The sequence below is a fragment of the Columba livia genome, chromosome 15 (genome assembly GCF_036013475.1).
Source record: "Columba livia isolate bColLiv1 breed racing homer chromosome 15, bColLiv1.pat.W.v2, whole genome shotgun sequence".
Lineage (NCBI taxonomy): Eukaryota > Metazoa > Chordata > Aves > Columbiformes > Columbidae > Columba > Columba livia.
This window is the reverse complement of record NC_088616.1, coordinates 8,526,851-8,745,763: the sequence shown is the minus strand read 5'-3', so window position 1 is coordinate 8,745,763 and position 218,913 is coordinate 8,526,851. Positions and strand designations below refer to the sequence as shown.

Sequence of the window (218,913 nt, the reverse complement as noted above, 5' to 3'; positions counted from 1 at the left end):
ACTCAAATGCAACACTCCACACTTCTGTCCTCCTGGCTCAGGAAAAGAACCGTGGCTTTGGGCTGTTCCCTCTTGCTTTCAGCTCCTGCTAAAGCTCACTTTGCCTGACAGAGACAAAATAAAAAGAACATTTTCAGCTCATAGTAGCTCTCATGCAGTCCGCACTCTGCCCCAGCTTGCAGGAGAGCACAGTCTTTTCCCAGGTGATTTAACTGTCCAGGAAACATCTTCCCAGACAAACCACATCACCACAGTCAGAATTAGCCCCTTATCTGGGGCTTTTGAATTTGAATGGAGGCCATGGCCACTCAATGACTCCCCATTGTAAAGGCAGAACTACTTTGTCAGCTCAACCTAGAGATAAAAACTGCAGACAGAAGTGGTAAAGTACAGGTTGATCTACTGGGAGCAGATGGACCAGACCCTTCCTCATTCAGGTCATGGCTGGGTTCAGCCCTAATAAAGATAAATACTAAATTCATAGAGAATTCACCTTGTGTTTTTGCAGCCAGGCGTGACACAGATCCAGTGATGCCTACTGGAATGATGTATCTGATTTAATACGATCAAAACAAAAACTACTCAAAGTTGTTATGGCCCTCCAGAGAGTTGGGCATGATCAAGTTGCCCTAGGAAATTAGAAGGCTATGAAAGGGGGTCCCCATGGCTGACCCATCTTAAAAAAACCTCACTTGAAAAAGCTACAGTGGCTGATTGCGAGACAGAACCTCTGATGGCTCTTAATCAGCACTTGCTTCAAAGTACCAAGAAGAATTGAAGTAACTATTTCATCTGCAGCCTGATATGACTCCCTACCAAGAAGTAATAACTGCCTCTACTGATGACTGGAGTTTCTGTCTCTTGGTGCGGTCAGTGGAGATGCTAAAGGAGTATTAAGCTGTTCAAGAGATGGAGAATTACTGCTTTGGGCAGATGACAGGGTAGGGAAACAATGACCCTTCCAAGATATTCCAGGTGCCCTCCACTAATACTTTTTTCCAGAGACAAGGCATTAAAATGATGATACGAGAAAGGAATTTACATCCCTTTGTCATCAAAACCAGCAGATGGGAACTTTTGTGAATAAATCTGAGAGCTGTATCTGTCTAATCATGCCAACCTTGCTGACAAGGTTGAGAAGTGGAAGGTTATTCTAGTGTATATATCACCAGTGAATGCAGGGATCCACTCATTGCAGATGTGTGAGCAAGAAACTGTGAGATACAAGTAGAGATCGGAAGTCCTTCCAGAGATGATACGTGTGTGTCTGCACATTTGGAGCGTTTCAAAATCACTTGATATGAAAGATTTTTACTTGGTTTCAGCTGAATGCACTCAGAGAGATGAAAAACAGAGAGCTGAATTTGGAAGTCTTTCTAGCTGAAAGTGACTTGAAAAACTCTGTCTTATGTCTTAAATCAAGTTCAGGGGTAATGAAAAGGAGATTTCCAGCACATGGAGGCTTGCAGTAATTTTTGAATTCTAGAAGAGGAAGATGAAACTGAATAAAGGAAAACAACAAGCTTGGTTCTGGGCATGATTGCTGCCCACAGGGAACGGGATGGATCTCATCAAATGCTCTTACCTATGCAATAGATGATGTGATGGCCTGGAGCTGGAAGGTCTTGTTGAGACTGGCAGCAAAGATGAAGATGATGTTAATCTGAGGTAAGTCTAAATTGATCAATCAGAACTTAATCTGGCAGTGATGTTTGTAGAAACTTAGGTACCTTTCTCCACCTCATGCAGTCTTTTCCATCATTAGCTTTCACAAATAACTTGGCTTAATCAGTTTTGCGCAGAAGACTTAAAGACACAGTGTCAAATGCTCTATTAAAATCTAAATATATTACTGCAGCCTCTTCTAGCATCACTCACCACACCACAGACTCAGGGCAGGCATTTCCCTTCTTCTTTAGCTCCTAATCATTCACTAAATAGGGGAAATAATAAAAAAGCAATTGGGAAAAGCAATTCATAAAGCCATGGCTTATTGTTATTTCTTTGCTACCACAATAGCCCAGTGGACTCTGGCTGTGTGAGCCTCTGTTTATACAGATATAGGAGTGTTTGGGGGGTTTTCTTTCTCAGTATATGTTCCATTTCAGTCAGTACTGAAGCAGATTTATTTGTACAGTTACTGCCAAGTGTCTTTTTTGTACCTGACATCACAGTGCTTTCCAAACCTTTGGACTTTCACCAGAGGAGCATGGACCACGCCAACTAGAAGCACGCACAGTTATACCAGGCTGAGCCCGTCAGTGCTTTTCTCCATCCCACTGCACAGACGTTTCCCAAACGAGTACAGCAAAGCAACCCTTAGTGTCCTGGCCAGAAATATCTTGAGATAGGAAAAGATAGGCCTTGTCAAAGTTAAAGGTTTGGTCTTTCTTTCTCCAACTGGAAGGAAGACGTTTGGGAATAAATGTAAATGTGTTTGACTGGGATGCCTTGCCCCTCTAAGGTATGTATGCCCTGTGTTTGAACTTCCTCTCATAAGCAAAGAGTCAGCAGGATCGTAGCCTTTATCGATGAGTATTACAATGGCAGATAAGAAAATAAATTTGTTGTACGCTTCGCCAGCAACTCTGAGAGAAATAGGAAAATATTTGTCTTTGGCCCTTGCTCCTCTCCATCCTCCACGGGTCCCAGACTTCAACTCAGCATCAGCCAGAACCTGAGCTCACTGGTGTCAGGGGCTCAGGGACACATCTGAGTGCAATCGCCAGTGTGGCCAATGTACCCACCACCCCTGGCCTTTGAGTTCCCATTCAAGCTTCATGATTGTATGAACAGCACCACGGGCCAGATGCTGCTTGCTGCCTGCTCCGTGATGGACAGGCAGTTCAGGATCACAGCCAGATAGATGACATCAAGCCCGATAACCTGTTTCTACCTGCAGCAAACAGCAGAAGCACAGGACACAATATGCAACAAGACTATATACCGTGTTATCTCCCTGGCAAACTGTGGGTAAGGGACGTCCTTCCCCAGAGCTCAGATCTTTGCATTTAATTCCTGTTGGTGTTTTTCCCCATGAGTTTTGCTAAGAGCTTCTTTTTTTTTTCCTTTTAACCCACACAGCCTTTGGCATGCACGGCCTGCAGTGGTGACGGGCCCAGAGTTCACCCCCATCCCCAGGAGCTGCACTTTCCAGGGAATTAACTGCCAGCATGCAAACTCTCAGAGCATCAAGTGCTCGTGCAAATCTCACATCAACGCTCTCTAGCAGGATTGTTCAAGGATTTCCAGCACAGAAACACTCACTGGGTGAAGAAATGGTTCATTTTGAGGGAGTTTGATCTGCTGGGACTCCCCCAGACGCATCGAGTCTCTCCCTTGCAAGCAGCAGGGCTGGTGCAGGAGGGTCTCTCTCCTGCCATCCCAGAGGCAATGATGTTTGGGGAGGTGTGGATGAGCGAGGCATTTGTGAGAACTCTGATGAATTACTGCACGCGTTTCAGAAGTCTGCCCAATGCTACCCTGAGCTGCCATGCATGAGTCCTCAACGGGAGAAGCCATGGTCCGTGGGTGGGTGCTCTTTGTGCCACAGGAACCCCATCTCCTCCTTTTCACAAGAACCCATGCTGTGAGAAGTTTAGGAAAGAATGGAAGGACCCCCTCAGGTTTCCATTTGCCTGCATTTTCCCAGACTGTAAATCAGCTAGTGAGAAGCCTCGAGGGCAAAACAGCCCCATAAATACCTCAGCAATACAGGGACTTTCTACAAGCCTCTGGATAAGACCCTTTCCTTGTCTGACAGCTCCGAGGGACATTGCTTTCATTTGGTGTGAACTGAGACCTCAGCTTGGGTTCAGGATTTTGAAGATGTGCTAATGTGATGATTCTTAACGCATTCAGTCCTCAGGCAGGGGATTAATCCACAGCTTCCTATGTGGCATACAAACTACTGGCCTGGTTTTATGGGGACCTGCATGTGTTAAATATATTATTTTCTACCAGAACATGGGAGGAAAGACACAGTTGTTACTGCAGCACGTCAAAAAAAAACACCGGCAGAGTAACACAGCAGCCAGGGGCAGAACGTTCCTGCACATGGTGTTCACAGGGGCTGTATGATGAATTGCTGCAGATGTTTTCCAAACGTTCTGGCCAAATCTCCAGATTTGCAGCTTTCCCTGTCCCTGAGTCTCACTCCACAGCACAGCTCTCCTCGCTGAAACACTGTTTTCCTCAAAACCCACAGTACCTCACTTCCTTCCACCCACATGGCCAAACAGGATCTCTTGAGAGCCGTACCGGATTTGCACAGCCTGGACAGAGATCACCCACTCCATGGGCCAGAGCTTCGGCCTCTGCTGCTGGCGGGAAGCCTGGCGGGACAGCAGATCCTCCCCTCCCTGCCCGCTGCCTCCTCTGTGCTCCAGCGCTGAAGTCAGAGCCTCTGGAGCAAGACTCATCCCTGCAGCTTGCGTGAGTGCAGGGCTGGGGAGCTGCAGCCCGCTCCACGGCCGCATTCAGTGCGAGCGCTGCCGGAGCCCAAGGTAACACCAAGCAGAGGAATCCAGCTGCCAGTGCCCTGCATTCCCCACTTTGGGTTTTCCCTTAACCCGAACTCCAAGCTGGTGTACTTGCCATGTTTGGAAAGACTTTCCATTTTCTTTCTGCATCTTCTCACCTCAGCCGTACTCTTTTCCAACTTGTATGCGTACTATAGCCTCATCTGCTCCATAATTTAACACATATTATGAGTTTCATCCTCCCTGTTTTATTTTAATGAGAGATGATAAATGTAAGCTCCAGTTCAGGAAGAGGCTGAGGATACAGAGTAGAGTATTTCCCTGTCAGAGTGTCGCTGCTGTCAGCATTTTTCACCTAGCCAGTTTTACAAAGCTGATGTTTGTCCTGATTGTATAAACTCATGTAGTCTGTGACCTGCAGCTTAGGAATCTGCCCACTGGCTGGATGGACACAGCACCCACTGAGTACCCCAGCGAGACCAATGTGCCCACTGCACACTGACACCCTTCACTTCCAGATACAACATGTCCCCAGGACACATCACATCCCCTTCCCACCCCATCTTGCTGATAGCCATGTGAATTCTGCAGGGATTTTGGCTGCAGCAAGACAGAGAGTTTGAGAATCTATTTATAACCTGAATTTCCCACAAATTCCTTTCCTGGAGTCTTTACTCCAGAGAAATGACAACAAGAGATAAAGAAGGATCTTTGGATATTTATGCACTTTTTCCAGCAGCAGATCAACATCCCCAGGCTTACATTGGAAATATTGGGAGGTTTTCCTCTTCCTTGACTCAAACAAGAATGGTTTGGGACCCATAGGAGAGCGTGAATCAGTTCCTTGGTGTTTAAGAGATTTCCCCAGAACCGGAGGACATTACCTTGGTATATACAGGGAGAATTTTCCTGTCAGCTCAGCAGACAGCACTGATCTCCATGGGCAGCACACAGGAGGAGCACAGCTACATAATATCGTAAAGTGTGGGTAGTTTTCTTAGTGATGAAGTTTCTCCTCTGCTTCTTTTTTTTTTTTTTTTTTCTTCTTTGTGTTCACCCAAGTGTGATGTCTACTTGAATTTTACCCTAGGGAGTCGAACCATGATGGACTATGGGCAGGGGTTTCAAAGAGCTTTAACTACCTAGCAGAAGATCCAAGTGCCTGGGCAGCTATTTTTATCAGCCTACAGGTATTTGACAGTTGGGCTCTTGGTAAAAGAAAAGAAATATGAATTGCAGAATATCACCTGGCACATGTCAGCCCAAGCAATGAGTGCTGACACTGCAACTTCCCCTACATCTCATCTGTGCAAAATGCCTCATCACTGCAGGTACCAAAAATAACGGGTGGCAGAGCTGTGACTACCAGCAGCTGCCAGTTGGACATTTGCCACAGGCAAATTCCAGGACAAATGCCACAGGCATTTTAACCTACATATCTTTTGTAAATAAATATTTAAGTAGCAATTTGCCACCAGTTTAAATGTTACTTAGAATGTGTGCCATGTCGTGGTACCCAGCATTTTCCCAGCAAGCACTGTCATAAAGTATAACCATAGTTCAGACTCTGCTAGCTTAAAATCCATAAATGTCTCCTGTGCCAACTGTGCCAGATCAGGTCTGTATTGGGTCAGGGCCTACTGCCATATGAACAGAATATGGCTCTTGGCTGCATTTACCCCTTCCACCATGAGCTGCAACCAGTGGAGAGAAACAGACACAATCACCTTTGTTTTATTTCTCAACTGATTTTATCAGATGATCCACTGGAAAGTCGACCACCCACAAGAGAAGGTTCAGACTGATTTACCCAGCACCTGCCCTGTCGCAAGACCAAACAGAAGGGGAAGCAGCAGGAGCGGCGGTGTGGACAGGAGTGTGAGCCCTTAGAGCACCTAGGGCATTACATCAAATGTAGGCGTGCTTTGAGCCCCAAGCGCCAGTAGAGCAGCACTTTCATCTCTGTGAGAAAGTTTCTGCCCTTCATCTCCTAATTAGCAACTCACTCCAACTCTTGCACTGGGATTTCACCCCATGACTTAACCTGTGCAGCCCTTCCTGTGGTTGGAAGGGGCAGTTACAATCTTGCCCTCTCTGCCTCCTGGTGTGCTCCTAATGTGGCATTCACCTAACCTTGATCTTGACTTGGAGGCAACGTGCCTCATTTGTCCTTCTTCCCAGCAAGAGGCAGATTAACAATAAAGGGCCTGCATTAAAGCTCTCTTAGCCATTAACAGGAATTCTACTGCCTGCAACACCCAAAGGTTCTGGAAGGGTCACATGCCAGGTTCATCTCAAATACAAAGGGTTTCTTGGGTTTCAGGTGTCTTCCTTTTTCAGCACTTCTAAACCACAGAGACTTGCTGCACAAACTGGCAGCATCAGTAGTGCTGTTCCAGCGGGCTTTGGGCCCCAGGCGACTTCCCTGGATTATGGCAGTTTAATCCCCTTTTGGTTGTTTTTAATTGCTTAAATGTCAACAGCATCCAGGTGCCTAGTGAGATCTGTAGCTCTCTCATCACTCAGGCTGTGTTTTTCCAGAGCATGGGCAGGTGCTGGCCACTCCAGCAGCGCTCGGCCCCTCTGCCGAGTTAGAGCCCACCTGCATCTCCACAGCCATCCCCCCTGCAGCAAACCACCCCAGGCAGAGGCACCACGCAGCACCAGGCTGCATCCCCTCCAGTGCTGCGGCTGAGATGGACTTCTAAGCGCTATCAGGAGAAAACCACAGCGATAATTCTGCCAAAAGCAGGGAAACACAGGAAGCTTCATGCGCTTGGAAATGAAGCAATCTATTCAGCAAAAAAATCTTACGAACCACTTGTTCCCTACAAAGCGCAAATTACAGCAAATCCTGATATTCCGAGTCAAGCCCCTATTTGTCCAACAAGCAAATCCAGTGGGAACGTTGCAGAAGGAAAAGGCAGTTGACTTAGAGAAGCAGCTGTCTGAAATTGAGCCATTCTTGTCCCACTGCTGTGCTCCCCAGGGGGGCTCACAGCATTACAGCTGTTGACTTTGCTGATTAAACCATTTTCTGAGTGATACTTCTGTTAGCCCCGCTGAGTCCATGTAGCCATGGAAGAGCAGGCTGGACTCTGTCTTGGCTTGTGCCTCAAAAGCAGAGATGTTAACAGCGTTTTGACAGTGAACTCACGCTTATTTGCGAGGTATGTGCCAGGAAAGGGCACAGCTTAATTTTCAGATTGTGTTGCAAAGTCTGTAGGAAAAAAATAATTCTTCGCACATGCCAAATGTGCAATTTACACCTGGAATATGCTGCAGTGGTGACAGTGAAATACCACAGTGCGCTGTGCAATCGATTCCATGACCTTATTGATACGTTTGTAATGTTTTATAAAGGGTTTCAAAGTCCTGTCTCCACCACTCATGTAAGATTCTTATCCTTTTTCCTCCGCAAGAGTCTGTGGTCACGTGGCCACAGAGAAACGATGAACATCAACCTGACGATTCAGTCCTCAAAGGCAAAACCCATTTATTTCCTACTTTCTAAATCTTAGTTATTTTTCATTCTGCTGGGCAAGGGCGAGGGCTGGATTCCTGCTCCTCCGCTGCCTGAACAGGTGGCGCCGAGTGCCAGCTATGGGCACTTTCGGAGAACTGCACCCCGCAGCAGCAGCCGTGTCCCCGACAGGAGCCCGGCAGCACGCAGCTGCCAACAGAGATCCTGTGAGCAGCTAGGCAGCTTCCACGGGCGCAGAACAAGGCAAATTCCTCTCTGCGTAAAACAAAACCAAACCCACAGATCTGTCTCTGCTGATGCACACCAAAGGCAGCAGAGCAGCCTGCAGAGCACGGTGTGTCTGCTGCTGTGCTGGACTGCGGGCTCTTCTGCTCTCCCTGCTCGCAGCCCGGCCGTGGGCTCAGATACAGCCCCTGGATGGGAGAGTGTTCATCCCCCGCGCCCGTGGGCCTTGTGCAGCACGGGCTGGGGGGCTCCAGCTCCCACAGACACAGGTGGGCTGCGCACTGCCTGTTCTCGGGTGGCTCCACCTCCGTGGGCAGCCACAGCGAAGGCTGAGAGAAATAAAACCTCAGGTGCAAGAAACTGCTGGGATGGGTCTGCTCTGCCAGCGGTTCTTTAGCCGCCCCCGAGGTCGGCCGGCTCCCCTCAGAGAGGCGCTGCCGAGGAGAGAGAGAAGCGTTCGACCCATCTGAGGAAAGGCGGTTTCCCCCGGTCAAGCGGGGCTGGGAGGTCCCCAGCACTGTGCCGCCCGCCCCTGGGCAGGCACAGCAACCCCCACCACCCGGCAAAACGCGGAATGCCGGCGATGCCGCACTCTCCGCTTCCGCTCCCGCTCTTCAGCGCCCGCCCCGCCCCGCCCCGCAGGTCCTGGCAGGACCATAAAGAGCGCGAGTGCCGGCGCGCGGTTCGGCTGTGGCGGCGCGCAGAGCGGCGCTCTGCACCAGGCAAGACCGGGCCGGGCCGGGCTGGGGCGACGCGACCCATGCTGCCTGCAGGCTGCGGTCGGCGGTGAGAGGGGGACGGAGTGGGGCGGGCAGGGGGGCCTGCCCCGGCGGGCCGCTGATGGTGTTGCGCCTTGCAGGGTGGCGGCGGCGCTGCTGGCGGCGCTGGGGGAAGGCGCAGAGCGGCGGCGGGAGCTGGAGCAGTGGGCGGCGCGGAGCCGGGCCCTCCTGCAGCGCTGGTGAGTGCAGCCCCGCGCCGGGACCCCTGCCCAGTGGGATCTCCCGGGCGGCCCTGCCCCGAGCTCGGGCCGGGTGGGAGGCGGTGGAGCTCCGAATGCTGCGGCGGGGAGGTCTGGGGTCTGTGGTGCCGGCGGGGTGGGTGCTGCTGTCCCCGCAGCCGTGCGGGAGCCGAGCCCTCGGTGTACAGCGATGCCGGCCCTTGGTGCCGTGTTTCTTCCCCCAGGGGCAGTGAGGAGGACGAGCAGCTGCACCCGGATCCCGGCTCCAGCGACGGACAAGGTGAGTGTTTCTCTGCCGGCCTGGTGTCCCTGTATGTCACTTCTTAGAAATCCCTCCCAAGCGCTGCATCGAGTTGAAGCCCACTCTGCCTCCTTCCGTGCACTGGCTTCCTTGGTGTTAGCTTGGAGGTGTATCATGGTAACCGAGGCCAGCGATGAGGCGTTTGTACCGAGACATGGTGATTGTCACTCGTGGCAACTGGGAGGCTGAGTCTGGAGAACTGTTTTCTGCTGTGACCCCCATCTATGTGGTGTCTTAAAGGCTTTTGGCAAACCTGCCTGCCTCTTCTGTGTAGTTGCTGTGGGAAGGTGGCTGAACTCACTGTGCCATTCAGTGCATTTGGTTTCTTTCAGTAACTCCTGGAAGAGTGAGCTTTTATAGTGACAAATAAAGAAGGTCCAGGTTTGGACCTTCCGATGTGTCTTCTCCTCTTGCAGAGAACAGGCCTTCACCCAAGGAGCTGGAGGAGCTGGAACTGCTGAACAAGGCCTTAGAGAAGGCACTGAAAGTCAGGAAAAGCATCTTGAAAACTCCATTAGAGGCCCAGGGAGCTACAGGAGAGAAATCTGTAGGTGAGGGACCTCCTCCCAAGAATGCTGGAGAGCAGCAAGTGCCTGTACCTGTTGAAGGTGTTCCTGAGAGTGCAAAGGTGAGAGCTGTAAGCAAAAAGCCTGCTGCTGTGAAGAAGCCATACCAGCTCAGAGCTCCTTATAGGACTGACCCAGATGTGAAAAAACTGCAAAGGAGAGCCCCAGCTAGATGTGTTTCTCAAGGTCCCAGGACAGCTGGGAAGAGCTCCTCAAAAGGGGCGACTTGCAAACAAGGAAGAAGTCATAGAACAGCAATCAGTACCAGTGACCGAGGGGCCTGTGCTGCTGCTGAGCCCCAAAAGACACCTGTCTTGTGCAGGTCTGCATTGAATCAGCAGCAAAGCTTTTCCATAGGGGATTCAGCTAGGGGAAAGAACTCTGTAGCTGCTGGCAGACAGCTGTTAGATGCGGGGAAGAAAAGTTGTTGTTCCCTGGGAGAGTCCAGCCAAAACGAGAACCCTGCTGTTGAAGGTGTGTTGGGAGGAAGCACCTCACCTCGGACAGTCACCCTCCAGGAGAAAGGGTAAGTGCTGGGAGATGGGCATCTCTGTCTTCTACTTGACATCTGGACTAGCACATCTGTAAAGCCTGGTCTCTGCAACTGTTCTGTAGGGCCCAGCTGGGTTTCACCACTCCTCAGATCTTTCTCAAGAGGAAGGATCCTTTACAGTTTAAAAGTGATTGAGTGAGTGTTTTCATTTTAAGGGCTTAATCTTGGATGGCTGGGACTTTGAAAGTGTTTTAACTAAGTCTTTTGATATTTCACAGCTCCCTGTGACAGTTTTGGAAAGTTGCCTCTGGTAGAGCTTTCTTAAACCTTAGTTTTCCTCTGAGTCCACTTTCTAGTATAGGTTATTGATATTTTTTTTATTTTTTTATTATTTTTTTTACACAATGATAATGCATGAATTCTTTCTCTCAAAAGCATATACGCAGTGCTGTTTGGAGAGATGGCATCTGTGTTTTATACTATCCTCTTTAACCTGTAAGCTATTGCCTGTGTAACTACACAAATCAGTATTGGCTAGAATGCAGTTGTTTCAAGTGTTTGGTGTAGGAAGAATTATGAAGTGGATGTTACTGAGATTCTCTGTGGGGAAGTGGCAAAATAATACTTAAAAGATTTGCTTTGCGTTCAGACCAGTCTTTCTTTTTTAAGTAACATCTATATTATTTTCTGTGTACTCTTTTCTTTAGAAAAACAGTGATGTTCAGATATAATATGTGCCTGTACCTGGAAAATTTTGAGAAACAGTTCTCTGCTGCCACAACCCATCTCTTGTGTTTGTGCAGAGGGGGAATTATTGCTGTTCATGTGGTGTTGGGATGGACACAGGACCCTGAGTGACAGTTCCTTGGGGAACAGGAATCTGGATGCAAATATCTACTTACTTAGTAGATACTCCGTCTTGTGTTCATCGTTTGCATGTGACTAGAAATGCCAACCCACATGTTTTTGCGGTAACAAGTTAAAGCTTATTCTGCATGTTCCCAGTGGAAGTTAAGTGTCCCTTTCACATTTGTTTGAGTGTGGTGTGGTGCTAAGCAAAGCTGCCTTGTCATGCTCAGGTGTGGCAGCATGGGGCGGTTTGCTTGTGCTCGAGTCTGTAGTGATCAGTTTCCCTGAACATGTTGTTTCTGTGTCTTTGCCTGCCAAGGCTTTGCTCCCAGCTTCTCACCTGGGATGAACCTCTCTCTGGTGGTGGTAGTGGGATGCAGGAGCTCTCCTAGGTCAGCTCAGGGATGCTTGTGGAATCCTTGTGGATCCGTATTCCATGAGGACAGGCTGAAGACGGTGGTGGATTCAGTCTTCAGGGTTGCTGACATCTTCCATTACAGCCAAATTAATTTCAAATTTAGACAAAATGTCATTTTCTGTGAAGACAGGGCTCTGTTGCTCTCCAGCAGTCAGGACTGATGTTTCTCTTGTTTTGCAGATGCCAGCTGAAGCTACCCCATCCCTACAGGAAAGCCTATTCCAGAAACTCCAGGTAAGCCCAGCCTGATCAGTCCAGTTCAGAACCACCCTCTGTTTAGGGGCTGTGAGGAGGGGTCAGATGGAGGAGACCCGTCTGGGCTGTGGGTCATGGGGAGGCACTGACCCTGCTGTGAGTGGGACCTGGACTTGGAGCAGGAGCAGTGGTCCGACACCATGTGTCTTTGCAAGGCTGTGTCTGAGGATATGTGTTTTCATGTTTTTCTAGCCACTAGTGTTACATTTGTTTTCAGAGCGCTAATCCCTGTTAATCCTCAAATTGTAAAGGTACTGGAGTGCTTTTAATAATGGGATTAACAGTGCTGCAGAAGTCTCTGCTGATACCGTACACTAGTAGTTGAAGGCAGGAAACCCTGTGGGGTGGATGTCTGTGCACCCTGTGCAATGAAAGAGTTTCCCAGCTGGCCGCTGATCTGAACTGTTCTGCTGGGGCACCTCTCCAGCACCGTGGCTGTGTGTGTTTGAGGCTGATTTCTGCTGATTAACTCTCTTAAACAGAGCCAATGCCAATGTGACTGGTTGGGTTTCTAGTGAACTCAGTATTCTAGTCCATTCTCCAGTCCTCTGGATGTGTTTCCCACCATTTCCTTTGAGAAGTCTTGCCATAATTCAGCAGGTTTCTCATTATGTGATTTGTCCAGATATTAAGTTTAAACCCTATCTTAAATCTAGGTATAGAAACTTGTGCTACTCTTGAGCATTCCCCCTTCTCTTGGCAACTGTCATTTATCAGACACCATTTTGTTAGTTGCCTTTCAGCAAGTTGCAAAGTCTTAGTTCCCTTAATTTTCACTTGTAAATTGAGCCTTTGAGCATCCTAATCACTCTGGGGTAACTTTATACTCTTCACTATTACTTTCAACTCAGTGACAGATTGAAAGTAACCTTTGCTCTGAAGATCCCTTAGAGAGGGAATGCATCTTGCCGGGTAACTTCTGTTCTTTTCTGTTCCATTAACCTTGCCATTTCTTTGCATAATGTGTTTTTGAAAACTGCTGTTTCTGTCATGATTTAAAGATCCATTCACATGCACACTTGGGTTAGACAGTCATATGCTGCATAACTATTTTAAGCTTCCTCCTGATGGCTCTCACTGCGGCAGGTTTTGGGAGACTGGCTGAGATGTGCTGGCTCTTTAAAGCAGTCCTTTACTTAAAAGATATTGTGGGGACTGTGAGGATGTTGGACTCTCAAGTGAAATGCACCTCTCTGGTAGCACTATTATTTGTGCAACACTTCATTTTTAAAAATGGACTCTCTTACAAGGTCCTGGCCAGCTTACTCCTGATACTGTCCTTAAACCTCTGTTCTGTGTCCCTGATACTGATGCAATGCTGTCATGCTTCTTGCCAAACGTATGATGTCCTAGAAGAAAGATTAAAGAAGAGTTTGGCTTATGAAGGAATCACTGTGCTAAAAGCTAGAGTGAGAATTTGTCCTGTCTGATCTACCTCTGTAACTCCTTATTGTATACATTTACTAACAGAGTAAATGTGTAGAAATGTAAATGACTTACCCCTCAAGAAAGCAAGGGAAGGTTTGTTGTTTCCTATGTGATAAAAATATAGATTGGGTGATGCAACGGAAGTAGTGATGTGCTGCAAGTTCACGTTCTCTTTATAAACATGTCTTGTATGGCATTTCTGATGGCTGTAAATCCTTCACCTCAAAACAAGTTGAGAGAAATAACATGTTTTGCGGTGTCTGATGCTTTCTGCGGGGTGTCCTTGTTGATCTAATACTAGCTGTCAAGAACGAGGGGGAAGTGACTAGTAAATAACCTGGAAAAGAGAGAGGTGAGGAAGTTACTTGTATGTGAAGTGCTGGTATGTCGTATATGTGTGTCGCAGCTCAGTGAGAGCACCATCTGGTACAGTGGAGCATAACACTTCCTTCCATCTCCTGCCCCTTTTGAATTTTCAGGGCATGGGAGAGATGTCATCTCTGCCAAACAAGTGCAGATGCAGCAGCTGCAAGGAACCGTTTCATAGAGAAGATTCAGACAACCGTATCCTTTCTGAGCTTACCGCCCCTTCCTTGAGCAGGGGGTGCAGTACAGCAGGCACTGGGTGTCATCACTCTGCAGCATGCTCCCATCTGGAGAGACTTGTGCCTCCAATAACAGGAGATCAGGCTGGGTCTCTAGGAAGTGTTTTGTTCATAGTGCAGCTCTTGAGCAGTCATACAACTTTTGATCCAGGTAAACAAGGCCACCAGGCAAACAGGCAGCTGTGCTGTCCTCACCTTCCCCGGCAGTGCCACTTCGCAGGCTGCTTGTCCTATGCTTCTGGCCCAGGGCTCGGGATAGCACACAGAGCTGGTGGTGTGAAACCTTCCTTAAGCTGCTGCTGCTTGAGTTTTGTTCACCGATGCCAGCCTTCAGTCCTGCAGAGATAGAGGAGGAATTAAAGGTCCTCCAGGATGTCCCTTCCCTTCTGAGCCAGTATGTGGAAGCTGAGCCTGCAGGTAAGGAGGGGAAAAAATAAAAGGAGAGGGGGGCATTAAGTGGAGAGGGTAGAAGATGGAATAAGGATTATTTTGGTGAGCTCCAGTTCCATGTGTCTTGTGTTCTTGTCATGTAGTGGACATGAGGGACGGGAGCCTTCTCTGCCTAAAATGAGGGCTGGTTAACTCAAGGCCACTCTAGAAACTGGTATTTGGAGAGGAAGGTTTCAATAAACTCGAGCCTGCTGGTTTTCTTCTGCTTCTGTTCTAGACTATCCCACTCTGCAAAGAGAGTATGAAAGCCTTCTAACCTTGGAGGGTTTGCAAACCGTGGTTTCCCAGTGCCTGCATAAGCTGCAGCTTCTGCAAACGGGTGAGCTGGTCCCTGTTTTTTCAGTCAGGTATGAATGTGGCCAGATATGCTTTAACAGTAGCTTGCCATCTCTGCGCAGAACACTATGGACCAAAATGATTTTTCTTCTGGTAATCCTTAATGATAAGGTAACATATAAAATTCTGTGGTGACAAACAAAGCCATAATATCTGTTTGCCACCCATCTGTGTTCAGGAGACGCTTGGGGCTTTTAGCTGCTGCAATACAGGAGAGCAGGAGATGGGGGACACTGCGTGCTGTAGTTTAAGATGTTGTGATTGTGCCATATGTGAGGAGCTTACCGTGACTAACACAGTATAGTTATTGTTCCTAGAAGTGAATGACTAAGTAGATCACAAATTCTGCAAGTGCAGATCTAACTTGTATATCCTTCCTCCTGCCAATTCTTCCACCGTGGCAGCTGTGGAGTCCCAAAGGAGGCTGCGCCCAGACTGTGCTGGGGATGTAGGAAGCTGCTCTCCAGCCTGTGTTCCTCTCAGGGGACAGACGTGTGCCAGTGCCGGTGTGCTGGCTGTGCCTCTCCTTTGTTACTCCAGTTTCCAGGAGCTGAGGGACCTGTTTGCATTGAAGCTGCAAGTGTCAATGCTGCACCAAGAAATTGCCTTACAAAAGGTGAGTCTTTAAAAGTTAGTGCTCCTGGATAAGGGCAAGAAAAGGACAACTGAAGGGCAACAGCTGGCATATGGGGTCCTGATGGGGGAGCTGCAGCCCAGCAAGTTCTCTCAAGGGTGTTTCTATGTTTATGCCTTGTGTCCAAGTCCCATCAATGCCTTGTTTACTTTGTAGATGAATGAACTGACTTTTAGCTAAGGCCAGAGCAGAGGCCTTTAAATGTCTGACCCTCTCCTGATAAGATTTTTTTTTTGTAGCTACTCTGAAAGAGTTTGACAGTGGAGGATATTGTTGGCAATACCTGGAGACCCCTTTTGGCAGCCCATTAGAGTCCCGTCAGGGCACCCACTCGGTCATTCTCTCCTGTGTGACCTCCACTTATTGAGCTCCTCTGCTCTCTGTTCCTTCTTAAGTCTCAAACCACTGTGCTGCTAATCTTCACTTTACAATTCTGAGGCTGCCTGTAAGAACACGGTAGAAGGTCGGTTTCTCCACCAGCCTGAGCAGAGCGCTTACAGCATAAGAATCATTTGTTCTTCTCAACCAGCAGCAGCAAAGGGCAGGGAAGATCTGTGAAATCACATCTACTCCTTTGACCTAACCTTTGCTGTTGACCTCAATGATAGAGACTGTGGGAAAGCCGTTTTTTGTAAGCCAGGGAAAAGTTATTCATAACTGGCTGCACTCCTCCCTCTGGCTGAAGATAAATTGCTGCCTGTCTTCAAATGGGACTTTAGTGCTATAATGCTGAATTATGGCTTGTGAGGTTTTTGATTTTTATCTGCCCAAAATGAAGTAGTTACTGAAGCCCGCTGCCTGATACTTTCTCAGCTGACTCAATTTCCTCTGCTCATGGTGCTTTGTGCTGGGTGAGCTCTGAGTGTCAGAAGCAGCTCTGTGCAGAGTGTGCAAGACAGCTGAAATTCTTGGGACAGGTGAAGTGAATGGACTTGGTACAAGATAAGTACCCTGGGGAAGAATGTACCTATTTCTGGGTCCAGCCTGTCCATTGCCTTTCCCTGGAGGAATGCCAAGAATCATAGGAAGTCATGGTAGCTCTTAGCTTGTCTTTGATGTTGAAGACCTGTTTCTTTTTCTTATGCATCAGGAACAGACCAGGCAGATGGAAGAGAAACAGGTTTCTCTCTTAGGAAGTGGAGCAGTATAGCGCTGCTTCACATGCCAGCTTTCCCCTTAGGTAGCTTTCAGGACCGCGGCTCTTAACTCTTCCCAAAGATCAGAAACTGTGTCCTGTTTCTCTGTCCCTGTGCAGAGACTTATTGAGAAAAAGAAAGGGAACACCTTGTGGATACCTTGTACTCTATTCCATTTGGGTATTCCTTCGTTTCCACCACTGAAAAGTGCTTTGAGGGAGATGACTGACATGTGCAGTTGATTGCCTGTTCTCCTGGGCAGGCAGTGTGTACAGGGGGCTGTGTGGTTTTTAATGTGCAGACTGTTCAGACATGCCAGCTGAAAAAAAAAAAAATCCCAGGCAAAATGTCTTAGCATTCATTTAAGAGAAGGGTACTAAAGGCTAACTTTAGCCCTTTGATTAGGACTTCACCTGTGCTTGAGTGGTCAGTTACAGTCATCATCCCAGAGCTGTTAATGATGCTGTGACAGGCCAGTGGGTTGTTTAAGAGCATGGACTGAGACCATGAGTGAGGCTTAAAAAACAGAGACTGGGTTGGGGAATGTTGGACAGCTTTAGCATCCCCTGTAGCCTGGACTCTTGGGGGCGGGGGTGTGTAGCTTTGTTCTGTTTGGGCTGGAGTTGGCCACTTGCCCATCTGTCTGGTATTAATCTGGCCCAACTCAGAGTTAATAGGAACAGTCCTAAGTGAGGGGTTGAACTTGCCATTGGGTGAGTAAGTGCTTCACTGTGTGGTTGCAGCGCTCCTGAATCAACATCAGCCTCAGTTTCTTGCAGGATGCTGATCTTGCCCCAGTGTTGTTTCATCTCTGCAGCAGAGGAAAAGCATCATTTATGTCTCTGCTTGATGAACACTGGGTGATTGCTGGTGTACTTCACAAGCAGAGGATGAACAGCTCTGCCTTTGTTAAATATGACAAAAGAAAAATCTGTTTATTAATTAGCACATTATTAGTCATACTGCTCTGGTTAGATTTCACTTGTTATGCAGCCACTTCACAGAATCCTAAAAGTGCACGCTGGCTCTGGTGACATGTCTCCTTTGCTCCTGCCCAGGTTATGATGGCAGAACTCCTGCCTGTCCTGGAGTCCCGGTGCTACCCAGAGGCCTCTGCAGCTCAGCTTTATCGGGCGACTTACACGCAGCTCTGTGAAGGAGGCAAGCGATTCCCTGTGCTGGTGAGAGATGAGCTGACAGATTGATCTGGTGGAAGCCTCCTCCTTGCCATTCACATAACCAGAGACCAGTTTAAGCAATAAATCTTTTCTATCAACTTTTGTACTCTGCCTGTTTGTATGAGTAAATTCATGGGTAGTGTGTTTTGGTGTGGGTTTTTTTTTTTGCATTGTTTTTTTTTCCTTTTATATCACTTTATGACCTACTAACTCTGAGGTTTTGTGAAACCCCTTCAGGGCTTAATGGACACTGGGTTTGACTTTTCATCCAAAGTTGGTCTCTCTAGCTAGCTCTAGATTCTTAAACTGCCATGCTTGTGACACTGAGCTCCTGTATGCAGACAGTGTAGCAGGCAATAAAACATTATACTGATGAGATAAGCACTGTGGTGGAGCACACCCTTCCAGCATCTGAAAATCTACAGAACCTCAGATGCTGCTTCCCTATGACTCTGTTTGCCAGTGGGCATATAACCAGCATTGTAGTGGCCACTATCTAATATTCCATGACCGTTTTCAATGTGCCCAGGCCACACGTGGTAGTTTAGTGCCTCTTGTGGAACTTCTCTGGTTTGCAGGTACCTGCTCTGTGCTGGTGTCTGGAGCGCTGTGCAGCTGGAGCAGTCCCTGCTCATCAGCCTGTCAGTCACTTTGCTGCTCAGTTCAGGGCCCCTTCAGGCAGCTTCGCAACCTGCCAGGCTCTTTTGTAAGGATTTACACCCAGCCTACAACTGAAATATTGGTATGTCATTCTACTGGGTGATTGTTCCTGAGACAGAAAGGTAAGAAGAGTTGGAGTATCTGCACTTGAGAGATGTCAGGGAATCCAGCTGCAGCAGGAGGGAGCTGATAAAGCAGCTCGGTAGGTGGCACTCGGTCCTCTGCGTTACTGCTGAGCCTGTGCCGGTAGCTGATGGAGGAACAGCATTGCAGGCAATGTCCTACCTGGCTGTGGAAAACAGAGATTCAGTGCAATTCTGACCTTGTCACCATGGGAAAATTCCAGCTTTGGTTCCTCATGCATCTTAGATTTTTGCTTGTAATCCCCAAATCCCCTGGCATTTGTGTGACAATCAAAGCAATGCTTTAGTCATGTGGAATACCTCTGCTTGTGAGCACTTTGAAGTATATTTAGGGAAGGACCACTGTGTACCACTGCAGTGTTTTTACTGCTTATTACAGTTTAACTCACACCATCTCTTAGCTGGACTATGACTACTTGCTTGAGGGGATTTAGCTCTTAGCAGTGCTGACAGCGGCCATTATTTTTCCCTGCTGTTTCTTTCTCAAGGCCAGGGTTAGCTGTCTGTCTCTCCTGAATGTGTGACCCTTTCTGACACACAGAATTCACTGAAAATCATCCAAATGACATGAAAATCAACATCTCTTACTTTCACTTTTTTTTTTTAATTAGTTGCACTGCATCCAACTCTTTGTAGATGGGATTTGATTTCCCATGGAGTCTGCAGGGCAGGAGTTAGTTCCCTTCTTCCCCACTGCAGCATACAGAGTTCTGTGGCATTTACATCTGTGTGGTCTATGGGGGAAAACCGTGCTGTGGTCTGTAGCACTGGAGGTGCTGATTAAAGGGCTGCTCATAGGAGCAAACACTGTTTCCTAAATTAATGTGGTCATGTGCTGTGGGCATAACATCTGCATGTTTGAATTTTAGAGATGACATTTGGTATTGTTAATTTTTGTGCTGTTATCCATAAGTTGTGTCTGTGAGCACTGCATGAGTCATGGAGCTTCTGCTCCTTTTCACAGAGCAGTCCAGTGGAAATTGGCAGTAACTTCACTGCCACAGCAAGGACTGCATAAGTGTGAAAGGACTGTGAAAAAGCAACTGAGCCCACAAAAATGAGTTTGCAGGGGCTCTTACAAGCTCAAAAAGAAAGCTGGCACTGTAGGAGGGGTGCAGAAGGGGAGCACAGCTCCCAGCGTGATGACAGGCAGGTACCTGGGTGGTTTTGTGCCTTTGGGGGCAGTGTGGTTTTATTACTCTTCCTACACCATGTGAGAGACATTTTATAATTTTCATAAATGTGTAAGACTTTAAATGACTCGAATGACTCACTTTTTCAAATGAGTCTTGTGCTATAGCAAAGATAAGGATTCAATAGCAACTTAGTGCTTGGGTGGTCTTTTTCATTATAAAATGTGCTATTGTTATAGAAATAAATTATATTGGTACATCAAATTGAGATGAACAAAAAAGAAAGACAAAAGGTAGTGTTGGTGATGCCAGGGGCATTACAAAACTACAGGAAATGAGCAGTATTTTTGGAAAGTGATAGATGATACTGGTGTTGCGCAGACAGGAGCTGAGACAAAGCTTGGTGAGGGCCAGGGAGGATTAGCAGCTCTTATTCTGTTTTTGTCCCCTACCTTAAAAGGTTTTTGGTTTTTATCGCTGGTGAAGGCCGTGAAGCTGTGTTCATGGGAGGAGACAAGCTTATTTTCTTTCCAAAATCTGTGACTTTAAGCATTTCCAATGCTATGGTTTGTCTTTTTCACCTGCTTCCTCCTTTCCTTCCCCTCTGCAGCTTCTCCACTTGCTGTTTTTGTTCTTGTGAATACATTTGGCCAGTGGAAAGCCAGGGGTAGTGCTGCTCTTAGTGCACACTGCCATCAGCAGACCCTCTTGTAGGATTTCACATGCGCTAGTTGTCTTTGGTTAGTTCTGGATGTTCGTAGTGTTGAAACCTTCAAAGGGTTTATCCCATAGGAAGTTATCAGATCTGTGACCAGGGCCTTGCTACAGCTCCTTCCTTGGGAGATGGAGCATGTAGAGAGCAAACAGTGTGGCTTCAGGGATATACTCCATCTAAAACAGAAATAATTTGAATCTTTCTTGGTAAGAAAGAAGGCAAATCTCACCATGAGTGGTGTGAAGGAATGTCCTGCCTCTTCCAGCCCTTCTTGAGGAGGTCCAGCACCATGTGAGCAGTGGTGGAGCACAACCGCCTGCGACCTGCCGAAATGAGTGTGCATATAGCATGAGCCGCAGGGTCCCACCCCTGGGGCAGGGGCGCAAAGGACTCCCCAGCCACACAGGTTACGGTTCGGAGAGGCAAAACCAGATGAACTGTGTGAGGGATAAGAGAATTTCATCAGCAAGCGGTCTAAGTGTTCAACTGGGAGCAAAAATCCCAGCACACTGTGTAGATGACAGATTTGCTCTCAGCATTATTCTCTAAGTGAGCTTTCAGAAAGCTCCAGAGAGCAGGTTACTTAATTAAAACACTGTATGTAGCCAAGTCTGAAGCATTAACACCTGAATCAGCAACTCATCAGGCAGTGTGTGGTTGAGCCAGTCGATGTAGAAAGAGCCAATGGTGCTGTAAAATGCTGAGACAGAAAGCATCTATTTGTAGTAGAAGTTGTAGGGGGAGTTATATGTCCTCCACACACATTCTTTTTTGATTTTTTTTTTTTTCTTACTCAAATCAGTTACAGAATTCAGCATCAGCTTGAGATTTCCAGCTGAAGCTTTACTGAGAAATTTTGTCTGCTTCTCATAAACCTGAAAGTTGTTGGGTTACATGTGAGCGCAAACCACACCGTGGATGCTGAACGTGAGCAGTGCAGGATGCGCAGTGCTCTGCCAGGCTGTCCCAGGGTGTCTCATTCTTGGTGCACAGTAAGCAATGAGTTGGAAAAGCTTTATTAGCCTTGCGAAAGCCAAGAGAAGGGGGCAACATGGATTTTTTTTGCAGGCTGGTAGCCAGTTCAGGGCTGTGCGTTTTCAGTCCCGAGTCCTGTCACCAGGTGGGGTCACTGAGACGCTGTAGCAGATGATGGATCTGACACCAGAGACTCCTCACTTTTTATCTGCAAAATGATATTATTTCACTTGCTCATTAGCTTGACTTTTTGCCATATCTATGCTGTCTGGAGCAAGGCCTCTTGCTTGGGGGGTTTTTTAAGCATACGCACTGGGACCAACATAGTTGATACCTGGTTCCACTAGAAACTTGCTTGTCCTCCTTCACTTGCATTAAAAACAACCTCACAAAACAAAACCCCTAACCATGACTCAGTCCAACATGAAAACAATTCATTAAATAGGTAATAAAATTTCTATTATCCACCGTGCAGATCGAATACTATTTTTGTCACATCAAAACCACCACACAGAAGAAAAGATCTATCATCTTGCTTTTAATTTTTGAAGAAAGAAGGGCTTCAGCATTGTAATAAAGAAAAATCTATTTCTTGTTAATTCATCTGAGCCCGGTTGGAAAGAAAAGGGCAGGAAGCAGCGTGCCATGCGTGTCAGGGTATAAAGAGCTGGTAACGGGAGGGGAAAACAAAATTAAAAGCGAGTTTTGAACTGTAATTTCAGAAGGCGAGAAATTACAGCAGTGGGCTATTTAGGCACACAAACGGAGATGTTTGACTTATTTTTAGATGGAACAAGAAAGGTAATCAGTGGACCTGGAGTTTGGATAGGAAAAAGCAAATAGATGCAAGTTCTGAGTCAGTGGAGGAGACTGACCCTGGGGAAAAGCCTGTCTGAAATCTTCCCTCCTGGCTTCTGAGAACACACAGTCCCAGTTGTGCCAACGCTTGCTGGTTAGGCTTTTTTCAGCCCTTGCATATTATAGTGGGAAACAATTTATTAGTCATGTTTTATATCCAGTCTAAGGAGAAGAAAAGAAGGGAGACTTACTGTGCACATTCGGGTCAGTAAGACTTCCAAGTGGGGTTGCTTTGTGCACCACAAATGAAGTTGCATTGTAAATTATGTTGCACTGCACCTCTGTAGCTCCTCATCATCCTTTTCCTCTAATAAACCCACTGTACCACATCTGTTGATGCAGCTGGCATCATGAGGTAGCTTTGGATTCTGGCAGAGTACATTCTCTGAGGATATCAGCATTTTGGGTTTTTTTCCTGCTTTGGGTTCTACATTATAGAATATATAACACTTCTCTTGTTTCGTATTAAGCCTCTTCCAGGATGTGTTAGCAGTAAATCTCGCTTTTGAAATCGTTGAGCAGTTCGGTGCTGTCATGCAAGGCAATGGGCATCTGCAGCTCTCAGTGCCTTCAGGAGGAAGTGAGTATTTGGTACCAACCAGATACATGAACACACGGGAGAGCACAAAAGTGCAAATAAAACAAACAAACTCCAAAAAAATAAAAAAACACCCCAACACTTTAAAAAAAGATAATGAAACTGTAAATAGTCTCCAGTGCTTTAATTAGGATTGTGTGCTGGCTGCGTAAATGGACAGAATTCAAATCACTGCATGTGGGGATGAATCAGGCATAGTATTTTTAATATTTTAACAAGTCTGGGCTCCATATAAATTTAAACGTGTGTTTTGTGAGCCCAGAAGGCTCACCTTTAGCATCATTAGGAAATTTGGGGTGTTTGGCAAAATCCTTGCAGCTATTATCAATCCTAAGTACCTGGTTTTGTCCAGTATTAAATGGTGTTTATCAGGGTCCTTCATTACGCTGTTGTGGACTCTCCCTGAGGGTGGCAAATCCCTTGGCAGTGATTGTGTTCTCCCTGCAAAAGCAAACCCCCCAGATTTAATGGAGTTCTTTGAATGAACAAAACGTTAATGATTTGAATAGTATATGACTCTGCCGCACAGCAGTGCCATGGCCTCCATTTAAGGGGATTAATTCAGAGTTTTGCTTATGACAGTGCAAATAGCATTATTTTGTGGTTTTGAAAAAAGAAAAAGTACTAATTACAGTAAAACAGCTTCTTCTAATGTACCAGGTGTAGGTCTTACCTGCCCGCCTTAAAACTGGCGTGTGTGCCCTGTGAGTCAGGCTGAGCTCGGCTGGTGCCTCGCTCAGCTCCCGGGCAGTGCCTGCCCACCTGAGAGGGTCCCGAGCATCTTTGGGGGCAGAGGACATCAACAACATTGCTGTGGATCAGCTTTTCTCCTAGTTGACATTTTTTGGTGTTTTTTTTTGTTTGATGGCAGTGGTTTTTTTTGTTTCTGCATCATATCTCATTCTCAGTATTGTTCATGTTGAATATCTGCTGTGGTCTAACGTGGGATAATCAGCTGATGGGTGACGGGAGAAGAGCAGCAGAAGGTGCAAAGGGAGGTCTGTACGTGCTCAGCCTGCACCAACGCTGTGCAGCGCTGGGAAGGAACGTAGCTACTGCCGGGCGGATGATATAATAATTCTTTTCCATCTGCTCCTATCTATATTTGAATCCACAGGAAAGCGTCTTTCTTGCAAGACGCGTGAATCTCTAATTTCAAAAGCCACCCCTGTTTCGGAAGTTAGTTTGGCAGCCTGGCTCTGGTTTCCCTGCCTGTGCTGAGCAGTCGGCGCTGGGAGATGCTCCAGTGGGGCTCACCACGCAGCGTAATGACACAGACCCAAAATAGCAGGGCGATGTCACCTAGCAACTTGTCACTGTTGCAGAAGTCTTTGTTGGAGTGGATCAAGGTGACACTTTGCTGCTATTTTCAGACCCACACTTCCTGATGCCTGTTGCCACTTTATTCCCTTGCTTTATTTATTTTTTTTTCACCCTTTGCTGAATGCTAGACCTGGAAAATACTTCTTATATCACTAGAATCCAAGATTGTGCCTCCTGATTTATTTTGCTGCCTATTTTCCAGTTTTATGTAGCACACAGCAACTTAAAATGAACTATGAGGGGCCACCTCTGCTTCCTTAATGAAACTTTCCTGCTGCGTGAGGAGTTTCTTCCCTGCTCTTTATCTTAAAAGTAACGGAGCTGAACAAAACTCAACGCTGTCTTCGCTGGGGTGGTTCCTGCGGCCGGATGCAGCCACCATGTGATGGCAAGCTTCAAATGGTTGTGCCGGCATCGCCACGGCTTGTAGTGTGTGCCGCCACCTCTGGTAAATCCAGATGTCACTGCTTCCTCTTCATGTAATCCTTCCCTTGCTCCAAGTTTACCTCTTTTTAGGATTCGAGAGCTGCCTCTCCATGTTTGGTAGCTTTTATTAGCCTGTGGAATGGGCCCTATTTTTCCTTCCCGTGGCTCTTTGCTGCGAGGGCACCGCAGGGGCTCTGGGCAGCGTCCCCGCGGCCGGGATTGCTCCCACTGCCCCATCCATGGCCCGGATGGGTCAGCACCATCCCTGTGGGTGTCTGTGTGTGTGCAAGGGGTGTCATCCATCCCAGCTCCTGCAGTGTGACTCATCCAGTCCCAGCTGTGTTTTTCTCTTCTCCTGTGGGAAGAGGATGCACGCGAGTCTCTATTTCTGCTATGAAAATTACACCCTTCTGTTAGTCGCAGAAGGAGGAGTGCAGAGGGAAGGAGTTGAGGGCTCCAAAAAAATGAACCTGTACCATGTGGCCCAACTTGAAGCCTCCTCCTTTCTCCCTTTGGTGTACTTGTGGGTTTTACACAGGAATCCACTGCAGATTGGGCAATCTGATTTGCCCAAATTCGGCCTCTTTGAATGGAGAAGGGCAAGTTCATCCAGCTGCTTCCTATGCCTGAGTGTGAGAAGTTTCCTGGAGGTGACCCCATCCTGGCCTGAGCCCTGTGCAGGGCTGTCCAGGTCCTGCTGAGGCTTTTTGCTTTTCTGTTCAAACCAGAGGTGATGCCCGTGTGGCTCAGTGCTCTGCACCTCTGCTGCCTGCTGTTCTGGTACTTGAAGAACACATTTCTTTAAATCCACCTCTGGATTTTCAGAGGGTCCTCAGTCAGATGTGCAGGCAGAGCTGCCTCCTGCTTCTTTGGAAACACTATCTGGTGAGATAGTGTATATATGAAGGAACCTGATATACACATGGGTACATATTTATGTGTATATGTTTTACTCCTGTGTAATTTTAAGCAGCTGTTAACCCAGTAGTGGGTGCAGTGGTTTGTACCAAGCCAGGAGATACAGGGGGTTGCTACAGTGGAATCACATCAGCGTAGCTGAGTCAAATATTCAAATTCATCACGGCTCAGAGCCTGAGATGTATTAAGGCTTCATGTTCTAGCCAGTTGGAGCTTGTTTTTGTCACCTCCTGCTTTTTCAAGGCCAGTCACTGCTCTTCAGCACCACTTCAAAAGCGCGTTCAGCTGTCAGTCCACTGATGTTGTCGTGTTTCGACAGACCCCAAGAGTCCTTCCCAACCCGCTGAGTGAGTGCGGGGGGGTAGGACAGGTTGAGTTGGCAGCAGCATCCTCTCAGGGAGCTAGAGCTGATTTTAGGGGTGTCGTCACATCACTGACTTCTTGCATTTTGGAAAGTGGCCCGTCACCAGGGTATTTTCCTCTAGACCCTGTTCTCGCTAGCATCTGAATTATTTTAGCTGAAATTTTCTTCAAGGGTTTGGCTTACGGTGAAAACTCAGCACGGAACATTTAAGCCTGGACAGTTTCAGGTTTGACAAAGCTTCATGAAACTGAACATGGAGCTTGTAAGGAGAAGTATCAGCCTTAAGACAGGATTTGTCCCTTGCTGCTGAAAGGGCATTACCCGGTGGGGCTGTGCTGCTGCTCTTCTCCTCTAATGAACAATCAGGAGAATAAATATCAAAACTCTCAGTTTGCAGAGCGTCATGTATTGCGCATCTGACTTACCTGTAGTTATTCTCCCAGTGCTATTTATTTGCACAGCCAGAGCCTCTGTGCTCAGATCCCTGGTGTCCTGCGGCCTCAGGCAATGCTGCAGGAGCACAAAGCCCCCCTGAAATCTGGGAATTCATCTGATTCCTGATAAACCCCCGCTTCTGTTGTTTATGGATTTTTTTTAAGAAACCAGAGGCAGGAGCACAAAGCCCCCCTGAAATCTGGGAATTCATCTGATTCCTGATAAACCCCCGCTTCTGTTGTTTATGGATTTTTTTTAAGAAACCAGAGGCAATGAGAGGGCCCAGGGCTCTTGCAGGCCCAGCCACCCCCCTTTTCATGCTGACAGGTCTCATGCAGCTCCCCAGACAGCCCAGAGGGGGCAAAGGCTGATTCAGACCAGCTTTATTTTCCCTGTTTCCTGAAGTGGGATGATTCCCTGGGGATAGCGTAGGTAAGAGCAGTGCCCACAGAAAAAGGGGAGGATAATGTCCTGTGTCCGGCCTAATGCCCAAGCCTTCCCTTTCCCAAGTCAGTCCCATCAGCTCCTCTGCCTTCCCATCTTCTTACCTTCCCGCAGAGCTGCCCTCTCGCTGCACAGCTCTGCTTCTACAGTGTGGATTTTCTGCCTCGTTTTTGGCCTTCTCTCACTGGATGCAGAAATGCAGCTGGGCTCCATCAGCCTGGGGGACGCTCTGACCTGGGAAAGGCTCCAGGTCTCTTACGTGTGCTGTGATAGCTCATTCCTTTCCTCTCTCCTTCAGGAAAACCAATTAAAAAAAAAACAGCGCAGGAGAAGCGAGTGAAGATGGGAACTGTTTGTGCCAGCTCCGCTCTGGTCATCTCCCTGATCCACTCACGGGAAAGGTGGCACAAAAAGGTTTTGCCCACAAAAATAAGTTTCTGCTGGTGGTCAGAGCTGGATAGGAGGCTTTTGTGCTTACCCTATCCAGGCTGTTTGTGTCTCTATCCCTTCCTCCTCTTCCTCCCAGCGAGGGACCCCAAGCCCTGTGCCGGGGACAAAGCTGGCAGAGTGTGACACAGGGAGAAAGAGCAGCTTTGAAGGAGACGATGGCATTGGCGCTGGGTGAGGAGGAGGCGAAGGGGCTCTGTGGGGTGGCTGGAAGTCCTGCTGCTCATTCTGTTGGGGTTTCACTGCCCATGGGGCTGCCTGAAGTGGTATTTGCAGCAATGTGACCCTGAGGGAGCCAGGGGCGGTGGGCAGCTGGGCTGGTTATTCTGCCCCAGCGCTGCCTGGCCAGGGACCTAGCTGGTGAAAACAGATGCAAACTGCAAAAACATATCGCAAGAGTGATCCCAGCTGGGCTGCAGGCAGCTGCCTGCTCAGAGCCCGAAACAGTTAACAAGCAGTGAGGCCGGGCTGGTCCTCCCACCGGCATGAGATCACTGCTGCCGCTGCCAATCCTCGCTCCAATCCTTGCTCGTCTGGCAGCAAAAGAGCTGGGAGCCAAAGCCGGGAGTGAGGGCAGCGGCAGCCGAGATCCCAGCCCGTCTGCACTGAGGCACCCCGAGCTGCTGGACACAGCTGACCATGTAGGATCTGTCCTCTTCACCCCGTCACCGGCACAGCAGCGGCTCGTGGTGGGACAGTGACCTGCGTCCAGCCACACTTTGCGCTGGTTGTTCCTGGGCTTTCTCGTCAGCATGATGGGCTGCAAGTCCAACTCACTCACTTGCCTGCAGGGAGGAAAACCAGGGCTGCCGCTGGCCACAGCCACCGACTCCACTGCTACGCTTAACAAGCTGGCCCTGGCCACGGGCGGGACGGAGAAATCTTGGTACCGCTGCATCTTCCCCTTTGGCATTGTCTCTGTGGTCATCGGTGTAGCGGCAACGTGCATCACCTTCACCATCAATGGCCCACAAATGGACATCGCTAAGGTGGTCTCGGTGGCCACCCTGATCTTCGGGGTGGGCCTGCTGGTGACCGCCTACGTGTGCTGGCGGGCCAAGCGGGAGAGGCAGCGCAAGAGGCAGCACCAGGAGCCCGTCCCCTTAGAGCAGGGAGCCCTATGACCTGGGCTGGGGGCAGAGGCTCAGCTCCACCCGGAGCCCCCTGCTTACACACCCCCCTGCGCCCGGCGCCCCACGGGAGAGGGGTGACAGCACCGGCTTTGTCGCACCCGAGGAGGTCCGGGCCCTGCCTGAGGTCAGCTTGCCGTCATTCTCCACCCCGCCAAGCCACGCCACTGCCAACGCACGGCCATCCCTGCTCCCGTCATGGGGTGGGAGCAGCCCCCGGCCACATGGGAGGCCCCCACCTGCCTGGGACTGACATGGAAAGACCCTGGAGAGTGGCCGGAGGAGCGTGTCACCCGTGCATGGCCCCGCTGCCCGTCCCTGCTGTGCGCCGCCCCGCAGCCGGCAGTGCAGAGCCCGCGGCACTGCTCTGTGCTGGGGGATGCTGAGGCAGCTCAGCAACCCCCGCTCAGCGTCAGAAGAAACCAGTGTCACTTCTGTCCTCTTGTGTTGTTTCCCTGTTGTGAAGCCCCTTACGGCTCAGGACAAAAGGAGTTGTGAAACTCGCTGGGTGCAGGGAGCACCTGGAGAAGCATGGGGCAGGCTTGGCCTGGGGGTGAGGGCAGAGGAGGGCTGGCTGGAGGCAGCAAATACCAGCATGTGAGCCCCCGGGGACAGCACGGGTGACAAGGGGAGGCTGGGAGCTGAGCACGGGAGGGGGACAGTAAACCTCGGCAGCGGCTGGGGGACGTGGGGAGTGGAGGGGCTGGGTGGCCCCCGTGGGCAGCAGTGGCTGGGTGTTTGGCATTTGTGGTGTGGCAAGTGGAGGAGGAAAGCGGGCTGCTTCTGCCACCATGCAGGTGAGCAGCCTGATGGCTTCTGGGGGGGCAGGTCCCCTCTGCAGGGGGCTCTGCCTGCCTGGGATGCCCAGGGACAAGGGGCTTGTGCTGTGAGCTCACAGTGACATCCCCCAGCTGTGAGTCTGAATGCAATTCTGTTGCTGGAGAAGGAGCTGGAGTTGCACTAAAATGGAGCAAATACATTTTTACCACTTTTTTGGAATCAAAGTGCCTGCTCCCATTCTTTGAATTTAGCTTTGAGCTCTTTACCATGAAGTATAAGTGTGAGGCGGGGGCACAGGGTCCCTCTGCGGAGGCGCTTGGGGCAGCACCTCTGCTCTATGCTGGCTGCAGCAGAACCCGGCTGCTCTCCTGCCCCAGCCAGCCCTGCGCACAGAGGGACCTCCCAAAACCAGCCCTCCTTGGGGCTCCTGCGCAACGGGTGGCCATGCCAAGAGCTCAGCAGCTGGAGGCTTTACACTCACGGCAGAAGGGAACAGGTAAGGCCAGAAACTGCCAGCGGGGTCACTTGGGACCAAAGCTGAGCTCGTGCCAATGGTGCATGGACCTGGGGCTCCAGCACCCTCCTGAGTGTGCGGTGCCATGTGGCATCCTCCCTCCCAGTAGCTCTGCCCCCATAATTAAATCATGCTCTGCAGCCAGGAGAAAGCCCCAGGAGCTGCTGCTTGCCACAGTGTGTGTGATCTGGCGCCACTGTGCCCAAGGTACGTGGATACTGGGACTTGGGAGTCCCAGTCCTGCAAACCCATGGAGTTTGGGAGGTTTGGAGACACTTTGAGCCCCAGCTCTGACCGAAGCTGTCCTTCCACCAGCAATCAGGAGATGGGGCAGTGTTGCAGAGGCCAGCCCGGCGCTGCAGTGGGTGATGTGTTTAGCAGGTGACAAGCCTGGGCTGTTCTTCATGAGCCTGACTGTTGCTTTGGGGTGTCTGTGTATGTGAAATTCATGATTTCAGCCTGTCTCAGGGTAAGGGAACTGGTGGTTTCCAACCACGGGGGCTCAGTGGTGTGTGTTGTTGGAGGTGCTCAGCAAAACATGTATTGAGAGTTTGAGGTGCCGGCTCATTTTTATTAGTAGTAGTAGTACATATTTTTTAAAAATTTCCTTCTTCTTGCTGTAGTATTTCAGCAAATGGGCTTGTGGCTGCCTGCAAATCCCTCTGCTCTCCCTTGCTCATCGTCCCCACCTGAAGCTGCTGGCTGGGCCACCAACCCCATTCCTAATCCTCCCAAAATTTATCATGCTTTTCAAGCGCTCGGCCCTTTTCTCCCTGTGCTCCAAAGCAAATTCTGTCTGAATAGAACACAGGGGCAGGTTGTCTGGGTGCACCCAAGGAAGGCCTTGCCAGCCAGCCCCAAATATTTGGCGTTGGGCTGTGTAACATTGCACCCTTTTTTGATGTTGAAATCCAGTTCCCCAGACCCAAATTGTGTCTCTCCCCCTGCTCCCAAAGAACTTTCTTGGGGTGACTCTCAGCAGGCAGCGCTTACCCGGCCAGGTGAAGCCCATCACAGAGAGAGCCTGGATAATCTGGAGTGCCAACCCTGCCCAGCCCTGGGCTAAAAAGACCTGTGCAGACTGATATTTTCTTTTGTTTCTGTTAAAAGCTTTACTGGATTTGGTTTCTGTAGTAAGATGCACACACACACAATTCCTCCTGTTGTCTGCAAGGGTTTTATTTACGTGGACAGACTCTGGCAAGGTCCTGTGTGGCACTGTGGTCGCTGCATGTGCCAGTTGAAGGGCAAGTCCCAGAGAAATTTATCTCCTTAAAGGGTACCAAGTGATTTTTTTTTGGCTGCAGGAATATATGGCCAGGAAAGTTACGCCTTGTTCAGCAAAGAAACTGGACGAAATAAAATAAAAACCCACATGGTCAGTCCTCACTCACAGAGCACCCAGAGATCTGAAATTAGCCACCTAGTTGGCAGTACCCTGTGTTGCTCTTCCTCAGGTAGTGTGCAGGATGGAGCCGGTGGCTCTCTGTTTGCTGGCAGACAACACCACCATCTCACCCTTGTCCTCAAGTCCCCACTGGTGGCATTGCAGATGTGTGGGAGCTTCCCAGCCATAGCAGTTCCCTTTGCTGTGCAAGCTGGAGAGACTCCGGAGAGCATCTCACCTGGGCATCACATCCATACATCCTGACCCATATATCCCACCTGTACATCCCACCCATACATCCCACTCGGGCATCATACGACACGCCGTGAATTCTGTTTCGTGGGGTGCAATGCCTGGCAGTCACCTCCATGCTGGGTGCCTCAGGTCTGGGTGCTGACAGCAGAGCGAAAGGCTGGGTGTCCCCCCCGAGCACTGTTGGCAGGGACAGTGGCTCACTCGGGTGCCTCGTTGCCTGAAGCCAGCGCTGAGGTGTCAGTGCAGGAGCTACAGCTACAGCATGACCAGACAGATCCATACATTCCCCGGGAGCAGGGAAGAGCCCTGGGGAGGCAGCGCTGCAGCTGTCTGATCATGATCTGGGGCTAAGAGACAACTTCACCTTTTCTAGAAGAACAGAACCAAAAATTAATAAACCTGTAAAGCTCACTCAAACACCAGCCTTTGTCTGCTTTGCTTCCTCCCCCTGCAGGCACAGTGTGGGGAGCCTGGCCCAGCCATGCCACCCCCATGCAGCACTGCTTGCTGCAGACTTGCACCCTGCCAGAGACCGCTGACCCCCCGACAGGCGTTATTTGGGGAGGAAAGATGGTTCAAAGGCTGCAGTGAGGTGCCTGCTTCCCAAAGTCATGCCTCAATATAACCTGCCCCTTGCATTGCACCAACACACCCCATCAAAGGCTGCTCTTCCAGCGTGATGGGAATGTTCTCTTATTCTAATGACCCTAAACTTGCCTCCCGGTGACAGCCTCCCCAAGGCTTTCTCCACAACAATGATTCACCCTCATTAATGTATTCAGCTTTTGTGACAGCAATGTGCCCTGTTTCTGCCAGATTCACCCAAACCTACTTTGATCACTAAATAGGCTTAAAAGGAAAAGTGTGGGGTTTATTCCATCAAAGTGAAGGGTTAAAAGTCTTTGCTACCAGATTTGGACCATTTACAAAGGGAAAGCTTAAAAACAAAAATATGCATCCTTAAAATAAACCTGCCATTAGTTTCTTATCTCAGCTGGCACATGGGCCCACTCGTGCTGCCCGGGTTTAGCTGCACAATCTGGAGGTGGAGCTCCCTGGGCTAGACCAGGCTCCAAGCTCAAGCCTCCCCAGGGTAACCCAGTGGGACAGTGGGAACTGCTATTTCCCACTGCATTTTGTGGAGACTGAAGACATGAGCCCTTCAGAGGCATGGTGACAGAGCGAGAGTCAGAGAGGGACCATTTTCAGCATCTGCCACAGGACCCCAGCACGTCTGATGGTGGGACAAAGCCACAATGTCTCCCTGTGGCTGGTGGTAGAGCTGGGTCTAACACAGAGGCCAGCTGCCCACAGATTCCCTGCAATGGGAACATCCTCTGCCCTCACGGGACATTTGGGTGTTGGAGTGAGTGCAGAGATAATCCCCATTCGCCTTCCCCGTGGGGAGTGGGACCCGCAGCTCTGCCCGCTCCGCTCTCCCATCAGCACAGCTGGTGCAGCAGGGAAGGACCTGGACAGCTGGCTCCCAGGCAAAGGGACAAGATTTAGGGCTGGGGTGTGCACCAGAGGTCCACACACATGCCATCGGCCGGGGATGTGCTGTGTCCTCGCTCCCAGCGGTGCTGCCGGCTCTCCCGGTGAGCCAAGGTGCCAGGAAGCAGCTGTGGCTGGAGGAAGAGCTGACCCCGTGCGCGGCTGCCTGTCTGTGCTGCACCTGGGCACCCTAAGAAAAGCACACACTCCAGCTTCCTAAACAAACACACACGGCTTTAAAAGCACATTTATTTTTGCTGCTTCTCCAGATGTCAGCTGGGCCTGGAAATTACCAGGTAGGAGAAGCGAAGCTGCTGTCCCAGCCAGAAGCAGAGGTGCTGGCAAAGTGCAGTGCTGCATGTCAGCCTGGCCTGACAGGCTAACGAGGGTCTCATTATCCCAGCAAGGAGCAGAGAAGCATGTACAGCCTGAGATATTCATCCCTATCGAAAAACACCGCAGCAAAACGGTGGCCAGCACCATTCCCTGCACTTTAAAAACAAGTCCATGTGCACAGGAAGGTGCGGAATGAAAAGCTCGGCGACTTGGCTCCGGTTCAAAGCTGCCAGCAAAATAATCAGTAACTCCTAGACAGCTGGGCTGAATTCATGGCTAATAAACTAATTTATTTACTCCCCTTACATTTTGGGGTTTTTTTGGTTTGTGGGTTTGTTTTTTTTGTTGTTTTGTTTTTTGAAAGGACACAAATGGAAATTTTAACAGCTTTTTTTTCTCTAGCTTCATGTGGAAAGCTCTGTCCAGCTTCCCAGGGCAAGTGCAAGAGGCTGAGCACCAGGCACTGAGTTAACATTGGGAGCAGACTTTTGGAAACATGAATTTACCAACAGACCATCTAGCCCAGCACCCCCTCCACGGGGGAATTGCTCTAACATTGACTTAGGAAGCCCCAAATGGCCAATTGCTCTTACAGGAGGGTTTTTTTTCCAAATAAATGCAGTTTCTGCTGAAGTCTGTGTGCTTGGAGGACGTACTGTCACAGAAATATTGTTGCACACCAGCCCTGTTTCCGTGCTGCAGGAATGTTCCAGCCAGTTCTCCTGGAACCCTGTGTGAGTCTCAGTGCCATGACTCAAATATGTCCCTATCTTAAATTTGCGGTCCCCCCACTGCCAAATGGAGCTTCTCTACACACTTTGGGTATCGCCCTGCCCCAGCACATGGGCCACATCCCACCACTGCCCTGGTTCAGGTTCAAATTGTTGTGACTCAGAATGATCCCCGGGCTCCCCTATGTTACCGCTGGTTTTCCAACAAGTGCAAATCCCTCCCTGGGACAATGCCGGGGGAAGGCAGCTTTCTCCCTGTGTCACCGTGTGCCAGCTGAGTCCAGATACAGCTCTGGGGACCTGGAAAAGGTCATTGTGCAGCTCAAAAGTATCTTCTGTATCAGCCTGGAGTTTATTAACCTTGTTTGTCACCATGACATCAGAACACATCTTAAATGAACGACTCAGCCTCCTTGCAAAGCATCATGACAGTGTGTGGCATGTTCTGTCAGGTCCAGGGAGCAAACCTCTGGTGACACTGGATGCTAGGTGCCCCAAACCAGGGTTTTAAAAACAATGCTGGTTTTACCACAAGGATGAGGAAAATCCATTACAAATGTCTTCACTAGCAGCAAAGTTATTGTAGTGATGCCCTGAGGCTCATCCATGGTCAAACACCCTCTTTGCAAACCCTGCCTGAAGATGCTCATACTGTGAAGGAAACAGGGGGGTATTTTCCTCCCCAGCAGAAGGGAACTGAAGCACAGAAACCCAGTGACTTAGGCACATTTTCCATAGGGTATTTGCCAGAGCTAAGACTTGAGCTCAGCTCTTCTGTGACTTGAGCTCAGCTCTTCTGTGATTTGAGCAGCTGGTGCCTGTACAGGATCAGAGGCCAAGTTCAGCCCAGACACATGGTGCCCGTCTGTGCAGGTGGTGGGTGTGAATGTATTTGGACCTGTACTGGATTGCCTGGGGTGCACTGGCAGCCTGAGCCGGGGATGGCATCAGGCAGAGAGGATGGGCAGAGAGCTCGGCAGCTGCAAGGGGCTCACCTGGCAGCATTGCACCGTGCTGCCCACCCAGAGCCCACCGGGTTGCAGGAGACAGAGCGAACCTTACCTTCCTGCAGTGCAGAGCGAGGAGAGGGCAGCCGCCCCTGTACTGTCCCCCGATCCTGTCCCACAGGCAGCGCGGTGCCAGCGCGGCAGGAGCAGATGGCCGGAGTGGTTGGGGTGCCCGCGCCGCAGCAGAACGTGACTGGGGACAGGTGGCTCCTTCCGCTGGGCTGGGACCCCACTGCTGCGAGGGGGGAGCACTGCGAAGCCCCCCTGAGCACAGCCAGACCCACGGCTGTGAAGGGAGCCGGTGGGATGCACAGCCCACAGGTAAGACACAGCTCCCCATGGAGCACTCTACCCATTATAAAACCCCCTATTTTCGTTCCAAGAATGAGACCTGTGGGCTCCATCGTCCTTTATAAACTTTCCCATGACCTTTCTGCCCAGGTTCTTTTTTTCTTCCCGTTTTGCCGGTTGTGTGTCAGTCACCCGCCTTGCCCTGACAGCCCTTTGAGACCACGGACAAGCTGCCCATGGCTGCTAATCCCAACCATCAGCGATTACATTAAAACCCATCTGACAGATACATACACACTGTGCTATGCACAAATCCAGCCACCAATACTGGAAAACACTGTTCTTTGGATATCCAGAATGCAGCTAAACCACCCATGGGATACTGACTTTTAATTTTAAGACACAATTCTGCTGTCTTTTTACTCAAAATGAACAGATGCGGGTGCCCAGCAGGCAGTGCTGAAGAGGAAGACTCCACAATTGCACTTGTACACAGTGGGAGGAAGAAGATGCTCCAATACGGGACAGCTGAGAGGCAGCAGGAGAAGAAACTGGAGAGTTCCCCACCTCCTTTTCTTTGTGATCACAATGACGCCCTGGGCTGGGCTTCCCACCTGGTGAGATGCAAAACACATCTTTCCTGAATCTGTGCATATGCAGCCTGTGGAGGTAGAAGAAGTTGATAGAAGTTTATAATTCTCATAGATCTTGTGAAAACCAGGTACAAAATAGCATTATGTCATGAAAGATATTAAAAAGACTATAAATACCATGACATTATCAAGGTAAAATGCCAGAGACCATTACGTTGTTAAAGCTTTCTGCTGGACTAAAATCAGTTTCCATTAGAGGGGCGGGCCGCTGCGGTGCCTCTCCACCCCATTGCACTTATGGAGAGCTCTTCCTGCACTCAAAGCTACAAGTATAGAGTAAAAACTCACTTCCGTACCTAAAAGAACTAGTACATTAGGTCAAAGTTGTGACTTGTCTCCACCAAATCATAGCACAGTATCAAGCACACTCTGAAGTATGTTAAAAATCCAGCCAACCCCCAGCTATTTAACGGTAGCCAGCCTGGAGATAGTTAAAATGGTGGGGTATGTAGGCAAGGAGGGTGTTTTGAGAAATGTTGTAGTACTTGTTAGCAAGTAATCATTCTTGTAGGGTTTGCTGCTGTGGGCATCCCTCCGAAAAAGATTCCACTCAGTAGGACTGTAAAGGAACAAGTGTGGTGCTCCAGGAGAGCAGCAGGAGAAACGACGGCAAAAGCTGCTCTAGCAGGAGGCAGCACAGCAGCTGGTGGAAAACAGTTTGTTTTAAGGCTTCTGAGAGGAGATAATAACCAGAGTCAGGAAAAATAGTGATAACTGAAAATAAAAAAAAGAGGCAGTGAGGTTTTGTTTAAACTGAAGTGACATTTGTTAACGCTGGCAGGGCTGTAGAGCTCTCACCAGCATTTCCCACTGAGCAAATTTTCCCTAACTGAACAAGATCATGGCAGTGACACTTCTTTTGAAATATTTCTTTAACAGGACTTATTTAAACTACTCCTTTGAAAGTACTTTAAGAGTACATTATGCTTTTTTTTTTTTAAGTCTCCATTTTGCAGTGTTCTACTTAGAAACTCAAAAATAATGTGACACCTGTGAGTGAGTTTGTCTTTTTCTGTTGAGATGTCATAGAGGCTTTTAAAGGCATCTCCTGGTGGATGCTCTCCCAGCCGCCCTCCAGCGATGCTCTGTGGTCCAGCCCGTGGAGCCTGGCCATCCTCACCCAGCACTCCTGCGAACCAAAACCACTGTGCCTTTTTGCACTGGGTCTCTCCGCAACAACATTTTCAGGTCTTTATTATTTCCTTGTTCTGTTCACAGCAAAATCACTGTTTTTCTCCAAGTCCTCTGTCCTGAGGGTGTTTTCTTGAAGAACTGCCTAGCAGAAATCTGCAGGGCCAGCTCAGCAATTAGTTCTCTCACGGGCCACTCGTTGATTGAGATGTTTGCTCTGGTTTTTCATTACGCAGAGCTGCTACAATTACTCTTCACAAGGCACCCAGCAGGCACTTTAAAGGAAGAAAAGCATAAACCACACCAGAGCCCAGCAAAACTCATCTCAGTGAACAGTACCGTGGTTTTGGCTCATACCATGTGGGTCATTTTTTGCTGCCTGGTTTTGCTCTTGATTAGCTTTTGTTTGCAATATCTATTTCTGCGGGACTTTAAGAAGTGCCCAATGAAGGCTGAATTTGCATAACTTCCAGGTTGTAGGCAGTGGCTCATGTTAGTGACCCAGCTTGTAAAGCACTGCCATGGAATTTATTTTAAGCATGTGTTCAAGACCATATGCTGAAATGTTTTGCCAGAACTAAGAATGGATCTGAAGCTGTTGGGAGTTTGACACTTTCTTAAGCCATTCCCTGAATCAAGCCTGAACTGGGTTAGTTCACAGCAAACTCCACCTAGGAGCAGGGATCCTGCTGGCATAAAAGGGACAAGGAATCTTGCAAAGTCTGAGCTTCTTCACTCAGAGTGTTGATCCTTCAGCATAAAAAAACACCCCAGCTTATCAAATCTTTACCTTGAGATTTTCAGTTTGACTAAAAACGTTGGGGTTATAGTAGGTGAACAAACACAAATAGTTGGAAATTCCACAGCCATAGCACATCACATCATCGCCGTCTGTGTGTCTGTCCTCTCCTGGGCACAAGCTCAGGTGCAACATGGCACATGTGGTCCCACTGAGATACAGCAACAACAGAAGAGAAGAGGAATGAAGCATTCATGGCATTAACCTAAGAGGACCCAGCTGACATTCCTAAATCATCATCATTGCATTTGTCTGTCTTTTGGATTTTGATAGTTGGATATTTATGTCATGGCGAGGCCACGGTGGAAGCAGAGACCAGGGGAAAACAACCCACAGAGTCACTCTGGAGAGTGTCCTCTCCTTCTGCAGGCGGGATGCACGAAACGAGGGTTGCCATATGCTTGTGGCCAAACCCAAGGGGACCTGCAGGGAAAACACTGTCAGTTTGGTCACTGCTCACATGGGAGGGTTTTTAAGTCACTTGACCAATCTGTAGTAAAAATAACCAAACGGCCCCTGACTACATTGCCTTTACTAAACTTGCTCTGGCTTTTCTGAATGCAGGCACTTCCGGAACTAGAAATTAAGCACGAAAATTGGTGTCTTGAGTTTGGTGTTCAAAGTTTTCTGAACTGTGGGAGTCCTTCATGCAGAGCTGCAAGCAATGGCAGACTACCAGTTCCTGGAAAGGATGGCCAACCTTGTACAATATGAAGACAATTCCAGGACAGGAGACCTGATGATGGGTGGCCTTTTTTCAGAAGGATCCGTTTGAATCCTCTCATTTCAGCCTTTCTTGTGGACTAAAATTTATTAAAGCTATTAAAAACAAACCTTTTTTGACAAGGCCGGAGGCTTTTTCAAGGCGAGGGGCGGCGGTGCGACCGCCTTCGCCACGGTAATGCCTGCTCCTCATCAGCTGCTCTCACAAGGGCTGCCGGGAGCTGCCGGGTCTCTCGAGAACAAAAGTGCCCGATTGAGAGGAAAAACAAAACAAAACAAAAAAAGGCTTCTCTGTACGTCGAAGGTTTCTCTTAATCGGGACCCGCCAAGCTGGCTCCGATCAGCTGATCTCAGGAACTGAGCGCCACCTTCCCTCCCCAGCACAGAGAAGCTCTCAAGTTAAACCAACAACAAGACAGCAACACCAACCACAGGAGCTAAAACACAGCCTCTGAGAGTCTGTCAGGGATTTCTGATACTTTGAGATGCATTCGAAAGCCACAGAGCAAAGCTCAGATCTGGAGGCACGCTTGAGAGCCTTAATCCCATGCCATTTGCTCTCCTGCATCTCCCCAGCGACAGCCTCCCCCTCTTCTTGTGACAACCCCTGGGCTTCTGAGGCGTTTTGTACTCAGAAACAAGTAAGAGCATTTTAAAATGTGCTGCTGGCCGTGGAAGTCCTGCAGCACCACTGCACCGCTTCCGTGTAAAGGTCAGCCTTATTTGTTTTTCTGAGCTTCTGCTGGATACGACCTCCTGCAGTAATATATGGCAGGGAATGGAGCAAGCTGGATGTCGTGAGACGGTTCCTATCAGTTTTAGATTTCATGCCTTCCAGCTTCCCTTCTGCTCATTCATTAGGAGACAACAGAGCACAGCAATCTTCTTCACCACGTGTCTGTTGTCTATAGCTTTCTGTTGCCTTCCTTTTTTGAGGACTTTAACATCAGCAGGAATACACACAAACATGAAGTCTATATGTTTTTTTCCAGAGGAGAACCTCATATTTGAGGGCCACTCTGGAACAATTACTCTTTTTTTCCAAATCGGATCTAGGATTACAAGAGATCCACTCTGCTGTGAGATGTAGCCTAATGCCACTGCAAAGTGTACCTGCATGCCAAATTCATCCCTGTACACTGGGCGGCTGTACAGCCAGAGCTGCTCAGGCATCTGCCATACTGGTAAATGATGTCCTTAACCCTGCAGTGGGGGTGGGAAGCAGGGTAAAAAACCCTCTCGACAAAAAAGCAGGGATTTTATTACAGCTTCTGTCACATCAGAGAAGCGGGAGCTGAGTCACTGCCAGGTACAGACAGTGACTGTGAGTCACCACCATAACCTGGCTCATCAATAAATCGGGTGCTCTGCTGCCCAGCGCCCAGGCCAGCACCCCTCTGCACTGATGATGCTCCTTCACTGTATTTGCAGATGCCCTCACAGCTCCAACCGACCCTGACAGGCTTTGGTGCCCATCCTTAAGCTCGTTTCAGCCCACAGCCTCTGGCCTCTCGCTGAAGAGATGCCGGGCAGATCTTGGCTCTGGCAGCCGTGGCCGCCCACACCACCCACATGCATCAGGTGGGCAGGACCACGACGTTGCTCCAAGGGCACCAGGCAATGCTGGTTCCTCTGGATCTTCTCCGCACCTGCAGCTGGAGTGCAGAGGGCATGTGGCACTCAGCTGCCAGGGGATTGTGCAGAAGATGTCCCTGTGTCACACGTGGCAGCCAGGCACGGTGTTGGCAAGGGCAGCGCAGGCAGAGGCGGATTCTGGACAGGTATGAAGGGGGATTGTGGAGTGAGATGCCTTTGTGGCTTTTGGCACGCAGAAAAGAAGCACACGGCTGTGTATTCACGGTATGACAAGGAGAGGAATTAGGGATCTGCGAAAGCATCAGAGATTCAAGGCTGAACTAAATCCATGCAGAAATGTAAGCTGGCATCTGTTCTCTTCTAAAACCCCAAAGGCCTGAGCTCTCACCTGCATGAGGAACCTTTTCTGTGTCTTGGTTCATCACCTCAGCTGCAATTCACACCTCCTCCCCAGCGAGCAGAAGAGGCTGCGAGGACACACAGCCCCAGAGTCCCTCAGCTTTGTAGCCAGCACATTGCCACAGAATAAATGGAAGGTTTTTTACCTGAGTACTTGTTAAAAGATTTATTTCCATTGTCTGGGCAGTTGAAGGCAGCATGCACTGAGGCCAGTATGTCTGTAAGGAGAGGGTCTAGGTGGAGCAGCACTTCATCTTTCTGATTCTCATTTTAACATTTTGATTTTTAATTAGTGAATTTGATCTCAGGAGAAAAATGTGCTTTCACTTTGCCTCAGGTTCGTGGCTGGCCATGTGATGCTGCTGCAGCGTGAGCAGTGTGAACAGCGTGAACGGCGTGAGCAGTGTGAACAGCGTGAACGGCGTGAGCAGTGTGAACAGCATGAACAGTGTGAGCAGTGTGAGCAGTGTGAACAGGGTGAACGGCGTGAACAGCATGAACGGTGTGAGCAGTGTGAGCAGTGTGAACAGCGTAAACGGCGTGAGCAGTGTGAACAGTGTGAGCAGCAGCCTCTGCTTGGGTCAACCTGATGTAGCCACAAAGCTGAAACAGCACCAAATAAAACAGTATGCACTGAGCAAATACATCCACGTCCACGGATCACAGCCCTCGCTGGACAGCCAACACTGCTTTAAGGTGGTCTTTCTGGGAGAGCACCTCCTGAGCACTGCCCTGCCCTGCAGAGCATCCCCAACAGCCCACCCAGTGCTCCACAAATGTGCATCGAGACCTAGTGGAAATGGCTAAAACGACAGGCAGAGGAGGCTGGGTGGCCAGAGGGAGTCATGCAGGGGACAGGGCCATCAAGAGAAGTCTCCCATGAGGACAGCAGTTCAGACAACAATGAGCTTTGGGACCTCCTGGAAGGCGGCTGCTGGCCGGCTGGCCTGGAGATGATTAAGTGATCTTGGGCCATTTGCTAATGGCAAGTGCTCACAGCTGAACTGGCAGTTAGAGCCACCCGTGCCCTGCAGGGAGCTGTCTGCCAGCTGCAGAGCGTGGCCGCCCTGCCCACACTGTGTTTAAGTGTAATGGGGACCTTTTCCTCCAGTTCTGCCCAGTGCCTGTTCTGGGAAGAAACAGATGCTCTTTTTCTGTGGGGTGTTGCACTAGTGGCCTCTGAAAGCTTTATTTTTAACAATAAACCTTCTGAAAAATTACAGGAAAATAAGGGTAATTTAACAGAGTTAATAAATGCACTGAATAATCCACCAAGCAGCTGGGGGACAGGCATGGCATAAAGATATCACTTAAAGTCTATGCATCCTTCTTCTCTCTGAGCTCACCCTCTGTTAGCATCATCCCTTTTCCTACCCTCATCCTTCAGTGACATGGCATGTTTTATATCAAAGGTGCCCAATCATTTCCCATTCTTCCATGTGCAGAAATCACCTCACTCAGTCCCAAAATACATCTGTGAACGTGGGAGGAGTATGGCAGCATGCGATAATTAACATTACACAACAGCTCATGACCAGAAGCGAAGGATAAACTTGGTGCCGGATTGAAAATAAGCTGGTGTGTGTAGGACGAACCAGCCAAGCTGGAATTCAGCCACAAGCTCCTCATGTGCAAGTGGTCTGGTGCCATGGATTTGACTTAATTTCAAGAAGTTGCAGCCCTGGCCTGGCAGCACCAGCCAAGAGTGGACTGAGCGATGGGCTGGATCTTGACTCAACACTTCTGACAGCAGCACCTTCTTAACATCTTCATATTTCCAGGAAAGATTGGAAAGGGGCCCAGCCTGCCAGACGGCTTTTTAGAAATTGAGAAACCAATCATGGTTTGAGAAAATTGTATTAGTGCCTCTCGGCAGCCACGGTCCATGCACACGTGTGAGTCACTCCTAGCAACCCAGAAACTGCTCACACCAGTGCGAATGTCACACTCGCGCTGGGTGACCTCTGGCTGATGGATTAGTGCTGCAGCTCTGAAATGGCTTCACGGCTGGTGCAATAAAGCAAAGATGTCAAACACTGCAGTGAGCGCAGTGTACTCCAGGCAGTCCCAACTAGCAACTGAAGAGTGGTGCCCACTGAAGCCCCCTCAGGTGGATACTTTTGCTCTGGGGATAGTAAGTTAATTTACTCTTGCTCAGTAGGTGAGATGCTGTACTTAAAGGGGAGCACAATGGCATGTGGGACCCAGAAGCCCCATAAGGGACTGTGTCAGTGATCAGGGACGACACTGCAGATGATGGTGATCTCAGCTCAGTTCCTGGCTCGTGCTGGGGTCACTCAGGCACAGGGCACAGGGGACACGCAGAGGACAAGTGCCAGGAGCAGTTTGCTTATGGGAATGGGCCATCCTTCTCCAGGAGAGCTAGTTTGGGAACAGCCAGCATGGACAAGCAGCCAGACCGCCATGCACCTAGAGATGTCATCATGAGCAGCATCTGGTGGTGTCTTCCTCCATCACGGGGACTTCACCTACCAGCAGCCCTGTACAGCAACACAAACGTGCTGCCAGCCATGTCATGTAGCATGAGGAAAGTGCTTGTGACACTGAGCCTGGGATGGTGTCTGCGTGTGTGTGTGGTGCTGCAAGACACAAGTCTGAGAGCAATGACAGCGAGCCACCAGGTCCCCCTTTCATCAGCATCCAGCCTTGCTCACACACAGGGCTTTTGAGCACACTGAGAGCTCTGTTGGTGACTAATAGCTCTGTTCAGCAGCCTCAGCAACACCAGTGGTGCTCTTCTGTTCCCCAAAGATTTCTTTTCCCATTCCGCCACCACTGTGAAAGCTCTTTAGCTAAGGACAGTCCTGGCTGAAGCTGTCTCTCCCGCAGAGAGGGAAGGAGGTTCTGGCCATGAAAGCTTTAAGCTCATTAGGTGCCACTGGAAGGGGTGATTAGGTTGATTTGAGCATGAAGCACAGTGGGAGCAGCCTTTTTTCTTTAGGCACCACCAACAGAGAAGGGAGGACTCCTGTCTCCCCTCCAGTGCAGGATTAAGGAAAAGTATCAAGGAAGAAAGAGCATGTTGAATACCAGTTATGCTGGGGAGATCTCTGGTAGGCTCCAGAGCCCTCTGCAATATGGGAAAGGACTGGAGAGAAGCACAAAGTAAGGGGCTGGTTCTGGGCAGTTTCCTGGCCCATGCTGGGAGTCCAGGTGAAGAAGGATGGTGCGGTGGTGGGACCAGACCAGGGCAGGCTGGCCTGTGACAGATCTCCTGCACAATTTACCCAGGGCTTTTGAACGTAGTTCATAGTTCCATCAGTACAGAAAAAAACACCATTGCAAAATTTGCAATGGTGTGCCAAAATGAAGAGCCCTGCTTCTGGCACAGGCGGGTCGACATGGGGTCCGCAGCACCTCTGTCCTTGCTGGGGGTCCCATGGGACTTTGACGCCCTCCCCGTCCCTGGGCATGCTCGTGCCTGGTTGCCACCATGCTGCGCTGCCCCAGGTGACACCAGGCGTGAGGGACGCTGGTGTGGGGTGTCCTGGAGTGCAGGCAGCAATGGGGTACGGGAATAGGGCACTCAGCACCCGCTTTCTAAGGGGCACTAAATATTCTCTGAGTCTCCCCAGGTGGGGCCAGACCCCAAATGTCACTTTTCTCTCCAGAGAAGAATGTAAAAGTTAAAACTGACTATCACTAGCAAAAGCAGAGAGTGGAAATCTGGCACTGGTCTATGGCTTTACTCCTGTACCCCATAGATTTGTGGGGATTGAGGCAGACAGGTGTTTCCTGCTCACACCTCACCTCTCTCCTGTCCATCTAAAAAGCTCCTGCCAAAACGGTGGCTGGTGCAGCAGAGGCATCGTGCCGTGGGATACCATTGTGCAAGAGCCACCTGTCTTCTCCTGTGGCACCATCCTCATCCCCATAGGATGCTCCTGGCACAGACTGTTTTCGTCCCTGCACCGGGGGTGAATAATACAGGGCCCTCAGCTGTGCAGAGATGTTGTGGGGCTTTTCTGGAAAGCTGTTAGCCGAAGGCTGCGAAGGGAACATGGCGAGGTAATTGGGGAAGATAAGACTAATCTCATTTTTTTATTGTGAAAGGGGCGCGAAGAAGAGAAAAGGAGATGTACTGGGAAATTACCATCAGGGCTGCTATAGTAACACAGCTTTAAAGATTGCCTAGTCAGCCTCCTTGGGGCTATAGAAAGCTCTTCAGATTGCTCTGTAGTTTTCCACTTTCTCCTGATGTAGGCTGGCCAGGGCTGCCTCGTGCTTTCTGACCAGTTCGTGACTCGGGGTTCTGCCTGGACACCCACCACCACCCTCACCCCAAACAGTGGTGCAGTGGAAGGAAGAAGATTGAGTCTCAAAGATGTTTATTAACCTTTCTCCCTTCCAGCCCCCTGGATAGTTTCAGGTAAGTACCTTTACTCACTTATTTCATTCTAATTTCTCTCTCATGTATTGCCTCTACTCACTTATTTCCCCGTAGGGCATCAGCTAAGAAGGGAGGGGCCTCAGACAAGCCAGCCACTGAATCACAGCCTCCCCTGCAAGCACAGGTCCAGCAACGGTGCACAGCCCAGTCCCAGGCAATGTGCAGCCACAGTGTCCCACAGCCAGCGCGATGCCCTGACCCCAGCCCTGCCCCAGCATCCCTGCTGACCCTGCTGTCCTGCAGACAGTCCCCTGTGAAAGGGCTGAGGCTGGCACAGAGACATGTGAGGCGTGAGCCAAAGGGGAAGCTTCTCTTGCCACATCTGTGTGGTTCCCTAAAAGTCATTTCCCATCCCTAAAGACAGCAGTTTCCTTCCTCTTTTTAAAGGAAAGCCTCAGACTTCCAAGAAGCAGTGCAGTGGCCCCCATCTGAAGTGCAGTTAGATGCCCCAACTGAGGCAATGGAAAGCACAGGAAAAAGCTTTTTTCCTCCAGTGTCACATTCAGCTGCTTAAGTTCACCTCTTCTGCATGGATCATTTATATTTCTAAGCAGTTTTCCAGCCCTCATCACTGCAGAGCAGTCTGCTTTCCTCTGCGTACTCAAGAACAAACCTTGTTTTCAGCACAGTCAAGCTCTGGGTCAGATGCGATGCTTAAGTGTTATTTGTTAGGTAAACAGGATTTAACAGGATTTCTGACTCCAGGGACTACTTGTGAACCCCTGTCCTCCCCTAGCACTTTTGCATTTCATTCTTCTTCAACACTAGTTTAATATACGTGGAGGCGTCTGTATTTTATGTCTTTGTTTCTCTGAAGTTCACTGGGATGGAGAAATGTTAATGTTTCATTTCTGCAGGAGGGAGAATGTGTTAACAGCCAAAACCCACAAAAGAACCCAGGATAATTTAGTAAAAACAAATGGCTGGTGTGAGCTCTGCCATGAAAAATTTGGAATCAGTAGGTGTGCTGGCACGCAGCTTCAAACATTTAGGAGTTTTCAATTATACACTGTAAATCCATAGAATTAATTGGTCTTATTCCTTATTAAAGTAGCACCTAAGGTGAAATTTTACTTCAGATGAGACAGATGTTGCCCCTGTGCCGAAGAGCTTAGGGTCTTCCAGATGTGCCGCAATATATGAAAACAAACACGAGTGAAGTAAGACTTGGACACAGCAAATGAGGCCACGTGGTTTCTCAGGAGTAGGAAAGCCCTACACTTGTTATGCCCTGGTCACACACTGCAGCCCCAGCAGCTCCCATCATTGCACACTGTCTTCCCAGTATCCCCATGGAGCCGTAAAGCCCGTCCTTCATGCAGGTAGAGTGGGGCCTGGAGATGTGATTTGCCCACACCAAGAGACGTGGGGATTATAAGATGCATCTGCAAGTCCCACCCTACCTTTTTACCACTTCACCCTGGGCCACGCTCACACTCGGGGAATCGTCAGCTCCATGAGCCTCTTTGGAGCCAGGTCCAGCCACTGTGGTGATGGGCTGGGCTGGGCTGCAGGGAGAGTCGTTCCTGCCATGTCAAACACCATCTAAAATCCTCATGTGCAAGGATTTGGCAAAAGTCATTAAATACCTATTCAGTGGTTGTTACTCAGTTTGCTTCCTTTGTGCCTTTGACACAGGAGGAATGCATGCAGCAGTCAGTGGGACCAGTTATCAGCGTGGGCGTTGAGCCGGTCAGGGTCAGTGTCAAACCCTTGCTAGCTGAGGCTCTTGAAAGCATCAGCAAAGTAGCAGAAGTCTCATGAAAGTGTTCGCTTCTTATTAAAAGATTTTTTTTTAAATGAAGGTGTTATTTAAAAGTGAGTGTGCAGGAACTAAATACCCACCTGCGGTGGGTCCCTGCCAGTAGCTGTGCTCTGAGGATGGCCCAGACAGGCTTTCAGGAGCATGTGCTCTGAGAGAAGAAGGATCTGGTGTGATTTCAAGCCTGGGAAAGCAAGGAGCTGTAAAACTGGGAGGACGTCTCCATTTACTCCTCTCCTGGGGCGCTGGTGTTGTGTGCTGTAATACACCAGAGGTGGATCTGCTCAATACAAATATCGGCTAGTGTTTGTCAAAACGAGATGGCTCAGGCATACTCAGGCAAGCAAAAGGCTGCCAGGCATCACTGCAGGACCTTGCAGCCTGTTGAAGGACCACTGGATCTGGCTCATCTTCTCTCCTGGCAGTGTCTGATTAACATTCGCAGCCTCATTTCATCCACCCAGATACTGTGTCATCACCAGGGTACTCAAGCGCTGACATGTTTTCAGGGAGCAGAGAGCAGGTACCTTGCATGACACCGGAAGAGAACAGGACAGGACAGGGTTGTTTGTCCCACTGGGTGTGAAACATAACCCTGGGGTCCTGCAGGCAGCTAACGTAAGAGTCTGATGAAGGTTGCTTGGGGTCAGTTACAGAAGCCTCCTAAGAGTTGATCCTCATGCCCCTTCTGCAGAGATGCTCCCAAGAAGGACACCACCAGGTGACTGCTGGAAATTTGCCCCAGCACAGGAACACAAGTCCAGAGCCACCACTGTACCTGGAGACTCGGCGAGGACATGGAGACCTGCTGTAAAACTTCTTGATTTATGGAGCTATGTCAGAGCCCGGGAGGCTCCCAGGCAGCCGTAGGCCAGCTTACGCATTTCAGATAGCTGATTGAGAAGGAACATCCCCTGGCTCTGACATTGAGTTTGTTTACTGCCTCCTCCAGTTACATGTCTCAGATGGAACACATCCATCTTTGGGAGCGAGATCAGCGCCTACATGGCAGGCAAACTGTAACCAGAAACTTGCTGATGGAGGGGGCGGGGGGGATCACAGTCTGCAGCTCAGATCCTGTTATCCTGCTCTGTAACTTTCTCCCATTCTTGTGCAAGTAGAGGAAAGCTCCTGCCTTCTGCCAGGAACCACAAGAGTAAGTCTGAGCTGTGACCAGACCTGAACTCCAGGTAGGCACGTTTCCTCGCACCCGTAACACTCTCGCTCTGGGGGGCAGCCAGTGCCCTTGAACTTTTCTGCTGCAACTGAAGAAATTGCTCTTTGCAGTTGAGCCTCCCTGGCCTGGGTTCAAGAGGAAGCTGCTCTCCTTGGAGCACAGACCATGAGCACTATGGCCGTACCTCGCATGGAGGATGGTCCTTGTCTCCGTAGAAAACACTATTATTTTTCTCTTCATGTTTTAATGAAAGTATGCAGTCCCCAGAAGGTTCCTCTGTTTCTCTTATGAAATATTTCAGTTTACCAGCATGTGGCTATTATTCACTGGTTTGCAGGCTTGTGAGCTGAAGGGTAAATTTTTATTAACGTCTTCTCACACGAAAGGACTCAGCCTTGGGGTTTCATGCATATTTACATTCAATGCTAGGCTTGCAGGGATGTTCCTCTTGACATTTCACTTAGTTTCTCTGAGAACAGGAATCTTCCCACCCTCTTGCTTAATCATTGCACAATATTCAAGCAAAAACAGATGAAAACCAGCCTTTGTCTAAGAGAGAAATGCGAGGACCTAGAGCTTTGCTGTCTAAGAAACTAAGCTGCTTTTCCCTAGAAGCTTGTGAAGGGTGCAATTTCTCCACAATCATCAGGAAGTAAATGTAAGAAACTTCTCTGTTGGAGGCAAAAGATGGCTTAAAGATGGATGCCTTCAGAACTAGACATCTGGGACTGGTTCCCATTTTGCTCTAGCTCTCATGTGTGACTTATCCAAAGCCTTTGCCTTTCATCCTGGAATCCCCTGCTGAAACTCTGAGTTCTAGGGCAGGGACTGCAGTGCCTCATGTCAGAAGCTGATGATTTAAAACACAGCCTTTGGGTGCTGTGATAAGGTATCATGATGATTCATCATCAATGGAAGGCATCTCTGCTCGGTAGCTGGCACAGCGTCTGTGCTGGTCTTTGAAAAGCATTGTCTGCTGCCTCTCCCAGCCTGTGCTCTCCTATGAGGCAAGAGTGACACAGAGCAAGCTTTTGTGGCACAATCCTCACTTCCAATTTGTAAAGCTTTTCAATCGGCTGGGAAAGGTTAAAAATAGCTCTCTAAAAGCTTTCCATTGCTTCTTTATCACTCTTCCCTATTGTCCTCCCCAGATGGCATCAGGACAGGTCAGCCGTGAGTGTTTCCTTCCTGAGCATGTCTCACTGGATGTTCCAGACCTCAGAGAAGTTCAGTATCAGGAGATATTGCATCGGTGGGTCCTGCCTTTATCTGAAGTTGGTCTGATGGAGTCAGAGACAGCTTCCTTTGGGAGAGGGGAGGGTCAGGGCTGCACACGTGCTTCATTCCAGTCTCCACCTGCAGCAACTCAGCCCCGTACTTGTTGTTCTGGAGGCTGCCTTCCTCTGTCAAACTCTAAGTTTACATCCAAATTAAAACACTTCATCTCCAGTTCTTCAGGTTGCAGAGACAAAAATCTTTAAATCTGGAACAGTGTGTGAATAGACCCATCAGCATCTGTCTCTGGGATGCAAGGCTGGTAGCTGGCTAAGCAGAGCGAGTATTGGTGCTGGGGTGAGTGACTGACTGAAGTTCCCATCTCTTTACCTTAAGCTTCTGCTGATCACAGCACAGAAGCAAGGAGAGGTGCACGAGTTGTGACTGTGTTGCCCTCTCAAATGGCACTTGAACCTTGCTAAGGAAAAGCTAAGCCCACCCCAATCATAGGAGCTGTGATATTGTACTTCTCTTCATCCTGACACCCTCAGGATCACTATTCTTTCCTTGTTTTTTACTCTTGCTTGAGAAAAATATGTCAATTTGATATTTAATGCAACCTCAAGAATGTTTATTGTACCATCACTTTGATGTCCCTGAAAGGCTGGGTTGGAGTGTGTTGTCACCAACTCCCTATGGGGGATGAGAGCACAGCCCCCTCGGCAGTGGCACAGGCTTCCGTGTCATGGCAGGTGTTTCTTAACAAAAGCTACTTTGTGCTATGGTGGTAATAACCTCAGGCTTGTAATGAATTCAGGCTCGTCAGGCAGCAGGGCACACATGCAGCAATGCTACCTAAAACACAGAATGCGTTGAGTTCTCCTGGCAGTGCCCAAGGTCCTGTCCGTGCCCAGGTCACTGACATCGGTGCTGGATCTGGGGTTTCCAGCTGAAGCAATTCAGTTGCATGCTGTTACCGGGAGCCCCATGCTTGTCTGAAACAGCAGCTGCTTCTGCCAGATCTCAGACTGAAACAGAGCACAAATTTTGGCGTAAGATTAGACAAGATAACCCCTGAGGGGACCAAGGCAGTGCAGAGGGCTCCACTAGCCGTGCTCTCCGCTTTGCCTCCACTGGGGATGGCTGTGCTGTAAGATGCCGTGCGGCCAGCGAGGCCGTCCTCCTGCTGATGGAACTGAAAACGAGGAGGTCCAGCCTGCTCGCAGTCCCGCGGAGTTCCCTTGGTACATTCCCAAGAGGAGGCTGTTAATCCCATTGACCTGGCTTGATTTCAATTAATGTGGGAACACTCTGCCTACACAGGTTGCTGTGATAGTGTTATTAGGCTGCAGCAGGGGTTCCCATTCTTTTTTTCATATTTTATAGGCATTTTGTAAATGGAATGTGTCACAGACGCCTCCTGCCTTGGCAATCACACATGCTCTGGCCCCAGATGTCTGCAGCATCCATCCCTGGCAATGCCCTCATTTCTTTTTCCAATAACATAATTTTTCGTCTCTCTAGTACCTGCATTAAATGCTTTTTCTTTTTTTCATGAACAAGTTTCCCTCAGTTTCACGCTCTCTGGTTTGAGCTGTACATACAATCAACCTTTGCTGGCAAAGCCATCTCTGACAGCTCCTGACAGTCCAGGGACTGGGAGCTCGTTCGTCTCCTTGTCCTCTCGCACCAGCCCGCAGTTTGTCCACACAGTGTGGGGTTTCACAGCCACCGCATTCTCCCTGCTTGGGAGAGAACTGATGCCATGTTTGTATAGCTTTTCTCACCTCTTACAGTACAAATATTTTTAGATATGAATCCCGATGTACTTCGTTACACAACTACTAATGATTTAGTCGTGTTGTCTCTCTCTATCCTTAGATAAACTTCTCTGGAGGTAAGATGGATATAAAGAGCTTGCCTCTATTTCTCTGTCGATAAAGTCTTTCAAAGTCCTGGGTTTTACTGATCCCATCATGCAGCTAACAGAGATGTATGGGCAAGGCTTTGAGCTACTCCAAGTATTTGCAGATAACAAGAACCTACCAATATCTGTGCACAACTGACCATGGCCCAGAGTCTCTCAGACCATGACTTTGGGGCATGTCACAGGTTTTGAATATCCTGCTCTCTCTATACCCTTGGAGCACTCGATTAAGGCACACTGCCTTCCAGCTTTACGTCAGCAAAGTATCACTGGGTGGCTTTTAGTAAGGACACACTGCCAACCATTAACCATGCAGTGGCGCATGTACAGGTGGTCACCCAAATGGTGCTGGTGGCAGAACACTCATAAGTAAAATTATTTGCTGAGCACGTGGCAACAAACCCTTGAAGGCAAATCTCCTCTCATCACCCCAGTGCCATCCAAGCCTTTGCTGCTCTCCTTCCACCACAGGTCCTGCACTCTTCCAACACACTACATGACACTGTCCCTACCTTTGCCCTAATTCAATGGCATCAGCTGATCCTGCCCATCAGATGTGAGCTCTGGAAATGTAATAGTTTGCTCCAGCAATTGAAACAGGTATCCTCCGGGACAGGTACGATCTGATTAAAGACAGCACTGAAGTGCAAGACAGCAGCAACGTTAATGAGCCTGTCTGAGAACAGATGAGGCAAGAAAAACACTGCCTGCTGGCTTCTGAAAATTAAGCTGTGCTGCAGCTATGAAGATGCAGAGTATTACAGGGAGCTTAGAAAGGACCAAAACACAACAGCTCTTGTCCTGCAAACACACAGAGGCAAACAGCTCGTGCTCTTCTGCAGGGAAGAGTGGCCGGGTTCTGAGGAGCCATTGCTCATGTAAAACATGTTCTGAGAAGGAGGGATGAAAACTGATCTCCACAAATGCAGGAGCAGGAACCCCTCTTGGCAGTGAATAAAAATTACTAATCAAAATAACTGTAATTAAGGCAATTACCATGTTCTCTGCATGCACATAACTTGCATGTTGCATAAAATCTAACAGAGTACAGTGGGCTTTGATGGATGGGAAATCGCTGGTTAATCTTTAGGGAATGGATAACTTCCTCACCCAATCTTTAGCTAATGACTTTAACACGCTCTTTTGAATGCAATTTGTACCGTTTGTGATTATGGAGAGACTATTAAGTGAAATAAAGCTGGTTACTGCTTTCTGTGTGTATCACAAGTATTTGAAGCACTTCATGTGAGGTCTGGCTTCACTGAAGCAAAGTTGCTCAGGTACCGTGTCATGCACAAGCGAAGGCTCACGTGGTGTTGCTGATTGTTTGGTCTTCTCGCAGCCCGGGATGGACCTGGTTGTGATTCCCTGAAGGCCACTTCAGCTGCTTCATTCAGCTCACTCCCTGGCAAACCAACCCTCCCAGGAATTTCTTCTCTGGTTTCTCCACCTAGCATGGACCTAAGGTGACTCTGAAAAGTCATCTGCCATTGGTAGTTACAGCTTAGGAGACCTCCTGCCACAGCCTCATGGTGGTCCTGTAAGTTACATGATATCTCCAGAGCATTTGAAGCCTTTCTGTCTCAACCCTAACTTTCTGTTCTTCCAGTGGTTCTTTTTTTCCACTTTGATTTCCTTGTCAGGAAAGCTTTATCCCTTGGAGGCCTTTGGCACAACTCAACGACTCAGAAGCTGAACCCCAAGCTAGAGTGTCAGGCACTTGTGACTCCCCAGCGCAGCGCGGTGACACCCGGAGCGAGGTGGTGGATGGCTCCACACATCCGGCAGCCTTTGGCATCTCCTTTAGTCAGTCTGTGGCCAGGACAGCAGCTCCCCAAGGTTACGTTGCTCCAAGTGACAGGAAAGTCAGGCTAATTAGTGCCCTTCTCTGAGATCACTCGGGTTCCTGGCAGCTTTGCTCTTATCTCAGTTTGGGAAAGTACAAGCCAAGCTGACCACCAGTCATCTTAGATGAAGGGCAGAAAATAAACCTATCAATGAGCTGTAAAGAGCATACAGCAGCATGAAAAAGCACATTAGAGGCAAAGTGGATCTGTCAGAGACTCAGCATGAGGGGGCTCTTTGGGAGGAGAAGCTCCCATGCTTTAATGTTGCCTCTTTAGAGACAACTTAGTGTCATTTTCTATGAGTGCCTCATGAAACAATTAAAATAAATGTCTTCGGAGAACAGTTTTCTTTCGTCTCTGGGAATGTTTCCAGCTCACTAAGTTACAGCACCACCATAAAGAAAATGAAATTTTATAATTACTGAAGACAGCTGTCAGAAGAGGGTAATACTGTTTAACCATGGAGTTGCTGGTAGCACTGGGGCAATGCCACAGGAGGCACATTCAGAGGCTTTGGCTTGATTTTTCACCCTCGTGGTGCCATCAGGGTCTGGGAAGAAGCTTGGGTCATCCCTGGAAGTGCTCAGGGCCACAGCGAGGTGCTGCTCCAAGCTCAGCCTCCACCTGCTCTCCTGGACAGGGATCAGGGGCTGTTGTGTCCTACAACACAGAATGGGGTGATCTGTGGGACTGAGCAGAGTGAGCACATGAGCGCACAGTGTCACAGCAGCAGGACAGCAACAGGAATTTTACAGCGAGCACTTTTTAAAACCCGTTTTTTAATCCACAATGAGTAATATTAAAAATGGAGTTTGAACTCATTTTCTCTGCCCACCCGCTGTACTTCAGGCTGCCCCTATCTCCGTTCTGTTGGCCAGTCACTCCCTGTCCTCCAAAGTCCTCTATCAAATTTTTTGCTTCTGCAACTGTGTTATTGCTCTTCTCTTCCTTCCTGTGGCAGACACACTTCCCTTCCTCCCCCAGTGGTGTCCTGGCTTTGAGTTTGCCGGTATAGGGTTGCAGATTCCTTGGACGGGGCCTGGACCTTGCAGCGTGCTTGGTGTATTCCAGGCCAGCTGTCAGTACCATGTAATGCAGGCTGAGTCTAAAGCAGCTCTTTGAATGCATTCCCGTGCTTGTCTCTTTGGCTCTGCTTGTCCAAGCTTCTTCTGTTAAATCCTCAGCCCCTTACAGAAACCCCTTCTAATTTCATAGTTCATAAAGCCAGAAATGCAATTACGAGCATATCAGTGACTTCCTTTTCTCAAGCCAGGACTCCCTTGCAAATGTTTTATTTCATAGGATGTTCCAAAAAAATCTTGATTTACAGCAGAAACTGGAAAATGTGATCTCCAAACCTGGTGTATGCAACTCCTGGATAGCACAGGATTTTTCTGATTTTGAGCAAAACATTATCCCATTGCCATGCAGTACCAAGTGTGCACAGGCTTCTGGCAGGAACAGTGCACTGCTTGTGCAGAGCCTGAAACAGCCAGGTCCTCAACTGCAGATAGGGCTACTTAGTGATATTGTAATGCCAACAACAGTAATTAAACACTGGTGTAATTTTGCATGAAGAGTCATTTAATTTACATTACACCAGGGTGAGAGGAAGGCTAGTTCAGCAGCTGAGATATTAGCCTATGGCTTGTATGCTGCAGATTTCATTTCCAGCATCAAGAATGTCATTTGTGTCAGAGTTCACCCCACTTTATGCATTTGAAGTATAAAAACTGGGGTCATTCTCTTGGAGAAGGTGGTACTGCCTGCACAGTATCTGGTTCATGTGTCAGAGACGCCTGCCCATCACTGCTGGCTCCACCAGGACCAGTGGCCACCAGGACCTAGGTTAGGTAATTTAATTGATGTCTGAAGTTAGGCTGGATGAGTATTAGTTCTTCATCATAGTCATCACAGAAGGAGGTGAAAATTCTACTTTCCTACTCAGTGGGATCTGGGAGGTATCTTGTCTAGCCTGTGTGATACTGCGCCAGGTGAGACTTGGCACAGCTGGCTCTGCTGGTAGAAGAAAGTGAGGATCAGTCAGGTATATTCTTCAGTGTAATGGGACATATTTACAGAAAACGCAAATAAAGCCTGGTTTCACGAGCCCTGTACAAACAAGCAGGATGACAGTTTCCTTGCTTAGAAATCCACATGTACTTCTAGCAGAAGTTCTTTATCCAAAAGAAGCCTCCTGTGGGACTCAAGCCCACGCAATCCCTGCTGATCAGTGCCCAACCCCTGCCTCACTGGGATCCTGCTCTGGGCACTGCTTTGCCCTTCCCCAGTGCCAGCTTTGTGTGGCTGTACAGCAAAAACATTGCAAGATTAGTTTCCAGATGACCAGGGAGCTCCAGGGCTTCTGCTCAGATCTCTGTGCTTTCTGTGGTGGCCTTCACTGCCTCATTTGTTGCAGAAAAGAGATTTAATTGCTCCTTCCATTTAAGTCAAGCATCTTTAGTGCCCTCATCAGATTTTGTCAGGTTTGTGAGTGATGTCTGCTGTCAGTTGTGTACCAGCACACATGGCTGAGCAGAACCATGAACTTCTGGACTGAAGAACCCCTGGCTGGCTTGGATGACTGAACAGCATCAACCAGATCCATTAGCTACATTTTCATGTGCAGATGAGTGTTCATCTGCTCCTAAAGATCATGACTGTTGTGGAAAGAATTGCTAAGAAGTCTTTCCGTGTCCTGGAGCTCTGTCAGTGCTTTCCATCCCACCACACTGGGGAGTGAAGAAGCCCAGCTCTCGGGGAGCAGTGCTGGAAGTCGGAGCTCACATAAAGTCCACAGGTCACTAAAGAAACCAGCATCTGCACAGGGATTACTCATGTTTCAGACAGAGGGGCTGGTGGCTGCTCCAGGCAGGGACCTCTGCACGCCCTCTGGTCCTGGTCAGGGTTTGCTCTGCTGTATTGAGTCAAGCAGGACAAATCCAGAGCTGACTCTGAGCATGTGGGCACCAAACACATGGGAAGTAAGCGATGACACTGCAGCACACAGGTCAGGTCTTTAAATGCTAAAAAGCCTAAAAGGCATAAGAGTGTAGGGCTGCTGGGGAGGTGCAGAAGAGGATGGTGGTAGACAGACAAATCATCACCCTCCACCCATTTCCTCACCTCATGGACATCACCATCCTTATCACAGGCTGAATGTTTATTAGCCTGCCCCAGTGGGGATAACTGCTTGTGTTTTGGATGTGCCATGTGGTATATCCAGCCCCCAGAATGACCCAGTACAGCAGACGACTAAGAAATATCAACTGAAAAAGGAACCAATTCTTTTTTCTAAGCTGGATTTCAGACATGGCTGCACCTGCACAGAGCTGGCTGAGCCTGTGGATGCTGCCGCTCGCTGCAGGAGGCAGACATTTCGCTCGTACTTGCTCAGAGAGGCAATTTCTGGGAAGCAGGCTGAAACAAAGGCAGTTGGGATGGCAGGAGAAATGGAGTCAAGCTTTATATTGCAATCAACTAAAAGCAAAGAAAGGGACTGTGTCCTACAGTGACACAGAATTCCTCCTGCCTTGTGGACTCCAAGAGGAGCTGCTCTCTCTCCTGTCTCCAGGTGTGCCTGCAAGTTATTATACACACAAAATAAAACCAAACCAAAAACAAACAGAAAAAAATGCCCAAAATTGAAGGAAAAAAAAAACCCACAATGCAAAAACAAGCAATCAAAAATAATCTTGACACAAATTGTCCAATTTGATTTTGCTTCACAGTCACTAACTTTCCATTGCAAAACAATTCATATGGGAGATTTTTGCCAGCCTAATTCTTACCCTCATCCTTCTAATTAATAAAATGATGGCCTTACAGCTTGATTCTGTTTTCTGTTCTAGTTAAGCTGTTTAGAAATGTGCTAATGATTCGTTCTCCTTGCAATTAGAGGCATCAGTCAGGTTCTTTCCTACACTTCTGCAAAGTTTGCTGTGAAGAGGGGAGAAAGAAGCCATAGATCCATAAGTAAAATCAATGGCAGGTAGTTGGCAAAACTCATTGGGGGATCTGGACCTGTATTTGATGTATATCATTATCTATTTGCAGGAGACAAAAGACATGAGAAAAGCAGGTTCTTTCTGTCTGCAGAAAGCTCTAAGGTATCCTTGCACATTTCATATTCCACTTAATTTTAGTATTAAAAATCCAGGTGTCTACAGATCTACCTTTTAAAACTGCCTCTAAAGTGTAAAGGGAGACACCACAAAATCTTGGCACCAGAAATCTCAGAGAAATGAACTCCCATTGTGACTGTGCATAAATTTATTCTTTGCTGAAATGGAGACTGAAAAGTGACTGATGTTTTTATGTCTTGTGTTTGCAGGGCTTTGAGGCTTATATTTCACAAAAGGTGCAGATGCACCCCTGTTAGCTCCTGGGAAGCTGCTGTGTTTACAAGGCTCCAACTGGCTGGGCTGTGTTTAACCCAAGTCAAGTCACAGAAGATTGTGTTCCAGCCTTCTAATCACCATCCAAACTACATTTTGACATATGCTACCCCAGAGAAAACATTGCCTATTTGGGAAGCATCTCTCACTGTAGTAGGACTTGGTCCAAGGTCAAGCCAAGAAGTCGGCAGGTCAGGGTCTGGACAAGAGAGGGACACGTTCAAGCATGGTCATAGCTGCGATGTAGCTTGTGCCAAGGGCAGGAGTCTGACCTTCAGGGCAGCTCTGGAGATCCCCACAAGGCTTCTTGCAGCTCTGTCCTGCACAGCACTCTGATCCCAGCTCTGGGACATGGACACCTATGCCAAGAGCTGGCCCCAGAGCCAAGCCCCGAGGAAGGGAAGCGGCTGTGCTGAAGGCCCTGCCAGCAGCGTCACATACGCTGCAAGGGGCTGGGTTTGGAGAACCACATGCTGGGAAACGACCCCCGTGTTACACAAAGCCATGGGTGCAGGCCAGGAGGGGAGTCACCACAGGCTGCTCCGTGGGTCCAAGCCGGGGCAGCTGTGTGTTACAAGCATGAGTCAGGTCAGGCTTGGGGGGCCGCAGGGGTCACTGAGGGGTCCAGGGGTTCCCAGGGCTGGGGGGTTGCTGAGCTGTGAATGCCGCATTTCTAAATGTGCAGGCTTCGGTGTTTGTTAAATGGTTGCTCTATTATAAGGAAGCTTTTCTGTGGTGGCAGCTGGCCAGTGGTTGCAGTGTACACCTGGAAAGGGTGTTTCTGTCACCCACGTGTTGCCTGTCCTCTGACAAGCAATGCCTGGTGATAGTTGTTGGGCAGGGGCAGGACACACACCAAGGATATTTGCACTAATAGGTCTAAGGCCAGTAGAGATGAGTTTACTGTAAAAAGACATATGCTTGTCCTGTTGACCGAGCCAGCCTGCACTGGATTGCCAGCAAGAAGAGAAAGCTCCATAGTAACATTAGCCATGGGCAAGGTTTTACAAAGATTTTGTGTTTTGCAGGAAGGAAGTTTGATTTTGCTGGGGTTACAGAGAGAAACCGGTAATCCCACACCATTTCTCTTTCGGAGTCCTTGTTTCAGGTTGAGTGGAGGGAGGCTCGCACAGACACTGAGTCATGGCCCAGAGAGGCTGCAGTTACAGTGGCTAAACAGTTCATTCCTTTCTTCTGTTTTCAAATAGCACATCAGTAGATATATAGCAGATCATGGATTACAAGAAAGGAAACACTGACAAAGTTGACAAGTACTCCTACAATCCTACAATTTACCTTGTACCGTTCACATGCCAAATGCCTGTTTCCCAAAGGCTCACTCCCCCTATAAAGCCTTGCACACTCTAATGCAACCTAAGTGACAATACATTTGCCGGGTGTCTATACCTGTATCTTCCCTGTGTATCTGGTAAGAGATAACACTGCCCGGGCACAAGTCAGCTACTCCTTGGAGAGAAAATATGAGACCACACGTGTGCCTGCACCAGTGTCTAAGCCCCGCTCCAGCCTCTGTCTTGCTCGGGACTGGGTCTCTCCTTGCCCTGCTATCTCAGCCTCCTGCCCCATGGCCACCCGAGACCTCCTGGCTCCAGCACCCGTTGTCTGGCTTGTGCAGAGAGACACAATTTCACGATGCTCAGCCCTGGCTGAATGCCTGCAGGACCGCACCCACAGGGACACTGCCTGTGTCTCCTCCTCTTGTACCTTCTTCCCCTCCTCAAGGCCTTGCAATGCCTCTGGCTTCACAAAGTCTGGAAAATGTCTGTTTTACGGCTTTCTTCACTGCAGCTCTAGCCCTCCAGAATTGCCAGCATTTATCTGTCTGCATCATCAACTCTCCACCCATTTCAAATTCAATTGAAAGCACATTTTCTCCCTTGCTTGTGGTTTCTAAATTATACACCCAGCTCATTTCAAAACATCAATTCAGAAACTTGGCGAGGTGATTATTAATAACAGCTCTGTTCTTCTCCGGAGGAGAAATAATACTAGAAATACGTGAAATATGTACACAGTTGTCATTCTCACTCTCCTCTTTTGCCAAACACTCTGCTCTTTGCAGGAAATAAAAACAACCCTACACCCAGTATTAAGTGGCGGAGACTGTGTAATCAGCGAGGAACCACACAGAACTGGGGCAGGATTCCTTCACATATTCTGAAACTCAGGGTGCTTGCCACCTTCTGCAATGGATTAGTGCTTAGCTATACATAGATCAGCAGCACATACAGCCAAGCTTGACAAGCTGTATACACAGCGATCTGGAGCCCAGCTGGAGCTATGTGGTTTCTTCAATCACTCGTGTGGAGCAGCAAAATACTTGATAGATATAAATACGCGTAGCTAGTCATGGCAAATTGTGCTTCAGCTATAATGAAGCTATTCATGATTTTATTCCAAGAGTTCACACAGAAAGTGGGCCAGTGCTTCCCAGGGACCCAGAGCTGCTGGGAAGCACTGAGCTGCCGTCTGACCTGCAAGCATCAGGTTGGCAACAGGTTAGGTACATATTTTTTCTCCTTTTCTAACTGTACTTAGAAAGCATGGAGTACTGAAGGCTGTTTAATTGCCTGTAGTGCCACAGGATGTGCAGCGAAGCAGCTCTGGAGTCTCCCCTGAAGCAAACCTGCATATGAGCGTGCTGTGTACATGGGGGAGCTGAGCTTGTGAATCCTCTCTTGTCCCATGTTCTTGTGCCAATCCAAGAGAAACCAGGGTTGTCCATCCCTGATGCACACCAGGGAAAGAGGGCAGCTTTCCCAAGTGCTTTGAAGGATGATGGAGGAATAGAAGGGTGAGGAATCTCTAACTCCTGTGGTGGAGGGACAGCAATTAGGGCATCCGAAGAAAGGAAAGGAGAGAGAAATCCTCCAGGGACGTATTCATGCACAGAAGGGGATCTATGTTTTCAGCCTTGCAAGATAAGGAAGACCCGGCTGGCAACCACTTTGTTTTGAGAGGAGGATAAAACATACAAGAAGTTACAGAGGTATCTGGGAGCTTTTAACTCTTAAGACTTTCCCTTGCAGTGCGAGGTCCAGACCTCTTCAGCGGCACTGAAGGACTTGCAGGGAAAGAAGCACTCGCATAAACAAGAGCCAGCTTGCTGCTCACCTTACCCAGCCATGCCAGTGGCTCCAGCTATCATGGGCCCAGTGCAACAGCCTCTTCTTGGCACCTCTGCCTCTAGGGACGATCTGTGTAAAGTATCTTGTTGTGTTGGTTTGGTTGGTTGGTTTTGTTCTTTCAAATAAAAATATATAAATTGAATGTCTCATATCAGCAAAAGCCTCTGGAGAAGAAAGACTGATCACGGTAAGAGCCTTGGGCTCTGTGTTACCATGGTCAGTGCTTGTCTGGCAGATAAAGCCCTCCTTACTCTGCCCTCCTTGTGCAATCATTCCTCCCAGCTCACTGGCTCCACTCCAGATACCTCCCTCCCACATAAGTGTGTTCTTTTAAGAACTGATACCCTTTAAGTGTTTAAACTGCCCCTCTTTTAGCAAGAGTTTAAGGGGAATCAGATATTGTTCAGAAGAGGTTGGCCGAGTTCTCAGTTTTCTGCTGGGCAGGTGATAAGTTTCCCCTTCAATGGAGTGGGAATAAAAGATGCCCCACTGAGAGCCCCCCAGAGTGAAGAAGCCACTTCAGGGGATGGGAAAGGCACAGGCTGACAGTGAGCTTGTCCCAGGGACCTCCAGAGATCAGTCACTGCTCCGCGGCCTATCCTGAGGCTGCTTGTACTGGCTCTGACCATCACAGGAGGTGGGTTGTCACTGGACTTTGGCTGAGACAGCACTCGTTTCACACACAGCACCACAGGACCCACAGCTGTCGGGTCCCATGAGATAAGAGCATCATTAGTTGTGCTACATCTCCTGTGGGTTTCCTGCAGCACCCCTGCACCTTTCCCACCCTGAGCTCCCCAACGCTGCTCATCACTGCTGACAGTCCCTGCGCTGTACAGAGTGCGGCCCCTGCAGAACTTGCAGGAGCCCAACGGGGTCATCCACTGCTTCCAACCCGGCCACACAGCCTGTCCTCGTAGAATGAGCCAACACATGTCTGTTAGCTGACCCAGCACAACAGATCCTTTTTCCATCTTGTGCACTGAAACTTCAGATGCAGATGGCAGTGCCAGTAGAGCCCACAGTCCCCTTGTCAGGAAAATGAAACCCATCACAGGCCTCTTTTGCCAAGCCATTTGTTGCCAAAAGCCATGTTCACTCTGCCTTGGTGGAGATGGACCTGGGTTTTGGAAAGCACTACATTAAACTACTTCATGCAGACAGTTTGATTCATGTGCGTGTACTTCTGTGGAGTAGAACTACTCATGGAAGGCAGTGAAATTACACACAGCAGTATTATGCGTGAAGATTTGTAAAACGAAGATCCTCCAGTTCTAAAATATCCATACACTCCTCCTTGGGTTAGGACTTCTGCATTGAGATGTCCTCAGAACGGAAAAAAACCCCCAGCTAATGAAGGTTTGATGCTTCATCATATGGGTTTGATGCCACCTCGTGGTACTTTCATGTCCTGATTTGCCAGGGAAGGTTTCCACCCTTTCGGGTTGTTTCCCAAGTGTGTTCCTTAGGAAAGAGAAAGACAGTTTGGAGAAAGGATGGAGATATTACAGATGTCCTGCTCCGCCCTCACCCTTCACTGCTGATTTGCAGTATTGCCTCCAAACAGCATTGTTAATAAATACCAGTAGAAACCTGAAATGCAGGGATTGCAAATTATATTTGGTAACATTATGTGGAAATACCTACAGGATAGGGATGTGGCCATTGGAGAATATGCTGAGATGTCCTGACATAAAACTTTAGCCATAGTTGCCTCATCATCAAAAGACCTCAGAGAAATACTTCCTACAAATCTGGAGCTGAATTTGCAGATTTAGAGCAGCTCTTTCCTCCCTTGGGGAGCAACTTCCTTCTCCAGCCCAGTAGTTATCATATTGTGCTGAGTGTAATAAAGACCTGAGTTGCATCACCATTTTAAAAGTGAGACAGGAGAAGTTACAAAGACTAGTACCACTATTTCATTTGAGGATTGGCTCTTTCAAGAGAAAATCGGCTCTTCTACCTTCTCAGCAATTTAGCTGTATGATAGCAGAGAACATTTTGCCATGAAAATTCATAGAGCATTTCAGCCTTTCGTTCAGTAAATGGCCTATATTGCTTTTGTTTGCCCTTTGAACTGTGGAAAACATACCATTTTACAACTGGCTGAACACATTATTCAGACATTATAATATAAAAATACCTTGTTTCTTGATTGACTAATCACAGAAAATTGTAGCTACAAAAATTGTAGCTAAATGACTCCCCGTTGCCCGCTTTTTTCTCAGCCTCAGGCATGCTCACATTCGAGATGGCATCACATCAGACCCTGCAGAAACATTAGATCCTGAAGGCAGTATGGTTGTGATGTTGCTGCAGCTCAGCTAATTACTCTTGTGTTTCAGCTTATCTAACTAACTTCCATGTAGCCCCATAATATCACAGTTATTTTGTTTTCAATTCTGGAACTATCTTGGACAGGGGGAAAGAACCTCTGCAAACCACACAGCTCCACGGTGCAACATAGACATATGCCATTTTATGGTAAATCTAAATGAAATTACTTTAGCAGTGGCACATAACGCAACCTTTTGTGTTTAAGTTTCTTGTATTTACCTTGTTCACCAGACTGAACACATCCTGCATGTCCAAACTAAGTTTTTTGTTAACCCGCTCACTAGCTGAAGATATCAGATGGGGTGCTACGTTCATATTTGTTTATATCACTTTCTGTTAAGTCCTGTTTGACTGAAATTGTTCATCTGTGCTCTTTCCTTAAAATCTGCACATTTGGATCTGATCACAATCCATGTACAAATTAGGGTGGAAAAACAGACTAGCTCTAAAAAGACTTTCACAGATGCCCATCTGAAAAGGCTTAAGAGGCTGAAGTTGCAGAGAAACAGGATACCAGCAAGCAATAATCTGTGTGGCAATTAATCCTCTTTCTCTCACAAATGGGCTCAAAAAAGTGCAAGCTGATATTTGCCTGATTAAATGGTATTTTCAGCAAATTTTCCATTTTGCCAGGGGAATGTTGCTGTTCACTGTGGACATATTGCTTAGATGCCATGGTCTCACGCCTTTGAATCTCTTCATAAGAGGGATCGACACTTTGACTGAAACTTGAGTTAGTGTAGCAACATCTCTTGCCCCCAGAAGAATCACAGGTTTGGCAATATCAAGAGTAAGCATTAAATCTTTGTTGAGTTTTGTATAAATCATAGCAATCGAGGTGAACAAAAGACTTTTGCTGTATTTAGTCTCACTTCTGCAGCCAACAGATGTGAAGAAAGTAAGGAGGCATTCTGGTTTAGGAGAAACACAGCCCTCTGCCTGCTCTTCAGTGGAGAAACAGGCATGATAAATAAGGCAAGAAGGAGACATGATAAATAAGCAAAACCAGCTCAGGAGGCAACAGTGGTTAAACACGCACTAACCAGCCTCCCTCTCTGCAGGGACTGGCTCTGAAGCGTGTAATGCCTTTCCGAGGAGGCACAGAAGTGTGAAGGACGGCGTATCCAACCTGGTGTCCAGCTGCCTGTTGGAGAAGGCGCATGTCTCTCTCCTGTCCCATCTGCTGCCCCTGGGCAGGGGCTGCAGACACCACAGGCTTTCAGAAATCTTTGCCAGATGGCTGAGCTTAGGCAACATGAATCCCACCACATGCCAGTCAGCCTCTGATCTGGTTTGTCTGTCAGTGATAGAACCACCTGGATGTTCTACCATCTGACTCCAGAGAGGACAAAACAGGCCAAAGTTTACTTCTGAAAAATCTCAACTCCCATTTTCCCATACCCAGCTTAGCTTCGGTGATAACCTGTTTCTCAAATACAACCTTCCCCATGCCCTGCCTTCCTCTGCTGCTGCAATGTCTGGAAAGAATGGGGTCAACCTGAGGGGACCCTACACCGCGGATCACCTATGACTCAAGGAGCAGCTCCTGCTGGTATTTTAGCTCTCTGTGGGAAGACGATTATTCATGTTTTGTTTGCTGGTTCAACTTATTTTTAGTTGACAGAAACAGCTGTGAGGGGGAGAACAAATAAGGAACAAAAGCCGACAGCATTATTAACTTTTAAACTCAAAACGCTTCTCAATTCAAATGAGCTAAATATTCCCTGTGCTCCTGATACTGCTTTTCCATGCCAGCAGCTGCTGCACACCCCAGGAACATTACGCAGTTTTATAGATGAAGGAGGAGGTGGATCTGCATGGAAGAAAGCCTGTCCACAGCAGCTCACCCCCTGTGGCCACTGCAAATGGTTGTGGAGCATCAAGCTGCCCCAACTCAGCCACCCCAGCCATAAAATTAGATCACTGGTGAGATTTCAAAGTGATCACAACCGCTTGCAAGGGTGCATATGCATAGAAGCATCCAGAAGTTCATGTTCTACCAATGAAAAATGCTTGTGAAATCTATGGTTGTCCTTAAATAAAACTCATATATACGATACCAGGAAGAAAGCTCAACTGCGCTGGGACTGACAATGTTTATTCAAGGTACACAATGTTGGGAAAGTTTCCAGCCACTACAAATCATTACACAGTCATTTTATGTCCCACAAAATGACAGCTCCTCTTCTTGCTGCTCTTTTCTAAAAAAACTCACAAAAGTCTTCAGGTGAGCTAGGGCAATAACTGGTTTTCCTGACACCGCCTTGTTTGTCTGCCAGCCTCTTCAGTAGACATCTTTATCTCTCTGCACCTTTATGCTCCTTGCATTGAGGATCAGGGCTTTCCTCTGAATCCTTGACTCAGGTTTGAACTTTTGACTCCCAATTGTCTTCCTAATTCCCCCTCCCGCTCACACAAGGCCATGAAGGGGCAGGAGCTGGGCTCTGCGGAGGTGAAGGTTCAGGTCATCAGAAATGGTCTGTCTGTCATTTCTCCAGCATCCCTGCGGCTCTTGCTCCAGCACTGACACCCCCAGACCCCAGGTACTCAGAGCGGAGATAAATCAGATGGATGTAAGACACCAGCGTTCCCTCAGCAGTTTGAATGGTGTAGCTCCCTTGGCCGGGCAGGCCTCGCTGCTGGAGTGGGCGGCTGTGGGTGAGCAGCACCACAGCAGCAGGCAAGGCCGCTGCCGGCTGAGGGCTAGTGCGGAGGAGGGGATCCCGGGCTCCTGGGGACCGCGGGCCACCGCTGCGCCATAGCCGCAGGCCCCGGCTCCGTGCTGGTCCCCGGCAGGACCGCGGCACCGACCCGAGGGGAACAGGCGCGCAACCGGAGCCGGTTGTCACGGCAACACCCCCACACTTGGGTGGATGGGGGGAAATCCTGACCCGTACGCATGCGCCGCAGCCGCAGTGTCCGCGAGAAGCTCGAACCGCCAACTGCCCCAATTCGAATTCGCATCCTCGACGCCCAATCACGGCCCGCGAGGCGGGACGGGTACCGCCTCTCCTCAGCTTTCCAGCCAATCACGAGGCCTGCTGTGTTTAAAAAAAAAGTGCGCGCGGCTGGTAGGCGTCGCTCAGAAGAGCCGGGCCTATCGCGGGTGGGAGGAGTTCCGGCCGCCCCGGGGAGGCGCTTTGAGGGGAGTGGCCTGGGCGGGCCTCGCCGCATACGCCTTCCCTGACCCTCGCTGAGAGGCGAGGGGGCGTGGCGATGAGTGGGGGCGTGTCCTCCGCAGGAGGACACGCCTTCCCGCCGGCCGGTTCGGTCCCGCCCCCTCGCGGACCCCCTCACTCACAGCCGGGCTGGGTGCGGCGGCCGCTGGTGTCCGCTCGGTCCCGGGGGACACGGCGCGATGAAGGCGGGCGGTGAGTACGGACCGAGCCGCGGGCTCCGGGGGTACTCCTTCGTCCTTCTTCATGCTTTCCCCCATCTGTCTGAGAGGCTCCGCCGCGGCCTTTCCGCCCGCCCTGCGCCGACCCCCTCTTGAGGGGACTGCGGGGGCGGGAGGGCCGCGCCTCGGGGGAGCAGACCCTGCGCGGACTCCGCTGCGGCTCCCGCCGGCGCCTGAGGGGCCGCCGGGGACACAACGGCTGCGGGGGCCGGCGGCGGCGGCTCGGCGGGGCCCTGGCGGCCGCGCGCGGAATTCAAACGCCGGCGGGGGGCGGTGCGACCCGGGCGGGGGGCTCGGGGCTCCGCCGGGGGGGGCACGGGCCGTCCGGGCTGCAGCTTCCCCGGGCCTCTCGCTTGGGAAACGGCTCAACCTGCGGGCCGGGCCCGCGGGGGGCTGCCGGCCGCCTTCGGGGGTCCCTGTCGCACCCGGGGCCGCTTTTCCCTCCGTCGCTGCAGGGTCCGGAGCTCATCTCTGGCTCTTGGATGGGTCTGGGCGCTCCTGTTCGTCTCGCTTCGAAGCCAGGCATGGGGAAAAGTAGATTACGAGCGGAATAACATACAGTGCATCTTTGAATTTGTTGGGCGCAAAGTGATATGCGGGAACCCCATTCAAACATGAGAGAAAGCAGGTTTTGCTCTACGGATGGCCAGACGGTGGCACAGGTTGCCCGGAGCGGTTGTGGAGTTTCCTCCGTCCTTTCAAACCCGGCTGTAGCTGACCCCACCTGGGCAGGGCTGGGTGATCTCCAGCCTAAACCACTCAGATCTTGTGAAGCAATAAATTTAAAATTTCCCTACCTGTCTCCCTGTCTTTTGAAATTGAATTTTCTCTTCTCTAAGCTGCCCCATGCTGACCATACTCAGGTGTTCATTCAGGCTTAATTGGCATACCAATGCAGAAGTCCAATTCTTTTTCATGGCCATAATACTTCTGAAGGCTTCTCCAGGATTAGAAGGATAGCACTGTTCTGCCCTGTGCACATCAAAAAGTTTTTATTTTCGTGGGGATAACTTTTTAATCCAAGATAGGTAACAGATAAGATATGTGTTACTGATGAGACATTGCCTGCTACTTTGTTTCAGTTTAGTGGTTCATTTCATTAAACCTGGAGTGCTAAGGATGTTAATAGCATATGTGAACAGAAAACTCTGTATTAGTACAGTGGTAGCCATGGCTCGCAGACCCCTTAGAAATCTGCAGGCTTCTCTTAAGGATCCTGCTGAAAACCCAGATAACCTTCTCTTTGCAAACTGGAAAACCTGTATTAAGTAATTGAGTCTGATGCAACAACTTTGCTTTGAACAAATTGCCTGTAAACTTTGAGTTGGCTGTGCAGCCTGTGGGGCTGTGCAAGTCCCAGTTCTGTGGGCTGACCTGCTTGGAGACGTGAGGGGGTAACTGGCCAGTCCATTGGTTTCCCATTCACTGCATCCGGGCAGAGCTGTTGCTCTTCTCAAAGCGAAATGCAACGTGTTGCTTCTTGAGTCTCTCAGTGAAGTTGTGTGTGGAGAACTGGAGACTAGCATAACATCATTCCCATGGCCAGGTTAAAATCAGGAGATGTTTAAACACCTATAGTAGAAGACAAGGCCAGAGGGGAATAAATATTCATGAAGAAAAATATTTGCCCCACTAAAATTCTCTGGCCTCATCTTGACTTTTCAACCGCCTTCTACTTCATTGTAAAAAGACTTGAGAGCTGCATTATTCTCTTATACCTTTGACCCTATAATCTCATGAGACTACATAGCTCCAACTTGGTTTGGTGGTTATGAGGTGGTTTGTTATATGTATTATGCTACTAGTTTGACTCTGTTGTATTCATTTAAGTAAAAAAATCTTCAGGCTAGAAATGAACAAGGGAAATAGGTTAAGCAATGCTAGCACATGCATGTTACACAATATTGGATTCTCTATGGAGTCTGTGTCTTTTTATTGAACTATTTAAGAAAAAAGACAGTAAATAAATCTCCCAAGTACAACCTCGTTGTGTAAGACTTAAACCAGGTTTGAAAAATACAACCAAGAGATCTTCTGTAATAAAGACAAAGGCCCTTATATGGTGCTTTAATTTGTGGGACTTGAGCTTTCACTTCAGAATTGATTTTTTTATGCCTTCATGTCTGCAAAGAAAATGTTCAGACTTTTTCTTGCTCAGAAATGGGCCTTGATTGCTTTTATGGACTGCTTCTGAGAGCTAGAAGAGGCTGACTTGGAAATAAGAGGTGTTGGCATCTCCACTGTTGCATGGCAGGACACCAAAAGTTAAGCATGAACCGGGATCAATTCGCGTCCCCCAACCCAAGCACCGCTCTGCAAGGCTGATCCTTTGCTGCTGCTTGAGGGCTAGAGGTGGGGAATGTGCTTTTTTCCCTCATGGCACGTTTCACTGGTTCAGATTTTATGCCATTTGTTTGTGAGACTCTGGTGGGTGGGGACCAGGCTCTTAGCAGCAGCCCAAATGCTGGCCCTGGCAAGTGAAGAAGGGACCATGGAGGATGAATCTCTACCCATGAGCAGTGCTCGTGTGCTCTTCTCGTATTTTACCTTATCTGTTAGATCATTTTCCTCTCTTAGCGAATGCAGAGAGAGTGAAATCTGTCTTAATGAGGAGCAGAAGATGTAGGGGATGCCTTAGTCTAGGAATGGTGAAACTTGGAAAAAAAAGGGCTTCCTGGTCTTGGGGGATCTTCCATGAGCAGCAACGACAGCAACTGGCTGTGTAGAAAGACGGGCTTTTGGCTTGAGCTGGTTTGGTGGGTCTTAACTTCTTCATCTCTCTGGTCATGTTTGAGGGACTGCCATCAATTGAGAAGGAAAAGTTGGGGTTTGGGGGAGGTAAATGTTGTTGTAGTGACAGTTTAACTGAACACAGTCAAATGATGGAGTTAGGGCATGGAGGGATTCTCCTCGAGGAGGAGGAGTTGTGTGTGAGCCATCCCTTCCAAGCCTCTTAGCCTAATTGACCAAATTGCATGAGTCACTGCTTTGTGGCTTAGTCTTGTAGCATTATGTGACGCATGCTAAACTCTCTACAATTAATATGTTAGAAGAAGTTCCCTATGCTGCAGTAAATAGGTACTCAAGTAAACAGGTTTATATATGTGTATACTCTGTAGTGCCTTTTTTCCTTGTACTGTTCCCTGACTAACTGAGGTGTCCTGTGTGTTTGTTTTCCAGTGATTCACTGTAGATGTTCCAGGTGTTTTTCCTTCCCTTCAAAGCGAAGGATAAGAAAACGGCCTCGAGTCCTGACGTTGTTAAGTCTGCCCGAGGACGTTCTGTTTCATGTTCTGAAAGGCCTTCCTGCTGAGGACATCCTCTCGGTCAGAGCTGTGAGTCTGCTACTGCTTCCCCGCTGTGGTGACTTACCTCAGCCTTTAGGAGTCAGGACTGCACAGGGAAAAGAGTAGCTTCTTGTGTCAGAGTAAACCTCAAGAAAATCAAAGAATACATAGAGTAGTTAGCTTTTTGCTATCCCAGTAGCAGTTTTATTTCTCAGTAGTTGAGCTTAACAAGATTAGCAGCACTATTTGAGTGCTCTGTGTAAATTTTCTGTGGGAATTATCCTGCCAGATCACTGGGACTAAACAAGTTAGTTTGGTTTGCCATCTTTTGCCTTACTGCTGGTTAGGCAGGAAAAGGGTTATGATTAACTTGTTATTAATTAGTTGCCTATCTAAAATTAGATGGCAAAGAATTATTTTTTTCTGTTAGTCCCTTTATTTTGGTAGTTATTACTTTATACTCCCCCCTTGCAGGTACACTCACACCTTAAATACCTTGTGGATAATCATGCTAGTGTTTGGGCATGTGCAAGTTTCCAAGAAATATGGCCTTCTCCAAACAATCTGAAGATGTTTGAAAGGTAAGCTTTAAGAATCAAATTGGTCTGACAGTGTAGAGGAGGGTGCTTGAAGGTAAGTACAAAATTCTTATCAGTCTTCACTGCAAGTTGGGGATCTGACTGTCCCTTTTTGTAGAAGTCTGCTTAAGCTGGCGAACAATTATTGATTCATGTCTAAGCTGCAGCTTAAACTGCTGTCTATTTAACTTGAGCAGGGCCTGTGGCACATAGCTTCTCTTTAAGGGAATGCTCCATGTTGGAACATTGCAAACTAAGATCTCTTAGTGGTGTATCTGTATGAATGTGCAAGTGAGATCAGAGGATCAAGAGCATAACCGTCTTTCTGAGTTGTTTTGCTCATTTCTTGTGCAAACCAGTATATTTTAAAATATGTACATTTCACTATTAAAACAAGTGAAGTTTGAACAGATAATAAGTCAGCTTAAAAGGGACAGAGAGCATCTTTTTATTTATCTGATTTGAAGGTGATTAGTCAGTTTAAACATCATGCTAATTGTTTTGCTTCTGACTATTGCCTCTGCTCTGATGCACATATTATGTCCTTTCTGAAGAAGACCAGTATGTGCATGTTAGTTTTGAAGAGAGAAACACAAGTGCTTGGTGCATGTCCTTGAGGGCACAAATTCTGAAACATGCTAACGTGTTCTGGCATTGGGAATGTTACATGGGAACGGGAAACAGTTGCTGTGAATTGTCAGATTATCCTGGACATTGGCAAACAAAAGGATTGTAGCAAGAAAAGCCCCAGCATAACTTATGTTTCACTTCTGTAGTGAAAACATAGATGCTTATGGCTGGTGATCACCAAATTGACAGCCTGGCCTCCACTAAAGTCACTTGTTTGAGGATGTGTCGAGGGCCTGGAAGCACCTACTGATTCCAACCTCACGTATCTTCTGTTTCCCATTCAGGGCTGCTGAAAGAGGTAACTTTGAAGCTGCTGTGAAGCTGGGGATAGCATACCTGTACAATGAAGGCTGTAAGTATGGAAGCTTGCACTTGGGTCTTTGGGGAAGATGACATGACAGAAGGAAAAGTGGATGAGTTAAAAGCTTATTTACAGATCTGTCTTGGCCTGAGTAAATGTCAAGCACAAGTTGTGAATAAACTCCAAACGATTTCTGCCTTTTTCTTTTTCTTCAGTGTCCATCTCCGACGAGGGTCGTGCTGAAGTGAATGGATTAAAGGCATCACATTTCTTCAGTCTGGCGGAGCGTTTGAATGTGTGTGCAGCCCCATTTATCTGGCTTTTCATCCGTCCTCCCTGGTCCTTGAGTGGAAGCTGTTGCAAAGCTGTCGTCTGTGAGAGTCTCAAAGCAGAGTGTCAGTTGGATAAAGTAAGATTTCTTTCTGCCCTTGACTTTAACCTGGGCTATTAGCTGCAGCTAGTTGTTTTGGAAAAAATATTTTTCTTTGCCTGAGGACCTCCTATTCTCTTGTTGCTTAACTGACTGCAAATCAATCATTTTAATGAATTTACTGCCAAACCACAGTGGATATGAGTGCCAGAGGCCTGTACTCTCTCTTCTGAGAGATTCAGTACTGTCTCAAAGATAACAAAACATTGAGAAAAGCAAGGGGGAGGAATGATTGATTGGCAAACAAAATTGTAGACTAGAAATACCAGAAAAATTGCTATTGTTCTGTGTTTATCTTTAACAATGCTTAATCTTAATGCTTTCTTCAGGCTCAAAAAGGATCTATTCTCCACTGCTTGGCTAAGGTCTTGAGTCTCTTTGAGGTGAGCAGTGTTTCTGATTTGATGTGTTTGGGTACTTTTTTTGGTGATGCTAATGCTGTTTATCTTGACTAAAAAAAATTTGATTTCGCAAGTGGCCTAAGAATTTCTGTTCTCATGAGTTTAATTTACTGCTTGTTTAAAGAAACTTTATCACCTTAGTTTATTGAATTTTACAAACAGTGAAATTAATTTTGGTTTGATCATGAGCTTTCAGTATGTTCAGGTCTCAAAGGAAGCCTTTCAGTCATAATGCGTATTAAAAAATAAAATCCTTCAGTGGCAAGCAAGCCAAAAAGCTTTTGTCTAGCTGAGGGAAACCATTAACTGCTTCCTGAGGCTGGACCTTCAAATGGCAGCACTGAGTGGATGTGGGAGCACCCCTCGTAGTCTGAAGGGGACTTGCAACTGGTTCATTCTGCTCTGTAGGTTTCAGTACAGTTCTGCAGCTTTGGAAGGTTTGAGGTCTGGGACCCAGCTGGCTGGACAGCAAAAATACTGTCATGCCTTTTGTTTTTAGGATGAAGAAAAAAGAAAAGAATCCCTTGAAATGTTTGAAGAATCTTCAAAGCAGGGTTGTTTAAACAGCTCCTACCTCCTTTGGGAAAGTAACAGAAAGGCTGCTGTAAGTAGCATTTTTTTGTCGCAAAACAGCTTTCTCACTGTAACTTCTAGACCTCTGTTATGTGTAATGAACATTGAGGAACAGCAATTTCCTTCTGAGCTCATGTTCTTCATAAACCAGGAGAGCACTAAGAGATCTCTCAAATGAGCTTTGGTGCCTGCCTTGGTGTTTAAGGTGAGTGAGTCTACAAGCAGTTGTAGCCAAGGTGCAAGTACAAGTTCTCTTATACTAACTGCTAAAGGCATAGGCACTGCTGGGTACTGATCGTATGGCTCACTTGTGAACAGGAGGAGGAAGAGTCCCTGCGTTGTCATTGATAAACCTGCTCATGGGTTGGAATCCTGAGTGTCCTGTCTCATTTCCTGTGAGACCTTTGGCAAGAACTGAAGAAAGTTTCTTGAAAACAGTGTTGTGATGAGAAACAGACTGGTTGCTGAAATTATAAATGTACCCACAGACAGTGTTTTTTCTTTGGATATTAGTACTGCAATCTTTCTGTTTGTAATGGTTTTTGAAATCTGTTTACATTCCTCTCTGTAGATGTCAGATCCTGGCAGATACCTCCAAAGTCTCAGGAAGCTACGGGACTATGCGGCAAAGGGCTGCTGGGAAGCACAGGTAGGACTGACTTTTCCCAGGAAAACTGTTTTAATTTGGTCTTTCCTATGCTGTCATTATAGACTAAGATTCCTCTTCTCTCTTTAGAAGCAGAGTCAAAATTGCTGAATAATATCTATATATGCACGCATGTATTTACTCTTTTGGAAAATACTGCACATCTGTGGTACAATCTCAATAAAGGTGCATCTTTTGATGAACTTGAAAGCCTGCCCTCACATAATGTGTACATTCAATATTTAAGTCAAACTAAGAACTACTGTTTCTGGTACCTTTCAAGTGGTTTGTTTTGTTCACTCTGTTTTCAGCAGGAAAATTACAGGACCATCCTTTGCTGCTTTAGTTTGCATTTCATTAAAAAAAACACTTTCTTTTTTTGTTCCCTCTACTACAGATAGCTTTAGCCAAAGCTTGTGGGAATGGAAGCCAACTAGGATTAGAAGCAAAATCTTCCAGTGAAGTGGTGTCTCAAATCTTTCAAGCTTCCCTTCCTATCAGCAAGCAAAGTATCTTCACTGTGCAGAAAGGAATGAATGAAACAATGAGGTAAAAACTCGTATCTCAGAGTCAGGCCACAGCAGAAACCATTGCAAATTTCTCTGTACATCTGCAAAATGAAACAAATCTAGGATGAGATCTATTGGAAGATGGCTTCTTGTGCTTTACTCTTCTGTGATGCATTACGTGCAATCAGAGAAACACGTGACATTTGCAAAGAGGGTGTATTAGAACCCTTATTTCAAGCCCTGATGAAGAACTGAAATGAGGAGTAAGGTTTTCTCTGGGCTGTTAGTTTTGTCAGATGCAAGAACTTGGAAGTTCTTCAAGTGCTAGAGGCACTATTTGACTTGTCAGAGGTATAGTTACTCTCTGGTTATCTTAGGTGGCCTTTAGCCTCCTAACTGATATGCCCTACTCCTTTCCTTGTGCAAGTGTCTATTAATAATAGGCTAGCTTCTAATTCCATTTCACAACTTCAGAAGACTGTTGACGCTTCAGAGGATCACTGGCCTCTGGTTACAAATCCTTATCCCAGTGCAACGTGTCATTATTCTGAAAATTCTTTTGTTTGAATTTCTTGGTTGGAACTTTTATATGGAGAAGGGGCTCTGTAACTAGGTGTGGGGAGGGTGTTCAGCAACAGTTTGAATATCTTTGGACTGCATAGATTGGGTGTCTTTCTCATTCCTGTAGGTACATCCTGATTGATTGGCTGGTAGAAGTGGCTACCATGAAAGACTTTTCCAGCCTATGCCTTCACATGACAGTGGGATGTGTGGATCGTTATTTGAAGCTGAGACCTGTACCTCGGGCTCGACTCCAACTTTTGGGAATAGCCTGCATGGTCATTTGCACACGGTAGGGGTTCTGGCTGGCAAACAGGGGCCGTTGTGATTGTTCGAATTAATTTCTGCCTCTCAAGCTTCCCCTTGCTGCTGGTAATAGTGGAAAGAATATTTGGCTTCTGTCTACATTGCTGTGTTCACATACAGACACTCACAATCTCTGCAGCAAGACACAAAGTGTTATACCTTGATTATGCTTTTGAATGTGAAAAAGCTCCACAGTGGTGGATTAGTCTAAGTGCATTCCATCAGCAATTGAAGACTTTCATGCCATATTAGCTTGAGTAACCTTTGAAAGAATAACGGCAGCAGTATTGTTACTTAGTTTAGTTTGCTACACTCAGATGAATGGCATGGTGTGGTGGAAAATTACTCTTGTGTGTTAGTTCCCCTAAGAGAGGTTTCATAAATGAGGAATTAGGAATCTTTCTAGTAGGTGGCTCCAGCTTAAAGGCGAAATAAAGGAGGAGATGCTGTTCTTCCTTTCCTGGTCTGCACCTGGGGAAAGTACCTTATAAAGTTGTTTAACTCTTCAGTCATCTTGGGTGCGTTTATCTGCCACAAAATCATTAGTGTACAGGCGCACAAACTCCCTTTCTTCTGAGGTTAACTGTTAATATTTAATATTGCAGTTTCATCAGCAAAGAGATCTTGACTATACGGGAAGCTGTGTGGCTGACAGACAACACATACAAATATGAAGACTTGGTCAGAATGATGGGTGAGATCATTTCTGCCCTAGAAGGAAAGATAAGGGTGAGTTCAGAAAGTGGATGGAATATTTCACCCCCTGGGCTGCTATTGAAGTCAGGCTTTTGTAATTAGTACTTCTCCTTATCTAAGATGCTAGGTTGTTATGTGAGTGTTCTCAATCAGCAGTGGAGCCCACACATATTTAAGAGCATGCAGATACAAGACCCTCTGCCTTTCTATAGAGATTAAAAATTAAAATTTAAGAGGCCATTTATTCTTTCACTGGAGAATGTTTTGATGTCAGTGTGTAGTAGTTTAAAATGAAACAAGACAGAAAAAAAACACAACACACACACAAAAATCTCCACTAATGTAATTAAAACAGCATCTCCTGGAAGCAACTGTGTTCTAAATATTTTATGCTAATCTTGCATTGCCAAACTCTGTTCTCCTTTGTGTACTAGATACCTACTATTGTGGACTACAAAGAAGTATTGTCAAACATAGTCTCACTGGAGAGAAGAACTCTTCACCTGTACAGCTTCATTTGTGAACTGTCACTCCTGAACACAAGCCTGTGTGTGTATTCCCCAGCTCGGCTGGCTGCTGCAGCTCTGCTGCTAGCCAGGATCCTCCATGGGCAAGGTAAGGAACAGCCTCTTCAGCGGAGCTGCCGCAGGGTCTGTCAGTCTGCCTTGTCCTTTTAGGGAGCTTTTTTATTTTCACATTACTTTGTATTTAGGCAAGACGGTCCCAATCATTTGAGGGCAAAGCGGGGGACAGGTATAAGTCTTCAGAATGAAGAGTTGAGTTCAGTCTGCTTTACATCTTAATAGCTATGATGAACAAGAGTGTTAGCATCAGACTATGTAAGCTTGGTGTTTAAGTGAGACTGAAGATTTCTGTACTTAAGTATTGCTTCAGTTTGGCAGGTAAAGTTATCCTTGAAGCTAGTTGTGATCTTCAATGAACTGTCTGCAGGCATCAGCTTGTAGAGATCATGATCTTTATCCCATAAAATCTGACTGATTACAGAACTCCTGAGCTTTGTGAAATCGTGGTATGTATTCTCTTCTCCAGCACACCCCTGGACCAGCCAGCTGTCTGAGTGTACCGGTTTCTCTCTTGAAGACCTGTTGCCCTGTGTGCTGAGCCTTCACCAAAAGTGGTAAGTTTTGGAACTCTTTTGGGGGAGGCACATGAGTACTTGGCTTCCTGCTCTTGCAGACATGCTGCATCTACACAGTCAGCCCTTCCCCAGGAAGGATGTGGCTTCGGGAAACTGCCTTACTCCCCCAACCACAAGGTACTAAGGCCTCGGAGCCAGTTTGGGGACAGCTCTTCTGTTTCTCCCAATTGTTAGTGGCCCTGGGTTACAGAAAATTTGACACTCCTCAAGGCTTAAAGGGTTTCAGCTTGCCAAAAAGCACTGTTTTCAGAAGACTACAACTGACTTATTGGTGAGCTTCAGGAGTTATAGTAGCAAAAGTAGCTTTTTTTTTTTTTTTTTTTTTTTTTAAAGAGTACAAGGCAAATGTCTTGTTTACCTCAAGGAACAGAAGAGGAATTAGATGCTCATATGCTTAGAAACCATGTGTCCTGGCTAGGTCCATGGCAGCTCTGCTGAAACACCAACTTCCTTAGCACAGAGCTGAGATGGACAGAGGGAGAGTACTTGAATTGGTAGGTTTTGTTAACGTTTCATATAATCCATTCTAAGATTGGGCTTTAATATTTCTTTCCAGTTTCCATGATGATGTCCCAAAGGATTATAGGCAGGTGTCCTTAACTGCAGTGAAACAGCGATTTGAAGATGAGCGTTATGAAGAAATAGGAAAAGAAAAGGTGGGTGAGCTCTTTGTCTTCATTTGCTGATGTCTGACACTCACAGCAAAGCTGCCATATGGCAGAAGTGGTAAACTCCAAATAAAATGAAGTGGGTTGATCTCTTTGGACTTTTGGAGGAGAGAGTATCTAAATAAAGTGGTGGCTTTAAACTTGATCTGCAGGGCCTATAACTGTTCCGGTTGAGCACACGTGGGAAGAATTCACTGGTATAGGTTTCTCCCAGAAAATAAAGAGAAGTAGCGTCCTGGCAGAGGAATCACATAGACTAATTCTTAGTGGCTTTTTGTTTTTCAGATGATGAGTTACAGCCAGCTCTGTTCATTGTTGGGTGTGAAACAGGAGGATCCGGAGCCCAGTCCCTTGCACACAAATGTGGTGGAAATTCAGACTTTCCTTAGCTCTCCTTCTGGAAAGAGAACTAAAAGGCTGGTACAATTCATCCCTGTAAATGTCTCTGAAGATTAGCATGAGCCTTTCCTCCCCTCTAGTATCCTGAGGTTCCATTCTTAAATATGATAAATTTTTCTGTAATTACCTTGACATACCAATATATGAGCCAGAAAAAAAAGACTTAGCTTTTAATATGTGACTTCTGAACTTTCTTTCTACAGGAGGAGGGAAGACAGCATTCAGGATGACAGAGGCAGCTTTGTGACTACTCCCACAGCAGAGCTATCCACCCAGGAAGAAAGTCTTCTAGATAACTTCCTTGATTGGAGTTTAGATTCGTGCTCTGGTTATGAAGGTGATCAGGAAAGTGAAGGCGAGAGAGAGGGAGATGGTGAGAGTTTTATTCTCCTTATAAAAAGCAGATGAGAGAATTAAAACTGTCTTTACATCTTTGCTTAAAACTGTTTCTCAGGCAACAGAAGCCTGAACTTTCAGCTGAAGACCAGTTGGAAAAACTCTTCCCCTTCCCCAGTGGTTGTAATTGTTAAACTATTGTAGAGGTATATATCTGTTCTTTTTCTCTGTATTGCTTCAGAACATGATGAAGGGTTTTGTAGCTGCTTAGTGTTTCAGAGTGAGGCTGTTTTCAGATACTGGTGATAGTGGACCAAACATGATGAATGGCCCACTGTGTTAGAAACACTCTGTTTTGCTGACTCTGGGACTGGCAGTTCATTTTCTAAACAGCTCTTAGTACCTGTCCAAACAATCTGAAGGGGTAAAAGTTACTATTTTAAAGGAGGGTGAACTTAGTGCTCTACTCTCCCCTCCACGTGTAAGTAGACATAAAGTTTATGCTCTTGCTTGTTTTTTCCTGCTTGGTGTTGCCTAAATCAAAACTTGCCTTTTTCATCATCCTGCAGTGACAGGTCCCAGTGGGATCCTGAACGTGACGGTGGTCTATGTGGACCCAGCAGAGCACTGCTGCCAGGACTCCAGCGATGAAGACAACCCAGCTGTAGAGTGGGACGGGCACGTGGCAGCGCTGAGGGAGGCTGAGCTGCTGGATGACACTCGCAGCCTTTCAGCATATCTCACCCCAAGAAATCCCCGCCTGGAAGGGAGCTCAGGCTACGCTTCTGTCAACAGTGCCAGTCCTACATCTTCTGTAGAAGGCAGCCTTGGAGTACCTCTCAAACCTACCTCAGCACTGGCTCTCAAGGAGCCATGCCTGCCTCACTACCTGGAATCATGTTTACAGCCGGTCTGTGCTAGGCCTAGTGACAGCCAGCATGACAGAAGGCAAGTCAAGCGAAAAAATGTGGCAGAACACAGTGAAGAAAGGATGAACTTGGGCTTCTTAAGCCTCTGATTTCTTCATGCTCTTTCCTTTTCTAGGGTTCCTGGAAACAGTGTGTCTGTTGTAGTCAGACAGGGATCATAGTGAATAATTTTTGATACCTCCAAAAAAAGAGCCCTTGCCCTCAACTTTGCCTACACCTATCCTGTAATTCTGTAGCTCACTTCCGGGCCACCTCCTTCCTTGATTAGCTGCCTTTTTAAAAGTATTTCCTATTGTCTGATCCTCTGCAAATTAATATTCTTCTCCACATAGGAAACTTTATAACTCAGTTTGTCATACCTCACCAGTTACTCCTTGGTGATAGAAAAGAACTTGTCATGTCCCTTCCTTTGCTGTGAGGCCTGGCACTATAAAAGAAAGGAAATGAATTGCTTCTCAAGTTACTGGATGTAACACTATGCTTGAATTCTTCCACTTGAAAGACCTTTTTGAGGTTGTGCTGCCTTTTCCTTCTGGCCATGTACTGTCTCTCAGCTGGTGCTTCCCTCTTCTATGTATATACCATTTGCTGCACTGATACAGGTTTTTATGGATACAATCAAGAGGTAAATGAAGGCTCACTGCAGGTCTGAGCTTCTCTTTTACCTACCTCTCAGATGGTTTTAAACCCCATGTGCCTCAGGCTCTTAGTTGCCATGTTTTCCTCACCTGAAAAAATCCTCCTTCTGTGCCTTAATGCTTCACTGCCCAGTACTACAGTACTGTGATCTCTGTGAACTGTTGTCTCTGCTGGAACAGTGCGGCTGAACTGCCACCTCCAGCCCACGGCTCAATTTAATTTCCTGTCTTGCACAGTCTTCCTTGCTATTTCCATTAATGTCCTCAAGTAAAGCACAAATCACTTGAACACTAGATACAGGCAGCAATGCGGTAAGGGCGGACAGTTTGTCTTACTGAAAGCTCTCATTTAAGCCTTGCTACTGGCTCCTACTCTGCAAGGGCAGCATATGCTTTTCCTAACAAAAATTAAAGTCTTCTGTGCTGCTTCAGTAACAAGAAACCATCTACACTGACCTCAGCCTAGCAAGTCTGGGTTAATGCTCCTTCAGCCTGTGAAGATTAGAAAAACAGCTTTCTCTCTGCAATCAGGGAGTGAGCATTGAAATATCAAGGTACAAGACTTCCAGGAGATGTTACTGAATTTAACACTGGAACTGGACTCCATGACTCTTCCTTCATTTAGAAGTTACTGTGGCAGGTGGCAACAGTTCAGATACACACAATGTAGTGACTTTTTTTTATAAAACTTTTTTGTAATATAGATGGCTCCCTGTCTTACTTCAATGACTGGTATTTCACTGACCTGGGGCTTGGACAACTGATGGGATGTTTGGGGATGAAGTCAGAGTTCTTATGATGAATCTGCATGTAGGACTGCCTGTAGGCTCTATGTTAACATGACCCTGCACAAGCAGCACAGGGCACAAATGACCATCACATCTCTACAGCAGCCCCGAAACAACTGACAGAAAGGCCCTGAACATACCAAATAAGCAGCAGAGAGCAGCCTTGGGTGCTTGTCCACAAAGTTTATTACAAAACTATGTAATGCCACTGTAGTTAAAAAAATAAAAATCCCTTGATTTCTCTTTTTCTGTGCCAGGCTTCACCCTTCTCCCAGTGCCTACGCTGCAGTTCTCCAGCTCCTGCTGACAATGACTTGCCATGCAGGAATGTGTTCACATTAACTTGTTATGGCAGTGGCTCAAAATTCAGCATTAGGTCACATTAAAACTTGAAGAAAACACTTATAAAAACCTCTCTCAATTCTAAAACAGGTAGGTAAAAGTTAAATATCTGTAGGAAACGCCTCACACTGTGGAAATCTTTGAACTCTTCCTGTGCTGGTTTTCTTGATCTGAAAGAAAAAACACAAAAAAGGAATGTTAATCAGTTAAATTCTTTCCCAGGAAGAGCAGATTAGGTGATGAGGAGCTAGGACCACATGCCCTGGGGCTTGCTGCTTAATTCAGTGGCCTTGGCTGATGCAGCCATGGATTAACATCAGATCTGTCTCTGTATCAAGGCTCAGTCTTGGAGGTGCCTCATGGATAAAATAGCACCTGGGCCTAGAGAGCCACCACTTACTGCCACAGGCCCAAGGCAATAAAACTAGAACTACAAGCTGCTTTCTGAAGAGGAAAAGCAAAGGATAAGCCCAGAGCTGTAAAAGAAAAAAGGACCAGACTGCATCAGTGTGCATTTTGGTAACATCTCCACACCCCTGCAGACTGTTCAGCTTTATTAACCCTTGTTTTGTTCCTCCAAGGACAAGTATCACCACAAGAAGCTGAGGAAACACACGCTGTAACACAGGCTAAGCCTGGCTTTGCATAGCACTGGACTGGTCTCTATACAGGGAATGCTGAAGGGCCAGTGCTCTGCGCCAGGAAAAGCCCCGAGGTCTTACCATAGAGATTTCACAGATCACCTTGCTCTGTCCTCACCTCCTGACTGCTGCCTGCAGCACCCAGGGGCAGGGCAGCAGCACCGTCCTGCTCCTGTGCCCCCAGCAGCACAGCAGGACAAGCGCTTTGTGCTGTTGCAATCTAAGCTACTGGCACTTACTTAAGGCACCATTTTGATATCCACGGAGTCATAAGCTGAAACTTTCATCTTTTCCAGTGGCTTCTTGAAGAGCTGCCGCAGGGCCCCGTAGTCAGGCTTCTCCTCATACTCTAGTGCCACTACTTGCTGCAGGTAGTTCAGCAGTGCACCTGCAAAGCAAGGAACATCACTGCATGTAGCAGCACAGGAACATCAGTTGTCCTTACAAAGCTGCCGAATACCCTTCTCAGACTGCTCTCCCTGGAGACAGTTCACCCACCTGCCTTGGTCAGCTGCAGAGACAGAAAATAAAGCCAAAGACTAATATGAAGCTCAAATATAGGATGGGGAAATGACCTCTAGACCCAAATTTCGCATTTTTAAAACCACCAGAACATTTGACTCTTCAGCAAGGCTCATGAGTACAGAAAATGGATAACAGCCCTCTTTGTTTTGCTGTAAAGAAAACAAAGGAGTTGTTCACAGGAAGAGCCTGTCAACCAGTCCATGCAATGCCAGTTACCATCACCACTGGAAGCCATCCTGGACTAGCACCCCAATGCAGAGAAGGTTCTAGCTTCAGGTACAGTCAATCATTCTTCCCCAAGTCACACAGTCACAGAGAGGAAGCCCATACCTGGAATGGATTTCTGCCTGAAGCACAGATGGAGAAGACATTTCACATCCTTTCTGTACCTGGAATAATCAGCGCAGAGTGCTGTCAGATGAAAAGCAATGGAGCAGGTGCCCAAACAGCCTGTCTTTGGCAACAGCGACAACAAAAGGCTGAATTCAGATGGCCACATTCTAAGTGCAGCAGAAACCAGGGTTCATGAAACACCCTTTGGCCAGGCTCAGCCTTTACAGTGGGATTTACCCACAGCGTAGTATGACTCAATGATTTCAGCCACAAAACCTCTCTTTTTTCTGCTGAGCATTTCCCAAAAGAGTAGATGATTTCTCCTACTTTTCCTTCTTCTCCATCACAGTTTCTACTTTGTCCAGCTCATCAGACCAAGGTAAGAAGCCACAGAGCCATTGCAGAAGACAGTAGCCCAGAGATTCCAAGTCACTCCGTCGAGACGGTCCTGACGGGAAGGAAGAGATATTCACAAGTGAAAAAATGAGTTTGGGAGCCATCCCAGAAGTGACCCAGGCTACTGCCCCTCCTCCAAAGGGAAGTAAAGACTCCCGCACTTGCTGCACAACCTTGGAAGTCTCTATTTGAGGTGCCCCTTCTGTAAAACAGGCAGCTTCATGCTTAAAGAGCAGAAGTACAGAAATGCAAGAGCTTCATTAAGATGTGCTCTAGGATACCAATACTTCTGGGAGCCTGCTAACTCGCAGTTGAGGAATGACCTCCCAGCCTCTGGAGGAAGATTTACAGAGTCTGAACACTGGGAGAGAACAGGCACATCCCAGCCAGGAGAGGAACTGGCTCATTTGAATGCCTTTCCAGCTCTCATTGCTTCAAGGTCAGAGCAGAGCCTGCTGCAAATCTGTTCTGGGCAGGGATACAGTCTGGCTTGAAAAAGATCCCTGCTAAACCAGCACAAAGCAGCCCTGTTTTCTATTCCTCGCATGCCTGCAGCAGCCAAGGCTCCAGATGGAGCAGGAACATCCCTGCACCTCTTGCTGCACTCACTGCGTGACCTGGCAAGTCCCAACACAGCAGCCCAGGGAGAGGCAAGAGTAAACAGCCCAAACATGAACTTGGTTCCAGATACCTGTGAATGCCTGGAAAGCAGCAACAACAGAAATGGCAGCAGGGAGCCCTAGCTCCAGAGAGCACTGCCACATCACTGCTCTAGCTGAGCTTTGCTGGCTCATGTCAGAAACAGAGACTCACCTGCTCCCTTGTGGCTGTCCAGACTGATAAACTCTATTGTGCCTTCGTGAGGTGTCCTGCTGCCTTCGCGCTGAGCCACGTGCTTCCCTCCTGGGCAGTACCGGAATGCAAAGCAATAGCCTGCTAGGGTCACCTGGAAGTCATCAAAAAGCACACATCTGAGCACATGTGAGGTGTGAATTCTGCTTACAGCACAGCCTGCAATCCCACACCGCAGCAGGTGCCTGAGCACCATGTAGACTGCGCTGGTCCCATACCCAGCAGCAGGAACCTGGGTCTTGCTCTGTCCCAGTGCACAAACCCACCTTCAGTGCCATTTCCTCGCAGCACCGCTCCTGCTCCCTACCTGTGTGAGGTCTGCTGGGTTCAAATAGATGTTCTCAGCTGTGATGTCCCCATGCACATACTCATTTTCATGAATGTACTCCAGGCAGTCTAGCTAGGAGTAAAGAGAAGAGGTGAGCATATCAGAACCACGCAGACTCCTTCAGTGCCCTGGCTATCACTGAGCCGGACCCTCCCCAGCTCCCCATGGCTGCGCAGAGGAGCACAAAAACCCACATCTCACAGCCTCTAGTGTTCAAGTGTCAGGTTTCTCTCTTTCTCCTTACCCCAAATTCCTTCAATATTGCTCAAGAGATGCTACTCAAGTTTACAACAGGCTTCAGAGGTGCTACCTCAAGACCCCAGCCAACCCCCAGATCAGCTTTAGAACACCTTTAAAAGATGCGGAAGAAAGTTACAGGTCTTTTCTGAAAAAGTCTCTAAGAAAGTATTGGTTTTCTACATACCAGCCGGACTACAATCTGAAAAGCTGCCTTCTCCCTCAGCACGTGTAAACCATCGTTCAGGACTGACTGAAGAGTTCGTCCTAAGTCAGAGAACACCAAAAACCTACAAGAGACAAGGACTTAGCACATAGCAGTACCCACCTGATTTGGACACCCTGCAACTCCCCTTCAACTCCCAGGTGACCTGGGCAAGCATTTCCTCAACTTTTGATAAGGGAAAACTTGAAAACGAAAAACATGCTGAACTCATGTTGCAGATATATAGTCTGGGTCTTGTAAGGCAGGAATAAGGTGTGCCCTGACCTGAGCAGCAAAAAGCAATGACTTCACTACCAACACAAGGATTGAAGGAAACAGGATAACAAGAGAGGCAAACCACTTACTAATAAATGAGATAGGAGCAGTGCATAAGGTTAGGAGGCCAGGGGAAAATGAGAAAATGAACAGCAGACAGCAAGGAGAGGGAAAATCAAGAAGACAGCAGTCGCGGACAAAAGAGCTCAGCTGTGCCCTTCATGGAGTCACCTCACCTGTAGCTATCAGCATGCAGTCCAAAGCCAACGCAACTGGGGATTCCCAGCAACGGCAGAGAGTGCCACTTCTTCCACTTCTCCACTAGAAGGGGAGAGAAGAGGACACAGTGTGGCAGATGCTGCTATGGAGCTCTAGAACAAAGCAGCTCATTCAGGGATGCCCTTTCCCCGAAGGCTGGCTCTGCCCTGGGCAGCTCACGGCGGGAAGCCTCTCACACTGATTCTGTCCCAGAAATGCCAGCCTAACGTGCTGGGGTATTGGCATGTCAATGCATGTAGCACCGCAGAGGAACAATAAGACTGACAGGACGTGGGGAATACCTGAGCAAGTGAGGGCAGGTGGTTGCCACAGAGCTAGGTAAAAGAAGTGGGGAGAGAGAGAGGGATGGAGAAGCAGATTTTTATGGTCCTGCCAGAAGCATGAGTTTGACATTAAGTCCTCCAGCAGCCCTGCTCAAAAACCTGCCCAGGTTCTCTGGCCAGCTCTGCTCTTGCTCAGGTTTCTGGGTCAATGAAGTAAATGCCAGACAGCAGCTGACAGAAACACTCGTGGAATAGGCACAGGAGAGGGGGCCAAGGCAGGTCAGGCTGTGGGGAACAGCTACCAGGGAGATCAATGCAAAGCATGGGTAGAACAAGAAAGCTTCAAAATGCCAATACTGTGGTTTCCTAAGTTACACAGACTCCTGGCAGAGCAGGCTCTTGGCCAAACTGCTCAGCACTCTGGCAACAACCATGCAGCAAATTAGTTTGTTCCAGCCTGGCCTTCCAAGAGACTCACACAACTGATGAGAGAGGGATGCCAGTATTCCCAACAAGCAGCCTAGTCCTTGCCCTTCCAGGAAGCACCAACCTGTGCCTGCCTTTGCAGCTCGCTGGAAAAAGTTCTGTTCGTTGTAGATCTTGCCATCTTTGACATCCTAAAGGGAACAGGAAGGAGGAGTGTTACTTGAGCCACACACACCCTGCTAGAAAGGGAAACTTGGGCAAGAATGCTAAAAGACCTTCGCTACTCATTCTAAAGAAACTAATAACCCCTGCTCCCACCCCCCAAATCAAATACCAGATCAGCAACAGAGCTGATAAGAGAGCTCAGGTCTTTTGGTTCATTATTTAATGCTGCTCCTAACAACCACATAAACTCTGAGCATCAACACAGAACAAGGGAGCAGCTGTCTCACATGGGACATTTCAAGCACTACAACTGTCTGTGGGTTAAAAGCACCTGGACAACACAGACTATCTGGCAACCCAGAGTGAGCTGTAGGCCCAAAGCTGTTATTTAGAAGCAGCCAGAGGCAACCTTATCCACAGCACAGATGAGGTTATTTCTGCAAATAGGTGAGTCCCAACAAAGACCTATAACATTTTATTCTAGCTGTCAGAAAGTGAGACAAGTAAGAAAGTCTGTATTTGTGATATTCCAGTGTCTGGGAAGTGTACTGACATCCTACAATCGATGTTTTTAAAATCAGTACGTATCACTGCCCTTTTACTTCTGCTGTTATCGAGTGATCTGAAATGCATATAGTTTACAATCAGTATGTATGTGTTTGCCTACGCACATGTGGAGATATATATATAGATATAGATATATAGATATATAGATATATAGATATAGATATATAGATATATAGATATATAGATATATAGATATATAGATATATAGATATATAGATATATATGCATCTCCAGCATACTGCAAGATAACTTAGGACAGATGCTATTATGCATGGGAGGAGGCAGAAGTTTTCTATTCTGGCTGGTTTGATACTAAAGGCCCTACCCACAACTGACCGAGGTAGCTGGAGGATCAGCAGGCTCCAGACAACACAAATGACTACGTCCCAGAGGATATTTTATTCTGCACCTTGCCTGGTGAGCCAATCTGAGCCATCAAACCCAGGAGCCAAAAGGCTCTTTGTGCCCTATCACACTCTGCAGCCCTCTGCAAGGGCTGGGCTCGACTATCAGAAGGCCACACAGCAAAACACCAAAAGATGCCAAAGGAGCAAAACAGAGGAGTTGGGAGTGCTGCATACAGAAGTGATTAGTTTCCCACCTACTTCCTGGTTCTAGTTTTGTGGCACTTAGCTGTCTTTTCACATTAACACTATATTGCTTCTCCATCCTCTTAAATGTCTCTTCCGACAAAAGGGCAAATGATTTTTTGAGTGCGCACAAGGGTAGGCACCACCAGGTCCCCCACAGAGCCATGAGTCACCACTGGTCTTCCCACACACGAGCAACCCCCAAGAGCCACAGCAGACAAGAAATCAGTCTTTCTGCTCTAGCTTGTGGCTTAAGGAAAATCAAACTGAATTTCCATTGCAGAACAGCTATTACTGGAAATAACATGTTTCTGGAGAACCCAAGTTATTGTCAAGTGCCTAGAAAGCTGGCTTGGAACTCCAACTATAATTACTGTTTGATTTAAAGATGTGTTCTGGCCTTACAGAGCTTCTCAGTGCTGGTTCACTATACTCCCTCAGCACAGCCACCAAGTTCTAACCTCTCCAGTTTCCCCAGACTTCAGGAGGGTATGTGCACACTTGCCATACAAAACAAAACCAAACCAAAACAAAACACCAAAATAAAACAAAAGGGTCTGACGCTAATGAATCAAGATCTCTACCTTACAACACCAAATTCAGTTTTGGAGATTACTGAGCTTGGTGGATCGAAGAGGCAACCTTCTGGGATGAGGGCTTTTCATTTTTAAAATTCTCATGTAGTTTTCTTCACACCTTTAGTGGAAGAGTCAACTGCTACTGAAATCCAAGTGTGACACTCTCGAGAAGTTACAGTCATCTAAGCTAGACAGGGCTTCTGTGACCATTTTCTCTGAGTTCCTCAGACATTCTGAGCCTTACAGGCCAAATGAGTCAGGCCCTGGACACAACACACTATGCACTATTCCTTACCCAAACAGATCAAAACTCACAAGTTTGAGGGAGTATCTTTGCTTTTGAGGACTGGTTCCTCCAGATGCTGACTGTGCTGTGGAAGGATGGAACAGATGTGGTTACAGGAGCATGGACAAGAAGTACTATCAAACACAGCCTGCACAGCTGGCTTTTACTTAGCCTCTGCTTCTTTCACTTGGTCTTTGCAAAAGCATCTTCTGTGACAGCATCTTCCCAGATTACTACAAAAGAATTCTTACCTGGCTCCCGAAGCACGGCACCCCTGACGTGCTCTGAGTGCAGTTCTGCTTAAGTCACAGAAGCATCTAGGCATGGCTACAGTAGTGGGGTGCTTTGAAAATGGCATGTAAAGAACAAATCATTAGTCGAATCTGAAATGCACTCCCAAATTCATCTGCTGAGGATTCCCTACAGCTCACTGCATAGTCTGTCAACTCTGTCAGAGGTGCCAAAGTCGCTTTTGCTCTGCATGGACTTATATATGGCCTTATATATATATGGAGTTATATATGGCCTTCCTCCTGCATCGATCACTTGGCCTTGGGGTAGCCACTCTTCTGCTCTTAGACTGAGGGCTGTACACAGATTACATGCTGTTCATCATCCAAAAGGCGTTTCTATAAAGGCACCCTCCCCTGTAACAACATAGATTTTTCTTTTTAAATCATATCTTTTTAAAAGACATTGGTGGATGCCCGGACTTTGTTACACGACATAAGTAACTAAAAAGAAACTAAAGTCAAGTATCTGGCAAAGCTTACTAATGGCGAAAATTCCTCCTGAAGACTGTTTACAAGTTAACAATGGAGAATAAGACCAAAATCTTTCCTTTGGAAGTTTATAACTAGACTGCAGAGAAAAGATCAGCAGCCACTGAACAGCTGAGAAGCAGCCCAAATGATTTAGCTGCTTTCTTCTGGCCTCCAAAACAGGCTGAGAATCCTGAACTGACATTCAGCCAATACAGACACCACCTACAATGTAGGAACTCCTGTATGGTGCCAACAGCGTTTAGGTTTTGAGCCTAAAAACCAGAAAAAAGGTATGGCCTCTAATGATTTGCATTCTGTCAATGTACAGAGCAGCCCAGCGTCTGCTCGATCTTACACTAGTGGCAGTATCTGAGTTGGGATGCCCAGCATGGGAAGGCCAGACCCCAGGGACCAAGCTGGTCACTGCCATGCTGGAGGACACCTGCAGTGCCCTCACCTCCGCACTGCACCATGTGTTCATGGCAGGGTCTGTCGGTTTAGGGATCTCCCAACAGCCGCCACCAAACACAGACAGCGGCTGCGGGCCCCTAGGAGATGGCCAGCCCAGCAGCTCCTGCCCCGACCACAGCCCTGCCCGCAGCCCACCACCCTGCCCGCAGCCCACCCTCCATCCCCGGCCTTCCAGGCAGACCGGCCCCGCTCCCGGGACCCCGCCTGCCCCGGCCCCCACTGCACCTTCGTACATGAGCCCGCAGCTGCCCTGCTCCAGGAGCCGGCCCAGCCTCCACTGCCGGCCGCCCTGGTCCGTCAGCACCGTGTCCACCGGGAGCGGCACCGCCGGGCCGAGCCGCGCCTTGCGGGGCGAGCGGGAGCTGGGCCTCGCGGCTAGGGAGCGCCGGGCTGGGGCCGCGGGGCTCCGGGCCTGCTGCGGCGGCGGGGCCGGCGGTGTCTGCTCCGTCGCCTTCTCCGGCGGCGGCGGCGGGGGCAGCCTCTCGCCGCAGGCCGGGCAGAAGCGGAAGGCTGGCTCCACGCCGCGCCCGCACTGCGGGCAGAACCGGCTCGGCCTGCGGGCACAGCGGGGACAGCCGTCAGCGACCGCCCGCGCCCCACCGGGCCACCCCGCCCCACATCCCGCCCCGGCGGCACCACCACCTCGGGGAGGTGCCGGCCCCTTCGGACCGCGGCTGCTCCGGCACCGGCCGCTCCGGATCTGGCTCTGGCTCCGCCCCCGCCGGTCTCCGCCGCCCGCGGGTCCGCCGCCCGCGGCCCGACATGCCCGGGAGCCACCCCCGCACCTGCCGCCCGACCCGCGCACGCGCCGGCACCGCCCATCGCTCGCGCAGGCGCGCCCCCACCCTCCGCCCCTCCAGGTGCGGCTGCGTCCGCGCATGCGCCGGAGCCCCCGCTGTGCACGTTGGCCCCGGCAGGGGGAGCGGAGGCCGGGGAGGTTCCGCGGCCGCCCGGGGATGGTGCCGCTCCGGGCCGGCCGAGCGGCGGCGCCGGAGGGTGGACAGGTAAACGGGCGGGCCGCCCTTGGCAAGCCGCAGCCAGAGAGGGGGAAGGAGCCGCCCCGGCGGAGCGGGCTCCCTGAGGCAGGAGCTGGACCTGTCCCCAGTGCTTCCCTGTGGAGTTTGTTATTTAAACAACGTCAGCGTGCTACTTAAAAACGACCTTAGGACTACACAGCAGGTTCTCACAAGTTAATGAGTGCTAGAGTTAATCAGTCACATAGGGCTGGGAGGGGTAACTGTACATTCAGTGTACATGTGTGCATATACCATCCCTTACATATGCTGTACACCTATAAACCTCAAGCGTGCACCAATATATTACCATAAAAGAAGTGTAGATGAACTCAAGCTTTTCTGTTCTGGAGGGAAAAGGCCAAGGTGCCCCAGCCCAGGACTCCGTAGCAGGAGGAGAAGGGCAGTGGGGACTGGGAATTTCTTATCCCAGAGAATATCTTGCATGGAACAATATTGATTCTCAAAGCCCTTCCCAGTGAGCCAACCATGCCAGCCATGGGGTGCGAACTGGAGCAACGGGGAGCTGGAAGGTGTCGGCTTGTAATGGAAGAGCCAAGTCGCAGCAGCTGCGCTCACAAAAGCTTAGTGGAGAATGAGGAATGGGCTTGGTGTGTGGCTAATGAGAGCAACAGTGGAAAGTAGAATAGAATAATAAATCTATGGGGTATCAGCCCCACGAGTGAGCTTAGGGCTCTGGGGCTTGAAAAATGCTTCTCCAGACAAAGTATTCTGCACAGACCTCATCCTGCTGCGGGCTGGTCACCCCTTCCCAATCCCTCCAAACACCACAACGTGTTCCTAACATTCACTAAGCACGCGAAAAAATCCCAGCCAAGCCAAAACTCTGCCGAATGCACTGGGAGGCGCAGCATGTGTTCAGGTTGGTTTCTGCAGCCTGTTGCTGGGATTTTTCTTTGAAGCATGTGGATGCTGTCAGGAGCGACAGGGCAGGTTGACCAGGTTCTCGTGTTCCTCCCTACCACGTTCATCAGGACACTGCACTCTACAATCCCTCCTCGTTATTTTTCCCTGGGATTGTAGGTGGCAGCAGGGCTGTGCTGAATTGCCTCGCCTTCACTGTCACCCCCGCCGCGCAACCTTCTTTTCAGTTACAGTTATTCCCACACCCCATATAGGTGCACACAGCAATTCCTTTGTTAATCAAATCATCCCCTCAGCATTTTGGCAGAAAATAAGCATCTCTTCTTCATCAAATTGGTTTGAATTTACCTTTACAGGGTGGTGTGTGGTATTTTGTCTTCCACTCGTTCTTGAATCAGGACCAAGCATCATCATGCTAAAGCCCTCCATGGTGACTGGTGGCACTGCTGTGGATATTTTGTTTCAGCAATAACTTATTAAGCCTTGCATTTACTTTTTTTTTAACCTTTTTATAACAGTGTTAATTCATGATCATAGCTCTATAATTTCATTGGTGGTTGCCTAGGGAACAGTGATCACAACCTGATTACATTCAATTTGGGCATAGGATAATCCATTCAGTAAACAAAAATACACGGTGCTTTAAAAAGTAAAACCTCATAAAGCCAAGAAAAACCCTGAGAAAAACTGGTGGTGGGAAAAAGCAGGTAGAAAACTGTGGAAAAAGACAATTCTTTAAGATTTATTTCCAAGAGCCACCAACCTATCATTACAAAAGAGAATCCCCCACCCTATTTCAGTGGCGTGTTGAAAGTAATAATTAGCAATAAAGAAAGCTATAATAAATAGATGAAAGGGGAAACAGAGAGCAATTTTGTCCACTTGGTTGCCAGTAATTTGCATCAGCAGTGTGGCAGGGCAGGCTGGGTTCCTGCGGATTTGTGATAGGGGATTGTGCCTGTGGGTATTACACCTTCTGCCTGGCCTCAGCAGGAGTTTGCTCCCACTTTCCTGCCTTGGGCATTGAAAACCAGCCTGGAATTTGGCTGTGGACGGGAACCAACTCCTGGGGAGCCTCTGGGAAGCAGGAAGGAGCAGAGCACCAGGTCAAGCTTTGCTAGTTTGAACCTTTAGGTTCTCAAGCCCCATGGGTGAGCGCAGGAGCCCTTGGCCTGGAGCTGCTCAGGTGCTGCTGGTGTCACAAAAGGCTGTTGGGGCACACAGGAGGGGGCCAAGGAACTGGGGAGCAGCTGGGGCTGGTCCTGTGGCAGGTACCAGGCTCTGGACACTGGGGAAGTGCCACTGGGCTGGTGTGCCCAGCACAGCCACAGCGGGAAGGACCAGGGTGGGGAGAGCTGGGACCACACAAAGGCTGAGTCAGAGAAAGAAACAAGGATCTTGTCCTGGTGCTCTCCACCCAGGAGTGGCCTGGGAGCATCTTGGACTTGCTGCAGCCCCAGCAAACCAACCACCTGTACTCTCTCCTGTTCCCTTTTGAACTCATTTGCACACTTGATCTCCACAGCAGATAGAGCTTCCCACAGCACAGTAATGCATGGTTTGGAAAGTGCTTCCCGTCATTCCAGCCCTGTGGTGTTCCTTGAAGCTCTGCTCTAGGAAACAGAAATATTTCTTCCTTTTTTCCCCTCTCAGTGACCCCTTACCAGGTCCCTTTCCCATGGCCCTGCCAGGCTGCAGCATGCATCAAGTCTCTCCCCCATGGGAGCTGCTCCATCTCCTTGCTCTTCTCTGCCTCCCCGCCTTGTCCTCTCTGAGCCGCCCCCACTGTCCTCACACATCACAGCAATCTCAGCAACTCCTTCCCAATGCCCTTTTCCATTTGTTGCCAATGCAGAACCGCAGGCGAAGCACCCGCAAAGACCCCAGCATCTCTTTCCTGAACGACAAAGCTCATATAAAGCTGTGTATACATAGGGTTGCTTCTACATTGCCTTGAATTTAATTATATTGAATTGCATTTGATGTCTCTCTGCTCAGCTGCTTGACATCCTGTGATCCCTTTCCAGTTCTTCACAGTCAGCTTTAAATTTGACCATGGAAACACTGTACAGCATCAGAAAGATCTGCTCTCTTATGTCTGTATTGACTAGCACATGTATGGCACAGATCCTGTCCATTTAGTCTTACCCTAACATTTAAGCAGTTTGTTTACAAGCAAAACCTCACTCTTCCAGAGCAGAGTGACATGCTGAGAGACTCCAACCTGGCAGCCAAGGCTGTGGGGCTGCAAACCAGCATGCCTTGGGGACAAGGGAAGAGGGAATCCACGCCTGGGAGAAAGGACCCCAACAGATTTGATCATCTCCCCAACAAGCACCGGCACCCAGGCAAGGCAGCAAGACTCCCCACAGGACTGGGGGGGAGCAGCCTCTCCTCCCAAGTCCCCGCCAGGGTCTTGCAGACAGACTGGGAAGTGGAACCTCTTCACCATGGCACTGGTGCTGCAGATGCGAGGGAGGATGAGCTGCAGCAACCCTCAGGATCTTGCTTGGGAAGCAACAGACACACATCTTTTCCTAGAATAAGACCAGATGGGAACCCCCCCCATCCTTTCTGCTTCTGTGCAGCTGGTGTTCCCAAAAAAAATGGTTGTTCCCAGCTCTCCTGGCTGTGCAGAGCAGACACCTCTGCCCATGGCCAGCGAGGATTCAAGCATTTGTGTGTGCACACACACACTGCCCTTCTACAGCAGTAACCCCTTGATGCTGCATTGCTGATAACACCCGGGTGTGGGGCCAGAGGTTGTGAGGCCATGCATAGTCCTGGCACTGGGAGATAGACAGGAGCAGGCTCTTCTTCTGGTCAGTCTGGGGGAGCAGAAGGTGCTGGATCTGCTCCCCCGCTTTCACAAGAGCCATCATCCTGGCATTTCCCTCCTGGGCGGTGGCCCTCGAGAGTAAAAAATGCCAGTCCCAGGATTGCACCATCCAGCACTGTAGCAAAGTTAAGGTGTGGGAAGAAAGTAGGACAAGATGGGAAACACTCTTGGCAGCAGTCAGTGTGTTTGTCCTTAGCCCAGCCACTCATGGGATGCCCTTGCTGCCTGTCCCCGAGCTGCCAGCTGCCCTGGGGGAAGGTGCCACTGAGCATTACGGGGTGTCTGCCCTGCTCACACTCCCCCCTGCCCTCACAGGCAGCAGCAGGGCAGCGGGAGGAGGGAAGGCAGGGAGCATTGCAGGAATGGTGGCACAAAGGCAGAGGCATTGAATGCCAGCCAGAGTCTCTGCCTGGATACTGGGGCAGCAGGGCCACAAGGAAAGCAGAGGAACTAAAGAAGAAATTGTTTAGTGATGTTCCGCTTTCCAATATCTGCATTGTCCCGCTGGCTGCAGGAGGTGAGATGAGGAGCCAGTGCACCCTGTGCCGGGTCCAAGCCATGCATCCAAGTTGGCATGGCTGAGCTGGAGATTCAGCAGGACATCCCCCTACACAGCGCACCTGCCAACCCATCCAAAGGGCTGTTGTTTGGATGGTGAAGGGGAGGCCTTGCTTCAATGGACAGATAAGGTGGTTTCCTGGCACCAGGAACAGGTTTAATCCTGAAACCAGGCATGGGGCAGACAGGGCTGGGGCTTCTGAGCCAGGCAGATGGTCTGATACAGCCTGTTGGGTGTCCCTGCTGCTGGTGATGGGGTTGCCCCAGTGACTACCCCATGGGAACGACTCCCAGGGAGATGGGGGTGACAACAGCCAATGTGGGAAGGTGGTGGAGAACAGCTTGAGCTGATGATCCCAGGGACGCACAAGCCACCAGCAGGTAGCAGGACTGGGGTTGGCAGCTTTGGCCTGCCAGCACAGGGGCTGGCTAAAGAGTGATGGGAGATCTCAGAGAGGGACATCCCATGAGCAAGCACTCCCCGGCTGCCTGATACCTGCTGCCCTTTTCCGGCAGCGTCCTGTGGGTTTCTGCTGTGTCTCTGCTCAGTCTGGCACCATGTGTCCTGCACAGTCCCCATCCCGGGTGCAAGCTGAGTCACCGAGATGCCACCGCACCTCTTTGCAACATCTTTCATCTTCCGTCCTAGAAGCCATGAGGAGCCTGTAAATACTTTCTTTGGCAAGACTTTTATTTTGATCTAATCACTCAGTTTCCTTCAAAGGCAGGCATGGAGAGGAACTGCGTGAGGCAATGGGGAAGGTCGCAGGGAGAACTGAGGCGGCTGTAATTGGGGAGGATCAAACCCGGGCTCAAGCAAGGGTGTGGATAGGTGGCTCAGTTAGGGCTGACACGAGGCTCTGGCATGTCACTGCAGGCACCAATTGTCCCAGATCCTTCCAGGACCATAGTCAGCTGTGACTATGCAGCTGGCTGCAGACATCATCTGAGATGGGGTCCCCACGCTGCAGCGAGTGCTGGGTCACAGACCCAGGGTGAGACCTTCATAATGCCATTCCCATTGCAGTCACAGCAGGATGCTGTGTGACATGGTGACAAGTGATAGGGGAAGGCAAATGGAGAGATGATGAGCCCTCAGCTGGACCATGCTCGGTGGGAAGGCACATGCCATCCCCACACCCAGCTAACCAGCGTTATTCACGTTGCAAAGTGCATGTGCAGCTCTGCTGCGGGTTGGGAACTCACTGAGTCTGAGCCCTGTAATGAGCTTTGCTGGATGCCTCTAAGCAGATGAGTGCAAGCTGGAAAGCTTTGCTGTGGTCTGGCGGCTGCTCAGTTGTCTCTGGCAGACGGGATTCTGCTCCGCTGGTGTCTGTTGAGTGAGCCAGGGGTGCGCGGGGACACGGCTCCCGGCTGTGGCTCTGCAGACAGGCACTGGGTCTGTGCATCTCCCAGTGCAGCCCAGTGGGAGATGGGACCCAAGCACAGGCCAGTGGGGGAGAAACCCTGTGGTGACCTTGTTATGGGGTCAGACCCACAGGTTGTAACTTGCTCCAGGTGACTCAGGAAGCCAAACCTCAGCTTTTGCCAGCAACTAGAGCAAAGCAAACAAGGTGGTCAACAGGGTCTCCCCTTCCAGCTTGACAGGTCCCAGCAGTGCAGTCGCAGGGTGCCACTCTCCATTTGTACATGGCTATTTTTAAAGCTGATATTGCTGCTTCTTTCTCTCCTTTATTGAGACAGCTTCAACCTTGCCCTGGTTCTGTTTCTTTGTTTATTTTCTCCTCTGCTGGGGGCCAGCTGGGGTGTGGTGTATGACTATGAAACCCCACACCGACCAAGATGAAAAGACCTCAGAAGAAAACCATCTGCAAAGCTGTCATGCTCAAAGTCATCACAGGAGCATTCATCACCCCTCAAAAATTGCTGCTCTTTATCTTGTGGAGAAAGGCAGCGCTTCGAGGGCTGAGGGTCACCTTGGCACCCCAAATACTCCCAGGCATTTTGTAGCACCAGGCAGCCACCCAGGGGGACTCCATGCCCTGTTCAAGCAGCAGAGCTGTGTTGAGCCATGGCTGTCCCTGTCCCCATTCTCTCTCCTTACCCTCTTCTTCCTCCCCTCTCTCCCGTAAAGTACCCAGAGCAAACTTTCTTGCCTTCGGTGTTCCCGGCATCAACAGCCAGGCTCACTCCTCCAGCCCCTTCACCTGCCAACTTGGCAGCCGGCAGCGGGAGCGGGCAGGGCTGGCAGGGCTACCAGCCTCCCACCTCCACCAAGCCCCTCCTCTGCCGGCACTTTCATCCTTATCTGGAAGGTGCCACTTGGCAGCTGGAGTGGCCCCAGAGAGGCCCTGGAGCACTGTGTTCCCACACACACTGCCCAGCTGGATGGGGCCAAAGCGGGTTTGTGCTCCCAAAAACTGGGGCAGGGCACAGTGTGGAGTGCTGCTGTCCAGGATTGGGGTGGATGGACAAACGGACATGCTAGCACAGGCTGTGCACCAGAAACATGGAGGGTTCAGCCCAAATGACCTGTGCAGCACAGCCATGCACAGCTGCTCACACCTGCAGCTCAACAGTACAGAAGCTCATGTGCTGTACATGCACAGTCCCTTGCACATGCAGAATCCCCTGCACACACACATGGGTCCTAAGCACAACCATAGCCCCTTACACACAGGCTCTCCGATGTTCTCCTACAGACAAGAGTGTACCTGCAGGCACTCGTGGGCACACACATGCAGCTCTGCACTGGGACACACGTGTGTGCACATAAACATCTGTGCACACATGCAATGCCTAGTGTGTGTGCATCCAGTTGTGCAATGCCCTGTACACATTGCCAGATGTGCACTCATGCAGTGCCCTGGGTGCATACACACAATACCTGATGCACACACAGGCGTGCAATGCCCTGTACACACGCACCGGTGCACACACACACACAGGCGTACACGCAATCCCCAGGTGTATGCGCACACACACAGAGTGACACACACACGGAGTGAAATATAGACACAGGTATGCACACACACACCATAACGCACACACTCGTGTTCACACACAACCACACGCACGCACATCCCATGACGCACCCCCCCCGCATCGCTCAGGCCCCGCCCGCCGGTGCGGCGCGTGCGCGGGTCGGGGCGGGTCCGGGCTGTCGCGGCGGGCGGGGCCGCGGGACGGAGCCGCAGCCGGAGCCGCCCGGCCCCGTGGGTGAGTGAGCGAGTGCGGGGGCGGGTGGGTGCTGGTGGGTGGGTGAGCACCGGGGGGCTCCGACCCGGTGGGGTGGGTGTGCGGGGGCAGCGGCCTTTCTTCGGCGGGGCGGCCCCGCCCGGGGCTGCGGCAGCCTCCGGGGCCCGTCGTCCGGCTCCGCCCGCCGCAGCCGCCGGGGTCAGCCGGGGCAGCGCCGTGGACGCCTCTGCGCTCCAGCCCGGTCCCTGTGGGTGCTCCGTGCGTGGGGCCGGGTCTCGGCTCGGCCAGTCCCGGGCGCTCGGACCTCGCCATCCCCGGGTGCGGCCGGCGCGGATCGCATCTCCCCGCGGGGAGCGGCGGGGCCGGGGGATGCTGGTCCGCGGGCGAGAGGGATGCCGGAGGCGGCCATGTGGCCGGCTCCCTCGCAGGCAGTACTGCGCCCCTGCCAGGCTCTGCCCGGGATGCACGTACAGATTTGCATCGCTGCCGACACCCGGAGGACTGCGTATTGTCGGTGACCTGGCCGTCCCCTTCGGCCGAGGCTGGTGCAGGCGGGTGCCCAGTGTCACCCCTCCCCGTTTGTGCTGTAGGGCAGAGACATCAGCTTGTGGGGCTGCTGGTGACTGAGCAAGCACCTGCTGGCACCCATCTACACCCCGGGGCATCTCACCAAGCGGGTACCACTGATACAAATGAGTCCCTCAAAGTATAAATAAGCTGCAGCTCAGGTCTCCAGGGTTCGGGTGTGTGAAACCACGGCTTCATAGGCTAGTTTTGTATCTGCTCTTAGCAAGCACAGCCCAAGTGCAGGTTGCCCCTGACGGACGGGAGCTCACCTGGCTGTTGTTTGCCGTGGGCTTGCTGCGTGTCTGGCCTGTCCCCAGATATGTGGCTGAGGTGCAGCGGATGGTTTGCACAAGGGACCACAAGAAAACCCCCATCGGGCTTTGGACCTTGCTCCTTTGCCAAATCCATAAGGTGACTGAATTTGCAGAGGGTTTGGCTCTTTACATGCAACTGCAAACTCTCTGGAAAAAACAGCGATGGTGTTTTTAAAGCAAAGGGTACAACCAACTCTGATGCAGCAGCTTCTTTTCTCCTCCTGCTGCCTGAGGTCTTGTTGTGGATGTGATTCAGTCACCCAGGAGCCTGCCAGGCTCCATGGCCCCATCGCCTCCTCCTTGCCTCGACCCTTGACAGTGGCCACGCACAAAAATGACCCCCTGGTTCTCCAAACAGGACACAGCCCCAGTGCGGTTTGTGTTTACTTCTATATTTTGAAGCTTGAAGTTCCTGTCTGGGGCAAAACTGTATCTGTAGGGGACTCAGTGGAGTGGTGGTTTTGCAGAGGCTGCAAGGCTGCTTGTCCTGCGCTTGGTGCCAGTGCTGGGTCAGCAGCCCCTCACACCCCGCTGGGCTTGCAGCCTCCTAGAAAGTTTTATTGCTATGTTTGCACAACCTCTCCTGCTGTGGTAGGTGCAGTTTTTATGGTCTGGCTGTGTCGTGACTCTTGCTTCTCTGTGAACAGTGAGAGAGGGAGGAAGAAGCCAGCAGTGAGAGCTGTGTGCCTCCAGACACTCACAGCTGGTCTGGCAGCCGCTGGCCCTGGTTGCTTTTTGCAGGACCTAGCCGCAGGAGACGGGACTTGCCGGTCGTGCAGGCGTCGGAAATCACTTGCTCTTCCTGAAAACGCTGGCCAAAGAAAATTCCTTCCCCCTGCCCTGCGTGCTCACGTTTTTAGCTGCCAGCATGGGCACTATGGAGAGCAGAGGTGCTTCCTGCTCCGGCAGCAGCGTGCAAAGCACCTGGGTGCTGACAGCCGTCTCTGGGGACATGATGCCACCATGCCAGGCACCATATGGTCGCCAGCATGGCCACGGAAATGGAGGCACCTGGCAGGGTCTGCAGCTCATCTCCTAGGGATCACACGGTGCCTTTGCAAGTCGTTGGGGATAAACGCTGATTTTATTAAAAAAAGGCAATGTCTGCCATCTCCAGGCCTAGTTTCTATGGGAACGGGACATCAGAAGAGCAGAAATGCAGCGAGTGCTCTAAAATAACTGCCAGCCGCTGGGAGCATGTGGCCTTTGCTCGGCTCGCCCAGCCCTTTCTGCTGAGACGGCGGCCGAGGACGGCCGGCTCCCAGCGACGTGGAAGTGGGTCAGGAGGTGGGATGCTGTGGCCTTGATCCCTGCCGATCCTCAGCCTGTCCTCATCTAAATCCGCTGGCATCAGAGCTCCGGGCCAGGCTGGCAGCTGGCGTGGCCAACACGTTATCCGGCGCGGCTCTGCGCTGCACTCGGCGGGGCCGGTGGTGCTGGCCAGATGGTGATGACCTGTCTGGCTTCCCCTTGCCTGGGTTGCGGCTGGGCAGGAGGGTCTTCTTCCTCACTGAGCTCCCTGGGGTGGCCAGGATAAATCCACCATCACGTATTTAGGAGACTCTTCCTTCCACCGCGGTCAGGCACGGAGAGCAGGTATTTCCAGAGAGGGGGAGAGGAACTGGGTTGTTCTCCCAGAAGCTGGTGGTGGTGGTCTCTCTCTTCCCCCAGATCTTTGTCTGTGCCTCTTCCTGGGGAAGTCGGTCTTATCTCGCAGCGTGTAGTGCTGAGGTCAGGCAGGAGAGCATCTCTGGAGGGAGAACCCTTCTTTCCTTCCTGGTGGTCCTGGATATGGGCAGGGGAGCGGATGGGGCCCCTGCCTGTGCTGCCGGTTGTGGAGCAGGGCTGCAAATCCCCATCTCAGGACTGATCTGGAGTGCGTCTTCCAAAAATATTTTCCCTTCTGGGTTGAAAAAAATCATCTCAGATGCCCAGAATCTGGAAAATCATTTTTGCTTTCAAATCTGGTAAGAATAGCTCTGTTGTAACTGAGCTGCTTCCTTCTCTCCTCTGGTCTGGAGCAAAAGGCTCTTCCCTCGTCTGGAGCAAAAGGTCCAGTACGGGTTTTCTTGGGACCCTTAAAAACTTGGAAAAAAATTATTGGCAATAATGAAGTTTTTCCGACTTAGTGTAGTGTTTGTGTTACCCAAGAGCTGCTTGACATTTTCTCAGTGACGTACCAGCCTGATGGCAGCTGTAAGACCCGCGTGGGCGGTCGGGGGTGTCCAGCTTGTGTTGAGGGTGCAGTGGGTCGAGCAACCAGAAGAGATGCAGGAGCAGGAGGTGGGATCTCTGAGAGGGCAGCAGCCTTCTCCAGCCTGACCTGTCGGGTTTGTCATCTTTAAAACGAACTAAAAGTTTTATTCCCTTAATTTGCTCTGGATTCTGTTCAAGCGAGTGTGGGAGAAAGCTTTCTGCACCTTGGGGGCTTGTTTGGAGGTGTGTCGGATCCTGCCGTGTGTGGTACGTGGGAGCAGGGGACCTACGATAGGGCTCCTATAGCAGATGAATGGCATTTCTGGCGGTCATGAGGATTGGAGACCAGCTGGAGGCACGGTGCTTTGTGATGTGCCTGAAGGTGTTGAAGCGGAGATCTGGCAGCAGCCACCCTTGCAAAGTCCCTTTTGCTGTTCCTTCCCCTCTCACTGCTTGGGAAGCTTTTTTGGCGTCTCTGACATCTCTTTTTGGGGCTGCAGGAATGGACCTCTTCTGCTTTTTTTTCTTGTGTCGCTGGCCAGAGCAGAACACTCAGACACTGATGTCACTTGCTGTTACACGAATTCAGCTTCTGCTGGATGGTGTGGCAAGAAGCAGGTGTTTTTTTTGCTCTGAGTTATGGGTTGGGAAGATATGCGCCAAGCCAGGAGGACTGAAGGATTTAGTTGTGTAAGTTAGGCTGGGTAGATGGATGCTTATTGCTTTGTCTGCAGACCTACGTGGTTTTTAGCTTGCTCTCACTGCAGCTGAGTTGCTCGTGGCTGTCGGTGCTCTGCTCACAATGTGCATTTACCAGAGAGGTCTGGGACTGAAGGTCGGGCAGGCTGCAGCACCCCAACCTCTCTGCTGAGGTTGATGGGTGTCAGCTGGATCCAGGGAGCCAGTACTGCCCTGACCAGGGCTGGAAAATGTGCTGTTGAGCATCTCCCAGGGCATTGCTGGTAGGTAAAGTGTTTGTCCTTGTCTCTGCAGCGGCTTTTGGTGCTGCCATGGTCTGGAGCACATGCTCTCGGAGATGGACCCAGCAGCTGTCTGCTGCTGGAGGGTGCGGTGGGGCTGGTGGGTGCTGCTGCAGCCCGGGTTGGCCCCATTGCTGTGGGAAGAGGGGGTTTGTCATGCTCGGGGGCTGCGGGCTCCTCAGTTGGGACCTGCCCTGTGTCCGGCAGTGTGGGCGAGCGGCTCTGCCTGTGCCAGGGCTGCCCCTTCTCTGTGCCGTGCTGCTGGGTGACACTGCAAGCGTGCAACCGCAGCCCGTCTCCTGGCGGGACAGCAATGCTTCATCAGGAAATGCCACTGCAAATGGAGAATAAAACAACTTGGAGGGATGGCAGATGCTTCCTAAGAGCAGGAAGACGTGGGTGTATCGTCCTCGAGTGCTGACCTTCCCTTCCACTTCCCTGCCCTTTTCTGATCCTTGCCTCTCCAAGGAGAGCTTGTGCTGGGAAAACACTGCCTAACATTGCAAAACCAACCTTTCGCATTGCAGGAGGTGGAGACCCAACTTGAAATTTTCACCAGTCCCAAAATAATGGGCTGCAAGGTGTTTGGTGGCCTTCCTCGGGCCAGTGTTTGTGGTTCTGTAACTCGGTGTCCTCACTGTTTAAGGAAAGCTGTTCCCTGCCTGCTGCTGGTGAAGGATCCCTGGTGCTCCTGGGATGGGTTTCAAAACAGCAAACTTCCTCTCTTGAAGCTCGGGTCATGCCATTGACCAGGGAGGGGTTGTGTTAGAAATCATGAGCTCTGGCTCTGGATCAGTAATGACCATTGGAGAGGGAGCACAACAATTATTTCCCCTGTTTGGGGCTGAGCCAGCTGTTGCAACATCAGGCTGGAAGCAGAGAGCTGCCCTTGGGTTGCTGACGGGTGGGATGTGAGTGCTGCCCTCCTGCCACCGGTGTTCAGGGCTCTCTGCTCTCTTCCAGGGTCCTGCGGAGCGGTGGCGGCAGCAGCGGTCCCCTTCTGATGGGAGGATGGTTGTTCTCAGGCAATTTGGGCTGCTGCTGTGGAAGAACTACATCCTGCAGGTAGGCTGGCACTGCGCTCTCACAGGGCTGCCTCCGTCACCACTACACGTGGAGACAGCGGAGCTTGCCCAGGGTCTTGATTCTCCAGCAAACCTTCACCAGGGATCCGGGGCGTCTCCTGGAGAAAAATAGATCTGTTTGTGTGTGTGGTGTCATCCTGCGTTTGTGCCGAGGAGAGACGGGCTGTGTGCTGAGATGTCCCTGTGTCCTCATGTGCAGGCTGTGCCATTCACCTCTACAGTCCAGCCGGGAGTCCAGCTCCCCTTTCTCGTGGAGCAGGATAATCCACGTACTCTCCTGTGCAACAGTGGGTTTCTTGAGCTGTCTTGTTACTTGGCCTCCTCCGGAGGTGCCAATTGCTGCACAGCTCCTGTAAACCCACCAGGACCCAGACTTTTTTGCCTCTATTACTTTCTACAGCCCTCAGAAACAGCTTTTGGGGGTCTTAAAAAAAAATAAACCACCGTTGTCCTGGCATCTGCTCCCAGTCCAACTCCACTGCATGGCAGCTTGACTAATGAGGAGGGATTTTGGGATCTCGGGGCCTCCTTGCCCTGCGGACCCACAGCGTCTCACCTGCTGCTGCAGCGCCTTTCAGCAGCTCTGGGCAGAAGCTGCAGCTCCGCTGGGACGCAGAGCCAGCCCTGGCAGGGGACAGCAGAAGAGGAGGGAGCAGGGATCGCCACAGCCTGGCTCTACGCTTTCAGTTACCCTTCTGCAGATCAGCGCGATGTTGCTTTAAAAACAAACAAAAGGAAGAGGGAAGGGCTGGCTGGGCTGCCTGCCCTGTGCCTTCCGGCAGGGCAGGGAGCAGGAAGCAGGCAGCAGGGCTCAGATGTGACCCAAGAGACCGGCAGCAGGTCTGACTGGCAGTCAGGAGTGTGCTCTGTGGGTGTGCGTGGTGACCAGCCCTGTGAATACCCCCTTGCACAGCCCAGACACGTGTAGGACAATCCCCCATCCCCTCTGCAGGGGAATAGCATCTTCTGGGTGTGCGCTGGGGCCGAGGCACCTCTTATTATGTTTTCTGGGGCCACAAGCTGAGCTGGATCTCCCATGCCTCTACCAAAAAAATGTGCTCCCAATGAACGTGCAGAGCTCCCAAGCCATCATCACCCCGGTGTGAAGATGGATGCTGGGAAACGTGGCTTGCTCAAAGCTGGGGCAGCCCTGGCCAAGTGGAGGTGGTGATTATGGGTGAATATCCCTGTCACCTCTGGAATACAGCAGCTTAAATGACTTCTGCGGCAGCAAAAGCCTGTGCTGGTGAATGTGTATTCACCTATGAGTTCGAGGAGCCAGGCAGCTGTTCTGGAGACAGCTCAGGAGGCTGAGAGGGGGTTAATACAATAGTAAATCAGCGGGTGGCAGCTGGTCCGCCAGAGCTGCATTATAAAACCATCAGACATCTGCAACGTTCACCTTTATGAGCGTGGCCTTTGGAAAGGCTCCTTGTTCCCTGGCTGCTCAGAGCTGCTGCCGGGGCGGCTGCAGCAGCGGGTGGGAACAGCAGCTCTTCCCAGGTGAAGCCCAGGGAGGGGTTTTTGGCTTTGGGCTCTGGGAGCTGTGGTGATGGGGGGAGCAGCTGTGTGGCCATAAACCCCTGTGCCCCTCCTGAAAAACCAGCCAAGGGCCTGTTCATCCCAGCTGCTGCAGGGTGCGCTGTCCCCCTCCCGGGAGGTCTGGGCTGGTCTGTGCTCAGGGCTGTTCCTGCCCCACCAGAGACCCTGCCCACCTTAGTGTGCTTCCCCCCCAGTCCCCATTTGAAAAAAATAAAACCTTTTTCCACTCTGCAGAGTGACAGGAGGTATAACTGTGGTCAGCACATCTCAGTGGTCAGTGTTTGTAGAGCTGGAGAAGCTTTTGTGGCAGCCCAGGTGCTCAGTGCAGGCAGGTGAGAAGCCCTGACGTGGGCTGAGCCATGTCCTGCTTGCAGCATCCTCACCCCGTACAGGTGCCCAGCATCTGCAGGCTTGTTTTGCACAGCACTGCAGCCTGTCACTGTGCCCCACTGGGATCCAGGCTGTGGGGCCAGGCAGGAGGTGGTTTGACAACACTGAGTGTGCAGAGACATCAGGGAGGGGCTGAGCCATTGCCTAAAAAACAACTACTGAGACAGCAAAGTTGTGAGAAGGAGCCTCTTGGTGCTCCTCTTGCCTGATGTTGCTCCTCTTTCAGCCCAGCAGAGGGGAGGGTGGAAAACCCTCCACATCTTGTAAAGCCCATCTCAGCCAGAGCCTTCGGAGAGGTTAATGCTGCTGCTTCTGCTCTGGATTCATGCTCCAAGTGAACTGCCATGAATCCCTGCACCCAGAGCTGCTACTGGGGACGTCTCCTTAGCTGTCACTGCAGTGATGGAGGTCTGGTGTGCAGTGGAGCTCTGGTGTGCTGTGCTGCGCTTGTTTCTGGGCTGTGATGGGCTCGGGTGAAGGCAGCTCTGTTTGCAGGAAGAAATGAGGCGGCTGGATCCAGATTTCAGCTCTCTTACCAGACCTGCGTGGCTGCTGCCGCTGCACTGGTGTGCCCAGCTGAGCACCAGACCCTGCCTTCCTCTCCCAGTGGTCACCGCTCCCCTCCCTGCAAGCCAGCATGACCTCTGCAGTGATTTTATGAGCATAAAACCATCGGTCAGCAGCGTGTCCCAGCTTCTGCCGTAAAACAGATCAGGCAGTTGTGCTGCAGCAACGTGGGTGTATGTGACACTGGTTGGTACCACTGTTGCCCCTGCCCCTCCGGTCAGAAGTGATGCCAGTTCTCCTCAGATGAACAGATTTTTAAATGCTAATTAACCTGGGTTGGATGCTGATTAACCTGGGTTGGTGGTGGGTATCAGTGGGAAGTTTGCAGGAGAGGTGGCCCTGGGGGAAACCATGGGAGGGTCTTGCTCTGGCCTGACTGCCCGAGTGCATTCGCTGGACTTGAGTTCATTTTCCGGTTGCTTGATGAAAAATAAAAATTGTGCTCAATTAAAAATAAAAAGTGAGCCTTGATGTTTAGTGCAGGCAGGCCTTGGCGTGAAGACTGACCTGTGGGTACGTTCTCCATGCTGTGTTAGGACACTGGTGCCTGTGGCCAGCGGCTCTGCCGGATTCCAGCCTGGATTGGGATGCAGAGCCCGTGTCCCACTGCCTGCAGCCACAGAGATGCAGCAGGAAAAGCTTCACTGACTCGCTTGTCCCAGCCTTTCATCTAGTTACCGTAATTTTAGCTCCCAGCTCCATTAAGGTTTCTCTACTTCAGCAAAAGCTGTTCTCTTTGCTCTCCTGGCTGCAGCTGGTCCCCAGGGCACAGGTCCCCTTCGCGGGAGGGATATGGTGCGGCTGACCACAGGAGGGCTGTAGGCAAACCCCGAATGCTGCCTGCTCCTGGCAGGGCACAGGGAAGGGGCAAACGGCCAGCTCAGCTCATTCAAACCCGGCAGCGTGGTGGGGAAGGCTCTGCAGGAGGGTGGTTTGAGATGGAGCGGTGGTTAGGGGAGGGAACACCTTGGCCGGAAGCTTCTGAAGGATGTGGGAACCAGTGAACCAGTGCAATGTCATTCCTGGGCTCTGGAAAAACCCGGGATGTGAAATCTTGAGAAATACAAGAACATCTCTGCTCCATGGTGTTCGCATGCCTTGAACCTTGCTACTGCATTTGATCTACCTCTAGTGTTTACTTTTTTTTTTTTTTACCTTTATCTTTCCTGCAGAAACGGCAGATTTTGGTGACAGTCATCGAAATCTGCCTGCCGCTGCTCTTTGCCGCCATCCTGATAGCGCTGCGGCACCGGGTACACTCCGTCAGCCACCCCAACGCCACCATCTACCCCCCCCAGTCAGTGGATGACCTGCCGAGCTTCTTCTACCGCCGGCACCCCAGCAACCCCTGGGAGCTGGCGTACGTCCCCTCCAACAGCAGCGCCGTCAGGAGCATCGCCGAGGCGGTGGAGAGAGCTTTACCCATCAGCATCAGAGGTGAGCGGGGCCAGGGACAATGGCTTCCACCCCACAAATTGGTACGAATTTTTACTCTGATAAATCCTGATGCTCTGTTGCAAGGATGCATCATTTTTAGCAGAACTTCGAGGAAATGGTTTTATTTTTGTTTCACTAAAACGTCGGGATTTTGTTTCGATTTTTGGTTATGTTTCGTTGAATTTTCCATCTAGAAAAATATTGCGCTAAAATAGTTAAAGAACGTGGCTGTCACTTCTCCGAGACAAAGTATTTTTGAAAATGTGGTTGCACAGAAAATTTTAGTGCTTCATGTTCCAAACTGAAGATACTGTTAGGATTTTCTCTGAAAGGAGAAGCTGCTGACCCCTGCTCTCAAGGAGGAGGAATTGTCTGGGTACCCTGCGATGGGTACAGCAGCATCCCATATAAATCCCCCATGTCTGACAGCGGCAGCTGGAGCGCATCCCTCGTATCCGGGACTGAAATGATGTTTTTGGTGATGCCTGAGCATCAGCCCGTCATGAGCTGCTGTGCTCTGTGCCTGCATCTCTATCTTTCCTCACTCCGCAGCTCAGGGCTTTGCCTCAGAGAGGGACTTTGAGGAGTATGTCAAGTCAGACAACCGCTCGGGCAGCGTGCTGGCTGCCGTCGTCTTCCAGCACCACTTCCCGCAGAGCACATCCCCGCTGCCCCTCCAGGTGAGCGGAGCTGGGGGGGACGGGGACGCGATGGGAGCGGCATCCTCCATCCCTCTGCCGTCCCACATCACTCCATTCTGTCCCTCCGTGTGCTCCTGCCAGGTTGACTACAAGCTGCGCTTCAAGTACAGCCCGAGGAACGCGCCACGGAGCGAGCAGACGGGCCTGAACCCCAACCTGGACCGGGACTGGCACACCAGTTACCTCTTCCCGCTCTTCCAGCTGCCTGGGCCCCGCGAGGCCAAATTTGCCGATGGAGGGACACCGGGTGAGGGCCGCCTCTGCCGCGGGCTGTTTCTTGGCCAAAGAGATGGGATGACAGGAGTTACTGAGGCTCTGAGTTTTTAAATAAATCAAGTTTAACTTATTATTTTAATTAAATTAAGTTAATTAGTTTAATTTTATTTAAAGACTTTAAACAAATATCCCATGACCTTTTGGGCATTGTTGGCCTCTGGGTGCATCAGCTGAGAGCAGTTGGGTATGAACAGGCTTCACTTACATTAATATTTAAAATTTAATTTTCTTTCTCTCCTTTTAAATGTGTTCTTAATGGAAAATTTATTTCAGGGTCCAAACTGCTCAGTGTTTGTCATGCTGCTTAAATACTTTAAAAGTAAATAGAGCAATTTTGTGGTTTGAGCACAGGTTTCTAAGGAAAGCCAAACCACTGATGGAGTAGGAGACAGCGGGGACATTGCCAAAGCTGGTACTGGTTTAGGACTTGATTTTTTTGGAGCTTCTTCTGCAGTTGCAAAGGGGATATTTTCCTCAGTTGGGTTTCTCCTTCCACTGTTCAGTAATGATGTCAAGGAAAAGACTGAGAGAACGAGAAAGCAGGCAAACAGGTTTTGCTCATACAATGTAAATAAACCCAAGCCTGAGAGAACAATATCTGCTGGTTCAGACGTTCTGCAGGACGGGGTGACCAGGAGCCCAGATCAATTCCCTCATTACAGTGTTTGTTTAGTAAATTAGTTAATAAAAAACATTGTCTGTGATCTCATATTCTTAGTTTTTTCCTTCTCTGTTTAGATCGTTTTAAGCAACTGACTTTCAAAATACTTCTTTGGGGCTTTCTAAGCAAAGTTTGAGTTTCCGTTCGAGTAACATGTGGCAGAAATCCCACATAAAAATAGACTAGTTGAAAAAAAATATCTTTCACTGTTTTCTAATGCACAAAAATAATAGGATCTGTTCTTCTTCAGCAAAACCTGCATAGTAGCCCCTATTTTCTTGTTTTAAAAGCTCAGCGACATTAAAGGTGGTGAATGATGATGGAGAATCTCCCCGCTTACAAAACTAAGGCTGTGATTGCAGAAAGGCAACCGCAGTTTAAATTGAGTTTTCCTGCCAGCTGCTTTTAAATGATGATTATGAGAGATTTAAATTGCTGTGATGGAAAGCCTTCCCAAGTCCAAGTGTGTCCATAGTGACATTTATTTTGCTTTTCTTAGGAGCTCTATTTTTTGTTTCCCGTTTGTCTTCCTGAGCAATCCCTCCCGCAAAGGCCATTCTTCTCCTTCTCCCAACACCTCCCTCCAAAACCCAGACCCATCTCTGTTCCCCGGTGTCGTTTTTGCTGTGCAGGCTATATCCGAGAAGGTTTCCTGGCGGTGCAGCACGCGGTGGACAGAGCCATCATGCAGTACCACGCCAGCGCCAGCTCCATCGGCCTGCTGGAGAACATCACGGTGGTGGTGCAGCGCTTCCCCTACCCCGCCTATGTCAACGACCTCTTCCTCCTCGCCATCCAGAACCAGCTGCCCCTGCTGCTCATGCTCAGCTTCACCTACACCTCACTCAACATCGTCCGTGCCGTCGTACATGAGAAGGAGAAGAAGCTGAAGGTAACATGAGCTGAGGGATGTCTGGGTGTTCCCCACCCTCTGCAGTGTTTCCCAATGGATGCTACATTTAAATTAGGAACAAAATCCCCGTGGGGTTTGGAGCCAGCGAGCAGGGATGGCAGCGGATTAGCGAGCCCCAGGGAGGAATGTCGCTAATCCTGCTACCGGGACATGGCTTGGCTCTCCTTGCCGTGTGGCCAAGGCTGCTGGGCTGAAAGACCGATGTTTCACGTGTGCTCAGAGAGGGGACAACACTTGTGGATTCCCGAATTTTGTAGATTCAAGAGTTCAGTGTGTGGGAAGCAAGATTTTTATCTTCTGAATGTAGAAACTCGTGTGTCTGAGTTGTGTTGTGAGGCGGCTGGAGCTCGGCTGATGTGGTTGCAACATCAGGGCTGAGTGTGCCAGACCGGGCTTCCCCTGGCTGGGGGATTGTCCTGTCCTCTGCCCTGTGACCGTGGTGGCCCTGCTGACCTCAGCTGCTGTGGCTTTGGGTTCAGCTCAGCTCTTTGGGGAGATGTTCTCCTGTGGCACTGGCAGCCCCTGTCCAGGGAGGTGGGGGACACCATGGGAAGCTGAAGGCTGCGCAACACCACTTTGGTGGCACCTGGGGCTGCCTCCCCTATCTCTAGTGCTGCAGGGCAAAGCCACCACCACCCTGACCAGGGCCTTCACCTCACCCTGGCCAAGCCTGGGCAGTGTGCGTGCAGACCTGGGTGACAGCATGACCTCCCCACAGGAGTACATGCACATGATGGGCCTCAGCAACTGGTTGCACTGGAGCGCCTGGTTCCTCATGTTCTTCCTCTTCCTCCTGGTGTCCGTGTTTTTCGTCACCATGCTCTTCTGTGTCAAGGTGAGTGTCTTTCCCCAGGCCACCATTCTGCATGCCAGAAGCCAGGGGTGGCAAGGCTCTTCTGCCATGGGCTGGATGGTTCTAGTATCTCAGGACTCCTCCACCTGTGTAACAGAAACTGGAGTTGGCCTTTTCCAGAGCTGGGTGGGCAGACCTGCCCCCCACTGCAGCCTTTCACATCAGGGGTGACCTCCCCAGGAGGGGGCTGAGGGGTGGGAGCCCCACAGGCACCAGGGTGGCCCCAGCAGTCCCATGCAGAGCAGGAGCACCCTGCTCCTGCAGCCCTGCCTGCCCTTGGACAGACTCGAGCTCTCTGCTTGTACCCACACCATGAGAAGCAAGAGGTGGTGGCCTGGATGCTGAGCAAGGTGTGCCCTGCATCACAGATGGGCAACCCATATTTCTTTCCTCTGGAGGGGTTTAGGAGGGCCCGGGTGTTCTCGCTTATCTCTCAGTTTTTCTTTAACCCATGAAGAACATCAGGTTTTGGCCACCCACATGTGCCTGCAGGCATGGGCAGTTTTGCCAGTCCTGACCGTAACCAGGTTTTCTTGCTAGGTGAGTGAACAGGGAGCAGTGCTCACCAACAGCGACCCCACACTGGTGTTCACCTTCCTTGCCATCTTCTCCATCTCCTCCATCTCCTTCAACTTCATGGTGAGCACCTTCTTCTCAAGAGGTGAGTCCTTCCATGCGTTGCTGAACTGCAGGCTGGGTGGGTGAACCATGCACACAGGTGGTTTGTTACGGGTTTCATCATGTAAAACCTTTGGTTAATTTTGGCTGGAAGGCAGCTCTGGAGGTCATCGGTCCATTCTGCAGGGCCAGCTTCAGAGTTAGGTGAGGTTGCACAGGGCTCCATGTTGGATAACTTGCTTTGACATGCAGAGTGGGAGACATTGCTTCCCTTTTTTGGCTACATTTTCCCTGTGGTATGTGGGAAGGGATGTGTGTGCTGTCGTTTTCCAAACCAGACCAGCTCATGTGCATCATCTGGCTGTCTTGTTCCCAGGGCACTCTGTCCTGAGATGGGGAGAGTGCTTCTGCAGCTGCCCTCCGCATTGCTGGGGTCCAGCGCTACTCCTGCTGTGCCGTGGGACATGGCCACGTCCTTGTCCTGTCCCTCTGTAACCACACTTGGTGCAAAAGGCTTGAGTCTCCAGGGGTGGAAAGCTGGTGAGAAATATTAGGTAGTGTCACCATATTATTGACATTTTCCCTCCTGCTTTCCTCTGTGCTGGCAGCAAACGTCGCAGCTGCTGCTGGTGGCTTCCTCTACTTTTTCTCCTACATCCCTTACTTCTTCATCTCGCCCCGCTACGACCTGATGTCCCACAGCCAGAAGCTGGCGTCCTGCCTCATCTCCAACGTGGCCATGGCCATGGGAGCACAGCTTATAGGCATGTTCGAAGGAAAAGGTGAGCCAGTGTCTCCTGTGCCTCAGGAGAGGAGCCAGGCTTTTTTTGTGGTGTGTATGTTGGGAGTGGCTTGAATGTGGCGTGAAGGGTGGAAAGAAGCCAGGGAGAAACGCTTTCCTGCTCCTAACGAGAGTAGGAGGGTTAATTGGATTTTGCTCCCGCAGGTCATATTAGCACCAGGGCTCTGCCCCTCTGAACCCATGCCCCTAGCAGTCTGGGCTGTGCAAAATGCCATTATTGCTTCAGTTACAAAGCAAACTCTGTTCTGAGGGATGGGAACCCATTGCATTTCCTCCTTCCCAATACATGTTTTCAATTTCTATGTTAATAAGAATTTGCTGTTAGTTCTAGCGGTGTCCACGCTTTTGAAAGGTGGTGGCACTGAAAGGGTGGCTGGAGAACAGTTTGCTTCTTCCCAGAGTTGCAGCTGGATGTGACAGAAGAAGCATGATAGGGTGGGAAGCCTTAAGATGTCAGCGCATATTCTGCTGTATCTTTTCTTTCCTTGGAAGGGGGACTGTAGAGCCATGCATGTGCTCCTCCTTACCAAGCAGTGCGTTAGGACAGAGGATGCTATCTAACAGTCTTGGAGAAGACTTTGTCTTTCTGGAGGACACAGGAGGGCTCTCGGCAGAGGTAAGCAGTGCCCTGTGTGCATTGCAGGGACTGGCATTCAGTGGAGGGACCTCATGAAGCCCGTCAGTGTGGACGACAACTTCACCTTAGCCCAAGTGCTGGGGATGCTGCTCCTGGACTCAGTGCTCTACGGCGTGGTGGCCTGGTATGTGGAGGCTGTCTTCCCTGGGGAATACGGTGTGCCGCAGCCCTGGTACTTCTTCTTGACGGTGAGCACTGCTTACACACCCCTTCTAGTGAGCTTGACAGGTATCTCTCGGGGATGGTCCCTGCTTCTGTGCTATGCAGTGGGCTAGACCTACGTACAAGGGTGGCACCATCTGCCCTCCAAAATCAAGTGGTCTGCAGCATGTCCTCAGTAAAGGCTGATGCAGCTGTATTTTTTTACTGAATACGAAGGTCTCATTGGCTTTAAGTCTTTGTCCTGACACGTGCTGGTGTGCAGCGTGGTGTTAAGTGTCTCTGTGCCCAAGCAAAGGCATTGGAGAGAAGCCCCAGGTTTGAGCAACCAGATCCGGTCATTTGAAACTCCCCGAGTGACCTGGGCGGTCTGTGTCCCACTGCCAGCCCCCACATGCTAGTGACAGGGGATGGGTGACGACTGTCACCCTGTTAGCTGAGCTGCCCTCGCTCTGCCAAGTCAAATGCTTGGCATCACCTTCAGTGGCTATAGCTGCGGTGGTTACTGCTGAGAATTTTGAACCACAGCAACATGATCAATTTTGATCATGTGAATGTATCTGTTGTTATTTGAGTGGAAGGTTTCTCCTGCTCCCCTCAAAATTCCTTATCCCAGCATTATTTCACTCCAGCATCCCACTCCCTCTTGCAGCTAGACCAGAGTAGTGAAGATTCAGGTGTCTGCCAGACACCACAGTGGGATGCTGATTTTGAATCCAGGAGTTGTTAAATTGCTATTTCCACAGGGATCTGAGGTCCCGGTCACTTATTTTCATTCCTGGAGAGCCAGGTCAAAAAAAAGGCTGTAATTGCTGCAGCTGGACCCCAGGCTTTTTTATTTAGTGCATGTCAAGCTTTTTAGAGGAGATGATCACCCATTGCATGGGCTTTTCCGGACAGGGTGTTTCTGCCTGAGCAGTTGTGCTTCTCATCAAAGTGCTGACCCTTTCCATGGGACTGAAGATGGGGAAAAGCTGCCTGTGTAATCATGGGCAATCTGCTGTAAGGGAAAGCCATGGGAAGGCAGCAGGGCAGGAGGAGCAGCTTCATCCTCTGTCTGACCTGCCTGCCGAAGATGTGCTGGGTGGCAATTCCCAGGCCAAAGAGAGTGGTCATGGAGATCCCCTGGGAGGCAACTGCATGGGAGGAGGAGGGTGGATGAGGCTGGGGAGAGGAGATGGTCTCTGCCTGTGCCTGAGTTTTTCTCTCTCTTCCTTCTTCCATCAGCCCTCGTACTGGTGCGGGCGCCCCAGGACTATTGTGGGAAAAGAGAAGGAAGAGGAGGAGGACCCTGAGAAAGCCCTGAAGAGCCAGTACATTGAGGAAGAACCTGCCGACCTCGTGTCAGGAATTAAAATAAAGCACCTTTCCAAGGTATTGACTGCCCAGCACAGCACAAACACACCATAATGTTGTTTTTGTAAAAAGTGCTGCCTGCGGGTGGCTTCCTTATCATTTCACTGCCCTCCTTGCCTGGGGCTCTGTTGCTTGGCTGCGGTAAGGCAGGTACACCTTTTCCCCAGAGCTGGCTGCTTTTTGTTGTGGGCTGAATTGTTACTTGCAGGTGCAATGACATCTATATTTAACCTAAATTAGACCTGTAGTCTAATGCCAAAACCACTTGAACAAAGCCCATCCAGCTTTGACTGCTGGATGGAACGGAGAGGGCAGATCTGAGAGCACTTGCCTTTAGTGCAGCATTGACTTGTTAACGTGATCTCTGCAGGTCTTCAAAGTGGGAAACAAGATGAAAGAGGCAGTCAAAGACCTAACAGTGAACATGTACGAAGGGCAGATCACCGTCCTGTTGGGACACAACGGCGCTGGGAAGACCACCACTCTGTCCATGCTCACGGGTAGGAACTGCGTCCCACTGTGAGGCTGGCACGGGGCAGGGAAGAGCTGATGGCTTGACTTGCAAAGAGGACTTGAACCCCATCTCCAAGCTTGGGAAGGGGTTTTTGTTCTTCTCTGGAGTACCTTCAGTTCACTGAGCTGTTGGCCAGGGATGCTGGGGTATTGAGAGGCCCATTGCCACCTGGGAAGACAGAGGGAGCGTGGGGGTCCCTGCCCAGCACTCCATGAGAGTGGGATCAGCCAGCTGGGGAAATGACAGCCAGCTGGGGAAATGACAGTGAGAGCTGTTGGAGAGCCCTAAGAAGACAAATGACCTGCTATAAGATGAGTGTTTGCAGGCTTTGTCATGATAAGGCATGGAGTGCATGGGCCAAGAACTGGCCGTCTTCATTCCTGAGCTACTGAGCTCCAGGCAGCCTATTTTGGCATGGTGGACAGACTTAGGTGACCTTCGATGGTCCTTTCTTCCTCTTTCCCTGTCATTCTGTGCTGCTCCTGCCACCCAGGGTGCTTCACAGGACATTCCAGGGAGATCTGCCCTGGCCTTGCCCTGACCTCTGCCAGGCTTGCCTGCCCCCCTGGCTGCCTGCCGCTCAAACAGCACAGCCAGGTCCACCTCCTGCCTCTGGATGCCATGCAGCCCACTCTGCAGGCAGGAGGAGAAAGCTGCCGTGCCCCATGTTGAACAAGAGACCAGCTTGCTTACATTTTGGCAGAAATCTGGGGTGGGAGATGCATGGCAGGACCCCCACCTTTGGCTCTTTGCCACCTGGGGTTATCCTCAGCCCTGAGCCGAGATCGCTGTGTCTCGCTCCTCCCAGGTCTGCACTCGCCAACGGGTGGGCAGGCGTATATCAATGGCTACGAGATCTCCCAGGACATGGTTCTGATCCGCCGCAGCCTGGGCCTGTGTCCCCAGCACGACGTTCTCTTCGACAACATGACAGTGGAAGAACACCTCCACTTCTATGCAGGGGTGAGCAGGGTGCTTGTGGGGAGCATCTCCAGGCCCCTGGGAGCCAGCCCTGGGGGAGGCACCCCTGCAGCTACCCTGTGGCTTCGGGGAGGCTGGGAAAGCTTGGTGAGATTCATTGAGCAGAACAGCCCTTTCCTCCTCTTTCTGCCTCATCTGCATGCAGGAACTCCCTGCTTGGCTGATGGAAGAGTGGAGGGTTTTGGGCAGCGTGGCTCTGTGGAGACCCCCATGCCGGCTGTGCCAGTTCCTTCAGGGTTGGGCAGGAGTCCGTCTGTGTGCTTCGCCACTTCCCTGCCTGGCTGTGGAGGAGGGAGCGTGGTGGGGTTTAGCAGCCATTTGCTGATGTGGTGGGAAGGGTCATTGCCAGAGACATCCCTGCAGTGAGCCTTACCCTCCCTTTGCTCTCTCTGGCAGCTGAAGGGGTACCCACCATCCAAGTGCCCCGAGGAGATCAGCCACATCCTAAGGATCCTCAACCTGGAGGACAAGCGCCACTCCCTGACCAAGGCGCTTTCTGGCGGCATGAAGCGCAAGCTCTCCATTGGTATCGCCCTCATTGGGGACTCCAAGGCAAGTGTCTTTGGTGGGGCTTGCCTCGAGCCTCTCTCCCTGGGGCCTATGTAGGCCCTTCTGGTAGCGCTGAGGTTGTCTCTCACCTGTGGTGAGTCAGTGGGAGGTGCAGGGACAGTGAGGAGGGGGCAGGAGCACCCCCACAAAAAGGGACAAGTCTGACGACCCCCCTTGAGGCTGCAGTGCAGCTCTGCTGCCTGGTAGCTGCTTACCCAAGCATGACAATCGCATGTATTTTGGGAGGTCAAGGTTCTTTCTGGGCCTTGGGTTTGCCATGTCCTGTGCTGCTGTGCCCAGCCCCTCTTTGACCAGCACCCATCTCCTGTGTGCAGGTGGTGATGTTGGATGAGCCGACGTCAGGGATGGACCCAGCCTCTCGCAGGGCCACATGGGACCTCCTGCAGCAGCAGAGGAGCAACCGCACCATCCTGCTGACTACGCACTTCATGGATGAGGCTGACCTGCTGGGGGACCGCATCGCTATCATGGCCAAGGGCGAGCTTCAGTGCTGCGGCTCCTCGCTCTTTCTCAAGCGTAAATATGGTAAGGGAGGAGCAGGCAGGCCACACTTGATGTCTTCTCCTTGCCAGGGAGGAGCAGGAGGGGGATACAGGGCAGGGAGGAGGACCCACTGCTCCTTGTCTGGTGGCTGCTTGCTCCCAGTTGTGCTCTTCTGCCACTTCTGAGACCCATCCCCACACTTGCTCTTGCATTGTGTCCATAGCCCAGGCAAAGCCATCAATGCTCTGTGGTGCCTCAGCATCCCCCTCTGCTCCATCACCCCGGGGCCAGGCTGGGCTGTGATTTACCCTCCTCTCCCTTCTCTTGTGGCTCTGCCCAGGGGCAGGATATCACATGGTGATGGTGAAGGAGCCCTACTGCAACCTGGGGGAGATCTCCCGCCTCATCTGTCAGTACGTGCCAAATGCCACCATGGAGAGCAATGCTGGGGCAGAGCTGTCCTTCATCCTGCCCAAGGAGAGCACACACAGGTAACGGCATTGTCCCCTGCATTCCTTCCCTGAGTGGGTCCCCTTGGCTGCACACGCTGGGGCACACGCTGTTGTCACGGGCTTGCTGGAAAGGGGAGCTGCTCCCTGCATCTTTGAGAGGGTGCAGGAGGAGGCACGATGCATTGCTGATCTTGGAAAACTGAGTTCCCCTTTTCAGCACCATCCTGTCCTATGTCTGCTGGCACACCGCTCTCCTGCCCCTGTGCCCACCATGTCATTGCCCAGTCAGCAACTGCCTGGGAGAGCGTTGGTTGCTGGTGATGGCTGCACTGTGGTGGGTGGCACAAACAAAGCTGGTTGGTTTGGCTCTGAAACTAAATACTTCAAATCTTGGGTTCAGTTTTGGGCCCCTCACGACAAGAAAGACCTTGAGGTGCTGGAGCGAGTTCAGAGAAGGGCAATGGAGCAGGTGAAGGGTCTGGAGCACAAGTGTGATGAGGAGCGTCTGAGGGACCTGGGGCTGTTTAGCCTGGAGAAAAGGAGGCTGAGGGGAGACCTTATCCCTGTCTACAGCTACCTGAAAGGAGGTTGTAGTGAGGTGGGAGTTGGTCTTTACTCCCAAGTAACAAGCAATAGGATGAGAGGAAGTGGCCTGAAGTTGCAGCAGGGGCAGTTTAGTTTAGACAATAGGAGAAATTTCTTCCCAGAAGGGGCTGTCAGGCATTGGAACAGGCTGCCCAGGGAAGTGGTGGAGTCACCATCCCTGGAGGGGTTTAACAGATGTGTAGATGAGGTTCTTAGGGATGTGGTTTAGTGGTGGACTTGGCAGTGTTGGGTTAATGGTTGGACTCTATGATCTTAAAGGTCTTTTCCAACCTAAACGATTCTGTGATTCTGTATGGATCACTGAGGCTGCCTGTGGCAAGGAAGAGCAGAAGATGGAGCCCAAATGCTGGTCTCCTGGGGAGAGTGGGTTGCTGAGCACTGCAGGCAGCTCCAGCGCTGGCTGCAGGACTGATGCCCAGGGGGCCTTAACCTCTGAGTGTCCCCTCTCATCCTCTCCTTGACTTTGGCTGTGCTGAAATCCAAGGCCTGGGGACCCAGGGTAGTGCACTGCATAGCTTTGCTTGCCATCCATTAAATGCAGGAGGCACCATCTTCCTGATGCCCCCAAACAGAAGGTTGCTCTGCCGGGTGGATCTGACCATTGATGCCAGGAGAAGGGCTGAGCAGCAGCATCTAACGCTTTGCTTCTCCGTTCAGGTTTGAGGCGCTGTTCACGGAGCTGGAGCAGAAGCGGGAAGAGCTGGGCATCGCCAGCTATGGCGCCTCGGTCACCACCATGGAGGAAGTCTTCCTGAGGTAAGCAGAGGGAGCTGGCCCCAGTGAGGTGTCATTTGATGGTGACCCACCCCCCTGTGCTTCAGCGATGGTGGTGTCCTCCGCAGCTCCTCTGGGGTAGTGTTGGGTTTTGTCTCTTGGATTTGGCTTCCCCAGCTCAGAACAGCTTTATCCTACCTGGCATCAAGTTCCATCACCTGCTTTCCCCCTGGTGCAGGGTTGGGAAGCTGGTGGACTCCAGCATGGATATCCAGGCCATCCAGCTACCTGCTCTCCAGTACCAGCACGAGAGACGCTCCAACGATTGGGCCATGGATGACTCCAGCAGCCTAAGTGGCATGACAGACATGACGGATGACAGCGGGGCACTCATTACAGAGGACTGCTCCAGCATCAAGCTCAACACCGGGGTGAGTGTTGGGACTGTCAGTACAGCAGGAACAGCGAGAAGTGTTTTTTGGAGCAGGGTTACCTGCAGGGTTACCTACAGGTGGAGCCTCCTCTATGGCTGGTCTCATTGCATGTGGCTTTGAAGATCAAAATTGGAAGGTCAAATTGGAATCTGCATTTTTAGGGCAAATTATTTTTATGATTATCGGGGTTGATCACTGCTATCCTCTTCATGTTAATCTTGAGGTCTACAGAGGTGCTCTTGAAGGTCTCCCAGGTGATCTAAAGTAGTTTTCACCTCCACTTGCTACATTACTTGGGATTTCCAGCAGGGAGGTGAGGAAAATCATCTTCCTTCCCTCGCTAGGATTGTGTTTCAGATCCCTGGCAGCCCTTCAAGGCCTGCTGCTTATGTGCCTGTGATAAATTTCCCTGTGCTTCTCAAGGACATGTCTCAAAGGCAGAAGGGGAGAAAGATGTTTATGGGTTTAAAAAGCAAAGAAGGTGCTTGCAGGGCCCAGGCTGGGAGCTCCCAGGTGTCTCAGCCCGATGGCTTTGGCAGGCAGCCGTGCTGCAGTAATCCCATTTGTGAACTTCAAATGCTGAGAGTTAGAGGAAAGCAAAGGTCACGGCTGAAGCTGCTTTTAACACCTGAGATCCCATAGTGACTGCATCCCATTGGGAAGCTGTGGAGTTCAATGGGCTGACCTGCTATGCTGGAGTCAAGCAGCTGCTCTGCTAATCCCTGGATAGGCTTGGCTGGAAAGCAGGCTCTGCTGCCAGCTCCTGGGCTGCCTGCAGGACGGGGAGGTAGTTTTGGGGTCATTCCCCACATCAGCTGCATGAGGTGACACAGCTGGGGGCGCTGTGTGCAGCTGGCAGGGCTGGTGCTGACCTGACTTTTCCCCCTCCCAGTTCTACCTGTGCTGCCAGCAGTTCTACGCCATGTTCATGAAGCGAGCCATGTACAGCTGGCGCAACTGGAAGATGGTGGCGGCGCAGTTCCTTGTGCCTCTGATCTTCACTGCCTTTGCCCTCATTGTGGCCAAGACCTTCCCAGGACCCCGGGACTCCTCCCTGCTGAGGCTGACGCTGGAGCCCTATGGCCAGACCATCGTGCCTTTCTCCATCTCAGCTACCTCGGGTCTGTCGCAGAGACTGGCAGAGCAGTACGTGGAGCTGCTGGACTCCCAGCGTCAGTCACCGCTGGAGGTGCTCGGTGAGGGTTCGTGGAGCACCTGTGGGGTGTGAAGGAGCCATGGGCATCTCCTGCCAGGGCCCGTGGTGTGGGTGGCTCGGGTCCTAGCTGCAGCATGGCTGACGTATCCCCTTGTATCATCTCCTGCACGGGAGGGTCCCACAGTTGGCAGGACCCGTCTGCAGCCAAGCAGAGCTGCATTCTCCATAACCCTGCATTTGTGGACATCATTGGGGCTAGGGTGAGCCACCAGGGCTGGCACTGCTTAGGGTCTCTTCCAGCTGGCCTCAGTTTGCTCTCATGTGCTGGATCCTGCTCGTAACAGCCATGGTGGTGTTTGATAGGTGGCCTGGAGGACTACCTCATCTCAAGAGCCTCTGAGGAAGGGGGAGCCTTCAACGAGCACTACATTGCAGCCGCCTCCTTTGAAGGAGCCGGGAACCGCACGGTGGTCACTGCGCTATTCAACAACCAGGCATATCACTCCCCCGCCACGGCCCTTATGCTGGCTGACAACGCTGTCTTCAGGGTACTGGCAGGTCCCAACGCCTCCATCACAGTCACCAACTACCCTCAGCCCCGCAACATCACCGAGAAGGCTAAAGACCAGCTCATGGAGTATGTCTGATGGCACAGTGCTTGCTTTCCTACCAGGGCTCGTGACTTCTATGGGTGTGGATGGGCTTGGTTCTACTGTTGTCTGTGGAGGAGCCAGGCTGGAGCTGCTCAGACCCAAACGTAGCTGTGATTTTACTCAGGAGGTCAGGAGAGCAAAGCTGTGTGTACATGACTTACTTGCCTGAGCCTGGCAGCCACATCACCCCATGCGCATATCTCAGTGGTTGGGTATTCCCCTCTAGATACTGGTTGGGGTTGGTTTTCACCAAGTGCTCAGGGCAGAGAGGGCTGTATGCTTCACAAAATCCTGCGTCCAGGGTCTCTGAACCTCACATGTAACCAGAGGGGACATGCGTGGGGCCTCACAAAGGCGGGGCAGAGGTTTGTGGTGGGCTAGGGGGGCTGTGCGTGGGAGATGCTCATCTTACAGAGATGTGCTTCTACTGTGGGGTGTTTCTTCTGCATGCTGGTTTGCTGGGTGAGTGTAGCCTCCACAAGAAGCATGGTGTGGGTGTGCTGCCTCTGTGTAGCCTCAGCATTGGTCTTGTCAAACTGTCCCTGTCCTGACCTGCCCCAATGCTCTCTCTCCTTGCAGAGGCCAGACCGGGTTTGCCATTGCCATCAATTTGCTGTACGGCATGGCCTCGCTCGCCAGCACCTTCGCTCTGCTGCTGGTCAGTGAGCGAGCCATCAAAGCCAAGCACGTCCAGTTCGTCAGCGGTGTCTACGTGGTCAACTTCTGGCTTTCTGCCCTGCTCTGGGACATCATCAACTTCCTCATCCCTTGTGCTCTGATGCTGGTGAGTCACTCCTGACACCTCAGTACTCTCCTGTCCGTCCCTTGGGTGGGAGCTCTGGGTGCTGCTCCTCTGGGAGAGCTGGGGCACATGTGGATGCAGGGAAAAGGATGAAGCCAATGGCAGCATCTCAGTTAATAGAAAGGATCAGCAAGAAGGCTGTCCCTTGGTCCTACCGGGAGCTGGGCCATGGCCAACCAGCTGTGTCAGTTGGCTGCAGCCTCTGGCACCTGAACACTTGGGTGTGGGCACTAGAAAATCTCAAATACATGGGAACATGGAGAGGAGTTCCTCAGATCTACCCTTCTGCATCCCAGTCTGCAGAAAGAGAGCTTCCCTGGGGGACAGGCACAGGTAGAAACCATCTGTAAGGAGTTATTATCCAGGTCAGAGTGGTGCTGCTGTTACCTTGCTGCCTGGGCCATTGAGTGTCATCACTTGCAGTCAAGACAAACATGTGTTCTCCTCACATTGGTGTGCCACAGGTGATATTCCAAGCCTTTGACGTGCAAGCCTTCACCCAAGACAGCCACCTGGTTGATGTGATGCTGATCTTCCTCCTTTATGGCTGGGCCATCATCCCCCTCATGTACCTCCTCAGCTTCTTGTTCTCGGTGGCGGCCACAGCCTACACACGTCTCACCATCTTCAACATCCTCTCAGGCACGGCCACCTTCCTCGCAGTCACCATCATGAGCATCCCAGGTGGGTCACTGCCCTCTGTGCCTGCCCAGCACTGCACCCTGCTGTCACCAAGAAGATCCAGCCCCAAGGGGGACTCTCACCTCAGGGCTGTCCCTACACTTGCAGAAAAACCTTATGACTGTTTATTCTCACCCATTAAACATCACAGAGTTTGTTTTTCCTTCCAAACTTGAAAGTATCAGGGTCTTTCTCTAAAACCAGCTAACATCCATCTGTTGATCTTCCTGTCCTCCTCTTTCAGAGCTAGGCTTGGTGGACCTCTCCAAAACCCTGGATAAAGTCTTTCTTGTCTTACCCAATTACTGCTTGGGCCAGTGCATCAGTGACTTCTACCAAAACTACGAGTTCATTCAGTTTTGTACGTCCTCCGTTGAAGCCATCTTCATCTGCAAGGCGTTCAGTGAGTCTCTGTGTTGGTCCTCACCTGCCCATCCTGGCCATCCCATCATGGCTGCACTGGGTTGTCTCTGTAGGGTGGGTGGTGGAGCTGGGCACTATCATGGGGCTCCTAACCCAGCCTGAGCAGTAGCTCAAGGTACCATTTTAAAGCAGAAACTGGGCAGCATTTGGCACTCATAGGTGATCCAATTAAGGAACCTTTTCCTTACTAATGATTTGGAGGAAAATGTAAGCTAGGGAAAGTTTAACAGACAAGTAAAGAAATCCCAGTCCCAAGAGTAACTTGATCTCCTCTGTGTGCCTCTGCTGGGCATCTTCTGCCAGATCCTCTCCAGACGTGAATTCTCTTGTGGGATGTGTTGGAAAGAGCTGTGGGCTGGGAGCCCAGTGCGGGCTGGGATGGAGATGGAGCCTGGCAAAGCTTTGGGCTCACAGCTTTCTCTGGAGCTTATCTGCCCCTCCCCAGAGTGTGGATTGATTCTAGTCTGATTTTGATTCATCCTCAGATATCAGTTATCAGATGAACTACTTTTCCTGGGAGACACCTGGGATTGGACGATACCTGACCTCCTTGAGCATCCAGGGTTTCTCTTTCCTCTTCCTTCTTTTCCTCATTGAGACAAACCTGCTCTGGAGACTGAGAACTTTGGTCTGTGGCATCTGCAGGCGGCGGAAATGGGTGAGCTGAAGCATGTGGGACAAATAATTAAGATACGTTCATGCCAAACGAAGCCCAGCTGTCTGTGTGACCTGGAGACATTGCCATACTGCTTGCTCAGGTCTTGTTCAAATTCCCTGGGTCTGTGGAGTCTCTCAACTTCAGTGCTCAGGGATTCAAATCCTGCTTCTCCCACCATTCAGGACTCCACACAGTGTCACTTGTAGGTCCCAAACTCCATGGGCTGTTTGCCTCTTCACCTAAACCATCTTTCTGGGGGAGCATCCCCAGAGCCGGTTGCTCAGAGGGGCAGGTTCTGTTGGTCGTGTGGGTTGGCAAAGGTAATGAGGTGTCCTCAGGAGGATGGAGGAGGTGGATTCTGCCTGGGTTGGGAACACTTGTCCCGGGTCAGCATGAAGAAATGCTCTTGTCCCACAGCAGCCAGGTGGCAAAGAGTGTTTTTTCTCCCCCTGGGTTCAGGTGGCTCTGCTGAACAGGGTGTCTGTGCTGCCAGAGGACCGGGACGTGGCAGATGAGAGGAAGAAGGTTTTGGAATCGCCACCAGAGCTGCTGTCATCTCTCAGCAGCCCTCTGGTCATCAAGGAGCTCACCAAGGTGAGGAGAATATGGCACTTCCTGAGCATCCTGCTGCTGGCAGAGCCATGGTCCTCACGATGCTGGTAAAGCCACCGCTTGCCTTGATGTCCCCTCGGGCACTTGGCAGATGTGGTGACTGGCACAGCTTGTGCCTTGGTCTCCACCAGGTCTACGACAGCCGGGAGTCTCTGCTGGCGGTGGACAGAATCTCCTTGGCGGTCAGCAAAGGGGAATGCTTTGGTCTTCTCGGCTTCAACGGAGCAGGCAAAACCACCACCTTCAAGATGCTGACTGGTGACGAGAGCATCACATCAGGGGATGCCTTTGTGGATGGTCACAGCATTCTGGCCAACATCAAGAAGGTACCAGGGGCTGCAGAGGTGGAGGGCAGCATTACTGACAGTCCTGCATCTGCCTGGGCTGGGCCACTTGGCAGGCGCCTCTGAGGAGGACACGGTTGCAGTTGCCAGGGCTGGAGGTAATATCCCAGGGATGTTGTGTCCTTGTCTGGCCCAGTTCTCCCTCAGCTGGCCAGTTATCTGTAAGCAGTCCCCTCTCCACTGTGGCAACAGATGTGAAATGAATGGAAGCCAAATCTTGTGAGGATTGCAAACCCTTTATCAAAGAGTATAGTTCTGTACTTGGAAACATGAGAAATGTGAGTGATCAGAGTCTGATGACGATGTCTCTACAAGAAGTAGGTCAAACCTTTCCAGGCCCCTGGTAGAGGTCTTCTTGCTGGGAATTGCCCACTCCCTTTGGGAAATCAAGAGATGAGCAGATGTCAGGCTTTCAGTTAAGTCTCTGGACACCTCTACCACTGTCAGCCCCATACAGTGTCAGGCCAGGAGAACATGGGGAGGATCTGACCTGAAAGTGTGGCCCCTCTTGCTTCCTCCCCTGGGACTCTGCCTTCTGTTGGGCTCTTGTCCCCAGAGGAGACCAGGATATGGGGAGGGTACAGACCCTCCAGTGCTTTCCTTCTCCTGTGAGCCTGGGCCACCTGAAATGGCCTCTCACAATGAGGAACCAGCTTGGGAAATGCAGCATGAGGTCACACAGTTTGTGTCCCAAGGCACACTGTGTGTGTCTATCCCCACCAGACTGGCTGCTCCAGCTATGGGGAAATTTCCCTCTTGTTTCACATGCAATTTCAGAGCTGAAGTTCAGCCAGAGGTGCAGCAAAGTCCTGCGGGTGCCAAGGCACCTCTTGGCTTGGAGACCTTGCTTGTGAGCTAATCCCCATTGGGTTCCTCTTGCCTCGAGGTCCAGCAACGGATCGGCTACTGCCCGCAGTTCGACGCCCTCCTGGACCACATGACGGGCCGTGAGACCCTGAGCATGTACGCCCGGCTGCGGGGCATCCCCGAGCGTTACATCGGCAGCTGTGTGGAGAACATGCTGAGAGGGCTGCTCCTGGAGCCCCATGCCGACAAGCTCGTGAGGACCTACAGGTGAGAGGAGGCATGGAGGCACCCTATCCCCAGCCCATCTTGTGTGGCTCTTCCTGTTCTCCTGTCAGGTCTCTGTCCCCATTCCCATCTCCCTCTGCAGCGGTGGTAACAAGCGGAAGCTGAGTGCTGGCATTGCTCTCATTGGTGGTCCACCCGTGATCTTCCTGGATGAGCCCTCCACTGGCATGGATCCCGTGGCCAGGCGTTTGCTCTGGGATGCAGTGACACGGACACGGGAGTGTGGCAAATCCATCATCTTCACCTCCCACAGGTGACACTTGTCCAGGCAGGGCTTGGCATAAAAAGTTGGGGAGTGGCCAGGAGGGTGGTGGGGTCCCAGGGATGGGAGCGACCTCCAAAGCCGGGTGGGTGGGCACTGCCTGCAGCCGGTGCTGACTGGCTTTACCCAAATCTCCCTCCTCCAAAAGTGCAGAGAGGGAAATCCAGCTCCATCCTCTTCCCAGAAGCTCCTGCTGTTCTGTCTTGGTGCTCCTGCCCTGCTGAACAAGTCCTCTTCTGTTCTGCAGCATGGAGGAGTGCGAGGCCCTGTGCACACGGCTGGCCATCATGGTGAACGGGCAGTTCAAATGCCTGGGCAGCCCCCAGCACCTGAAAAGTAAGTTCGGCAGTGGCTACACCTTGCTGGCCAAAACGCGGAGTGAGGAGGAGGGTGAGCTGCAGGCCTTCAAGGCCTTCGTGGAGAAGACGTTCCCAGGTACTGTGAGCTGCTGGAGCACTTGACCTCCAAGGGAGGGCAGGATGCTGGTCATGAGCCTCAGTGAGTTTCCTAACTTGGAGCCTCTCCTTGCTGGTCTCTCCCAGGCAGTGTCCTGAAGCATGAGCACCAGGGCATGGTGCATTATCACTTGACCAACAAGAACCTCAGCTGGGCACAGGTAAGGGGGTGCTGGAGCACGTCCCACCCTGCTGCAGGACGGTGCCAGAGGACCAGCCCTATTCCCACCTCTTTGCATGCTCTTGATGCTTTGCTTTCACACTCAGCTCATCTTCCTTTTCTCCCAGAGCCACAGTCTGTCCAAAATCCAGGTGATTTACGAATAAAAAGGGGTTTTCTCCCTGACCCCTTCCCACCTCCTGGCCCAAACAGGTCACCTGTATGGTCAGTGTGCGGCACCCAGGACACACCGTGCGTGCTGAGTTGGAGCTGCTCTGTCCCACCCCTCAAACTCTGTATATACTGTGTTTGTAGTGTATACAGTGTATAGTTTTATATGTCTCTCTGTATTCTATATATTCTATGTAGGGTATGTAGTATAGAGTATATATACTAAATATGCTATATAGAGTACACAGTGTACAGATACATACAAAAACTACATATAGTTACATAATATATATGAAAACCTATTCTATATACAGATAGTTTTATATATATATATAGTATATATACTACATCAGTTTTGATATATATATTTTGCATATGTAACATATTGAGGAGAAACCTTGGGCTCAGAGATATATAAAAAAACACATACATATGTATCTCATATATATATGTAAATATATGTATATAAACCATACATTTTTAAATGCAGTCAGGTACTCTGCTAAATAATCCATCTCCTGGCATCCCACCACCCTCCCGACAGGGAAGGTTTCGCTTCCCCCGGGTCTCCCTGGAGGAAATTCTTCCTCTGCTTTCTTGGTCACAACCGGGGGGTTTCTGCTGCAGCTGAGGTCCCCTGCCATGACGACTGTGCTGTCCCTTGCAGGTCTTCGGGGCCTTGGAGAAAGCCAAAGAGAAGTATCGCTTAGAAGACTATTCAGTGAGCCAGATATCCCTGGAGCAGGTCTTCATGAGCTTCACTCGCTTCCAGCACTACACAGAGGACAGAGGGAAATGAGCCCCAACTGGTGCCCTTCGTCATGGACTGGCCCTGCTGCCTATACATAGTATATATAGAGACAATAATTTATATATCGGCGTGTCTTAAATAATGTATAAATGTAAGAAACTTTTCACCGGGGAGGGGGGAGAGGATGGCGTCGTACCTTCTGCCGTTGGGAACACAAGCGTGCACATTGTGTGCCGCCACAGCGCTGGCACGGGTCCGGGTGTGAGTGTGTGTGTGCATGTGACACTTCCACTCTCCAGCCTTCATTCCTGTCTATACAGAAGGAAAAAAAAAAGCCCCAAAAGCAGGGGGAAGCCTGGATGGGTGGAGATGGGTGTTGGGAATCAGGCCAGCGGAGGGGGAGTGGGGTGCTGTCCCCAAACCCACCACACTCCCCCCGCCCTTCTTCCCTGCCCAGTGCTTGCACCCATCAAGATGCTGCTTTGTGGTCTTCCCCGCATGTTGATGTGTATTGTTAGGTGGTTTGCTTGTGGTTTAACAGGAGGCTGTTAAGTAGATCCAAACCATTCACTGGGTTAATTAGGATGTGCTATGGTTGCCCTTAGAAGCACTTTGTGTCTGGCTGGAGGGGACAAGGCAACGTTCCTGTCTGATGGAGGAGCCTCTGTTTCCTTTAATCTCTTAGAAAACCTGTCCCCCTCCAGCCTGTTGGCTGGTGGGGGGAGGCGAGTCTGTCCCGAGGAGCTGGCACTGTGCAGGCTGTGCCGTGCTGGGCGGGAGGAGGACGTGCCATGGAGAAATGCCCAGAGCTTGGCCCTGGGTACAGCACGTGACAGGTACAGCTGCAGAGCCAGAGCTCCAGCCGAAGGCAGCGATGGGTGAGAGGTGTTGCAGGGTGCCTGGGGACGCTGCTGGGCCCACTATTGCGTCCATTAAAAAGTTTAACCAGCAGCACTGGTTATGGGAGCCAGCGATGCTCTCACTGTGCCCATGTCCTGCTCATGTCCCATTACATCCTGCACAGCTCTGGCCAGAGCACATCCATCCCTGCCCCCTCTGCACCACGCTGGGCTGCTCCAGCAGCTGGCAGGGAGCAAAGGTGCTGCCCACACCTTGCCCAGCTGTGGGGATGCTGCAGGCTGGGTGCATTGGGCACAGGCATGGGCAGCAACAGGTATTTCTTTTCGATGTCTCCCAGTGGGTGGGTTGCTTTTTGTTTGTTTGTTTTAAATCCGTGTTGATTCTTGTCTGTCCTTAACTAGTCCCTGTGTCACCTGGGGGCAGTCCCCTTCGGGCTCGCTGCTCCGCGATCAATGCAGAGCTATTTGCACTATAGTAATACACACAATTGCACATAACTAAATGAATTAATATTTATGGAGAGGGCTGCTGATTCCCTTCTAGTGATTGCATTGTCAGGGGTTGGGTTATATTTTTGGGTCGGGTTTTTGTTTTGTTCCTGTGACTGACGCATCCTTTCCTGTTCCATTTTTTAATTTCTTTTTTTCCCTTTGCCTAATGTTCAAAACGATGGTGCATCATGTTACTAAGAATTTCCCTGGATCTTACTGACGTGTGTTTTCATTAGTAAGCAGCCAGCAGGTGAATGGCATCCCTCAACACCTCAAGAGATGCTGGTGTGGAAGGTTTGCTCCCTGGGAGCATCTCTGTAGGTGGCAGAGCCACCCAGTGCCAGGGACATTGTGCAGTGGGAAAACTCCAGCACCAGAGACCTGTGCAAGAAGAAAGGGAGGATGCTTTCTGGTGGGAGGTTGCCTGGAGCCACCAGCAAACTGCTGGGACCCCCAGTAACAGGTGTTTTTGTGAGATGGGGCAGGATGGAGCAGAGCCTCTGGGGCTTTGCCTGGGATTGGGAGCAGTGGGAAAGTGGACTGTGGGACGGCAAGATGGCCAAATTGCCACAGGCAATTGTACACAGGTGTCCTGAGCACAGTGGCAAAAGGAACAACAGCTGAGACCCCTGGAACATGTCCTATTGGGGTACTGGGGACCCCCACCTGGGACAGGTGGCGCAGAGACAGCATCACCCCCAGCCTCCATGGCAGAGCTGGTGGTACAGTCATCAAGGGCAAGGATGGCATCTCCCCCAGCACCAGCACCCCCAACACTGGGGTCATCCAGGCCTAAACTAAGAAAATTTTAATGAAGCAGTGTTTCTTGGTCACAGAGTACTGTCACAGCCCTCCCCTCGCACCAAGACAGGAGCAGGGCTGTGCCCCGTGCTGCTCAATCTATTTCGGTTACAGCCGCAGCACAAAGCAACCCCAGCCCAGGGCAGGAGGACCAGGGTTGCTCACTAGACAGACACTCACACTCAGGGTCAGACAGGTTTTGTGCTGGCAGTGTCATGGCTGCTGCTGGCCAGGGTGGCCCTGGGTGGTGGGAGAAGTATCACAGGTCCCAGGCAGCTGCTGCTCACCTCTGGCTGCAGTGTGGTCATTATTTCCATCATAGGAATAATAAAGAGTTTTTTTCCAGTGAGTGTTTCCTGGCCTCCTTTGGAGTCAGAGAGCAGCTCTAGCCCTGGTGGGCTTGGGCTGCTCTGGTCTCCTGCTCTCTGACTTGGAGGGAGACACAGGGGAAGGTGGGGAGGTGGGCTTCCAAAACCTGGCCTGGAAGGGCTCAGTCCAGCCTGGAAGAGCCCATGGGCTGAGGGTTTTTTGTGCACCATGTGCCTCTGGGAACAGAAGTTCATCTTTTCCACGACAGGGAGCCACAACCACCCTTGGCTACAGCCCCCCCTCCCACTGCACCCCAACAGCCACGGGCAAGGGGGAGACCTTGAGCTCAGGGCTTAAAATGGCTTCTGTGAAAACACTTATCAGGAGCCTTCATAGCAGTGAGGGGCTGGCTACGCCACCTTCTTTCCTGCAGCTTTACCCCCCAACACATGCTGCACCCTGGCTCCAAACCACAACCAGCATGCTCAGCCCCTACCTGTGTCCCCTGCAGCTGCCCATACGTACCCCCCCATCCCAAATGTACACCAAAGGCAGCACCAGCCCCTGGATGAGTCCAGGGAGACAGACATGCTTCTCCAAGGAAGATGAGATACTCCAAGCCCTTTGTATCCAGAGTGCTATGGTACCCATTTAGCAAGGACTCCACCACAAGCATTTCACCCTCCACACCACAGCCCAGGCACGATGCTGCACCCCACCTGCTTCACCACCTCCTGGCAAACGCATCCTCCCCATCGCACAAGCACCTTTCCACTGGCAGTTTCAGTGCTTTATTGTCTGGGGTGGTCCTGCTACAGCACCCCACTGTCCTCCCCATGGCTAGAGCCGCAGGTGGGGGTCCGCTCCCTCATCCCCAGCACAGCACCGCAGTGTCCCTGGGAGCTGGAAGCTGCAGCAGTCCAAGAACTGGCACTTAAGGAATCCTGGCTGGGGCCGCACGTTGCTCCTCCACACTGGGCACAGGGAGGGGGCATGTGGCTGGGCATGGCTGTGGTCCGGTCCTGCTGGCCTCGCAGCAAGGGTCACTTTGTTTCGGTCATCTTTTAAAAATGTGGTTCAAAAACGCCACTAGTTCTGGGTTCTGACCAGATGCTCTTAGCTTTGTTTCTTTTAAAAACAAAGAGGAAAAAAAAAAAAACAAAAAAAACCAAAAACACAAACCAAAAACAACCCAAACCTTTCTTCCCTTTTATGAGCAGTTTTCAATTTTGGCCAGAAATTGCTGTGCCCACCACTCCTCCAGGTCAATGGGAACAAAGTCTGAAAAAGAGGGGAGGGAATGAAGAGAACATAGCAGAACAGTTGGAGAGTAAGCAGAACTCCAGCTGTCCCCCCGAGCTGCACCATTTGCCACCAGGAAAATGAGGCCCCAGAATTTCCCGCTCCCATGCCCAGGCCAGGCTGGGTTTACAGGGACCTTCTTCTCTTGGGGACTTCTTGGTCGCTTCAGGAGCCCACAGGCCGCATTCACAGCCCTTGCTCCAGCTCCCATCAGAGAAGCACAATGTCCCCAGCCCTGCTGCACTCCAGCTTGGTCCTGTGCTTGGCCCTGGGAAAGGCAGGTCCCCAGGGCAGGACCTGGGGGGCTACTCCCCAGCATGACATTGAACCCACCTTGGTGGCTGAAGAAGGCACTGTTTCCAGAAGAGTCATCAACAGGGCGTCCTGCTTGCTTGTGCTCCTCCAACAGGGCATGGTGGGACACTGTGCCAGGGGCCAGTTGCCACCAGCATCTCCCTGAGCAGCCTCAGCATTGGCAGGACAGACCCAACCCATCCCTCTGCCACATCAGCACTGGGATTACCCTTCTCCTCCCACTGCAGCCCTGCTCAGGTGCCCAGCTGAGCCCACACCAGCTCATTGCACCCCTGAGTGCTACAACTGCTTCCCACTTACTTTTCAGTCCAGGGTTGGGGGTTTTCTCTACATACTGCACGGGGCCGCAGGCACTGTCCCCGCTCCGGCTGCCGTCCAGCTGCTGCTCTACCTGCTGCCAGGCTGGGAGGGGGGAACAGGCAGTGGATGATTTGGGGATGGGGATTTCCCAGCCCAGGTGAGCCACAGCAGAGGAGCAGGAAGGGGGGCAGCTGCCCAGGCTGGAGACCTTATCCCTGCCACCAAGGTCCCCAGCACAATGCAGCTGCCTCAGAAGGGACCCCATGTCTTCCAGCCCCACAGGACACTACAATAAGTGGGTGCCTGTACCGAGGGACCTTCTGCCCTCACCTTCGTAGATGAAGCGGACGTTTTCTTCATGGGCCAGCGTGTAGCACTCCTCAGGGGCTGAGACCTGCTGCAGCAGCACCTGTGGCCTCTTGCCATTTACTCTGTTGAAGACGAGTTTCTGGGCTGGGCTGTCAACGGAAGCAAGCGGGAGGTAAGGGGGTATGTGCAGCTCTTCTCACCACAGTTTGGAGCTAGGACGGGGGCTGTCCAGCTGCCCCAGGTTGCCCCACAGCATGCACACTCAACCACAGCCCTGGCAAGACTGGGGCACAGTTACAGCCAGCCAGCCCTGTCCCCAAGGGAGGGGACCAAAAGGGATCCAGCCCCCAGGGAGAAGGGGTTCCTGCACAGAGAAGGGTGTCAGGGATGCTGCTCAGGGAGAAGTACAGGCCATCTGTCTCCCACCCATCCTCCAGTCCTGGCACCAAGTGCAGTGCCTAAAACAAATTTGCCATCAAAATTGCTGAAATATCAGGAAAATGAAAGTGAAATCCAGTTGGGCACTGGACAGGGGGATGAACTGCGGTGCCATCCTCTGCAGACCAAGCACCTGGGTTTGCTGGAGCAGTCCCAGCCCCAAAGACATTCCCAAGGTACCCTAGGGCTGGGATGAAGCCCTCTGCCAACTGGGAGCCAGTCAGGCTTCCTCAGACCTGGGATCCCCTCCTGGGAGCAGGGCACTCAAATCAGGCTCGGCCTGGGAACAGCAAAACCAAGCAGATCAAAATGAAAGGTTTGGGATGAGACTTGTGGGCACATTTGATGCAAAACTTCAGTATTTTGGCTTTTCTGCCCAGCTTCAGGGCAGAACCCATCTGCAACAGCCACTTTTCTCACAGGACAAAGTCTAAGGGGCCCCGGGAGTGCAGGCAGGTTGCAGTTTGCAGGACAGGCGAGACCAAGAACAGGCAACCCCTGCCTGCACCTCCCCTGCTGGTTCTGCAGGCAGAGCCCAGGGCAGGTTAACACACCCCAAACCGCACGTGGCCAGGGGGGCACCGGGCAGGCGGCAGCCAGAAACATGCTCAACCAACCTGCCTAAAGGAGGGTAAGCGTGGTAGCAGCCACACCAGTTAATTAATGAAAGATCCCAGGTAGGAGGGGAACTGGAGGGGAGGCTTTTCTTATCCATTTCTTGAAGCTGGAGGAAACGGGCAGAATCGTACAGGGCCCACAGCACAGAGCTGCCTGTGCTGTCTGCCTGGGGTTTGCCCCCAGCTGTCCAGCCAAGAAAGCATCTCCTGAGGAGAACCTTCCATCCTCTCCAACACCTGCCCAATAGCTTATTTCTGCTAGATGCTGGGACTTCCACCCAAAAGCTACTCCCTGTCCTTCCATCCTTTAGGGACAAGAGACAATCTCCAAACCCTCCGTGGATCCGGGGCCGCAGCTGGGACCTGCCACCCCCGTGGACGCGGCGGTGACACCGGCGCTGGGTCAGCCCGCGGGCTGGTGCAATCGGTGCCTCCCGCGGGCGGCCGGGGGGCGTTGCACAACCTCGGCCCCGCTCTGGCAGACCGGGCAGCCCGGCCCCCCCTCGCCCGCCTCGCCGGGGCGGGCAGCCCGCTGCTGCCTGCACTTTGCCCGCTCCTCCGCTGGCAGATCCCGCACCCCCGGTGCTGTTCGGAAGCCGTTTCTGCCCGAACCGCACCGGAGAGCGGGGGAACACCAACTCCAGTCCCCTCCGTGAGGGGCGGCCCACGCCGCGCGTGGACAGCCTCCGTGGAAAGCGAGCGGGGACTGGCAGCGCTGCAACCCCCCGCACGTCCCGGCATGCGGGCACCGACCAACGGTCCCCGGTCGCCCGCCCCGCGCCGTCCGCGGCCCCTCCCCCGGCAGCGCGGCCCGGCCGCCCCGGTAACCTTTCCCCAAGGTCACGGCCGCCGCCGCGGGGCTCACCTGGCGGGGGGCCAGGCGCCGGGCTGGAGCCGGCCCCGCAGCTCACCCAGTTTGCTGCTCTCCACCGCCTGCTGCGTCGGACCTGCGGGCAGCGGCGGGGCGTCAGGGCGGACCGGGGGAGCGGAGCGGGACGGGGCCGGTGCCCACGCCCCAGCACCCCCTTTTACCCCGCGTCCCCGGTACCTGTGCGGCGCTGCGTGGCCAGCTTGCTGGGGCCGCGCGTCAGCGTGTACATCCTGCGGCCGCGGCCCCTCCGGCCCCGCCGCCCCCGCCCGAGTGCGGCGCGCGCCCCTCGCCGGGCCTTTAACGGGCCGGCCCGGCCGCCGCGACACGCCCCCCCCGCCCTTAAAGGGCCCGCGCGGGACCGGCCCGTGGGGGCAGCGGAGCGCGGGGGCGCGGGGCACCGGGCTCCCGCGGAGGTGTGTGAGGGGCGGGTGGAAGGCGCGCGTGGGAGGTGTTAGAGACAGGCGCGGGGGGGTGTGGGAGACATTGGAGGCGCTTTGAGGGTGTGGGAGACATTGGAGGCGCTTTGGGGGTGTGGGAGACACGTGGGAGGCACGTGGGACACTTCGGGGGCACACGGGGGGTGTGGGAACAGGCAGTTGGGCATGTAGCAGACATACATGGGATGTAGGGACACACGGGTCACAGGGCATATAGGAGGAACATGCGGAGGCACGCGGGACACATGGGCACATGTGGGACGTGGAGGGCACACAGGGGACACACGGGGGACACATAGAGGGTACATGTGGGAAGTGGGGACACGCATGGGACATGTATGGGACACATAGGGAACACGTGGGAGGTGGGGACGCACAGCGGTCAAGTAGGAGAGAGGGCACAGCAGACACGTGGGACACAGGAAGGCACAGGCATGCAGGGAACATGCACGGCGACATTCGGGAGACGGGGACACCAGAGCCGCGGGACACACAGGGGACATGTAGGAGTCACTCCTGGGACACATACCCAAGCAGTGGACAGCAAAGGGGTGCAGAGGCAGAAACTGTGGTGGCACCACTGTGGGGACAGCGCTGGAATGAGCCCAGTGAGCCCCAAGCCACGGTGGCAGGAGCCACATACCCTGTGACCGCCCAGGAGCCGTGGGCCACCCCACCGACTGGCCATGTCCCAGCCATTGCAGTGAGCTTTGGAGCTGAGAAGGTGTGCCAAGGTCACCCCATGTGGTGGGAGGTGCAGCCCTGGGAGGTGACCCCAAGCCTGTCCCAGGCCACCCTGCACCATTGCCCATGGCTGGCTGGCACACAGGGTCTTGGGGACCGGCTGTGTGTCCCACTGGGGTCTTTGGGAATGCTCCAGCCTTGCTGTGGGGGCAGCAATGCCACCCCACACAGGTGACCTTGGCCTTTCCACCTTGTGAGCCATGTGGCCTTAGTAGCAAAACACTGCCAGGCCAGAGTGAGGGTGCTAGACCCCCCTAAAAAAGCATCCTGCAAAGCAGGGCCCGATCCTGCCAGGTGCTGGGCACCCATGGGTGGCTCACAGGGGTGCACCCAACAGCTGTCAGCCCCCATGCAACTCCCGCCAGTCCTAGCGCATGTGACCCTTGTTACTGTGCTTAAATACAAATGTGACCAGGGGAACCCCACCACCAGCTTGTCACCTGCCCTGACACCAAGGGAGTTGTGCCTCAGTTTCCCCACCTGACACCTGCCTGAGGTTCATTGGGTGCTCGTGGGTGCAGCCCCAAGCCCTTCCACGCTCGGAAGTCCCAGACCTCAGATCCTCGGGCTCCGGTTGGATACTTCCAGGCATCCATCGTTAGTGAGAGTCATTGCAGACGGTCTGGGGGTTTCTCTGCGTTCCTGTGGAGTGACCCTGCTGTCCCCGTCCCCCTGCCCACAGCCAGTGTCCCATGCACTTCCATTTTCCTGGGGTGTCCGGGCGGAGCAGTAACCTGGGCCTGTTTGGGGCGGTGAGAATAGGGTGGCAAAGGCCCACGGGTGGCGGGTGAACGGCAGCACCCATCACCCCACGCTCCCTTGGTGCTCCGCCCCGCGATCACGGGTGGGAAGGCTGAATACGGGCGGGGCACACAAACTCTCAGCCGCGCCGCTGGTGTAGTGGTATCATGCAAGATTCCCATTCTTGCGACCCGGGTTCGATTCCCGGGCGGCGCAAGATTTTTTAGGTTGCTTTTTACATTTTTTTCCGCCTCATGGGAAGCTCCACCCGCGGCGCGTGGGGGCGGGTCCCCGTGGGGGCGGCTGGGACTTGTAGTCCCCGCACCGCGACCAACGCCCCCTCCAGCCATGCAAGCACCGGCGGCGGCGGAGCGCAACAAGGGCCCGATCCTGGCGGTACTGCGGCAGTACGCGGGCTCCGGCACCCACACGGGACCAGGCGCCCTGCGAGTGCTGGAGGTGGGGGCGGGCGCGGGGCTGCACGCTGCGTACTTCGCCCAGGCACTGCCGCAGACCCGCTGGCAGCCCTCCGACATCGACCCCCAGGCACTGCGGAGGTGAGTGGGGAGCGTGGGGTGGGGGTCCCTGGGGGTCCCGCCTGCAGCCCCCACCCCATGGACCTGCAACCGGAGTGCCCGGGCTCTCCAGCCTCTTGCTGTATTTTTTTTCCCAGGGATATTCCTGGGAATTCAGCTCTAGGACAGCCCAGGCTCCCCTGCTGGATGCTGGTTGTTAACCAGGAAAGACCCAATATTTAACTCTTATATGGCCTGGGACCCTCAGCTCAGTGCTTTAGTTTTTACTAGGAAAGACCCAATATGCAACTCTCAAATGCTTATTTTGTTTCCAGAAAAGACTCCATATTGACCTCTTGGACAGCCCAGGCTCCCCAGCTGGATGCCCTGATTTTTTTCCAGGAAAAAAACAATATTGAACTCTCCTCAAACAGCCCAGGTTCTCCTGCTTGATGCTTTATTTTTTCCAGAAAAGCGCCAGTATCCAACTCCTAAACAGCCCAGTACTTTATTTTTCCCGGAAAAGCCCCACCATCCAACTCCCTAACAGCCTCCCCAGCTACAGAGCAATTCCTGCCTACAGAGCACCCAGCGTGGAGCGTTCGCCCCCTCCTGTTAGCAGTTTCGGCTGCAATGCTCCGTGGTGACACCAGGCCTGATACCCCGCTCAGGGGATGCTGGTGATAGCTCCCACCCATGCGGTGGATGGCTCACACCCCACTCCCGGCACGGTGTCACCCTGGTGAGCCATGTCAGGCTGTATTTATTTGCTCTGTGCTGATGTGTGTGGGTCCAGCCACAGCCAAATGCCCATTCCAGGCATTGCAGCGCCGGGCTGGAAGGGCTCGGTTTCCATTCAGGAAACAAAAATAAACCTCAGCTCTGCAGCACAGGGAGGAATTCCCTCATGAAAAAAAATATAATAAAATAAACCTGGTGGGGAGGTGCCAAAATTCCCCCCTGTCCAAGGAGGGAGCAGCTGATGTCCTTCCCACCCATCACCTCTCAGGCAGCAACACGTGGCACCCGCTGCCCTGGTTAAAAATAATCCCAGTCTACTGCCTTGGGAACTGAGATCTGGCTGGTAACTGTGCCAAAAAGGGTGTAAATCACCCCAAAATCACCCGGTAGTGGTGCAGTTGTCCTGGCGGGTGCAGGCAGCACTGCAGGCAGCCCCGCTGCGTGGCGTGCAGGCAGCCAGGGCACGTGGGTGTTGGGGGTGCTGCAGGCAGCATGCGGGCAGCACGGGCATGTGGGTGCAGGCAGCGCGCGGGCAGCGTCAGCACGTGTGTGCAGGCAGCTGGGAGGGCAGCGTGCTCCGGCTGCCCTGCTGAGAGGCAGGAGTGAATTTGGAAATTTTAGGCACTGGGGTCTCTTGGTCTGTGTGCTGCTGGCTATCCGGCTGCTGCCAGTTCCCCAGCTGCCTGTTGTGAAGCAAAGAGCTCAGCCATACCAGCCCCTTGTCCTGTGCAGAGCCACTCTTGCCCCAGCTGTGTTGCAAGCACAACCTTATTATTAGATATCAGAGAGCCCACCTAGGAGATGCTGCTGGCAGCCAGCACAGGCTGGTTTCGGGTTTGCCTGCAATGAGTGCTGCTGGGGGGGGATGTGCGAGTGGTGGACACACGCGATGCCCCAGCTGGGGTTGATGTGAGGTTTGGTGTCCACAGCATCGCTGCGTATGCAGAGGCCATGCACGTCCCCAACATGCTGCCCCCCATCCTGCTGGATGTCTCACAAAGCTGGGAGATGTGGGGAGGCACCCAACCCAGCACCCTCGACCTCCTCATCAGCATCAACATGATGCACATCTCGGAGCTGCGGTGCACCGAGGTGAGCAGGACAGGGCTGGAGCCACGCTGGCCCTTGCTTGGTCCCTGTCCCCTGGTTTGGTGGTTGCAAACCCAAGGAGGGGGCTCTTGGGGGGTGTCCTCAGTACCCTGACCTGTTCCCTACTTCTCTCTTTCCCCAGGGCCTGTTCAAGGGTGCTGGGGTGCTGCTGAAGCCCGGAGGTGTGCTCTTCACCTACGGGGTGGGTGTTGCTCACTGGGCATGGGTATTCCTGGGCTTGCTGGGGGATTGCAGGTGGGAGGGCAGCTCCAGGCACGGCTTGTGGGGTGGATGAGGAAAGCAGGGGCCTCAGTTTTAGTGGGGGTCTCAGGCTTTCAGGGCAGGTGCTGAGCCTTGGATGGGGCTGTTTCGGCCACACGCTCCTAGGACAGGAGGGAACCTGTCCTCCCTCGCCTCATCCAGGGCAGGGTCCAAGGGGCCCGTGGGGGGTGATGAGACCTGTGGTCACTCTCAGGGGCCATGTCCCTTCTCACTTGGCTCTGTGTGTGGTGGGGACAGCAACCTGTGGGCTGTGGGGAAGTCGGGGGCACACAATGGTTCAGGTCTGCAGTTTTATGTCCCCCCTAGCCCTATGCCGTGGACGGCCAGATCAGCCCCCAGAGCAACGTGGACTTTGACCGCAGCCTGAGGCAGAGGTAGGAAGGGAGAGCTGTGGGTCCTGAGGCTGCTGGGGGTCTGTCCTGCCCATGCTGCCTGTCCTGCCCGTAGCCCCAGGGAGCTCCCTCCCTGCATGGTCCTTCAAGAGGAGATCTAAAATGATGGTTGGGGGAAGCACCCCCACCAACTGTGGGTACCCTCTGGTGATGGGGATGCTTCAGAGAGTGTGGGGGCAAGGCATCTGTCTGTCTGTCTGACCCAAGGCTCCCTCCATGCAGGAATCCTGCCTGGGGTCTTCGGGACACGGCATTGCTGCAGCGGCTGGCCGAGGCCAATGGGCTGCTCCTGGAGAGGATGGTAGGTGCTGGGCTCAACAGAGGGGGACAGTCGCTGCACTGGTGGGGACCCACCCTGACCCCAGGCTCTGTGCTTTCAGGTGGACATGCCAGCCAACAACAAGTGTCTCATCTTCCGCAAGCAGTGACCTGCCCCAATGGCACCTCCCAGCACCTCCTGTCATCTCCTGGCACCTTTCCGGCACGGCTGCCCCGGCTCATTGACACCTCCTCACGGGGTCACACACTCCCTGTGCTGGTACCAGCTGCGGATGGGGTCGGCAGCGGTGGGACAGTTCTCCATTCGCTCCAGCCAGGCGTGTCTGGTGGGCTGGGGGCTCTGTCTCCCCCCACCCCTTCAGAGGGGCACCCCAGCCTCTCCTAGAGAAGCCTCTGCAGCTGCCACAGGGGGCACAGGCAGGAGAGCAAAGAACCCCTGGGCATGAAGAAGACTTCTTGCTCAGCACCAGTTTGCCGGGAGAACACCATGCCAACAGTGGAGGGGACTCGTCATCCTTCCACCCAGCCCCCAGCAGCTTCCTGATGCTTTCAGCAATGACAATGGGGGGGATGCATCCCCATTTCCAGCCCTGGCAGCACCAGTGGAGGGGGACAGATCCTTCACTGGCATTGCCTGGGGGGTGCTACACTGGGTCTGGGGGCTTTCGTGTGGTGGGAAGGGGTTTTTTGCAGGGGGGGTGGTTAGGGGTGTCCTGGCAGACCTCCCACCCCTCTGCAACCTGACCCAGTCCTTTATTGCTGCTGGCTGGGGAAGTACATGGGGGGGCATGCAGCTGATAAATTACAGGGGTGGTAGGAGCTGGGCTGGGGCTCAGCATGGGTTTGGGGGGAACTACATGGCAGTGGTAATCCCTACATACAAGCATTGGTGTGGGGTTCCCTCCGGTTGCAGCTCCCTCCCTCCATGGTAGGTCTGTGCCCCCCACATCAGCATGTTCTGGCTCTCTTCTAGTCCTGGAAGCGGTTCAGGAGGTCACAGGTTTTCTTCTCCATCAGCTCATAAATCTTCTTCACCCGCTTGTCATTGGCTGCCCGGACGTAGCTGTTGGGGTCCAGCGTGGCCATGCCGTCGTGCACCTCGCCCATGATGATGAGCGGCCCGTCCTCCGCTGTCATGTTGGGGCAGGGGCAGCTCCAGTCCATGTTGGTCAAGGTCACCTCCAGGTACTTGATGTTGAAGAACTTGAGGCCCATCTTCTCATCCTTAAGGACATCCTCAAGGGCAAAGCGGGCGATGCCAGAGTCCTGGTCCTCCACAATCTCCATCAGCCGGCCCACAATGGCAAAGTCGCTGCGGCAGAGGCTCAGCACCATCTTGCTCTTCAGGCGGCAAGCCTTGCACTGCAGGCTCTTGGGGAAGGGACAGACATCCTCACAGGTCTCCTTGCTCTCAAAGTTGTTGGTGTTGCCCTCACAGCCGCCGTAGACAAAGGAGTGGCACTGCTTCAGCAGGTGGTTGTATGCCCAGCGGGGCTCCCAGTTCTGGCAGGGACCCTGCACCATGGGCAGCAGGCAGGTGGGACGGGCACTGCCCAAGCAGGCAGCCCGGCACTCCTCGTAGGTCTCAAAATGGTTCCTGTTGGCCCCACAGCCCCCGTAGCGGAAGGTGAGGCAAGCGCCCTGTTTGGCATCGAAGTGCCAGCGCACCTCCAGGGCCTCGCACCGCCGCCGGTCCGGCTCCTTCAGGCACTCGGCGCTAGGGAAGGGCTGGGGGCTGCCGGCCCGCGGGGTGCCCCCCGGCTCCCGCCTGAGCACCGACAGCGGGAAGTCGGCACGGAGCAGCCCGGCGGAGTTCCTAGCTGTGCAGGTGTAAATTCCGGCATCCTCGTGGCGGGCGTTGTAGATGACCAGCTGGCCGATGTTGGTGACCACCACGTTGCCGTACATCTGGTCTGGCCGCATGATGAAGTTCTCCTCCCGCTCACTCTGCTTCTCCCAGGTGATGTCGGGCCGCGGGCGCCCGCTGACGTCGCAGCGAAAGCTGACGGTGCCACCGGCACGTACCGACTGGTGGAAGGGGTTGCTGTAGAGGGCGGGGGGCACTGGCACCTCGGGGCCGGCTCCCGGTGTGGGACGCGCCGTCGTCTCCTGGGGCACGGGGCTGGTGTCGGGCCAGGTGAAGATGTGCTTGCAGGGGACGGTGGTGAGGCGGGTGCCGCGCAGGCATGCCTCAGCGTCCATGTAGCACTTGTTGTAGTAGGTGAGGCCGTCGGAGGCGCAGGTGAAGTTGGGCTCCTTCTCGCAGCGGTCCTTGCACTTGCAGACAGGTTGCCCGTCCCAGATGTCGCAGTCAGAGCCCTGCTGCGCGCACACGAAGCTCTCACACGAAGCTGCCGGTGCCAGCGCCAGCTCCGGCAGGCTGCCATCAGCAAAGCGGGCAGCCACGCAGCTCCGCAGCCCGCACACATTGGTGCAGCATTTCTCAAAGCCTTCACAGTCCTGGCCAGGGGAAGAGGAGATGGGAAGGCAGGGGGATCACTGCTGTGCTGCAGCTGTGGGTGCTGCTCCCACCCCCGCTGTGGGGTTTGCAGCTGGGCAGGTGTCCCCTGCACAGCCCTGTACATCCTCAGCATTGCTGGACTCCAGCTGAGAGCTGGACCACCCCGAGTGGCTGCGGTGGCCTCAGCCCACCCTCAGCTCCCCCAGACCCCCACCAGCACGGTTAGGGGGTTAGGGGTGCACTGCAGTGGTGATTGCTCCCTTCTCCTTGGCAGACAGAGTCTCACCCCTCTCAGCTTTTGTTGGCTGAGTGGAGGCAGAACTCATTACACAGATGAATTGCAAAGGGATCATTCCCTTTAGGGAGCCCTAACCCAGTCAGAGGTGGCTGTGTCCCTGCTCACCACTGTGGAGCCAGAGCTGGGGCTCTGCAGGACAGGCATCCCGCTCCAGGGGTGGGCTGCTGCTCTCAGGGGAAACCAGAGGGAGTGTTGGGGGGGCTGTCCACTGCCCGAAATGGGGGGCCCTGTCCCAGCACACCTGTTCCCTTTGTCTGGTGAGAGCATCCTTGGGGCGCACAAACAGGGTATCCTGGCCATGTGGTATGGCCTGTGGTGGGACTTGGTGGCTACAAGAAGTTTCTTTGCCTGCTGGGTGGCCAGGGAGCGGCCCCGGGACACCCCTTGTGCCTACCAACAGAAGGGTCTTAGGGGATGAAGCTGCAGCCAGTCTGAGCGTGTTGCACTGAAACAACTGAATGGGCTGTGCCACTGGGCATGGGACCAAAACATCTCCCTTGTGGGACCTGGGGACACCCCCCCACCCCCCGCAGTCCCATCACTCACCTGGTCAGCCTGGCACTCCCGCTCACAGGTGCTCTGTGCATCCACCCACAGGTTGGGGTTCAGCTGGTTGGGGCAGACCCCCAGGTGCCGCATCCTGCCCGGCTGCAGGCTCAGCCCGGCCGCCACCGCCAGCAACGGCAGGAGCAGGGCGATGCCCACGGGGACATGCTGCCGCCCGCCGGCGTGCTGGCCTCGGCCAGGGCGGCCGAAATTCCCACGAGGAGGCATCTGGCAACCCCACGCTGCTGGCCTGGCTCGCTGGCGAGGGCTTGGGATAAATCACATTCAGGATGGAAGGGACGAGAGAGAAGGCGGGCGGGGGGACAAAGGGGAGGAGGAGGAGGAGGAGAGGACCAAACCTCTGGCCTTCAGCACATCCCGTGTCTGCTGGACCGCCAGCGATGCTGCCCGCCACCTCCATCCATCGCTGCTACCTGACTCTCCGGGTGCTGGGGACAGGGTGGCAGCGGTGTCCCTCGGTGAGTGTGGCTCAGTCCATCCCCTGCTCTGGCGAGCGGGGCGAGTGGGGTGGAAGGGGAGGACGGGAAGGTTGTAATCTGAATCCCCTCCCTTCCCACTGATGTTTCTGGGTGTTTGGAATGGGAAAGGCGCTGACCTCAGCCTCTAACCCCGGCGAGCCCAGCGATCGGCTGGGCAAACATAGGGGGAGATCAAAGGCAGAATGCGGAAAGTCTCCAAAGAGGGAGAGTGAAAGGAGGGGGGCACAAAAAAACCCCAACCAACTGCCCAGCCCACGGTGCTGAATTCCTGCAGGATGAGAAAACAGCCAGAGCCTGTTGTCCACTCGGGCAGGGCTGCCGGCGGGGAGACACGCGGAGCCCCCGCTGTGGGGCTGCCCTGGGAGCCTCTGGGCACCCGCTGGGCACAGGCAGCCCTGCACCCCGGAGCGGGTGCCAGCCCCCACACGGGTCCCCCCTGCTCATCCCTCCTCTCCAGCCAGCATCCCGTGAGCAGTGTGCATCGCTGCCCGCCACAGCAGCGTGGCAGGATGGGTGCCCACCCAGACCCCGTGGAGGGGCTCACCCGGCCCGGCAGCAGCTTCCAGCCCTCCCTCACCACTGATTTATGGCTGGTCTTTTTAAACTAAGTAGGAAGGCAGCGCCTGGCCGTGCCAGACCCTGGCAGGGCTGCTCCGGCGCACTGTGCCTGGGCTTCAATCCCGCCGCTGCCTTCCCGAGCACGTCCCGCAGCCGGCCCTGAGCTGGCAGGAGCCGGCCCTGGCTCCCGGGCCAGATTTCCCTAATCCCTGGTGGAGACTGACCTGCAGCAGGAACGTTTCATGGCATTTTGGGAGCATTAACTCTTTCAGCACCAGCGAGAGCCGTGGCCCATCTGTCTCAGCGCTGAGGGGGGGTCTGCAGATACTGAGAAGCAGCAAACCCACTCAAGGGGGTTTTGCCCTGAGGGGTGCAGCTCAGTACCTCCAGGTTCCCCTATTCAGGGCTGTAATTTGGGGCAGGGAGGGAAGGCAGAAAAAAAGGGGGGAGACTTTTCTTGATAGTTTTTGGGAAAAATAAAACCTACCTGCACCCCAAAGGTGGTTTGGCATGTGATGGTTCGGTGCTGCCCTGCCTGCGGCTCCCAGGGAAAGCCCTCTTGCACTGGAGCAGGCATTTTGGGGGGCCCTCAACACCCCCACGCTGGTGCAAGCCGGACACAGACGCACTGCCCCGGCACGCTGACCTCCCGATGGTGCCGCTGACACAGCGCCGCGACCTGCAGCCACCAACGCTGCCCTTCCCAAGCGGGGCCGGCAAAGGGCTGAGCTGCCGGAAGTTCTGTGTCGGGGCTACCCGGGGGCCTGAAATCCCAAAGCAGGGTCAGACCCCCACATCATCTTGCTGGGACCTTGTGTGGAGGACTGGAGCACGTCCCGTGGCTGTGCCCAGGGACCCCAGTTCCACCAGCCAGCAGCTGCCCAGGGGTCTGGCCAGCCCTGGATGCGGAGGAGAGGTTACGCTGCCCCAGGACACCCATGGAGAGGCTGGTGAGATGTTTTGCAAACAGGGAATTGCATCAGGATGGCCATGGAGCTGCTGGGAGCTGTAACCTGCCTGCCCCAGCAGCCCAGAGCCCCCCAGACCCACCAGACAACCCAGACACCAGCTGCCTGCAGCAGCGTCAGGCGTGGAGACCCCTCATCCCCAAACCCCCTTGTTCCGGCCAGGCGGCAGCACCACAGGCTGCCACAGCAGCTCGCTCCCCAGCGACGCAGCCCAGGAGAATAGAGCTGCTTTGTGGTGCCCCAGGGTCCTTTCAAGGATGCTAGTGCAGGAGGGAAGGCGGGGAAGAGAATACCTGGAGCTTGGCTTTTACTCATCCCCACACTGGGGTCCATGTGGTCACAGCAACACAGCCTGAGAAAATGCTGGTGCTGGGGTTTGTGCTGCCCCAGCAGCCCCTCTCCAGAGCTGGGGGAGCAGCCCAGCGGGTGGCCAGAGTTTCACATGAAGCCTGAGATGCCTCATCCCCACATCGCTGAGATCAAAAGCAACGAGGCTGTGACAAGTGTCTGCCGGGAATCTTTGCCTTGGTGCCGCAAGGTCGGTCAGAGGGATGCTGGATGCTGCGTGGTGGGAAATGCAGCTCCCAATGACTCGAGAGCCTCGCCCACACCTGGGGACCCCGGCCTGGCCTCTTCAGCTGAAGATGAAAGATAAAGCAACTCTCCCCACCCTGGACCAAGCCCATGATACAGCATCATGCAAAAGCTTAACCAGCCGTAACTTCAGTCTCTCCCAAACTGTTGACCTTCGCACATCCAGGCACCCACTGCTCCCCAAAACAGGGATTTTTCTGGGTCACTTTTAAAGATCCCAGACATAGACATGACTTTTATGGCTTGTCTTCTCCCTTCAAGACAAGGGAACACAGGAAGCAGCTCAGCACCCCATGCCGGAGGAAAAGGCACAGTGCCATGTCCCCCACTCCGATAATACCTTGTACCCCAGGACGAGGGCTCCTGCCCCACCAGTGCACCCAGGGGTAGGTGCACCCTCGTTTTCAAGCATCTTGGGTGCAGTCAGATGGAGGTTCCCATTTCTTCACAGCCTGTAAGGTACAACCCCACAAAGGACAGTGGGATCAAGCCAAGACCCCCTTGAACTGAGAAGGTGGGTTCAGATAAACACACCCAACTGGGAGAGACCTGAACCAGCCCAGAGCAACCTGCTCCCTCCTCTTTCTCCAAGGAACAGGGAGCCTTAAAGCTTTTCCAGCCTTTCTCCCGACATGCAGGCCACGCAGTGTTTTCTTACACTGCTTTTCCCGAGCCCAGAGAGCTGCAGTGCAGGCTGGCTGTACCCACCTGGAACCACATACAGCCTTTGTTTGGGCTCTGCTGGTGAGAGAACAGACACTTCCAGAAACCCCCTGAAAAAGGAGGAAAAAAACAAAGTCTCCGTGACTCTTCGCTGACCAGGCTTCCACCTTAGCTCCAGGGTTTTCCAGGCTGCAGACACTATCTCATTTCCCCCCTGCCCCCTCCCAGCCTCGGCAATTACTACTTAGGCTGTTAAAACAAGCGTGGCCAGTCTGGTACGAAGTGGAAAATCTGATCCTAGGGAAGCAAGCAGGGAGGGAAAAAGGGAGGTCAAGTGGAGGTGGGATGGGAGCAAGAGAGAAATGGATCAGGAGAGGAGAAATTTCCCTCCATCTCCCACTTCCCCAGGGGCTCCCGGCCCCAGTGACACCGCGATGGCAGCTCTGGTGCTCTGAGCTCCGGGCAGCACCTTTTCATTTCAAATTCACATTTAACCCAGGCTGAGTTCCAGCCTGATCCAGTCTGGGTAGGATGGGTGAGCACTGTGCAGCACTTCGTCCTCTCCCCCTGAGATCGCCACAGCCCAGAGACACAATTTAAGGCTTCAACAGTACTTGCAAAACCCATGGCCGTGAACCGGGAACTGTGAGCCCATGGATGGGAGCCTGGCTACCTGCAATATTAAGAAAACACAGTAGCCTACACCACAACAAAACAAAAAGAACCCCAGATCCAGGAACTGTGACTGAGGTTAACATGAGCTATTTTGAGGCCAATAAGGAAGCAGCAATGGGGACCTCCATAAGACACTCCCAATTCCCCAGTTTTGGGCAAAACTACCACCTTTTCCCTTCATCTTCTCCCCAGCCCACACAAAAATCTGATACTTCTGCACTTTCAATCGGTAGTTCAAAACAAAAAAAAGACTTTAATTTATACAAAACAAAACCATGTATAATCAGTTGAACAACATTGACTGTACAAAGGAATAAAAAAATAAAAGGACAGTCCAAAAAAACAGCTCAGGAATGGTACAAGTGTTGGAGAGCAGCTACAGACTAGTGTTGACATCAGATGCAAGAATCTTTTCCTTTTAAATTAAAAAAAGGATTTTTGCTGAGCAATTGCTCCAGGTAAATCTTTCATCCTCACTCCAGACAGGATCTGTTGACAGCTTTTAGGGTGAAAAAAATAATTAAAAATAAAAGAATCAAGCACAGGGAAAAAGGCATGGGGAGGTGTCACGTGTGGCAAAGCCAAACCAAGCAGAGGTACATCAAGTTTTTCTAGACATGCAGCAGCTTTGTGATTTCAGGAAAGAAACCTTCGTCCCTCTTCGCCCCACACACTGGGAGCAGCCCGGCGAAGGGGCCTCGCGGTGCCCAGATGACGTTTTCCAGGAGAAGCCGCCTTTAGGGTGCCGGGGAGCATCTCCATCACCTGTTGGCCGTATATCCCCGGGCTGCTGAGCCAGCGATTGTCTTCTGCTCTGTGTTAAGTGATGGGAAACAGGTGCCAGCCATCCCAGACAGGTTCTCCAAAGCCCCCAGCCTCTGCGCCAAGCTCGGCTGCGGCTTTGCTCTTGAGCCAAACCACCACTACAAAGGATTCTTCTCTCTCCCTCCATCTGCCTGGGGTTTAATTCTCTCCTCACTCATTTAAGCTGGGCAATAAAGCACGCGAGAGACGAGCCAAGAGACCTACCCCTGCATTGTATTTTGTTCTACAGAGCAGGGAGGGGGACAGCTCCTTCACCTCCCAGGTTGTCTCAGAAGCGAGGGGAAGGAGATGTCCCCCGTGGAGGGATGTGCCCCCGCACGCTGCCTGAACAAAGCGGGTCTGTCCACCGCACAGGAGCCACTGCGGCTTCATTCTGCCCATGCAATGCAACAAGCTGCTGAGGCGGGGAGAAGAGCGAGCCCAGAGTTAGAGGTGTTGCTCACAGCGGGAGGGAGATGGCAGCACTGCACCGGCTGGGCTCCTCACTGGGGACAGACCAGCCCCGCACAAGGAAAAGCAGTTCACTTTCTACCACACTACTCACCATCTACACATCCTGGCCACCTACAAGAATCTGTTCACACATAGCTTAGTCCCACTGTCACACCCTGCTTAGCTTTTGCAATAAGAGTTAGCTGTTGTTTCCAGGTGAATTTCCAGCACAGCTCAGCCGTGGGATGAAGCCAGGGAAGCACGTGCCCTTGCCTGACTCACGACCTCCCACAGCACGATCACATCTCAAGCTCTTGCCCCTCTAAAAACCAGGAGCAGTCCTACAGAGCAAAGCCGTTTGCTTCCCCCACTCCCTGGCACTGCCATGAGAGCCAAGTGCATTCACCACGACAGGACCTGGGGATCACTGTTTTCCTACACAAACCTCTTTCACCTTCCCAGTCCCTGCTCCTTCACGCTCCAGTGGGAAAAATTGCTTCTGTCCTTTCCCCACTTTCATCCAGCAGGAGCCGCAGCAGCACCAGCTCAGGCAGAAAGTCTTTGGAAAAGCAAAGCAAGAAGCGGCCAAGATTCAGGTGCTGTCGCACAGGGTGGTGTCACATCAGGGTCCAGAGGGCTGTGCCATGGATGGAGGGCTCTGGAGGCAACGGCCGAGGTCTTGCAGTGATAAGGGACAAAATTCAGTGTTTTTCTGCTGCTTTAGGCGCAACGCTTCCATCCTCTGCTCCTCAGTCCCCAGTCAGCTGAGGATCAGAAGGTGCAAAGCAAGCAAGGCATCAGTCTGACCTCAGAGCTGCCTCTTCATCCTGCCTGCTGAAAACAAACCCCAAGACCCCAGCCTCTCCGCTCTGCGCCTCGATCCACTGACACCCTACCCTCCCTTCGGCACTCACAAGTTTTAGGGAATAACTGGAATAAAGCAGCTTGGGGTATGTTACACATGAATTGTTCTTTCCTTCTGCATATGTAGTACTTTAAAAAAACCCAGCGCAAGCCCAGGTGGTGATTGAAAGTCTCTTAAAGCATTTGGATATTTTCATCAGAAAATCCTCCACTCTTCTCCTTTTGCTGGCACTGGGAAAGTTAATCCAGTGCTTGTATTTACATGGCTGCAAAAAAATTTTCCCTGACTGCTTCTTAAAAAAACCCTTAAAAAACAAGTGAGATATATATATATATGTATAATATTTACATAAATAAACGAAGGCAAGCAGGCTGCTTTCTTCCCCTTGCTAACTGGCCAGCTCTTGCCTTGATTTTTTTTTTTTTTTTTTTTTTTTTTTTTTGGCAACAGCAGGTTAACATCCTGGTGAAAACTGTCATTAAACTGTCATTAGCCCCGTCCCCATTTCTTCTCTTTTTTTCCCTACATCCAATAATCACTATTGCACCAGCAATCTGTTCAGGAGTCCAAGAGTTAAAGTTGCAGCACAGACTCTCCTTGCCTACTCCCTTAAGCCTCTCAATCTTCCATTAAATCCATTTCTCCATTGAGACTGGATGAGCTTTTTTTCCCCTTCCCCCCTCCCCAGCCCAGCAGCTGCTGAATTTTCCACCCCAGGCCGAGAGGCAAAGCCCAAAGCATTCTTGGAGGGTCACTTGGCAGAGTCCTCTCCCCGCCAGCGCTGCGAGACCCAGCCGGCACCACGCTTCGGATGCGAAGCCAAAACGTGAGAACACTCCCAGCGCTTGTGCTCGCCACTGGAAAAAAGCAACCGCAGCCCATCCGAAAGGATCCAGTCCAAAAGGGTTAAGTGTGCAAACAGCTGTACATCGGTGGGTGGGTGTGGATTCGTTAGAAGCTCACGGCGTGTCCATCCTGCTAAGAGATCTTGCAGTTGTTGCGCGAGCAGTTCTGTGGGGGGCTCTGGGGAGGACGAATTGATTTGGATCTCTTCAAGCTGTTACCTTTGCTGCTGCTCCCACCCCCACTGCTGGCCAAGGAATACGAGCGGCCGTGCATCATCACCGCGTTCATCCCGTTCGCCATCGAGAAGGATTTCAGGTGACTCTTGATGGTGACGGGCAACGGCAGCTTGTCGATGAGGTGGACTGGGGTGCAGGACACGATGGCTCGGCAGCACAGGTCCTGTAAGCTGAACACTGGTGGGAGAAAAGACCAGACAGTCAAGGGCCAGGAGATTTCAAAGGCTGCCTTCTCCCCACAACTATTCCTTATGCTGTGCAGTTCATGCTCCTTTGGGGAGATAAGCTAACAACAACTGCAAAGGAGCCTTGAATAGGGAGCAGATTAATTAAGACAGAAGTTTGGGAAACCCCAAGTAAGCTCTGCCTTCAGGGATTAATGCTTTGTAAGACACCAGCTTTGATGGCAACAGCAGCTTTGGCACTGCCACCCCTCCTCTCTGTGCAGTGCCCGGGACCAGCAGCACCCTGCTCACGTTCCTGCCAGACACTTGGGCTCTCAGGCCATCATGTGGCAACCAGAAGGACATGCCCAGGGAAGGAGGAACAGGGCCAGCAAGGCCTGGAGCAGGACAGTTGCACCTGGGACCTGCTCGGGGAGCAGAAGCCACGGGCCAGCTCTCTGCAAAGTGCCTGCAGCAGCCGAGGTTCCACCAAGGCAGAAGAAGGCTCTGCCCTTTCAGGCTTCCCAGCGCCCTCCTAGCTCAGTGTCCATCATGTGGGCCGGCTCTGGGAAGTCGGCTTGAAGGCGACTTCCCAGCAAGCGGCCACACGAGGGCAAGCTTTCCCCTCCAGCCTGCCGCCAAAGCCTCACTGCTGCTCATGGGCAGGCAGGCAGCAGGTACAAGTCCTGCCCCGGGAAGAGGTTCAGAAGAGGTTTGTGAATGCAGCCCTGTTCCTGCTCTCCATCTCCCTGTGAACTGGAGACAGCGGGATGGCAGCCAGGTCAGGAGCCCTGGCAGATAATTTGGTAAGCAGAAGCTGAGGATCCATGTAAAGTCACATCACCCCCAGAGCACAGATCTCCTGCTGCTCAGGCGGCCAGTGGGGTATGCTGCTACCTCCAGCCAGGAATGTGACAATTCAGACTATTTTGCTTTGAACACAACAGGGTGAGACATAATGTGGACTCTGCTCAGTCTGCCACACTGCAGCACATGCGCCTGGATATATGGAATACCCCAGCCCACTGCTGCACGCTGACAGCAGGGATGCAATCTAGTTCCTTTCAGCTCCTTGGGCTCATTCTGCCTCCAGGTTTCTCCCAAACAGGAGACACAGGCTCAGACAAGGGTAAGGACAGAACTGCTTAACGCTTCGATTCATCCCACACAGCCGTTTGATTGAAGCACTTTCAAGTTGTGAGCTTAATTGCTTTCAGCCTCATTCAGAATAAGTGGAGAGGTGCAGGATGCCCCAGAGCAATTCAAATCCTAGACATGCTGAACTGCCTCTGGAGCTGCCCAACCCTCACCGCTGGGTTCCTGCGCGTTGTGGCTCAGTTTCAGCTTGTCTGACCAGAGGCATTTCTCCATGTCAGGTGCTTTCAGATCCCACAGCTCCTAATAAACAAACCTTCCACCCAGGCAGTCAGTCCTGCCCCTCCATTTCCACCCAGCCAGCTCTCATGCCCTCCCCGCACTGAGCATCCTCCTCACCACTGACCTCTGTTGGGTCTCCAGATCTTCTCCATGCCGTGCCGCATGAGGACGATACGGGACAACTCTGTGAAGGACTCTATGACGTTGAAGTTGCACAAGGGGCTGACCTCAAAAAACGTCATGCAGTTCTTCTCTGCATACGCCCGGGCCTGCTCCGTTGGCACCTGCCGCTTGAAGGCGAGGTGAAGCCTGTTTCCCACCAGGATTCGGGGGACACCTGGAGCATGCTTGGAAAAGGAAAGAAATTGAGAAATCGTGGTTTGTCCTTAGTAAGGGCAACTGACACCCAGTGTTCTGCTTAGCTGCAATAGCAGTGAAGGGGAAAGAAATAAACTGCTCTGTGACCGAGAGGGACTGCCAAGCAGTATTACTAAATAACGAGGAAGACTAATTTAACCCTTCCACAATGTGTTTTAGAGGGGACGCTCCTATCTTCCCTGACCATTCCCAAGCTCTTTCCTATTACTGCAGATTTATACAGAGGGGAGGGCAGACACTTATCCCTTTGCTTTGCTTATTAGCAGACTGCCATCGTTTCCTCTCTGTTGCAGAGCCATTCTTGTCCCCATAGCAGAAGTGGCACCTCAGGTGATACCTCCCTGAAGTTTTGCTATAGACCACTGCACGTGTTCTTCTGTTCAACTTACCTCATCTATTTCCTTTATCCATCGGTCTATCCCATCGAAGGACCAGCGATTAGTGATGTCGTACACCAAGAGAATTCCCTGGTGGAAGAAAATCAGGAGCAATCAGGAAATTTCATAGCAGGCAAAATGAAAGGGAAACACACCTGAAAGACGACCTCCATATGCAGAAACCAAAAGGCTAACGGACAGAACGTTGTTCCAGCTGCATTATTTTGTGCTTGCGAGGGCAAAAATTGAGACAACAGATCTGTACTAACTCAGTCCCAGACAATTAGGGAAAGTTTTACACTTGTTTTGGCTTGAATATCCCTCAAATCATTTCCAAAGTAGCAGTCTCTACAAAGGAGGAGGAACTGTCTCAGTGACTGTGTACCTGGAGGAGCAAAACACACCCTCCTCCTGTCTCACTGACACAGGAACAATCTTTTTCTTTTCCCCTTATGCAAAGCAGCTGCATTCAGCGGTAGGATGGTAGCAGAACATGGCAAAGTTAATAAAGCACACCCATCTTCAGCGTGTTTCCCCTCTCCAGAGCCTGTCTCATGCTGTTGTCCCTTTGTTGGCAAGGAAAGATGCTGATAAGCAACACAGCATCTCTGCAAGACTTAGATCTCACGGCTGGGATCCACACCAGGCTTTGCCAAAGGCAGCTGGTGTTGCTAATCATCACTGCCACACTGTCAGGGAAGAAACACAGCACAGCAATGCTGGCAAAGCCCAGAGGGTCAGATCAAAGGTCTCACTGTAGGACCATCCCCACCACCCTTTCTTCTGAAAGGAGAGGTGCCTGCAGCATCCTCAGACCCACATCCATCTTCCCTAACGCCACCAACATCCATGACTCACTTCGCAGTCACCTCTCAAGGTGCAGCACAACAGTGCTGGCTGCCAGGACAGGCACAACCCAAGGCAGGTCTGTGCCTGAGCTGTGACAACACGGAGCAGCACCTCAGAGGGTCTCCACACTCACCCTGAGCCCGGTCAGCAGGGCTCAGGACCACGACTGGACCAGCCAGCCACCAGCCGGGTCTGCAGCAGCTGCTACTGAGTGAGCTTTCCTTGACTCAAAGTATTTCTGAGGACAGACACAAGGAAAGTAGGCTATGCGTAGCCCTGCAGGCACACAAGTCAACGCATCAAGAGCTGCCTCTCAGTACCGGCTGGGCACATACAGCATTTAAACAATTGTCTTAAGCAGCAGCCTTTCTGCTCCTCTCCTGTTATTTTTCTGACTTCTTGTCACTCTTTTCTTTGCAATCAAGGACATCTCAAGTGACAACGGGCACTTCAAGGTTACTTCACAGAATCGCAGTTGAAGATGCTCTGAAATGGGGACTGTGGAAGAACAGATGATCTGGTGCTGTGAGAGGCAGCAGCCCAGCTGGGAACACAGTGCTGGATGAAAGGTAACACAGCAGCCGTGAGACTGAGCTAAGGGCAAACCAAACCAGCCTGAGCTGACTCCAGGATAACAGATCACTTGGCAGAACAAGTCTTCTCTGAATCAGGGGTATCCTCTAGGAACAGACTCCCCTACAGCAAGTCCCCAGCACAAGCAAAAGAGATCTTAAGTTGGCAAAAGAAAGGCTCAGCTGGCAGCCAAGGAGATGCCTACATACCGTGCAGTGAAGGAGGGAGCTGACGAGCTGCCCAGTGCCTGTCCTGGTACAAGTCAGAGACCATCAAGTACCTCACGTACTAGTGAAGTTGCTACTTTATTCATTGAAGTGGAAAACCCACTACACAGATGGGAAACACAAACTACGCAGTCCTCCTGAAACACAGCTTTACCGTGTTTGCTGCTGCCAAAGCCCCTGATCAACTGGGGAAAGCCTGTACCAAAGCTGTGTGCTAAGACATGATGTACCTCAAGTTTATCAAAAAAATAATCTACTGTATGAGATCTGGAAGACATGGGAATGATAAACACCAGGGTGTCTGAGCCACAAAGGCACTTGAAACCTCATAATAATGTCTCGAGCTGGCACTTAAACGTTTGCCCCACTTGGAAAAGCAGCCTTGGAGTACACTGGGTGTGCCTCGACGTTGTTTGCCTTTCTCTCGCAGGTCTTTCATAATAAGCCGCTCCCACGAAGCCTGCCCAATTCTGTCCTTTTGAAAAGTCTTGATCAGAACAATTCTGATTCTTGGGCTTTATCCCCAACCTCATTGCACAGATCTTCTACCCCACGCAGTCACTCTCCAGGCAAAACTTGCTTTTTCTGTTCTTGTTGGCCCTCCAACATCTGCACCTCTGCGTTCGTACCATCTGCAAAAAGGCTCAAATACACAAAAAGGAGAAGGTACAAAAGGTATGTCATACACAGTGGGTTGTTTTTCAGGTTCAATAGCCCAACATGAAGAGCAAGCCCTGCAAAGTTTGGGTTTAAGGTTTTTCTGAGGGACCTGTCGATGAGTTTTCACAATTGCAGGAGTATTTGTGGGGTGTGGGGAGCAGATACGTCTTCAGTTTCCTCCAAGGAACGTTTAGAGCTCCTGTCTATAGAGTCCATAGTTATTTGCAGTGTCATTTCCAAAACAGTCAAAAAACTTCATATTCAAAAAGAATTGGAGGTTGTTTTTGTTTTGGAGGAGAAGAGAAGCAGTTTGTTCTAGGTTTCAATAGGAAAAAAAATACGAAAGTATAAATGATTTTTCATAATTAAAAAATCCCACCATCCCAGAGATACTGCTTTTCAAGAACCAAATCAAGAAATACGCTTAAAATTTGTATCCTGGTAGTAGGTATTTTGAAAAAAATAATAATAAAAAAAGATACTCTGAGCTTTCTTTTCATTTTTTGTTATGTTTTTTCGACTTCTGGCTTCCAAAGCTGTACGTGTGAATGAAGGAGAGTCAGGAAATAAAACAAAAAGTTTGATGACCCCCGTCCAAGACAAACTGCCAGCAAGTTAAATAAAATCTACTTATTTTATTTCTGGATTGACAAGTTCCTTTAGCCAAGAGAAACAGACCCAAGCCCAGTTTGTGAAGACTGCTTCTGCCAGAAATATGCACTAGGAAGAGAGAGTTCTTAAGCCTGTTGGCAGCAGCAGCCTGGATCTTCTTAAACAGGACTAAGGATAAAACAACAGTAGAAAGGCAGCCCCGGGTTCTCAGGAGCAGAGTGGAAGGTCGAGGCCATGATTGCTAAATGCGAGAAGAGATGCACTGTCTGCCAGCTTACCCTCCCAAGTCGTGACACCGCTCCACACACGCATGTTTAGAGTTAATATTGTCAAGAAAAGCTTCCCAAGGGTCAGAAGACACCAAGGCCAAGCTGCCTAATGCTTTGCTCCTGTCCCCACATCCTTCCCAGCACCGGTATTAAGACCAGCATTACTGTAACTCAGTAGAAAATGGAGGAAATGGTCTTAAAAGCCTCTGGCCAGCTTGTGGTGCTGCCAGATAACCTCGTACTTCTTCCAAGTAGCACTGGCATGCTTCAGACACCACGTTTCTGGAGCACACATCCCAAATACTCTTTGTCATCACCATTTTCTGCCCTAGAGAGAACAGAACACAGACATGCAGGCAGACAGGGAGCTGGCTGTGGCTCTGCAGACAGTTCCAAGTTAAGAGCTGTCGGTTTTTTCCTTTTCTTTTTTTAAAGTCTCCTTTGGAATAATGTGCACAGAATTTTAATTTACTCAGCTAGACAAATGAACAGTTTCCCATGTACAGCCTAAATTGTTCTCTAAGTGCCTAGATTGGCTGTCAGTACCACATCTATATACCCCTCAATTTTTAGTTTCACAAAGCACCTTTGTGTCATGTACCCCAAGTTCCTGTTGCACAGAAGTGAAAAGCTGCATACTCAGGGTTCTCAGACCAAGGGTCTTCTGGACCCCATACCAACCCTCCAACAGCCTTTCTTCTTTTTCTCCTCAACCAGCCTACAGGCTTCTGTGTGAGGTGGAAGACAAGTGCACTCATCCCCAGATCTGTCTTGGGTCTTTTCACAATCGATTTTCAAAGTTCATTTCCACTCTGTTTTTGCCCCACACTGCTGGGATTGGCACGACCCTGAGCATACCAGTGATAGAAATTTCCATGAGTACATTGTGTAGTGAACAAGGAACACAGAGAGATCATCTGTTGTTGTATCCAGTGCTACATGTGGACACTTACTCTGCCACAAACTAAGCTTGTTTTCAGCAAGAGCTTACACAAAGATCTGTCCATATAATCAAGTGGGGTGGGGGGGAAAAAGTATCAGCCTTGTCTGCTTGCTGCAGGTGCCAGACCAGGCTTATCAGCGACAAGCTTTTAAAAGTGACAGAGAAGCACCGTGCTTACCCAGCAGTGCAAAGCAGACTTCTCCAAAAAGGCTTCTCAGATACTTCAGGCGCTGGATCTCCAGCTACTCACACAAGCGTGCAAGAACGCGGCTGGGGGAAGCAAGCGCTTGCATGACTGCCAAAGACCTCAGCGCAGTGTGGCCAGGAAAGCATCACTCACTGGTGTTCTCCACTGATGGAAAAAAGCTGTTGCTGAAGAAGTCTGGGAGATACCCCTAGCCTGGATTTTTCTGGCCCATAGGATGAAGTAAACCATAAACAAAAGATCCAGCATGAAAGCAACCAGAACACTTTGTCTCTCCTGCTTGCTCTTTCAGATCTATGTTTGGTCACGGATTTCCAGCTGGCACTGTGGACCCTGGCTCATGGGCAGCAACATCATGCTGCCAAACCCTTTCCCAACAGCATAACACATTGTGGAGTTTATTTGTTACTGAGCTTTTGATAAACATTTTGGCAGGCAAGCGGACTCCTCCAGCAGCTGGACAACCCCCATGAAAATGACCTGAGGCAGGTAGAGTGTTTGCAGCAACCAAGAAAGCCATAAGGTAGAGCAGAGCCCACATGTCAGAGTCTGCTGAGCTGTCAAAAAAGCCACCACTTTCCTGCATACTTAAGAAGCCCTGAACAGGATAAACAGCAACTACTCAAATCGCCTGCCTAAGCAGAACTCAACAATATTCATTATTGTCTTAGGGTTGCAGCTTTGCTGTAAGGTGGGAGCATTTCTGAATGTTGATTGTGTCTTCCTGTAGGTGGTCTGAAACAATTAATGAAGGACCTTCTGTACCACAGTCTGGGAAGAGCTGGCGAGTCATGTTTCCAGAAACAGTTTAAATGACTGGCACATGAGGACATCAGGAACGATACTGGCACTACTTCTTCCTTGCTAGATCAGAAAGAACCACCATGATGCTTTCTCCCCTCCGTGATGACTCTTTGAGTACCTTGTATTTGCTCAGAGCAGCCAGAAGAGCACAGCTGCACCCAGCAGTTGAGATGAGCCTGCAGTCCAGGCTAAGCAGAGCATGAGGCTGGGCTGGGTGGGAAAGGAAAACTCCCAAGAAGGTCTGCTCCCTATTCAGAGACTGGTTTTCCACTTTGAAACGTCTCCACAACAAAGATTCAGTTCTTACAACTAGACTTGAGAGACAGTAAGGTGTGTGGGAAAGTCGGTGCGCTTCCCTTACTTGAAGGCACTTTTCATACCAAGTATTGTCTTAAGCACTGGCTATTCAGATAGAGTCACTCTGTTCCCAGCCGCCCCTGTAAGGGCTGCCAGGTCTCCTGCTCTCACAGCCAACCTGTCCAAGTCCTCTTTGGAAGCTCATTCTTCAAATTCCCCTTGTGCTCCTCACGGGAAGCTCAGTTCAGTCTCACTCCTCTGCTCGCTCCAATTCAAGCATTCTCTTTACTACTTATTTCACCGTTCCTGTCTGCCCCAGTTCGCTGTACAAACTCTGGCACGTGGGTGCAGCTCCGTGGAGCTCCAAGGAGCTCACAGACTGTGTGAAGGGGAGAAACTCTCTTGTACAACACTTTGGAAAAGCAGGTCATGCTGCAGATGGGGTAAAAGTTCTCAAGATGATACTGCTAGACATGTTAGTTGGGAAGCCTGCTGCTTTCTATTCCTAGTTTGATTTGGGCATCTGACACAGCAAGGTCTCAGAAAGACTGACCAAAACTAAGTTATGTGGTCACTAGAAAACCACATTGACTGATTTTATTCATTTCTAAGTGGTAAGGCAAATTACATGGTCTCAAGTCCACAGGTTATATTAGGATTGGAGCTCTATATTTTTCTGAAACTTGGTATGGGCAGGGGGAAGCTTAAAGATAAACTCACACATGGGACACGGCATGCGAATGGGAGATCCTGCGCTCTCCCACTGTGCAAGGTGTGCTCCAACGCCCCTTGCCTTGCACTTCTGCAAGCACCAGGAAATTGGCCTCTGCTTCAAAGGAGCTGCCTCAAAGCATCCACACCGCCAGAGACGTGCACAAACAAGAATAAACAAGACACTGGAGCAGATATCAACAGCACATCCCAGGCAAAGTGCTCTCACATCTCCAGCACAAGCGAGTTTGCAGGAAGTTTTAGAGAGAGTGACAGATTTTACCAGTTAGCAAAGCCAAAGTCTGCAGCTACAAGGAGCAAAAAGCCAAGAGCAATAGTGGCAAGAGCTTGAATAAAAGTGGAGAAGTTTCTCAAAGGCTAGGAAGCTGCCAGGACATTGGCACAGTTGGGAGGCTGATATATAGCTTCCGATTCCTAGCGTCTAAGAGAGAAGGAATTTTCTCCAAAGTCTTCCAGTTTGGAAACAAAAGGAAAAATACAGTATTTCATTCAATTTAGGAAGATTATCCTGGAGGAACCCTGTCACATTACTGAAAGCACTATTAGCTAACAGGAATTTTTCAGAGGATCACAAGATTCTTCTGCTGTTCAGAATCTAGGTGCTGTTCTGGAGCAGAGCCCAAAGGAGAAACTCAAAATTTAACGCTCTGTCTCATGTTTTACGGAACGTACTTTGCGATCCAATTGAGCTGCTCTAGTTTTAAGCCTGCATCAAACATGCAAGTAGAAGCCACACTATTTTTGGAACTGACTTGAAGGCAACACAGACTGAAAGAACTCCATTGGGAAAGCCACTGTTATATTAAACAAATTTGACAAACCTCAGAAACTACGCGCTCCCACATTAAAGCTAAGGCAGATCTAGAGCTAGAATTGCCTTGTCCTCTATAACCCCCATCTTCTCAGCCCTCCTCTAGAAACTAACACTGTATAAAGTCCGTAACAGACATTTTATGTAGGAGTCTAGGAAAGTCTGTCATTCACCCCTTCTCTCCCACCATTTCACAAAAGCAGAATACCAGGCAGCAAGATGACATGCAGTGCCTCTCGGCATTTACATAGAATCCATCTTTTGATGCTTGATGTGTTCCTCTTCAGAGCTCTTTACTACAGCATGAAAGGTTTTTACAGCCCAAAGGAAAAGCAAGTGTGCCCCATCAAAGCACCGAGAGCAGCACCTACCTGGGCTCCCCTGGAGTAGGATCTAAAAATGGTGCAAAATCTTCCTTGCCCTGATGTGTCCCTGCAACAAAGAAAAGTAAAGTTACTGCTATGAAATTTGGAGAATGGAACCCCACACTGCACACCTACTACTGAATTAAAAAAACCCAACAAAACAGTGTTGATCTTGTCAGGTTTAGAACATGCATGGTATCCAAACTGCTCTGCACAGTGTTTTGGGGAAGAATCGGTGGGTGCATCACAACCTTTAGTTACAGTCAGACACTTCAGAGGTTCTCGCTGTCACTGTGCTACCCACAGAGAAGGTATAAACCAAATCCACTCAGCTTCAGCACTACCTTATGATGTACGAGCATGCAAGTCATTTTACTCCCTTGGGCAAAGGATTTTCTCTCTAGCTCCCTCCAGTCCGTGGGAACTGAAAGTCAGAGTGAGCCTACAAACCTCTGCTACTCCTGGAGAACAGCTGACCTACCCTAAAACGAACATAACCACTCAAGACAGGAGAAATTGTCTTGCGCTGTCTAGTTTCACTTACTTCTTCAAACACATTTTAACCAAAATGAAACAAGTATCTTTATACCCAGATCTCCGACACACCTGGTTGATCATACCCTACAGAGAGCCCAGGAACAGGATTAGGGAACAGTGTTTCTTACCCACTGAGACAATAAGGGGCTATTCAGTCACTATTATTCATCCTGACTGCAACTCATGACGTGGTATAAATAAGTTTGCCTACATTACTGGCACCTCTCAGGGCCTGTGGCAACATCTGGGACAGCAGGCCACAGCCCAGCACACTGATTTCACCAGCATATACTGAAATGCATCAGGGTAATTAGAGACAAGTTATGATCTTTCTCATAGCTATTCACCAGGCCAGAAAACAAGACGCACTAATGACCACTGAGAAGCCTGATGAATCCCTCAGTCTCAGGTTTGAACCAACTATATGAAAAAGGCAATGACCTCAAGTTTAGGACAGTCATTCTTTCAGATCTAAAGCATTCACAAATCACATTCTTGGTCCTGGACATCAATCTAACAGTCTGTGCTTAAATCTCCTTTTCCCCTAACAATCAAATAATGGGTTGAATGAGGGAAGTAATGGTAAAAGATTTCACTAAGGCATCATAAACCAATGTTACCAGCTTTTCAGGTCCTGTGCTGTTTTTCCAGCTCAAGAATTACAGTATTAAAAAAATGACTGCTTCAAGAGGGAAGCAGTAACTAACTACACACTTGGGGCTGAAATTTTAAAACAGACATCTTACGAGAGAGACAAAAGAATATAAGTGGCACTATAAACACACAAGCTAGGAGAGATAAATGAGCTGCTTCTGTTCTTTTGTAAGAAAAATGAGGACATTCAGCTTCAGAGAGCAGGGATGTAATTAAATCACAAAACTACACACTGCTAGAGTCAGCCACTGAGGTTGAGAACAAGGCGTTCATTCCTACTGAACAAGTCACACAGATTACCAATATTCCGGTTACTTGACACAGCATTGGTAAAGGGGCTATTTAGCTTCAAGTTTTAAGGCCTGTGTCACTCTCTAGTAGATCCGGGTGAAACCCAGAATAGGGGCAGGCTACCTATCCTTCCTCTTGCAGCTGCAGGATTGCTGTGTCAGCATCTCAGCAGGCTAAATCTTGGACAAAACTGAGCCAGGAGGACTCTAGATCTCCCTCTGGTGCTGACAGATAAGGCAGGGGCCACCTCTCCCATGCAGCATTCCCCCATCCCACTGTCAGGTCACTCTAAGTCCTGTTCTCCAGGGGTTTACCACACTCTGACAATAAACCAAGAGCAATGAACAGACCTCACAGTTAATTTTCTATTCAAACAACTGAGAGATATCCAGCTTCTGTAGGAGCTAAGGGTTTCACCCATTTTTTTTTCCTCCTCATTTCCTAATCTCTTGTCTGTATTTCTCATCCTAGAATTTCAGGAAAATTCATTATTGCTTCCAAAATAGTACTGTTCCCTCAGTGGCTGAGAGCTGCATGGGAACATGGTTGGCTATGACGGACAAAGACTGAAACCAGATTATTCCAGCAAAGAACAGCATGCTGCTTGCACTACTCAATCAACTTAAAGAGGTCTGGTTTGCTAGAGTAACTCGCTGGTAAGAACAGCCCGCAAGCCTCTCCGCAGCTTGGTACAGCATCCCACCAGCAGCCCCTGCTCACCGGTCCTGCGCTTGCAGCCAAAGCGGCTCAGAAACACTCACCAGAGCTCCAGCTTGACCCTTCTGCCATCCAACAAGATAGTAGTGGTTTTGTAGTCAATTCCTGAAAGGAAACCAATAAAAAGCTGAGCAAACACCGAGCACGTTTTCAGAGACTGACAAGAAATGTGCTCTGCCCACCCAGATCTATCATTTCATGTTTACAGAAACTGATGTTTTCTCCCCCTTGCTCTATCGCATGTTTGTGCAGGGCTATACAGACTTAATAGAAATAGACCTCTGCTTCAAGACAACACTACTCCTGTGGAGCTCTATCCCTCCTACCTAAAAACAATTAACCCCTAGATCGCTTCTTACTTCTCTATTTTTGGATAAAACCTGTTAGGACTCAAGCTGTAGGAGATTCAGTGGTTTGCAGCATTATTTCAAGTGACAGTATTAAGTTACAGACTTTTGGGGAATGAGCCAGAGATGAACAATTTAGAAGCACTCCTGCTAAGTACAGCCTGCAGACCCACCATCTCCCTACAAACATCACTGTCTGAAACAGTCAAAGGACATTTTGGGAGGCAGGTGATACTAAAGTCTGTCCAGAAAATGGACAGAAAATGCTGTTTCTTCCTCTGAGCAGCTCTCAGGTGTCTATCACAGGTCAGATAAGGCAGAAAGCACTCTCTCTTTACGGAGGGCTGAGAAGGCAGCATGACCACCTGCCTTTCAGAGCCACAGCGCCAGAGCAGCAGCAGCCCCTCCAGACCACAACACCAGGCTGTGCTGATGAGCCACCTGCTCACACGAGGGGCGCCCAACATCTTCAGACAGTTTGTTAAAAACCAGGAGACTGACTCACGTTCAGGCAGAGAAAAAGTTTATAAAAGGCTCAAATCCACCTGCAAGAAACATGTTCAAACGGAGCCGAACATGCCGCTCGCTGTGGCCCCAGGCACAGGAGGGAAGAGGCACAACCAACTCCCACCTCCTTCCCCAAAAGCTCAGGAACAGCCAGGGGGCACCAGATGCCCCAGAAGAGCAGCTTCTCCACAAACTCCACTTAATAAGGTCCAAGTGTATTGAAGTTGCTTAAACAAAGCTCTGTGCACCATTACTGCACACCACTAAAGCATAAAATAATGTACATGTCCTTAATAAAGCAGAGTTACTTCACTCCAATTAGATCAACTTTATTTTTTCCTCTCACCAATAGATATCAAATTTCGAATCTATATTAAAAACCCACTGTTGTGTTATGACCTGTGTTTCTCTTTTCCTGCAAGGAGCATTCTGCCCCGATAAACAGACAGGCAAGTTTGTCAATAAAGCAAATGGATTTTTCTGAGTCATCAGGAGGAGCTCCCTGTTAGTGAAAAACAAATTAGATTTCAGCCTTCACAGGGTGTTATAAAAAGCAATAAAGATAATTATCTTAAATTCCAACTATTTCCAGTGCTTTATCACAGAAAATAGACAGTTTACATTTTATCTTCCTCCAGTGACAAATGAATGATCCATATTTATTTTCAAGGGGATATAAATCTCCCCTGTCCCCAGCGATGGTGAGCAGTAGTGGGAGCATCCAGACATCTCCCAGTTCCTGAACCATGATCACCCCCCAGCACAGGCTGACAGGTCGTTAGGGAAGGGGCTAATTAACGCAAAATCCCCAGAGACTTTGCTCCATGCAGAGCTGCCCCACTCCTCCTCAGACACACAGCTCCCTGCAAGCAGCAAGTCCTCAGCATCCTCCGTGCCAGCAGCCCAGGTGCATGGGGGAGCAGCTGTGTGCAAGCACCAAGGAGGGGGAATAACACCATTTTCAGGGCACAAAGGCTACGTGCTTCCAAAAAACGCCACTGCCAAGGTGAAACGAATCACTCAACTATCAGCTCTTAAAAGTGAGAGAGGTTCAGATCGACCAGAAAGAGAAGAAAACTCATTATTGGAAATGCCAAAACTCACAAACCCAGAAATGCCCTCATTAGGCTCCATGTCCATGAACTGTCCAGCCTACACCCCAACACAGGGAACACGTGTTCCCTGCGACAAATGTATGTGAGTCGGTCACCAGAGCTGGAGGTGGTAAAGGCGTTTTCAGAGGACTGTACCCCTGCAGTACACCCATGAAACTGGCCTGAGGATTTCACATACACTCAAATTAAAAGCAAAGCTGTTTTGACTTGTTATCCTAGGCATTTAAGCAGTATCTGGTAACACAGGTTGGAGGAAAGTGATGTACATTTTGACTTGTGTACACCCAAATCTGGACCAGGGGCTAAATTTACAACAGGTTTTTTAGCAAAAACTCAAGATAACTACAATCTACAAGCTCACTGATAATGACAAAAACTGCACAACTGCAACACTTGGAGAAGACTTCAGCTTCCCTCTTGTATACACCCTCAGTGTGTCAGAACTCCCTGTAAAGCTTGCATGCAACATTCTTCTTTTTTAGACTGTATTTTTCAGCTGGTGAGCACTTGGAGCAGAATGCAGCTCACAAGCGCAGCTCTCCTGTCACTGTGCACACAGCCAGCTGCCACAGGCAAACCCACAGCTCAGCGGTGCTACAAAACTTGCATCAACCACAGATGCCCTTAAAATCCCAGGACTTGCCACAGTGGCTAATGCCGACGCTGGCCACCGCACAGCTGGTACCTTCTATTTTAGTGCTGGTAATGCACAGCAGTCTCCCAGGCTGTAGCCTAGTACGTACTCTTCCATTTAGAGCTGATAAGGAAGCCAGGCAGCTCCGCTAGCTTTCCTAGGCCCAGCTCAAACTCAGCCTGGGCTCCCCCCTTGTCCCTGGGTCCTGGGGACAGAGGGCCACAGCCCCACTGGCCACAGTAGCCACTAGATGCCACCATTTCACAGCGGGTGCTGGCAGCATGACAGCAATTCTGCACTGTGCCAGGCCAGGGCTGCTCCTCTGCCTCTTCCTTTCAGGCAGCTCAGATGCCAGTAAGGGAAGTTTTTAAAATTTAATTTCTGTAGTCGACAGGGTTTCCCCCACCTGAGCATCACCTCTGCTTGCAGCCAAGTACAGCTCATCTTGAGACTGACATTTATTCTCAGCCAGAACGTGCTTTGATCCCCCGGATGGGATGCGCTGCTACAAACCCCACGCGATGCTGCTGCGGCGCAGGCAGCACCAGCAATCCAGCCAACTCGCCGCCAGCAGCTGCCTCCGCAACCCTGCCCAGCCCTGGGGCACACAGCGCTGGGGCAAAAGAGAAAAAGCAAACAGTCTTGTTTAAAGCTTATTTTATATCAACCAATCTCTTTCTTGACCAATATCTAGCATGATGCAACAAAATGAATGAGGCTCGGAAAACAAGTCCGGGCTGTTCTAATTTAGGACGCAATCTGACTCCTCTGCTATTTTTCCAGTCCTGCTTTAGACTCCTACTTACGCTGACGCCATCTCAACCCCGCTTCTCGAGCCGTGAGCCGACCTGGCACAAGGCGCTCTGCAAAGCGATCTGCTGTCACCAAGTGATGTCAGACACCCAATTCCCCTGCGCAGAGCTGGGTTTCATGCTCCCGGGCAAGACTCCAGGGAATTCTAAACCTTTCTTTCTTTTGCCAATTGATACAAGGAAAACCTAAGAGCACAAGCCATTTTCCCATGGGAATAGGCAGGATGTGTTATAGGAAACTCTGATCTCTTCCAAATTACTCATGCGGAGCGCAGCACACTTCACATCAATATGACCTGTAAAAAACCAACACCCAGTCTTCGCTTAGGTAAAACTTAGACTTTGACCTGAAAGACCACACCTGATGTGACCAGGAAAAGCAAAAACCCTCTAAGAGAAATGACAATTTTCTTCCAGCACTTGATACTACTTCGTATCAGGCTGTCAGTCCCTGTTCCTGCTGGGAATTGATGGCTCACAGACAGACGTCCCTCTGCTCCACCAAGCCTCTGAACTGCATCTGCGCAAGTAGCAGCACATCCAAAACACGATGGAGGAGGCAGCAGGCAAGCAGATAGCAGACTTCCAGGCGGAACTGGAAGTCACATTGGACAAGGTAGAAAGACAAGGGAAATGAGTATTTCATGCTGCTCTCAGGCTCTCCCTTCAAACAGATTAATATCTCAGGAAAATTGCTTTAAATAGCTCAAGTGAACAAGGTTCTGTAAATATTTACTGCTGTAAGCACGGCAGCTTCTTGGCTCTGTGTAAGGTTTTGTTTTAGAGAAAAGGGACAATTTTTTAATTGTAGACTCTCAAGATGCCTCTGCCCTAACAGCCAGGCAGGGGAACGGAGGGTTGCCTCCTCTTAAAAATGCAGATTTGAGCAAAATCTCCCAGCAGTAAGAGCAGCACGTGCCTTTTTCCCCCTTCAGCTTCCCAAGGTGATCCTCACTTTGTGCTGGCGTGTGAGCATTCCAGCTCCCGGTGTGATCTAGAGCCAATACCCCGTTCTAGGTTACTGGTCCAAATCAGCTGTCCCCCTCCATAGATGTTGTAAGGATCCAACCCTCAATTAACAGCTCCACTGCACATATACAAATTTGAAAGAGGTACGACCAGGAGGAGCCCCGTGACAGAGGGACAAAGGGACTTGCCCCACATTAAAGCAAGTCAGCAGCAGGTTGGCAGCAACATCTCCACTTGGCATCTGCAGTGTCTTTAAGAAGAACATATTTTTTTTTCCCACAAATCTGGGGCAGAAGACATTCCAGGCAACGCTCAAAAATCTCTTCCCAAAGGGAAATAAATAAATAAACCAACACTCACATGAAACATTGATATAGCTTTAAGACAAGCTTGTTTTCTTTCTGAGAGACATTCTGCTTATCACTTAAAAGTCATTTAGAGTTTGTGTGAAACAGATTGGCCAAAGATGCTTTTGCCACCTCATTTCTTAAATGGATTGTTCTCTGCTTGTGGGAGCTGGGAATCCACCACCTCGCTTTCTGTTAGTCCACCCACAACAGAAACCAATAAATGTTATTCGAACTTCATTATAATCAATTCCCCCAGCTTATAGACATGTGCTGTACAATGCCAACTCAGTCTTGCTTTTTTTTTTAATATTAAACTGGGTTCAATTTATTTATCATCCAAAAGTCATCAACCAACCTATTTGCAAAGCAATATATAAGGTCAATAGGCAAAATTTGAGGTGTACAATGATGACAAACAAAGGCCAATCTTTCACTCAATGCATTATATAAATAAGAAAATAAGATAAATTGAGTAGACTTTCACTACCTATCTGACTAATGCTCTTTTTGGCAGGTTGTTATTTTACCTATAGACATAATTAAGCCAGAGTGGCTCCATTCTGCAACTCTCCTAATAACGATGACATTTGAGTCCTCAGAGGAGGACTGATGAGCCAGATGTGACCAATCCATTGGCACCTCTAGAGAAATGCTCTGCTTGACTGGAAAATTTTAACACTGGCTCACAAGCCACCAGAAACACTCACTGTGTCACCACAGCACCTCACCCAGGGAGCCTGCTGACAGATCTTCATTTGTGACTGTCATTAATACAGCCAAGCCACCATGCCACAACTGGCTAACTGAAAATGCAGGATTTTCCCGCAAAGCACCCCCAAATGCTTCTGTTTTCCTACAGGTCATCAGCTCCGCTGAGCCCAGAGAAAGCTCTAGGACTTCTTAAAAGGTCTTAAAAATGTGCAGGTCTAATGCCACACTGACCAGTGACTGCTGGGAGGAGGGGAGAGCAATGGGCTGGAATAAAAAAAATAGGAGAACACACATTAAATATTTAACTTGGTGAGATTTCATGATGAACTCAACTAAGCAGCTATGAAAGGCTGAATGTGCTGCACTGCATTCAAGATCCTTGGGAGAAAGTGATGTAGGACTCTGTAAGCAGCTGGCAAATCAATAACTGAAAATGGGAAGGTATGTAGTGATTATAAAACAGGCAAGCAGCATCAATAGTATTGAGCAAGCCCTGTTTCTCCTGGAGCAGCATGGAGAACACCTCCCAATTAGCACAGTGGACTTCACAGACACATTGCAATGCATTTGTAACTCAAGTATCATGGAAATCTTTACTTAATACAAAAGCAACGATGAGAAGCCATAACCATCCAGTATGTAGCTGGCCTTAAGGCAGTGAAAACATTCATTTAAAATTAGATAAATGCCAATAAATACTTTAGAGTGGGTCAATAAGCTATAAATATATAGTTTTTCCTTCCATTCTGCAAAATGGGAAAGTCAAGAATGAGTCTCCAAAAAGCTGCTTAACAGCAAGGACTCTAAGAGCTGCAGCTAAGCAGACACAGGTAAATTTAGTTTAAAACCTCTACCACCAGTTCAGACAATGCTGTGGATGCCAGCAAGAACACCATAACCAACTGTGAATTTCTGGGAAATGAGAGCCCTGTCCCCTCCCTGTCAGTCCCTTGCCAGCCAGATTCCCTGGGAGGGGTCTGGGCAGGGAGTCCCCTCCACCAAGACCCTCTTGCAGGGCTGGCAGAGCCTGGCTGGGTATCACTTGGGCTCCCCAACCCACCACGGTCCCTTGGTGCACCTTTGGGGACATGCAGGCAGGTCTTTCTATCACATAAGCCAGCAGTCCTTTTATTTGCGTGCACAAAACACAAGCTGCTGAAAGGTCCCTCCCTCTCCCTCCAAAGGGCTTACACAAACCTTCCAGTTGGATTCAAAGAGGAAAAACCAACTAATTAATCTGTGCAAAAACCAGCACAGTGACTGCACCTCTGACTCGGTAACGGGAGCCTTTCTGTGCTCGAGTAAGTTCAGCCTAAAGCCATTAGTGCAGAAATTAATTTATCCCAAATGCCAGCAATCACTGAGCAGTGTCCAAAGATGATTGTTTATTTTACCAAGTCCCTGGCTGTCACAGATGTTAACTAGACCTTTCTCAGCCATGACTCTCACAGCTCAGCTTTGAAACGGAAAGCCACCGTGTGCGCAGGCACTGCGTGAAGCTGCACGGCTCCTTTGGAAAGCCAGAGCGACCGCAGCCGCAGGTGTGGGGAGAGCGGCCAGCAACAGCACCAGCCGGCAAACTACCCCAGCCAACGATTTCATAGCGGCAAGCTAATGGTGAAAAGCAATAACTGCAGCAGCAGCACCCGGCTCCTGCCAGCTACAAACCCAAGGGGCTGGTGTGCCACAGTTTCCCCAAAAACAAGTGGGTGGGGATGCAGCACAACCCTGCCGAGTGCAGAGAAAGGGTAGAAGCAGCAACATCCAAACAGTTCCATCCTCACCAACAAAGGAAAGAGAATAAGCAAGAGAAGAGAAGGACTGGGAGGTCACAAAATTGAGGCCAAAAGGTGGGCGGAGTAGCTCCAGGTCTGTGTTGGGACACAACAGCAGACCAGCTCCAGAAAAACCCAACCTAAAACCAAGGCAAAACCCCACAGACCAGCACCACCTCCATAGCCAAACTGCACCTGCTGTTGGGGTGACAGAAGGAATTTGGACACGAAGGACACTGGAACAGCAGCTCGGCAGCACTGCCTGAACCAAGACTCTTCCTGTCAAGGTATGTGAGGGTGAAACAACCCCCCACCCACAGGGTGTTAGTCACAAGCGGCGTTCCCAGCCCTCTCCAGCGCCCGGCTTTGGGGTGTACTGGGAGCTGTACACAAGGTCAGGCCAGGAGGAACAGAGCTCTTCCAGGACAGCTTCACAGCATGTTCCTGCCACACAGTCAGCAACATACAAACTCATCAACTTCTCCACCGGCTCTTTGTACAAACCAAAGTGGGCACTGGCCTCCTGGGACTCATTTTCCTGCAGAACAACTGTATTCCACAAGAAGACAGCAGTTATTACCCACCCCCTGCCTCACACACACAGAGCCCCCGTCACCATGTCCACACATTCCCTCTCATTGCATCCCACATCCTGCGCCTTTTCATTTCAGAAGGGTTTATAGCGAGATGTTCAAACAATTGTCAACCTACAGCTACCGGGTCCAGCAGCCAAGCTGCTCCAAGAAGTAGAATGCAAAGCTAGGATACATTATGAGTACAGTTAAAAATGCCTTATTTTGGGGAGCTCTGGCTTCTGGGTGTGGTTGGTTTTTTTTTTGGGGGGGGGGCCTCACCAGCCTATAAGTAAAACAGCAGCCAGGGCTGAAGACTCATATCAGAATTGTTTGCTTGTGTGCAAAAGTCAGTACATAGTGACTTGTCATTTCATTTCTAGTCAAATGAGGTGGATGAGTGTAGAAATGACAGCAGGCCAGGAGAAGCCAGCTGTTGAACGTACATTCAAAGCGAACAGGTTTACGGTGCAACTGAATGTATTGGTCCAACACCAAAATCCGCTCCCAGGCAGCAGGCGGCTGCTGAGGCCAGTGCCCAAGTCACATGTGCACCAAAGACACAGGTATTGAAAATCCTCTGATTTGAGTAACTTCAAAAAATTGGCAGTAGCATCTGTACATAGAGACACCACCAGTGCATTACGTTCCACTGCACCTCCCAGAGGAGTTATTTTCTCCATCACCTGTGATACTAAATCATTTAGAAAAAATGTAGTATGAGCACATAGACACTAGTTGACGAAAAAAGTGAATTCAAGCTATTCAAATAACAACTGATGAAGTCATCTGACCTTAAAAAGTGTGTACAGCAGCACATTAACAGCTGCAATTTAGCTAGTCAGCTCAGAGCTGTCAGCCACAGAAAAAATCCCTTCCAAACAACACATGAGCTCATCAGTTTGAGTCATGCATACAATCACCTACTCTTCAGATAGACAAACAACAAGTTATCTCCATCAACAACAGGGGCCAACAAAACATATGCTTTAAAACAAAGGTGGATTCACCTCAGGTCTGTGCCTTTTGGTGGCAGCATTTACCTCGGCAGTATTACTTCTTTGTTTTAAGCAGGGTGATAAAGTTCCCGAACAGCATCACGACAAAACACCCCCAGCTCCTGCCTGCAGAGCTGGAGCCGAGCGTCACAAAACATTTGCTTTTGCCACTGCACTCCCATCCTGTGTTGTAGCTGAGCGGCCACCTTGGGAATGAGAACAAAAGGTCTTGGTTCTCACCAGGCACACAGGAGGCCAGCGCTGCTCCCGTACGGTGCTGGCTGGAGGACAGGGTAATGTCAGCCATCTGCTCACGCTTTCGTCATCTCCTGCTCACAAAATATAAAATCCACTCCTGCTGAACAACTCAATGGGAGGTAAGGAGGAGCTTTCCATTATTTAACTGTGCAGCCGATGAGTTTGAGCCACTCTGAGCCGAGGAGCTCGGCCCCACTCACGTGGCCAGGAGCCTGAATGAAGCCCAGCACATCATGTGAGCTCCTGCCAACTCAAGGGAGCTGCTGCAGCTTTCAGACAAATAATAGCTTGTTTGGTTTTGTAACCAGCCAAAAGCAAAACACTTATTTGGAGACCTTTAGGAAGCCCAGATTTGCAGAAAACTTCACTTGTCCACTGCCTGCTCCACAGCCCAGCAGCATTTCAGGAGCTGCGTGGTCCTCACACAGAGGAATTCTGTTCTGGACTTGTTTAAGGATGACAACTGCATCTGAAAATGGCACTTGGAGCCAGAAGCAAATCTGTTGCTAAAGCTCAAACAATTTCAGCAGACACCCGGGAAGTCACAGAAACAGTCAAAAGTCAGTTCAGAATCAGGGATGTTAAGTGGATTTGTGCTTTAGAAGAAAATCAAGATTGATTTTATGCACAGAAGCGACAACAAACAAAAGAGTTTCTTCATGCTTTGCAGTTCCGATCTCCATAAAAACTATACAGCTGCACGCAGAAACAAAGACAGCCTATGAGGAAAATCAGAGGGCACCATAACAATCTTCATTGTTACTGGATTGTTGTTGCTGGAACACCAAGATACACTTGGAGACAAAAAAAAAAGAAACCCACCCGGCAACACGAAAAAAAAAAATTAAGTATTTGTCCAAAACACCTTAAATATCAGGACACTGAAGAGGTTCACCCTCCACACTTACAGCTCTCAACACTGATGTTAATACATGAGAAATGCTGCTCTACAGCACCAGCCCTTCGTGGCATCACCACAAGGTGATGTCTTCCCATCAGCAGGCGCAAGGTGCTGGGCTCACACAGATGGCTCCACATCTGCCTTGGGATCCTGCACATGGATCCAGACACACATGGCAGCAGTTTGTCATCAGTGGGACACTCACCCACAGTCTTTCCTGCCATCCACACCCTGCTGTTCTACGCCTGTTGGCATCTCCAGGTTTTGCCATTTAAAGGGTCACGTTGCAACAGAGGTGATCAGCAGCAATGCAGCCATCTCCAGTCTGAGGCTGTACACCCAAACACCCTGAAAGAGGACTCTGGTGTTTCAGCTGGGTGTAGACGAGTGAAGCACAACCAAGCACATGTACTTGCAGAGCTCCTGGAGCAGCTATGGAGAGACCACTCACTATGAATTTCACCAACTCTTGAATTTGGTCTCACAGCACCGACCACGAGCCCTGCGCCGTGAAGGGACCACTCCACACTGGGAGCATCATGATGGCTGCAAACATTGGCTTCACGTGTTCTGTTTCCAGCAATAACAAAAAATCCCTGGGGATCTGACCTACAGTACCTCTCTGTGTGCACTCAATAGTCTCTACTTGCCTGAAAGGATCAGCTGGCCCTGCTAGCAGAGCAAGCACCCCTTTATGCACCTGTATGAGTTGTGCCACATCACAGCGGCTCCAGAGCAGCTCTCAACAGCCCGAAATCATGTTTTTGAAGCCCCCCCCTCTCAGCCCATACTGGCATCTCCCAGGTCCTCTCCTCCTCCTGACCTTACAGCTGTTGCAGTATCTTCTACGAAACTGCTGGTTAAATACAGCCTTCCAGTGTCCCCTTCTGCCTTTTTCGTCTTTAACCATCAATGGTTTAAACAGCAAATATTTTGTTTTAATAGCATGAGGATTCAATGCCTGATACCGAAACAGCTGTAACGCTGCACAGCACATACAAGACATTAATCACTTCAGCGGTGATATTTATAGGAGAACAGGTGTCAAAGTTTTAAAATGATAAAATATTGTCTAGTTTCCCAATGGGGTGATGGTAATGAAACAAAGAGGAGGTAGAAAAGAGGAAGAAAATCTGAAAAGCTACAGCTATGTAAAAATGCTCTTAGCAAACAGAAGCCCTAAAGGAACAATCTCTGAGCTGATGTTGCAACCCTACTATCACTAAAACTTTTGCAGAAACAAACAGACCTCTTTGACGGGGGCCCTAGTCCTAAACCACAATCCCCTACGTCCCAGGAAAATTTTATTTCAGGTGAGTCCCAACTCACAACAAAGCGTTTAGCAAAACAGGGTTGAAGATTTTCACATCGGAGTTTGCTTCCTCCCTTCTCCTCTGCCTGCAATCAAATAGAAACCAGTATGACATAATGCTTCTGTATCACTGCTTGATCTGTGCGCAGCCTGGGCTGCTAGAGGAAGGTGAGGAGCAAAGGGAAAGAAAAAGAGTGAGGTTTTAAAACCTCAGCTCCAAAACCTAAGCTTGTAGTGTAGCTATTTGCAAGTGCAAGGGAAAGATGCTCTGCTGTTCTGAAAGAGGGAGGCTGGAGGAAAACATGCCAGGGAACAGCTGGAAACAAAAGCTGATGGAGACAGGGCGGAGGAGGAGGAGACATTTTCCATGGGCTTTCCTATGCGGCTTATATACTGAAACAACTGAACAAAAAACCACACACCAAGAGAAGTGGACAATGCCATCACAGGATCCCAACAGAGCAAAACTACTCGCTTTTTAAAAATAAAAAATACAGAAAAACTTTTAATCCCAGTTATTAGAAGAACATTCCAACCATTTCAGATTCATGCTGCTTAGTTTGTGTCACCTTTGTGAACCCAGGCCTCAGAAACATATTAACAGCCACATAAAGGCAAAGCTTTAAAACAAGGGCTTAGAGGTGGTGAGAACTTCCCAGTGCCATTGTGAATTTTGCAGAATAACTCCCTCACTTTATAAGAAGCACAACAAAACCACAACCCTCCTGAAATAACCCTCCTATGGTGCTGTGCATCCTTAATCCTGACTTCAGAAGACATCAAAACCTGCTAGGCACTCAGTCTGGGGTTTGGTTTTTGTTTTGATGGGGTTTTTTTTTATTTGTTTGCTTTGTTTTGGGTTTTGTTTTGCTTGAAGTTTAAGCCACAACTAGTTAGTCCCACCTCATGCAGAGACAGAGGTTCGACACTGTATGTTTGGAAATATTATTCACACAAAGGAGTAGTTAACAATGGAGAAATAAGGGCTGCTGGAGTTGTTTCTCAGCCAAAGCCTGCTCTGATGAGATCAGTTTTGTGTCCCCGATGACAGGGAAGCGAACATCCCTGAAGGACATTGATGCAAGTGCTGGCAGACACAGGGAATTGCTGCAACAACCACTCTCCGCTCTGGAAACCGTCGAAAGAGATTTCCAGCAGCACGACCAGTGCGGTCCAGCTGAAGCACTCCCCGCAGATCAATTCTGCAGTCACTACAGGGATGCGATGGTAAGGCTGCACTTAGAACTGCTCCTCACATCAGAGCACTAAAACCTCAAAATAAAACATTATTCCAATTAATACAGTCATGCCAGAAAAATAAACAGCAGTTTCCACTGGTGTGGAGCATCTGAAACTGCAGGCCAGCCCAGCTGGATGGCTCCTGTCTCCCACTGACAGGGACAACGCTGCTCCGCAGACAGCAGGAACACACCCGGCGGCACGTGGCACGGCAAGGAGGAGGAGGAGGCAGCAGAGAAGCAGCACCAGGATCAATGTTTCCCTCCCACTGGTGACAAAGAGAGCCCTGACACGCTGCAGCAATGCCAGGGTGAGCGCTCAGGTGCAGTCTCAAGGCTGTGCTCGACATCTGTAGCTCCAGTGTCTATGCCGTGAAGGTGCCACTGCATCAGTGCAGCTCTTCCCAAGGTTTTATCACACACAGGTACACACAGAAACTGTTTCTTATAAGCTCAAGAAATGAAGGTTAGATGCCATCAGGTATTTAAAGAGGTTCTGTCCTTACTGCAGCTGCAGAAGTTTAACACAAAACTGCTTGGCCACATGCTTTGTTAAGGCTTGGGAAAAAATGAACCAGCGATGGCAAGCTCTGCAGCAGCTCGGCAGGACCTCCAGCCAAACACAGCAGCAAACACAGAGACTGTGGATGAAACCACCTCCCCAATCAGTCTTGGCATCTCAACAGGCAAGGAGCAGAAGGATAAAGAAACATCCCCTCGCACACGCTCTGTGGCAGCGAGGGTGACAAGGCAGCACATTGCTGTTCCTCCGCCCCTGAGTACTGGTTGTGCTACAGATTATCTCCTGGTTGGCAAGTAACTAACTTGAAGACTGCTATGAAGCAAAACAGAGCAGTTTTCCAGGTGATGTTTCTGGATGCACGCTGGTGACTGAGGAGTCAGAGTGCCCTTTTGAGAAGGAGGTACAATAAGACATGCAAAGAAAGTAATTGCTGTAGAGAAAGACTTGAAAGGGACAGCTTAGGGACCTTCAAATTTAGACAGTTGCACAGAAACAACCAGAGGGAAAAGACATCCAAAGATGTGAGTCACTCACATAACCAACCTGGTAATCTCACAGCAGTGAGGTCCCCAGGCATCGGCTGGGAGGGTCCTGAGCACCTCCCAGGGCTGAGCAGCATCTTCAGCCACTCTCCTTTAACGTGGCCTCTCCCTGTCCTCCAGGCCAGGGAAAGGGCACAAAGCTGCTGCCCCAGACCTTGCTTCTTGCACCAACACCAAGCCGTGGTGGGCTCAGCCCCACTGCCCAAAGGCTGAACTCCTTCCACTCCTGCTAGAGGGGAAGAACTCTTGGGAAAGATTCAGTTTTTTTACGAATCATAAAACTTGCTGGTAGCTATTTCAATTGAGCACTTAAGTTGCCTTTTCCTAACATTTCCTTGGGTCTTTGGATAGCAGTGGGGTAACAGCACCGAAGGATGATGCCTGAATTAAGGTGCTAAGTCCCAGCTAAGGAATGGGGTGGAAACAAGTCATCAGGGCTCACTGCATTGGGCCAGTCACTGCACCAACCATGTGGCAGGGCAACACTTTGCCTTCAGCTTTCACATGCTCCTTGAAAGGAGATCAGGGTGCAGACATAAGGCTTCCTTCTCATCGCTTTCTTAATACAAGCTGAGGACAGGGAAAAAAATAAAAATCCATCCCCCTTCCAATCAAAGCCATCTGCTCAGAAACACATTCTGCTCTTTCCCTAACACACATTTCTCCTTTCCTATGGGAACAGCAGCAGGTGAGGGGGAAGGCTGCCGCAGAAAAAGCCCTCCATCACGTGAGGATGGAGCACATCGCATCCACGTCTGCGTGGTGAGATCAGCCCTGGCCCTATTTCTGGTGCACATGGGGACCGTATCATACAGCAGCGATGGCACCCGTGCCTGCTGAGTGCTCCCGTGCAAGGAGTCCTCCCCTGACTCACCTGGCACTGGCTTCTCAAGCAAGCCAACAAACCAGCTGGGTAAGATCATTTCAGCACAAGCACATGAATAATTAGACATTTGAGAGTGGATGTATGACACAGTAGCAACAAAGCCACAGGTACTTCAAGTGCGGAAGAGCCCTGTCCTCCTTTGGCAGGACACACACACCGCCCCTTCTTTCACATGCAGCTCTACCACATCTCATTGTCCAAAACCATGCTGTGACCAGAGACATTTCTGTCCTGCTTCAGTACTTGGGGAAGGATAAGGACAGATCCCAAGCAGGCAATTTAAGTACCAAAGTGACAAATTATCTGTGTAGTTGACTCGTACCGGTGAATACAGCACACAGTTTTGCTTCGAGTCAGCTGTAACACTGTGGCTCATAGCACAGGGCGAGAGCAGCTCTCCTGTACCGTGGGAGAAGGAGCAAGTGCTGGGAGGAGAGGGCATTTGAGGGAAAGGAAGGATTTTTGGTTCCTGGGTGAGGTCCTCTGGCTTTTAAGGGTGGTGGTGGGGCTTTAAGATTGACACCCTCACTTCACCACTGCAGGTTCGGGGAGCGGATTACGTGAAAGCTGGGAAGGAGGACAACACTAGAAACCCAGAAGAAAGAACCATAATATCCTCTCAAAAGCCCACGTTTTTGCCAAAATACTAGTAAGATGGCTTAATTAAGGGTCTTCTGTGGCTGGTGAAGAAAAAGCAAAAGTCCAATTAAGTTAAAAACATTCAAAACATTTCAAAAACCTGTGTCAAAACAGCTACAATTGGCCAACACACTAAGAGCACCAGACCTCAATGAGACAGAGGGCATGGGCACCACGTCTTTACCCCTCCACACAGGAGGCCGGGAATCTGAGCTTGACACAAGACATCCCAAACACAAGATCAACCTAAAGCATATTCCATTTCACACCGGTAACACAAGTTCTGTTTTCTGGACAAATCAAACTAGCTGTGAAAGACACAAAACTTGTTTCAAACACAGGGATGTGTGGTCTGGGAAGGGATGAGGAGGAGGATGACACACATGTAAAAGATTTACAAACAGAACCACTACATAACATTCCACCGTTGCAATTTTGGGATAGCATTAGGTACGTGTCAAAAAGGAGTCTCTAGCTATTCACAAAACCCAAGTGCTTTTGTGTCAAGGGATAGTTGTCAGGGCAGAGTGAAAGCGTGCTGATGGAGAAGCGTGCCCTGTCACTATGCACATCCCAATTGTGCCAGAGACAGAGGGAATTTGACTGCTGAGGCTATCAGGAATACCAGCAGTATCAAATACACTCGTATTTCAAAGCTACTCCATCTGATTATCTAAAAGGTGTGTAACTTCACAGAAGCAGAGACTATCAGAGCATGTATTACTGTGAAAAAACAGTATGTGACCTAATTCTCTAATTAGGAGTGGGTTTGACTGCCTACAGAAGATGACGGAAGGTTCTGAAAACACTAGTTCCCTGAGATCTTTTCCTAGAAAAAAGGATGGTGGTATTTGGCTGTAATGAAACTGTGGGTACAGAGACAAAGCTTTTATAGCGATAGCCAAAGTCAACGTTCTTGGTGTTTTATTTATATACTGAAGAACCCATCACACACTCACTTAACAATTGTACTTATTACTCCTGCATCAAAACAACAGTCAAAACCATCTATATCAGAAGACAATTCCAACTTTAACACTTCACTTAAAAAACAACCCCGTTACACTCTTCATCCCTTTCTGCTTAGTAAACACTAAGCCCAAGAAGCAGCTCCCAGATAAGGCAGGTTCTTTAGAGACACAAACTCTCTTCAGGGATGCTTCAAAGTGCGAAGCATCTCCTTGAAGGCAAACCGCACCAGCTTAGCCAGACACTCAAGAAGATAAATGATACCACAACCTTCTAGTTCCAGAATTTGCTGCTCTCATTTCACAAGCAGCCCAACTTCTGAGTCACCGCCTCCCTGCAAATCTCTGTGGAGCAGGTGAGCGCTTGCATCAGCTCCTACAAAGCTAGTAGTAGCTCTGAGGAGGGAGCGCAGTCAGGAGCTGAGACACGCCGCTCCTTTACACTCTAAATTCAGCCAGCTTCAATGCAGAGCATGGAGAAGCACCCGATTCCCTCAGAATCCTGCTTACAGGCAGAACTAAGCACCACCTGCCCCAGCCCTGGGGCTGGCTGCGGTGATGACACAGGGTCTGAATGGGATCGCTTCTGTCGAGCCCTTGGGGACGTTATTTTGCACGGAGGCTGCAGGGAAGGATGACAGATTGAAAACCACCCCAGGACCTGCACCCTGCCAGGCTGTGTTACACTTTAACTGCGGCGAGGGGATGCAGGAAATAACACAGCGCCACTCCTTGGCTCTTAATTATGGTCTTGTGACACTGTAGTTAATGGTCTGTCATGGGCTCCATTAGAAACCTCGATGTTTGCGGGAGGCGGACCAACCAAGCTGCACTCACGGTAGCCAGCTACCAAAAGCAAGCAGATCTGGCCTGGAAATAAGGCTCCTGTTCTTTTGTTACAGACTCTGCTTCCTCTGGGTACAGCCCAGTCCTGGGCATGGGCAATCAGCTGGGTTTTGAGCAGAGTGCCGAGGCAGAGCTCTCTCTGGGAAGGGTCCAGCTGCACTGCGGGACTCGCGCATCCAGGAATTACATCAGGCACCGACCCCTCCGCTGCCTCTCCAGCCAAATCCTCCTGCAGATCCTTACGATTTTAAGCAACTGCCGTGGCCTTTCTGCTGCCAGCAGCACGACCCCTGATAAACCACACTATGTTTCCAGTTAATAATAACGCTAATTAAAAAAAAAAGAAGAAAGCACAACAAGACGTCCCTCCCCACGGGCAGTGACCCTCGCACGGTCCCTCTCGCAGAGACGCCGGAGCTGCGGCCCAGCCCGGCCCGGGCTCCCCCCGCGGGGCTGCGGGACGGCTCCGGCCCCCGCCCCCTTACCGTTGCTGTAGGCGTAGGGGGACTCCGAGGCCCCGTCCTGCAGGCTCTCCAGGATCTCTCCCTTCCCCACGTCGCTGTCCCCCACCAGCAGGAACTTGAGGAGGTAATCGTAGCTCTTCACCGGGCTGCCCTGGGTTCCCATCCTCCCTCTCATCGGCGAGGAGGCCCGATCCGCATCCTCCGCCGCCCGCCGGCCTGAGGGGGGGCTCCGGCCCCGCTCCGGGGACAGCGCCGGGCCTGTCCCCCCGCCGCTGCTCACAGCCGGCCCTCCGCCTCGCCTCGCATCTTCCGCCGAGGGACGCGTGGGGACCTGCGGCGGGAGGAGGAGGAAGAAAATAGCCCGGCCCCGCCGGCTCCTCAGCGCCCCCCGCCGCTGACAAAGGCCCCGCGCCCGCCCGCACAATGCGCCGCCGCCCCGCCAGGCCCCGTGGTCCAAACCCGCCCCACGGGGCCCCCGCTTCGGGCCGCACCGGACTCACCTACCTCACGGCCGGGGCACCCGGGGCCGGGCCGCGCAGCCGCCACCACGGGCGCAGCCACCGCCTGGCGCCGCCGCGCAGCACCCGTCCGGGCCGACGGAGAAGCGGTGGCAGAATCCACCCCGCGCCGGGTAGCGCCGCTCCCATAGGCTCAAAGACACGTCCGTCAAAGTCGGCCCCGCCCCGACGCGCCCCTCCGAGCTCTCGAGGGGTGGGACCGCGGGGCGTGGCCGGCGGAGGGACGGGCGGGGCAGCTGCAGACTACATGTCCCGGTGTGCCTTGCGGCGGAACGGCCGCGGCCGCGCGGGGCTTGCCGGAGCAGAGCATGATGGGATAGCGAGTCGGGGGCCCGGCGGGCGTGGGAGCGGCCGGAGTCGGCGTATCCGGGTGGGGAGCACCCAGGTGTGGGGAGCAAACAGGCGCAATTATAGCGGGGGTGGGATGTGCATGCACCCCAGGGTCTGTGGGGCAGGCCTGGGGAGGGCAGACTGGGCAGCCAGCCCCGGGTTTTGGTTTAGTTAACCAAAAACTCCACACCTGACAGCAGAACAAAGATCTCCATCCCTAAACTGCTGAACACGAGCATCTGCAGCCGGTACACGCAGAGCTTCTGGTCCCAGCTGTGCACGGACCCGCTGACACAGCCCCTGCGAGCGTGGCCGTGGCTCTGCCAGGAGTTTCTGACCCCGGCAACGGGGCTGCGACGAGCAGGAAACAAGTCTGGTCACTAAGCCAGGGGCTGTTCTTGGACTGGCGAGCTGCACTGCTGCATTTTGCATCAGGGCTGCAGTGGGAAGGAAGTCACCTTTGAATGGTGAAAATGGTGGCATTTTAAAACAGCGTTGCTACTACATGAACACTATGCTCCTGCTTAGCACTTCATAGTTTATGTGAACGCATGGAGAAAATGAAATGGTGCTTTTTATTCAGCACATCAAACACACAGAGTTTTAATTAAACTGCAATTGCTTCAGCACTCTTTTTTTTAATACGTTATTTAAAAACTGAAAACATTTTATGCAGGAGGATTGACTACAACAGTTGTAAAGTTGTCGTGAATTTCCCCAATGCCAGATGTTTAAATGACACAAGGGGCATAAGCTGTGTGTGCAGCCCCCCTGCACCCTCAGTGAGGGCCCTGGCTCCCGTGTTTCCCAGACAAGGAGCACACCCACCCCTTCCACCTGCTCCTGAGCCTCGTCACCCATTTGGAATTGAAGGGTTTACATTCTGTCACCTGCAGCATTCATAATCACACACACTCTCCTCGTTTTCAGCTTGCTGAGACAATAAATGGGGAGTTTGAGCATCCTTGGTTTGAGGATAAGGACTGGAGGTGAGGCTGACAGCTAGGAGACAAACGGGATAGACTCCAGCAAGCAACTGTTCTGCTCCTGGTGCAGAATGCTGGGCCAGATGCAGAGGTGATACTGTTCTCACCCAGGAAGGCAGATCAGCTGCCCACATCAGGTCTGGATTGCTCTGGACATGTTTATCCTGCACAGTGGAATACAACCCGAAAGCTCCTGAACTGGGTGGTAAACCCTGTGGCCTCACATCATGTGGATGGATCAGCTGAGATCCAGGCACGTCCCACGGGTATTCACAGCGGTTTCCCATGCAGAGCCTCAGAGCACAAAGGCAGCTCCCCCATCCAGGCAGACTTGCAGGCTACCAGCTCAGGGGTTTCTGCTCCATATTCCACTCTCTCTGCTACCAGGTCCAGAAAAACTGGCAAACAGCAGGTCAGGGAACTGACTCAATGAGCAGGCAACCCTCTCTAACCGCAGAGAGCGTAGATACCCTCCCAAAAGGCAAAGGGACTGCTGAATAGTCCCTGAATATGACTGCTCAGGAACAGAGGCAACACAGGACTGTGAATCTTTAAATTAGCTGAAGAGATGTGAGTTATGGTGTCTCCTAGCTCAGTGTAACACAACAACAGGTCAAGAGGCAATGCGCATGAACTAAAATACATCAAGTTCTGCCTGAAGATCGGGAAACACTTTTTTATATTGAGGGTGACTAAGCACTGGCATAGGTTGTCGGGTGAGGTGGTGGAGTCTCCATCCTTGGAGATATTCAAAAGCCACCTGGACATGGTCCTGGGGAACAGGTTTTTGGTGGCCCTGCTTGAGCAGGGGTGTTGAACCAGGTGATCTTGAGAGGCCCCTTCCAATTTCAACCAGTTTGTGATTCTGTGATGGTGCAGGTCTAAGCACAAAGAGTAAATCAATAAGGGCTTGAGTCAAGCAAGAAGATAGCGTTATGGCAGCAGGACCAAGCAGCACAGGGCAGAAAGAAGGAAACTCACTACCTGTGTGACAACAAAGTAGGAAATTTTCCTGCCTCACACTCCTGAGAGAGTAAGTCAACATATGGATGAGACATACATGCAACACTCTTTCCGTGGGCCTGATGGTATATTCACATGTGTCAGCAGAACAAAGCACAGTCCAGCTGCAGGATGAGGAAAAACTCCCAAAACCATAACCAGAGCCTTCAGTACAGTGTAATTACTGAGATTTCCTTTCAGCATTGTCACATGCTATTCTGGTTAGGAAAGGAAAGTACTTCTCAAAGGCAGAATTTCTATCTAGGATGGAGTTTTGCATGCAGTGAATCAAATTTTCCTTCACAAAAAACATGCCTATGCAAAGAGGCATATCGAGTGCTGTGCCAGCACTAGGAAACATAAGGTGGAAGAAATAATAACAGGGAAATGCAGTACTAAAAGAAGTCTGCAAGATTACAGTCTTTGCATGAAGGCTGGCAAAGACTGCTTGCTGCCTGCTGTAAGGGGTGTGTGGTAGGAATCAGAGAAGATCGGAGATCTTTAACTGCTTCTCATCCAAGGACTGATGTGGATAATACGAACCTGAGGATAAATTAGAGCCATAACCTTACCACTTGTCTCTTCCCTGAGGAAATGCCAGTGCTGGGCCAGTCTGAGCTGCTGTGGAAGATGATGCTGATCCCAACTTCTAATTACAGAGATGACATAAGGTCAAATGTTCCTGAGCAGGATGTCTGCTAAGTTGTTGTAATGTCTCTGCGCAGAATCGGAAAAGGGTGGGGGAAGACTATTCCACAGCAGTGGTTGGAAAGGAAAAGGAGAAACGTGGCAAATATCCAGCAGAAGAAACTCATAGGCTCAGATACCATCACGGGCAAGGAGAACACTGAGCATGAGAAACACTGAGACAGCTCAGGCACCAGTTGTGCATGACACAGGAGAACTGCAACCACAAGGGGCTGTCAGTTCCCAGCTGGGCTACTCAAGGTCCTCCGTGTCACAGGAGACTCAGGGTTTGAGGAGAAGCTTTTTCTCAGTTTGATATTTCACCATCTCCGGAGTCAGTATCAGCCTCTAATAAACAGACCCAACACTGGAACGTCTAACATTTTTGGCAGGTTCCCAAGAGGAAGGTCACATTTACTGGTTTTCATGGCTCTGTGCTGTCTCTGAGGCTTTCAGGTCACTGTTCCAAAGGACAGCCGTGATTAAGGACCATCATGAACTGTCTGATCTCACAAAAAGACTTTTAAACCCAGGATATTAGAAACATAATTTTCACAAGACCAAAAACAATGAAGTTTCTCACAGCAATCAGTAAACCAAACTAAGCAGGCGTGGGAAGAAGCAGGGGGAATGTCATTTAGTAGCTCTAGTGGAAACATGAGAGGGAAATAAAGTGTAAATTTGCTCTGCTGAGTGGCAGGTAAGGATGGCTCTCCATGACTGACTTAAGCTGAAGTGAGAAATATTATCCAGACAATTCATCTATTAAATGGATCATAACCTGGAGCTATTCACATCTAGAGGGGAGAGAAACACTTGGGCATTGATATTGCAAGAGAAGATGACACTGTATTTGTACATGAGTTTTAAGCACTGACCATTAAAGAAGAATGGAGATCTCTCCAGGTTCTGCAGCCAGTGACGTCCCATCCAGAGCCTGCGGTGGCAGAGAGGGCTTAGGGGCTTTTGCCACACTGTCTTTCTTCACCGATGTGTCCTTCTTCCCTGGACAAGGTAGCAGGACATCCTCTCTGGGTAGCAGTGCTCACATGATGCTGCCTCCCTTCACAATGACCTTAAGAAAACTGTAAGACCTTGGTGGCTCCTGTGTTTGCCTGCTAAGGAATGGCTGGACCAAGCACCTGCCTACAGAGCTTCATTTTCTCCTGATCAAGCTATGACTGAAGAGGCAGAGGCTATACCACAAGAGGCTTTTAGCAGCTACAGACAAACCAAATATATCAGGGACATTGTAAAGCAGGGGAGCCATCTCTTCAGGGACAGCTCCACGTACCTGGCTGAGACACAGGGCTGGAATAGGAAACACTTATCCTGCCAGTGGAAGTGCTGAGTGAAGGCTACTGAAGTCCAGGGCACCGTGCCGAGGCTCCTTGCCTTGTCTCCTCCTGCTCCCGCTGGGATGTGCAGGCAGCCCTGCAGAGAAGGGCTGAGCAACACAGCCACAACTCATCCCCCTCTTCCTCCTCTGTTCTTGGTTGCTTGAACAGACAGAGGAAAAGGGAGCAGGATGCAGCACCCCTCTCACCTGCTAGTTAATGCAGTCACTTTGGGTGTGTAAAACAGCAGCAGGGTACAGTGATCCTACATCCCTGTTTCAGCTGGAGCAAGAGGAGCTAGCAGACCTGAAAGCAGCCTACTTCTGGGTAACAAATGCATGTAAATGTCTACACAACAACAAAGTACCCAGTGGGACATCACACTCTTGTGCACAGAGGCACTTTCACCAAGACAAGGAATAGAAGACTCACATCAAAATCACACAATCAGACCAGGCCACCAAAAAGCCGAGCACTGCTGCACTGTGGAGGTAGTATCCAAAGCAGGAGATCTCTCTTAAGAGAAACATGTCTACAGTTTCAGGGAAAGTAGTGGCTTTAAATACCTCATATCTGAGATAACTTTAAGAGCTTCTTGATTATCAGAAAGTGCAAAAGATGAGGCACCACATGACGAGGCTCTCACCTGGGTCCTGAGAAACGGGGAGGATGTACTGACCCTGGAAGGGAGCGCAGCACACGCTTCCCTGCGCTGGCCACGCTGGGTAACAAGCCAGGCTGTTGCAGTGCTCTGGCAGACACACCAGACAGAGCTGGAATCAGCAAAGCTGTGTTCGCCTTACACTGCAACTAACCGCAGAAGTCACAAGCTTTGGCAGAGCCTGGTTTACTGCTCATGTAAACCTGGGGGAAGTCTGGGGTCTGAGGCTGTGTGCTCTGCACTTCGGTTCTGGTGTCAGCTCAGGGCTCAGCTCTCCCCAAACACTACTGGCATTTTAAAATTGTAGATGAGACCATATAGGCACGAATGTCCAGCAGTCTGTGTTTCTTGGCCTTCAGCACCGCTGCTTCTACGCTTAACACCTCCTCTGGTGCTGCAGTGGGGGTGAATGCACGCCCACCCACAAAGAAAAGAACAAATATCCTATGAGCCCAGATAATCCCGCTGTACAGTTTTCAGTGTATGACTCTACCAGCTGATACTTCGTCTTGGTTTTGATCAGCTGGCTTGAAGGCTGAAGCATAAATGGTCCAAAATACCCTTTGGCAGAATGCACCTCAGCATTGTGGCTTTGAAGCACCTGAAAGGCTGTTCTAATACAGCCCTGTGAGCTTACACGGAAGGATATATACATCATCAAACCACTCGGGAGGTACAGCCTCGATTAGACTAAATGCTGGTTCCATGAGGCACTGATGGGTTTAACCTTTTGCTTCAAAAATAATTATTAGCACATTATGCAAACACAGTGTAGGGGAAGGTCAAAAAAGAATGTTTAAAAATACTTGCCTTTAAAATTTCAGTCCCTTCCATGTTACCAAAATCTAATTCAAGGGGTCCAGCAGCTGCTGGCTCTGAGATTCCTTTGGTCCAAAAGCTTTAAGTTTCAATATGGTTTTCAAACCAAGTCTTTCAAGCTCTTTTGCTGTCTTCAGTCCTGCTTCTCTCCTTTGTGTTTCCAGGGGTAGATTAGCTCTCCGAGGAACAGCTTTTTGCAGAGAGATGTCCAGGAATCCCTAGGGTAACAGCTGTAGGTTGGCAGCCTATATGTCTGTACCACACTGCCATAGGACAGAGGGTTGATCTATGAAGAGAAGAAAGAGGAACAGCAGCAATGAAAATGTGTTGTAGCAAGAAACACAGGCAGCTGTGAAAGGCAAGTGCAACTTTTGCATAACACCAGCCTTTGTTAAAACATCAATATTGCTACCCACAAAGCATCAGAATCCCCCTCTGGGTGGCTAAAGCTGTTTAGCCTTCTAAAACATCCCAAAACATACACAAATTGAGCTTGGTAAGGAGTATTATTAGAATAATTTTCCATCAGAGAAACCGACGCAAGCACCAGCAGGATTTGAGAGTGATGCTCATTACACAGGGTGTGGAACTGCTGCTTGTTGCATTAGGAGGCTGCAGTGGCTGGAGGGATGTGTGTCTCCCACCGCAGACAGCGATACTCTGTTGGGGCTGCACTGTGACTCTCTAAGCTCCTCTATAACGTGCTTGTTAAGCCAGATTTTTTATGGGCCTACTGCTTTAATGTGCTAAGCCCTCAGCTATGCTTTAAGCTAAACCTGATATCACCTGATATCCACCCAGTGGAATTGAGTCCCAGCACAACAGGACACATACCACACGATGCCACACAGGGCTGCTCATCATTGTTTTAAATTAAGTCTGCTTGGCTGAGTTCGTTATTTTAAAATTGGATTTCAAACACCACCCCAAGAACGACCATGTCTGGAGTCTCTGCCTACAAAAGTTTGTGGCCTCTGATTATGATGAAAAAGTTGCTGTTTTGGCCTTTTGGAAGACAGAGGAGGCACACGGGCACATTAGCTGGGTAAGGGGTGACAGAAACAGATTAGACCTTGGAAAATCTCATTCCAGTGAAGCATTTCAGGGTAGAGAGACAGGTGAAGTCCGAAGGATTGATCCAGTCTGGCCAAGATCTGATGCATGAAAAAGGGTCCGGCTATGGAAGAGCTCATACCACCTGAGGTATGTCTAACCCAAATTCATGCAGCTCATATTTCAAACACGTTCTACAGCCTAATGGCCAAGGATCGACCACAGCATTTATGGGACATTCTGCATGACTGTAACCAACCTCATTGCATTGCTGTCATAGATGGTTAGCTAAAAAAAAAAAAACAAAGGGAAAAAAAATCCCAAAGCAACCTGTTCCCAAAACAAACAGTGAAACTTGAGTAACTATTTGTGCCCATTTCCTCAGCTGTAGGCAAACCAGTATGTTTTAAGTGAAAACATGCTGGGAGAGGATAGGCACTGCTGCTACACAAGGGAGATACACAGTGTACGTTCCTTTCACTATTAGTTACGTGGGCTGGAAGGTTTGGACACAACATTTCTGGCTGAAAATCATCCCTAGGCGGAGTGGTGATACTGAGCGGCAACACTTGCTTACTGAGAAATAAGAGATGGTTTTACACCCAGTGCAATATCTGCATCTGCTTCTCCTATTATAAATGGAAACAAACATGCAAAACAAAAACAACCATTTATTAGGGAAGTGGCAATATGAGTTCCTTTTATGCAATTTCTGTAGTCCAAAGCTATAATATACCCTGATATAATGTACATCTTTTGTTTCATAATGGAGCTGTTCACTTTTCCCTCTCTCTTTTGCTTAACCCTTTTCAAAGCACTTGCTGCAAATGATGACACTTTCAGCATAAGGTACGCAGATGAATCAAACCCACCATGTCTTCTTCTCACTGGACTATTGGTTCAGCTGAGCCACACTGCCAGAAGTATTTTTCCTTGTATACCAAAATAAAGGATTTTAATCACTAACGAAAATACTGAGCTATGTAAGACTTCCTGGAGAAAATGAAGTAGCATTTGGAATGGAAATATCATCCCCTGCCCTCTCCCTGCCTGTGCCTGGACTTTGCATTCCAGTGACACTATCTCAAAAATAAAACAATAATCGCTTGGATGTACCACAAGTCAAATGTGAATGTTCACAACCAGCATTATTGATATCTAATCCATTACCAGCGCCCCGAAGGACAGCTGTGAATGTATCGGTCACCTACAGCTGAAATTGTTTCAGGCACAGTTATGTGCACACAGCTTTTCTTCCACCAAGCGTGGCTCCAGAGGGCTGCCATACAGGGACGGGACAAAGCCACTGTGAAGTTTCTAGAAAGGAACATCATCATCTACCATTAATAAGAATCTTAGTATGTCATTCAAGAATAGGCTTTTTAGATTGTCCTCTCAGAAGACCTATCAGAAAGTGGTATATTCAGCAGGATTTCTGACACAAGCCCATTTTTCATTTCCATCAGCACAAACAGAGCAAAAAAGTGCATTTACTGACTCTCTGCTCATTATTATTTGAACAGAAGACCAAGAGAGACATCCACTAAAGCAATTCCACCTCTGGATATGATGACATGCTATATTCTAGATAGCAGAAAGACCTTTCTGTAGCGGTCCAAGGAAAATTCATCATATTCATATGACTCACTGCCTCTGCTCTTTAAGTAATGATCTTTTTCCTCTGGAAAAGCTATCTCACAAACACACTGATGCCAAATTCTATGCTCAGCAGCTCCTGTGCCTCATCTTTGGTGTTTGGTTTCCTTTTAATGGAGTCTTCTGGCCACAGAGAATGACAGATTTTGGTTCTTACACCACTACACTAATGAAACACAGTAACTGGGAAGGCAGCATGCTTAGGAAATGCTAGTTTTGCCCTAGAAGACATCTGTTGAAGGGATTCCCTTTTAAATCACTGCTAGCTGGTGTGCTGGTTCCTCGCTAACCTGATCTTTGCTGAAAAAGGGCTGGGGATGGACCGGTGATGGAAAAAGCAAAAGAACTGGGAAGCCGCAGTTATTCCTTCCCACGCACACCCCAGCGTCCAAAAGTCTTTTATAAATTCTATACACTCCTGTCAGACTCTCCTCCTAGGATGCAAAGAGCAAGAAAAGCACCCATACGATGTGGCAGTTCTCTGGTAAAGCCAGGAAATGGAAATTTCACAATCACTCCTGAAAGAATCGTGAGAACTTTGCAGATACCATCATACTGTATCTTTTCGGGAAAAAAAATTCCTTTCCTTCTGATGACAGAGCATGGAAGTTGAAAGCTGGAGAGGGGCCTTTTACATGGGCATGCAGTGACAGGACAAGGGGTAATAACTTTAAACTGACAGAGGGTAGATTTAGAATAACAGAAGGAAGAAATTCTTCGCCATGAGGGTGGTGGGGCACTGGAACAGGCACCCCAGAGAAACTGTGGGTGCCCCGTCCCTGGGAGTGTTCCCAGCCAGGCTGGACAGGGCTTTGAGAAACCTGGTCTAGTGCAACATGTCCCTGCCCTTGGCAGGGGGTTAGAACGAGATGATCTTTAAGGTCCCTTCCAACCCAAACCATTCTATGGTTCCACAATTCTACAATTCTATGATTCTGTGAAATGCAAGATTACAAAAGCACAGGTAAACTATTTGTATGCACCTTGCAAGAGCAACTCAGGAGAATAACAGGAGGCACTTCTCTCTTTCGTCTCACGGACACACTCATCCAGCTGGCGCCATGGAGCATCTCAGGCTTTTCAGCACATCTGGAGGGGAACACCTTTTACAAGCTCTTAACTGTCTTTCATTCTGGACCGTTTACCTGTCTTCTTTTGCTTCTCTCAGTGTTCAGCAATGATTAAGGCAAAGCTGCATGGAGCCAGGAAGCAATGTGGTAATGACATGAAGTCAGCTCCAGAAGTAACAGAGCGCCTTGTTTCTCTCATCTTTCACATTTCATTCCACACCATACAAGACACTGCATTTTCTTTACACAGAGGACTCAAGCAGGGTATGAAAATAAAGCAGCAGCCAGTCATTGCAACGTATTTCCCTTGTCTCAGCATTTCACAGCTGAAATTTTTTAAGTGGTGCCTTTCAGTGGGATCAGTCTCAGAACTGCTACAGAAGAGAGAAGGACAGTCTGAGGCAAAGTCTACAGCAGAAAACATCACAGAGGGCACAAGTGTCTTACCTGCATGAGGAGACGAAGGGGTTTTCCATCCTGCTGCTCAAGGACTCTGAACTTCACACCAGCTGAAAAGAAACAAAACAAGGAAACCAAATCCATGCTGGAGAAAAGCCCATGCCATTTGCTGTTCAGCTCTGGTGGCTGAGCATCAATTTCCTAGAAACGAAGTCTTCAACCTTTCTTGATTTGTGAACCCTTACACATTTTCAACAGGAAGCACAGATTCTCTCTATAGTGTTTTAAAAGGTAATTACAAATGATGTATTTCTCTTAGCTCCCTTAAAAGCACCTTTTGACTTCCTGCTTCAAAATGCAGTTCTAAAGAAAGTCCAAAATCTAGAAATCAGAGCGCCAGACCTGATGATGATGAAGGGACTGGAAAAATCTCTTTTCCCAAACTTCCATCAGAATGGGAACTCCATGTTAACAGCAGGCAGAGAACTCACCTTTAATTTGTGCTCATGTGGATACAGCACCTGTGCAAATCTTTCCCTGTTACAGACTAAGGGAGTAAAGTGGATGGCCCAGAGGCATTAAAGACATTTCAAAAGCAATCGCTGCCTATTAATCCCAGCATTTGTAAGTTTTTAACACACTACTAACCCCACCAAACCTGTCACTTTTATTTTTCCTCTTGGTCTTACTACATTCCCAATACTTTACTTGAAAGACGAATAGAAAAGTTTTTGGATTCCAGTGGTGACATACAGCACAAGAACATTTAATGCAATGTTTCAAACAAAGGTAACAACTAGGACTAGAGAGACATTTGAAAGATGTCAAATCACTTCACAAAAATAAAACCAATCCATCTTCTGCAAACCTGTACTAGCCAAGTGTGCCCCTATTATTCCTTTCTAGAGGTAAGAAGATGAGGCAGGAGTAATGAAGTGATCTGCTACAAATTTATTTTCTAATGGCCTATAGATTACTACAATGCTCAGGAGTCTGAGCAATTCACTTCACAGAAAAAGCAGGAAGGCCCAGTTTATTCTCTCTAGCAGAGAATCCTAAACTAATCCGTGATTGCCAGCCAACTCCAGAGCTCAGGGTTCTGCTTTTTCTGTACACAAGCATCACTGACAGCACGAGAGAGGTTGGAACATGAACCCATTTGCCTTCTTTCACATGACAGTGCACTAAAGCAAGCTCACTGCTAGTTTGTATTCCAGTAATCGAGACACCACCATGACAGATTCCACAGAACTGTGACAAAATTTGCCCCAAAGTTTGTGATGTGAGTATCTACGTATTGGCCAAGAGGAAAAGAGAAGTAGAGAAATGAACTGATCTGTGCATGATCAAACAGTATGTTGGTGACTTGGGTGTGGGCACAGTCTGAGACCCCTGAACCCCACTGCTCTGCTTTACTTCACACTCTAAATCAACATCACAGCGTACCCATCCCAAACAAGGTGACATCCCTTGAGCTCACACTGGGCAGACAGAACTCTGGCAGAGGGGACTCAGCTTTGATGTATTTGCAAAAGGCTTTTTAAAGTCCAAAGCATTTCACTTCTGATGTGTGGAAAGAAAACATGGATTTAGTTTCTGATGTGTGGATGGGTTTTTCCTATACTCTGACCTCAGCTTCACTGATATAATACTTTGTCAATTCAAAAACTGAGTCAAAGAACTTGGAGGCCAGATGCCACAACTGAACTGAACTTAACCTCTGCTGATAGCAAACACTATCCATTCATGTTGGCAGAGCCGTCTTCATGGTGCCTGTAAAATCACCTGCTGTAACATATGCCAGAGGATGTCTTATCCAAATTCTGAGTCTGAAAAGGGAGGCAGTGAGGACACCAAGTGATGCGTACTCTCTACAGTCCTTTGAATTTGATTCAACTGCTCCATCTGTTACCACTCCAATGACATGTTTTTGTGCTGGGGCAGGAACACGGGCTATAGAAATTCTCAGAGATGCCTCTTCATCTTGCAGGCAGCACGGCATTGCAGTGTTCTCTTTATTAAAATGTTTAAGAGAAGCAAGCAAATATCCAACAAAGAAAGTAAGTCAGGTAACAAACTCAACTGAGAAGACAATCCTCTGCCTGCAGAAGAGCTGGCTGGACAAATCTGAGGAGAAGTAACCTAAGACTGATGGGAATATATGGCCTCATGTCTCAGTGGCAACAAGATTTCCTTTTGCACTATGACCTGCTGTTTGCTGGGTCAATTTTCTTCAGCAGCATCTCCCATTCTCCAAAGACAGCCCTGAAGGGTTAAGAAGTTTCTGCCAGGAAATTCATGAACATGAATGCTGAAAGCACACATAGAAAACGAACAGAGTTCATAACATGGCTCTACCTTCCCAAAATTGTACCTGGCATAGGTCCAACAGTCAAAGTTGTTATCGGTTGCCTCAAGCTTCCTCTACGTTTGATGACTAGGCTTGGTTTAGTGATGATCAAGCTCCTTCTTATATTTAAAATTCTTGCTGCATGCTCTTTAAATGGTTGTGAGATGATAATTCAGATCTGCTTGATTTTAACCAGATTAACCATAGCTGCTGACAGTTAAACCCATTTCAGAATGACCCTTTAATGCCAGACATGGTTGATGATTAGCAAAAGTGGAAAAACTGTGATTAGTTTCAAAATGGTGACAGATCAATCTCAAAACCAGAGAGATTATCTGAAACCTGCCCAGAACTCTGAAATTAATCCAAACACCTCAGCTCAGGACTTCAGTTACGTCAGCACAGAACTGCAGCGGCTCCATTGATTCACAGCCACTGTATATCCAGCCCTTTGAAACAGCAGATGCTCTAAGTATTTTTGTAATTTGGCTTGTTTCAGAGCCCAGACCCCCAAGGCTGACAGCTTGTTTAACTCTCAGAACCTTTACCTGACCTGGTACACAATAACTGGACCAAAAAGTGAACTCATTTGTACGGAGCTTGTTTGGATATCACTTTTAGTTGCCATAGGCTTTGTAATGATGCTCCTGATCCTCCTTCAGCATCAAAATACTTTCCACTGACATCCTCATCCTGCAGTAATTGGTTAACAATATGGACAACTGCACAACTTGAGCCCTAGGTTCTTTCCTGCCCTGCCCTTATCTTTCTATTCAGAAGCTACCCATCACATCAAAATTAAATGCATAATGCAAAATTCTTGACCTTCCGCAGGTGCAGTGCTGAAGGACTTACCTGCGAGTCTGTAGGATCTGCAGAGCCGAAGGATGATTGAATAAAGGGGCAGCGAGTCAATCAGGTCAACCAGCAAATGTATCAGGCCTTGTACAACCACCACCAGCAAACGGAGCTACAAAGAAACAGTTTAATAAGATAATCTTGGAGAAACAGAAAATGCAACACTTGCAAATTCATGAGCTGATGTGCAATCTGACGTTGTTGTGCGCTAAGCCAAAGCCTCTCAAAGTGAGCCTGATGCCTACAAGTGCTGGGGATCCAGACCCTGTGTGAGGTTCCTTGACCATCTTAGCTCAAGGGTGTAACTGAAATGAAGCCCCTAGAGCTGCAGAGGCCGTGACCTGCAAGGACGCGAGAGCTGTTCCATTTTCAACAGCACAGCCTGGAAGGGAGAATTCAGGCTTCCATTTCTAGTGAACTCCATCACTGTGCATCAGCGAATGTAAATTTTTCTCCAACAGTGAACTGAAGTAGCTTATTTCTGCCTGAAGAAACCATGTGTAGAACATCTAAGCAAGAGCAAAGCAGGCAGAAATGAGCTTCCTGCTCTGTGTTTTCTGTCCCCTGATTAAAGCACCTCCTTTTGTCACACCGCATTTATTTTCGTTGCCAAGCTCATCTGAAAAGAGAGGCTCAAAAAAGATGTTGAAACCATGTGATGGCCACTGTTTGTGGAAAATTTTGCTCCAGACCGGCCTCAGAGAAAACTGGTCAGACTGGGGGCAGAAAAGAAAAATGAAGTCCAACCCTCAGAGCAAAGCCTGGCTGAAAGCATTTAACACGGCAAGATAATTTTCTGAAAAAAAGTTCTGGATCAAACTAGAGGGGCCATCAACCCAGATGTGGGATGGAAAGATTAGAAATTATTTCTGAGTGAAGGAAAGGGGAACAGCGTGTCCTGCTGACTGGGATTTGCTGGGAATTCCCTTTGGAGAAGCACAAACAACCTGAATTCTACATGCTTGGCCTACATGGGCTGTGTGAGAACCCCTCCTGGGACACTCAGATAAGTATTATATTTTCTTTGTGGATGACAGCAAATGATTAAGAAACTTTCTTTGAACATCTCTGAGGACAGTATATGAGTAGCTGCAAGGGTTACATCTTACCAGGGTGAACACCAAATAATACAGTGCAGTCGTAGGCAGGAGGAACAGCAGGATTGTAAATAGCAAAGTGCCAATAAATAACTAGGGGAAAAAAGAAACATAATCAATCATTAGCAGTGCAATAGCAAAAAAAAAGAAAAGGAATCTGTAAGACAAGGAAAATTTGCAAGACTCCTTAATGTGTTTTTTTTACTGCCCATGTGAAGAATGCTGTTACTTTGAACACTTTCAGTACTACTTCTCTCACTGGGCCTTTTTAGAAGGCTCCTTATTATAGGAGTATGTTTGGAAAGATAAATGAGCTGGATTCTGACAGCATTTTTTCCTTTATAGACAATATTCACGATTTCCTATTTCAGACCAGCTTCTTTAGGAAACAAGACTCACATGATCATGCTGTTTGTCCACTCCCAGTCCCCACAGGTTTTAAAGACATCGGTCAGATTTTACCAGAAAAATGTGGAAGGGTACAAAGAAGCAGAAATTTGGTAGTGTCCTGGTTTCAGCTGGGGTAGAGTTAATTTTCTTCCTAGTAGCTGGTACAGTGCTGTGTTTTGGAGTTAAAATGAGAATAGTATTGATAACGCAACAATGTTTTAGTTGTTGCTAAGTAGTCAAGGACTTTTCAGCTTCTCAGGCCCTGCCAGGTGCACAAGGAGCTGGGAGGAGGCACGGCCGGGTCGGCTGATGCCAGCTGGCCAAAGGGATATTCCATACCATTTGACACCATATGTTGGGAAAAGCTGGCCAGGGGCACCGGTGCTTGGGAATGGGCTGAGCATTGATCGGTGGTGAGCAGTTGCATTGTGCATCACTTGTTTTATATATTCTTTTATTGCTATTATAATGATAACTGTTGTTATTATTACTTCCCTTTCTGTCCTATTAAACTGTCTTTACCTTAACCCATGAGGTTTATTTTTTTTTCTCTTCCCCATCCCACTGAAGTGGGGGAGTGAGCAAACAGCTGTGTGTTGTGTTCAGCTGTCCACCAGGTTAAACCACAGGTAGGGACTTTTGAAGAGAACTGAGAAGTATTTTTGTTCCTCCTTGTTTTAGCAGAATAAGCAGCTGGGTAAGAGCTGACAAAATCTGGTTGATAAACATTCCCAGCATCAGTGGCCGAATGGTCAGTCCAGCCACAGAACTTCTGCCTCTTGCTCAGTGGGAAACTGAGAGAAAGAAAGAAGCTGGAGGCACTGGGGTAGGGGGAGTGATATTCAGAGGGTGAAGAAGAAAAATCCATAGGAAAGCAGGTGTCATTAGCTCCACTGCCCACAGAAATAGTTATTTTTATTCTGGTTCAGCCCAGTTGGTGTAAGTCTAATCAATCCCAGTTGGGAGAAATGCAGATTTCTGACAAATAGGGATCTGACTCTTCAATTTTCAGTCACCACTTCTAGAGCAGAGGCGACAGGAACACAGGGCACTGGCATTTCTGCAACAAGAGATCGTGGCTGCAGTACATTATGAAAGAAAATGACCCAGACAGTCCTGTCACAGAGGTGGATCAACATCCCAGATTTATGTACATCACCAGAAACAGATCATAACCCAACCCATCCTCTTCACAGCAGTTGTTTCCTCCCTCTTCTGTCACTCCACTGCCATTGCTTAACATCTCCAAAAGTCTTTTAAGGTCTGCTTTGAACGTCTCTTCCCACCCAGGCCAACAACATAATTCCCAATGGCCCCCGGAGCAGCAGGATGAAGCCTGAAGTGCCAAACCAATTCTCCTCAAAGTGCACAGGGGCCAAGCCCTGACGCAAATTGCCTTCCTGGCACGGAGGCTCTTACTTTTCCATCACCAAAGAAACAGAAAAATAGCTCCTCCACTGTGGTGTAAGAAGCTCAAGGTTATCTGCTGCACTGGAGAGAGAGGCACTGGCCATGGAGATTACCATACATTATTGTATTATTTTAGTGATGTTTGCAACTGCCGGCATGACTCTGCTGAACTTCTGCGTGGCATTTCAGAAAATAAAAAGAGGATACAGCGTTTGACAAAAAAACAGCCTCTGCTGCTTGAGTGAGAATGTGTGGGCCAGGCTCCAGCACAACGTGAATGAAACAGGGCCTTTTAATAGAAACGCTGGCACGTCTGTTACTGTGGCAACACTGCTGGGCATCACTTTTTAAATTGCCTCCCTCCCCCATACCCACTCCCATGCTCCAGGAGCTGCGAGCATCTGCAGCACCCACTGAAGTTCAGCAGGATGCCTTGCAGGTGCTCAGCACTTGCCAGAATTAGCCCCCCATAACACACAGAGTATTTAGGGGTGCTGCAGAGCAGCAGAGTCCAAGCATTTGGATGAAAAGCCATGGATGCAGAGTGCCATGGCACACACTTCTTCTGGGCACCACAAAACCTTCTGTGGCTTCTGTCTCAATATTAGCTGAAGCAGGATAGGATCGTATTGCCCACAGGCAGCATCCTGCAGCAAGACCCGGGAACTGCAACACTACCTGGTCCAAGTCGTAGGAGCAGGAATCCACCCGCTGACGGAGGACATTCCACTTCTTCCCGCGGAACAAGCGCCAGAGAGATGACAGGCCACAGATCTTCAAGCAGTAGAGCCTGAGCAAAGAGAAGATGCTGTGCATCAGAGCTGTGAGTTTCTGAGCTTTAACACAAAACAGCCATCATCATTACACCCCTGTGCCCACTCGCTTACCAACGCTGCAGAACTCAGGGTGGCAAAAGAAATCAGCCCAAGAATGATGCAGATAAAATACTAATTGCTCAGTCATTCATATTCAGGCTGGCCCTTGGCATGGGCCAAGCAGGCTACTGCAGACAGCTCTGGACCAGGGGAGGACAATGGCCACAGCACGGCCCGGAGCTGCAGCAAGGCTCTCGATTTCTGCTCCTGCTGATGAGGAGGCTGCCATATGGGAAGTGGCAAGTGCTGCTGGAGGGTGGCCCCTATGAGCAGCAGCAGTCACCAGCACCATGACGCCACCTTCATTGCAGCAAAATAAGCTTATTCCCCTGAGCTCACCTTTGTCTCTCCAGTTTAGATCTGCTCTGTTCCCCTTGCTCCACACCTCTCCCACAGCAGGGGAGCTATGGCCTTACCCCTCACATTTGAGTCAGTACAATTCAGTTTTGCCTCCGCAGCACAAAGAGGCAAGGGACAGGCCTAGAGCCCCTGCACCTTTAGTAAACTGCAGCTTCAAATGTCCATAAAAGTGGGAAGAGATCAACTAAATGGCTGACAGCACCCTTTCTGCATCCTTTCCTTAGGCTTTTGTAATTTGGTGCTACGACACTCAGAGTTACTTCCCTCCCAGAAAAATGGCAAGGGTGAGACACGCTTGGGGTGATAAGGGGTGGGAAATGGACACCTCTATGGAATAACAGAGAGGAAGAATGAGTGCCTGGGATGCAGAAGAAGCACAGAGAGCCATTGGCAGCAGAGTCAAACATAAAGGGATATAGGGAAAGGGAACAAAGCCAATCTGTGGGGCAGAACAGAGCCTGAGAAACCCTGAGCTACAAAAGCCAGGCTGGTCAATCAGCCTAGTTAAGGTGCAGAGACTGCTCGCATTTCAAGGCAGGGTTGTGAAAGCAGAGGCAAGGAGTCTTATCCAGGAGAAGAATCTGGTTTGAAGAACATCAGCTGCTTCAAGGAATTGGCAGGGTGATGCCCCCAGACTGGCAGGCACAGCTCACTGCACTAATCCCTAGGCAGGTGGGTGCCCAGGACAACTCCAGGTTGCTGGTACACACCTACCCCATTGGTCTAAGGCCACACACTCCCACACGCACCCTGATGTGGCACCAAGCAGGTGCTCCTGCTGTAGTACCTGCCACACCTTCCCTGGCTGCCTGTACACGCTTGCCTGCTCTTGTTTCACCATGTGGCTTGTTTCAGAAGGGGATTCCAGGCTTCAGCAGAACCTGAACCAGAAAATTATTGTGCCAGCTGCAGGAACGCAAGGTGTTGTGGTGGCTGTGTTGCTGTGGGTGACTGCTGTCCCTTCCTGACTCTCCACACAGGGCACCTGACACAGCAGGGGCAGTTCAGTGCCAGTGGCAAGATAACATATAGCTGCTTTATACTGCTAACAAACAGCTGAGGAGGGGAGAATGGCTGAGAAAATGCTTTTCGTATTTCCACTCTCTGCACAATTAGAAGGAACGAGGCCACTCCCCACAGCCCAAAACCGAAATTCCAGTAATTAGAGGTGTTGGGAAGGGACTCTCCATTACTGACATTACTGATTTCAGGTGTAAACCCTGTGCTCACAACAGATCTGATTCACAGATCGTATCTCAATATTTCTAACCATTCCCTAAACTACCCATAACTAAAATTCTACTATATTTCTTCTGTTGTTTGCAATGTAAAGCTCTGTGCTCACAGTCTGGGGACGAATTACGAGCATTCTGTACTTAATAAGCCAAAATTTCCTGTACTTATTACCTTGTCTCTCATCTCCTTGGCAAGAGCATCTATTCCCCAGTGGTCTGTGTGGTATCTTGCTGCAGCACGTGTTAATGAAGGGCAGGAACAGAGCACATTGGTGGGCACCGTTTGCATGGTAACCCTGACGTACCCTGGATTTGTGTCAAAGATCCTGCGCTCCCACACACTCTCTCAGAATCTCTGCCTCTCAGGTCACGGGCCCTCCAGCAGGGCCACTGCTTTTGTGTCCTCTGTTTGTCACACAGTTTTATTTTTCCAGGTTGTTATAAAAATAAATAAATATTTAAATGCAGGAGAACTGAAAGACAGGTTGCTTGTATTGCTCTGTAGCCATCACTTCTACATGCAAAAAAAACCACAATAGATTATCTGCTGGCTAAACTGTGAATTCAAGAGAACTACACCAGGATTGAATCCTCCACAAATTAAAGGCATGCCCTGCCTGTTCAGTGGCCCTTCTCTCCAAATGTAGCCAAGACAACCAATACAGACCAACCCACCTGGCTCCATAGACATAGAAGCAGTAGATGTGGAAGGTCAGAAGTGCAATGATGTCGGAGAGGATGCAGAGAGCCACGGTCAGGCCCAGACAAGCCGACAGACCGACATACCAGAGGATCATCTCGATGAATGGGGACATCAGGTGAATGTAGCCTAGTGGACATTGCAGAGCATCAGTATTAGACTGAGACATCCTCCTATTGACATTCTTCAAAGACTGATTCTCCCCACCCTAGAGCATTGCTCCAGAAATCACAGGCATGAAAACATGGAAGTGAATCTGAAAACTTCTTTAGATGCCACCTTGTGTTCAGGAGGGCCAACAGAACCTCTCTTTCCCCCCATGTTTCTGTTCTGGTGTGGCAGCTCTGTGAGGAGGCAGAGGACATGCTTAGCTTGAACAGAGCAGTCACCTTGCTCCACATGTGATTTGTTTTTCTAGATTTGTGTCTAGATTCCTAATTACACTTTTAACTGCACACATCAACCTTTACTGCAGCCATTCCCCTTTTTTTGCTGTTCCCACAAATGCCATCATATGGCTTTTGTAAAATCAAATGGTGTGGAGGCACACAGTCTCTTTCATCAGTAAAGTAGAGCAAAATCACAGAAACAAGACCATACTTGATTGGGGAGCCAAGTAAATCAGTATAATAACTAAGGAGTTAATGTCCGTCATGACTATACCCCTTCATCAAGACACTTATCAAGGTAGCAGGGGTGTGTTATTTCAAGAAGGGACTTGAAATAATAAAATTGCACTAAGCTGAAGTCAGTGATAGGGTTGGCATTTGCATGCTGAGAGCACATTCCTCGTTCCTATCCTATCCTATCCTATCCTATCCTATCCTATCCTATCCTATCCCACATAAGAGCTCAAGCCTTCCCTTGGACACTCACCACTAATGGCACCAAGTAAGCTCCATCGTAATTTGCACTTCTTGCAAAGCATCAATGCAAGTACTTTATTTAATATGCATGACTTCCTTGTGTGGGAATCCAACTTTGGCTTGAGTTCCCACAGCAGGAAGACTCACAGACAAGTTTGTACTTGCAGTAGTGCATTTTGATTCATTATTCACCTCTAGGCAAACATTAAACACTCAGGAGGGAAGAGATGAAAAGAGAGGCTGAAAAGTTAAAACAACTGCACTTACTAATCCAAAGATGGATGTGGTAAAGGAAGAAGCGGCCCAAAACCTGATCCAAAGCTCTGTTCATTTTCAGTCCAGCTGGCGCTCCCATTAGCCACTGCAGCAGGTCCTGGAGCTCTTCAGCCACATGCTACACACGGAAACAAGGCATCTGAGATAAAAAACTGCTACCACATTGAACGGGTCCAGTGCACTATACATGCTGCACCCCCCAAAGTATTCTTACCACACCCTTCAAACCAATGGAAAAAAATATCCAAGTGACTACTTTACAGACAACTAGTTAAATCAGAAATGCACCTTTATTGACTCTTTGCTGAATCCAAACATAGCAGCAGAACTGCTTGAATAGTCTCAGTGCTGGGAACATGAACCTAGTGATTGCCACCTCTGGTAGATTTGCACAGTGTGATCTCTCAGTGTAAGGATTGTTCTTGAAATAGACGGCAAACGCTGGTGCACAAATTGACTTCTGTGGACAGTCAACTGAAAAGTTAGAACTGAACAAGTCATCTAACTATGGGGAAGACTGTCAGGATTTTAAAAGGGGAAGATGGCAGTGCACTCATGAGCAAAAAAAAAAAAAAAAAGTGAATTTTTACAAATAACCTGCATGTGTTTTCAGCAGGGGAGAAAACACAATTATATAAATGTATTTCATACATAAACAAACTTTCTTGATACTCTGTGGTGTACTAGGCAAGATTAACTATGCTGTATAGCACTGATCTTGCCTACCACTATCATGTGTCTCTGCAGGCTTCATGGAGAGATACCCATCTATCAACCCAATAAAAATAGAAGCCCTCTGAATCAGTGAGAAAAATGCCTAATGGGGCTCACCCCCACATCACTGAGGGCTTTGACTCACAATTTCCGGTGCTTTAATCCCAGGCTGATGTTATTTAGTGATCTTCTCTCTCCACCTCACTACTGTGCTGGAGGTGTCCCTTGCAGTCGCAGCACAGAAGATGGGGTGGCTCTGCTCCCCAGCCGTTTGCCCCTGACCTGCAAACCTGAGCTGAAATCAGCAGCAAAGTGTGTTTACCGGGCTGTGAACTGGGGTGGCTGAGAGCAGTAACCTCCAGCAAACGGGCAGGGAACACACCTGGAAGCAGCGACCTCTCATGCTGTCCCACACAAACAGAGATTGTGAGCAAGTTTTCTACCTCTGAAAAACCCACTTATAGTCAAGACCATGCAAGTGAATTGCCCTGCAAATCGTGCACATGTAGAAGAATCAAGACATGCTACCTACAGCTGATGCACTGTAGCCTACTTTCCCCATCATTCATATGGATAATTTCCCTCAGAGGAAATTATTTCCAAGGAATGATTCCATTTTATTTATTAATCAACAGGATCCTTGTAAAACGAGTTTGCAAACATTTACTTTTAGTGTAGTGGCAAAATTAATGGTTCCATCTTCAGTTTATCCAAAAGGATTGTCTTTCTATTTTGTTTATTTTCCCTGTCTCACTGCAAGGCAGAACTGATTTGAACCCACAGATCTTACCTCTGTGGCTGAGCAGTGTTAGCTACTTTATAAATAGACTGTTTTTAATATTTAAACTGTTGGATTGGTAACTTAGAAAAACCATTTGGGGATTTTAATGAAATATTTAAAGCTTGAAAGCAGTCCTTCAACAAGGGTTTTCTTCAGCACTGAATACTTCTGGAGGCTGACAGCCCCAGAGGTGCTACGAAATTCTGACAGGGACACATAGCTCTGGGAAGGTGCCCTCGCTTGCTGTGATTTAGCTGGGCAAAGCATTTCAAAACACAGTCCTAACCTTGCAGGTTGTTTTCCAGCCAGATATTTTAGGACTGATCAATAGCAAGCAGAATCAGAAAAGGTGACTGAGATTCCAATTCTCCTGTTGCAGTCATGAATACTGAATGTGGCCAGTATTAATAAGATACAGTGAATTGGAGCTGTTTCATAAAGGGCTGCAGGGATATTACCAAAGCTAACAAGGTTTAGGTGAGATCACTGTAGAAATATTTTCTTTACTGCCATGCACTTCTTTCCAGCGATGGGGAAGGACACACAGCGCACGGTGGATGGGCTCAAGGAAGCACAGTGCAAAGTTCCTGCAGGGCTGAGCAAGCAGAGCCAAGCACTCCCTACCAAACACATTTGCCCCCTGTCTGTTGCAGGTGTTTGGGGCTCTAAGTTATACTATTTTACAAATTATCACCTAATAATATTTTCCAAGAAGTGTCCTCTCTGCTTGCTTTGTTTCTGGATTAGCAGAACACGACTGAATAGGAACTTAAATCCAGTTATCTCTAAGCTGCAGGAACATGTTTGGAGGCATGATATATGATGAATTTTTAACTGTTTCAAAGAGATTACAGTTTAAGGAAAAGGGACATCAGCAAGGATGAAAGAGATGAAGAAATAAAAAAAAGGATGATGATTTACAAGCAGGTCTTCTTTGTAAAACAGACAAATGTAGCACTTTGAACCGGGTATTTTTGAAAGAAGGCTGTCCTGTGGAAGGCAAAAACAAGGACAACCATTGGGAAGCCTGGTGGGATGGAGAGGAAGCAGGAAGGTAGGAGTTGTGAGGGCACCTACGGAGAGAAGATTATTCACATTTTCTATTCTTGGATTTGAAAGCCTGTTTGAAAAATTAGTCCTTCATACTGCATACAGCTACTTGCCAGTTACTCCCTAGGTGTCTCTGAATCACATCTGCCTCATTTACTTACAAAAGCAACTTGTTATTACAGTCAGCACAGCGCAACTCATCAAGCTGTGAAAGTGGGAGCTGCAGTCAATGATGTCTGTGCATCACCAACAATTGCTGGCTAAGTGCTGATTTGAGAACCATTATACCAGGGGATGACGAACGATGGCTCGGGAACATGGCTTGATCCTCACGTCAGCAGGCTGAGCTTGTGACCATGGCAGTTGTTGAGAGGCAAAATAACCCACCTGCATCTGCTTCCTTCCAGAGAGATGTTTGCTAGGAAATAAAATGAGCACTGTATCCAGCCCCCACACAGCTATGATTTTGTCAATATTAAAAATCAAACAAACCAATAAGGTTAGACATTATATAAAGTTAGCTTGTCAATATTAAAATCAACTAAATCAATGAGGTTAAAATAAGGTTATGCATGTAACCTTACAATGTATCATAATCTTATTATAATATATACACTGTTCTGTTTACTAACACGGAGATGTAAGGTCAATGTCACCATCAGATCTGGGGGACATATCAAAAGCAGAATAGCAAGAAGCATTAGGGAAGGAAAAGTAACTCATTTTGCACATGGGAAAGTTTGCGTTACTGAACTTGGCAAAGCCCAAGTGATGGGAATAATGCATACCAGATGGACACCCAGCAGCGAAGAGGAAACCTACTGCTGAATGGCTAAGGGGAGATTTTGCTGTCATACTGGAAAAGAAGTGGTGCTGGCTTGCACACCAAATGCTGAAGTCATTGGTATATTTTGGGATCACTCAGATCTGCATTTTTTAAGGCCTGCACATAATGCATATAAATCAATGCCCACTGAAGGCAGTAAAAGGACTCCAAATTATTTTATGTCCACAATCTAATAGGCTTGAAAGAAGAAAGTAAGGCTGGAAAGTAAAAACAGTTGTAAGTGGCCTGAACTGATAAGCTTGGAGATCACGCAGAGAAAAAAGGCACCGACAGACTATGAGGCCACCCACACAAGGAGGAGTTAACGCTTCCAGGAAAGTAAGTAAACAGCTCTTCATGATACCAAAGTAATGAAGTCTGCACATGTAGGAGACATGGTGAAAGTAACTGACATTATGGTGCATAAGTTGAGTGACAGATGAGCTATGCCACTGAAAGAGGAACGAACGAGCAACTCTCACAAGCAAGTCTATCCAGGACAGGTGCTGGGATCAGATACACCTTGAGCACAGAGAGTATCCATCTGCCAAAGACACTGGGCAGATGGAACCCCTTCTGGAGCCACCTGTGCAAACAGGAACCCAGCCAAAAGCCACTTCCTTGCAGACTTGTTAAGAAATCAGTTTTCTGAGAGCTGGACACTTGCAGTAATCCCATAGTGAGAGCTCTAGAGAACATAAACGTACCCAGCTGAAATATCTGTAAGGGAAAAGACTTAAGACTTAGAAAGATATTTTTAGAGTATAGCTCAAATACAAGAGCAAGTGTATTGCAAGAATTGTGGTCCTTTCTATCCCACCACTGCTGCTGAATAGTGTCTGCAGCAATCCTTAAAACACACAATCCTTAACAGTTTGACTATGAAAAATAACAAACCAGCAATAATCATGATCCACATCTAGTCTGGACACTCCATACACACTTTCTGAAAGCACAGCACGTCCAAGAATGATCAGAGACCTATGACTTGTAACAATTAATAGGTTAGACATGGACCAAGCAGATCGTCAAAGGAAATGTGAGCTCTTCCCAAGAGAGACAGCATAAGTAGGAAAAATAAAGTACTGCTGGAATTCTCAAATCAGAATAAAATTCCTCCCAACCAAGAAATTGGAGAAACAGCGAAGAGTGGATGTTTTCCTGCTGCTAGAAAGAAACCAATGAAAAGACACACCTGCTCTCCCAGAAACGAAAGTGGGCAGAGACAGGATTACACTGTGCGGCTGCAGGACAGTGCTCAACATCGGCTGCACATGTATTCCCAATACACAGAAGCTCTTAAAATGGAGCTAACTTCAGATTAGTGGTCTGGTCTCCAGCCTCTGAAGTACATTATATTAATATATGTTCCTTACTGACACTAAAGAGATATATTGGAGCACTGCACCTAAAATGAACCAGCAGAAAAGCAGGATAGTATGAGTCATACTTGTTCTTCATGAATTTATGCTGATGTCCAGGAATCTTAGTGGGAAAGAGGAGTTACATTTGAGAAAAATCACAGGACACAGCAAGTTGTCCTGGTTTACCATCTGTACACCAGAGCTCTTACACAGTATTTCAGGTGTTTGTATCCTGACTGGCTAATGCCTTTCAATTTCCCCACAAAATTCCTTTTCACAAGCACAGCTACACGGCTTATCAATTCTGACTTTTCAGCAGTTTATCAGATTCAACCCAGGTTACAGCTTTTTTTTTTTTTCCCTTGAACACCCCACATAGCAACAACTTGAGGACACTTCCTGACGACTCCAGAATAAAAGTGTTCTGGCTCAATAACCACTCAATCTGCAGCTGCAAAGCTCCGTCCGAGCCATAATTGTTACTTCAGGAGCTGGAGCAGCCCTCCGGTAAACATCTAATTACTATTCACTGCACACGCAAAGCAGAGCTGTGTTCCTTTCGAGCAGCCCCAGCAGGCTTGATTTGAAGATTTCACTACTCTTGAGGAGACCTAATTTGCATTATTTCAGACAGGACACTCTCTGAAATCCTTCTGTGTAAGGCATTGCTTCCTTACAACTAGCTCAGGCAACAAGAGCTGGTCAGTACACACAGCAGGTGAAAAAGAAATGGCTTTGGCGAGACTTACATCAGCCACGGGGATTAGAGTGTCAGCGAGGTGACCAATTCGGTTCTTTCTGTACAGCCAGGACATCAGCAGTATCCCCAGAGCCACATCAATCAGCAGAGACACAAAGATGTTGGCTTTCCTGCATGCAGAATAAGGAGAAACAGTGTTAGAGAAAAAGGACAGACAGTGTTTCATGTTTCAATGACAATTGTTGGCTTCACTTCCATTGCATCTTTAATGTCCCAGGGACACCAGGACAATTTATTGAAGAAGCACAGTGTAGAGATCTTTTGGCTTTCAGTGGTGTGCTGTTACTTCTGTGGCCAAACACGGAGTCACTCAGAGCCCGCCACACCACAGAACCTTTTTAGTAAGGGGAGTGAAGAGCAGGATTGAAGCTACAAAGAGGAATGTTAGACAAAGCGCGCGCGCGCATGTGTGTGTGTGTATATATATATACACACTCAGGAGGGGATTTACCAATACTAAGGGCACCAGCACCTGCAGTATCCACATAGAGATCCAATGGCTTTCCAAGAGGTACACTTTAGCTGAACCACTAGTGAATGTAATAAACAGTGCTTCTGGGTTCATAGACATACCCAGATGGGCTGCTGAACTACCCCTTCGCTGCTAGAGTTTCTGAATGAAATTCCATTATGTGAGTTATTCAGGAAATCACATTGAACAATCACAGTTACTTCTGGCCTTCAAATCTGCTAATCTATTTTAAATGTTCCCTGGGAGTCTATTACTGCAGGATCAGAGAACCACATGGAACAAGGCTCACTGTGTAATGGCCATAGGGCATTCGGTATCTGTCTCAGATCTCTGCCTCTCCCTGTTCCACTCACTCTGCTGCATGTTTGCTTTTTCTGTTACACTGACTCTTGTTACTGCTGTTGGAGTCTCTGGTCTCCAGTTACTGCAAGAAAGATTCCCTAAAAGACTGTGCGAAAGAGGGAAGCATTTAGACCTTTCTGCTCTTATGGAAAGTGTCACTGAATACTGATTGCAGTTTTTGGTTAACAGCAGCATATGTGAAAGCAACGAGCTTGTAGGAGTAGTGATAGCAAAGCACTGCACACGTGGATGCAGTATAAGCCTTCTGTGGGCAATAGCGTGGTTGCCTTTTCCAGGCTGGAGATAAAGGCATATATCTGGCAAAAGGCATAATTAATATAAACAAAGTGCAGAGTAAAGATCTGCAAACTAGCAGGGAGTAGAACAAGTGAGGCAACATAACATGGTGCAGGGAGGACCCCATAGTGTTGTGTGGGCACAGGATCCATGGTTTGGGTTCCCCAAAGGAGACAGGGCTAGAGCAAAGACACACACAACTTGAAGTGTACTCCATACCTCATTAGTTGAGTCTGGTTTTGAGCCTTCTTGTTGCTGCTGACGACCTGGAGGTGCTGCAGGCGATGTCCCAGCTGCTCACAAATTGAGAGTTTGCTCCATAAGAAAGATAAAGGCCAAAACTTCAGCACCCTGCAGAAACACCATGGGAACGTCCTCTTTTGCTTTTGCCATACAGCAGGCTGTACAGCACACAAACCCCATGCAAAACATGCAGGGTAAAGTTAAGGTTGTGTAACCAGGTACAGTGTCAACATATCAACATTAAAGAATATTAGATGTTAACTGCTCTCTTAAAGGTTAACAGAATTTAGGCGCCTTTCCAGATCAAGACATCTAAAGGAGACAACCCAACCTCTCATTTCCATTCTCTAAAACCAAGTGTCTCATTCTTCCAAGGAAGCCAGAGCACAATCCTGATTCCACCCTGTGCTTTGGGATACATCCCTGGGATTGCACGTTGCTGTAAGTCTCCAGGAGATGAGTCAAGGCAGTTGTGTGTACAGTGCAACAACACAACATGGTGCAACTGCTTCACAAATCCCAACGTTACAAGTCACAAGTCTCTGCCTAGTGTGAGCTTCCTATAACAAACAGTTGTGCTCTCCCTGAAGTTTCTGTCCCTTTTCTCTCTTTTCTTTTTCTTCACTTGATCCCTTTCTTCTTTTTTTCTTTATTACTTCCAAATTCCTTTCTCAGGGTCTTCATTTCTATCTTCTCTCCACCACCTTGCCAAGGTTGACCATCATTATATAGATAACGTGACATTTAGCATTTAATTAGGTTTCAAAGTTGGCATCCACATCAGGCTTGTAGGAGTGGAAACATTCACGCGGTTCTATGACTCAGAAAAAAAGTACTAAATGATGCTCAATTATTTTGGGGAGTTACTTTTATTATCACACAATCTATAAAGAAAGGAAAGATGGTGATTTACATAGTCTAAAATGACACCACTGGATGCAGGCCAGTCAAAGAATACACAGCAGTGGTATAGCAACACAAAGCACATTTGTTGTGAGGAATAAATTCTAATGTGGACATAATTTTGTTCACTTCTTTCCTGTACACAGTGGTTGTTTCACTGTTTTCATAATGTTTCACTGTTTCTTACTAAAGGTCCAGGAATCTATGTCCACTTTTAGTCACCTCCTTCACCTACTCTCTCTTACTGCTTTGGCATCTTCCTCCAGTTTACATTCATTTCAAATGCTAAAATTATTCCTGGTATCTTGCTTCGCTTTTGAAATTGTACAGATGTTCAGATCATTAGTGAGTGCAGCCTGGAGATGTCCCTGCAACGTGGGTATGCATTCCCCGGGTTTCATCCGGAGGACTTCAGCCTGTTGGCCAGCAGCAGAGCACTTCCAGGACCAGCCTGGACAAAACACGAGATGGGCAGACTGGGGCTATTTAGACACTTTACACAGATCACAAGGGTACGGCTCATTCAAAATCCTGTTAGGCTCACTGTGGTTGGTATCCCCTTCCTCCCCCCATCCTCCTGAGCCCTTTCAACCATACTTTGCACAACACTTGTCAGTTTAAAAAAAATAGAGTGCTGAAGTCCCCCCTTCCCCCTCCCCATTCAAATTCCAGATACATTGGGTTTGAAATACATGCAGTGTGCTGTGAATCATTCTTAATTTAAGGGCTCTGAGTTACTCAGCTCTTCGTTACAGCCTCCCACCTTAGAGACAAATGAATGTGCTGTTCTTCAGCTGACTTGTCAGGAGGTGATATCTAAAGTGGCGGAGGAAAGAGCACAGTGCAGGGGAGGGAGATGTGGGGGGCGGCTGCACCGGCCACTGATCTCAAAGACCTGGGGTCGCAGATTCACTGAGGCACAAGCACAGATGAGTTTTCTCTTCCAATTATATCCTAGCTCAGTGGTTACAAATTCTGGTGTGGCAAACCTCTGCTAGAGCAGAGAATTGCACTTGAAATGCAAAGAAGGGGGAAGGAGAAATGCTCTACCTGTGTGGTTATGTACAGACCAGTGAAGGTGAAAAATTACTGGTCAAACCAACAGCTGTCAGACCATCTCAGTTCAGGTAGAAGAGAACGGCTCTGGGGCCCCGTGTGAAACACTCACTGGGCTGACAGTCTCCCCGTTCTCTCCCAGTGACGTGTGTCTCTTACCATTCATCGCTGCCCCACAACTCCCCGAGCCAGAGGCAGCCAAGCTTGAGGGTCAGCCACCAACCAGACACCCCTGGTCTCCTTCACCAAAGGAAAGGACACAGGCTGCTGCTCTCTTCTGCCTCAGGGATCTCTTGCACAAATGAGAATGATTTCCAAAGCAGCTTCATCCCCAGGAGCATCCCCCAACATGCACACCCAGGGGGTAAATGCATCTCCTTGATTGAACAGGATGGACCCAAAAGACACATCAGGGCTCTGTGCTTGTCCATACTACAACTGACTCTCTTTTCTTTCCACTTACCATCAAGAGGACAACCTCTATTCCACTAATACCGTTTCTTCAGAAAGTAAATACATGCACGCAATTACTTAAAGAAAAATACAAACACAATGAAAAAAGCTCAATGTAATAGTTACGAGATGTGCTACGGACACTCTCATCCCTAAGAGTACCGAGGAAGAAAGCAAAAAATATTTATTGCATGGTCTCCTACCCCTATACATACTGACTATGCATTGCCATAAATGCTCCCACTTGTTTACCACACATTACGCGGAATAATTTTCAGAAGTGCTGTGGAAAACGACACAAATGAAAAAACACCAACCAAAAACTGATGCTGTGTCACCACATTATTTAAGCAGCAGATCTTTGGGGTATTTCCAAATACAAGGAGTTTTAACAATAAATTAACACAGCCTGCATGAATAAATCTTGATTTTCCAATCCAACTTTTTCCAAAAGCGAGAGTGGATTTTCCAGATATCAGATCAAAAGCAATCTTTCCAAATCAGGATCACACACAAATGTTAAAGCTCCATTAACGAGAACCCCCAGCTGTCATTTTGCTTCCTGTAGAAACTGCAGGAACAGTCCCTCCCTCCCTTCTGGATAAGGAATCAGAGGTCATGGTGTTTACAAACAGGCTTTTTTTAAAAGGAGCACACAGTTTATTGCCTCAATACTAAATCATCCTGATGTCCTCAACAGCACACTAGAGACCTTCAGCGGTGATGGAAATTCTGCACACAAGTCCCTCTGAAGAGAGAATTGCAATGGACACCCCTTAGCACAAGGTGGTGCTGAAGAAATGTCTTAATTTGAGATGCACAGGACGTGAGAGCACTCAGTGAGCTCGGACTGACGTTAGTGCTCACTTCCTGAGATTTCCTTAGTTGCTACTCTGCTTCACCGGGGCAAATACACAATAGTGGCATATCCAAAAAAGCCCCAAGCCTCCCCAGCCTGAGAGGACATCGCTGATCTCTTTCTTTAGCTTTTCAAAGCTGACTATCCCTTAACATCACAAAAACCTGGGAAGGAGAAGTCCTGTGACCAGAAGGAGCAAAAACCTGGTAGATCTTATTTCATGGGACATCGTGTTCCAGCACAGGGAGGAGGGGACTGGAAGGACACCCACATGTAATATTCTTGAACCCTCCCTGCCTTGTGTGTGTTGGTACAAAGGAGGCTGTACCACGCACCACGTGGCAAATTGAACTAAATCACATTAAATTACTCAGAAGGTCAAGCAGGAGGTTTGTCATAAAGCCAGGTACTAATATCTCTTCTCCAAGACTGCTGTTTTAAAACACCTGTAAGATAAGTAAGTATCAGGCTGATACTACAGGTGAGGAAAACAAAGCAGAAAGTAACCTGTATCTACCTCCCAAGGTTAAGAACAAGTTCAGCCTGGGTTTTCCACACAGGAAGCCTCACATTCTGCCCTCCAGTACGTACAGCTGCTTGCCAGCCTGGCTGCTGCTCCGGCTCCAAATGCCCTGACTGGGTCTGGGAAAAGCTGAAATCAAAATAGCTGCTGATAAGCTGGGTAGCAGGTCTCTGTGCCCAACTTGCCAGACTGAGCTTGAGCTCCCTCCTTGCATCAGGTCTGCGCTCCTGCAGCACACCTCTGTGTCCTGTGTCTGTCAGTCACATCAGGTCCGTCATTCTGATCATAACCTGCTGGATTGTGTCTGCTGGGGCTGAGGTGCACTAGAGGGGCTAGACAGCTCCCGGAACCTCCCGGGAAGGACTTCTCAGAAAAACTCCACAAGAGGCATATTCACCTGTCAGTTAGAGCCCTGCTCTGCAGTCCATACCTATTATGTCACTTGCTGTACCATACAAAGGCCCTTTCACACACTGGTGATCGCAGAATTCGGAAAAGATGCCAAAGAGACATATAAAGACCATGGAACTACAAGCAGTACCAGCAGATATGATGTGACTGCTACTCACGAAAGAAATGATTTTGTATCAATTGTACTTCTTACTGGGGTTGAGCAGGAACCCTGCAAATGTCTAAATATTAATTACTTTTCCATGCCAAATGTAGGCTGGCTGATGTCACATCACTTACCTGCTCCTGCAGATCCCAGAGATAAGTGAAAGCAGGAATGTCAGCAGCATGCAGGCAGGCACAGAAGCTTGCTTCATCAGCTCCACGATGATACTCGCTTCAACACCATCTGACTGCCAGTGGGTCAGCTTGATGGGCCCATCATCGTATCTGTCCGTCATGAACAGTATCTTGCTCTTCGCAACTGTGTCAAAGATGGCAGAGAGCTTTGAAGCATCATCTGCCTTGGGGTCAGTGGCCAAAGGGGGATGTAAATGGGAAAGCATGACTTTTCGCTGGTCATAGTACACTAAGATGATTTCTTCTTCCTTAGGGTTGTTAGAGTGTTTCTGAAGTGTAGAACAGCTCCAGAATTTGCTGTCTCCTTCTTTGCTTATCTGAATCCAGGGCTCATGGGAGAATATTGTCCCAAGGTCCTCCAAGAACTCACTCAGACTCTTTTCTTTCTCCTGCTTGCTGTTGCTCCACGAGCCAAGCACAGAAACACTGACTTTAGTCACCCGTTCGACTTCGCTGAGATACTGCTTCACCTGGACAGGAATAAAAGGGAAATGGACCACAGCGAGGATAACGGCAGAGTTCTGTTCTGAGATCCAGCGGCCGATCAAAATGCCACTTTCTGCTGAGGAGCAGCATGATGGAAAGAAGACTTTAAGTACCATGGCAGCAATCCTGACAGAACGGTATACCTGCCAAATAAACACAGAAATAAAACTTGAGAATGGCGATTACATGCAAGGAAAATTAGAGCTGACCAAAGTAACTGGTGAGAAGGCTCAGACAAGCTTTAAAACACTAAGTCAAACCATTTGCCTTTGCACTGAAACTACATATCAACCTTAGTGACCAACAGGGATTTCAAACCAGAGAAGTATTTAGGAGGTTCTTGACAAACTGCAGTCTTTGAAGTGAAGGGTATTGAGCCTGGACTTTCTCAGCAAAGCCCTTCTCCCAGTCTTGGGGCTGCATTTCATGACAACAGTCTGAGCAGCACAGCCTGTCAGAGCAGCCAAGATCAGGAATCCTCAGACCGTGGATCTGACGGTGGCACTTCCTAGAAAAAGGACTATACCATGGCTCACCATGATGCCTCTGAGGAATATTTCCTCCTGTTACCGACAATCAAATATTGCTTTATTCTATAAAGCAAGATAGTTACAGAGCCCCCTTTATCATCTCAGAACCCAGAGCTGTGGTCTTCAACAAACTCACTGAAAAACCTTGGTCACATCACTCATCTCCTCTTGTCACACTCCCCTTATTCGGGAGCAAAGATGATAATTTTGTCAAAGGGGAATATAGTGACTAAATGACTGAAGTTTAAGTAGCAGTGTTAATTCATTAGATACAAGATCCTAAAATAGGAGAAGCATCTCTGCTTTATCAGTGTTCTTCATCTACAATATTTTTCTCCGTGTCATTAAGTAAACATTTCAATGGCTTTGTAAGACTTGTACAAAAAGGAGCTCTGAGGCAGTTGACAATGTCTCTTTAAATAAGGCGGAGGTTTCTAACAGAAATATAATTGCAGTAAGGAGGGCGCTGGCGCAGAACAGTCGGCATCCGGCACCCGTTGTCCTTTCCCGTCCTTCAGCGCTTTGTTAGAGATGTGAGAACTCCACAGGCCCCCGAGGCTGGCTCCTGCGAGGGACCCAGTCAGTCGGAAAGAGGAACACAGAGAGTATTTATAACATGTAAAGAGGATGCACAATGTGGAGGTCCCTGGTGGTTTTGATTTTCTCTCTTTTTAACAGAGGACAATTATCTAGTAAATCTCAGCACGTGGCAGTTTGCTACAGCATGGAGGAGGTGATGGGGAAGCAGCAAAGGCGAGTGATTGACCTCTTCCCAGCCCCACAGCCCTGTCAAGTCCAGCAGTGGGAGATGTCTGCTCACGGGTGAGCTGTCAGCCCCTCCAGGCAGCAAGGTGAAGTTTCCTTGGTGCACAGCTTGCTTCTCCGTCAGGAAAAGCTCCGCGGCCGCTGCGTTTGCAAGGAGTAAGGTATTTTTCCTGGGACTGAATTTTCCCTTTACTGCAAAACTGCAAAGCACGCCCCAAGACTTCCCCTCGAACAGACGTAAGGGTGCTCTCTGCCCCACAGACCCTCCAGCCCACTGCAGGATTTGGAAGCCACCGAGGGACTTGCAGCTCTCCCACCTGGACCAGAGGGATAACCTGCGAGACACAGAGTCTGTGAGACAGCAGGTTCTCAGAAGGCTCTCAAATAATACGGGTTTTTCAAAAGGGCTGCAAGGGTCCAGCAGAAAGGGAAGTGGAAAGATGCACCAAAGGAAGGGCAGAAAAATGGCAGATGAGACACCCTGAGAAAGTAACGGGGCAGGACACCAGGTGTGGGAAAGACCAAAGGCTTGCAGTACAGTTGAAAAACTTCACCTTTCACCAGACAAAATTTAATTACTATTAGGCCCAAATGGACTGAAAACAAAGACATCCAAGCTTACTTTTCACTTCTGTTGAAATAGCTAAGACTTGAGAATTATTTTTTCTGAAGACCATGAAAGCAACAAAGAACACATCCTATCTGAAAGAGTTGTTCCTGACACACATAGGAAACCTCTTTGAAAATCAGCTAACAGACACAAATCATTAGACGGGCCCTTAAAAGAGTTTGAAATAAACTGCATCCCTTACATTTTGCTTTTGTTTTACAAAGACAGTGTAGTTTGCCCATGGATGCTGGGCCAAAACGGGTCTTCCCTGCACCATGTCTCCTATCTCACAGCCTAACTCAGACTGTTAATGACACATTACCAGGTGGTAAGATGAGATTTACTTCAGGATTGAGCTTTAGGTTTGAAAAAAAGATGGGTTTTTCCCCTCATAAGATCCACAGACATATTCCCAGGGAAAAAGAAATAAATTATATCAATACAGGGGGTCTGAAAGGAAAAATAACAGAATGAACATGTCAAAAATGTACATACACGCATATGCTCAGGAATTATTTAAAATAATATAAATTTAGCTAGTGTGCTAACATTCTAGCTGTATCACAGTACCAAAACCTTATAAGTGAAGTTTACCAATAACTGAATACTATAAAAACTGAAACTGAGCTCAATGTTTTAAAGAACCTCCCCCCAAAAGAAGAAAATCATACCTTAATGGGTTTTTCAGTATTTCTATTTTAATTACCAAAACTACCACCAGTAATATTGGACAGATAACTTTTTAAAGTTGAATTTGCATTCTTCTTTTTCCTCCAGAGATGTCACAGTTGCTTGAGTGCATTGTTACAAGAGATTTCGGTGTCCCTGCCCAGCTCTCTTTCTTACAGGTTTGTCCATACAGTGGACATTTCAGAGAATTATCAACTTACTCTTAATTCAAACACTTGTTTTTCAATGAGATTTTTTTTTTTTAAATAGCCATAGTCACCTAGGAAAACTTCTCATGGAGGAGAAACACTTTTCATCCTTCTCTGTTTTGTGAGTTTTCCCTAATACCTTCTCCAACTTTAAACTAAATTAGTTTTATTCAGCTAACTACATTGGCTGTAGCTCAGGTCAAATAATGCCCAAGTACACCATCTGCAGATATGGCAGAGAAGACCCAGATACAGTTTTCAGGCTGTAGGAAGTATCTCAATAGTTGAAAAGCAGTCAAACAACTATTCACATGTTAATGTGAATATCGTAGTAACCAGGGAGCTTGGGCAGCAGGGCTTGCATTCCCAAATCCACGACTGGTAACGCAACCCACCTCATCCATTGCAATAGGCTGTCTGAAATCTAAAGTTGACATTTTAAATGTCAGCACAGTCAATTGTTTCACTGCTGCTAATTTTAACAGAAAGATATTTGTATATATGCTTAGTCCCTGCTCATGAAGTGCCTAAAGTCTTCCAGATCTGCTCATTTCTGCTGGAAACCCCCAGCTTTTCCCCGAGATGCCACAGATCATCAACACAACAATCTTGGGTGCAGGAAAACCAACAACAGACACCATCTAAAACGTATCAACGCAACCAACAAATGAAGAAAGGACCCCAGGTCTGGTTCATTTCAGAATTTTACACAGAACAGCGACATTGAACAGCGGGATGTGGCCCTGGTCTCACAACACAAACTGCCCCATCACCAGTCACGCCAGAGGCCCTGACCCCTTGGCAAACCCACGGCTGAGCATGCCCAGGTCTTTCCATGGGGTTTATTACATCTCCTGTTCCAGGAGATACAGAAAGCACCGACAAGCTGCCCACGGCCGCCCTGGTGAGCAGGAGCGGGACTCCCTGCAAAACCCACCGACTTCTTGCTCATCCACTTTTTATTCCAGTTTTTAAATGAGATCTCAGGGCACGGGCGGGCTGACACACCGCAGCAATGAAATGCCTCCTCCGCACCTCTCGTTCACTCTAAGGCGGATTTAATCACCAGCCTCTGGCCCTACGGCTGCCCCTACACCACCTACGGGACCCCGCGCCGCCCCCCAGCGCAGGCTGCCCCCGGGCCGGTAAGGGTAACGCCGCCAGCCAGGCCTCGGCGGGAGGGACCCCCCGCTCCCCCGCGCCGCCCCGGCCCTGCCCGCACCGCCTACCGCCCGCTCCGCCACGCCGGCCGCTTCCGGGGGCCGGTTGCTCGGAGACGCCGCTGGTGCCGGGCTGTGCACCGCAGCGGGCCCGGCCGGCGCCGGAAACCGCGCTGCCGCGTTCCGCCCGCGCTGCGGGGCTGCCCCGGTGCCCGGCGCTCTTCCCGGTTCCCCCTTCCCCCTGGTTTTTGAGGCCGCCCCGCCCAGCAGGCTGCAGAGGGCCCGGAGCCGCCGCGGCGGGGCTCAGCCTCGCCTTACCCGGCAGAGAGCTGGGCGGTGGGGCTGCCGGCTGGGTTGGCCGATAAGGAGCCTCAGACGTGCAGTCACCCGGGCCTGGGGCAGGGCTGGGCACTCGCCTTCCCCCATGGGACCCTGTTGTCCCCCATCCCCAGTGGCCAGGGACTTGCCGTGCCAGCGAGCTCGGAGGACACTGGGCAACTTGAGGGAGTAGGAGTGGGTGTGGAGGGATGGGCGAGAGTCAAAGCTTGTTTTTTTTCTGATGGGTGCCACCGAATTGGAAATGAGGTGGGGAAGACTGGTTTTCTGGGAGCTCACATGAAGGCAGGGGATGGAACAGGCTTATCCCTGTTGGCCATACCACGCAGCCTCCCTCCCTGCTGCTGGGCAGGCTACCGGGCCTGCCTTGCTCTGCAAGGAGAGGGGGTCTGGGAGGGCACCACAGGGTGTCCATTGTCCTTAGTGCTCCTTCCAGGGCCAGGAAAGCGAGAGGGTCCTTTCTGGGTTTTGTTTGGGATGAGAAGCAGTGGCTGGACTTGGGTCTTGGACATCAGCAGAGGAGTCATGCAGAATTGTGCCCACAGCAAGGGCTGGAGAAGGGAGAGGAAACAATGCCTTTCCCTCTGCCACCACACCCTGCCCGCTGTCCCTGGCCTGGGCCGATAACAGCAGCGGCTGCGGCACCCAGAACCTTCCTCTCCAGGGGAGAACGAGACCGCAGGGCAGGCTCAGCCCCAGGATGTGGGTTGACGTGAACAATTCTACATGCCCATATGCAATTTACTCCATGCAGTAGTTGTTGCTTCCCTGTAGAGGTCAGGAATGCAGCACAGAATGGGTTACCTTCATTTTACTGTTCTCCTGAGGTCTGCTGCAAGCCCAGCCCTGCCAGATAGACCGTGGCTGCCAGCTCCAGCCTGGCCTTACCCCTGCAGTCATACTCTGGCATCATGAAAGTGGAACCATGGCCACACAAAACCAGTGTGCAAGGAAGAGAAATAATTACATTATCTTTGCAAAGACACACAAGGATTCGAGGGTATGGTGATAACTACTTTACCGAGCGACCAGTTCTGAGTAGCTCAGTCCCCCTTTAGCTACGCTGGAGGGTCCAAGAAACTCAGAGCTGTTTGAGTCCTTGCTTCTGCTGACTGGAGAAGCTGGAGGGCAATAAGGTGGTCAAGTATGGGCACAGTGCCCAGCTATGGGAGCAATGGAGCTCATGGCCCACCAGCAGATCCAAAGCTCAGCAGGGTTGCAGTGGAACCAGCCCCAGTCCCCTCCTGGGTGTTAGGCTGGGGTCACTACATGGTGCCCTGGGGTTGGCACGGCTGTGCGGGGGCCTTACACAGTACTTAAAGACTTTGACACAGTTCTCCCCTGCATCTGCCACAAAGAGGTGCCCAAAAGATGAGCAAGCCAGGCCAGCAGGCCTCCGCAGCCCCGCTGACACCAGGCAGATGGGAGACCCATGCTCGGGGAACAAGTGGACTGTGCGGCGCTGCTCGTCTGCCACCAGAATGCTGCCATCCACATCAACACAGACCCCAGCTGGGTTGCCAAACTGGTGTCCATATTTGCTGCTAAGGGAGCAGAGGAGCTTACGGCTGCTTGTGAAGACACTGACGTCTCCACACTCCTCGCTTACCACAAAGCCTCCATTAGGCGCTGGACTGACATAGCGAGGTCCCTGCAGGTTGGGGACTGAGTGGATATTGAGTGTCCTGAAGGCATGGTCCAGAGCAAAGCTGTGGACTTGGCCTTGTGCATAGTCTGCGACCAAGATCTTGCCCATGGAGTCCACTCCAATACCCCTGGGGGAACCAACTTTTCTGATTTTTAGCCATTCCCCCTTGGAGAGGCTGGTGTGAGGGTTGAAGACCCAGACGGCTCCATTCATCATGTCGGCTACAGCCACCATTCCCGTCCGAGTCACAGTCACATCTTCTGGCAAGAAAGTACCACTTTCCTTCCCCATTTGCTGGCAGGGCAGGGACCGCAGCGTTTGGCCTGTGCTGCTGAGGACATGGACCCAGGGAGCACTCTCAGCTGTCATGTAGATGGAGCCATCCAAGGAGCAATGGATTCCACACACTCCTCCATAGCGGCTGCCAGTGGGATTGGGGATTCGCCGGACCAGGTCATCCTGGCAATAGTGGAGCAGGTTCTTAATGTTGTCCAGGTCTCCACAGAGGCTTTTGGCCTTATCCACCAGCTGGCTGACTTGGTGCTGTGTCACCATGCCCATGCCACACTGGCTGTTCAGCAGTGGGCTGGCTGTCTGGAGTGTGGTGATTGACTTCAGCTGGAGTGTGTAGATGGTTTTCAGAAGCTTCTCCTTTTGCTGGCTGGTCTCCAGAGTGTAGTCCATGACAAATCTCTTGTCCCTGTTCAGGGGAAGCAGTAGGACTGTTACTGTCCCTGCCTGCTGCCATCTCTGGGGACATGCTGTGAGCTCAGGTGTTCACTGTCTACCCAGGGTCAAGGTGCTGGTGCTAGTCTGGATTCACTCCGATGTGACAGAGAGCAAATCGTAGCCCTGACAGCTAATTACATGCTCAGGATATAATGACAAACAGGGACCATAACACAAAAATGAAAGAGTCAGCAAGCCAGAACCACAGCTGGAGGAACCAGCCAAAAAGGTCCATCAGCTTCAACGACAGCTTGCCTAGTACTAGATCTGGCCCAAGGATTTTTGCATAATGGAGAGCCCTGTGTGTGAGCACATTGGATGGGATCTCCTCTGGTTACTGAGATTAAAGGCTTCTCTCAGGCCTTTAACACTTCTAAACCCTATTTTCTGTAAGTCTCATCTCTCCAAACCATGCTCAATCCATGCTAGCACTTCAGACACTGAGGGTAACTACTCCTCCACTCCCACATGGGTCAGATGTCACACTTGGCCAGTGCGCGTCTTTGCTAAGGGCAGCTCCTGCCCCATCCAAATAAATTAAGTTATTCCTGAAATAACCAACAACTAGTCGGGAAGAAGAAGGGAGATACTACACTGAAGGCCACATTCAACCTACACAAACAGTTTTTCTAGATGTAAAAGCCACCATGAGAACCACAATTTTTCTTTTGCCCACTTGCCCTCTGTTTTAAAACCACAAGGAATGAGTCCCCCAAAAAGCAGAGGTGACAGTCTGACTGCTGTGTGCTCCCTAAGGCCTGGCTTGTAGCACACAGCCAGGAGCCAGTAAGAGAAATGTTAAGAGAAATTAGGCCTCAATAAAACTCCTGGAGAGGCAGAAGTTAACTTTGCTTTAAATGTGACTATTACTATAATGGGCACACTCAGCTCTTCTAAGTTGTTTTTAAGCCACAGCTCCACCTTGATCGCCCTGCGTCCCATGGTTGCCTGGTACCATGTGTTCTGTGCTGCCTGCGAAAGTAACACTTCCCCAAACCACAGCTGAAGGAAGCTGTGCTGGCCAAAGCATACTGGTGTAAATTGTCCTTCCCCTATGCAAATACTGCAATTCTCTAAAAATCATCCCCTGAATGCTTGCAGAGCTATCAAACACAAATATGTGATGGTGGGGATGAGTGTGAGTACAGAGGGAATCCAATATCTGCTGGTTTGGGGCTTGGGAACAGCTTTGCCACTTTCTTCCCCGAAGTGATTGTGCTTTGTGCCTCTGGCAGCAGAGACTTGCTGCAAGCCCTCTGCCACCCCTCCATGACTGCTTGTCAGGGTCCTCTTTCGGAGCTGGACAGAGTTCAAAACCCAAGAAACTGGATTTTAAAAATGGGGAAACTGAGTCACAAACAGGTAGCCCACGTGCCAGCCACCACACCCAACACTAGGAGTGTCCACCTCACTTCCCAGGTGCCAGGCACCGAAAGCTGCTGTGAGACCCTGAGCCAAGCCTGAGCTGCTCATTCACAGGGCTAAGCCCAGAAACTGACACTGTCACCAGCACAGCTCTGGCCAACGACCACATAGGCGACCACAAACCCCACTCAACAGATCTTGTACCTCTGTCCTGACGTCCTGGGGGGCTGCCAGTCCTTCCCTGGCAGCGCTGCCCTCCCAGCGGCTCTGTCCTGCTCCCTCACCAGGCTCAGGGCAGCGGGGCTCAGGGATATTGTGTTGTTAGTGACGGGCAATTGCCTTTGAATTGGAGTAAACACAAAAGCTCCTTGTGCTGACAACCAGCAGCAGCAAGACAAGGGCTGATATGCATGGGTTTTATTCCCTGCTGGTCTCATGCCCAGAAAGAAGGTGCCTTTCCTCCAAGATTGGGCTATGTCCCATCTACCTGCTCCTGCGAGAGGAAGGAGAAGCCCCAAGGTGCCCAGTTGAACCAGGGCTCCTGACTTGTCCCACTACTTCTTTGCCGGCTCCCTGTGTGCTCCCAACCTGTGCGCTGTGCTGTTGTGTGCCTCAGTCTTTGCACTCCGAAAAAGGAGACTGTCAA

At 49.9% G+C, this 218,913-nt stretch overlaps 9 protein-coding genes, 1 long non-coding RNA gene and 1 other non-coding gene across 25 annotated transcripts; 5 read left to right on the top strand and 6 right to left on the bottom strand.

The window, feature by feature from the left end:
• The first annotated feature begins 6,201 nt into the window (after positions 1–6,201).
• TEDC2 (tubulin epsilon and delta complex 2) lies at positions 6,202–17,895 on the top strand. The gene is made up of 10 exons (XM_065031019.1): positions 6,202–8,976; positions 9,050–9,148; positions 9,373–9,428; positions 9,866–10,541; positions 11,956–12,009; positions 13,938–14,022; positions 14,372–14,480; positions 14,731–14,832; positions 15,254–15,465; positions 17,678–17,895. The coding sequence occupies exons 1-10, from the start codon at positions 8,765–8,767 to the stop codon at positions 17,822–17,824; spliced, it is 1,752 nt and encodes a 583-aa protein (XP_064887091.1). The 5' UTR covers positions 6,202–8,764; the 3' UTR covers positions 17,825–17,895.
• A 46,856-nt stretch (positions 17,896–64,751) lies between these two features.
• LOC135575500 (uncharacterized) lies at positions 64,752–67,614 on the bottom strand. The gene is made up of 2 exons (XR_010466339.1): positions 65,986–67,614; positions 64,752–65,725 (listed from the first exon to the last, which is right to left on the bottom strand). It is a non-coding gene; the product is annotated as an uncharacterized LOC135575500 (long non-coding RNA).
• Positions 65,855–79,829, top strand: CCNF (cyclin F). 2 transcript variants are annotated; one of them, XM_065031016.1, is made up of 18 exons: positions 65,954–66,055; positions 68,240–68,433; positions 69,262–69,416; positions 69,843–69,949; positions 70,861–70,928; positions 71,093–71,286; positions 71,637–71,690; positions 72,208–72,312; positions 72,853–72,930; positions 73,325–73,476; positions 74,125–74,289; positions 74,909–75,032; positions 75,434–75,614; positions 76,050–76,137; positions 76,715–76,814; positions 77,112–77,242; positions 77,429–77,598; positions 78,131–79,829. In XM_065031016.1, exons 4-18 carry the CDS (start codon positions 69,939–69,941, stop codon positions 78,577–78,579), a joined length of 2,070 nt encoding a protein of 689 aa, XP_064887088.1. In that variant the 5' UTR covers positions 65,954–66,055; positions 68,240–68,433; positions 69,262–69,416; positions 69,843–69,938; the 3' UTR covers positions 78,580–79,829. The 2 variants fall into 2 exon arrangements, with proteins under 2 accessions (XP_064887087.1, XP_064887088.1); XM_065031015.1 differs by lacking the exon at positions 68,240–68,433 and having other exon boundaries at positions 65,855–66,055.
• A 255-nt stretch (positions 79,830–80,084) lies between these two features.
• Positions 80,085–89,261, bottom strand: VRK3 (VRK serine/threonine kinase 3). 2 transcript variants are annotated; one of them, XM_065031017.1, is made up of 12 exons: positions 89,083–89,261; positions 88,666–88,994; positions 87,235–87,290; positions 85,072–85,210; positions 84,288–84,372; positions 83,758–83,860; positions 83,313–83,405; positions 82,967–83,099; positions 82,085–82,205; positions 81,755–81,813; positions 81,139–81,287; positions 80,085–80,428 (listed from the first exon to the last, which is right to left on the bottom strand). In XM_065031017.1, the coding sequence occupies exons 1-11, from the start codon at positions 89,202–89,204 to the stop codon at positions 81,139–81,141; spliced, it is 1,389 nt and encodes a 462-aa protein (XP_064887089.1). In that variant the 5' UTR covers positions 89,205–89,261; the 3' UTR covers positions 80,085–80,428. The 2 variants fall into 2 exon arrangements, with proteins under 2 accessions (XP_064887089.1, XP_064887090.1); XM_065031018.1 differs by having other exon boundaries at positions 85,144–85,210.
• Positions 89,262–96,810: 7,549 nt separating this feature from the next.
• ABCA3 (ATP binding cassette subfamily A member 3) lies at positions 96,811–128,420 on the top strand. Its single transcript, XM_065030999.1, has 31 exons — positions 96,811–96,915; positions 101,915–102,016; positions 105,708–105,972; positions 106,525–106,652; positions 106,755–106,920; positions 108,243–108,502; positions 109,242–109,358; positions 109,917–110,037; positions 110,603–110,776; positions 111,440–111,621; positions 112,820–112,966; positions 113,319–113,448; positions 114,271–114,425; positions 114,840–114,995; positions 115,328–115,538; positions 115,837–115,987; positions 117,212–117,310; positions 117,507–117,699; positions 118,595–118,898; positions 119,222–119,495; positions 120,091–120,295; positions 120,778–120,997; positions 121,239–121,397; positions 121,903–122,075; positions 122,535–122,669; positions 122,819–123,013; positions 123,918–124,105; positions 124,206–124,376; positions 124,633–124,820; positions 124,928–125,001; positions 125,839–128,420. The coding sequence occupies exons 2-31, from the start codon at positions 101,963–101,965 to the stop codon at positions 125,968–125,970; spliced, it is 5,127 nt and encodes a 1,708-aa protein (XP_064887071.1). The 5' UTR covers positions 96,811–96,915; positions 101,915–101,962; the 3' UTR covers positions 125,971–128,420.
• A 739-nt stretch (positions 128,421–129,159) lies between these two features.
• Positions 129,160–133,931, bottom strand: MCRIP2 (MAPK regulated corepressor interacting protein 2). 4 transcript variants are annotated; one of them, XM_065031009.1, is made up of 5 exons: positions 132,714–132,884; positions 132,531–132,612; positions 130,632–130,759; positions 130,302–130,403; positions 129,160–129,665 (listed from the first exon to the last, which is right to left on the bottom strand). In XM_065031009.1, the coding sequence occupies exons 1-5, from the start codon at positions 132,763–132,765 to the stop codon at positions 129,595–129,597; spliced, it is 435 nt and encodes a 144-aa protein (XP_064887081.1). In that variant the 5' UTR covers positions 132,766–132,884; the 3' UTR covers positions 129,160–129,594. The 4 variants fall into 4 exon arrangements, with proteins under 4 accessions (XP_064887081.1, XP_064887079.1, XP_064887082.1 ...); XM_065031007.1 differs by lacking the exon at positions 132,531–132,612 and having other exon boundaries at positions 132,714–133,201; XM_065031010.1 differs by lacking the exon at positions 130,302–130,403 and having other exon boundaries at positions 132,714–132,885.
• A 663-nt stretch (positions 133,932–134,594) lies between these two features.
• Positions 134,595–138,801, top strand: METTL26 (methyltransferase like 26). 4 transcript variants are annotated; one of them, XM_005505653.3, is made up of 6 exons: positions 134,747–135,015; positions 136,644–136,806; positions 136,946–137,005; positions 137,392–137,459; positions 137,700–137,778; positions 137,858–138,083. In XM_005505653.3, exons 1-6 carry the CDS (start codon positions 134,807–134,809, stop codon positions 137,903–137,905), a joined length of 627 nt encoding a protein of 208 aa, XP_005505710.2. In that variant the 5' UTR covers positions 134,747–134,806; the 3' UTR covers positions 137,906–138,083. The 4 variants fall into 4 exon arrangements, with proteins under 4 accessions (XP_064887086.1, XP_064887085.1, XP_005505709.2 ...); XM_065031014.1 differs by lacking the exon at positions 136,644–136,806 and having other exon boundaries at positions 134,595–135,015; XM_005505652.3 differs by lacking the exon at positions 137,392–137,459 and having other exon boundaries at positions 134,744–135,015; positions 137,858–138,801.
• TRNAG-CCC (transfer RNA glycine (anticodon CCC)) lies at positions 134,604–134,674 on the top strand. Its single transcript has one exon. It is a non-coding gene; the product is annotated as a tRNA-Gly (tRNA).
• WFIKKN1 (WAP, follistatin/kazal, immunoglobulin, kunitz and netrin domain containing 1) lies at positions 135,414–143,003 on the bottom strand. The gene is made up of 3 exons (XM_065031006.1): positions 141,421–143,003; positions 141,062–141,329; positions 135,414–140,216 (listed from the first exon to the last, which is right to left on the bottom strand). Exons 1-3 carry the CDS (start codon positions 141,480–141,482, stop codon positions 138,726–138,728), a joined length of 1,821 nt encoding a protein of 606 aa, XP_064887078.1. The 5' UTR covers positions 141,483–143,003; the 3' UTR covers positions 135,414–138,725.
• Positions 143,004–145,252: 2,249 nt separating this feature from the next.
• RAB40C (RAB40C, member RAS oncogene family) lies at positions 145,253–178,085 on the bottom strand. Of its 2 annotated transcripts, none has more exons than XM_065031011.1 (7): positions 177,937–178,085; positions 177,454–177,763; positions 160,110–160,170; positions 157,873–157,933; positions 150,532–150,609; positions 149,889–150,111; positions 145,253–148,400 (listed from the first exon to the last, which is right to left on the bottom strand). In XM_065031011.1, exons 2-7 carry the CDS (start codon positions 177,605–177,607, stop codon positions 148,120–148,122), a joined length of 858 nt encoding a protein of 285 aa, XP_064887083.1. In that variant the 5' UTR covers positions 177,608–177,763; positions 177,937–178,085; the 3' UTR covers positions 145,253–148,119. The 2 variants fall into 2 exon arrangements, with proteins under 2 accessions (XP_064887083.1, XP_064887084.1); XM_065031012.1 differs by having other exon boundaries at positions 177,933–178,079.
• A 751-nt stretch (positions 178,086–178,836) lies between these two features.
• Positions 178,837–218,604, bottom strand: PIGQ (phosphatidylinositol glycan anchor biosynthesis class Q). 6 transcript variants are annotated; one of them, XM_065031001.1, is made up of 11 exons: positions 216,135–216,158; positions 209,701–210,389; positions 205,193–205,324; positions 203,852–203,972; positions 198,359–198,485; positions 197,201–197,354; positions 194,734–194,845; positions 192,268–192,348; positions 191,156–191,270; positions 187,999–188,060; positions 178,837–184,058 (listed from the first exon to the last, which is right to left on the bottom strand). In XM_065031001.1, the coding sequence occupies exons 2-11, from the start codon at positions 210,360–210,362 to the stop codon at positions 183,906–183,908; spliced, it is 1,719 nt and encodes a 572-aa protein (XP_064887073.1). In that variant the 5' UTR covers positions 210,363–210,389; positions 216,135–216,158; the 3' UTR covers positions 178,837–183,905. The 6 variants fall into 6 exon arrangements, with proteins under 6 accessions (XP_064887073.1, XP_064887075.1, XP_064887076.1 ...); XM_065031003.1 differs by lacking the exon at positions 216,135–216,158 and adding an exon at positions 214,508–214,663; XM_065031004.1 differs by lacking the exon at positions 216,135–216,158 and adding an exon at positions 214,259–214,391.
• Between the last annotated feature and the right edge of the window lie 309 nt (positions 218,605–218,913).

Bases quoted from the DNA above. Each gene is read 5' to 3' on its own strand.
- TEDC2 (XM_065031019.1), top strand. From the start codon at position 8,765: ATGCCGGCGATGCCGCACTCTCCGCTTCCGCTCCCGCTCTTCAGCGCC. The intron at 14,023-14,371 runs GTATCCTTTCTG...CTGCTGCTTGAG, and splicing joins TAGAGAAGATTCAGACAACC to TTTTGTTCACCGATGCCAGC. The intron at 14,833-15,253 runs GTGAGCTGGTCC...CCACCGTGGCAG, and splicing joins GCTGCAGCTTCTGCAAACGG to CTGTGGAGTCCCAAAGGAGG.
- CCNF (XM_065031015.1), top strand. The intron at 71,691-72,207 runs GTGAGCAGTGTT...TTTTGTTTTTAG, and splicing joins AGGTCTTGAGTCTCTTTGAG to GATGAAGAAAAAAGAAAAGA. The intron at 76,815-77,111 runs GTGGGTGAGCTC...TTTGTTTTTCAG, and splicing joins AAGAAATAGGAAAAGAAAAG to ATGATGAGTTACAGCCAGCT.
- VRK3 (XM_065031017.1), bottom strand. From the start codon at position 89,204: ATGTCGGGCCGCGGGCGGCGGACCCGCGGGCGGCGGAGACCGGCGGGG. The intron at 88,995-89,082 runs GTGGTGGTGCCG...CTGTGCCCGCAG, and splicing joins GGGGCCGGCACCTCCCCGAG to GCCGAGCCGGTTCTGCCCGC. The intron at 87,291-88,665 runs GTGCAGTGGGGG...ATCCTTCCACAG, and splicing joins CTGCGGGCTCATGTACGAAG to CACAGTCAGCATCTGGAGGA.
- ABCA3 (XM_065030999.1), top strand. From the start codon at position 101,963: ATGGTTGTTCTCAGGCAATTTGGGCTGCTGCTGTGGAAGAACTACATC. The intron at 111,622-112,819 runs GTGAGCACTGCT...TTCTTCCATCAG, and splicing joins CCTGGTACTTCTTCTTGACG to CCCTCGTACTGGTGCGGGCG. The intron at 117,700-118,594 runs GTGAGTGTTGGG...TCCCCCTCCCAG, and splicing joins GCATCAAGCTCAACACCGGG to TTCTACCTGTGCTGCCAGCA.
- MCRIP2 (XM_065031008.1), bottom strand. From the start codon at position 133,432: ATGTCGCCGTGCATGTTCCCTGCATGCCTGTGCCTTCCTGTGTCCCAC. The intron at 130,760-132,713 runs GTACCGGGGACG...TTCCGTTGACAG, and splicing joins GGCCACGCAGCGCCGCACAG to CCCAGCCCAGAAACTCGTCT. The intron at 129,666-130,631 runs GTGAGGGCAGAA...CCTCTTTTTCAG, and splicing joins CGTCCGCTTCATCTACGAAG to ACTTTGTTCCCATTGACCTG.
- METTL26 (XM_005505652.3), top strand. From the start codon at position 134,807: ATGCAAGCACCGGCGGCGGCGGAGCGCAACAAGGGCCCGATCCTGGCG. The intron at 137,006-137,699 runs GTGGGTGTTGCT...CCCTCCATGCAG, and splicing joins GTGTGCTCTTCACCTACGGG to GAATCCTGCCTGGGGTCTTC. The intron at 137,779-137,857 runs GTAGGTGCTGGG...CTGTGCTTTCAG, and splicing joins GGCTGCTCCTGGAGAGGATG to GTGGACATGCCAGCCAACAA.
- WFIKKN1 (XM_065031006.1), bottom strand. From the start codon at position 141,482: ATGGAGGTGGCGGGCAGCATCGCTGGCGGTCCAGCAGACACGGGATGT. The intron at 141,330-141,420 runs GTTTGGTCCTCT...ATTTATCCCAAG, and splicing joins GGATGTGCTGAAGGCCAGAG to CCCTCGCCAGCGAGCCAGGC. The intron at 140,217-141,061 runs GTGAGTGATGGG...TCCCCTGGCCAG, and splicing joins GGGAGTGCCAGGCTGACCAG to GACTGTGAAGGCTTTGAGAA.
- RAB40C (XM_065031011.1), bottom strand. From the start codon at position 177,607: ATGAGAGGGAGGATGGGAACCCAGGGCAGCCCGGTGAAGAGCTACGAT. The intron at 157,934-160,109 runs GTGAGTGTTTCT...TCTTTGTTGCAG, and splicing joins AGGGTCAAGCTGGAGCTCTG to GGACACATCAGGGCAAGGAA. The intron at 150,112-150,531 runs GTAAGTTGAACA...TCCTTTTCCAAG, and splicing joins GGATAAAGGAAATAGATGAG to CATGCTCCAGGTGTCCCCCG.
- PIGQ (XM_065031003.1), bottom strand. From the start codon at position 214,615: ATGGGGGAAGGCGAGTGCCCAGCCCTGCCCCAGGCCCGGGTGACTGCA. The intron at 210,390-214,507 runs GTAAGGCGAGGC...TTTATTTGGCAG, and splicing joins ACCGCCCAGCTCTCTGCCGG to GTATACCGTTCTGTCAGGAT. The intron at 203,973-205,192 runs GTATGGAGTACA...TTCTGCATGCAG, and splicing joins AACCAGACTCAACTAATGAG to GAAAGCCAACATCTTTGTGT.